General features: G+C 53.3%; 2 protein-coding genes and 1 long non-coding RNA gene across 6 annotated transcripts; 2 read left to right on the top strand and 1 right to left on the bottom strand.

Annotated features, from left to right (window-relative positions):
- Window positions 1–53,635: 53,635 nt before the first annotated feature.
- CHGA (chromogranin A) lies at window positions 53,636–66,040 on the top strand. The gene is made up of 8 exons (XM_048219882.2): window positions 53,636–53,847; window positions 54,625–54,671; window positions 56,978–57,071; window positions 57,941–58,009; window positions 60,254–60,349; window positions 61,728–62,162; window positions 62,863–63,350; window positions 65,551–66,040. Exons 1-8 carry the CDS (start codon window positions 53,802–53,804, stop codon window positions 65,632–65,634), a joined length of 1,359 nt encoding a protein of 452 aa, XP_048075839.1. The 5' UTR covers window positions 53,636–53,801; the 3' UTR covers window positions 65,635–66,040.
- A 2,981-nt stretch (window positions 66,041–69,021) lies between these two features.
- Window positions 69,022–238,816, bottom strand: ITPK1 (inositol-tetrakisphosphate 1-kinase). Of its 4 annotated transcripts, XM_026515415.3 has the most exons (12): window positions 238,736–238,816; window positions 238,098–238,328; window positions 199,167–199,191; window positions 142,603–142,728; window positions 118,393–118,510; window positions 89,086–89,184; window positions 88,659–88,699; window positions 84,910–85,075; window positions 80,929–81,054; window positions 79,608–79,675; window positions 75,525–75,687; window positions 69,022–71,236 (listed from the first exon to the last, which is right to left on the bottom strand). In XM_026515415.3, exons 2-12 carry the CDS (start codon window positions 238,190–238,192, stop codon window positions 70,878–70,880), a joined length of 1,386 nt encoding a protein of 461 aa, XP_026371200.1. In that variant the 5' UTR covers window positions 238,193–238,328; window positions 238,736–238,816; the 3' UTR covers window positions 69,022–70,877. The 4 variants fall into 4 exon arrangements, with proteins under 4 accessions (XP_026371200.1, XP_026371203.1, XP_057174532.1 ...); XM_026515418.3 differs by lacking the exon at window positions 80,929–81,054 and having other exon boundaries at window positions 238,736–238,812; XM_057318549.1 differs by lacking the exons at window positions 199,167–199,191; window positions 238,736–238,816 and having other exon boundaries at window positions 238,098–238,166.
- A 78-nt stretch (window positions 238,817–238,894) lies between these two features.
- LOC130544812 (uncharacterized) lies at window positions 238,895–241,720 on the top strand. The gene is made up of 2 exons (XR_008961432.1): window positions 238,895–238,977; window positions 240,800–241,720. It is a non-coding gene; the product is annotated as an uncharacterized LOC130544812 (long non-coding RNA).
- Window positions 241,721–285,723: the final 44,003 nt, after the last annotated feature.

Raw genomic sequence — 285,723 nt, 5'->3', positions numbered from 1 at the left:
TTGATTTGGTTGCATTACGTGGCAAAGGAGATGGGATGTCAGCCTTGTGATTACAGTGTATAAGATTCTGTCTTAGCAGACTGGATTCTCCTTGCTGGTGATGAAATGAGTGACCATGTTGAGGAAGCTCACATGTCAAGGGCCAGTGGGCAGTGTCCAGGACTTGATGGCAGCCTCCAGCCAACAGCCAGCAAAAACCTGGGGCCCTCAGTTGTACAACTGCAAGGAAATGAATCCTGACAACAAGCTGAAGGAGATCGGAAGTAAATTCTTCCCCCCCGGCAAGCCTCCAGATGAGACCACAGCCCTGGCCAACTTCTTAACTGTAGCTTTGTAAGATCCAGAACAGAGCGCCCCGCTGACCTGTACCCAGACTCCTAACCCACAGAGATTGTGAGATAATGAGCGTGTGTTGTCTTAAGCCACTAGACTCGTGGTAATTGGTTATATTGTGAGAGAAAGCTAGTACACTTTCTGTGCTACAGTGGTTGGGACTCCTTGGGTACAAGCAACAGACACCAGCCCAAACTGGTGGAAGCAACAAGGAAATCGACGGGTTCACCTAACTTCAGGCACGTTTGAATCCAGGTACTCAGACACTGTAAACTGCTGTCTTTTTCCTTCCTTCTCAGTCTCCTTCAGTGTCTGTTTGATTCACAGGCAGCTACTCCCCAAAGACGACAACACTGCTTCGGCTTACATCCCATGGGCTGGACAAGCTCCGTGAGAAAGAGTACTCCCTTTACCCCATCAGACCAGCAAAAGCCCTGGGGTTGATGTCCGTTGGCTCTGGTTGGACTAACTGAAGACAAGTGCCCACCAATCCCCAGGGACAGACGGATGTCGTTCATATGCCCGCATCCAAATCTCACGAGCCAAGAGAGGGAGGGGTGGGCTCCAAAAGTAAATAAGGGTGCTGCTAGCTGAGGCAGGTGGAATGGAAGCTGCATGATAAAAGTCAGGCCCATCCACCGTGGGTGCCTGCGAATTTGAATTTGCACGTGTCCATGCAACTTTATATACTATCTGAAGACACAACAGTATCTACCAATATTGTCATAAATACCTCCCGGGCAATTTTTGTCAGTGTTGCTGAAAATAAGAACAAAAAATGTTAAACTCATGCTAAACTCAGGTAAGTAGAAGAAATAACACAATGAATATCCACATGCCCTTCACCGAGCTCCCCTCGTTGTCGACATTTTGCTCCCCCCCCCGCCCCGCCCTGGTTTTCTGTTTTTGTTCTGAATGACAAAGCACATTGCAGACCTCATGACACTTCATCCCGGGATATCTCAGCTGGGACCCAGTCTCCTATTTAACAATGCCATTAACACATCCAAGAAACTTGACATTGTGCAAGGATATTCCCTAATATCCAGTTCCTGTTCACATTTTTCTCAGAGTCCAAAAAATGTTCTTCGTAAGCTGTTTTGTAAGTTCTTTTCTGACGCAGGATCCAATCCAAGATTGCACTGGATTATCCTATCTCTTCAATCCCAGCTCTCCCCTCCCCTTCATTTGTCCTTTGTGCATTGGTGTTTTGAGGAGTATGGGCCATTTACCTTTAATATGGATTTGTCTGTTTCCTCACGATTAGATTCAGATGTAATATTTTGGGGAAGAACACAGGTGGTGTTTGGTCGTTCGGGAGGCGCACACTGTCAGTGAGTCTATGTTTGATCACTGGGTTAAAACGGTGCCTGCCTGGTTAAAATGGTCCCTCTCCATCATAAAGGCATATCCCCCTCCTTTCCTGTGAATAAATGTTTTGTGGGGTAAGTCAAGCAGAGAAAGACAAGTATCATATGGTTTCACTTATCTGTGGAACATAAGGAATAACATGGAGGACATCAGGAGAAGGAAGGGAAAAATGAAGGGGGGGAGAACAGAGGGGGAGATGAACCATGAGAGACTATGGACTCCGGGAAACAAACTGAGGGTTTTAGAGGGGGAGGGGGTGGGGATGGGCTAGCCCGGTGAAGGGTATTAAGGAGGGCACGTATTGCATGGAGCACTGGGTGTTATACGCAAACAATGAATCATGGAACACTACATTAAAAACTAAGGAAGTGCTGTATGGTGACTAACATAACATAATAAAAATTAATTAAAAAATGTTTTGTGGGGTGATACCTTGAGACCACGAAAATGTCCTATTCCCCAACAGTGGTTTTTAAATGCACTGACAATCCTTGCCTGAATTTTTACACTGGTCATTGCAAAATCATGATTTTCTCAATTGGTCAGCCTTTTTCTACCACTGTTAGCTGGCCATTTTCTTTCCCTCCACTCCTTTTTTTAATTTGATCACTATGTACTTATGGATTCTTCTTGTTTTTCATCCAGTGTGTTAAAATCCACTCTCATCCCTATACCTGTTGATATTAAATTGTCCCAGATTTGGCTAGCGGGAGCCCCTTTAAGCCAGCTCCCACATCCCCATCCACCTGTCCCCATTCATTTGGGGCACTGCTTTGCTTTCTGGCATATCACAATATGCCAGTCCAACCCGGGACTTGCCCTGCCCTGGATCTGGAATCAGCCATTTCTGCAAAAAAAAACCCTGGTTCTTTTCAACGGAGAATAGTTAGAAACAACAATCTCAACAGCAGGATCTTCCGTAACAATTTTTAAAATTGCTCACCACCATGTTTAACTGCTTCATCATATTTCCACTCGGTGGTTGGACTACAACTTAACGATTCTTGAGGAGAAAGAATCCTTTCACCATTCAAAATAACACAGTGATGGAAAGCTGTGTGTGTGTGTGTGTGTGTGTGTGTGTGTGTGTGTATATATATATATGTATTTTTTTGAGTTGAGAATGAGTGGCTGAGAATATATCCTAAAGCAGAATTACTAGGTAAAAGGGTAGAGAGACTTTGCAGACTCTCTCTGCAATTTGCCTGAATGCCCTCCAGAGAGCCAGTGCCAGCTTACCCACCCACCAGAAGTGAATCCAATTCCTGGCTCACTCTCACCATCAGTAAGTGTCAGGATAAAATAGAGAGATGGGGCGCCTGGGTGGCTCAGTCAGTTAAGCATCTGACTCTTGGTTTCGGCTCAGGTCATGAACTCAGGATCCTGGGATCAAGGCCTGAGTCATGCTCAGTGCTGAGTCTGTTTGTCCCTCTCCCTCTGCTCTTCTCTTTCTCTCTCAAAAAAAAAAAAAAAAAAAAAAAATCTTGGGGCGCCTGGGTGGCTCAGTCATTACGCGTCTGCCTTCGGCTCAGGGCGTGATCCCAGAGTCCTGGGATCGAGCCCCCATATCAGGCTCCCTGGTCCGCTGGCTGCCTCTCTCTCTGTCAAATAAATAAATAAATCTTTTAAAAAAAAATCTTGAAAGAAAGAATAGTTCTAGAAATCCAACAGAGAGCATGGTGTCTCGTTGGTTGAGCATTGGTTTCTTTGATTATTGGTCAGGTTGAGTATAGTCAGAACATTTTTCATGTTTACTATTTGAATGTGTTTTATAAAATCAGGTCATGTCAGCAGGAAGACTCAGCAAAAGAGCCACGAAGTGAGTACAGTTGATGTTCTCGTCACGTTGCAAAAGGCAGGGCAGGGAATCACGCGTCGCTGGGCCCAGTCTTTACAATCAAAGTGGCTTTGAAGGAAAAGCGACGAGCCAGTGAGCTGTGGCCAGTGGAAGCTCCCAGGCGCCATGCCCCGTGCGAAGGGATATTGTGTACCATTTGGTCCTTATAACCGCCCAATGATTAGGCACCATTGGCGGAGAGGACAAGTAACATGACCAAGGTCACACAGCCACTAGTGATGGAGCCGGGACTGGAACCAGGCAGTCGGGGTGCCGGGGTCATCCTGTTACCCACCCTCCATTCCCTTCCCGCCATGACACCTGGAGCATGAGGCCTGGGTGTGCGGCCGTGTGTGCGTCGCCCTCTCTGTAAGTTTCAGCTACCTTAGCTTTTTGTTTTATTTTTTTTTTAAGATTTTATTTATTTATTTGAAAGAGGGAGCATATGAGATAGAGCCCACGAGTAGAGGGAGGGGCAGAGGGAGAGGGAGAAGCAGACTTCCCACTGAGCAGGGAGCCTGATGCGGGGCTTGATCCCAGGACCCCGAGATCATGACCTGAGCTGAAGGCAGACGCGTCATTGACTGAGCCTCAGGTGCCCCAGCTTTTTGTTTTCTTAATAAACGAATGTGGGACTGAGATGAAATAATGCTTGGGATTGCTTTGGAGAAAGAAAAAACCCAAGTTCAAGGTTAGGATAAAAAATATGATCAAGACCATTCCTCCAGCGAATTGTGGAAATGTATGAGTCTGCAACTCAGACCTGGCTCGGCCAATCTCTGGGCAAGTCATTGGCCCTCTCTGACCCTCTGTCTCCTCATCCATGAAGTGGAGCCCCAGCTTCCACGGTGACTGCAGGGATTAGATGAGATGATGACTGTGCAGCCGGGTCTGGTTCTGCCTGGCATCAGCCAGCACTGGATAAATGCAGGCTCCCTTCCTATCTCTGCCTGTTCACTGGGAAAATCCTGGAGGTGTGGAAGGAAGACTTGGAGCAGCTTTGCCAGGCCACCTGATGGGAAGAGGACATCTCTGCGAGCTCTCTCTCCCCGCTCATCTTATGTGGATTGCTATTTCCTGCCAAGGCTTAATTAAATCCTGGAGCAGCAAGCACAGATAATTAACGGTGAGGCTCGTTAGGCGTGACTTTGGTTAATGTCTATGACTGTGGAAGATTCTAGTCACAGGCAATTAGTATTAACGTGTAATTAGGATGCTCAGTTGGCAGGAAGTGGGTGAGCAGCTTGCCTGTTTGGGCAGCAGATGGAGGGCTGGGGCTTGCCCGGGCGTAGTGGGCCGGATGCAGGCCAGACAGGGACAGGAGTCCTGCGAGGGGCTGTGGCCGAGCTGCCCTGGGCGCGTGGAGGCCACATGGCAGCTCCAGCCCTGAGCAGCTCTGCCTTCAGCCGGCACCTTTCGGCTCAGGGAGCCAACATCAGAAGCCTGGATGTGGTGTATCTGAACTCTGAATTACAAGAAAATGGAAAGGCAGATCATTAAAATTTTTACATCTATTTATTTAAATTCTAAATAAGTAATACATTCACGTGGTTCTACCATCAAAATGCATGAAAAGACAAACTGGAAGTCTTCCTGCCCCCTCCTGACTCCCATCTGCGCAGTCCCCCACCTGTCCCCACCCAAGGGTGAGACAAGGAGCTGCCATCACCTGCTCCTGTGGGTACTTTGCAGAAGTCGTGTTCTGCACGTGCAATAAATCCACATACGCACCCTGTCTCCCACTTTTTAAAAAAACACAAATGTTGGGGTGCCTGGGTGACACAGCAGTTAAGCGTCTGCCTTTGGCTCAGGGCATGATCCCGGCGTTGTGAGATCGAGCCCCACATCAGGCTCCTCCGCTAGGAGCCTGCTTCTTCCTCTCCCACTCCCCCTGCTTGTGTTCCCTCTCTCGCTGGCTGTCTCTATCTCTGTCAAATAAATAAATAAAATCTTTAAAAAAAAACACACACACAAATGTTGGCAGATACATGTTGACCAACACAGGTTTGAACTGTGAGGGTCCACTGACACATGGATTTTTTTCAATAAATTACAGTACTGCACATATATTTTCTTATGATTTTCTTAATAATATTGTTTTCTCTAGCTTACTTTAAGAATACAGTATACAATACATGCAATGTCCAAAATATGTGCAACTCGACTATTCATGCCCAGTAAGGCTTCTGGTCAACAGGTTAGGTTTTTAATAGTAGTGACGTTTTGAGGAGTCAAAAGTTATACACGGATTTTTGACTGCATGGGGGGGGGGTCGGCATCCCTAATCCCTGTGTTGTTCAGGGGCCAAGGGCACTGTTTTAATTCTTGCCTCCTTTCCCCCCCAAGTGATGCAGTGTTTCATTAGGACAGTGAAACTATTCTGGATGATACTATCACGATGGACGTGTGTCATCATACATTTGTCCGAGCCACAGAGAAGACCCCCCAGGAGTGAATTCTAATGTAAACCCTGGATTTTGGGTGATGACCTGCCGATGTAGGTTCATCGATGGTGATCAGCGCACTGCTCTGGGGAAGTGCTGATAGTGGGGCCGGCTGTGCATGTGGGGGGAGGGCGTCTATGGGAAATCTCGGTATCTTTGGCTCAATTTTGCTGTGAACCTTAAATTGCTCTACAAATAAAGTCTAGGGCACCTGGGTGGCTCCGTTGGTGAAGCATCTGACTTCAGCTCAGGTCATGATCCCAGGGTCCTGGGATCGAGTCCCGCATTAGGCTTCCTGCTCAGTGGGGAGCCTGCTTCTCCCTCTACCCCTCACTCCATGCTCGTGATCACTCTCTCTCTCACTCTCTCAAATAAATGAATAAAATCTTAAAAAAAAATAAAGTCTATTAAAAACATCTTTTAAACGTCCTCCATTTCTTTAGCCAGTCACCTGCTAGTGGACCCTAAGGTCACTTCCAATCTTCTGCTATTACAAACAGTGCCCCAGGGCAGGACACTGGGGACGACAAACACCACGGGGGGCGGGGGGGTGCCTTTAAGATTGTAGTAGTTAGGGACCAGGTTAAATGCTGTTACAAAGAGACCTTGGATGGCAGGACAGAATGCCCCACCATCCCCTTGGCCACTGTCCTGTGCTGCGTTTGCAGGAAGGAGAAAGACAGAAAGCCCAGGGCAAACAAGGCCTTTAAACAGCCAAGGGCAGAAGCTGTGTGGGTCACTTCTGTGCCCGTTGCAATGGAGACGCCACTCATGGCCCCCGCTGGCTGCGGGAAATGCGTCTGCCTGGAAGTGTACCCAGGAGGAAGGGGGCACGGAACCAGGAAGAGAGCCAGCAGTCAGTTCCCAGGGAAATCTCCAGACCTGGACATGCCGGACCTAAGTGTAGAGACAGGAAGTGAGTGAATTCTTGGTTAAGTGTGTGTTTGAGAGACAAACTTCTCTTCAAGCATGAGCTCAAATGAAAGTCATGACCTGGGGGTGCCTGGGTGGCTCACTTGGTGAAGTGTCTGCCTTTGGCTCAGGTCGTGATCCTGGGGTCCTGGGATCGAGTCTTGCGTGGGGCTCCTTGCTCGGCAGGGAGCCTGCTTCTCCTTCTGCCTGCAGCTCCCCCCCACTCATGCTCTCTCTCTCTCTCTCTCTGACAATAAATAAAATCTTTAAAAAAAAAAATAAAAGAAAGTCATGACCTTTGGGAACCACTGACCAGATGATCCCTTTGGCCTCTTAAATTTAAAACAAAACAAGAAAAGAGCAAGTGTTGACAAGGATGTGGAGAAATCAGAGGGATTCACGTAGTTGGTGGGAATGTCGCTGGTGTGACCGCTATGGCGAACGGGATGGAGGTTTCTCCGGAAATTAAAAATACAGTCCAGCAGTCCCACTTCTAGGTATATTCCCGAAAGAATTGAAAGCAGGGACTCAAACAGATAATCGTTCGTATGTTCATGGCTCTATATTCGTAGCAGCGTTATTCACGGTAGCTAAGAGGTGGAGTCCACCCGAATGTCCGTCGTCGAATGAATGGATAAGCAAAACGCGATGTACCCACACAAGGGAATATCATTCAGCCTTAAGAAGGAGCAACAGGAATGAATCTTGAGGACGTGATGCTAAGTGAAATAAGCCAGTCACAAAAGGACAAATACCGTACGATGCCACTTCTATGTGGTGTCTAAGAAAATCAAATTCGTAGAAACAGAGAGTGGCATGGTAGTTGCCAGGGGCTAGGGGGCAGGAGGAATGGGGAGCTGTTGGTCAGGGGGTAGAGTTTTGGGTCTGTAAGATGAAAGGGTTCTGAAGATTTTCTCATGACAATGAACACATACTTAACACTATTGAACTGAACACTTAAAAATTAAGATGGCAAATTTTATGTGGTTTTTTTTAAGATTTTATTTTTAAGTAATCTGTACACCCAACGTGGGGTTCGAACTTACAACTCCGATTTCAGGAGTCACGCTCCACCGACGGAGCCAGCCAGGCTCCCTAAATTTTATGTGTTTTTTAATCACAATTAAAAATGCACTAAAAAAAAAAGAAAGAACTCTTTGGGATATGTTTAAGATGTTCAAACTCTCTGACTAAGCAACTCCTTTCTTAGCAACTGGGAGGAAAACCTATACAATTATTTAAGTACCAACGGTTCAAGACAGACTTATTCACATTAGCACAAAACTGAAAACCATCCCAGGGTGGAGAAACAGAGGTATGATTAAGAAACTGGGACATCCCCAGCCGAGCGAAAATACTGCAGACACTTCAAACAAGGCACAAGGAAAGATGCTCGTGGACAACTTGGAACGTGAAGAGAGCTAAGTTATAATTAATGGGAAAAAAGAGGAATAAAAATGTTAGGCACCATGCTATGTCAAATCCAGAAAGATGTCCATATGAGCGCAGACATGCAATGATGGGGGCACACTAACAACGTGGTTTCCAGGCATAGGGTGACATGGGGATTGTTTTTCTTCCGTTTCTCTTGGTTTTTCCCCGTTTCCAAAAGTTAGTATACAGTTTTTTTTATTATGAAAAATTGCTCATTTGGGGATAAACAAACCAGATGCATCCAGACAACAGAATAATATTCGGGGCTAAAAAGAAATGAGCTGTCGTGTCACCAGGACGCTTAAATGCGTGTGCTAAGAGGAAGAAGTCACTCTAAAAAAGTTACACATTGTATGATTGCAACTGCATGTCATTCTGGAAAAGGCAAAGTTATAGGGACGGTGAAAGATTCGTGGTTGCCAGGGGTTAGGTGAGACAAGAGGAATGACCAGGTGGGGCCCAGGCGAGGTTTGGGGCGGGGAAGCTCTTCTCCGTGATGTGTCCCGGTGGCTACAGCTTCTTCCATGTTTGTCCAAACACATGGGATGCGTGTGAACCCCAGGAGCGATTCACCAGCAGACGCGAACCCTGTGGAGGGGGGGTGCTCCCTGTTTCATGGACACAGAGTTTCAGTTTGGGAGTTGGACACTGGTGATGGTTGCCGAGCAGTGTGAAACGTCCTTTGTGCCTCTTTGCTGCACATTTACAAATGATTAAAAGGGTAAATTCTGTGTGATGTGTATTTTCCCACAAGGACAAGAAAAGAAACTGTAAACTGTGGGCTTTGAGTACAAAAAGGCCACAACACTGGCTCATGGATTGTAAAAAATGGGCCACACCGACGTGAGACGTTACTGGGGGGGGCCCCTGGGAGACGGCGGAGGCGGGCGCTCTCTGGGAGCCCCTGTAGGCTCTGCTCAGTTCTCGACAAATTAAAATCACTCTAAAGAATGAAGTCTTGATTTTTAAAAGGCCTCACTTTGCTTTTCATGAAATACAAAGCCTGGGATTTGTCAGCAACCATCCTGCGAGCCGCAAAAACCACAGGCTGAGCGTCTTCCAGCCGATCTGGGCAGGCTCTTGGGCTGGGGAAGAGGTCAGCTCTGAAGCACCCCCTGGTTCAGAGAGGTGACAAGCCTCGGCCAACTTAGAGCAGACGTTTATCATTCGGCTGGGAGAGTCCGCTTGCTCTAGGGAAGCTCAGGGGGCAGGGGACACTCGTGAGTCTTGTTTTCCCCGAGGCAGGTCCATTAGGCAGGGTGAGAGCGGGGCTCCGGAGGGTTGCTGGCTATCGGGCATGGGGGTGTAGGCACACCTGCAATGAAAGCCAGGTCCCCCTGGGTCTCGGGTTCCAGCCTCTGGACCTCAGGCTCCTCATCTTCAAGGGGACAATTATCTTCATCCGCTCCCCACCCCTGCCAAAGCTCCTTGGGTCCGTGGCATGCCTGGAGGGGCGCTGACAGCAGAGCTCTGTGCTGGACACCACACACACCCTCACCTGCCCCACAGAGGAGAAACCAGGGGCCACTGAGAGGTCCAACGACTTGCCTCAAGTCACAGCCCCCTCCCACCTCCGTGCGACTGGGCTTTGGGAATACTGCTGCCCGTGAGGTTTGGATGGAGTCATTTCCGTAACTTGACCCTTTCTCCAGAGAGATCGCATCCAGGGGCCCTGAGATGAAGGCAACTTTTTTCCAGTTTATATTTACTGTTTTATTTTTTTTTTAAGATTTTATTTATTTATTTGAGAGAGAGAGAGCACAAGCAGTGGAGGAGAGGCAGAGGGAGAGGGAGACGCAGGCTCCCCGCTGAGCAGGGAGCCCTACGTGGGACTCGATCCCAGGACCCTGAGATCACGACCTGAGCTGAAGGCAGGCGCTTAACCAACTGAGCCACCCAGGCGCCCTGTATTTATTGTTTTAAATAATCGTAGTTATTGTTCGGAATAATTCACGATTGTTTTTAAATAATTGCATGTCCTGTTTTAAATAATTTACTGGAAAACTGATCAGTGTTCGATGTAGAACATTTAGGCCATACAGACAGGAAGAAAATGAAGATCACTTGTATTCACCCCGCCTAGAAATACTGTTCAGGACATTGTGAAGTACGTCCTCGGGCCCCTTGGACTACGGCTCTTCACTCATTCACTGAACTCTGACTACCACTCACTGGGCGTCGGGCATGGTCCCAGGCTCGGGGATACGGTAGTAAATACACGACTTGATTCCTGACTCGAAGAGCTTCGCGTGGAGACACCCATAGGCGCACACATTCGCACTCACACACACTCACGGTTTGGCTTTGACTGTCACTCTACGTAATGATCATTGACGTAATGTCTTGGAACCTTTTCTCCCCACTTCACGTATTCCGAACAGCTCTCCGTGTGATTACATCGTGTTCCACAGGCTCATCGAAAGGACCACGCAGCGCTCCGTTCTGTGAACGCGCACCATTAATTAACTAACCTGTTGCTGAGCACTTAGGGCTTCAGGGAGAATCTTAGCACTTTGATCTTCGTACACATCTGTGGTTTTGTTCTGGGGTTTACTACCTGGAAGCAGAAGGTCTGGGTCAAAAGCTGTGCTATTTCTTGCTTAATCCTCCAGATTACATATGCTGGTTTTCTCTCCCGAGGGCAGGACCAGAGTTTCCGAGTCCTCGCTCCCTGCAGCACGGAGCATTGTAAGCTTTTTTTTTTTTTTTTCACTTAAAAAAAAACAACTTTTTGATATACAGGCTTTCCCCAGCTGTCTGAAAGTGGAGTGTGGCTGCGCAACCTTTTGTAAGTTGAAATTGTGTAAAGCAGAGAAACAATTACCATTAATTTTCAGAGGGCGGGATGGGAGGGGCAGAGGGAGAGGGAGAGAGAGAATCTTAAGCAGACTCCATGCCCAGCGCAAAGCCCGACACGGGGCTCGATCTCCAACCCTGAGATCATGACATGAGCTGAAGTCAAGAGTCAGATGCTTAACCGACTGAGCCACCGAGGCGTCCTGCTATTAATTTATACGGAAATTTTTTTAGCATTCCCAGACCCAAAAAATAACCTCTCTCAGGCTTTTCTGATACCTTAGGACACATCTTGCTCACGGATGCTCAAAATAAATTGAGACGAAGCCTAGATGCTCACAGACACGGGTCAAAGCTGGCAGCCTGATGCTGAGAGGGTGAGCGGGTTCTGGGGAAGGGTCCTGGTGGGGGCCCCTCTCTGCCCTCTCCGCTCGGGGACGGCTGGCCCTACAACAGCTCAGCTTGCCCCAAAACAAATGCCAAACACTACTTTTGCTTTTCCCCGCTTTGTAAAAGCCAAAATCCTCTTCAGATATTTTCCTTTAGCAAAAACAGATACTAACGAAGGTCTTCTATAAAGCAAAGTGGCGTGATACGAACATTCAAAACAAGGGGCATCCCTGTAATTTCAAATTTACAGAGATTGCAAGAACAGTACAAAGAACTCCCCCTTTGCCCAGATTTACCAAGTGCTAACATTTCCCCATTCGCTCCCCTTCTCCTCCCCATCTTCCTCCCCCTCCACCTCCTCCCCTGTTTTTCTCTGAACAATTTGAGAGTAAGTTGCAGGTATCATGACCCTTTACCCCCAAGTATTTCAGTGTGTTTGCTAATGACCTCTCCAACCACCATACGGGTATAAAAAATCAGCAATTGGGGCACCTGGGTGGCTCAGTCCGTGTCGTGTCGGACTCTTGATTTCGGCTCAGGTCATGATCTCAGGGTGGTGAGATCGAGCCAAGTGTCAGGCTCCACGATGAGCACGGAGCCTGCTTAGAATTCTCTCCCTTTCCCTCTGCCCCTCCTGCTCATACTCTCTTTCTCTCTCTAAAATAAATAAATACATCTTTTTAAAAAGATCAGCAATTTAGCCTTGATACGATACTATTTTTTAACTCCTATTCAAAATTAACCCATTATTTCAATAACGTCCACTATAGGAGTGTGTGCCCCCCCACGCCCCTCCAGGATCCAAACGCAGTATCATACAGCGTGTTTTGACAGCTCGACAGGCCCAAATGATATCCAGTCCTGATTTTCATCTTTTCTCTTTCTGGCAGAGCTGCATGTTTCTCCCCGTGTGCATTGTTCACTCATGCATCTGCTCTTGCGTTCCACCTGCTGCTGCCCCCTGTCTCCTGTGTCTGTTGGGGTGTCCCTCGCTCATGGATTTAGAGCAGCAGCACCATAGGAAATAGACAAGCAGACCCTGGCCTGGAAAAAGGGGAGACCTTCTGCCCCCTGCCCCCTCCCAGGGCCGTGTCCCCGCTCAGCCTTTTGGCCAGGGTTTTGAAATAGCACAGTTGTTGATCCAAGCAAGGACACCCCATCCATCCTTCTAAACTCTGGGGAGGACGCACATGATTCCTGTTTGAGTTTGGGTCTGACATTTCCTGCGGGATCTGACCCTCCGCCAGCTCCGGCTCTGTTTCCGAGAGGCCACCTGCTGAGTGTCAGTGGCCCCCACGGCCGCTATTGATCAGTGTCGGCTGCAGCGGGTTCCTGGCATCTGAGGCCAGGCTGTGTCCCCAGAGAACCCGGGGGAAGGGCTTGTGCGCAATGGAAAGCCCCCAGGGCGTGCTGCTGGGCTGGACCCATGCTGGGCTTCTCCTGCCTAGCCCCCAGTCAAGACGGCTTCCATGTTGGAAAGCCAGCAATTGCTGGGTCCCATAGATGCTGAGACACCTACAGGGAAGCCACAGCCCATGCCGCCGTGACATTTACCCGTGTCATTTGTGTGTGGATCTTACCCATCAGTCCTCACTCTTCTGTGCGCTCATAAAAAGGAAACTGTAAGAAAAAGAAGTTTCTTCAATACTCAGGGTCTGACTCTAAATCACGTTTCCCCCCCGCCCCTTCTCTCGGGTCTTAATTTTTCTTAATGAGGGAAAACGTAACTACGTAAAGTTAGAGGAAGTAGGATAATGAATCGCCGGGGAGTTATTGTCATGTCTGGACTCCCCACGCCCCTCCCGGATTAGTACAGCATAGACTTCAGACATCCTACAATTTCCTCTGTAAACACATCGGTTTGCGTCTGCAGAAGATGAGGTCGCTTTGTTTTTCACATCATCCTAATATCACACCTAAAACATCACAATGATCTCTTAATATCATATGAAAATGTCTGGTCAATGTTTAAATGTTCTTTTTTTTTCTATAGCTGGTTCGTTCAAATCAGGACCCAAAGGATGCAGATGTTCTGCATTGGGTCGATGTGTCTTTAAGTCCCCACATTAGGCCTCCCCCTTCCTCCCCCCTGCAGTGCATTTAGGGAAGAAACTGGGTCACTTGTCCTGCCTACGTTCTGCATTTTGCGTTTATCTGATTGCATTTTCGGAAACGTTAAATCCATTTCCCCGTATGTCCTGCAAACTGGTGGTTAGACCCAGAGGTGTTCTGACAATTGAAGACAGGCAGTATTCGAGATGCCTCTCAGTCCCTGTAAATTGCCCTTAAAATGGGTTTGGAAAGGGTTACAAGTAAGAAAGAGATTGGGACAATCCAGCCCCAACTCTGGTAAGCAGTTTGGTGTGGGACCCGGCCTCGCTGGGCCTTAGCAGGAGAGCCGGACCTAGGGTCTCAGGCCTCCTCCACAGTGCTGACTTTCTGGAATCAGGTACCAAGGCCTGGAGGGGGCATCTTTGGTTGGCAGTGAGGAGCTCGGCCCTTTCTTCAACCGGGGAACTGAAGGCAGCTGGTTCCGCTGGTACCAGGACCCCCCCACCCACCCACACACACACCTCCCCACCCTGCTCCCCGGGCAGCCGCTGTCAGGCCCTGCACTGAAAGCCTAGGGGTGGGGGCTGGGAAGCCGGCCCCATTCGCAGATTTCTGATGGTGATTTGATCCACCTGCCTTCTGGTCACGTCCACTGGAACGTTTGCTCCTAAGGCCCCCAGGGGATGCTGGCTCCTTGCTTGGTAACTCCAGAGACGCTAGACAGATCTCCTCCTGCACTGCTCCCAGCTCCTAGATAGAGTGATAAAGGGTTTTTCTTCCTTTCTTCTCTGCACCTGCATCCTCCCATCTCTATTCTTTTCCCCCTCCTCTTTAACAAAGCTGGCGCGGTCCTCAATCTCAGCGCACTAGGGGGAGCTGCTATTTAACAAACCCTGCAGGGACCGGTCACACAGGCAAGAGCAGCCGGCAGGCCTGTAGGGAAGGACTGGGTTACAGCAGAGCTGCGTAAAGCAGGACCCGCCTCCAGGAAGCCAGCCTCGTACCCAGAGAGCACAGCCGGGGGTCCGGAGGTCTGGGTTCAAGTCCTGCTCTGCGCCACGGCTGCAGAGGAGCTCCTTCTCTCCCCTGGCCTCTGGGGGTGAGGCGCACAGTCCTACCCTGTCACGTATCTGCGGTGGGAAAGGGGCAAACTGCCCTCCCTCTCTGAGCTTCCCTCACCAGCAAAACGAAGCAGACAGTCCCTGTGCCACGGGGTTAAGTAAGATCGAGCTCTTAGCACGGAGCCCCGTGCAGAGCAAACACTCAATACTATTATTATTTATAAAGATAAGGTCGGCCCAGGGAGCGGTGCTTTCCCCTCTCAGGTCTGAGAGATTGAAGGAGAAATCTTCATCCGATAAATTGGTAAACATAGTTACATGCACACCGATAACTCGCTCTCGAAAATGACTTGTGAGTGTATTGGTTTTATGGCAAAACGCATTTCGCGGATGTGATGACGCTGAAGGCCTTGAGATGGGGAGATCATCCGGGTTATGGGCACGGTCCCAGTGTAATCACAACGGTCCTCATAAGGGTAAGAGGAAGGCAAGAGAGTCAGGGCGAGAAGAGCAATGTGAAAACACCAACGGGAAGATACGGCCAAGGGCCAAGGAACCCGGGTGGCCTCTGGAAGCTGGAAAGGGAAGGAGAGGGGCTCACCCCTCGAGACGGGCTGCTCCGGGAACATGGCCACAGCCCTGCTGACACCTTGATTTTAGCCCAGTGAGATTCCCGAGTACTTCTGACCCCCTAGACCGGTCAGAGGGTACATCTGCGTTGAATAATACAAACCTAGGATGGTGGGTAAACACCAGGATGGTGGGGAAAAAAAGAAGAAATTCTGTGTTCTAATGACAAGGGGGTTGCTCTGAATTTCCTACTTTCAGATTTCTATTGCCTGAGAGGGAAATTTCTATCTCATTTAAGACATTATTTTTCTGGTCATTTTAATTCATAAGTTTCATATTTGATACAGTGGCAGAGATCACTTCACTTTAATCTTGATTTTCATGGGAACTCCTCTAGGGTCCCATCATAAAATGTGATATGGGCATAGAAGTCGAGGTACTTCCTCTATCGTGTTCAGGCAATCTCGTTATACTTTTAATTTTTAGAGATTCTAAAATAAAGGCTTGAATTTCACTGAAGACTTTTGGCGTATCTACTGAGATAATTGTATGCTTTCTCCTGCATGATTTATATAATACTTGCTACATTTTATTGGAAGATTTCTATCATTAGGATAAATCCCACTTGGTTATGTCGTATTACTCTCTTAATACACAGTTGAATCCTAATTGCTGAGAAAGGTAGACACTTACGGCGGACATCCGTGTGCTCAGCTAAAATCAGGCATTTATTATTAAGGGGCGGGGGTGGTGGTGAATGAGTATAGTTTTGTCTGTATTCATGACCTGTCCATAGTTTTTGCTCTGTCTACCTTAGATGTTATCCAGGGTTTTGTTGGCTTTGTAAAATAAATTATGTAGCTTTCTATATTTTTCTATGTCTCCCCAAAGTATATATGCTCCTTGGGATTATTTGTCCTTTGACAGTTTGAAAGAATTCATCTATTAAAACACCTGCGATGAAAACCTCTTTGTTATAACTTTGCCAGTTCCTTTCTCGGCCATTGGTTCACTCAGTTTTGGATTTCTTGAATGGAAAGAGCTGGGCTTGGAGCCCTGAATTTGGGTTTTATCACTTACTGGCTGTGTCTGTTCATTCATTCATTCATCCATTTACTCATTCATTCACTCCACAACTGCCCGTTAACACACACTAATGCCAAGCACTGCGCTGAGCACTGGAGACAGAATGGTGGGCAAGACAGACAGGGTCCCCGTCTTCGAGGCCCTCGCATCCTCCAGGAGGAGAGAGACCACAAACAGGCGAAGAAACAAGAAAATGAAACACAAGTAGTATTTTGTAGAGAGAAAGGCAGAAGGGCTGAGACTGTGGATATGGAGAAAGACGCCCTCTGGATGGGTGGTTGAAGACGGCTTCCGGGGCAGACATTGTGGCCAGATGCCCTCAGCCCCCACTAGCTGGCTCTGTGACCCCCCACTCTGCTTCTCAGGCTTCAGGCAGACAGCCCTCTTGTAGGGCTCTTCAGAGAAACTTCCCTGGGGCCACTGGAGCAGGAAGTGTCTGGGGTTTATGTCCCTTCCCCGGGGGCTGGGGGCTCCTGGCCACTGACTGAAGTGCAGGAATACAAGAGCCCAGACCCCTTGCTTGGAGTCAAGGAAAACTCCAAGCTGTAATTTACTCTCCAGGACTCCCAGGCGAGAGGTTAGGGGGATCAGACCAGAGATCGCACACTTGCTTAGCACGTCCCCTTTACCTGTCCTGCTTCCTCGACTCCTTTCAGTCTTGCTTCCCCACGCCAGCACTTCCTTAATCAATCCCTCACCCATGTCTCCCCACTCAGGGTTTGGCTTTACACGAAGCCGGCCTAGGACAACCTCTCTGAGGGGATAAACCTAAAGCTGACACCTAAAACGTGAGAAGCGGCCAGTTGCGAGAAGAGCTAGAGAGGGCCAGGGCAAGGAGCCAGCTTTGGGGGAAGAGGGAAGAAGAGCATATGCAAAGGCCCTGAGGTTGAAAGAGGCTTGTTAAATCTGAAAATGCATCTTTTGTTGGGGAAATGGTGAGTGGGTCCATCAGGTGGGATGGAAGACAAGTCAGGGTTGAACAGTGGCAGGTTTTGAATGTTGGACCAACGTCCTTAGATTTTATCCTGCAGAGAATGGGCAGTGAGGAAGGATTCTGTGCAGAGGAGAGGCAGGACGAGGGCTGTGCACTATGCTGTGAACCGAGGAGCTGAGATCTAGAGTAAATCTGACAGAAAGGCAGATTCGGTACCTCCCTGGTCGTGGACACTTCTCCACCATTTGAGGCTCTAGGGAAGGGCTCCAGAGCTGAGGTGGGTGATGGGAGCCACTGGGGTTTTCAGCAGGGGAGAGATTTGACCAGATCTGCTCTTTGGAAAGGCCTCTCAGGCAGCGACATGGCGGAGAATTAGAGGACATCAAGATTGGGGACTGAGTGATCATAGGGGTGGGGCGGGGCCGCCGTGATCCTGGCACGGAGTTATGTGGGCTTGAACTTAGTGCCTCTGGGGTGGGGAGCAAGCCAGCTGCAGAGATTAGAAGATAAAATGGAAAAGACTCAGGAGGCTGAGTACTATAATGGAAGAATTTTTGATTAACAAAAGCAATCTGCGAAGATACGGTTATGAAGAAATGATTTAAGTTTGGGACTTGAACCCAGCTGAGGGGTTCACGTCTCTGGGTGGTGGTTTCAGCGTCTGTGAGAGGAGGCGTGCCCGTGCCAGGGGACCTGGGGAGGAAGAGATGAGGAACCAGATTTGCCCACGTTCCCACTCTCTCATCTCTTCAAGATGAAAGGGCTGCCCCGGGAAGATTCCCAGAGCTGCCTTTCAGCGCTGCGAACATTCTGTAGTTTCTATCACCCTGCAGACCCAGCAGCTGAGAGCCCGAAAGCCTTGCATTTGAAGAAGTATGCTTTCCAAGTAAGCAGAGCACGATTGCAGGCGAAGGCGTTAAGTGGTTTCTGAATGGCTGCAGCGTGATTAAATTCACCACTTAACCAAATTGCTTTCTATTGCTTGATCGGATGCAATTGCAAGGAGATAAAGGGGCTTAATGTGAAAAGCTTGGCTGGCTTGTATGACTAATAAATTATCTGTTCCCTCCCACTCTGGAGCCTCCTGCCTGCTGGCACCCAGCCCGCTGTCCTACCCCCCTGACTGTTCCCTGGGCGGAGGTCACTGGTGTCATGGGTCACCATGAAGACAGCCAGCATGGTGTCCTCACTGCTTGAGGTCTTGGCCCTGGCATTCCCACCCCCTTAGCATTTTCTCCCTGTAGCTGACAATGGTCAGGCTAGTCTCAAGAAAGAGACAGCGTGGGGGTGGTGAAAAGAACACTCACTCAAAGCTTGGGTGCTGGGGCCAGCTCCCCCACATACCAGTGAGAGACCTCCAGCGAGATACTTATTCATAGACAGAGCTCCAGATCCAAGTACTGATGCATACCAAGAGCTCTGCTGGGTGCTTTCCCATACTCTCCCTACTCCCCCTTCCTCAAGGCTGTCAGCTCCAGGAGAGGAGAAGTCTTGTTGATCTCTGTGTCCCCAGCTCCAAGTCCAGGGCCTGGCACATGGCAGACCCTCAGGAGATGATCTGTGTGGAATGATGGATGTATGGAAGGATGAACAGTTGGGAAAAGGATTGGTTTTTGGATGAATGATTTAGGAAATGGAGGAATAAAAGTATGGAGGATAAGTAGACGCGGGGAAGGATGGAGGAGTTGGCAGATGGAGAGAAGAGAGGACGAATGGATAAGAATGAAAGGAAGGGTAGAAAATGGATAGAAAGACGAGTTATGGTTGGTTGGAAGGATAGATGGATGGAAGGAAGGATAGATGGACGGAAGGATGAGTGATGGTTGGTTGGAAGGAAGAATGTAGAGATGGATAGAAGGAAGGATAAATGGATGGAAGAATGAGTGATGGTTGCAAGGATGGGTGGATGGATGCATGAATGGAGGGGTGGAAGGGTGCAGGGATTGTAAGTTGGATGGCTGCCTTTCTGACTCTCCTCCTCACAGGGAGGTGTCCGTCTGAGACGTTGGCCCAAACTGTTTGGTCCAAAGCCATCCAACATGAGCCTCTAAGAGGCTTGGGATTCCAAAACCCAAGAATCTCTCATCTTCACCTGTAGAATAATGAGTCAGACTAGCTGATCTCTAAGGTTTCCATTTCAGTTCCTGCCCGCTGGGATGTTAATTCTTTTTTCTTTTTTCTTTTTTCTTTTTTTTTTAAGGAAGAGAGAGAGAGCATGTGCACTCACAAAGGCGCGGGGGTGGGGGAGGCGGCAAGAGAGGCAGAGGGAGAGGGAGAAAGAATCCTAAGCAGGCTCTATGCCCAGAGCCCCACACAGGGCTCAATCTCACGACCCTGGGATCATGACCTGAGCCCAAATCAAGAGTCAGATACTTACCTGACTGAGCCACCCAGGTGCCCCTGGGATATTAATTCTTAAGAGTGAGGGGGAAATGACAGTCATCAATATTTCTAGTTTAGAGAACATTCACTCACAAGTATCATTTCATATGATCCTGCTGGGCTGGGGTGACCACTGATGAGCTCTCTGTACTTCTGCTTCCTCATCCAAAACATTATTCATTCAACCACATTCATAAGGAGCCTACTGTGTACTACGTCCAGTTCTAGGCGCTTAAGATACAGAAGGGAGCAAAAACTCCAAACCCTTACCCTCGTGAAGCTAGTAGTCGAATGGTGGGAGACAACAATATATCAACAGAGGAGTAAGTTATAAAGTGTGACAGCTGTAGTCAGTGCTATGGAGAACAATGATGTAGGGAAAGGGCGGGGAGGGCTGTCAGTGGGGCTGGAGCTTCAGTGTTAAGGCTGACCAGGAAAGGCCTCACATTCGAGTCCAGACCTAAAGAGGTGAAGGAATGAGCATGGCGGGTATCTAGGAATATTGCATTCCAGGCAGAAGGAACTGTAAGTGCGAATTCTGTGATCAAGAGTGAACCTGGCATGTTTGGGCAGCTGTATGGAGGCAAGCAAGGAAACTCTGGAAGGATGAGGTCAGAGAAGTTATGGGGGTGGGGAGGCACAGATCACATAGGGCCTTGAGGGCCATTGTGAGGACCTCAGCTTTGAAGGAGGTAAGAGGTCACTGGAAGGTTTTGCACAGAGAATTGACATGATCTGAGTTAAGTTTTAAGAGAATCACTCTGGCTTTTGGGTTGAGAACAGACAGGAAGGGTTAAGGACTATAGTGGAAGGAAGGGTCACAAGGCAAGAGCTGGGGATGGCTTGAGTCAGAGGGGCTGTGGAGAAGGTAAGATGTTATGGCTGGATTCTGAATAGGTTCTGAAGGTAGAGCCAATGGGACTCTGACAAGTTGGTTGTAGGTGAAAGAAGGGGAGACAAAGAAGTCAAGGTGGATGGAGGGAGGATGGGATTGAGGGAGGGTTTTTGTGGGTTTTTTGAGGTTTTGCTTACAAGATGAGAGAAATTATACGCTCATATATTGAAAGGAACAATGCAATCATTATCCATCCTTGTACCCACTCACCTACTCACCCATGCATTCACATACCCACCCACCCATCCATCCATCCACACATCCAACCATCCATCCATCCTCCCTCCCTTGCACCAGCCTGTCTATCCCACCAGCACTTCCTGAGGGTCCCCATGTGCTGACCCAAAGCTTGGACCTGGGACAGAAAAGCCATCTCACATCAAGGGCTCACAAGCTAACAATAGGACACAGACAAGTCAATATCAGTAATGGCAGAGTGGAACAAGTTCTGTGACTAGGAATGTACAAACAAGTAGGGGAGCAAAAAACATGGAACCCCTAGAGAATTTAGGAAGGTTTCCTAGGGGACATGAGTATTGGGGCTGGATCTTAAAGGAAAAATAGGAGTTTGCCTTGTGGACAAAGGAAGGGTGGCACCTGGCAAGAGAGGGAGGAATCTTATGTGAAGGCAAAGATGCATGGAAGTGGGGGAAACTTGGATTGGAACCAGGATTGGAACCGTGAAACCATAAAATAGGACCTGCATCCCTACTTTGCAGATGGAAGGGAGCCTGGGGAAGCTGTTGGCAAGAGAGTGACATGATCAAGCATAGCTTTTAGGAAGGGGGGCTGCCTGGAAATGGGCTCAGGTGTGCAGAGGAGGGCACGGTCTGTGTCCAGGAGGTGTTTGAAAGCCGAGGGCATGAATGAGAACTTCCAGAAGGATGTATAGTGTAAAGCTAAGAGGGAGACTGAGGGGACATCAGCCTGGAGAGAGGGTGAGAAAGAGGAGTGGTCACGGGAGGTGGACCCCTCTACCGCCCCTGACCCTGGTCCAGCTGGTCCCAGCCTGATGTCCACACTCTGCCTCTCCCTGCTTCACAGTGAGCTGGCACAATCTTGCCCACCTCTTAGAGCACAGAAGGCACCTGACCCAGCCTCCCCCATCGCAGGGGTTCCCCTCCTCAGCATCCGGCGTCTGCCTAAACAGCCCCAGAGACCAGAGAGGGGAGCTCACTACTTGGGAGGACTCTTGTTGCCCCTGGGGAAGTGTGGGTCTCCCTCCTTCCTCCTGCTCTTTTGCTGGGCCCCAGCCTGGCCCCTGGCACCCAAAGTTGGAATTCTCCATTTGAAAAAGAAGTGATATCCGTGTTTTTACAAATTGAAAAAGTAACCCATGCTTGTTTTATTTTTTAAGTCACATAATACAGAAACAGAAAGAAAATTTAAATTACTTACAATCCCATTCCCCAGAGAAAATCTTTGTTTACGTTTTGCTGTGTGTCCTTCCAGAATGTTTTCACTGATGGGCACATGTGTGCGCCCACACACACTGTTTTTGTTCAATAAAAATGGCAACACACCACACACTGTTGTGGAACCAGCTCGCTACTTCTCCCTTACATTGTGAGAATGTTTCCCTGGCTGTGCACCAAGGTCCCCATCACTGTTTTTTATTAGCTGAAGAATATTCTGTGGGGAGAAGGAGCCTAATTGAATCACACCCCTCTGACAGACATTTACATTCAATCTCTCCAAAACACTTTTCTTATTATAAATGATGCTCTGTGTACATCCGTATTCATAAATCTCGGAGCAATAAAACTGGACTGCTTGAACTTGTGGGTTAATATGGCCCTCTGGCTCACGTCATGAGGGAAATTGATTTTTATTTTCAAAGTCAATGGTGATGAAATGAACAATGGTTGCCAGGCAACCCGTGAGCGGGAATCAGAGTAGAGGCCAGCACAAACAGCAGCCTCCACCCCCAGCCCAGGAACCCAGACCCTCTCAGGCCCTCAAGGCTCTTGAGCACTGCCCAAACCCTCCCCCGCCGCCCCCCAAAGACCCCAGCCCTAGCAGCACCCCCCATCCCAACCTGTTCTGAGGACAGAGCCCCATGGTTTCCTCCAGCCCAGCCTCCTGCCCTGACTGCCTAGAGAAATGGAAACCAAGGACTCTGCCTTTCTAGGATTCCTTTCCCAAGCTACTCCAGGTGGTCTGCAAGCGTTTGCTAGGAAGGTGCCCCGTGCCAGGCTGTAACGGGCAGGGCTGCAGAGATGCATAGAGCAGCCCACATCCCGGCCCCAGACTCTCACACATTCTTGAGAGGCTTAGGACTTCGGGAGTGTTCCCCTGTAGAGCTTATCTCTACTGTATACAGGACCGGGTCCAGCTAGTACTAGGGTATCAAGAGGGCAGGTATGTGGAAGATCTGAATCTCTGAGGGGCAGGTGGAGTTTGAATAAGGCCCCTCCCCGCCCCCTCCTCCACCCCACAGCCTGGGAATCTGGTACAGCTTCCCCAGGGAGGGGCTTACCTTCCACCAGGAGGAGTCATTGAAGGATTTTGAGCAGGGGAAAAACAGGAAAAAAAATATCTGTAATTTAGCACCTCTCCCTCCACAGAGGGGAGGACCGTGAGCGGGCCAGGAACCTGGCACCCATCGGGAAGAGGGACTCAAGAGCTTGCATGGGCTCTGGAGGGGAGTAGGAAAGAGCAGAGAGAGCCAGGAGGCTGCAGGGATGGAGTGGGCAGCTCACGGTGGGATGGGGGGCACTGAGGGAGGAGACAACCCCCCCAACCCTGAAGCCCCTGGGTGTGCACAGGAGAGGGAAGGAAGCCCGTCAGCAGAACCCCTTCACTGAGTTCCCATCCTGCCTCCCTGCTATGTAGGATTCAAGCTCCCTGTCCTTCTTCTCACGGACATAAACTTAACAAGCATCCATAGAAGGAAGTCACTCGGTGTCAGGTATGTGCTGGGAATTTCACACACATTTTCTCATTTAACTAGAAGCAGGCACTATTACTATCCCCATTTTACAGATGCAGAAACTGAGGCTAAGAATATGCATTTCTGCTGACCACGAACATCTGCCCATCAGTGTCAAAGCCAAGGTTTGATCCTGTCTGCTCCACAGTCCCTGTTTCCTCCTACACCACCTTTTTAAAATGAGATTTTTAAAACAGCCCTGGGTCCTGCACCTTTGCTGGTAGGGGTAGCTCTGCGTTAGAAAGTAACTTTGGCCCACGTCCCATCACGGGTGACTCCAACCCCGCCCTTCTGGTCTGACACCTGTCATCACTCATGACACCTCTACCAGAGAAGAAAATCAAAGAACCCTCCACGGTTGTAGTAATACTCCCACAATGGCATCGCCAAGCCTTCTGCACTAAAGGAACACAGAAGGGAAGCAGATGAGGCCATCGCCATGGTGTGGCTTGGGCTGGTGGGCCTGAGGTCGTCTCTCCTCAGGGTCCTGCTGGCCCCTAGCTCTGGGGGAGGAGTTGAGGCAGCCCCCCACGGCAGTTACTTCCCTCTGGATGAGACTGACTCATGCAGAGTAGGGTGGGTGAACCTTTCTCTCCTGGGTAGCACGGTTGCTAGGAAGGTCCCCTAGGCACAGCCACAGGTGGCCCAGTTCTGCACCCTTCAAGACAGCCCCCCAGATCCTTGCCTCCCAGCATTCACACCCTTGTGTAGTTCTCCCTACGTTACATGAGGCTGACCTTGGCGGCCAATAGGATATTGCAGAAATGACAGTGAGTTCCGAGGTCAGATCATAAAAGATATTATTTTGACCTGGCACAGTGTTGGATCATTCTCTCTGAGGGAAGCCAGCTGCTGTGTCATGAGAACACTCAAACAGCCCTATGGAGAAGCCCATGGAGTAAGGAACTGAGGTCTCTTGCCAACAGCCAGCACCAATTTTCCACTAGCGTGAGTGAGCCACCTTGGAGGGGGACCCTCCACCCCATTCGAGCCTTTGGAGGAGGCTGCAGCCCTGGTCCACATCTTGCCTGCAACCTCACAAGAGCGCCTGAGCCAAAACCATGTGGCTAACATCCAGAATTCCTCACCCTCAGAAACTGCAAGATAATAAACATTTATGATTGTTTTAAGCCTCTACATTTCAAGGTAATTAGTTACACAATCATAAATAACTAATAACTAGCAGAATACACACAGGAAAACTAGGGTAGCTTGAGGACTGTAAGTGCCTGAATGAGTCTGGAAAAATCTTTAAAACAAACAAAGCTCTCACATTATGACTCAAGACTGACACCCAAGAGACATCAGCCTTAGGGAATGTATTAGTGAGAATTCTGCTACGCAAGACAGAAACTTAACTCGTGAGCTGAAGTAAATGAAAAAAATCCAAGGGAGGACTTTGCCTGTAATGAGGCCATGTGACTTGGAAGGATGGGGCAGAGTTGGCTGTTGGCATGGGAGGATTGGGGTTTACATAATCCCAGGCTCCCCAAAGCACCAAAGCATGAGTCGGGGGGTGCACAGGGGAGAGGAGCTGAGGGTCAGCAGGACCGGGGTCTCCAGCATCCTCCGGACTCTGACGAGGAAGGCAGGCTGGTGCCAGAGATACATCTGCAGGGTCAGCAGAGCAGAGGGGCCCAACACGCCTGTGGGCCTGTCCTCCTCTGTCCCTCATACCTCAGTGTCCTCAAGCTTCCATCCTCCACCCCCCACTTGCCTCCAACTTCGGCATCAGTACCTCGCGAGTGCTCGCCCAGCACCTCCGGACAACTGCGCCTGGCCCTTATGTCACCATGGCCAGCACGGCCCTCGTTTACCCCAAGCCTTCTCGATTGCGGCAACAGGCAACACCACCCCCTCGGTCACCTGAGTCCGAATCCTTCCTTCATCTCCCAATTCTCCCTCCCCCGCCCCCCAACAATGCTATCCACACCCTGCCCCCCAACAAGCCCCCAGATCGTTTACAACTCTCTGTCCCACCACCTCCGCCCTGCTCCAAGCCATCATCCCTTCTCTCCAGATTGCGGTCATGGGCTCCAAGTGATCTGCCTGCTACCCGTCTTCCCTCCCCTGCCTCTCCCCTCTCCCTGGCACCCAGCATTCGGCCTCCTCCTACTTCTACTCCGCCACCTGGCTGGGGCTGTGCACGCCAACGGACACTTAATTTCCCAATCTCATCTGCCAACTGAACTCCTCTTTATTCTTTAGATCTCTGCTCAAGTGTCACCTCCTCCATGAAGTCCTTCTGGATGCTCCGGAGCTCATAACTCCCTCCTTGGTGCTTTGCTGAACCTTCCACACACGGGTTTTCAGAGCAGCTATAAATACCATCTCCTGAGTCAGAAATAGGATTGCAGCCCCACCACTTACCAGCTGTAGGATCTTAGGCAAAGCAGACCCGCACTCCCTGCGTCTATAAAATGCAGATAATTCCCACCTTGGGCGAGTGGGAGGGTCAAATGAGATTAAGTCTGTGGACATGATGAATTCCATCCTGACTCAGGATCCGTCTTATAGATGGGCCCTTCAAGGCCATTCGATGGAGGACAGCCTGGGCAGGGGCAGAGGTGGGGCCAGCAGTCAGGCAAAGCTCTGGAAACAGGGAAAAAACTGAGCTCCCCACTTCAGGCAACAGAGAGAGAGAGAGAAGTGCAGGCAGGCTGTGGTGGGGAGTGAGGCTGGCACAGAGTGGTGGGGTTGGGAGAGGCAACGGACATTTGTGGAGCAAATGCCAGGCACCGAGCTAGACTCTTTATCTACAGGACCTCACTTAACCTTTGCAACAAGAGAGAAGTATTATTGGCAACATTTTTACACATTTAGAAAGTAAAATTCAGGAAGTGTCAGACAGCTGTGAGGGATAGGGGCAGGATCCAAACACCATGTCTGCCGACTGCAAAGCCTTTCAGCTCCGGCACACTGATTCTATGCAGATCCAGCTGGAAGGTCCAAGGCTTGGGACCAGGTCTCCAGTCTCCAGGAAGGGAGTAAAGCAAGGGCTTGGTTAGCCCGACACATCATGAACTATCTCCTCCTTTGCGTTGTGTGATAGACTTCTAGTAATACAACCATAGATGGCTGTGGCTTTGGAGTTTCCTCTTCCCAGTTGTGGAATCAGTCCAATATTGCTTACCTCTAGGTCAAAGAAGGAAAACCTTCCCCTACCTTGAGACCACCCTCTATGTCATACCTTGAATTTATCTTATAACTGCAACGAGTCCTAATTCACCCCCACCTCCTGCTGGTGCCAACATAAGGATTCCCGCAGCCAGCAGCTCAGAGCTCATCATGCTGGATGAAGGGTATGGAATGGGATGGGGCTGTTGTTCCTTTTCTGGGGATAAATTCTTTTTGTTTCTCTGCTCAGTCCAGCTCAGCAACCACCCACTTCCAGCCTCCCCAGCTAATTAATCACCCATTTTCCATCAGCCCTGATTAGATGCCTCTAAGCTGCCACCCTGAGCAGCAGGAAGTCTGACTCGGACTCCAATTAGAGAGGAAGTGGCTGATTCAGGGCGGCGAAGGGAGTACAGGGCAGAGGAGGGAGGGATGAACAGGGCTGTTGGCCGTGGGGAGGCAGAGAGGAATCAGTGTCTACCCTGGAACTTTCAGCCGTTGGGAGCCACACAAGACGAGTTCAATCATTCAATAAACATTGAATGTACTACTTCTGCTCTCGCCGTGGCAGTGCACAAGACAGACAAGGTACCCACCTGTCCGCATGGGGCTGCCATTCTAGATAAACAGACAACATGGTACTGTAATGCTCATGGTCATGTTGGAAAATGACGTCTCCCCATCCTCCCTGCTAGAGTCCCATGGAGTTTTGAAGCCAGCTCTCACCTGCCCTCTGACTTTTCCCCTGCAGGCACAAGCCCCCATCCTTCCCTCTTCTACCCTCACGCGGCCCATTCTTGATGCTGGCATGCACCTTCTTAGCACCATGCTGGCCTGGCTCTCAACTACTTTCAGTAAGAGGGTGATGGAGATGAGGCTAGAGACCAGGTCTCCAGACTCCTGGTCCCATAACTCTTGACACTGCAAGTGGCGAGGGGGTGAGGTCGACAGCCTAAGGCAAAGCTCTGTGTTTGGCTGACCCATCAGGAGCCATGAGGGGATCTGGCAGCTCACGCACCCTGGACACACAGGCCAGGTCCACAGAAAGTGTCTTCTTTAGACTGTCCACACCAGAGAGCTAAGCTTTTATGCGATGGTTGGGAGTCAGGCATGAGGGCCCTGGAATTTCTCATTTGGAGAGTTGGGTGGGAATTGACAAATTCAGGCCTCTGCAGGTAAAATGTCCTCATGTTGAAGTGACTTGAGATTGGCCAAGGGGAATAGAATGGAAATGGCCACCTCTTTGACCACACTGCCTTGCTTCCAAATGTGGGGAGATGAGTAGAGGCCTCTATCCGGGACAGGAGTTGCCTGGACTGAGAGGAAGTGCCTGAGTTCCAGGCCCCCAGCTCTGCCATCAATGTCCTTGGGGTGTGGTCGTGTGTCAGTCCGGATGAGCTCGGTCAGGCTACAGTAGCAGGTATCCTCAAAATCTCTGGCTCGAAACAACCGAGGTTTATTACACACACACACACACACACACACACACACACATTCCATTTCCAGTCTGGCCTCCTCCAGGGTCACTGTCCCCCATGAGGTGACTCCATTATCAAGCTGCTTGAATCTTCTGGCGCTTCCTTCTCAACACGTGGCTTTGCGGTTGGCCAGAGCAGGGAAGGAAACAGGGAGTCTCTGGCTCCAAACTGCTTTCATCCAGAGCTGAAACACATCACTTCTGCTCACATTTCACTGAGCAAAGAAAGTCACACGGTCACACTTCACCCAAGAGCAGGGCTGGTATCATCAGAGGGTGACATTGTATATCCAGAAATTGGTGTGCCCTAAAAATGCCAACCATCTTTCCAAATCAGCAAAGTGGGCGAAGTGATACCACATTATTCCTTCACTCCTTCATGTGTGTTCAACCCATTAGCAGTGCCGTAGGATCAGAACTCGGGTCTCCTGGCTCCTAAGCCAGGGTTTGGCCCTCCTTCTCATGCCCTCCACCAGCCTGGCTCACATTTTGGTCTAAGTTTGGCTTCTCCCTCAAGCAGAGCCTGAGACAAGGACTTGGGTGCAGGTTTACTTGGAGGTGAGCCCAAGGGGCCACAGTGAGGGAGCAAGAGAGCAAGACAAGGAAGCAGGGAAATCCAACCATATGTGCATGAGTGAGTCAGTCCCCAGCATGGGCAACTGGGGCTCCATCCTGCCAGGCACCCCCTGAGGAATGGTGTCAAATGCACCCCAGAACCGTCCTGCGTGATGGGAGGCCAGGACATGTAGCCACTGAAGCTGCCCCCACTGATGGAGGGTCGTTCCTGGAGAAGTGAGTTCCCCACAGTTCACCAGGGGCAGGGCTGCAGCTGCTGTCTGGCGGGGACAGAGGGACTGAGGAGTGGAGCCCCAGTAGCGTTCACCATCGGTGCTGAAGGGAGAGCCATGCCCATCACACAGCCATATGGAAACCCAGCACAAACAGCCCTGCATTGGCCCAACAACGGAGGCGAGCGCGTCTCGGGACGGCTGCTGAGCTATTTTCTTCTAACCTCCTTTCCCGATCTGGAAGGAGGTAACTCCTCCACAGGGAAACAATGAGGGGAAACAGCAGCACTGTGGGACCAGCTGGCTCAGGCGCAGGAACAGGACGGCGGGCAGCCGCAGGTGCCGGGGAGGCGGGCTCCTCGCTGGCCCAGGAAGGCTGGGAAGTGTGGTGCAGAAACAGGGCTGTTAGAGCAGCACCTGTGGTCAGCCTGTCCAGGACTTTCGGGAGACAGAAGCACCACCCCTGCCTTTAAAGCCTCCAGTATCTCCAAGAACTTTCCATGGCAAGAGGCAACGTGGTGCAGAGGGGAGAGTTCCAACCTTGGAAGCGGAGGCCCTGAGTTCAAGTCTCGACACCACCATTCACTGCACATCTGCCAAAGCCGACATAGAGACCAGAATACCGTTGGTGTGGCACCCTGTTCAGAGCAGCAGTCGGGGTTGTCAGTGACCCTTACCTCGCCAGAGCTAGGCTCAGCAGCCACTGTGCCTAAACTCAGAGGGAAGTTCTCGGTCTTGCCTGCAAAGCCCTGGGCCCCAGACTTGTAGCAGACCCCTCCTAGTCCAAAGTTCCTCCGATCCCACCTTTCTGGAAGAAACCCAAAAGCAGCTCTCCAGCTGGGGACACCCACAGAAAGACCTCTATACTCTCAATATGGCCCCATGAGGAAATGAGGGGACGGAGAAAAGGCAGGCAGGTGGAGTGACCACGTGACCAGGCCGTGTCCCTGGAAAAGTGCAGAAGGCTCAGAGGGTATCCGAAGGAGCCAGGGAGTGAAGGGCCAAAGGGCCCTTGGGCTGATCTTGGTTTTCCCATCAAGGTGATCTGTAGGGTTCCTTTGGAGTCTGTGACGTTATTGTCAACAAAGTCTGAGAGGTCGGTGAAGGCTGGAGAGTCAGGGAAGGCTTCGAAAGGGAGCTGACCCCTGGGGTTGGACAGGTGGCGGGGGCAGACCTTCCTGTCCCCAGGGCACTAGTGAAACTATAACAAATAGATCTACCCACTCTTACTTCAGCAGTGAGGACCTTCCTCCTCCACGCCCTAACTTCTACTCCCTTTGGATGAGAAATGGGCTCTCGGGGCTCCATCCTGCTCAACTCTCAGAACATCACCATGTGGCCCAGTTGCTACCTTCCATGTGAGGGAAGGGGTGTGTTGGGTGTGGGAAGAGGCCAGAGGGGGAAAAGGAGTCACGTGTCTACCCCCAAAGTTTCTTGGGGACCTCCTCCTATCCTAAGAGCCAGGGGCAGGCCCCGCCCACCTTGATTCGTCCGTTTCGTGCCGCTAGCTAGCCCGTGTCTCCAAGGCAGCCTGCGGGCCCATGCTTATTTTCATGGAGCTGCATATAAAAGGCACAAGGATGTGAAGATTGGTGCTAGAATCTGGGACCTCGGGGAGGAAGAAGTGGTCTGCCCTGGGGGAGCGTCTTCACTCTCAGATCTGGTTATATTCAGATCACCCAGGGGGGAAATGAATTAGTACATGTGAAGTACTGAAACTAATATAACGCTAACCGTATTGGAATTAAAATAAAATACACTACATTATCCCATTCTCATCTCTAATGAAAAAAAATACATGTGAAGTACGTTAGCACAGTGTCTGGCATGTGATAGATGCTCAGTGAGTGCTAGTAATTTGGGGTGGCAGTTGCTATGATTTTTATTAACTCATTCATTCAGGCGTAGAGCCTTACAGGTGTTTGGTTAGTGCTGAATGAATGACTGAAATCAATGCAAGTGGATAAAAGGTTAGAAGGGGATGACATCAAAGATTGAAATAGACACTCGATTTGCACTTGATTTGGTCTAATTAGTTATTATGATCCGGTATCCATGGAAACTGCTGAATGGCAAGGCTCAGACGAGGCCGGTTTCCTCTGCACTGAGTACACGAAGGTCCGTGTGGGGCTTGTGCACTTTGTAACCCAAGAGGAGGGCAGGTTCCTCACCCCCACTCTTCCTCTCCCTCCTCACCAGCCAGTGAACTCTTCCAAGCAGGGCCCATGACATGCGGGAGCTCAGAAAGCAGCACCCACGTGGTTGCTGGGACACAAGAGCTCATGCATTTTGTTAAAGGAACAGATGAATGAATGTCGTCTGATTGGCTCAGAAAATGGCAGGACTGGGGCTTTCTTTTTTTTTTTTTTTTTTTTTGTGGTCACCCACAGCTTTTTTTTTTTTTTTTTAAATGATTTTTTATTATATTATGTTAGTCACCATACAGTACATCCCCGGTTTCCGATGTAAGGCTCGATGATTCATTAGTTGTGTATAACACCCAGTGCACCATGCAATACATGCCCTCCTTACTACCCATCACCGGTCTATCCCATTCCCCCACCCTCCTCCCCTCTGAAGTCCTCAGTTTGTTTCTCATAGTCCATAGTCTCTCATGTTTCATTCCCCCTTCTGATTACCCCCCCTTTCTTTATCCCTTTCTTCCCCTACCGATCATCCTAGTTCTTATGTTCCATAGATGAGAGAAATCATATGATAGTTGTCTTTCTCTGCTTGACTTATTTCACTTAGCATTATCTCCTCCAGTGCTGTCCATGTTGTAGCAAATGTTGAGAACTCGTTCTTTCTGATAGCTGAGTAATATTCCATTGTATATATGGACCACAACTTCTTAATCCAGTCATCTGTTGAAGGGCATCTCGGCTCCTTCCACGATTTAGCTATTGTGGACATTGCTGCTATGAACATTGGGGTGCATATGGCCCTTCTCTTCACTACGTCTGTATCTTTGGGGTAAATACCCAGTAGTGCAATGGCTGGATCACAGGGTAGCTCAATTTTTAACTTTTTAAGGGACCTCCACACTGTTTTCCAGAGTGGCTGTACCAACTTGCATTCCCACCAACAATGTAGGAGGGATCCCCTTTCTCCACATCCTCTCCAACAATTGTTGTTTCTTGCCTTGTCTATTTTTGCCATTCTAACTGGCGTAAGGTGGTATCTCAGTGTGGTTTTGATTTGAATTTCCTTGATGGCTAATGATTTTGAACATTTTTTCATGTGTCTGTTAGCCATTTGTATGTCTTCATTGGAAAAGTGTCTGTTCATATCTTCTGCCCATTTTTTGATTTGTTTATTTGTTTCTCGTGTATTGAGTTTGAGAAGTTCTTTGTAGATCTTGGATACCAGTCCTTTATCTGTAGTGTCATTTGCAAATATATTCTCCCATTCCGTGGGCTGCCTCTTAGTTTTTCTGACTGTTTCCTTGGCTGTGCAGAAACTTTTAATCTTGATGAAGTCCCATAAATTCATTTTATCTTTTGTTTCTCTTGCCTTTGGGGATGTGTCATGAAAAAGGTTGCTTTGGCCGATGTCGTAGAGGTTGTTGCCTATGTTCTCCTCTAGAATTTTGATGGATTCCTGTCTCACATCGAGGTCTTTCATCCATTTGGAGTTTATTTTTGTGTATGGTGTGAGATAGTGGTCAAGTTTCATTCTCTTGCATGTAGCTAGGACTGGGGCTTTCTTAAAGGACTTCGGAGCGTCCCCCCCCCCACCCCGGGCAGGGCTGGGGAAGGCAGGGGTTAATGATCACCTCTTAGATTGGACTAGATTAGATGTTAGAATGATTAACACTGTTCACTGAAACAGAATTAGGCCCCGTGCAAGCTCAAGTTCAAAGTGATGAGGAGCTTGGGTTTGGAGGTCCATCAAACCTGGGGGCAGATATCGGCTCAGCCACTCCCTAGCTTTGTAAACGTAGGCGAGTTATTTAATTGCTCTGGAACTCAGTTTCAGCATCTATTAATTGAGCCTAATGCTATTTACTTCGCAGGGCTGTTGGACACTAAAAGTGATCCAATGTGAATAGAGCCATTTGCCCCTGGGAAGGTAGCCACACCATCTTCGTCAAAGATTCTAGGGAGTGGGGATGATAGCAGCCCTCTCCTCTCCCCAGGGCATCAGAGTCACTAATGGTGCACAAGATGGGAGAGTTCTTTGTAAACTGTGGTGTGCGGTGAGCATAGGCAAGGTCATGAAGACGGCTTGAGTGGCAGAGAGCACCCGAACCTGGAGCCCTGCCAGAGCCACTCTCCCAGCATCCTCCTGTCCCGGGAGTGCAGAAGACAGAAGCGGAAAGATCCCAGAAACCCAGTAGGGAACTTCATCCACAAGGCCATAAACTTGGGAGTCAGACGGCGCGAGGCCCGCCAATGCCTCTCTCTACTTTCCGTGACCTTGGGCAAGGGACAATCTAGACAGGCCTCGATGTCCTTGTTGGTGATGTGGTGTGACAGTAGATATTTCATGGCTTGTTGTGGGGATTAAATAGGATCAAGCCGGTGAAGTGCTCAGGCCGGTGTCTGGGATGCAGTAAGCTCTCAGCAAAAGTGTCCTCCCGAATTTCTCTACAACCTCAGGCTCCCACTCTCAACGGCCAGCAACTCCTTCTTTCTCAGCTGTCCTATCTTTGTTGTGCACAGTATGAGGAGAATTTAAACCAGAAGGACAGCAAAGGAGGGGGAAGCAGGGTGACCCAGCCTTACGGGACAGGCCATTATTGCACGAGGCAGGGAGCATTATTACCCCCATCGCACAGGTGGGATCACTGAGGCCCGACAAACACCAGGCGTTGCGTCCAGGTCTGTCCGTGCACAAAGCTGATGCTATTTCAGCTCTTCCAGGATCCCTCTCAGGCTCTGACCCCAAGAATTGGGTGGGTCCCCAGGGCCAGGGGAGAACACAGGGACAGAAACCAAATGGGTGCTTGGCCCAGGCTGGCACCCCCGTCCCCACTCCACCCCTGACACCTACCCATGCCCATCCCTTCCACCCCCATGACCCCTTCCCCCAGGGCACTCTCCTGGGCTGTGTGGCCCTGTCAGCCTCTCCAGGATGCTGGAACAGTGGCAGGAATCACCAGCCTGGCTTGTGTCCTTCTCTGCCACCGATAACAGCCTCATTAAGTAACTGCATTTGTCCCTTATCTCACGCTCCTGTTTATTACTTCCCTGGGGAGATGCTGTAACCATGGCCTCTCTCTGCAAATTAAGCCAGTCTCCTGGCTGCAAGCGCAAGCCAAGCCAAGGGACAACTATCAGGGGAAGAGCGTGGTGGGGAGGGGAGATTACATCTTCAGGTGGCAGGGACACCCTGTCCCTCAGCTCAGGGCATGCTAAGCCAGGAGCACAGCCAGTGCCGGGCAGAAAAAGCACTGGATCTGGAAGAGGAAGTGTGGGTCTTGCCATGGTCTCCGCCCTGGACTTGCTGCATGACCTCAGTCCCAGCATTTAACATCTCTGTGTCCCAGGCTCTTCACTGGGCTCCTCCTGTCAGATGAGGACAATAATCTTGCCCCCATGATAATCAAGACAGCTTGGGACTGGAAGACATCCACAGCTCCATGTATCCTCTGTGTGTTCTATATTCTTGTGACAGCTTCTTTTTTCTAAAAAAAAAGAGCTTTATTGACATACATTTGCACATATTTAGAATGTACAATCTGGTGAGTTTTGACATATGCATACACCCATGGTGACATCAGCACAATGAAGATGGTGACCACAACCATCACCTCCCCAAATTTCCTCTTGACCCTTTGTGATCCGCCCTCCCCCTCATTCCCTTCACGTTCCCTCCTCCCATCCCAGGCAACCACTAATCTGTCTTCTGTCACTATAGATTCATTTGCATGCCCTAGAATTTTACATAAATGAAATTATATAGCATGTACTCTTTTTGTCTGGCTTCTATTTTGAGATTCATCCACCCGTATTGTTGATATGACAATAGTTTATTTCTTGTTATTGCTAAGTCATAGCCCTTTATATGGATATAGTACAACCCTTCTATTCATTTATATGTTGGTAGATATTTGGGTTGTTTCCAGTTTAGGGCTATTACAAATAAAGCTGCTATGAATATTCATGTACAAGTGTTAAATGCTTTCATTTCTCTTGAGTAAATACCTAGAAGTGGATTGGCTGGATCATAAAATTTTATGTTTAATTTTTGAAGAAACTGACAAGTTGTTTCCAAAAGTAATTGTATCATTTTATATTCCCAGCAGCAATGTATGAGTTCAAGTTCCTCCACCTTGTCACAAACACTTGGTACGATTAGTCTTTCTAATTTTAGACATTCTAGTAGGTGTGTGGTGGTATCTTGTTACATAGTGAGCTCTGCTCAGAGAAGCACTTAGGCTTCCAGGCCCCTTGTCCAGGGCCAGGGTTTCTTTCTTAGTTAGGAGACAAGGCAGGGCTTGGAGACCCCTGAAGTCCTCTGTGTGCATCTTTTGTTCTCCCTTTCTGCTATCAGAGAGGATGTGGGGGACACAAGGTGACTTCCCAAGGACATTTACAGCCTGTGATTCTGGGACAAGTGCATTTGAGCCTCAGTTATCACCTCTGGTAAACATTCTCTAGCTTCTCAGTATCATTGTCCTGGGTCCCATTTGGTATTTAATATTTATTAGCATTCAGTGCCTCAAGAATAAGAGCTCTTACTGGGATCCTGGGATGAGGTGGTTGAGTAGTCTAGAGATGGTCCAGACCTGAGAGAGCATCGTGTAACTGCTGTCCTGAACCACTTCTTCTGGAGATGGGAGCCAAGAGGACTGCTGGCAGAGGTGCTGTGGCTTCTTCAGAGTGCCCTTATCAGGGGTATGACAGCAGCTGAAGGCCTCTGAGACCCTCGCTCCAAGCTGGGAAGTTCTCTGGTTCGGAGGCCAAATCAGTAGGCTTTTTTGGTCTCTAAAACCTCCTGTGTAGGCACAGATCTTCCCTGGAAGAGCTGGCATGCACAGAATAAAATGCAGCATTTACATTAGGGTCCAAATCCTTCTCACCACATGCCTTCCACCAGAGGAAGCTGAGATATTGTTGAAGTCACCTCAATATAAGAACGGAAGACTGGGTGTTTTGGATGTCCTTCTAAGATGGCTGTGGGTATCATTGGCAGAACCTTCACATTATTCTTAGCCATAGGAAGTGAGGCCACCCACAAAAAACTGTCTTTTGGGTTTGAAGTGGAAAATGTCCTAGATCTTCTTGTTTATTTTAAAGGTCTTGAGAAGAAGGGTTCATGGAGATGTGAGAAACAGGGCCAGTGACTCAAGAGCCATCATTTCAACAAAGAAAGGTATCTCTCATATAATCAATCCCAACCTCCCCATCACTTCAACTATTGTAAGGGAAAAAAACTGAGGTCCAGATAGGTGAATTGACCTGCCCAAGGTCAGTCAGTATGAGGTAGAGCTGAAACAATGTCTCTAAAAGGAAGCAAAAAGGTGGGAGTGCATTAGTTCCCATGAAACTAATCTTAAAAATATAATTTTGAGGGACTTGATGGCGTTGACACGTGACTCCCCCACCCTCCATCATCTCAGATGTAGAAAGCATTTAATTGTTAGAAATAAGATAAAAATGCCATGAGATAAATCAACTTCATTGACTGATAAACACAGCCATGATTCCAATTATTTTTTTAATGATATAAAAAGTTTAACTAAGCTTGAAGAAAAATAAGATCTTTCAGCCATGACCCCTAGGACATGTTGGACAAGATCTCTAACCAGTATCCTGGGATTTCTGGTGGGAGGTGATGATTCAGTACCACGGACAGCGGCACTTGATTATTTTAAAAAAATTTTTTTAATTATGTTATGTTAGTCACCATACAGTACATCCTTAGTTTTTGATGTAATGTTCCATGATTCATTGTTTGCGTATAACACCCAGTGCTGCATGCAATATGTGCCCTCCTTAATACCCATCACCGGGCTAGCCCAATCCCCCACCCCCCTCCCCTCTGAAGCCCTCAGTTGGTTTCCCAGAGTCCATAGTCTCTCGTGGTTCATTCCCCCTTCTGTTTACCCCCCCCTTCATTCTTCCCTTCCTTCTCCTACCGATCTCCCTGCTATTCCTTACGTTCCATAAATGAGTGAAACCATATGATAATTGTCTTTCTCTGCTTGACTTATTTCACTTAGCATAATCTCCTCCAGTCCCGTCCATGGTGCTGCAAATGTTGGGTAATCATTCTTTCTGATGGCTGAGTAATATTCCATTGTATATATGGACCACAGCTTCTTTATCTGTGCCTCGGAGCTTGGTTGGCACTGCCTCCTGTCCACAGCGGCCAAGTAAACCAGAGAGTTTGTGGAACATCATTTGAATTCACCTGCTTGTACGTGAGGATCCAAGGTGACTACTATTCACAGTGTGACACACACAGATATGGGGTCCAGGAAGCACTTAGCTCCCCAAACATCTTCCCAACCAGGCTTCTACTTTGTCAGAAATTCTGCAAACTTCCTCATGTTTAGGTTAAGCTATTTTCACCTCCATGAAAAACACATAGATCTTGTTCCTATAAATGCAGGGTTGGGGATGGTTTGAAGCAATGTTCTTCTCCTCAAAAGCCTTGGAATCCAGTCGAGCAGACAGAATATTTGCATCAAGGTCAATGCCCGGGATAATGGTCTGATAATGGTCAAACACTGGTGCTGATAGTATAGGCTAAGAGATCTCTGTGGGTAGAGATCTCGGTGGGTGGAGCTGCTCAAAAACAGTTCCTGGGGTGAAAGGCATTGAGTGGAGTTGATCTGAGCCTTAAAGTTTGGGGAAGACAAGGAGGCAAGAGAAGGCCTTCTTGGCAAAGGGACAGTAAAAAAGGTATGGAAGCAGTAGTGTGCATGACACCGGGGAGGTGGGCAAGTGTCAGGACTGGTGTGGCTGAGGCAGTCACCAATGGGGGAGGAGAGTGAAATACGAGAGAAAAACCAAAGAAACATGAGGGGGCCATTCTGAGAGCGTGAATTCCTCACTTTTCTGGAAGGTAAAACTGTGGCAGAACCACATATTTTTTTCTTAAGTTCCTATTCTTTCTTTCTTTCTTTCTTCCTTTCTTCTTTCTTTCTTTCTTTCTTTCTTCTTTCTTTCTTTCTTTCTTTCTTTCTTTCTTTCTTTCTCTCTCTCTCTCTCTCTCTCTCTCTCTCTTTCTTTCTTTCTTTCTTTCTTTCTTTCTTCTTCTCTCTTTTTTTAAGATTTTGTTTATTTATTTGACAGAGAGAGAGAGGCAGCAAAAGAGGAAACACAAGCAGGGAGAGTGTGAGAGGGAGAAGCAGGCTTCCCGCCGAGCAGGGAGCTCGATGAGGGGCTCGATCCCAGAACGCTGGGATCATGACCTGTGACCTGAGCCAAAGCAGACGCTTAACAACTGAGCCACCCAGGTGCCCCAGTTCCTTTTCGCCCTGAGTAATACCTCCTCATCTCTGTGCGTGCTTGGCACCTGTCACCCTACTGGCATGGAGCTTCTCCGTCCTGCAGAGTAAATGACTGAGAAAGCCCAATGCATGGCACCTCCTGCTGGGGGTGAGGGTGGAGGGAGCAGAGCTTTGGCCACAAGGATGGAGCACTGATAATGGAATTCGGATGGAGAAGGAAGAGAAGTGTCCTTGTGCAGGTGAATGAAGCGGAGGACACCAGTCAGCACCTGGACCACCTTAGGTCTTGGTAAGGAGGAAAGTCCATGATTAAGCCCCATGTGGCCCAGGATTCCCTGCCAGCTCGTGCAAGGTGGAAAGGCACGAGGAGAAACAGTTCTGCTCAGTCTCTGAGCTGGGTTAGAGAACAGCCAGTTCCCTAGGGGAAAAGACTGCTCAGCCAACTGAGCCATGCGTTCGGAGAAGGTAAGAAACTCACGCACTGCCTTGCAGGCCCACACATGTAGGAGCTCCCTGTGCATCTCTCTAGGCCGGAGCTCCCCCAGAGACACCTTGGCCAGTGCCCCCGACCCTCAGTTGGACTGGCTGGGGAGGGGCAGGGTCTGAGGGCAGGGGATCAGCTCACTACCTGCCCCACTGTGGAAGCAGAATCACCATGCCCTCAGGTCTCCAGGGCATCCCTCTCCCCACACCACAATATCCCTTTTCCAGGGTTCCACATTGTAGGACGCTAGCCACAGCTGCAGGGAGCTCCACGGCCCCAGCTATCAGACATACTCAGTCACCTGAAGGAAAAGCCCATCCTCAAGTTTCTACGGTAGTAGGTAGGTGCCAACTTCGACTTGGCTCTCACCTTAGGCCAGGCCCTGTGTGAAAACACCTGACAAAGAAACTCCATGAACCCTCACAAGAGCCCGAGGAAGTAGGTATTACCAACATCACCATTTTACAGATGGGAAAACTGAGACTCCCCTGCCCTGATCGAGCTTCCCAACCCTGATGATGCTGAGGCTTCAGTCATTCAGTCAGCTGCAAAATGGAACCACAGAAACAAGTGCTTCACCAGAGACCAGGGCCTGAGGGAGGAGAGAGGGAAAGGAGGGAGCTGTGGCAGCCACCCGGGACATGGGAGAGGCAGTCACACATGCTGCGTGCCCCGGAACGGTGCTGGGGCCTTCTGTCCTTTCATCAGTGCCCCTGAACTGCCCCAGACTTAGTAAGTGCTGACGATTGTTGGCGAATGACCGCTCTCTCAGTTAAATTCACAGAAATCACAGGGGTTATTTTGGCCATTTAATAAAATAAGAAACAAGCTCAGAAAGGTTAAGTGTCTGTTGCAAGGCGACACAGCAATACAGGGTCAAGTCAGGATCCAAGCCCAGGTCTCCTTGCCTCCAAAGTGCAGCTCCTCCTACCATCCTAAGCTGCTTCTCCCAGCTGGTGAGGGGCTCTGGGGACAAGGATCACCCTGAAATCACGTGAAGACTCTTCCCTGGAAGCCCCTGAAAGCCAGCCTTTTGGGGGTTGGGAGGTTGCCTGGGCAAGGGGTCCTCTCTCCCTCAGAGTCCTGGTTACCTGGCCCCATTCTAGAAACCCCGCTGTGTTGCTTGGACCCTGTTCTTAGGGCAGGGGTGCTTTTCACCTCCCTGTCTTCCCCAGTGCTGTGGCCAAGTGGTCAGACCAGCCCCTGTATCCTCCTCTGCCCTGGACCCTACCCCTACCCTTCCCTCCCCCCAAAGCCTAGTTTCCAATGCTCTGTCAGCTCCGCATGGCTTTGGAGCTTACACACTGCTAAGAAATTCTTGCACAACACCTTCTCTGTGGAACCTCTGCAGACCCACCTCCCCAGTGATGTCCCCCTTGGATAGTTTCTGAGCCCAGGGTGTCTCCCTAGAAGATAACCCTGCTCGGGAGTGAGGCCCCCCTGTGGGAGCCCTGTGGCAAGATGGCCCTGGGAAGAAGGTGGGGCACAGGGAAGACCTCTTGCACCCGAGTTTGGCCAGGCCTGTTCCTTCTTTCCATCCTGCTGGGCCTCGTGCTCCAAGTGAGCTAGCCTCGACGTCCAGGGCTTGGTGCCCCCGTGCCCTCCCCTCACCTCTCCCACCACCTCCTGCGCTGGGGCCCACTGAGGCCTTCGTCCACACATTGAGGCCTGTAAACGGCTTTATTAGATTAAAACAAACATCTGCCCAAGAAGAAATGCAATACCTTAATTGGAGGCCCCTGGGGATGTTTGCGGAGACAGATGGGAGAGGATCTAATGAAATCACCTCGTACTGGCCTTGGTGCAGACCTTGCAGATAAAACAACATTGCCCAGCAACAGGGCTTCGCCACCTGGAGGCCTGATAAGGGGCTTGGAGGAGCTGTGTGTTTGGAAAATATGATTTTGTAAGCAGGGCCAAGGTGTGTTGACTCTGCTGTCCAGTGCCCCACACACCACCCCCCCCCATCAGATAAGCAGCTGCCACTTTCCCTGGGGTAAAGTCAGAAAGCAGGACCCAAGGACCCCCTGTCAGGGACTTCCCAAATGGAGATGTCCTGAGCCCTAGCCAGAGGGGCAGCCAGTCACCCCCGTGGACCTGGTGCTCATCAACAGGGATGTGTCTGGCCACTGTGGGCAAGTGATGGCGATGTCTTTCTCTGCTCTCCTGGACGCCTGGCTTGGAAGCATCTCTGCAGGGGCCCTGGGATGGAGGGGCGTGTTGGGGCTGCTGGGAGCGAGCGAAGTTTGATACACACAACCATACAATGCCCTTGAGCATCCCACCACCCCCTGTCTTCTCTCAGCGACTCCTGCTTTCCTCAAAGTAAAGGCCAGAGTGTTCGTCAAGGCCCACAAGGCCCTGTATCATCTGACTTGGTATTGTCTCATTCCCAACTTCCCTCTGCTTACTCTCTTTCAGCCACCTTGGCCTTTTTGATCTGTCTCAAGCTGCCAGGTAAACTCCTGCCGCAGGGCCTTTGCACTGGCTGTTTATTCGCCTGGAATGTTCTTCTCCCAGATATTCAATGGCTCTCTCCCTCAACTGCTTCAAATCCTTATGCAAGTTACCATGTCAGTGGTGCCTACCCTGACCCCATTTTGCTGAGACCACACCCTCCCACCCTACTATTCCCAAGCCCCTTACCCTGCTCTGCTCCTCCTTTTTTCCCACAGCAGCAGCACCTTTTAACCTATTATATAATGTACTTCTTTATTATGGCTTATTGTTTGTCGCTCCCCAGCCTAGAGCACAAGCTCCAAGAAGGCAGGGGTCTTGCCTGTTTTCTTCACTAGCATATTCTGAGCATTGACAACAGAACCTGGAATACAGCAGGCACTCAATAACATTGAATGGAGGAATGTCTCGCCTTCCCAATGCCTCCCCCTGACAAGTCTGGTGGAACTAGCAGGAAAGAGGCCAGGTCCAGAGAAGCCAGAATGTGCCCGCCCGAGGTAACTGAGCCCCCCTGGGAAAGGCCTGGGGCAGCCATCCCCCCACAGCCCCACTACGGGGGACCACCAGAGGAAAGCAACCTTGTCCAGGAACACAAGGCTGGGCACCAAAAGAGCTTGGCTCCCATCACAGCCCTCCCGTGCGACCCACGACAAGACCCGTTCATCTCTGAGTCTCAAATTCCTCTTTTGTCAGACAACCTTAGTATTTACCCTCCACCTAAAATCAATAAGCTGCCACGTTATGGCTTTTCACACTAGCCTGAGGTCAGATTCTGCCTCTGCCATTTGTAAGGCTGTGTGGCGTCAGGCAGTTTAGGCAACCTCTCTGAACCTCTGCCTCCTAATCTACTAATGAAGATAATGATAGCCACGGTGTCACATGTGCATGAGGAGTCAAGCGGTCCATACATGCCAAAGGGCCAGCTACAATGGTCCAGATTTCGTTTATACTCTTTGAGCACAACTGTGCCCAGTGTCCTCAGAACCAGGTTTCAGGCGGGGACGCTGAGGCACAGAGTGGAGAAGTGGCTAGCCAGGGTCACTCAGCAAGTCAATGGTAACTCCAGGGTAGACCCTACGGCCGACTGACCCTGGAGCCCGGGGCTCTCCCCACCTCCTCATTCTATTGCTGTAGTAGATTTCCCCAACCTGGTGGACTCTGGCCTTGGCCCATCCTCACCATCGGGGCCTCAGCTGGCCAGAGGCCCTGAAGTAGCTTAGCATCGCCAAGACACTTCCCAACTAGGACAGGAGTCAGAAGAGCCACCCTGCAAATTAACGCAAAGAACGATCAAGCCCCAGAATAGACATGGAGGAACATTCATCAAGGCCCGAGAAGGGGCGGGGCCTGGATGCACTGAGCTCCATGTGGCTCAGGACCAAGGACCATAGAGAGATCTGGACGCTGTCAGGCCACCCACACCCCAGACAGAGCCAGCGGGGCCAGCGTCTTGGTGTGGGTTCCCTGAGCCAAGGATGTGAGCGCACATCCCTTTATCAGGAATCCCTGGTTGGGGTGGGGGGGAGGAGATGGGATGGAAGGAGGGGAGAGGAGAAAAGATGAAGTTAATAAAGTGTGGGAGAGTAAGCCAGACACTGCTGTGAGAAACAGAGCTTAATTCCTCAGGGAGCCACAGGGAAATGGTACCAGAAACCTCTCCTCAAGATCCCACCCAGGGATGAGGAAGTGGGGGTATTTCTAAGTGAACATCTGACGCTGGCTGGCAGAGGGCAAGCCCTGAGCTTTCGGCTTCTGGTCAATGTGAGCAGAGAAGCCTTCTGGGTTTCTGTTAGAAGGCTTTGGGCCCTGAGGATAGATCCTGGCAGCGGGAGGTGTGCGAGGTGGGCCAGGACCACGAAAGGTCCCAGAGACGCGGGCAGAACTCGGGCCCCGCATCCTAGTTGGGACACCGCTAGCCTGGGAAGCAGCCAGGGGCTCCAGGCAGCCCTGAGCCTGCAGCTCCCGGTGGGCACAGAGGGGGCCTCCTCTGGGGTCTCTCTTGGTATCAGCACTCTGGGGAGCCGCCTGTCTGTGGGAACCACCTTTAGCGTCCTGGGAGACCAGCTCTGCAAGAGGCTCTGGTGCTCCTCCCTGGTGGGCACCCCCAGCGGGATGCCTATTGTCCCGGCTTAGTGCCTGGAGTGCTCCCACACATGCCAGCTGGGGGGATGGACAGCCTCTGTCCCACAGAGAGACCGGGACACTGTTCTGTCCCCTGCTCTCCCACCCTTCAGGCTAGCAGACAGCCTTCTGCAGCCAACATCGTCAGACATTAGTAGGCAGAGAGAGTGCTTTAAAAAAAATTGTGGTAGGGGCGCCTGGGTGGCACAGTGGTTAAGCGTCTGCCTTCGGCTCAGGGCGTGATCCCGGCATTATGGGATCGAGCCCCGCATCAGGCTCCTCAGCTGTGAGCCTGCTTCTTCCTCTCCCACTCCCCTGCTTGTGTTCCCTCTCTCGCTGGCTGTCTCTATCTCTGTCAAATAAATAAATAAAATCTTTAAAAAAAATTGTGGTAAAATATACACAACATAAATTTACCACTTTAAGCATTTTTAAGTGTGCAGTTCAGAGACACTAAGTACATTGCTGTGCAACGATCACCACCATCCATCCCCAGAACATCTCCATCTTCCCCAGCAGAAATGCTGGTCCTATTAAGCAATAACTCCCCATCCACCCCTCCCCTCTGCCCCTGGAAACCACCATTCTGTTTTCTGTCTCTATGAATTTGACTAAAGAGTGACTTTTTTAAAAGCATTGATGAGCACTGGGTGTTATATGCAACTGATGAATAAATGATCTCTACATCTGAAACTAATGATGAACTATATGTTGGCTAATTGAATTTAAATTTAAAAAAGTAAAAAAAAAATAAAAAATAAAAAGTATTTCAGCATGGTTCACACTGTCCAAATCTGCGTTCTCTTCTCCTCCCTCTCTGCCCCCACCCCCAGGTTGGCCCTTGGTCCCCGGAGTCAGGGGTAATATTTTGGCTGCCGGTCCCATACCTCCGTCATCCATTTCTTCATTCCTTTGGCAATCACTGGAGCAGTGGAAAGATTCAGTTAGAATCAGAGGACCACTTCAGGCTCTTACAACTTGCTGTGTGACCTCGGGTAAGTCTCTTGCCATCTCTGAACCTCAGGAACAGGACTAGATTCTTGGCCACCCCAGTGTCATTCCCTGAGTTTCTTACAGACTGGGAAATTGATCATTCTAGGGCAGTCATTCAGACAACTTCTCATTAACCAGGAGATTTCTACCCCATGATGAAGCCCTGAGGGGCTGGCATCCTTTATAAGCCTGTAGTTTGAATAAATTTGTCAGTTTTTCTGGGTTTTTTTGTTTGTTTGTTTTTTAAAGATTTTATTTATTTCTTTGTTTATTTATTTAGAGTGCCAGTGGGGGAGGGGCACAGAGAGAGAGAGAATCCTAAGCAGACTCCATGCTGAGTGTGGAGCCTGACCCTGGGCTCGATCTCATGACCCTGATATCGTGACCTGAGCTGAAATCAAGAGCTGGATCTCAGCTGACGGAGCCACCCAGGCGTCCCAGTTTGAATGAATTTGAACAGTGTTGTCTGCGATATGGAAATAAATAGGGCCTGGCATTGACCAGTCCCTTTCCTTTGACAGAGTGATGAGAGAGAGAGGGTCTGTGAACACACCCACCCTGTTCACCTGACCACGCTCACCCCGGTGTCACTGTTTGTTATCAGAACTGCTCACTGCCCTCACAGGACATTTCCTTGCTTCAGCTGGGGTTTGGCTGCAGTAAACAGAACATTAAATGGCTGACGCAATCCTTGGGAGGACTGAAGAAGTTGACTGTATTGTGTCAACTTTTGTCAGCTGCTTCCCGAAACAGCTTGCAAAGCCACACCTCAGAATTGAGCTGCCACCAGTACTGCAGCCCCTGCCAGCATCAGAAAACTGCCTGCCAATGAGGGTTGCTGTCACCAGAGCCACCCACCTCTGCCACCTCCACACTGGCAACATGATTGTTCTGCACCTTCTCCCTCTCCACACATGAGTCCAACTCCGGTTCCTGTGCAAGTACCTCTGATTGGTGGAACCGAAATCACTTCCAGATCCTTAGCTGCAAGGCAGTCTGGGAAATGCAGTTTTTTGCTTCTACTTCTGCCCACCAGAAAGAGGGTTGGAATGGATGTTGAGCAATCTAATCCATGGTGTCTTCACAAGACAAAGACTTCCTGACTCTGCTCTGCTCCTCACTTCCTCCTCTCAGTGAGCTACAGCTCCCACCACCCACAGCTCAATGCTTCATCCCGCATACAAAACCAAGACACTGTACAGACATATCTTGTTTTACTGTGCTTTGCTTTATTGCACTTCTGAGATACTGCATTTTTTACCAACTGAAGCTTTGTAGCAACCCTACAATGTCAAGCAAGTCTACTGGCACAATTTTTCCAACATTTGCTCACTTCATGTCTCTGTGTCATATTTTGGTAATTCTTGCAATATTTCAAGCTTTTCCCTTACTCTTATATTTGTTATGGTCGTTTATGATCAGTGATCTTTGATGTTACTATAGAATTGTTTGGGGGCCCCACAAATCACACCCACAAAAGATGGCAAACTGAATCCATAAATGCTGTGTGTGTTCTGACTGTCCATTGACTAGCCATTCCCCCATCTCTCTCCCTCTCCTCAGGCCTCCCTATTTCTTGAGACACGCAAAATTTGAAACTAATTGCTAACCATTAGCCAATCACTAACCCTACAATGGCCTCTAGGTGTTGAAGTGAAGAGTTGCACAAATCAAAAGCTAGAAATGATTAAGCTCAGTGAGGAAGTCATGTCAAAAGCTGAGATAGACCAAAGCTAGGTCTCTTGTGCCAAACAGCAAGTTAGGAAGGCAAAGCAAAAGTTCTTGAAGGAAATTAAAAGTGCTACTTCAGTGAACACATGAATGATGAGACAGCAGAATCAGTCTATTGCTGATATGGGGAAAGTTTGAGGGGTCTGAACAGAAGATCAAACCAGCCACAACATCCCCTTAAGCCAAAGCCTCATCCAGAGCAAGGCCCTAACTCCCTTCAATTCTATGAAGGTTCAGAGAGGTGAGGAAGCTGCAGAAGAAAAGTCTGAAGCTAGCAGAGGTTGGTTCATGAGGTTTAAGGAAAGAAGCCATCTCCATAACATACAAGTGCAAGGTGAAGCAGCAAGAGCTGATGCAGAAGCTGCAGCAAGTTCTCCAGAAGATCGAGCTATAATAATAATATAATATAATATAATATAATATAATATAATATAATATAATGTGACTACACTAAACAACAGATTTTCAGTGTAGATGAAATAGCCTTTATTGGAAGAAGATGCCATCTAGGACTTTCACAGCTAGATAAAAGAAGTCAATGGCTGGCTTCAAAGCTTCAAAAGACAGGCTGACTCTTGTTAGGGACTAATGCAATGGCTGACGTAAAGTTGAAGTCAATGCTCACTTACCATTCCAAAAATCCTAGGACCCTTAAGAATCATGCTAAATCTGCTCTGCCTATGCTTGATAAATGGAACAGCAAAGCCTAGCAGACAGCACATCTGTTTACAACATGGTTTTACTGAATATTTTGAGCCTATTGTTGAGACTTACTGCTCAGAAAAAAAAAAAAGGTGTTTGGGGGTTTTTTTACTGCTCATTGACAACGCACCTGGTCACCCACAGCTCTGATGGAGGTGTGCAATGAGATGAATGTTGTTTTCATGCCTGCTAACATAACATCCATTCTGTAGCCCATGGATCAGGGAGTAATTTTGACTTTCAAGTCTTATTACTTAAGAAATACATGACATGGGCGCCTGGGTGGCTGGTTGGTTAAGCATCTGCCTTCAGCTCAGGTCATGATCCCAGGGTCCTGGGATCGAGTCCTGCATTGGGCATCCTACTCAGCAGGGAGTCTGCTTGTCCCTCTGCCCCTCCCCATTGCTTGTGACCTCTTTTGCATGCACGTGCACAAGCATGTTCTCTCTCTCAAATGAACAAGATGATAAAAAAAGGAAAAGAAAGAAAAGAAAAGAAAAGAAAAGAAAAGAAAAGAAAAGAAAAGAAAGACTTGACACAAGGCTAGAACTGTCATAGATAGGGATTCCTCTGATGAATCTGGGCAAAGTAAGTTGAAAACCTTCCAGAAAGGTATATCAATATACCTTTTGAGATGCCATTAAGAACATTCATGATTCACCAGGAGAGGTCAAAATATGAACATTCACAGGAGTTTGGAAGAAGTGGATTCCAACCCTCATGGATGATTTTGAGAGGTTCAAGACCTCCGCGGAGGAAGAAACTGCAGATGTAGCAGAAATGGCAAGAGAATCAGAATTAAAAGTGGAGCCTGACTTGCTTCAATCTCATGATCAAACTGTAACGGATGAGGAGTTGATTCTTATGGATGAGCAAAGAAAGTAATTTTTTTAAAGTTTTTTTTTTTAAGATTTTATTTATTTATTTGACAGAGAGAGAGACAGCGAGAGAGGGAACACAAGCAGGGGGAGTGGGAGAGGAAGAAGCAGCCTCATAGCGGAGGAGCCTGATGTGGGGCTCGATCCCATAACGCCGGGACCACGCCCTGAGCCGAAAGCAGGCGCTTAACCGCTGTGCCACCCAGGAGCCCCGAAAAGTAATTTTTTTTAAAGTTTATTTTTTATGTTTTAGCAATCACTACACCCATCATGGAGCTCAAACTCACAACCCCGAGATCAAGAGTTGCATGTTCTGCCAACTGAGCCAGCCAGGCACCGAAGAAAGTTATTTTTTTGCAGTGGAATGTACTCCTGGTGAAAAGGCCGTGAAGACTGTTGAAATGCAACAAAGCATTTAGAATATGACATAAATTTAGTCGATAAAGCAGCGGCAGGATTTGAGAGGATTGAATCCAATTTTGAAAGAAGTTCTACTGTGGGTAAAATGCTATCAAACAGCATCGCATGCTACAGAGAAATTATTCGTGAAAGGAAGAGTCAATCAATGAGACGAACTTCACTCTTATTTTAAAAATCCCCCCAGCCACCCCAACCTTCAGCAACTACCACCCTAATCAGTCACAGGCATCGACATCGAGGCAAGACCCTCCATTACTTGCCAAAAGCTCAGATGATGCTCAGCACTTTTTAGCAATGAAGTCCTTTTTAATTAAGTTAAATACATAAAAAGCCCCATGTAAATAACAGAGTGCAATTGAACACCTAATAGACTACAGGACAGGGCAAACGTAACTTTTATATGCACTGGAAAACCAAAAACTGTGTTGACTCACTTTATTGCGGTGGTCTGAACCTGAACCCACAATATGTCCAAGGTATGCCTGTATATACTTAGCTATAACCAAAACACATTGTATGCATGAATCAAAATCTGGCAGCAGATCTGGGAGACTGTCAAGGAGAACCAGTGAGCAGTGAGTACCTTGAGAACTACCGGTCCCTTGGAGCTCTAACATGATCTTAAGATGGGCTGCTAAGCTCAGCTTCGGAGCATATCCTATTCTCCTGATTCCCTCTTCCCGCATAATTAATGAAGAGTTAACCACATCTTGTCTTTCTGTCCCAGGCCTTTGCATTTCTGTAGGAGTGATTCACAGAGCATTTACCTGGGGGAAAAAGGACCTGACCATGAGAACCAGATGAGAGATATTTGTTATAACCAGAGGCAGCTCAGAATGTCAAGATAAGAGGTGCTCAGGGGCAGTGACCTGATTAGAAATGGGGGCTAGGGAAATTGTCCAAAACTGAATATACAAAGCAAGGACATGACTCTGATGGAGATTGTATGTATACACTTACAGCAATAAAAATAGCCTTTCTCCAAGCTTCATCCACTTAAAGTTGCAAAAACATCTATTGTCTTTCTCAAACAATGAGAAGTCCCAAGAAAGCCTGAAGGTAATATATATATTTGGTGGGGGGTGCTGATAGGGATCTGTTAAAACAGGCTAGTAGAAGGCTCAGGGCCTAGAAAGGGGAGCAGAGAATGATAAGAGACAGGTGTCTGGCCCTCAGGCTCTGCCATTTCCTAGCTGTGTGACCTTGAGAGAGTCACTCCACTGCTCTGAGCTCTGGCTTCTACGTATGAGGAACAAGCATACTGAAAACTTTGCCACAAGTTCATTGTAAAGATGAAATGAAATAACACGTGTAAAGCCTTGTAGCAGATGTCAGTGTCCCCTCGGGCCACCTTGGAGGTTATCTGTAGACAGTTCCCATGCACACCAAAGGCTACAAGTGTTCTCTGCCTGCAGGTGTTCTCTGGTGGTGGGAGTTTGCTTGTCCCTTTCACAGAACAGACCAGAAGCGCTGGGAGATCAATGCCTCCAGCAGAGACCCTCCACAAGGGAAAGGAATTCAGCTTTCTCGCCCCAGTGGAACAATTCTGAGACTGCACAGTTTCTAAACAAGTCCCAGCAAGACTGAGTCTCCACCACCCTTAGGGGTGCCTGGCTCATCCACACACCCTTCGTTCGCTTTTCTCCTCCCCTTGTCTCACTTCCCTGCTCCCTCATTGTGCTTTGGGATCATTTCCCAATGAACTCTGTATACCAAATCCTTGTCTTAGGGTCTGCTTTTGGGGGAACCCAAACAAAGACAAAAAACAAACCCAGTGTTCATGATTCCTTCAAAGGTACCCATCAACAGCACTGAATGAAGTTCCTCATCAGAACCACAAAACACAGAAATTATTTTAACAACTCTTTCCTCAATTCTCCCTAGGATGATGCATAATTAGTACTATTCCAGGTGCAAAAGACATTAATTCATTACATAGTGAATGCCTTAGGACATTTGGGCTTACTTCTTTTACAGAATTTGATCTGTAAGCAAGTATAATAATGGCACCTACCTCGTAGGACTGTTAATGTAAAACTCTCAGGACAGTGCCTGGTTCTTAGCAAGACGTCTACAAGGGTTCAGTTTTGTCATCATCCCCCTGGGTTGTGTACTACAGAATATTAATTGTCCTCCAGTATTCCCTCTTCTTTTAGAAGTGGTTCTTTCAGAACCACTCCCAATGGCTCCCCAGCCTCCCTTTCAACAAGGTGTGTCTGTGTGCCTAAGGTCTAGCCAACGGGGTTGTGAGAAGTGATCAGGCAGGTTCTGTATCGTTATCCTTACAAAGAAGCTGCTTGGCCTCCATCTACCCTTTGCCCCCTTTGCCATGGTGGAGAGATATCAGGAACTGAAGTAGCTTGGTATCAAAGACGGAAGTCTCGTATCGAGAATAGCAGAGCCACAGCACTGTTTACTTCGGGGCTGGTGTATGTGAGCGAAACGAGATCCCGTTTTACCCCACTGTATTTTAGGGTCTTTTTTTCCAACAGCGTATCCTAACCTAACTAATCCAGCCCAAAGGCCAAAGATGAGATCAAGGGACGGGAGGTTTTTTCCTTCTCTAATTCTTCATTGTGCCTACCACGTGCCCGGCACTATGCCAGGAACTGACGTCAAAGGTGAGCAGGAGGCAGACCAGACACCACAGAGCTCAAAGGGTAATGAGACAGAAGGCTCTAAAGATAAAAATGTCAGCCTTCTGTGATAAGTGTTGATGTGGAGGCAGAGAGGAGGGAGCCATCACCTCAGGTCCTAAAAGGTAAGGAAGTTTGGCAGGCCATAGAGGAGAGAGTGGGATGGTACTTGAGAGGCATTCCAGGGAGAGCTAACAGTATGTGAGAAATCATGAGACAAGGGGAATCATGGGCATTTGGGCAAAACAAGCTCTAGGCCCACCTTTACCATTCACTTGCCATGTGGCACCTTGGAGGCTCACTCTAACATCCGGGGTTTCATTTTCCAAATCTACAAAGTAGAATCAAAACTTCCGTTCAGGGCACCTGGGAGGCTCAGCCAGTTAAGCGTCTGCCTTCAGCTCAGGTCAAGATCCCAGGACCCTGGGATCGAGGCCCATGTTGGGCTCCCTGCTCAGCAGGGAGTCTGCTTCTCCCTCTCCCTCTGCTTCTTCCCCCACTTGTGCTCTTGCTCGCTCTCTCTCAACTAAATAAATAAAATCTTAAAAACAAAAACAAAAAAACCTTCTGTTTTACCTTAGGCCTAGGCGTGCCGTAAGGGCTCAATGATGAACATTTGGAAGAACTATAAAGCAAAGTGCAAGTACTAGTTACTGGCATTGTCATTTTAGAAACCTAGTTTGGGACATTTTTGCTGGTTGGCTATGCTCAGTTTCATGGGGTAAACAGGATCAGGCTCCTGGAGAACTTGGGTCTTTGCAAGGGTGCCAGGGGCTCTGAAATTTCCCTTGAGAGAAATCCACTCAGCTTGGGAAGCAGTTCCACTTTCTTCATGGCAGTTGGGCAGTGCATAGCAAGAGACTTAAAAATATCCATTTTCTTTGAGGAATTCACCTACTGTTACATGAAATCATTGTAAATGCCACAGGGGTGTGTATATAAGACTGTTCTTTCACACAGCAAAAACAGAAACAAACAAACCAGGAAACCTATCCGTATATTAGTCAAACAAATTGTGGCACACGATAAATTGTGGTGGGCCGCTCTACTCAGGACACGGTAAGTCCGCATGATAGGGCTCTGGAGAGGAATCTGCAGCCCATTCAGGGTGACCCCACATCAGAAGGACCTGGTGCATGTAATCTGTTCGCGCTCAGCTGAGCTCTTTCGCTGGGAACTGCCCTTTACAAAGGGAGCCACCTCAACAAAGACTATAGAATACTGTATATACTTTAAAATCACTGATGCTTATGTCTGGGTGGTGTCAGTATGGCGTTTTCCTGCATTTCTGTGCATTTTCCAAGTTTTTGAGATGGACTGTGTGTTACTCTTCGGCTATATTTTCCAGGTCCTTTTCACCCTATGTCCTTGTTATTTCTTGAACATGCCAGGCACATTCCTTCTACCGCACATTTGCACTAGCCATTCCCTCTACCTGGAGCCCCCTGCCCCCACACACGTGCCACCTCCCTCCTCCTCACCTTCAGATCTTTGCTGAAACATCACCTCTTTGGTCAAGACTTCTAAGACTCACCCCATTTAAAACATAGCCCGGCCCCTCCCCCACACACCCATCCCCCTTCCTTCCTTCATTTTTGTCTATAACACTTGTTCCCACCTGACAACTGAATATTTCACCTCTTTACTTATTCATTGTCTGTCTTCACCCTTTAGAATGTAAACTCCATAAGAATGAGATCTTTGTCTGTTTGTTCACTGCTGTATCCTCAGCACCTAGATTAGCTGAGTGCTGTTCTAGGGTGTTCTAAGCACATAGTAGGTGCTAAACAAACAGTGGCTGAACCTAAGAATAAATACATGAAAAGAATCATTTCAGCGTCCTCTGAGCTCCCACCAGGTCTTCCTTTAGGGGCAGGAGTGGGCACAGGGTGGGGCAGGAAGTAGGGAATAGCAGCGGCAGATGTGGGGAGAGCGTCACAGGAAGGAGGTTCTGGGCAATACCAACTGATGCCAAACCCTAGCCCAGATACCGGGCTTGCTATGACACTGGGATCAGGTGGCAAAGGGCTTCCAGTGTATCATCCAGGTTGGGAGCAACAATGCAGCCAGGGCAGAGGGACACAAACCAAGAAACCAACCTGACACACAAAACACCCAAATGTTGAGAACACTCAAAGAGACGGGAGACACAGTGGATTGCCAGCAGCAAGAAGGTGATCCTAAGGGGCTGAACTAGGGCTAATGAGTCCAAGTTACAACTCCTATTTTGGTTTGATATCAAGAGCTGTCCCCCATTCCTGCCTCACGCCCCACCCCCCATGAGAGCTGTCCAAATCGGCCAGAGCCTGGAATTCACTCATTCATCCCTGGCTCGACTTTTCCATCAGTATGTTCAACAGTTATCTATTAAATACGTTTACTCTGTGCCAGCTGCCGCACTCGGCGCTGTGAAAGCAATGGTGACCAAACATTTTCAAATAAATACATACATACACTATTACAAATTGTGAAGGCACAAAACTGGGTTGTCAGAGAGAGAGAGGCCTTCCTCAAACAGGGGGTCGGGGGGCGTCTCTAGGACTCCCGAGATATTTGAGGGAGCCCCGAGTGGTGAGCAAGCCTCCAGATTCTATCAGGGGAGAGGCGTCCCCGCAAAAGGAACCTCAGGAGCATGAAGTGGCGCTCTAGAGCTGGTAGGGACCTCAGTGTACGTTGGAGGAACAGGCGGCCCAGAGACTGGGAGTGATTTGCCCACGGACACAGCAAGTCTGTGGAACCTTCGAGGGGCGGAGGGTCAGCCGAGGCCTCTTGCCACCTCCTGGAAGCCAAACAACCGCCTTGCAGCCAGACCCAAGAGCTGTGAGCGGCGGAGACCAAAAGCGAGAGGCGTGACACTGAGGGCGGAGCGAGCTGCGGCCGGACCCCCCAGGGGGGTAGGAAAAGGGGGGCAGGGGCGGTCCCGATGACGTCATTTCCGGGGTCGGGGGTATATAAATTCCTGCAGTACCAGAGCCCAGTGAAGAGAGGCTGGTGGGTGGACCGACAGACGGACGCAGACGGGGAAGCTGAGCCCTCCGCCCACAGTCCGCGCCAGCGCCGCTACAACCCGCTCCCAGGTCGCCCGTCCACCCAACCCTCGCCAGGGTGCCTGCAGTTCCCGGCCCCAGACCGCCGCCAGCGGATCCGCGCCTCGGGTTCGCCATGCGCTCCGCCGCTGTTCTGGCGCTTCTGTTCTGCGCCGGGCAAGGTGAGCGAGCGCGGGGTCTCGTGGGAGAGGGTCGTCGGCGCCCCTGCCTGCCCTGAAGTCCAGACACCGCGCAGAGCCGCGCGCCCCTCGTCCCTCCCCTCCGGCGCTGCAAGTTTTCAGCACCGCGGACAGCGCCTCTGCCTCCCTGCTGACCCCGCAGAGTGGCCTCGGCCCCAAACCCGAACACCGGACTCCGTGGGGGAGGACTCCCAGGCGCCCCCCACCCCACATCTGGGCTCGACGTCTCGACTGCATCTGGGCCAGTTCTGGCTCCGTGCCATGGCTGGCCAAGGTCATTGGGGGAGATGGGAGAACCCTTGCTGGTTCCCACTCTTTCTCTTTCTCTTCCATCCTCCTGCTCTCCCCATCCTTCTGCCCTTGGCTTCTATCTCTCCGTATTCTCTCTCACAATCCTCCTTCTCCTCGTCTCTTTCCCCACACCTCTGGGGTCTCTCTTCCTTTCCCTGCTTCCTTCTCCACCCATCCCACTCAGCCGCTGGCCTTGTTTTCATAGCACTAGACTTCACCTCTCCCCCGCCCCAGAGCAGGAGCTCTCCCAAAGGAGCGTTAGAGAGCTCAGTGCAGCCTCTGGGGACCATCCCCGTGGGGGCAGCAGCCAGGGAAGGGAAACAAAATCAATCCCAGCATCTCATTGGGTGGGGGCAATTTTGAGGGGGAGCACTGGGGTGAATGGGCCCCCTCTAAACCCAGTCAGGAAGGACTGGGCTCTCCCCTCGGAGAAGAAGAGTCACCCCATCTCTCTCTTTTTCTTTCCAGTCATTGCCCTTCCTGTGAACAGCCCTATGAATAAAGGGGACACTGAGGTAAGAAGGGGTATGGGGATGTCCCGGGATGGTGGGTAGGAGACTCTGGTGGACACCTCACAGTCAGGTTTCAGGCAGCTGCAGGAGTGAGTCTGGCCTAAAGCCAAGAGCCAGCACTGCGGCTGCTGAGCCTGGGGACAGCTTGCAAAAGAAGATATCAAAGATTGCTAGATTTCCCTGCCATCCTGCTGCGGGGACTTCCCCATCTTCCTCTGAGCTAGGTATGCTGCCGATGGGGTCTGTGGCTTAGCTACTGGGCCCGGGTGCCGGGCCTATAGCCTTGAACACTCCGAATCTGAAAGGCTCAACCTGAGCTGCTGGGGGACACTTCTCCGTGGTTGTGGGTTGTCGCTGTCCACAGACCTGCAAGGACGGTCTTCACTTCTCTGGCTCTGGTCTCCCTCTTTGATCTTCCCCTCCTTCCAAGGCTCTGCTAGCAACCCCCCACCCCCACCCCATAGGCGCTCAAGCCCTGGCTCTCCCAAAGGACCACAACGAAAACACTCTTGATCATGGCTTCTGCACACAGGGTCCTGGCCATTTGGGGCTGATAGTGGATGTCACCCAGAAAAGGGCCTTAGGAGATACTCGTAGGGGGCTCTGCAGCCAGCGAGACACTCTGTTGGGTGTATATTTGGAATTCATTCATGTCTGGGCTGGGGCTGTTTTTCCAGTCTCTGGTGCTCGCAGATACCCCTACTTGCAACCCAGAGAAATTTCTACCCTCACCTTCTCAGGTGCTGTTTTCTTCCGTTCTGGAGAGGCTATGGTTCAACTCAAAACATCAAAGCAATTCCAACCTCTGTTTGCTCAATTATATTTTCTGTGTTTTATTTGCAGACAGGCCTGTATATAAGCCTCTACTGCTCTTATACTATGTGGTCTTGGTAAAATTCATTAACTTCTCTGAGCTTTCCCTTTTCCCATCTATAGTATTTCCCTTGAAGGAAGTTGTGAGAGTAGGAATCATAGACGTAAGGAACCTGGCAAATAGCAGGTTCTCAGTTAATGGGCACCTAGAGCTTCCCTTCTGAGCTCCTTATTATTCTTGGGACCCACACCCAATTCCTCTCTCCCAAAATCTGTCCTCATGGACTGGTGATTACTTGACATTCCCAGCATAAGGTCCACGGTTGCAGGGGGATGCAGGGTATAGGCTACAGGGTCCTTCTTACCAGATCCTTTATGGGAGACACTTCGGTCCCCATACTCTACCCAGCAGCTTGGGGTCAGGAGCACCATAACAGCTGGTGAAGACCTAAATATTCCATCCTGCAATGCCGTGACTACTGTATAGACTGTTTGCCAGTTTGATATCCTGAATTTTTAGATGGGGTGCTTTGGCATCCCATAGGCCCTGCCTGCCACCCCCTCACTCCCCACCAGCATTGCCTGATGCGTTTCTGACATCTCCTGCTTTCCTGCCCTGCTCCAGGCAGCTAAAGCAGGTTGAAAGTTGTGACTCCCTCCCTTGGTGTGTGTGGCACTTCATGCTTTGTAGAGTGCTTTCCCGTCTGTTTCTGATCACCCTGGGAGGGGAGTTGGGAAAGTCTTCTCACTCTCATTGTACAAATGAGAAAACTGAGGCTCAGAGAGGTCAAGTCATGTGTCCAACATCACTCAGCTAGGATACTGCACTGCAGTTGGCACTACCTTCAAATATCCATTGATCAGCTGCCTGGTTATCCACAGCACCTTGCTGGGCACTGGATAAAACTTTCAGAGATTTGGCTGCTGTTGGCCTGGGATGGGCACCCAGATATAGCTGATGTGTGCCCACGTCTAGCCACAGGATTCATCCCATGGGGGAACATAGAGCCAGACCGTGAGGCTGTCACTCCCTGCATGTGATAACACCATGGATTTTAGGAGACAGTGATCCAAGTTCTGTTGCCAGGCAGGGTGGAGCCAGGGAAGGTCTTTGTTCTCTGAGCGGTCCAGAAATGCTTCCTGGAGATAGTTGACTTTTGGGGCATCTGCAAGACTAAAGTACTTCTGCAAGACATACCTTCATGCCAGGAGCACTTGGTACCAGGTACTCACCCCCACCATGTCCCATCTTAGAGGGGCAGCTGCTGGCCAGATGATTAGAGCGCCTGACACGTGGTAAACACGGTATCAGGGGTTTCTATTATTGCTCTTATTGTCTGGCTAAAAATGCAGAGCTGTGCCCCTGAGACAGGCATCCATGGACTCCAATGACAAAAGCAAATGCCCCAATATGCTCATTAGAAATTTGCTCTGGAGCCCCGAGAGCTGAGCCCCATACACAAACCAGCCCCAAACTGCCCCCACTCTCTTCCTAGGTGATGAAGTGCATCGTTGAGGTCATCTCCGACACGCTCTCCAAGCCCAGCCCCATGCCTGTCAGCCAGGAGTGTTTCGAGACACTCCGAGGAGGTACATATGGGCAAGGCTGGGGGTGGGGGGAGGGCCTACTGCCTGTGGGGCTGGGAGGTGAGGGTATGGGTGTGTGGCTTTGGGCAGAATCCAATGATTTAATTCAATAGTCACCGATCAAGTGCCTGTCCTGGCCAGACCTGTGCTAGTGTCAGAGTGGTCTAGAGAAATGAGGCGGTCACAGCCCCTGTGCTCCTGGAGTTACAGACTAGCAGATGCAACGGATAGGAACACCATTGACTAGAATTCTGGGCAGAAGGAAAGCAGGCCTGGAACGGCAAGCCACTGTGTCCACCCTGTGGACAGAGATGTTGCGTTGCCATATCCCCAGAGCCAAGAACAGTCACCGGCTCCTGGCAGACAATCTATGGGTTTGTGATGAATAAAGGAGTGTTGTAGGTGGGCACAGGGGCAAGGACAAAGTCTTTCCAACCAAGCAGTCAAGTTCTGCCCAGCTGTTGGAGGGATCCACCATTAGCACTGGGGTTGGACTTTCAGAGAGAAGTTGGAAATCAATAGATAGAAAAATCAAGAGATGGTAGTCCAGGTGGAGTAGACCCTCGAGCAGACGCGGAGATGGGAAAACGTGGGGCGGAGACATGCCTACCTCACCTGAGGGCCTGCCATCTCTCGGGCGAGGTCTGTGGGCCGGGCCGGCGGGGGTGGCTGACCTTTCTGAGGCGGTAGGAAGCGCTGGCTCCCTGGGAAGGAGGCCATCTCCAACGTGGTATCTCAAGACCTGATCTTGAGGCCGCTACCCAGGTTTTGAGTTTCCAAAATAAATTCCTTGTGCTCAGCTGAAAATACTGATGGTGATCTTTCTCAGCTCTTCTCTGGAAACCACCCATAACGACTCTCCTTCATTGCAGATGAGCGGATCCTCTCAATCCTGCGACATCAGAATTTGCTGAAAGAGCTCCAAGACCTTGCTCTCCAAGGTATTTTCCAGTCCCCTGCATAGGAATCTGGGTAAATTCCAGTAAGTGAGAGAAAACCAGGGTGGAAGTTTGAGCAAGGTCCTAGTTTTCTCCCATTCGATTATTTCCTCGCAATTATAGAAAGGTGGGCTCCTCCCTGCTACCTGGTCCAATTTGTCATTGATGCGGTTAAAGAGATGAAGGCCCAGGGAGACTGAGTGACTTGTCCAAGGTCACACAGTAAGTTAAGGACATGCCAAGACCAGATGCAGCTCGCCTAATACCCCGCCAGCTCTGGGGATCAGTCATTTCAGTGGGGGCACTTTTAAGAGTAGGTTGCAGAGAGGATGCCTTTCTTCTGTTAACTGAAGAGCAAACTGGTCTCCAAGAGAGAGGAAGGGCCCCTTTCCCCATGTGAGCTTCTGCTCAAGGAGTAGATGGGGGAAGCAAGGTCTTACTTGCCCCCAAAACAGACCAGACTTTCAGCATGTTTTAGACTACAAAGTAGGTCTTTCTCTAAGAGATTAAGAAAATCCACTGATACTCTCAGGGATGGAATGACTTTGTGCGGTAGTGAGCTCCTTGTCACTGAGGATATTCAAGCAGAGCTTGGACAGGAGGCCGGGCTGGAGAGTTAGGCTGATGTCATCCCACAGATGCCTGCCCCCCTGCCCCCGATTCCTTCCTGGGTTCATGGGAGGCACAGAGACAGATTCCCTGGCAAGTTGGAAAAGATGGGTTCTGGCCCTGCATCTGCCCCACGCTGATGCCCTGTGGGAAGTGGCTGCTTATCTGGGGGCAGGCCACTGGCCCCGGGCTTCTCCCTGGGCATGGGCCCTCCGTTGGGACTCTCGCATCTGCTTCCAAAGGAAGTGAGGGCCCATCTTCAGGGCAGGGCTTCGGTCTCGTGTGGGGTGGGGTGGGAGGCATGAAAGCTACTCCAGCTCTGGGAAGCCCCCACTCTGAGGCCCTTGGGACAGACCAGGCCACATGTGAGAAGGGAAGGCAAATGCCCGTCCCCTGTGGCTGCTGGGAGTGCGAGGTGAATGCCTGACACAGAGCGGGTGCTGGCCGGAGCCGTGGCTATTACCGCCTGTCTCATTCACCTCATCTTTGTTGACCCTGGTGGGGTTTTTTTTTTTAGCTTAACATTAAATATTTTATTGCAATATGTTAATTTAAAAATTAAATGTTGAATGACTAACGTATTACATTTAAATAATTAAATACAGCATCAACAGAGACTGTTCTAGGAGGACGTGTCCTGAAATGTCTGCAGACACACAGATGCGTGTGTAGTCAATAAGAGCAATAGCTTTGTGTCTGCCTGTCCGTCCATCCACCCAGCCATCCATCCACTCCCTCTTCTGCACTCTCAGAGTGACTTCTGCATAGCTCTGTCTTAGCGCTTCCCAGGCAGCAGCCCTGTCCTGTAGGTGAGCACCCGCTGCTTGGAGAGCTCCAGTTACCCAAGATCACATAGCGAGGAATGACCAGGAGGTGTGAACCGAGGTGTGCCCGAAATCTGGGCAGACTCCCTGGGCTGCAGCCGCCGCGGCAGGTGCCTCTGGCCACCCCAGAAATTCCCAGCGTGGGGGAAACCGCAGCAGCGCCTGCAGAGTTGGCCTGGCTGAGAGGCCATCATCTGGAACCAGGCACGGATGGGGACAGTCAGAGGACGTAGCAGCAGCCTGGGGCCAAGGCGGGGAGAGGAATGTGTGGATCACAGCAGCAGGGGGCAGCGCGGAGCTAGAGCTCAGGCACCTGCTTGGCCTTCTTCCAAGGACCTGAACCTACGGGGTCTGGGGGAGCAGGGCTTGCCCGGTTCAAGATTCCCCCATGAGGGGACGAGCAGTCACTGTCATCTCCCGCTGCAGGGTCCCCCTAGCTACCAGTAGGTGCTGAGGGGCCCCCACTCTCTGCTCCCACCCTTGGGACCCTCTGCTCCTCCTGAGTCTTCATCGCTGTCCGAGGCAGTGGGCAAGGCTTGCTCGCATTTCCCGGGTGAACGTGAGGGTGGAGAGGTGCTGTGGCTGCCTGATGGGCCCCGGCTGGGAGGGGGCAGGGCGAGCCAGCACTCACCCCCACCCCGAGCTCTTGCCTCCTTCGGCGTCTCATTAGGCCGGCTGGGAACATGACATGCCCAGTTTACGATAAGGAAATGGAAGCCTTCACTCTCACAAATACGCCGGGGCGGGCTTGGCCAAATGGGATTTTTTTCTCCTTTTCTTTCTTTTTTTTTTTCCCCTCCTTTTCTCATACCAGGTGCCAAGGAGAGGGCACATCAGAAGAAACACAGCAGTTTTGAGGATGGACTCTCAGAGGCCCTTGAGAAGCAGAATGACCAGGCCGAGCTGAAAGGTCAGTGCCGGCCAGTCTAGCCAGAGGCTGGGGAGAGAGGGGATAAGAACGGTAGTTACAAGATCAAAGATTCCTAGGGGTCAAGGAGCCCCTCCTGAAAGCACTGTAAGGTTCCTAGCTATCATGGCAATCTTCCCTGTACAAATGGGGAAACTGAGGCCCAGAGAGGTGTAAGTACCTCGTCCAAGGTAAACAGCGTTAACTGGAGATGTGAACCCGGGTCTATTTCACTACAGAGCCCTAGGCTTGTCCCGCCTGCCCACCACAGGGGCTCACGCTCAGGGCAGGAAGTCTCGGGCCCGGCAGGAGGGCAGGTTCAATGCTGGATTTTCCCAGAGGCCTCTGCAGCAGAACCACCCCCCCCCCCCCGCCCCCGGCACCTGTCCTGGGATTTGGTGATGCCACAGCAGAGTCCTGTGGCAGGAGGATCCCAGAAGAATAGGTCTCAATAACTGAATGAATCTGGATCATCTTTCATGAAGCCAGAGAGCATCTAAAGGTCAAAGAGATCATGGCTTAGGTCAAGGTCCAGTGTTCATCCCCCTGCCCGGAAACAGCCACAACTGCCCCCTCAGGGCCTGCTATCTGCATGTGGAAGGTGGGTGGATAGGCCAGTTTCTGGGACCAGCGATCTCAGTGGGCTTCCATCTGGGGCACCTGGAAGCTTTAATGGGGAGGCAGCCGTGTGTCAGTGCAAAGAGCACCCTGTACTTGGCATTTGGAGGCATGCGTTCAAGGCCCTGCTGCTTACCGGCTGTGAACATGGACAGGTCACCTGACCTGGCTGAGGGTCAGGGAGAGTTTCTGTAGACGGGATGGGAACACTCACCTGGGGTCCTGGACCAATGGTGGAATGTACTTGGTAGCACCGGGTTCAACAGCAATCATTCTAGTGCTGGGAGGGATTTTTACTGGTGAAAAGGCTATCTTCCGGGCAGCCACCAGAAAATGCCTTTTAATGACACCGTACAAGTAGGAATTGAGGGTTTCCACAGGACACTCAAGCCTCACGTGGAGGAGAGAATGAAGTTACAGTAATGGTGCCTCTTACACAGACAGGTTAAGGTCCTTGCCCAGGCTCACACAGCAATTCAGCTGATGTCCTAATTTTCAATTCCGGGGTCGTTTTCAAGGTTTCTTTTGTTTTGTTTTGTTTTCTACTCACTTCCTGCTTTAAGAAGTAGAATTCCAGAAAGAAACGTACACCTTTCGTACTCAGGTCAGACCCAGACACAGAGCAGGTTAAGCCAATCCTGCCATGAGTGTCTTCGGCAGACTTGACAGAAGCCAAAAGATACGACGACTGAGTTCTGAAATCAGGCTCTCGGGAGACCCCGTGTGCGGCCTGGTTCTCAGCGCCTGACTGTTGTCTCTGCAGAGGCGACGGAACAGGCGTCCTCCAAGGAGGCTGCGGAGGAAAGAGGGGATTCTAAAGAGACAGAGAATGGCGGAGACACAGATGCAGCCAGGCCCCAGGCCTCCCCAGAGCCCGGCCAAGGGTCCAAAGTCGAGGAGGACAGCCAGGCCCTGGGAGGGCAGGAGGCTGCCAACACCGACCCCCCAGACAACCTTCCCAACCAGAAACACCCAGGCCCACAGGCCGAGGAGGACAGCGAGAGCCTCTCCCAGGGCCTAGTGGACAGACAGAAGGGTCTGGGTGCAGAGCAAGGGCAGCAGGCAAAGCGAGACGAGGAGGAGGAAGAGGAGGAGGACGCAGAGGTTGGAGAGAAGGCTGTCCCTGGAGAAGAAAGCCCCACCGAGGCATTTAACCCCCACCCAAGCCTTGGCTACAAGGAGATCCGGAGGGGCGAGAGTATGTATGATGTCTGAGACCTTAACAAGTGTGTCAGGGAGAGGGGGAGGGTGGGAAGGAGGACCATGTCCACAACTGCGTTCCACCTTCACAACAACCCTGAAAGGTAGGTATTATCTCCAGATGGAAAACTGAGGCTCAGAGAGGTTGAATAATTTGTCCAAGGTCACACAGCTAATTTGTAGTAAAAGCTGAGATTCCAACCCAAGTCTGTCTGACTCCAAAACCCTGCATCTCCCACTATTCCTCATTGCCCCTCCCCTCCGACCCAGGAGATGAGAGGGGCTTTGCAATGTGGGGGAGTGGGTGGGTGGGCTTCGGGAGCAGAGCGACAGCATGACAGGTGAAAACAGGCTGGTCTGGGGACAGTGTCAGCTAGACCCAGGGTTTAGGAGAGCCCCTGGCTCCTCGCGACGGCCTTGTCGGGGTCTTCCCTCCCTCCTCAGCTGGATAGCCACCTGGATCAGGGGCTTCTCTGTGGGGAGGGCCCACAGAAGAGGCAGGCTCTGGCCAAGCCCCCTCTGAGCTTTGAGAGGGTCTTACAAAGCACGCTATCAAGATGGCTTTTTCCTCCAAGTGGAATCATGGACCCTGAGTGTGGTCTGTGGTCACAGCAATGGCCACAGAGAGGCCCCAGGGAGTGGCAGGGACCAGGGAGAGTCGTGGTCCCTCTTTCATTCCCCTGCTCTTTGTCCACCAGCTGCTCCAGGTTGGTCCAAGGCTCTGGCTGTGGATGGAGCCAGGAAGACTGGGGCTGAGGAGGCTCAGCCCCCCGAGGGGAAGGGGGAGCGGGAGCAGTCCCGGCAGGAGGAGGAGGAGCCGGCCGAGGCCCCTCGAGGCCTCTCCCGGGGCAGGAAGAACAGGGAGCTGGAGCAGGAACAGGAGGAGGAGCAGCTCTCCAAGGAGTGGGAGGAGGCCAAGCGATGGAGCAGGATGGACCGGCTGGCCAAGGAGCTGACAGCCAAGAAGCGGCTGGAGGGGGAGGACGAGGACGATGACCCTGACCGCTCCATGAAGCTCTCCTTCCGGGCCCGGGCCTATGACTTCAGGGGCCCTGGGCTCCAACTGCATCGAGGCTGGAGGCCGTCCTCCCGGGAGGACAGCGTGGAGGCGGGCCTGCCCCTCCAGGTGCGCAGCTACCCGGAGGAGAAGAAGGAGGAGGAGGGCAGCGCCAACCGCAGACCAGAGGTTGGTATGGGGCGGGCGCCAGCCCCAGGCCAGGCCTCCAGAATGGGCGCCCCACTACACGTGCAGCCCCTGCCCCCACTGAGGGGACACAGTCAGTCCCCGTGGGTCTGAGACCGGAGAGGCACACAGACAGGGGGCTCTCGGGAGTAGGGCACAGCTGGGGCAGAGCTGGGGCAGGGGTGGGGCGGGGGGGAAGGGTGGGTCAGCAGGGGACAGGTGAAGCCTGGCTAGCAGGCAGGCGGGAGAGGGAAATGTTCAGATCAAGTCATGGGAGCAGGAGAGGTGGGGAAGCCCATCCCTGGGGCACTGAGTCTCTGTCCCAGGGGTGACAGGACCTCGCGGGTTTGGGAGTAGAGCAAGAGTGGAGCTGTGGACAGAGGGAGCTTGGAAAGGAAAGGACCTGGCAGGGTGTGGTCTGAGGGTGAGGAGGGAGAGCCAGGAGGGCCTGGGAGGAGGGGCCGTGAAAGAACAGGCTGCATCCTGGGAAGCCCCTACAGTCAGGTTGATCCCCCAGCTTCCTCTCCTGGCCTCCAGGCAGCCCAGGCACACCCTCCTTCCAGGTTTAGACACTGCCTCCCTCCCCTGGGGCAGGGCCAGGGCCAGCAGGACCTCAGCACCTGGTGGTGAGTGGGTGAGGGAGGCACGGATGCGCCCGAAAACCTGGGTTCTGCCTCTTCCTAGCTGTGTGACCCTGGGTGGGTTACTGCCCTTCTCTGAGCCTCTTTGATTCCCCCATTTGAGAAATGGGGATAAGGAGTGCTTTCTGCTTACCTTATTATGATGTCAGAAGACACATGACCTTTCAAAAACTGGCCATGTCCAGGGATGCTTGGTTGGCTCAATGGGGTGCTGGGACATAGCCCCCAGAACTGAGGAGGTGCAAGGTAGGGTCCCTGGCAGGCTGGCAACACCACCTTGGAGCTGGAGGAGCCCTGAGGGGTCCATGGTTCAGGCCTCAGTGCCCAGCTAGGAATGAGGGCCCCACAGGGGCTGGGACCTCTCCATAGCCCCGTGCTCTCTGCCCACCCAGAGAAGGATGTGGCGCCTTCCTCGGGTCCCAACCCTCTCTCTGCGCTGGGACCAGGTTTTTGGCAGCCTGAGAGGAAGAAGACTCCTTGGCAGCTGGAGCTAGGTCATCTGTCAGTGTCCCCAGGAGACTGCCCTCCACTCCCAGCTCCGGACCAGGATAAGCCTGGGCACGTTTGTTCACCCTCTTCCCCAACTGCAGAAGCTGGAGAGAGCAAGGGGCTGTGAGGTGCTGCCGGCTTCCCTTCTCCACAGGCAGAGGGAGCCCTGGACTGCAGGGCGGAGAAACGGAGACCCCAGAGCCATTGGACAGGACAGGGCAGGGGCCTCCCCCGCCCAGCCCGAGGGTCTTCTTACAAATGCTCCAGCATCACAGAGTTCATGCCCCCGGGGCTACTCCCAGACAGAAGGCTCTAGGGTCCCTATTTCCATGACAACCACTGTCCCCAATGGGTGTCCTCCACAGCCTGGCATCCAGCAGGGACCCCGCGAAGACCACCCTCCCCAGGTCAAGACCAGGTGTGGGGGCATGGCCTTCCCTGTCTCCTGCTCCGAGTCCCAGGCCATGGGCTTGCAGCCATCAGTCCTGCCTCGGGGGTCCTGGAAGCTTTCTGAGGCTGGAGCACAGAGCAGGCTCCCAGAAGGGTCCTCTGCCCTGAACCACCCTGGCAGCAAGGGCTGGGGGCCCTGCAGGACTGGGACCCAGGATCCAGGCCCAGCCCTCAGCAGGTAGAGGCAGGGCAGCTCTCACCCCCTCGTCTGTGCCAAAGGCCCATGGCCCCTCAGGCAGGGAAGCCTGGCCTCGCCCTTGGGGCCACTGTCACAGTCTAGCCTTGGGGTGAGAGGCCTGGGAGGAGCACTGGAGGGCTATGGGGCTTCATTTTCCACGTGTCTGCCCAGAGCCATCCAGGAAGAGGTGGGTCTGGATCAGAGGCCACCAGGGGTGGTATGGGGTCAGGGCCCCTGTTCCCCCCTCCATTTCTTCTGTGCAGTAACCCTCGGTAATCCCAGTAGGGCAGCATCTCTGTCCCCCTATGAATGACGGCCCTAAGGCTGAGAGAGGCAAAGCCACCTGCCGGAGGCCACACAGTAGCTAGCGGCACAACCAGTCTGGCAGACTGAACCTTCCACACCGCCCGCCCGTCCCTGCATGACCCTTGATGTTCTCTCCTAGGACCAGGAGCTGGAGAGCCTGTTGGCCATCGAGGCGGAGCTGGAGAAGGTGGCCCACCAGCTGCAGGCGCTGCAGCGGGGCTGACACACCGGCTGGGCCCCCGCCAGCCAGGGCCCCGAGGCAGCCAGTGGTCCTGGCTCTGTTGTCCCCTTTGCAGGTCCTGGCCAGACGGCCCGGGCGCTGCTTCTGGCAGAGAGGCTGCTCCCAGCCTGCCCAAGCCCAGGCCACCCTGTCGCCCCCTCGCTCCTTTCCTCCTGCTCTTGACTCCGACCCCAGTGCAGCCCTCTGCAGGGCAGAGCCACCCCCCCCCACGACTTTAAATGGTGATCTTTTCTCTCTGGACACAGGCAGCTTTCTAGAAGTTTCCTTTCCATTATCAGAGCCATTGGGCACAACTGCAATAACTTCTGGCCTTTAGGTGAAAGCTGAGAACTCCTGACTGTAATATATTCTGTACAAAATTTAAGGAAAAATAAATCTGCTCTGGGCTTTCTGGTTTCTGTCGCTGTTTCCCTCCCTTGACTCAGTGGATGGGGTAGGGTGGGGTGGGGTGGATTTGGGCAAAGGGTCGAGGAAAGTTAATTTCCCTGGCGTGACTCCTTTCTGGGCTATTTTTAGCCATGGGACTCTGGGCAAGTGCCTTTGCTCCTCTGAACATCAGTTTCTTCATCGGTAAAATGGGGGGAATATGTATTATTTCCTCCTAAGACGGTGATGAGCAAGGCCCAGGCAGCCTGGACCCTAAAACCATTATGACGACGATACAAGTCCTTTGAAGGAAGGGTCTTGGCAGGTCTAGGCCTCGCCTATGAGGCTGGGGAGGGGGCTGCCCAGCGCTGCCACCAACCATCCCAAGGCACAGAGGAATGCCTTCCGCAGCTGGTGTCATAAGGCGTTTATTTCTTCGCACGTTTCAAGGGTGCACTCCACCCCTGACAATTACAGAAATCACACACACAACACCGAACTGTATTCCACTAGGCGTCAGATACCAAAACATCCGCTACCACGACGAGTTAAACAAAGAGAACACGGGGTCACCTTGTCCCTGAAATAACCCATCCCAAAGATGGCCACCTGTGCTGTCATAATCACGTGGAACACAAAGCCCAATCGAAAGAGCTGGAGGACGACGTTTCCTGGCTTTTCCAGAAGCAGTGGTTTTATATACAGTATGTGCAGAGAAACATTGTACGTATGGACGGACACGAATCAAGTACAAGGCCGCTTGGGATTCTGGGAAATGTTGCTTGTTGCTTGTGTGAACAGGATCGGAGCGTTAGCACTTGTCACAAAGCACGGGTGTCACTAGGACTAGAACTGCCAGATTTTGGGTGAAGTCACTATGGGAGAAGCTTTTTGAGAGAAAACAGATGTTGAAGAGGAGCGATCCCACAGATAGCCCTGAAGAGGTCAGCCAGGCTGTGGGGAAGGGACAGCCCCCCAGCCCCCCCCCAAGCTGTCGGTCATGGATATGTCTGAAAGTAAAGGGGAAACGCAACCATTTCTGGAAAAGGCCCCAAGGTGGTCTGGGTAGGGCCGGGTGGTCAGAACCAGAAGGAAGAGTCCCCGGGTCCGACCATGCTCTGTCCTGTGTGGGGGGTGGTGGTATCACTCCGAGATCCCAGTGGCGACACTGCTCAGCGAGAGGGAAGAGAGGCACAGGCCCTTCCTCAGGGAGGGCAGGACCAGCGGGAGCACCGCTGGTCTGGAGCCTTAGCCACAACACATCAGACTCAGGCACAGGTAGGGCAGGGCGAGGTGCGCGACATCAGGGTGCAGCCAGGCTGGCCGAGGAGGAAGCAGCCCCAAAACTTCGTCAAGATCGGCACACTTCCCTGCCCCGTGGTAAGCCACGGCGGAGGGGGCTGTTGCCTTCAGGACAGCCAGCGTGCAGCTCAAGGTTTCCGCAGCTCCGCGCAAGGGCCTGTGGAGGGCAACGGGTTGTCGGGGATCCCGCCGGGTGAATGGTCACTGTCTAGGGGACGGGAGAGGCCAATGCAGACCCCAGGCACACGAGCGAAGCCATTTGTCAGCTGCATGGCCAGTGGGCGGCGCGAGTGCCCGAGCCAAGGATAAGCTTCCAGATTAGGACAAGGACATGCAGTGTCCCTTGGTCTCAGAGTGGCCACGTGGCAGGCAACGGCGGCGTATCCCCTTGGCTGGAAAGCTCGTTTCTTGCCGTGGGCCTTCAACCTTCCACGAGGCCCACCTGGCAGGCTTCTGGGTAGAGAGGAACTCTTTTTCCAAGTTGTTCTCTCCATCGTTGACGGAGGCCCACTTAAGGCATGTGCCATAAACTCCTCGGGGGCCCAGCTCTGCCTGCCTCCTCCGGGTTATGCCGGGCGGCTCCAGGCCCGGCCCGCCCACCATGCCCTGCAAACCGACACGTCCGTGAATGCCGACGGCAAGGAGGCTACACCAGGACACTCCCCTGGACCCTCTTGAAGAGGTTAGATATCAAGAGCCTGCACTCAGTCAGGTCCTGATGTCTGTGGAATCCCATTCTAGAATCGAAGCATCTGTGCGCAGAACCTAGCCCCAGGCCTCCGCTCCAGGTTGCCCAGGGCAGAGACCTCGCAAGTGACCCTCCGGACCTACCCAGGGCCTCAGCTGAAATGCGGCCCTGGCACTTGCTCCTGGAGCCCTGGACATCAGGAGTGCGTCCAGCAGCTCTGGCCACCGCCGACCACCAAGACAGGTGCACATGGAGGGGACTACAGACCCCTCCATGCACACCACCCAGCAAACAGACGCTTGGGAATGAGAGTCCTAGCCTCCCTCAGGACTCTGGCAGGTCCCAAGCGATACACATCAACTCCGGCAGACGCCTCCCAGGGGCCCTGATCCGGGGGCCACACCAGCAACCTCTGGGGAAGAGGCTGCTACGGCTGGGTGCATTTTAGTGGCTCCTTCCCTGATGCAGAAAACACAAGCCCTGAGGGGAAATGAACTCCCGGGAGAGTGACCCCAGCCGACAGAGGAGTGAAGGTCGCTGGCTGGTGCCTCTCCACCCCCGATGACCCCGCTCCCCGTCTCTGCTCCTGAAACCCCTCTATCAGAGATGGCCAGTATTTGCTGGACGGCAATCAGCAGCCCGGGCAGGAGTGGCCTGCTCGCCCCCGCAGCCGGCCTTCCCTCTTCCTCCACCTGCTGCTCCCAGGTCTTTATGGAGGGAAACCCCACCTCTCGGTTTCCGCTCCTAGAAGCGGTCTCCTTGCTTGCCACCTGCACTGAGGCCAGTGGGGAACAGTTACTGGATCTGTGGGCCCTGGACCAGAGCACGTGTGACCCTGGGGCGTGGCCCTAAGTTACACAGGAACACGATATGGCCAGGGACCCCGGCACTGGGGGGTCACACTGCACCCTACCCCCTCACCCGTTCTTGAGGCAGATCGGGACTAGAATTTCACGACAGACCAGGAGAACGACAAACTTTCAATAACATTTGTAAACACGTGTGAAATGCAGTTTGATTTCAGTAGTTTATTTTGGAGACAAAGCAGTGCAAGAGGCCAGCCGTGCTTTCCTGCTTCCCCGGGGCTCAGGGCTGGACTAGGAAAGGCGCCGTACAGACATTATAATCGGGGTTCAACACTCAAGTGGTGTAAACGCGGTTAGTCGGTGGGCCCTCGGGTTCCAAGACAGCCGGGCAGTTCCGATGGCACCAGCCCAGGCCCAGCCCCGCTCGATGGTGGTCACCACCCAGCCCTTCCTTTCCTGAAGGTGGGCGAAACCCACACCCCCGCTGAGCCAGGCCTGAAGGTAGCTCCAAGTGCCGAGATCAGCAGCCTCTCTGAGGCCATCCTCACTGGCCCATGCAGGACAGCCCAGAGGCCCTTCCCACTTTCTCAAAGTGGATGGATATCTGAAGACACAAGATCATGCTCAGGGGGTCCTACACGTCTCACCCAGGTTCACCTTGTCCCAGGGCTGCAAAGCCCCTTGCCGGCCCTCCTTTGCGGAGGGGCAGGTGGCCTGCCCGCTGCACCGTGGGAACTGACCAATCGGCCGGCGGGATCTGCTGCCATCAGGGGCCGGGGTGACGCTCGTGGAGGAGGGGGTAAAGGTTTCCTCCCCTCTGGGGCCGCAGCTCCCTTCACACTTGGCTGGCTTAGTGCTTAGGGCTTACAGTGAGTACGGGAAGGGTGGAGCAGGCCCGCTGGGTGGGTGTGAAAAGACGTGAAGCGTACAGGCAGCCTCCCCCTCCCAGGGAAGAGGGCCCCCGACCACCTCGATGCCAAGGCGAGGAGCACCAGGTTGACTTCTCAGAGAAGCAGGCTGCACCACAGGGCCTGGGGCATCAAGCCTGCCCTTCAGAGTTTTCTGGGCTCAACCGCTCATCAGAGATGGGGACACAGAGGCCCAGTCACTCCTGGGGTGATTTGTCCAAAGTTAACGGCACAAAGCCTTGGCACAGGCAGGATCAGCCCGGGGGCTCCAGACCAGGCAGTCTCCTCCTGGGTCCTGGGGAGCAGCGTCTGATCAGGGAGGGAGGCCCCCATTCAGGGCTGCACAGGACCCATGCTGAAGGGCCTGCTGGACCCCAGGGAGCTGGACATGGAGAGAAGAAGCCAACTCAAGGCCTTGGCCTCGGCTGGGAAGCTTCCTTCTCCTTCCCCTTTGTGAGCAGGCAACAGGCAGACCACAGCCCAGACCCCCTGCGCGGAACCCCCAAGGAAACAACAGGTGTGCCTCTCACTCCCTCTGGCTCTTGCTCTTGGGAGGGACAGCTGCACACCTGGTTGGAGCTTTAGGCCCCGCTCCTCACCAGGCTGTGGAGGAGACCAGTCAGAGGGTGACAGTGAGGGGGCCAGACCTGGGTGCAGGGGGCATGGAGAAAAGAGAGAGAAGGAACCCCTTACTCGCTCTGTTCAGCTACCAAAAGCCTGCCCAAGGGCGGCCCCCCTCCGGGGTCCCTGAGGCCTGATCCACAGCAGCCATCGAGACAAACAGACGTGGATGTGCACACACACTCGCACACGCACACACACGCACACACACACCCCACCTCGCACTCAGACCTAGTGTTGAAGACACAGCAAGTGTAAACCCAGTGAAGACATCTGCACAGCAGGCATCAGGCGGGACGTCCGTCTTCCCCGAGGCTGGACCACTTGGGGTTCTTTTCCATCTCCCCCTCCACCACCCCTTATTTCAATCATGACATCAGAAAATCAGGTTAAAAATTAAAAAAAAAACAAAAAAGAAAAAGAAGAAGAATCAGATCGCTGGGAATTCTTAGTAGGAGCGTCACTGCTGGGAGCTGCTGGCCCGGCAGGTGCACTCTGCGGCCCACGCCGCCCTCTGGGTCCTGGGCTCCACAGCTACTGGGAGGAGGCCTTGGTGGCCAGTGAGGCCACGCAGTGCTGCTGGAAGCTGGGTGACACGGCGGCGGTGCAGCCGAGTCTCTGGTGTGGGAGCTTGGCGGTGCCGCCCGTGCCCACGCCGCCCGTGTCGGCCTCCGACGTCCAGGGTGGGTCCGGGCCCATCATGCTGCTGCAGCAGCCGGGGCCGGCGCTGCACATCCGCTCGCCAGCCAGGCTGCCCGCCTGCTCCGCCAGGAGCCTGCTGTGCCTCAGCGGGCCCACGTCCCCCGCCGCCGCCGTGGCCGCGCTCTGGCCCTGCAGGACGGTGGCCACGTGGTTCAGGAGGTCTGTGAAGAACTCGCTGACGCCCTCGTAGCCTGTGGGTGGGACAGACAAATAGCACGGGGCGCTGAGCCAGGCTGTGGTGGAGACGGGCCATGGGCGCGGGGCAGAGCGGAGCGCAGGCCGACCACGGGGCTCGCAGACTCGAGTGGGCGCGCTCAGGACGTAGAGAAAACTGAGGCTCGGTAAATAAGGGGACACACCAAAGCCACCAAGCCTAGACTCAAAGCTGAGTGGGGGTGGCCCCGAAGGGCTAGTCCTTGAATTCAGCCGTCCCCAGGCTGTGAGAGGCTGTCACGCGCGAGTGGACAGACGCCCTGCGCCATGTCCCTCTCGGGCAGGGTGTCATGGACTCAGCGGCCCCGTGTGCTAAGACGCACACACGTGAAGAGGAACGGCGGGGCGTGGGGTGGTGGGACGTGGCAGTACCAGAGGCCCACTCCTCACATCCTCTCTCACAAACAGCCCTCTCTACTCCACGTGGCCCAGCACAGCTGCCTCCTGTGTAGACTGGGACGTCTAGGTTTGGAGGCTGCTGTGGGCCTGCCAGAGGGGACGCGATGGACAGAGGCTGCTTCTGGAACAGAGCTTACTGCCTTCTCACTCCTGAAAGACCCGCGGGGAGGCCGTCTGGAGCCATGTGCTCTGAGCGTCAAAGCCACGGACGGAGACTGGGGTGCCCCCAACGCAGCCACTGCACACCCACCCCCGTGCCTCTAACGGAGCGGGGCCTGGGGCTCCTGAGCAGAAGCCGCCAGGGCCTGCCCACACCCCACATTTATTTCCCAACACAGACACGAAGGCAAATGTCAGCAAACGAGTCCTCGGAAGCTACCCACCCAGCCGCCCTGTGATCTAGGGCAAGGATTCCACTCGCAAAAAACTGCTCTGATAGAAATTCAGTATGAGTGGGTGCCCTCTCCCCACCTGAACTGACCCGGAGGCCTGAGGGCTGGGCACAGAGCTCCAAGACCAGGACGGAGAGCGTGTGGCTGCCCCGGGAGGGGCTCTAGGCACTGCCGACCCCACGCACGACTGTGACCTCCACCAGCGACGTGGGGCCGGCGCTCCGAGGGCGTCTTCCAGGACGGCCCCCAGAGCCGTTGGCACAGCCTGGCTGGGATGAGCAGAGCGCGCTCCCCGTCCCAGGAGAGCCCGCCCGGGGCCAAGTGGCAGGGGCGGCCTCAATGGTCCACAATCTTACTGGCCCGGCAAACAACTGTGGTTTTGAGGCGCCAGAGGCTGACGAGGGAAAGCAGAGGTGCCCACAGCAAAAATCACAATGGGTGAAACGGCTGACAGGCCCCATGCTCATGCTTCATGACGCTGTCCCCATTTTGCAGATGAGGAGACAGAGGCACACAGAGTGAAGTGACGGAGCCCATCGACAGGTGAACTGACACGGGCTTGTACCCGGTTGGAGCATGAGGACGCCCACAGGTGCTGGTCACCCAGGCTCAGAAGTGCCGGCCTCTGGGCCGCATGGGCATGGTCCTCGCTCCCGGCATCCTCACAGCCGCTGGGGAGAGGGACCCAGGATTATCCTCATTTTACGGAAGAGGACACAAAGCTCCCAAGTGACAGAGCCAGGACCCCAATCAGCCCTTTGGTGCCATGTGTGCCTTGACTATCATGTGGTCCGGGGTGGCCCAGCAAGGCCTGGGGGCCGGGGAGGATGGGCAGAGTGGCCCGGGCCCCCAGGGGGCTACCAGCAGGTGGGCTGCTGGGATTCCAGGGGACAGATGCAGGCAGAGGGCGGGGAGCTAGAGAACAGTCAGGCCAGCACCAGGGAACATACGCTGTTCCCTTCGAGACCACTCTGCTGTCCCCAGACGAGGCCCGGGGGGCATGTGCACTTCCCGGGGCTTCCTGGGGTGGTATGGAAACCTGAGGCTGAACTGGAGGCTAGGGGAGGCCCCTCAGGTCTGCCTGACCTGGCCAGAAGCCACACAGCCAGCGCCGATGCCTGCGGAGAGCACACGGAGCGTGAGCTGGCGCCGCGGCACCAGCCTGGGGCCCGGAACTGTGCCAACGTCCGTCTCTGCACGGTGGGGCGGGGCGACGCGGGGCACTGTCCCCATGGTGCAGAAGCGTCCACCTCTGTGGCTTGTCCCGTCACACCCTGTAAGGGCCGAGGCGGGATTTGAACCCACGGCTTCGGCTGAGAGGCCGGAAGCCGTGTGGTCAGGAGTGTGGGGCGCCACGCCCAGCTCCACCATGTGGCGCCCACAGGACCTGGACAAGTCGCCCAGCCCCTACCTCCACATCCCCACGGCCAAAGGGAGATCTTACCAGCCCGCCGCACACGGCGCTGCGCCGGAGACGAAAGGAGACCAGAGCTCTCGGAGGAGGCTACCGCTCTTACTACCTCCCAAGCCCGGTGCGTGGCCTCCTTGATGGGGATGCTACCGCCCACCCAGGGCCCCGACGTGGCCTCCCCTGGCACGCACTCCTCAGGATGGGCCCACGAGTGCCCGAGACCCAGGCTTGCCAACCACGCCAGGAGAGGCCAGGGAGCAGCTGTCTCCTGGACACGGCCTCCCCCGGGTGCCCTGGGCTCCCTGCAGCAGCCTGCTCCCTCAGGCAGTGTCTGCTGGGCTCGGCCTCAGCACTCCAGCTGCCTCAGACCCTGCCTCCATGCCTGGCCCCACCCGGTGGCCCCTCTCTTGGCTCCTCCGGGTAGAAGCCTCTCCGCCCATGTGGGCTCACAGTGACTGTCCCTCCCCTGAGCACCCAGGGTGCCCTCGTGATGCCCACACTGCACAGGCTGGGAGGGGGCCGACTCGGGACCTTGTACAAAGCCAACGCTCAAGTGCAGAGCTCCATGCTCTCACCACCTCCCATCTCCAGCCTTCTAGAACTTCTACCCCGACAGCCTTGCTTCACCCCCTCCTTGTCCCGCCAATCCTCAGCCACCTCTTCACTGTCCTCACCCCCACATCCTCCCTACTTTAGATCCTCTCATTTATTATCACTGTTCCCCTGACACACCCTGCATTCCCTTGGTCTCTCTCATTCCGTCACTTACTCATCAAAACCCCACCTCTGCCAACACCCAGGTCTCTATGCAGGCTGCACCCAGGGTGACGGGAGGAACACAGGCCACTGTCCCAATACTGGCCTCAGGGGCTCACTCTTACCCAGCTCAGAGTGAAACCCCACGTTCCCACCACGCCACAGGGCAGGCTCCTCTGTCAACTGAATGACAGAAAGAGCCAGTGCTGTCCGACCAGCCTCAGTTTCCTTGGCTGTGACTGTGATGGTGGCTGGGCCTGGCTGCATGCTGAGTAAGGGGACACATGGCAAGCACCCAGCCTGGTGGCCAGGAGCTGCTCAGCCTGCGGCCGTGCTCCACGTCCCGTGCAAGAGGCCTTACCCTGTGCCCTGCAAACACCCCCTGAGCACTCCCCACATGCCACGCTTGAGCTCTCCCCCAAGACGCTAACCTCCCTGAGGGAAGGAATCGTTTCCTGAACGTTTTTACACCCACTGAGCAGTGACACTGACTTAACCAACTTAATAAAGGTGAGAGTCGAAGCCAGCTGGGAGGGTGGACGAGTCAGCCTCGGGGTACTCCCACGCGAAGTGAGCTCATTCCAGGAATGCCAACTGGGGACGTCATGGCCATCACCGCTGTAGGCTAACGGTCCCACTGAGGGTTCTCTGGGTGCTATCTCCCACTAAGCCCCTTGCTGCGTCGAGACGAGGGGAGCATGGCAGAGCCACGCTGTGGCAGCAGCCCTGAGGGCCCTGGGCCATACTTCCTGCTCGGGGCTCTGGCAGACAGCAGGGAGCAGGCGCCATAGCCACGGGGAGCCGGCCACATCCAGGGCCTGTCCCCAGCACCACCGCTCAGGGCCCGAGCAGGAGCACAGCTGTGCCACCAACCTGTACTGCAATCTGGGATAATTCCTCCCTCCCTAGGAGACTCAGTTTCCCGCAGGCACACGTGGAGGCTGTACTCCCTCCAGGGTCCTTCCAGCTTGTTAAATCTAGAAGGACCCAACAGATTAGCTGAGGTTTGGCCAACAAAGGCTAATGCTGACGACACAGGGTCAGGTGAGGAAAGTGCAAGGTGTTCGTGCAGGCCCCCTAAGTGCCCCGTGCTCCTGGCTGGATGCGCTGACCTCGTTGGCCAACATCACCACACACTATAAACCCAGTCTGCAGGTGGGGCCGTGGCCTAGCAGGACCACACTGACCCCAGGCCCTGGCTGGGGCTGACAGGGAGGGAGGGAGCTGGTCAACCAGACCCACCTGCCCCATTACCCAAGGACACTGGTCTACAGACCAAGGAAGGGGGTTCCTGGCTCCACCACTCACCTGGGAAGGCGTTGATGTCGATGACCGCGTGCTGCCCCGTCTGGTTGTTGATGATGATGTCAATCCCGAAGAGTGACACGCCCAGCGCCTGCCGAAGGGCCCGCGACAGCTCCCGGATGACCTCGTCGCTGGGCCGCTCGAACACGCCCTCGATCTTGTCCAGCTGCACACACAAGCATGCACATGCGCGAGCGTACACACACACACACAGAAGTCAAGTCAGGCCACGGGCACGGGCGGGGAGGTGCTGCTCAGGTGCCCCAAAGCCCGACAGACCCCTGATGACCAAGCACTCACACGGCCACTCCCCGGGTCCCGCCGACGACTGGGCAGGTACTACGTGTCTAGTACACACGACCCCTCTAGTCCCTGTAACAACCCAGAAGGACTGCCCCACACTGCTGGTCTTCTGCTCTAGGCCCAGCCAGCCTGGGACAGGCATATGGATTTTCACCGGCTCAAGCTTGGCCCCTGGAAGGGCTGCCGAGGAAGGGGAACCTTGGGAAGGATTTGGGATCAGGGGGACATAGATTTGAATCCTGGCAGTGACTTTCTAGTTCTGGGATCCTAGGGAAAAGTACTCGGCCTCACTGTGCCTCAGTTTACTCATGTGCAAAATGGGACCAACGAGGCGTCTCTCCTCTGCCGGTCACTGATGTGGTGGGAACGGTATGGGCCTGGCCGGGAGGAGGCGCTGCACCAGCATTTTAGGGCGGGGAGAGCCCTGTGTCGCCTCTAAGTCCGTCAGGGGAAGGTTACAGGAGGTGCCCCATAAATACTGGACTGCTGATCCTGGGGGCCGTGGGGCTCAGGGGCCAAAGGGGAAGAAGGGTGGTCGACCCATCAGAAATAAAAGTGAGGCTGGGTCAAAAACTGACACACAGAATTACGTGACCAGCAATTCCTCTCCTAGGTACGTACCCAACAGACAGAACAGGTGCTACGCCGATGCCCACAGCACTGTTCACAACAGCCAAAGGTGGAAACAACCCAAATGTCCATCAACACACAGACACACAAATTGTGTTTTCCACACGCTGGAACATTATTTGGCCACAAAACGGCACAGTGTGGCTGAACCCTCAAAACATCAGGCCAAGTGTAAAAAGCCAAGCACGACACGTCACACATTGTATGACTCTGTGCACATGAAAGGTCCAGAACAGCAAGCTCATCGAGCTGAAAAGCAGATTCGTGGCTGCCAGGGGTCGGGAGGACTGCTGAGTGGGTACAGACTTTTCCTCCGAGGTGGTGAAAATGTTTTAGAACGTGATAGAAGGGAGGGATTGCACAACATGGTGAACACACTGAATGTCACTGAACTGCTCACTTGAAAGTGGCTACACTGTATGTTATGTGAATTTCACTCAATCAAAACAAAAAAAAAAAAAAGAAAGAAAAGCTGAGTCAGGAGGGCTGAGGACAGAGCCCTGGGCATCAAGGGCAATGGCCCTTACCCCAGCACAGGTAGCTAGAACGGCCAACGGGGATCTTCCAGACACATACAGAGCAAGGAGCTCACACCAGGGCACCATCTGTGGCCCGCCGTGAAAGCCGTGCCCATGGGCTCTCCACAATCGGCAGGGCCCCCGAGACCACAACCCTGCTGCCTCGGCGTCCTCGCAGAGGAAACAGCTCCTAAGGGGCCGCGCCAGCCTGGCTTTGACAAGCCCTTGTCACCGAGCACCGGCCCAAGCCGGGACCGGCCTCAAGGTCACTCTTGCCAGTCAGAGGCTCAGCCCAGTGCGGCAGCTCGGTCACTGCACCTGTGGCCCGGGGTCCTCCCAAGTCAGAGAGAGCCAGGCAGACGCCTTGGCACAGCCCATTCCCCCCTGCAGGCCCTGAGCCGTCATGTACACTTCTGGGTCTTGTTTTCTCGCTCCAAGAAATGGGGTGATAACCACGCACGCCGTGGGATGTCGGAGCCAAGAGGCTTGCAGCCCAGGCGTGCCGGCGAGGGGGCTCCGGCTGCTGTCTTATCACCAAGTCTCCTAACACACCGCTCAGAAAAGCACTTTCTCAGCTCAGCTAAGGCATCTCGGAAATCCCTCTGAAGCTGTTTGATGACCTTAAACTAAACAGCCATCCTCGGACACGATAAAGGCACAGAGATCCTGCCCCTGGGTTGTAAACGCAAAGGCAGTAACGATGCTCCGGGAAATGGGGGGCGATGAAGGAGGTCACCCTCCTCTGCACCCACTAATGCCCCGGATCCCCTGACCACCTTACGGGGCAGGAGAGGGAAACAGAGGCTCAGCGAGACAATGGGACTCCCAGGCCACACGTCTGAAACCTGATGGAGCTCGCGGCTGAAGCCAGCCAGTCTTGTCAGGGTCCACACTCTTCACCAATACCCTAGACACCGGTGTGTGGGGGCCTGTGCGGTTCGTCTTCAGCGGCCCCCAGAGGAGGAGGGAGGCCGGGCTTCAAGGCCAGGCCACAACTCCCTGCACGAGGCCCTGATGGGGACTGGAGGGAGCCCTGGTGGGAGGGAGCGAGGCAGGAGGCGAGTGTGGAGTGGAACTGTGTCTGACCGGCCTTAGGGTGTGCAGGAGGGGCCTACGTCTCCCACAGAAAGGACGTGGCTGAGGGTGCTTCCCTTGTCTTGTTGTATGTGGTGTCAGTCCTGGGGGCTTCCTGAATGGCAGTCAGGAGCTGAGGGAAAGGAGGAGATGATGGAGGACCCTACAAGTAAGAGAGGAGGCCCAGAAGTCTCTCTAAACGTGCCCATTTCACAGATGAAGAAACAGGCCAAGCAGCAGGCAGGTGATCATCTATAGAAGAAGGTTACTCAGGACCTTCTGGCATCAGTGAACAGCCCCAGGGGCTGCCAGAGCCACACAGGGACTGGAAGGGACAGCGTCCTGGGAAGTCTGTGGAATGCCACCATCCCCGCCCCCACCCCGAGTCACTGGCCAAACAAGGGTTGAGAGCCTCTCTGGGAAGGCCTGTGGAACTGGGTCAGTCTAGAGTCTCTGAAGGTTAGAAGACCAGCCAAACTTTTCTTGCACAAAACAGCTTTTTGTATCTTACAGTGCACACAGCCAGGCGCTGAGAGGTTCTGTTTAAAATCTGGTGTTCTCCAAGCTTCCCTGACCATGGGACTTGTTCCTGGGGAACGTCTATCAACATCCTGAGGGACACTGGTGCTCCCTCCAGGTCCCTGTCCATGCCTATGCTCTGTCAAACCCTCAGCACACAGCTGGCTCCTCAGAGGAACCAGACACAAACAAGAAATGAACAGGTGGTCTGGGCTGGGCCTGGGGCAGGGGACAGGTGAGAACAGCCTAGGATAGGGAGGAGGACACAGGCACATCCTCCCAGATTAGCTGGCATGGCCATGACTCAGGAGACCCAGCCCAGGGCTGCAAGGTCAGGGTAAGGGGCAGCGGAGACCGCCGGCCCACTGGACTTGAGAGAGATAGCAGAAGCTGCCCCATGACAATTTCTAACCCTCTGCTCTGGGCAAACCCTGCTGGGCAGGTACCAGTGAGAGAATAAGTCCTAAATTCCCAAGAGACCCAGCTTTGGAAGCAGACCGATCTGGGGTCATGTGCCAGCATGGCCCCTGATTGAACAGCTCTGTGGGTTTGGAAGAGTCACTCAACCCACTCCAGAAAGCGGAGCTGTCTGCCCCACTCCCGAAAGGCCATGTCAAGGCCCGGCTATGATGCTGTGGGGTGTCTAGGACGATGTCTGACACACGGCTACGTTCACGAACCTCACCCCAAGCCTGCCACCCACCGTGAGCCACCCCCGCAGAAGTATCAGCAGGCCCTTAATAAACGCTTACGGGATTCACATAGACAAGGAAAGAGAAAGGAAAACAGAGGTGCTGTTGCCTCCCACCCTTTTTTAAATCAGGAAAAAGCAGATTACAAAGCAGGTCCTCAAATTCCTCGTGACTGGGGAGAAGGGTGGGGAGATCCTCACTCTGGGAGAAGAGTTAGAAAATCTTCCATTGGGAGTAACCTAGTGGTACACGGGTGTGGCTGTGATGGCCATCAGCCCTGGGCCCCACTGCCAGCGGCACCCCCATACCCAGTGTCGGGAGGGAAGGCCACCAGGGCAGAAGGAACATACCGCGGTCAGGACCGATGAGGACTCTGGCTTTGACACGTTGTGGCTATTGAAGAAAATGGACTCCCGGTCTGAAAAAGCAAAGACAGGAAGGAGCCAGGGTTAGCTCAAGGCAGAGATGGTGACTCCACCACCTGACACCAGGGGGCAGCACCACCCCAGCCACAGTCTCGGTGGCCCTCGGGCTGGGCATCCAGCAGCAGCCAACCTGGGGCCCCAGTGAGCCGGGCACCCCCACGCCAAGGGACACCACACTGTGGCCAGAAACATGTCCGCTCAGAGATCCTGTTTCAAGTCTTCTTCCCATATAAAAACAACTGCCCTGATGAGCCTACCTCTGTTACCATCTTACGGTATCCTATCAGGTTTTCCCCACAACACCTAAGGCCCCGTGCCAAAGTGCATCTAGTGTGTCTTATGGACATGGTATGAGAAAGGGGGCTAAGGGGTGGCTGAGTGATGGGAAACACAGTACAGGAGTATCAAAGGCCCGAAGTCAAGAGGTCCAGTAAATGCCATTTAATCCAGTATTCCCGGCCCCTCCCAGTATCTGCCCATGGAACTCCTTTTTCAGGGTAGCACTTGAGAAATGCCCAAGCAGCCACTTGGCACGTGAGTGCTTAGATTACAAAGGGTTCTGCTGTTTCCCAACTACGTAGGAGAAAAAACAGGAAATCAGAACATGGGCTTCTATAGGATCCAACCAAGAAAAGAATACAGAACAACTTCTGTTTGGCTTTGGAACCTGGCACAGCCCCCTGAAATACCCTAACCTCCTCCCACCACACTTCCCTGACCCATGTCTGCCTCCCACCATACCCTCAGTCCCATCGAGGCACCACCCAGAGGGGCAGACCGATCCCAAGACTAATGTAAGCAGTAAGCAGCCGGTTTGTCTATCCATCCTGTGGAGTGAGGCTGGTGGGTCACACATTCTCGAGCACTTGGAAGCATGGGCACAGGAATGCAAGAATCACAAAACCGCGAGCTTCACCACCCCATGCCCCCCCACCAAGAATGACACGGGGATGTCCTGGGCCAAGAGCCCCTACGTGGCCCCAGCAGCTTCTGCTTCAGTCCTTCCAGGGTGGGGCACTGTGGTTCCCGTCCCCAGGACATACTGCTCATCCCTGGGACCCAGGCCCCTAAGCGCAGGACAGGAAGGGCCTTGGTTGGGCACCTCGGTGTGCAGGGGCCAGGCCACAGGGGGGCACCTGCTCCGATTGCCAAGGACCCCCACCAGCTCCAGGATTACGGCGCCGCAACAATCATGCATGAGAAAGTGATTCGGGCGGAGGCCAAGCAGGCAGGCGCTGAGATGTACCTGGCATCCTTCCCGCTAGTGGGGCACACAGGCCCCTTGCCGCCCCGGTGTACCCGACAGTCCTCCCGCCGCTCCGACCAGAGCCAGTCCAGACGGGGGGCACGAGAGACGGTCCTGGGGAGGAGCCTGGGGAAAATAAACACCCTGCAGGACTTGCGCCAAGCAGCCCCACCGATCTCTAGTCCTGGGCGTCGACAGCCAAGAAGAGTGAGCCTTGAGCAGTGGCAAGGCCCGTGGGCCAGAGGACAGAGTGGGGCTCGAGCAGCTGGAGCACGTGTTCTATCCTTCTGTAGGCACTGCCCACCTATTTACCCTGCAGCCGACCCTGGCCCAACCCCACCAAACTCAGGGTGCCTCCCACACACCCCGAGGGTCCCCAAGGGTGGCAGAGCAAGCCCGGGGGCTGGGGGGGTGGTAAAGGGCCACGCAGAGCAGGCAGACGCAGCCAAGTTCAGGGAGGGAGAAGCCTGCACGAGCCACAAGAGCCACCACGGGTGTTTATGCAGGGAAGGCAAGAAGCTGGGCGCTCAGAAGCGCACGGCCGGCACCTGTGGAACTGGACAGACTGTGTCACCCAATAGCTTCTTGTGGCAGGAAAACAGATCGCACACATGGACCATTTCAAAGGAGACCGGTTCTCCTCCCGGTTAACTGTGACTGATGGCTCCGGCCAGAGGACCATTCAGCACTGGCGGGGCGGGGGGAGAGGATCCATCCTCTGGCCACAGGCTCCCTGTGTCTGGCCTGAGTAGGGGCCCGAGGGCCTGTGGGCAGCTTCCAGCCTCTCCCCAACCCCGGAGACTGAGAAGCCGAAACCGGTCAGAATGGGTCATACGCCCTTTGATGCCACCTTCTCGGCGAGCTTTAAGAGACCCAGTCCCCCGAAAGACGAAGCAGGCTAGGCCCTGGCACCCTGATCACAGGAGCACTCTGGATTTGGGGCCCCAGGCACTCCCCGTGTCCACACCAGTCCTAGACACACAGCCTGAGCAAAAAACCACCACCAATGCTCCTCAGGGGCGGGAGGGCAACGAGAGGAGTATGTGTGCCCCCATTTACAGGTGAGAAAAACAGGTTCAAAAGCAGAGTAAATGACCAGCTTAACCCCCACCATTCCAGCCGCTTAGCAGTCAGGAGCAGCGGCCACCATTCTATGCTTTGTCTGCCTCATCCTCACGCGTGTCTCTGGGCCGGGGGGAACAGGTCACAGCACTACAGGGGGCGGCCGGGATCCTCCTCCGGGTCCCATACACGCACCGCCGCACAGAGGGGCCGGCCCTGGCTGCCCTGTCCAAGGGGCTCCCTCACCCAGCGGCAGCCCGGGACCCCACTGCTTCCTCCGGAGCCCTTCAGCTAGGCCACGATGAATCTTGCCATGCCCAGTTGCTTCTATGTTGTCTACAGCTGCTTTCATGCTCCACGGGCAGTGGACACAATTATGACAGAGCTGGACGTATTTACTACCTGGCCTTTTGCAGAAAAGGTCTGCCGAGCCCAGCTCTATGTGCTGATAAGTGACGCCGTTCTCTTATGGACCCCAAGGGGAAAAAGGCCCAGGGAGGAGTATAGAATACAGGCACTAGTCCTCAGGGTCAAGAAACAGAAGTAAATCCACCGCACAAAAGGGGGAGTAGAGAAACGTGCCCATCTGGATCCTGGCCCTGGGTGGAGCGAGGGGAGCAGTCCCCCCAGGCTGTGAATCACGGGCAGAGAACGTGTGTCCCTGGTGGCTGGCGCAGGCCAACCATCTCCGTAAGAACCTGACTTCCATTCCAGCCGAGGCAAGTGCAAGAGCCACCGGCCCTAAGACACACCTGACTGCAGAGATGCCATCCGGTAAAAACCAAGAGATGAGAATCAACAGAGCACGGTCGTTATAGAGGGAAGGCTAGTGTCCCTGGCTCCCTCCGAGGTCCTGAAGAATCCCACTCAAGGAGCGTGGACAGGGGAAGCTGCAGGCCTGCCGCCCTGGACGGCGAGAACCAGAAAGCCAGGGTGAGGCCTGGAGAGAGGCCAGAGCCCCAAAGCCCCCCGTTCAATTGGTCCAGCGTAAAGGGCTGCTGTCGAGTTAGGCTTCTGATCTGGAAAGAACATGTGTATCAAGAGGACAGAACCCACACCAGCTCCCTGGCACGAAGCCCCGAAGGCTGCAGACATGAAACCAGCTCTGCGGATGGACAGACGGACACGCTGAAAGTTACTCGGCTTGTCTAAGCACAATAAACATTTTGGCATTAGCTCTGTGTGCTTATCTACTCGTTGATTTGGCCCCAGCCAACATTTTATGGAAAACTGGCACGTTAGAAGTGGTCAGAAGACACACATATACAGAGCCCTCATCCTCAAGACACAGGACACAGAGCCTGCACCCTGCGGCTAAGGGCTCCCAGTGCTGAGACAGAAGCTGGCCCAGCACTCTGCAACCAGGAGGAAAAGGAGGAAAGAAAGGGATACTTTTTGTCTGCAAAGGAAGAAAACCTGGCAATAAATTTCTTTTATATGTAGAGGGATTTTGGTAAAGAAAAAAAGGAAGGAAGGAAGGAAGGAAGGAAGGAAGGAAGGAAGGAAGGAAGGAAGGAAGGAAGGAAGGGAAAGCAAGCTACGTAAGGTATACCACTCTTAATACATTTTCCACAGACTTAAAGCACATATTTTTTAAAAATCAGGAAAATAATACAGGATTTAAAAAAAAAAAATAGTCTCTTGGGGAGCCTGGGTGGCTCTCGGTTAAGCATCTGGCTCTTGATCTCAGCTCAGGTCTTGATCACAAGGTTGTACGTTCAAGCCCCAAGTTGGGCTCCATGTTGGACATACAGCCTACTTAAAAAAACCCAAAAAAACAAGTCTCTTCCAGCCCACAAATTTCTAAGAATGCCTCTTGCTGGTATATGGTCACATTTTTTGTATGTGGCCCCAGACCGTGGTCCTCTCACCCCCAGATCATTCCATCATCCCAGTGTGCAGGGGCTGGGACCAGGGTGACAATGGGGATGTCCCAAACCCTGACAATGCAGCCTCGAGACTCGAGGCTGCCTACACCCAGAAAGGAAGTGAAGAATCAATGCACATTTCTAAAGTATCTGCTCTGTGTTAATGGTAAGAAAAAACCCATCCAGCGAAGAACAGCTGAGAAAGGAAGACAAGAACAGCTGAACTTCATTCAAGAGGAGTGGCTTGAAGCCACCAGGAGCGGATGGTGACAGGGAATTCCAGCAGGAGAAACTTTAAGAAGACACATCTGTTTGCTCAGATGGGAGACAAAATAGCCCGGTATTTGAATGCATCTGGCGATGGCGGGTTTCCCTTGCAGAGATAAATGTATGGCGTGTTTGAGCAAACCACATGAGGACAATCAAATATCCTCCAAGGGGTCCTCTTAGCAAGCTCTGCTTATTTCAAAGATGAGGTTACTCTGTTCCAAAGGTTTCTGGAACTTGCCTTAGAGATGCCTTCAGAACCCCCAGAACATTCTTTTGAGCAGTCCCAACACCAGCAAATCCTTATCTTAGTGCCCGTTTCTGAAAGGGCCAAGGGTCACCTGGTGTCAGGAAAACAGCTAAAAAAAAAGTTGCGCTTGTGGAGCCCGTCAGCCTCCAACGATGGCAGCTCCCTGCAGATCCTGCCACTCTGTGACACCTGAGGGACACTCAGGATCCAAACACTCGGACTCGGTCCTCATCCCTGCCAGGGGGGTCACAGGGAAGGGGGGGAGGTGACTGTGCCCACATATACCTGCCGGAAAGCTTTCAGACGCTTCCAGGAGCTTCCAATGGATGGAGCCCCTACAATGAGCTGGTGGGATGGGGTTGCACCGTGTTCCCCAAGACCTCCTCACCCACTGCACGCAACTCCTTCAACCTTCAGCTCAGCCCATCCCTGCCTCCCTCCAAAAGAACATAGGGTAGCAGGGGAAGTGCTGCAGGACCGACGGCTCATGCCCGGTCCCAGCTGGGCCCCCAAGACGGTGGGAAGCTTGGTTACCTGACGTGCCCGCAGAGAAGTTCTTCAGCGAGGGCCTCTGGACCACAGTGTAGGACTCGCCCACCACAAACACCTTGTACAGGACGGCATTGTGGTTGATGAAGTTCTGGACCACGCAGGGCGGCTGGATGGCACTCAGGCCCTCCTGGTTGAACACGATGGCCATCTGTGGAGATAGGGGGCCAAGGGCTCTGTCACGGTCCACTACCTGCTCAGTCTTGGACACAGGGGCACGTTACTGGTCCAGAGCTCGGCCACCAAGGACCATCCCTGTGAACGGAGGACTCTCCATGAAGAATCTCTAGCCAGGGTGAGTGGAGTGACCCTGGAGAAGAACACCTGGGGATCAATTCGCTCCTACTGTGGGGGTTTAGAAATCCTGCATCATCGGGCTCTCCCTGTATGGTTGAGCTGGCTGTGCACTGCACAACTCCACTATTCACACTGTAATCCAAGAAATGGGACACCCAGTTGTATAGTACTCAATCTTTATGACCTCCTTGGAGGTTCCTCCACAAAGATCCAGGTGAGGCAGGAAGTGCAAGGCAACGGATCGGGAGTTGGGAGGCTTTGGGTCAAAATCTGTACGTCGACAAGGGCTGCATCTGGTCAAGCACTCAGTCCTGTTCTGACTGCTTTATGTGAGTCACCTGGTGCTGTCCTCACAATGCACGTCTGAGGAGGGCACTACTCTCACGCACCTTTTACAGATGAGGAATCGGAGGCCCTAAGCAGCTCAGTGGCTTGTTGGAAAGTGACAGAGCCCAGGATGGGACTGGGTCTGCCCAGCATGCAGCCTCGGCCTCTGACACACAGAGTAAGCTACACGGATGGCTTGAGGGATGAGAACATGCTGCTCCCAGTCCCCGAGTCTCTGGGGACAAAGGTCTGCCCAGAAGGATCTGGTAGGCCACTAAAGTAGGAAGAGCAGAGGGGCAGCTGGAGAACTTTGGCTGTGTCAGCTGCTGGTGCTGGGGCCATGGCTAATCCCTCGCAGCCCACAGGCCCCAGGAAGGAGCCACCAGACGCCTGGGACTCGGGGCAGGAATGACGGAGCGTGGACAGCTGGCCGCCTGCACTGGCTGCCCCCCGACATCCACGGTCACAGAGCGCCACCCCAACGTTCCTGGTACTGAGCCGCGCAGGGCAGGAGTAGAGATCCAGGCCACACGGGGAAACAGGACGTGCGTGTACCGCGTGCATGGGTGTGCACGCGCCGCACGGACCGTCTCCTTAGCCTTCCGCCGAAGAAGGGAAAGAACATGGGGCGCTCTGGAGCCAGACACGGGTTTAAGTCCTAGCTCCAGCACCCGGCTGCCAGAGCACAGCTGGGCAACTTGCTCCGTGCTCCATTTTCCCCACTTGTAAAACAGCAATGGTCACGACCACAGGAGAGCTTCCGGGGTGCTTGGGGCTTCCGGCTCAGTGGTGTAACAGAACGGGGGGTGGTAATTTCACTCTGAGCAAATCAGTATGCTTGCACTGGCTTAAAAACAAAACAAAAAAACCCTGTGAACATACAATGAAGACAGAGTAGTTTGGCAAAACTAGTTGGTTTTCATCAAGCTTGGGGCTGGGGGACTCAGAGGCAGGGCGCAGGGAGTCCGCAGTACAGGCAAGGACCCCAATCAGAAAGCCTTGCTTTCCTGTTTAAAGCCAATCATGTCCACAGAGCTGTCCCTCTATCCTGGCTGCGCTCAACATCCCGGCACCCTGGACAGGCGAGGAACCTTGCCCCCCAACCTGCAGACTCATGCCGTGGAGGGCACCCCACCTGAGGGGGCCTCCCTCTGACCCGAAAGCCTCCAGGGGGCAGGTGGCCCACAGCACACACAAACTCCCTGGGGGCCTCCAGATGCCAATCCCCCCACTCAGGAGAAGAGGAGCCCCTCCCTGAAACAGCCTGCTGTGGGTCGGGGGAGCGGGGGCTGGGGGAGACAGCGATGCACCACGTGTACATTTTGCCAGACCCCGACAGCTAGACTAAGGGACGAAAGCCCCCCCCGAACGCACTGACTCCATACGTGAGGGTCGAGACTCCTGCCAAGGAGGGAGCTTACTTGGATCCGGACCCCCCGCCGCTGCTGCGGTGACCCAGCAGGCTCCGTAACTGGCTCCCTCGCAGCGCACCCAAGGCTTTCTGTGCCAGGCCCACGGCAGCACGCGCGGCAAGTCCCTCCTCCTCCAGAACCATCATCAGATCCCCACTTACAAGTGCGGACGGACACTCAGAGAGGCTGGGTGATCTGCCCCAAGTCACACAGCCGGCAGTGCACAGAGCCAGACCTGCTCCCAGGCCTACATGATTCCAGAATCTCTCATGAAGAGAGAAGCGGCTCCTCTCCTGCAGGCTGAGCTTTTCTGCATCAGGACGGTCTAACCACGCTGCTAACAGTGACGAGAGCCACCCTGCCATTCAGAAAACCGCAAGGCGCTGACCCACAGAGGGACCAGGTGCTCGTGAAAGGGGCAGGTGGAAGGCTGGCTGGTGCCAGCGACGGGAACGTGGGCTCTGGCGACAGGGCTCTGGCTGCTCTGAAGCGCTCCTGATCCCTCCCAGGGCTTGGCAGGGAGCACATCCCTGGCCCGGAGCCCAGGCAGGCCCAGACAGGGACGGCTCCACAACCCTAGCAGACAGCTGGCCTTTGCAGCAGGCCACGACTTCCAGGCGCTGCCCCCGCATTCCTGCCCCCGCAGCTCCCATCACCCATGTGCTGTATCACACCACTGCTGTCTGTTCGTAATGTTTCCCCATAAACATCTGCCAGGGATAAAGAGCACCCCAGAAATCTACAGGGCATTGCGGCGGGGCTGCCCATGTTTTGTCCTAAGGTTCTGGGGACTATTTCTGACTGTGAGGCGGCCCAAGGTCAGGCTCTCCCCACAGGGTCCTCCGGATGGGTCACGTGTCTACTGCCTAGGACGTCCTCCCAAGTCCGTAACAGGAAGGCCCCCAGGCTGGGCTGTGCCCCTGAGGGTATGAAACACAGATGATGGGGGAGAGGGTGAGGTGAAGCCCTGAGGGCCATGTCCTGGGTGTGGTTCCAAGGACAAGGGCAACCGAGACCCAACGGGGTGCCTGTCTGGCCATCTGGTCCTCTTACCCCCAGAAGGCCGCCCCCGCTATGGTCCTGCACCATCTCACTGGTGCTGCGTGTGTCTGGGACTCGGTCTCTACCAATGGGGCAGATGCTCTTCTTATGCATTCTTGCCCTGGCACTGAGCGGGGCTGGGAACACCCACGGGGGAATAAAGGAATGACCCAGAGGCTGGAGGAACCACCACACACCAGCAAGTAGAGTGTCCTTGCCTCTCTTGCCCCCTTCTAAATTCAGCGGGGCCAGCAGGTGTGTGGGGGCGGTGAGTGCACCGTTCCAGTCCACAACACGCAGAGGGGCCCAGTGCCGTGCCTGGCACAAAGCGGGCACCCAGGGAGTGATCAACACTGCCAAGCCAGAGGTCGCACAGTCGGACAGGTCAAATTGGAATATGGCTGCAAGGGCTCAGAGGGGGGCAGGCAGATCCCTGGCACACATTTCCCACCCTTGGGGACAGGACAGGCATGGGCAGAAGCTGGGCATGGTGTACAGAGCCACAAGCAGGAGCAGGACGGGAGCATGAGCAGCAGGGGTGGGATCCAGCACACAGACTCCTGCGGGCTCGCAGACAGACACCGCGAGCTGGAAAGACAGGGGGACAGGGCTGGGGGGGGGGCGGGGACATGGGGAGAGGGCAAAGCTTCCACTTACCTCGTGAGAGTTGGTGCCATGGGCCACTCTGGTTTTACAAACTATGGAGCAGGGAGAGAGAAGCAGAGAGAAATTAGTGAGGTGATTTCCCCACAAGGCCTGACCTGGCAGACACGGGGAGCAATTCTTGAAACTCCTGCAGCCTGTGGGGATATGGGGCAGCGGGGAGCTGGGGACACGCGCGACGGTGGCAGCGTCTGCACTCCGGGTGGTCTGGACAGACGCTGCCGGGCCAGCAGAAGACCACCTTCAGCCCACACCACCTGAGGGCCCGTCTCCACTGTGCAGGTGGGAGCAGGACGCAGGGCTTGGCCTTCCCTGGCCACCCAGGCCCTCGTGCATCCCAGGGAGCCACAGACAGCCCCCCACCCCCACCCAGCCCACGGCCCGCCGAGCCTGCCCAGCGGGGCCCGGGGGTGGTACACACTGAAGGGGAACGCCAGGCCATTCTGCTCCAGGAGCCTCATGGTGTCGTCTCCACTCAGGCTCGTGAGCTCCATGAAGGGTGGCGAGCAGATCCTGTCATCTGCGGACAGAAAAGAAGCCCACGTTGGGAGGCCGCCCGCTTGCCCCCAGGCCCACTTCCTCGGACAGACCCACCTCCCCGGGGCCACCCCCAGCATCCCACCCTCCTAAGCGGACACCCTCAACTCTGCAGCGAGGGCGCAAGCACGCCCGCACACACACCGACAATAACAGCGGCATGTTCTTTAATTACATTTTCTATTAACATTTCTGTAATTACAGAACCAACGTATGACAAGTATCAAACGTGAAGACCAAAGAAAAGAACCACATGCATTCACAGATACGACTATTACTGCAGGTGAGCCTTTCGTTGAGGCACGTGCACACGTATGCACAAGAACTTCACAACCGGATACTGTTCGGTGACCCAAATCTTCACTCAATGAACTACGAACGTTTTCTGGCTCAATAAAGACTTCTCCTACTATAGGCCTTACCGGCGTCACAGTAACTGCGGGAGTGACGCTGCGTGGTTAGCGTCTAGCTCTGTGCTAAGGGCTTTGCAGGCACCACCTCTCCAGTCTGCAAAACAATCCTAGCAGAAGGAAGCTGAAGTTGAGGACATGAAAGCATGTGCCCAAGGCTACACCAGCACTGCCAAGCCTCAGGACACAGGGCCCTCGCCCTCTGGCTAGCTCAAGGGCACAGCTCATCAGCCATCTGCCCGCTAGGTCTGGCCTCCGGACTCCTTCCCTCCCTCCCTCCCTCCTTCCCTCTCTCTCTCTCTCTCTCTCAAGCATGCTCACAGCCCTTCTCCAGCCTCCTGCGGACACACTCCAGCCCCAGCTCTGCTCCCTGCCAACACCTTCTCATACCCTGGCTTGCCTGAGTCCCCGGGGTCAGAGGGGCACCCATCCAGTGGGTTCTCAGCACGTCTGGTTTTTCTGAAAAGCTCTGGGAGCTGAGTCGGCTCTGGCTGTCAGGACACTCCTGGTGCCAGGCACCGAGTTAGGGCAAAACAGATGATTGGTGGGTCACCAAATGTATTCTGATGCTCCCTCCCTTTTGCTGAATTACATGACTGGTACGTTATTACTGCTTCTTGTCTAGGCCCCCTCTCACCTCAGACCACCCTGTACTTCTGAGCACAGGGGCCGGGAAAGGCTGAGCGTCAGTGAGGTGCCCTCCTCCCCCAAACCTTGGAAAACAAATCGAAAGTAAAGAAGCGAAGTGGCTTGTCTCCAGGAACTTCGAGCTACTTGGCTGGCTAGAAGGTCAGGACATTAAACCAAGGTAAGATCCAGCCTCATGGAGCTCATAAAAACGAATGCCAAGAATTACACAGGGCATATGAAAAATGTTTTTCTCTCTCCCCCCACCCACCTGTAAAATCCAAACTCCACAGAGGCGCTGAAGTGCTGGCAGATTTCAGAGGTTGCAGGGCTTCTCAGGGACCATGGGAGGGTGGTCTGGGGGCAGTGTTTGCTGAGCCCTGGCAGACGGTGCTGCGGGCCCTCCAAACAGAGCGTTCATTTAATTCTCAAACTGCTGTGACAGTGTCTCTGTGGACAGAGGCCAAAACAGGCCCCAACAGGCAGTCTGCCCAAAGTCACATGACAGTCAATGACAGAGGCAGCATGAGGAGCCAGGTTAAAGGGCAGGCCAGGAAAAGAGAAGTCAGGAAAATCGGGGGGTGGGGTGGGGCTATGTGCTGGCTCTCAGTGGTAAGCCACTATCTAAACAAGGCCCCACTTCTGCACCCCCAGGCTGGACTCAGAGCCTGGGCGGGGAAGCTTGTGGCTGTGAACGCACAGCCCCGCAGCCCAGCCCCAACAGAATGTGACACTCGAGGCCTGCAGGAACTGGAGGGTTCTGCAGCAGACAGGTGCTCACCTGGGCCTCACCCCTGGCCCATCCCCTCCCAAAGGAAGATTCAGAGACGACTGGAGCCCAACAGGTCACCTCCTGTGAGAGCTTCCAGACCCCCCATCGGCAGACTTTCAGAGCTGGTGCGTCAGCCTGGCCTTCAATCTGCTTTGCAATGCCCCCATCAGTGTCCCCTCCCACCCCTAGCCCACCCACACTTCCACGTGTCACCGACCATAGCCACCTGCTCTGTAAACCACACTTGATTTATGTGCCAGACAACACCAACTACAAAGCCACTCAAGCCCCCTCACAAGAGCCCCATGAGGGAGTGGTCGCTCCCATTTTACAGACCAAATCCCCTGCCCAGAGTTGCACAGTGAGTATGTGGTGTAGCTGGGGAGGCTCGGACCTGGGCATCTGGCTCCCTGGTGAAGTGCCCACTTCATATTAACAGGATAAAGGACAAAGCTTTTACTGAGATGATCGTCTCAAAAGACTCAGAAAAACCATTTGACAAAATCCAATGCCCTTCAGTATAAAAACACACAACAAACCAGGAACAGAAGGGAATTTCTTCAAGCTAAAGAGCATCTACAAAAGCCGCAGAAACATTCTACACTGGGGTGAAAGACTGGCCGCTCTCCCCTTAAGATCAGGAACAAGACAAGGGGGTCTGCTCTTGCCACCTCTATTCAATACCATACTGGAGGTTCTAGCCAGGGTAGTTGGAAGAATGAAATAAACAGCTTCCAGACTGGAAAGAGGAGGTAAAACTGCCTCCATGTGCAGGTGAAATGACCTTGTATACGGAAAATCCCAAGGAACCCACACACAAACTCAAAACCTATGAAGATAAATAAATTCAACGAGACTGCAAAGATCAATACACAGAAAACAATTATATTTCTATATATGCTAGCAATGAATAATCTGAATATGAAATTTAAAAAATAATTCTACTTACAGTAGCATTAAAAAAATAAAAACAAATAAATTTAACAACGACTTAAATACTGAAAATATTGCTGAAAAACATTCAAGAAGATTTCAATAGACAGAAAGACATCCCGGGCGCCTGGGTGGCACAGCGGTTAAGCGTCTGCCTTCGGCTCAGGGCGTGATCCCGGCGTTCTGGGATCGAGCCCCACATCAGGCTCCTCCACTAGGAGCCTGCTTCTTCCTCTCCCACTCCCCCTGCTTGTGTTCCCTCTCTCGCTGGCTGTCTCTATCTCTGTCAAATAAATTAAAAAACTCTTTAAAAAAAAAAAAAAGAAAGACATCCCATGCTCATGAATAAGACATTTACTATATTAAGCTGGTAATACTCCCACAGTGATCTACAGATTCAGCACGATTACCGTCAAAATCCCAGCTTTCTTTTAGCGGAAACTGACAAGTTAATCCTTAAATTCATGTAAAAATGCAAGGAACTCGGGACAGTCAATCTTGAAAAGGAACAAAGTTGGAAGACTCACACTTCCCAATTTAAAAACCTACTACAAAGCTACAGTAGCCATGCAGTATGGTAGTGGTACAAAAACAGACCTACAGATCAATGGAATACAACTGAGAGACCAGAAAGAGATCCAGACATCTGGAGTCAACTGACTGTCTACCAGGGTGCCAAGACAATTCAAGGGACGAACAACAGTCTTTTCAACAAATGGTGGTAGGAAAACTGGACATCCATGTGTGAAAGAATGAAGCTGGCACCCTACCTCACACCATACACAAGAACTGATTCAAAATGGATCATGATCTAAATAAAAGATCTAAAAAACAGAACACTTAGAGGACAACATGGGTGTAAATCTTCATGACCTTGGGTCAGGTAAGTTTCTTAGACACTAAAAGCACAAGAAACCAAAGTAAAAATAGATAAATCTGATATCAACAAAATTAAAAACTGTTGTACTTCAGAGGACACTATCAAGAAAGTGAAAAAACCACCCACAGAATGGGGAAACATTTGCAAATCATACATCTGATAACAGTCTAGTACCCAAAACATGTGAAGAACTATTAACAAACAAGAAAAAGACAACCCAAATTTAAAATAGGCAAACAATTTGGGGGTTTTCTGGTGTGTGCTTTTTTTAACATTTTATTTATTTATTTGTCAGACAGAGAGCGAGCACAAGCAGGGGGAGCGGCAGGCAGAGGGAGAAGCAGGCTCCCCGCTGAACAGGGAGCCCAATGTGGGACTCGATCCCAGGACCCCGGGATCATGAACCAAGCTGAAGGCAGACACTTAACTGATGGAACCACCCAGGCATTCCTGGGCAAAGGACTGGAATGGACAGTTCTCCAAATAAGACCTACAAATGGCCCAAATGAAAAGATGCTCAACATCATTAGCCATAAGGGAAATGCACATCAAAACCACAATGAGATATTGTTTCATATCTACTGAGAATGGCTATGATCAAAAAGACAAAAAGTAACGAGTACTGACATTGCTGGTGGGAAAGTAAAATGGTGCTGCTGCTCTGGGAAACAGTCTGGCAGTTCCTCCAACAGTTACACACAGAGTTACAGTAGGACCTAGTAATTCCACTCCTAGATACATAACCAAGGGAATGGAAACATATGTCAACGTAAAAACCTGCCCAGGAATGTCCACGGCAGCATTATTCGTAAGAGCCAAAAAGTGGCAACAACCCAAATGCCCATCCCCTGATGAGTGGGTAAACAAAATGTGATGTGCCCATTCAACAGAGTATCCTTCAGCCAGAAAAAGGAATGGCCCACGCTACAACGTGACCTTGAAATCGGAACGCTAAGGGAAGCGAAGGAAGCCAGTCACAAAAGCCACATATCAGAACTTCACTTATATGAAATGTCCGGAATAGGCAAACCCAGAGAAACAGGAGACTGGTTGCCAGGGGCTGGGGGACGGCGGGCGGGGGGATGAGGATGGACTACAAATGGGTACATTTCTTTCTGGGGTGATGAAAATGTTCTGGACTTAGACGGCAGTGTTGCTTGTGCAATTTTGGGAATACATTCAAAGCTACTGAACTGCATGTGTACTTCAAAAAGGTGGATTTTATGGCATGTGAATTATATAAATTAGAAAGAAAGAAAGAAAGAAAGAAAGATCCCCCAGCAACAGCTGTCATCCCTCAAGTGCTCGCTCTCTGCAGGCACAGGGCTGAACAAATGCTTCAGGCACGGTGTCGCCTTCAAGCCTGCAGTCCTGTCCCTTGCTCCACGCCCGTCCAGGGCACAGTCAGACAAGGACAAGGCGAGTGCTTCCCCCAGAGATGCTTGGGGTCCAGGTGAAAAGCAGGGATGAGACATTTCCAATGAATGGGCCACATCCAGCACGAAGTCAGACACCCCAGCTTCCTGCAACCCCAGGCTCTGGGATGAGGCGGGGCCCAACACAGAACCAAGGTGGCAAAGAACCAAGTGCACCAAGAAGAGGGGCATGTGCACACCGTCACCATCTTCCTCCTTCCTCCTAACCTGGAGCCTGCTGACCACACCCTGAGCAGCAGGCTCCACCGGCTGCTACCCCACTGTCGCTCCAGGGCAGGGTCCGGGACAGAGACTGGTCCCATCACACTGGCATGAAAGGACCCACAGCTGAAGCTCAGTCACCACCAAGAGGCCAGCACTGGGTGAAGGAGGTCCCGAGCCTGCACGGCAGAGGTAGGAAGGGACCCCTGTCCCTCATTGGGCCACCGCTGCTCCGTGCCCCAGGCCTGCCCCACTCTGGACTCAGGAACAGTAGACCATGAAGTCTTAACTTTTTTTTTTTTTTTTAAGATTTTATTTATTTATTTGACAGAGAGACAGCGAGAGAGGGAACACAAGCAGGGGGAGTGGGAGAGGAAGAAGCAGGCTCCAGCGGAGTAGGGAGCCCAGTGCGGGGCTCGATCCCAGGACCCTGGGATCAGGCCCTGAGCCGAAGGCAGATGCTTAATGACTGAGCCACCCAGGCGCCCCATGAAGTCTTAACTTCTTGAACCACTTTCTGGCTACTTGTAGCCAAAACCATCCTGCCTGCCTGTGAAATCACAGTAAATTAGAAATGACTACTGTTCCTATTTTGGTTTCAATAACCATTCACCACCAATGGCAAAAGAAAAAAAAATGTTGAGCCAGAGATAGGGCACTTCCCAACAGACAGCCTGCCCTCATGGAGCTTATGTTCCCGAACAACAAACCAGACTGATGAGTAAACCGTACAGCCAGAAGGTGCTGGCGGGGTGAGCAGAGCAGGGAGTAAGGTCAGGAGCGTCTCGCTGAGCAAACACAGCGGAGGGCGAGCGGGTGGCGAAGGCTGTGCATATGGGGTCCGCGTGCTCCCAGTAGAGGGAACAGACCATGCCAAGGCTCACTTAGGGACACGCTGCTGCTTCTGCACAACCTGGCCCCAGCCTCGGAGAGGAGGACGCGGACACCCATCTAGCTCCCACACCCCGAGGCCACCTGGCTGGTGGGAGGGCCGGGGAAGGAACCAGGTCCCCGTGGCAGCAGAGCCAGTGCCGTGGTGGCCACAGACACACCGGCCCCGCCGCACAAGGGACAGTGGCGACAGAGGTTCCAGCAGCTCAGCCGTGGGAAACTCACAACATCGCCTGCAGCTCCACCCCCCAGGAAAGACAGAATGAAGAGTCTTTCTCTAAGTCAGCACTAGGAGCCCGGGAAGCTATTTCTGGTTCCCAGAAAAAGGCTACTGTTGCTTATTTATCTACCGCCTTTATTTCTGGATGGGAGTTGGAAAGAGGCTTTTTTTAGTCGGCTAGTGGGCTGTGTTCTGCGAGGAGCTGAAACCTTAGCCCCTGGGAAACCGAAGGCCCGCCCGTGTCTTCCCTCCCGGCCGCCCGCATCACAGAATGGGAAGCTGGGGACCCTCGGAGATGAGCAAGTCCCAACCATGCGTCCACACGTCCAAAGAGGGAAGGGGAACAGTTCACGACCACATGCGAGTTACTGGCAGGCCGAGGGGGGGAACCCAGGCGTCTCAAGTCACACCCTACTCCACTCTGCCAGGGGGTCACGCCCTTATCTGACTAGAGGCAGCTGCTGGAGAGCTACCCAGAAGACAAAAGACCAAAGACAAACAGGTGGATACAAGTGGACAACTAGGGGTGCGGGACAAAGAGAGATGGCACTCTGAAGCCTTTGAACCTGGAGTAAATTACTCATCAGCTGTAACCTTTGGCAAGTGACCAAACTCTGCTGGGCCTTACTTTCCCCGTCTGTAAAACAGGAGCGATGTCTCCCTGGACAGTAGCTGGGAGGCCTGGTACATAACAGGTACCCTGCACTGGCCAAGCCGGCTGGGGACACCCACCGGAGAGCAGGCAGATGCTGCATCTTGGCCACTGGTCATGTCCAGCTTCCTGGGACGTGTCGAGTGCCAGGCCCCATCCTCACTTACTTTCTTGTGCGCCCCGCGTGGTGCTGGCAGAGCAGGCCATCCTCACATGGCTGAGATCCCCTGGCAGGGCACTGGTTGGGGGGTGGGGGGAGCACAGCTGTACTAGGATCCTGCCTCAGTTCCCTTCTCTTGAACAAACTTCATTTCTTCACCCAGACAATATCTGATGAAAAGATGACCCAGGGGCAGGGGCAGTCCCTGGGGACACGCAGGGTTGGAATGCTCTGAAGCCTCTGCGACGGGCAGGGCCCCAGCAGTGAACACCACCCAGGAGTCAGGGCTGGGCGGAGGGGAGAAGAGACAGAAGACAGACCATGGAGGGGACCCAGGTGGCCAAGAACCTGCTGCGGGGTCCTGAGCAGCGGGACGACATCACGGGAACGTGCCAGGAGAAGCACATATTCCATCTGCTGGCTCATCTCCCTCTAGAACGTCAGTTCCGTGAAGGCAGGTGGGAGAACCTGGGTTTTGTTCACGGCTGTAGGCCAGTGCCTAGGACACTGCCTGGCACACAGTAGGTCCCCAACAAACACTTGCTGAGTGCACAATCTGACCTGTTGAGCGAAGGGGTCAATGCCGCCTAATGTACACGGCTGTCTCCTCGGGCACTGGGGCCCCATCTGGACAAATGCAGGGCATGTGGTCAGCGTGTCTGGGAGCGAAGACCATGTTCCAGGCCTCGCCTGCCACGCAGGCCTCGTACCACCACGTGGTCACACCCCTCCACCTCGGCTCGTTCCACTCGAAAACAAGCAAGCGGTCACATACATCCCTGCTAGGCCTGGCCTTTCACTCTCTGAAGGACTTGGCCTGCACAGGCATTCTCTTTGCCTACTTTGCGACGATTGTGACTGGACTTGCTGCTTGAATCCCAGCATTACCGAACACCTGCCGGCAGGATCTTCCCGAGATCTCGCGTATCCTGGTTATTGGACCGGTGACGTTTCTCCTGGAGTCAGGCGTTTACGTTTGCGCCAATTCTCCATCAGACTAGGGATCGATGACCATCCCTTGTGCATAAGGCTTTGTGCTTGTGACAAATCACATCCATGGGCTGAATTCCCAGAAGTGACTTTCGGGGCCCGTGGGAATCGACGTTTCTAGGGTTCTTGCCGCATGGCACCATGCTGTGCTGTTTCCCAAAAGGACTGCAAGACTTCGCTGAGGCACTTGCAGTGGACGGTCCTGACCATGCCTTCTCAGTCCTGGGTAGTCCCACGTTCAGAAACCAGGGCAGTCCTTTCAGGAAGGAGGACAATGGGTGACATGGGGAACAATCCCATCGCTGCACATACGGTCACTCTGGGGCCAGCGGGCCACCCGGAACAGTGAGGGAGGCATGAAGACAGCGAGGCTGGCATGGGGAGTCACTTTTAGCAAAAGCTCTGGACTGGGGGCTGGAGACCAGTGAGTGATGCCCGCAGCTCCCCTGGGCCCTGGGCTCCTGACCGACAGAATGGGAGTCCTACTGAGCCAGCCCCATCTACATGCTGGCATTGCAGTGAGAACCGAGGACAAGGAAAAAGTGCCACGGGACCTGCACAAGGCCAGATAAAGAAGCCAGCCCCCCTCAGGGGCAGCAAGGGCCTGGTACTGCCATCCATTCACACCCTCCTCACTCAGCAAGGGAGGCTCTGCGCCCAGGGGTCACCATGAGCCAGGCAGTGGCACGGGGCCCCTGGCCGCCCCTGGCTCTAGATGGGGACAGAAGCAGAGACCACAGAAGCATTCCGACCCCATGCATGCTGGAGGCAAGGCCAGGAGAGAGCATGTGACTCAAGAGTACCAGCCAGCAGACCGGGGCTCCCCAGCCCTGTGGGAGCAGCATCCCAGGCCGGGTGCTAGGAAGCACGTGGTTCAGGAGGGCGGACTTCTAGCTGCATCCTGGAAAGACCAAGAGGGCTCCACGGGAGGAGGCCATGCCAGTGGACCCTGGGGAAGGCAGGTAGTTTCCACCTATACACACCCTCTCGCCTTAGCCAGAGCTGCTGCATGGACGCGGGTCCGCCTTTCAGGCAGAATGCATGCTCTGGGAGGGCAGGGACCTTCTCCATTGTGTTCATGGCCCACCCCCCAACAAATGAGTGGATGAGGGAATGAAGCAGACAATGGCCTGGGCTCCCACTGCTCCCGGCACAAGTGGAGTGGCCTTTATCAAAATGCAGTTCCCACGGGGCCAGCAGCCTCTGGGCCAGGGACCCTGCACAGCAGCCCGAGACGCTGCCTCCCAGAGCTGGGTCCTGTCCTGCCTTCCTGGGCCATTCCCCACTCCCAGGGGCCTGTCCCAGGGCAGGAAGCGGTCTGACACAGGAGTCTCAGTGACAAAGCAGGCACAGGACAAGAGGCAGGGGCAGCAGGATCCACGTTCCCACGCAATCTCCTGAGACCTGAGGGAAAACCAGTGCAGGCTGGGAGCCTCACACATGCTCATCCCTCAGCTTGCCAAGCTCTTCCTTCTAGCCCCTTCTTGGCCTGAGGACTCCCACCTGTCCTCCAAGCCTTGTCAGGCCACCTTCCTGCGCATCCAGGAAAAGGTCCCTCCCGCTGGCTCACCTCATCTTGGCAGCTAATGATGTGCTGGCCTCTGCCCAGACTGGGCGCCCCTGGATGGTCTGCAGGGGACAGCAGCTACCTGGGTTTGAATCCCAGCTCCACCTCACATGAGCTGTGTGCCTCTGGCCGAGTAACCTTACCTCTCTGCCTCAGTGTCCTCACTGGAAAATGAGGACAAGAGTACCTACCTCACAGGGCTGTTCCCCTGCCCCCACATTCAGAAAACACATTTTAAGTCATGAAATGGTCCGTAAATACAGAATATACGTTTATACTTTTCTACAGTTGCATCAGACCTTTTTTATTGAACAACAAATAAACTGGCTGATATGGCTAAATCCCAGATCACCAAGTGTAAGTGGCAGAAGTGGGGTGTGTTGGGGAAGTAGAGGCCAGTCAATTGCCAAATACATACTCCCAGACATGTCCACCATGACACCCAAGGCCAGGGGAGTCATGGAAGACTACCTGGAGGTGGCATCACCACAAATGACAGCCCAGAAAGCAAAATGCGGCAGCGATAATGAGCATCCACTCTGCAGCCGAGAGCCAGCCCAGTCCCTGCAACCGTGCCAAGCCACTGATCCTCTCTGATCCTTTCTCTCATCTGTAAAATGGACAGCAATGCTGCCCACCTCCCAGAGCTATTATGGAGACTTGGTGAGGCCATGTCCATGAAGGGCATTTGGAAACACTTGAGAACCACAGTTAGCCCTATTTCTGTGGACATACCACCCTCCCTGGGGCACCTCTGCAAGACCTCTCTCTCTGACAGGGGAGGCTCCACCATCCACCTGCCCACCAGCAGCTCCGCCCCAGGGTATGGGGGGCTCAGCGGGCTCAGCCAGTCCTCCTGGGACACTGACCAAACAAATGCTGTGGCCTGGAGTCTGGGCATCCAGGAACCTCCTTCTTGGTATCCTCACCCCATAACCATCTTCTCCCCCACAGCATCCGCTCTACCCACACACCATGGATTTCTGGGGTCTTGACCACCTTATTCACCGTCTAACCCAAACCACACGTCAGTATTAGATCCTGGATCATCTTTCTAAAGCCCTCACCTACATAGTGAGGCTGCTCTCAGCTCAAGAATTGGCCGTGGCTGACTCAGGTCGAAGTCCAAAGCCCTTCCAGGCTTCTGCAACCTGACCCTGCTTAACCTTCCTGTTACGGGCTGGACTGTGTTCCCCCCAAATTCACATGCTGAAGTCCCAACCCCCAGTTACTTAGGATGTGACTGTATTCAGAGACAGGGCCTTTAAAGAAGTGATAAAGTTAAAATGAGGTCCTATGGGTGGGCCCTGATCCAATCTGACCGGTGTCCTTCTCAGAAGACACTAGGACCCAGACAGGCACAGAGGGAAGACCACGTGAGGACCCGGGAGAAGGCAGCCATCTGCAAGCCAAGTAGACAGGCCTCCGGAGAAACCAGCCCTGCCAACACCTCGATCCTAGACTTCAAGCGTCCAGAAGCATGAAGCAGTAAACGTCTGTTGTTAAGGCCGCCTGGTCTGTGGTGCTTCGTTGTGACAACTCCAGCAAACTATGTATCTCCCGACTCCCCCCGGAACACAGAACCCAAGATCCTTCCCAGCCAAACCCTGGCTCCACACAGAGGCCTCACCATCCCCCCACACACATCTGGGACGCCCCTCCTCCCACCACTCATGCAGTTCCTCTAGGCTCTCCAGAACAAAGGATCTTGCACCGCCTCACCCAGAACCTTCCACAGGCAGCCATGCTTGCTCTGGCACCCTCTCTGTCCTGCCCTGCTACCTTGTCTGACTGCTCCTCTCTCATACCCTGTTCAATTTCCCCCACGTTTGGGTTTTGACTCAGCAAGCAGGCAGTACATCCCGTGGGGTCAGGATCCAGACTTCCCCCAGTCCACACTGCTCAGAGGCGGTAGGCGGCAGTAAGAAACATCTCTCTGGCAAGTGCATGTGTGTGGGATGAACTGGGAGACAGAATGAAAGTGAGCTGTGAGCACTGGAAACAAACGAGAAGGGGAAGCTCGGGGCCAACACAGGGTAAGGGGGTGGCCTGCAACTCCCCGAGCGGCTGCCACGTGGCGCTGCTGGTCTGGGACAGCCCTGATGACTGGCACAGGACTCGAACGGGGAAAGCCCTGAGAGCCTGGCCTGCAACCTACAGGTGCCAGTGTTTATGACCCATTTAGCATCTGGTTGTCCAAAGTCACCTTCCCTCTGACATTAAGCTGTTAGAGGCCAGGGGCCATGTGCTCCTGAGTCCTAGACAGGGAAAGATGTTCTGAGCATTCTGGCTAAAGAAGTTTCAGCCTGACGACAGCTCTGATGGGAACCCAAATGGCTCTTCAGCTCATGATGACGGCAGCCACCCTGTAATGTGGAAGCATCAAGTCACAGGTGCGTGGGGGTGGGAAAGCCGCCATAGGCCTGGGTCAGGAGGCCAGGAAGGGCCCAGAAGACAGCCCGCAGATGAGAGGAAACGGAAGCAGGGCGCTGGTCTCTGATCTGGAGCCGGGCCTGGGCCTGCGGAAGGCATTCCCAGTCCTCGGCCCGACTCCCTACTCCCTGCTCCAGAGCATAATGTCCCATCCACCCTGCCCAGCTAGGAAGGGCTCCAGCACCATCTTAGTAACCTGTGTGTGCTCCCCCCCCCGCCCCACGGCAGTGCTTGGTCCTCACCTCCTTGCTCTCCTGGGCAAGTCCTCTCCTAAGGCATTCTCACTGCCTGCATCTCCAACCACCCCGCCGCCCCGGCATCGGGGAAGTCAGAATCTGCTGTTCCTTGTTCCTGACACCCTCCAGTTATACCTACGAACTGTCCCTTGCCCTGTCCCCTCTGTCCCTGAACACCTACTTCCACAGTTCATTCTGCATTCCGTTTAGGGCAGGTGACTCACTCCTCCCTGCAGCCCCAGGGCCCCTTGGATTTGCTGGGGGGATTTGTGTTGGGCTTCAAAGGGGTGGAAACAATTGGACAGCAGCGAGTATCTTCAGACTCATTCACAGCCTCAGAGGAGATGAAAGTAAAATACAATGTTTTGTTTTGTTTAAGACCATGGCAGCCCTCAAAGCCTCCGTGCCCTGGGGATGTGGGGACTGGGGAGCCTGACTCATGGAAACCACCTGGGAATCTGCTGGGGCTTCGGGTCGGCCCCAGGAGAGGCGGTTCCTCACCCGCACAGCTCCTCGGAGGCTAGGGGTAGAGGCAGTCGTGGGCCAAGGGCCTGGGTTCTAATCCTAGGTCCACTGTCTCAACCCAGGCCACTTCTCCGTGCCTGTTTCCACATCTGCAAGATGGGGATAACACCAGCAGTGGCCACACACACTGTGAGGACTGAATAAGCCACCGTCAGTCGCCATGCGGGGACCGCGTGCGGTACGCAACGAGAAGCATGAGCTACGGCTTCGCCATCACTCGTCACAGTGGGGTCTGCTCCCCTTACTCACTGAGGTCCAGCCAACACCCTGGGGGTCCACGCTGAACCTACGATGGGGCTGAGGGCTCCTCAGGAGCTAGGACTGTCTCATGACTGTTGAGCCTAGGACACAGGTGCCCTTTTCAGGCACCCTCTCTGGGATAAGAGAGGAAGCAGGGCCCACTCACACGGCTTAGGCACTGAGGAGCTCAAACGGGGCCGGAGGGCCATCAAGGCTGATAGGGAGCGGCCTGCAGGAAACCAGGTTCCTGAAAGGCAGCCTGGGGCAAGCCCTCCCCAGGCAGGACTGGTAGCTGGCCATCCGTGCAGTCCACGCAGAGCTGGCCATCCGTGCAGTCCACGCAGAGCAGCCGACGGAAGGGCCTGACACCTCAAAGGGCCCGTGAGGACAGTGAGTGTGAGGGAAGGCCAGCCAGAGCTCCTTCTTTTCTTTTCTTTTTTTTTTTTTTTAAGATTTTATTTATTTATTTGACAGAGATAGAGACAGCCAGCGAGAGAGGGAACACAAGCAGGGGGAGTGGGAGAGGAAGAAGCTGGCTCACAGTGGAAGGCCTGATGTGGGGCTCGATCCCATAACGCCGGGATCACGCCCTGAGCCAAAGGCAGATGCTCAACCGCTGTGCCACCCAGGCGCCCCAGAGCTCCTTCTACCCAGGTCCCCGACCACAGACAAGGCAGGGACCGGGAGGCCAACGGGCACAAGGCCAGGCCTGGATGGTATTCCTCCCCAGAATGCCCCTGAGGGGAGTGGGGGGAGGGAGGAGAAGTGAGAGAAGTGGCACTTCCTCAGAGTGGATGGGCCTCACACCGTCTCTTGACTGCTCACAGGGAGCAGAGAGTGAGGCAGGGGTGAGGGAGGCTTGGCAGGTGGAGGCCCTGCCGATACATCCCACCACACCCCACTCCCAAGCTCTGGATGAAATAGGCTTCACTCAGTCTCTCACACAAGCTCCCAGCTCTGGGCTCCTGCCCCAGCATGTGCCTCCCACCACTGGCACCCAGTCACCCCTGATGGGACTGGGGGACTACCTCAGTACACACGGCGTCCGTCCTAAAGCGGAGAACATTGCAGGCCTGCCCCGCGGGCTATGCTCTGTGGAACGCTGTGCAGGCTGACAACATGGCTCCTTCCACGAAGGGGTGGACGTGGGCAGGCAGGATCACTGCAAACACCTGCTGGCCTCAACCCGCAGGATTCTTCTGGCAATTCTTTTTTTTTTTTTTTTAATGATTTTTTATTATATTATGTTAGTCACCATACAGTACATCCTCGGTTTCCGATGTAAGGCTCGATGATTCATTAGTTGTGTATAACACCCAGTGCACCATGCAATACGTGCCCTCCTTACTACCCATCACCGGTCTATCCCATTCCCCCACCCCCCTCCCCTCTGAAGTCCTCAGTTTGTTTCTCATAGTCCATAGTCTCTCATGTTTCATTCCCCCTTCTGATTACCCCCCCTTTCTTTATCCCTTTCTTCCCCTACTGATCATCCTAGTTCTTATGTTCCATAGATGAGAGAAATCATATGATAACTGTCTTTCTCTGCTTGACTTATTTCACTTAGCATTATCTCCTCCAGTGCTATCCATGTTGTAGCAAATGTTGAGAACTCGTTCTTTCTGATAGCTGAGTAATATTCCATTGTATATATGGACCACAACTTCTTAATCCAGTCATCTGTTGAAGGGCATCTCGGCTCCTTCCACAATTTAGCTATTGTGGACATTGCTGCTATGAACATTGGGGTGCATATGGCCCTTCTCTTCACTACGTTTGTATCTTTGGGGTAAATACCCAGTAGTGCAATGGCTGGATCATAGGGTAGCTCAATTTTTAACTTTTTAAGGGACCTCCACACTGTTTTCCAGAGTGGCTGTACCAACTCGCATTCCCACCAACAATGTAGGAGGGATCCCCTTTCTCCACATCCTCTCCAATAATTGTTGTCTCTTGCCTTGTCTATTTTTGCCATTCTAACTGGCGTAAGGTGGTATCTCAGTGTGGTTTTGATTTGAATTTCCTTGATGGCTAATGATTTTGAACATTTTTTCATGTGTCTGTTAGCCATTTGTATGTCTTCATTGGAAAAGTGTCTGTTCATATCTTCTGCTCATTTTTTGATTTGTTTATTTGTTTCTCGTGTATTGAGTTTGAGAAGTTCTTTGTAGATCTTGGATACCAGTCCTTTATCTGTAGCATCATTTGCAAATATATTCTCCCATTCCATGGGCTGCCTCTTAGTTTTTCTGACTGTTTCCTTGGCTGTGCAGAAACTTTTAATCTTGATGAAGTCCCATAAATTCATTTTATCTTTTGTTTCTCTTGCCTTTGGGGATGTGTCATGAAAAAGGTTGCTTTGGCCGATGTCGTAGAGGTTGTTGCTTATGTTCTCCTCTAGAATTTTGATGGATTCCTGTCTCACATCGAGGTCTTTCATCCATTTGGAGTTTATTTTTGTGTATGGTGTGAGATAGTGGTCAAGTTTCATTCTCTTGCATGTAGCTGTCCAATTTTCCCAGCACCATTTATTGAAGAGACTGTCTTTTTCCCACCGGATGTTTTTTCCTGCTTTATCAAATATTAGTTGCCCAAAGAGCCGAGGGTCCATTTCTGGGCTCTCTATTCTGTTCCATTGGTCTATGTGTCTGTTTTTGTGCCAGTACCATGCTGTCTTTGTGATCACAGCTTTGTAGTACAGCTCGAAATCCGGCATTGTGATGCCTCCAGCTTTGTTTTTCCTTTTCAACAGTTCCTTGGAGATTTGGGGCCTTTTCTGGTTCCATACAAATTTAAGGACTGTTTGTTCTAGTTCTTTGAAAAATGTCCTCGGTATTTTGATCGGGATAGCACTGAAAGTGTAGATTGCTCTGGGTAGCATGGACATTTTAACTATGTTAATTCTTCCGATCCATGAGCATGGTCTTCTGGCAATTCTATGCCTAGATTACTACTGTCCCGTCCACTGTGCATGGCAGGACAGCGAGGCCCTGGAAGTTCAGCTCTGTCCTCCAGGCCACAGGCTTGCAGGTGGCAGAGCAAGGCCTCCACGCAGGCAGCCTGGCTGTGGTGAGGCGGCTCAGCCTCATGGAGAAGGCACGGCTGTGGAGCCAGGTGAAGCCTCACTCCCATCCTCGCCTCAGTCCCGCTAAAGGACTCTGGGCCCAGAAGGAGCTGGAGAAGGTTCTCACTCCCATCTCAGAGACCAGGAGACAAGAGGGGGCAAGCTGGCTGTACTTCCCCAACATTGTGTGGGAAGACACTCCAGGCTGCCTGGGTATGTGCGACCTAGAGAAAGTGCCTCAGTTTCCCGGTCTGTAAAATGGGGATAAGAACAGTCCTCAGTCCTGTCCACGGAGCTGCTGCCAGCACCAAATGAACGAACATACAAAACACAACAGAAACTGGCTCATCACAGGTCCTAAATGGCAGATTCCACCACCATTACTGGTATCGTTACTTGAAGGCCTGCCATTTTAAGAAGACCAAGATCACCTTGGTGAGCCCAGCACTGCTCTGCATGGCCCGACAAGGCCCCCGGGGGGACAGAAGAAAAGAAAGTGGACACAGAAGAGTGACACGCTTGCTTTTTCCTGCCCCAGAGATAGTGCTCTTGACACCAAGCACCAAAGGACATGGAGCCTTCTCGTCCACCTGTCCACTGGGTCAGAACCGGGACTCTGAGAGCAGATCAGCAGCCACCATCCAGGCCATCCCCCAGAGGGCCCCACTGTCCTCTCGGCAGAGCGCACAGCTCCCAGGCAGCTTCCTCGTGCTCAGAACACAAGGTCAGATCTGTGCTGTCGGTCCCCAGCAGGGCCAGAGAAACGGCGGTGTCAGCACCGGGCAGAGAAAACATGACAGACAAAATGTACGCAGGCCTGACGGTGTTCTCGGCCATGGTCAGAGCCCTCTGAGGCCGCAGTGAAAAGTCCCTTGGCAGCGTCTTCTCCAAAGGGGGGGTGGGGGGCGGCGGGTCTGACAGGGGTCCCTGACTTGACTGTGTCACTGGAGACAGTGGGCGGAGGGCACATTTCACCAGCGGCTGCAGCCCCTACCCTGCCCCCTGGAGGCTCGGAGGGGCCTGATGGCCTTGCTGCAGCTGCCACCGCCCCACCAGGAGCTTGATCCCAGGCTCTCTGGCTACAGGGGAACTGTCGGGGGGGGGGGGGGGGGGGAGGGGGACACGACACTGGACGATGTGCAATCAGCCCAAATTTGAGGGAGGGGGCTGCTCTGGGGCAGGGACAGAGGGGAAGAAAGGCCACAGATCTGACAATCCCGGTCTGACGCTGCCCTGGTCGGCTGGATGACCATATTCTCCCGTCGGACTTAGCTGCTGACCTGTTCCATCTCCAAAGCCCAGGGCGCCGGGTGCACGCGGGTGTTCCAAAAGGCCAGGAGTGGAGGAGCCAGACACGGGCCCGGGCAGCGACACGGACATTCCTGAGCCCTGTTCCAGCTGATGCAAACGGCTGCGGGCGGTGTGGATTAACTCCATGGCAGCTGTGTCCAGTGATTTACGGCCCCTTCCGGACCAAGGCAGACACTCACTGCCCCCTCTCAGCTCCAACTCCCAAAAGGCAGCAGTCTTTTTTGTTCTCAAGACGTTTCAAAAATAATGTTTAAAGTGCTCTCTCTGACAGTACATATTCTAAAAGCAGAAGAGAAAATGCCAGCTTGGCTCCAGTGCAAAGATGGAGGCTTCCATCGATGAAACACAGTCTGTATTTTAAACAAGGAGACAACTTCCTTAATTCCAAAAGGGCACTAACCAATCGATAAGAGAAAGACCAACAACCCAACAGAAAAGTGGGCAAATGACAGGAAGAGATTCGCAGACAGACATGCAAAGGGCCAACCATGTGGCCGAGGACAGAAGATATGCAAATTAAGATAGGTATCATTTCCCTGGCAGATAAGCACAGAGGAGTGAAATCTGCTCAAACATTCTGAACAACAACCCAGCAGTACCTGCCCATGTGAGAAATGTTTATAAAAATCTCTGACTGACGTTAAGCATCTGCCTTCTGCTCAGGGAGTGATCCCAGAGTCCTGGGATGGAGCCCCACATCAGGCTCCTCCGCTGGGAGCCTGGTTCTTCCTCTCCCACTCCCCCTGCCTGTGTTCCCTCTCTCGCTGGCTGTCTCTCTCTCTGTCAAAAAAAAAAAAAAAATATATATATATATATATATATATATATGTATATATACACATATATATACATATACATATATACGTATACATATACATACATATATATATATATACATATATTCTCTGACCGAGAAATTCCACTTCTAGGGATTAATTTTACAGAAACGTGCGAAGATCTATGCCTACTACAGCCCAGTTAACAGAAACAAACTGGAGTGACCTTATGAGCTCAATAAAATTGAGTACATTATGATTCTTTCAATCGCGTGCTAAAACATTATGTTGTCACCAAAAACAGCCATGCAGACCTAGCTCCCTCTTCTTTTATGGGCCATGAAAAGAGAAAAGATAGATATTAAGTTGGGGAAAAGACAAGTTTTATGAGAACACATGTAATACAATCCTGCTTCTATTTTTTTTAAGTACATAAATATATATTTGTACGTGTATGAGAAGGGTCTAGAAAGACGGGTTCCACACTGTTAAAAGCAGCTGCCTCTGGGATATGAGTCACCAACCATCAGGGCCCTCTCTGTTGATTGAGGGAATTCAAGGTCAGATCTGTGCACAGTTGGAGGTGAGCGCACTGAGTCTGGGAATTCCTGAAGTGTGTTGGGTGGAGCAAGGCTCTCGCCAGAAGCCCTACGAGGAGGAAGCAGAGGACCTATGACCGATGAGGTGGAAAAAATCAAATACTGCCATGTTCCATTGATTCTAAGACATGTGGTTTTTCATTTTCCATCTCTGAGGCTGAGATGTGTCTCATCATTGACGGTGTATCACATTTTAATTACACTTCCCCCCTTATTAGTGCGATATAAACTATCAACGTGTCTTCCCATCAGTGGTAAAATTCAGTACACCACCCTCTAGAAGACTCAAGATTCACATTAGCATGCTAACGGCTCTGAGAAGTCCTGCAGCAAAGAACCTTCTCCAACACGATCCCCCTTTCTTTCTCCTTCTTAATTCTCATCTTTGCCTTTCCCTTTACTTACAAATGAGACGATGCTAGGGCTCAGCGAAGTGCCCTCCTATGGATGTCTGCAAAAGTCTGGGTTTGAAGAGGGGCACACTTACTTTTTTAAATTCAATACAACGACCCTTTGGCAAATACCACCATAGCAACTCCTGTCATCAAGAAACATCAATGGAGGCTAAATTACCAGGCAAAAGAATGATGAGAAACAGGATATCTGCAAAGGATCTCCTTAAAAGATAATTGCCAATTACAAAGAGAAAAATAGACATGAACAGTGGAGAAACGGGACAGCATTCCGACCAAATGACTGGTTAACCAGATAGAAGCCATCTCCAGGTCATGCCCTCCTGACACACAGGAAGTGCAAAGGAGGAAAAAGCATTGCTGGTGTGGCATTCCTGCCCAAAATGCGTAACTATCAACCCAATCCGGTAACACTGGGGAACATCCCAGAAGGCCAAACTGAGGCAGGGACCTTCCGAAGTGTCATGGTCGTGATAGAGAAACAGCCTGAGGCCTTGTCCCAGATGTGAGGCGGCCACAGAGAAGGACAACCAGAAGAAGGGTCGCAGTGGGGAAGCTGGGAACACCGTTAATGACAGTACCGCTGCTGATGGGAATTCCCTGGTTCGGAGAACTGTATCGTGGTCACGGGAAATGTTAACTCAAGACGCAGCCATGGGAAGGGTGTAAGGGTATAAGAGAACTCTACAGACCAATGTTTCCAACTTTTTTGCTAAATCTAAAATTACTTAAAAATAAACAACTACACTAAAAAGTGTATAACGAGAACTTTATTATTAAACTCTAATACAAGTGAAAAAGCCATCAAGGACAAGACAAGTGCCCTGTGTGTGCTACATGAGGGGTCACCCTGAAGAGTCTCGTTTGGGGACATAAATCCAGGTCATGCAATTACAAACATGGGGCTGGGTGTTTGGGGAGGATGGACAGAGAGGAGAACACGGGGCCTGGTCTTCTGGGGGTCACGAGGCCCACAAGTCCAGGAAGCCATCACAAATCCAGCACTGAACAGAAGTGCAGGAACCCAAGACTACTAGGGTCATGGAACAGCAGGTGTGGTGTGAAACCGACAATGCAGGGTCACCTGGGACAATTACCATCTGCCGAGTATTTGTACCTTAAACCACATTTAATCCCTACAGCCACCCTAAGGGGAAGGTGCTACTGTCGTTATCTCCACTTTATAGAGAGGAAAACTGAGGCTTGGTACAGTTAAATAACTTGCTTAAATGCACGCAGTGAGGGGTCAGGAAAGCACCTGAACCCAGGCACTGTGACTTGTAATGCTTCTGGGAAGACTGCTAGAGAGGGGTGGGTCCCGTGGAAAGAGCACTGAACTGAGAATCAGAAGACATTGAGGGGTGCTGGGTCAGTCCTACAGCCCCTCTGGGCCTCCTCTCCTCATCTTTCAAGATACGGAGAAGAGAAGCTTTGGAGGCACTGAGAGCTCAAGATCTCTTTCAGCTGGAAAGACACTAAGTGGGCCCTAAATTCAGACTAAAGTGTAAATGACTGGTGTGTGACACTTTCTGATCAACCTGACCAACAAGTACGTTTTGAGTATCCGTCTGCCCTACTATGTCCCAGGGGAGAGCTGCTGAGATTTCTTACATGGGATGTGGGAGACTCTGAGTGTGATGGGGGAAGCAGGGGACTGGCTCCTGGGAATCTCAAGTCTGGAGACATTGTCATTACAACAAGGGGGAAAAAACTCCGGAAAAGGGAGCTAGGACCTCAAAGACAAATAGTGTCTGATTTACGAACTGGCCCGGCGGCAGCCCTGCATTTGCAGGGAAGAAAGGACTGGCCTGGGGGAGCCATCAGAGTCTGCTGGGGTCACTCAGGAGGGGTGGAGGGGTGTGTCTGTGGGTCAGGAGGAGACAGGGCTTCCCAGCAGACGAGCAAGAAGCCCGGTAGCTCTGCAGAGACACTGAGCTGGATGGAGCCAGAGGGAGGCACCTGTGGACAGAAGGCACCGGTCCTCCTGCTCTAGTCCCGAGGCTCAGAAGGCCCAGTGAGAAGCTCTAGAGTGCAAATAGGAAAGTTCTTTCCAAGGAGGGACCCGAGTCTCCTTGGGGACTGCAACCAGTCACCATGAGAATTCACTTCATTCCCTCAATCTCTCCTTGGAGCCTCCAATCCTGTGCCCTGGGCCGTGGCAGAGGAAGTGAGGAATCTGGCTGAGGGCTGCCAAAGAGAAAGGGTCAGCACTAGCGTGGAGGGGGCACCCCTATTGGGCATACCATGGCAGCATGGTGGGGAGTGGGGAGCCAAGCGCCGAACTGCTGGCGTTTGGTCAGAACATCCCAGCTTTGGGACACTGGCTTCCAGCATAACTCTAGAAAACAGGGAGCAAGGGGACACTTGCACCCTCTCCCCGGAAGGAGTCACTGCATCGCCCTATCTCTAACCTGGCAGGACTGGGAGTGGGCCTCAGCACTAGGAGGCCTGGACGTTGAGAACTTTAAGGCAAAAAGCTGAAGCTGTGTCCCCTGGGAAGAGAGGCCACTGCCCTCTGGGGACTGCCCTCGGCCTTCTGGAAGGCAGGAGTACATCAGGATGGCGGCTGCTGAAGAGCAGGCTGGGGTCTGCTCGTTCCGCAAGGTGCCTCTCATCTCCCCACTGCAGGTAGGCCAGGGCGGGGAGATGCCAAGGAACCAGCTCTCTGGCTGGAAGAGACTGAGCAGGCCTAGGCCTGTGGGGAGCAGGAGAGGGGACCGGCAGTGAGCAGATGTGAGCCTGTGGGATGTCCTCCCTGTGCTCTGGGCTCTTCAGTCTCTACTGTGAGTCTGGCCAGCAGGGCCAAACATTCTCAGGATTCGTGGGTCCCTGGGGGGGGTGGCAGGCTGAGGATGAGTGGGTAGGGAGGTGGGTGGGGAAGGGAGAGATGCAGAGTCCCTACCGGGCAGGACGCCTGCATAGCAGCAGAGGGGAACCCTGGCCCCATGCCCATGCAGCCCGTGTGGCCTCCGACCTGGAGCCAGGGACAGGAGCAGACCCCACCCAGGGTCAGCAGAGGGCACGGAGACAGGTGGGATTCAGAGAATTTGCTGCAAAACGCAGCTGTGTAGAAAGGAGGCTCAGTTTTGGAGTCAACACAGGGCTCGAGGTGAAGACCTGGCAGCTCTGAAAGCTTTACTTCTCACAAGCTCCACTTTCTTGTCTGAAACGGGGGAAGAGCACAGCTGTGCTAGGAGGACTCACCACAAGGTGAGCAGGAGCTGCCCAGCCAGGGCCAGAATTGCTCCCCAGGGGAGGGATTCTACCTCCTCTTGGCAGGCGACAAAACGCCTGGGCAGAGCCAGGGTTTAGGCCCAGATGGCACGGGACGCTGGGAACCAGCCTACCTCAGTCTGGCCCAGAGAGGACGCTCAACCCACTGTCCTGCTCGGCAGACCCCCGCCTCCGTCCGAACTCAGGGTCTCTACCCGGGTCACTGGGAATGTGGACAGTGTTTCTCCCCCACACCCCAAAGCCCCATCCCTACCTCAGCTTGTAGAGGCTGTGTCACCCACACGGCCACCTGCTCTGGGAGTTCGTCTGGGCCTGGCTTGTGCCCTGTCCCCTCGGCCTCAGCATGGTGGGTTGGACCGGCTGACACTCAAGGGAAACACAGGCAGGCAGGCACCACGAGACCTCTCTAGAAACCCACTCGATAGGTATGAAGCATTTTCTTGGCAGGCTGATCCAAAACTCCAGCCTCCCGCACAAAGTCAGGCTGGAAGCTGGCTGACTTGCGAGCAACAGTCCTTGGGGTGCGTTCACTCCTGTCCTCCTCGTCTTCCACGACTCCAGGCCCCGCTACCCACCCCCAGCTTCTGCCACACGCCTCCCACCTAGAACCCGGGCACCCAGCAGGACCACGGAGAGGGAACCGACCACCTGCACTACCTAATTTTCGGCCACACCTGCTGCCATGAATAGGGGCAGACCTCCTGTACACCGCGGCCCATGGAGGAGATGGCCACCCCCCGGGGACAGATGAGCCAACGACTCAGAGAGACCCAGTGATCGTCCACGCCAAATTAGAGGCACTGAGCGCTGAGCCCAGGTCTGTCAGTCCCAAAGCCTGTTCTTGTCCACCACCACACGTATGGCTGCTCTTCAATGGAACAGACAGGATTCCTATTTCCTCAGTAACTCTAGGGGGCAGAGACTCCGTGACATTAGCGGCAGAGCTGCTAATTCTCTGTCTAGGGAACCCCAGGGACCTTCTATGGTCAGTGTCGCCTCCTGAACACCAGAGGGCGCCCCAGAGTGCACCAGCTGGCAGCGCCTGCGCACTTGCCCCCAGGGAATCAGAGCCCCACTCTACCTCCGTCCAGGCTTCGACCTCAGTGGGTCCCTGCTGTCAGGGACGGTGGGGGTGGAGGAGGCACAACACCCAGGGGTTTAGGAGCCACCAGCTAAGCGCGCAGATGGACAGCGCTGGGTTCAAATCCCAGCTCTGCCCCTTAAGTAGCTCTGTGGCCTGAATGGACAAACTCGTGTGCTCCAGGGTGGAACCTTTCTCACAGCCCGCAGTGAGGACGAAATCAGCTCACACATGTCCTGTGCTCCCAACAGTGCCTGGCATGCAATCAGTGCTCCCCCGCCCCCCTCCTCGTGCTGACAAAGCAAGCTCAGACAGGAAAGTGACCTGCTCAGGCCACACGACACAGGGGACACAGGTAGATCTGAGGACCAAGCCGTGACTCCACGCCCCCGTCCCTGGCCTCTCCTTTCCCACCCACAGGCCTGTGCCATGCACCAAAGGGGAACAGCCGCCGCCCCCCAGCTCCACCACAGCTCTCACACCCTGCAGTCCTCAACCGACAGAAGCTCTGTGGGGAATTCGTCCTCCAGGCTCTGAGGAATGTTCCTTTCTCTTCGCTTGCTATCTAGATTATTCCCATTTTTCAATCCAGCTTCCCAGCAGCCTTCAAGATGAGCCCTGATTAAATTCCCATAAAACCACAGGCAGAAATGCTCCCATCCGTGGTGTGTACCTCCCTCCCCAGGGAGGCCTGGCATCCCGATGGCCATCTATCACCTCCAGAGCACATGTCACCCATCACCCACTGCTGTCATCAGCCCTGAAGGGTCTCTCGAGCCCTCTGTCCTGTGGTCTGATACCCTCCATCAGCCACTGCCCAACCCCACCTCCACCCCCAGGGCCAAGACGACCAGCCTGTGTCCTCCAACCACAGCACAGCTTTCTCTCGTATCTTTTTGGCCAATTCAGGATCCAGCCTCATCAGCGTGATCAGGATCAGCCTTGCCCAGAGTCGTTCAGCCTGGGGTGGCAGAGCCAGACCTTGATCTCGGGGCTTCCATCTCAAACTCCTGGCCCTGTGCAGCAAAGCAGGTGGCAGGGAAAGAAAAGGCCCACAGATGCGTGCTCGGCAATCATGACTTGTTGACCCAGCCTCCCCCACCCCCTGGCCCCGCCATGCCTGTACCAGGCAATGTTCCATTTCTGGGAGGTTCCTGCCCTTGGTTTGAACTGGATCCAGGTTCAGTGCCATCTGTGCCTCTGGCTAAGGGGTGTGGGTGCAGCCCCACCCAGAAACAGTCATCTACTAGAGAACCCTGTGGCCCAAACGCTCTGGGGTGGGTCACTCTGCAAGCCTAGTGACCTCACACTGCTTTGAGCTGCTGTGTGGAAGGAACTTACTGCTAAGGTCACAGGCTGAAGCCACAGCCCCCAGCCAGCTGGAGGAGGAATGGTCCTTCTAAGAGTAGAATATTCACTCATGGGATTCCCCAGGTAGCAACCCACTTCTCGGAGAGTGAGGTGGCCAACAACCAGCTGTCCCTCAAAACTCCTCCCCCTTCTTCCATGGTGACAAAGCTCCCAAATTTTACCTGGGCACGTGGCTACCCAGAACAGAGCCCACATTCCCCAACTCCCTTGCAGCTCACTATGGGACTCAGTCCTGGCCAATGATGTGTGGACTGAACAGTGTTGTGTGGCTTTCAGAGCCTTTGCTTAAAAGATAACTAGGGCTACGTCCCCTTGCTCCCTTTCCGTCAGCCCCTCCCAACCCTTATGTCCAGACCCTGGATGTGATGGATGGAGTTTTAGCAGCACCACCGTGGACCAGGAGGCTCACATCACAGAACCATCAGCAGGGAAGAAGTCTGGGTCCTTCCTCCGGGCTTTTCCATGAGAGAGAAATGAAGTTCTATCTCATTTAAGCCACTGCTATTTCAGGCCTCTGTTGCCACAGCAACCTTAGTGTTAAGCAAACGGGCAGGTTTGAGACCGACGGGTCTGAGGCAGGGAAAGAACCCTGCCTCCCCTCCAGGCTCCGAACTAGAAGAGGATGAACTCTGGGAGCACAGAACCCAGAAGGTGCCAAGGTACTCAGATGGGAAGCTGGGGGCTCCAGGCAGCAGCCCTCACCTGTCTCCACAGCCGACGCTCTGCACGGAGACAGAGCATGGACCCCTGCTCTAAGTGCTCCGCCGCTATTCCTGGGAGACCGCCACCCCCACTGCAGAGCAGGGAGCCCTGGACACCTCCCCGCAACAGCCTCCCCTGGCCTGTCTCTGCGGCCGCCCAGGCTCTCCGAGGCAGGCAGAGCCACCTTGGCAGGAAAGACAGACATCCCGAGGATGTCTCCAGCAAGCCCCTTCTTTCAATGCAAAAGCAGTGTCACTTGGACTGCTCTGACTGTCTAGGGAACTTACAGGGTAATTATGGCCATTCACAGCACGCTTAACAGGGCTGCCTCCAGGAATAGCAGGAACGGGGCGGAGGAGTGCTGGGGATGTGCCTCCCAGAGAAGGTTCTCTGCATCTGCAGGGAGGAGGAGCCCTGGCTCTGGGAGGATGGAAGGTGAGAGGCAGCACTGCTTCCATAAGAACAGCCGTGGGTCCCTCTCTCTCTGGCTGTCTCTCTGTCACATAAATAAATAAAATCTTTAAAAAAAAAAAAAAAAAAAAATAATGGGGCGCCTGGGTAGCGCAGTCGTTAAAGCGTCTGCCTTCGGCTCAGGGCGTGATCCCGGCGTTCCGGGATCGAGTCCCACATCAGGCTCCTCTGCTGGGAGCCTGCTTCTTCCTCTCTCACTCGCCTGCTGTGTTCCCTCTCTCTCTGGCTGTCTCTCTGTCACATAAATAAATAAAATCTTTAAAAAAAAAATAAAATAAAATAAAAAAAAAATAGAACAGCCGTGGGGGTAGGGAGGGGGTCAGGAAAAGGCTCCAGGAAATCCCAGCTTCTGCCCACCCTCCTGGAAGCATTCCAGCCCGGCTCGGTGTGCACGATAAGGAAAATCCAGGGCGCAGCGGTCACAGCCCACCCACAAAACAATTCCTGCTGGCCTAGGACCAAGCCTGCCGTTAGGGTTCGGTCAACACGTTCCTGCCTGTGATGGAGGGGAGGGGGCTTCCCCATCCCCGACCTGCTGATGACACCTGAGTTTGAGGTTTCTTGGACCCAGCAGAGTAGGGGCTGATTCTCTCCCCACTGGGGGTCAGTGTGGGTCACCCTTACAACAGGATATAAGTAATGGCCACTAGAACCTGTCTCCAGGCCATGTCTGCACCGATCTAAAATGTGTGCTCATGTCCTCACTCACCAGCTCACACACCTTCACTGGGTGCCCACAAACAAAGTCCCCCACACTGACCCAATAGTCTGCGAGATGTGCACACACACCCCACACCGCAGCCATCTCCCACTTTGCTCACGCCACTGCCCTATCTGGGAGGCCCAGGCTGCCCCCACCCCCCACCCCCCCGCAGTCCTGCCCACCAGGGACAGTCCTGTTTCCTTCCTGTGCACACTGCAGTCCAACCCATCACCGGTCCCCTGCTCCCTGACTGCACACACTCTTACTCCAGGTCCAGAGTCACCCTTGACCCCAGCCCTGATTCTCTACCCATGAAAATTGAGAGCCTCCAAGATCAGCCCCTTCCATCGTAATGGGAGCTGTGCCAGCAGCTGCCACTCCCAGGTGACGCCATGAGCCAGGACCCATGCTAAGTGCTCATTGGATGTCATCCCAGTTATCTCAACCACAGACCCTGTGGACAAACCGCTTCTTATCCACATCTTAACAGAAACCAGGCAGAACTAGGTCAAGGGACTTGGCCGGGGCCACATGGCAGCAAGAGCCCAGATTCAGATATGACCTCAGTCTGCCTCCCCTCAAAGCCTGTGCTCTTTACTCTGAAAAAATCCTCTCAGTGGTGACCTCCCTGACCCCATCAGAACACATCACTCTTCTCATGGACTTGAGGACATGAGATGTGACTGCTGACCTGCAACTCTTCCCACTAATCAGCCCTTCTCCTCAGAATCGGATTTATCTCCTGTCTCTTCACACACAGTCAGTGTCCAATGCACACAACTCCTAGAACAGGCGGATTTCCTTTCCAGAACCAAAGTTTAGCTGGAACATCTCTACAGATCTTTCTTCTCATCTGAGGGTTCTAGTTGGACCCGGGGACAGAATGCAAAGGGAAGGGAAGTTGATGTCATCACTGACCATTCCTGGCCCAAACGCTAAAGGATGCTGGCATGCTGAAAAGTCCTGCCGTTTGGGGGCCACCCAGGAAGGCCATGCTTTATGCCACCTGCTGAATGCCAGGCACCCTCAAAAACAGGCCTCGAGACCTCTTCCAGGACAGCCAGGTCCAACACCCAGCTCTTCCTCAGGGAGGGAAGCAAGGACTCACCAACTCTCCCGGCCAAAGTCCATGACAGCAGGTGCTTGCTGGATCCAGGGCCCTCTGGCCATGGACACATAAGTTAAGCTTAGGGGCTACAAGCTAACAGCCAGAGTCGGAGAGACCTGGCTGGATGCTGTCTCTGCTACCCCCAGGCTGTGTGATGTCAGCCCACCTGCTAAACCTCTCCGTCTTCACTACTGTCTACAAAATGGGGAGGATGACCATACCTGCTTTTATGAGCACGGGAAGAGAGAAGGCAAGAAGGCTTAACCTTGTAGACAGGCTGCTTCTGGTCTGGCGAGCCAAACTCTTCCCACCGGTCTCACCATCACACGAAACAAAGGCAGGCCAAGTCACCACCCAGGCCAGGGGCCAGGTAGGCCACACTCCTGGTGTGGATGGCAGGAGCGGGAGCTGCGTCTCCTGCTCCTAAGATGACTCTTCACACCACCCCAGGACACAGGCAAAGCACTTTCCCTCAAAATTAAACAAGAACTCTCAACAGGGAACGCCTGCACCAGGCAAAGAGAACTAGGTTACTGTTAACATGAATCTTTCCCAAAAAGCCCTTCTCACATAAATAAACACCTTGGGAAGGCAGTCCAACTTCTCTAGACCGGCCCAGCCCAGGGAGGGGGGGGGGAGAACGAGTCCTCAGAGACAAGAAGATGTGGCTGGCAGGACAAGCTCCCGCAGCTAAGCAGGGGGTTCCCGCCCTCGGGAACAGAGCATACCCCACGAGGTCCAGCCGCCACATTACACATCTCCACGTGTTTGATTAAAGGCCCTTCAATCTCTCTGTTTGTCTCCTTTGCCCAGTTACCTAACTCCCCTCCCCTGCCCGCTGCTCCGCTATTCTACACACACTCGTGCTCTCTCACCACTGTGTTATCGGGACACTTCATCACCACTCTGTGGGTTCAAGACAACAAAACAAAACCGTCTCGAAGTGGCTGCAGCCGCTCTCTCTCCCGAAGAGCACCCTGAGACTTTTATGTCCTAACTCTGCTGGTCAGAGGAGAGAAAACGGCCCGCCCAACAATGTGCCCCGCCCCGGGAATTCAACTCTTTCCTGCCTCAAAGGGTTTAAAAAAGATCAGACACCCCCTCCTCCCACCCCACGCAATGACCACGCCGTCACTGTTAGAGGTGGGCTACCTGACACGGAGGCCAAGCCACGTGTGTCCGTACCTTTCATGTAGGCCTCGATCTTCCGGATGAGCTCATACGACTTGGAGCGGTCGAGCAGGGTCCTGATGGCAGGAAGGGGGTCCAGGACAATGGTCTCAGGGTGCGCATCGATGTATTCCTGAAAGGAAAACACAACACTTCCGGTTGGAGGAGGGAGGCTGAGACAGAAACGAGGTTTTGGCGAGATTCCACCCCACGCGCCCTCATGGCACCCATCCCCGTCTCTTCCCTCCTTCCACCAGCCCTGACTTCGGTCTGGGACTTCACACTGTCTGGGGAGATTGCCTCCACGCTCTCGGCAGCACCAGGATCACATGACGCTGGTTACACCAATCAGCACCTTCCACCCTGGCCACTGGCTCAGAAGACGGCACGTGACCGGACTCGGTCCAATCAGATGCAGGCTCAGAGCTCTTGCTAGGAATGCGGGGACAAGACCATTCTCTCCCACACTGAGGAGACCGGGCAGCTGGGCGCAGTCACCCTGAGATCTGAGGGAGAGGCCTGACAAAGCCAAAACTGAGAAAGGGAGGCCAGAGTGAGAAAACACAGCTGAGAAAAGAAGCACAAGCAGGTTCCCGTCAGCTCGTTTGGCCCCCGGATAAAGCCTCGCCTAAAACCAGCTCTGCTGCCCGTGTAGATGATACTCAAAGAGTGTGGCCCAGCACCCTGCACGGATAAGGACTCTGGGGCGGGGCTTGCGAGAGCGGAAGGCAGGCTGGGATTCAGGAGAGGGTCGGTGTGGAAGGCAGGATGAGAAACCCGCCACAGGGCGGCCCCCTGGCCCTCAAGTGCCCCCTGCAACATGCTTCTTCCGGGTAGGCTGCAAACTCGCAAGCAGGACTGTGACCAAATCAGCATTTAAGGAAGTTACGATCTCCTTGGGGAAATAACGCTAAGGCACCTGGGGAACGAGAAACGACTGTCTCTAACAAAAGTCAACAAGAGACTGGGCAAAATGCTTCTAGGAAAGAAACACAAGGATCCTGGCCCTGCCACTCCCCACCTCTGTGACTACGGGAGCCCAAGCCACATCGGTGGGCCAGAGCAGCTCGGCAGGCAGACGCAATAAATGGGACCATCCCCCTGGCCCCAGAACACTGTGATTCTAAGAACAAAAATATGGAATGCTGGAGGAACAAGAGAGGGGCTCAGAGGAAAGGCTGGGTGGAAGGGAGGCCATTCACCAGCTGTTGTTATTGTGAGCTGAATTGCGTCCTCAACAGATCTGTTCAAGCCCTAAGCCCTGGTGCTTGTGAGTGTGACCTTATTTGGAAATGGTGTCTTTATAGATGGAAGCAAACTAAAATGAGGCCACACGGGATTAGGATGCACCCTAATCCATTGACTGGTGTCTTTAGGATGGGGGCAATCTGGACAGAGACACACACGGAGAAGGCCATCTGAAGACAGAGACAGTGACTCATGCCATGCCTGCCAAGGACCATGGCCACCCCCAGAAGGCAGGAAAGCAGCATGGGACAGATTCTCTCCCGGCACCGCCAGAAGGAACCTACCCTGCAGACACCTTGACTTCAGACCTCTGGCCTCCTTAACTGTGAGAGGAAAAAAGTCTCTGTTGTTTTAAGCCACCCAGTTTGTGGTATTTTGTCAGGGCCACCCCAGGGAATGAATACACCAGCTTAATTCATCCCCCTGCCCACCCAGTCTACAAGATCAGTCTGCAAGGTCAGCAAAGGCCAAGAAAAAAGCCACAATGCTTCTTTTCAAGTCAGCCTTATCAACAACAGGAAAGCTCCATTTGGAATTACTCTTTTTTTCAGTGAACCTATTTTGGTTCCTAGTAATCATTTTTAAGAGCTCTCAACACAAAGCCAGAGATTGATATCTCCTTCTCCTCTGAAATCTGCTCCCCCCTTGTGTTTCATACCAGAGTATCTGGTTTTGGGCTCATTTGTATCTTTTTCTTTGAATGTTTGAAAAAACTTCTCTGTTCCTAAGGGGTGGGCGGTACATGCCAGTGGGGAGCCCTTCTTCCCATCCTCACACCCACGAACTCTGTGGCACGGACACGCTCTCGGCCCCTCTCCCTGCACGCCCATCCTACAGACATAAACACAGAAAAGAAGCCACCCTCCTCCTCCTCCTGAGAGAGGCAGCCATCAGCAAGTCAGCTCAGTGCCTGGCCCACTTCCCTGCTTATACAGAAGCCTGGCAACTGATGTGGGCAAGCCCACGTTTGCCATCCACAGGGGCCACGGAGACAAGCTGCGAAGTGTCCTTAGGGAAGGTTTACCCAGAGCTGCCTTCAGGCCAGAGGCCCTGCCCAGCTCTCCTCTCTACAGCCTCAGCCTCGTGTAAGTGCCTGCATCTCTCCATGGCAGGCTCCCCATCAGCCTGTCAACACCCTCCCTCTGAACCAGGCCTACACTGCCACGAGAGCATGTCATCTGTGAGACACCAAGATTCCCACATACGTATGAAATCATATGACTGTCTTCATGTTAAAAGGTCATCCACACAACAAACTGCATGTCATTCAAGTGTCAGGGCATCGTGCAGAGTACTAAAGACACACGGATCAATGAAAGCCTTCCAGGCTTTGCCCTACTGGATCTAGAATCCTGGCCAACGAATTCATGTTCTGGGTTATGACCTGAGAGCACTGAACTGTCCCCACACCCCCTCCTCCTCCCTTCCCCCAACACGCCAGGAAGCAGCCTGGTGAAGAGGGAAGAGTGAGGACCCAGGACTCAAGAAACCCAGACTCCCACTGTTATCAATTCCCAGGGTCACTCTGGGCAGGCCACTTGGTTTCTCTGGGCCTCAGTTCCCTCATCGGTGACTTAAAAGCCTAAAGTGAAAAACAGAGGATCGGTGTTTACGGAGGCACCCTTCAGGGTCACACATGGGGACTAGAGCATTACAGATAACGGCACGCACACACACTTGCTGCCTTCCTTCAGAAAGGAGGCAGTATCAGAGATGCTCGCTTCGATGGGCTGGCCCAGCTCTCCCCCAGCAACTGAGTCCCCTAAAGTCCAGGCATGCTCCTCCCTCCCCCTCGAAAATCCCCCCCAGTCCCAAGAAGAGTATCCGAGTAGTTGCTGGATCTGGTTCCACTTTTATGCGTTAGGGCAGTGACCTTTAAAGAGAGAACTTCGAATCATTAAGACATGAATTTAAGCCAAACTCATGAGGGAAAGAAGTTAGAAGAAACCAAGGGGGAAAATATCTGACAAGCAGGCGCCAACAAGCTTTTGACCCGGGATGAAAGCATCCGTATTAACAGAAGAATTATTCCTAAACACGATCTCTTTTGGGACAAGGACAGGGAGGGCAAAGAAAGAGTTTTTCCAATCGCCCCGCTATCCACAAGTGGATTTCCTTCCAAGCCTTTCAGCTTATCTATTGTACCACAGGCCTCATGCATTTTTCACAAGACTCTTAGAATTACCAAACAAATTGCTGGAAGGGTGAGTGCCCTGTACCATTTTATCACCACTCAGAAGAAGAAAGGCCCAAACGGTCTCCATGGCAAATGGTAAACACATGTTCCGTTAGAGCGCCTGCCGCGTAACACCTACAAAGGGAGCCTGGACGTTAACAAGGGGGAGCCCGGCTTGAAGCAGACTGAAAAGGGGGTAGAGCAGAGACAGACAGCCCTGGTCAGAGGGCCAGGAGGAGGGCCAGAGAACGCAGACTGTTTGCTGAGGGGACAAAGGGGCAGAGGCCAGCCAGGTGCCCCCAGCCCCGAGGCCCAAGGGATGATGCCAAGAGGGACGCTGAGCCGTCTCTGCTGGGCTGGGGGAAGTTCATGTTTCCCCCACTGAGAATGTGAGCCAAATGAGAGGACCAGGATGACCACCACAGATATCATTTCCTCTGCAGTTCCATTTAGGGACAGGACTGAGCAGGGAGACGCAAGGGTTTGCTCACCTAACAGAAAATGCAGGCAGAAGTCCCAAGTTCAAATCCTGCCTCTTCCACTCATCCTATTGTCTGTGAAAAAGAAACTGCAATTTGTCTCTGAGAGTCTGTTTCCTGGTGTGCAAAATGTGCATTTTTTCTCTGAAGATTCATCTATCTATCAGAGAGAGAGAGAGCATGCACGCACACGAGTGGGGGGAGGGGGAGAGAGCAAGGGGGAGAATCTCAAGCAGACTCCCCGCTAAGCACGGACGCCTGACCCGAGGCTCGATCCACTGATCCTGAGATCATGACCTGAGCCAAAATCAAGAGTCGGACACTTAACTGACTGAGCCACCTAGGCACCCCTGCATTTTAAATAAAACCTATCTCAGGGAGCTGCTGTGGGCAACAAGATGTGAACGTGAAAGGAGTTGGTAGATAGAAAAACAAAGAGGATTCTCATGATTGGACAATATGTGGAGTCTTGGCACCAAACCTGACCCAAGGCCTCTGAGCTCATCCTGCCGTGCCCCATGCAGCAGCCTGTGGGGCAGGCCAGCCCTGCACCTGGGGTGAGCAACAGGGCTCTTCTAGCTGGGGTCAACCCTCCCGCTGATGCCCGGAGCACGATGCAATCCCCTAGCCCGTGGCAGCCCAGGCTGCAGGGCGCACCCCTATGGACAGGTCCTGGCAGAGCCCACAATGCCAGCGGCAGCCAGTCAGCCAGCTCCTTACAGGGGAGCGAGAGAAGTGCCCACGCCCGGTTCCCGCTCCCTCTATTCTCAGCGGTAGCGGACGTTCTGGCCGACTCCCAAAACACTGCAGGCCAATTTTTAGAAAGTGGTGATTCATTTTTGAGATGCATACTGAAATGATTTACAGATTAAATATGACGCGTGGAATTTGCTTCAAAGTAACCAGGCACAGGGGATGGTGAGAGAAGTAGGTGAGGCAGAGAGAAAACCAGGGTGGTCATTAAGTCGCTAACTCGTGAAGCTGGGTGGCAGTACGTGGGAAGGTGTTGCAGCATTCTCTCAAGTATTTTTAAATTTCCTGTAACAAAAAAAATTGGGGACAGAATGGAGGGAAGGGCTGAAGTAACCAGGTCCTCCCTTTCTTCAATCCCACACACCCCTAGTTGTGCCAGAGACCGATTCAAACACCAACACTATCTTTCCAGAAGGAGCAAGAGGCAGCCAGCCAGATGGGAAACACAGCGAGAGATTGATTATGGAAAAGATAATAAATAAAAATAATCATCACCATAATTTTTAAATAATAGCAGCCACCATTCACCTAGGACCGGCTGGCTACACGCGCACTGCTGGGAAAATATTTTTTTTAAGCACCATGTCCTTTAATATAAAAATCCTATGAGGTGAGAGCTCAAACTACAGACGTCTTAGGAGAAAGCACTGGAGTCCATCTTCACACTGTACCCTGAATCAGACAACGGTTCCTTAGATATGATACCAAAAGTAGAAAATAAAAAATAAACTATATCCTCGACATTAGGAGCTTTTGTGAGTCAAGGACACCACCCACCTCAGACCTGGCGCATAGCCTCACCTCATGGTACTCAGGACCCAGCCGCTAAAAGGCCACTAGCCAAGCACAGCCTAACCTCTAAGCTCCATGGCAGGATTGGGAAATTCAGGCCCAGTAGACTGTTCCAGAAATCTTCCCTGTAGTGGTAGGGAAACTGAGATAGAAGAAGCAGGACCACACAGAGCACCGGAAGCCCCTCTCCTCTCTAGGCCTCTTCCTCCTCTGTAAGGTGAAGGCCAATCCTGTGAAAAGGTTACAAGCATGGGAGCCAGAGGGGGTGAGACCCGGGGTAGAATCCTGCCTGCCCCGCGTGTGACTCTGCCTCCAAAAGCCTCAGTCCTCATCTGTAAAATGGAAGACGGGCATAGCTCCCACCTCGCACGATGTTTTAAAAGAAACAGGTTTATTGAGAGAGATTTCATAGACTATGCAGTCTACCCACTTAAAGCTTATAAGCCAGTGATTTTAATATGTTGACAGAGTTGTGTAACCATCAGCACAGTTAATTTTAGGACATTTTCATCACCTTAAAAAAAAAAAAAAGTCCCATACCTTTTAGTTATCAGGTTCATTTACCCACTCCCTCCAGCCCCAGGAAACTACTTTTTGTCTCTACAGACTTGCCTATTGTGGACATTTCATATGAATGGAATCAAATGCGGTCTTTTGGGACTGGCTTCTTTCACTTAGCGTAACGTTTTCAAGGTTCACCCGTGCTGTGACGCGCGGCTGAATAACATTCCACCGTGTGGATATACCGATTTGTTGATCTGTTCATCAGGTGACGGGTATCTGGTCTGTTTTCACCTTGGGGCTACTACGAATAACGCTACTATGAACATTTGTATACAAGTTTTGTGTGGACTAATGTTTTCATTCCCCTTGGATTATACACCAGATATTCTTGGGGTAAGAACGCGTAAGATCACAAAACTTCCCAGCTGCTCAAGCATGGATGTTTTAGGGAGCAATCATAGCAAGCCACCACGGTGTACAAATACACCGTTTTTCTGGCTTTCAAACGCTGCAATCACACAGAATGCTAGATTTGACTCTCAAAGCAATCTCTGTGGTCTACAGAGTAAACAACTATATTTTTATTCCCATTTTATAGATGAAAAAACCGAGTCTCCGAGAGGCAAAGTGACTAGCTCAAGGTCACACAACCAGCTGGGGCTTTGCCAGGACTCAAAACCACCCATTACAACGTCAACCCCAGGGCCTCTGCAGTGCACCTTGTCACCTACCCCAACAAGTTATGTGGCTACAGTGCTTTTAATTCCCAGAAAGTCTAAGGATCCATTTCGAACCTAAGTGCTGTATACAACTCAGTCGGGCAGGTCTAGAACAGGAAAGAGAAGACCTTGAAAATGTTACGCTAAGTGAAAGAAGCCAGTCCCAAAAGACCGCATTTGATTCCATTTATATGAAATGTCCAGAACAGGCAAGTCTGTAGACACAAAAAGGGGTTTCCTGGGGCTGGACGGAATGGGTGAACTGAAGCTGACAGCCTGGGGCCAGCAGTGGGGGGTTGTAAGTGAAGAGGCTGGGAGCTGCCCAGACCTCCCGCAGACTAAGCCGTCTCCACGGGGTCTCTGGGAGGCCAGCTATCTCAACAAGGGCTTCCTGAGTATTTGCACTTGTAGAGCAAACCTTATGCAAGCACTGCCCTGAGAGTGAGCCCCGCCTATGTTCTGGGACTCTCCATCTCCAGCGAGGTGGGACAGGAAGCGGCATGGTGAAGGCGAAAAAGGAGTCACATGCAGGGCTGGGCAAGCTAAGTGCCAGGTTCCCCTGCCAAGCATTCTGCACATTAACCTGAAGGCTGGAGGGAGAGGCAGAGAAGCTTTCTAGGAGAATTATAGGACTGAAGTAAATTCCAGAAAAATCCTGCTGGCCAGGAGCGGTGTGGGAGGACCAGGCTGGAAGCCATTCATGGAACAGGGATTTGAGAGCATTCAACTTGCTGGAGAAAGTTCATCTTCTAGTTGGGAATCAGCTTAGCTCCTTCCAGAGTCCCAGTTCCCCTTCTCCCAGGAAGAGGTCACGTGAGAGGACAGCGGGTCCTCACTGAGAGTGGAAAGAGAAAGAAGGGGCAGGGCCGGGGGGCCAAAGGCAGGGAAGGAGTGGGGAGCCCATGAGTGGCTCTAGGGAGCAGCTCCGCTCTTGGTGCTGGATACACGGTGTAGCTGGTTTGCAAAATTCATGAAGCTGCTCACTTATACGGACAGTTTTCTATGTGTGTAGTACCTTCAACGTATGAAAAAAAGGGGGGGGGGAACGAACGAAAGCACCGGACTACACAAATAGCAAGGACCGGCTCCAGTCCCCGCTCTGCAGTGTGGCCTGCCTTGCGCTTACCCTCCCCAGGACTCCAGCCTCACAGGTGGAGTAGATCAAGGATGGAAAAAGGGCCACCATCCACTACACCTCCCCAGGGCAATGGCAGCCATCACCACTTGGGGACCACAACAACCTTTTATGCTAACCCCAATGGGATGCAGAATCCCGATCATCGCTTGGTTCCCGAAATTAGGTTAGCACAGGCACTCAAGGCGAAGCCCACACACCAGGCACGGAACAAATGCTCCAGGCTGATTCCTAAGACCCCATGAGTCAGAGGCTGTGTGTTTCCGTTAGTGCTCAGTCGCCAAACAAATGCTGGGGAAGACCTGACATTTCTTCCCTTGTGGCTGTTAAAAATTACTCACCGGGCTTTTATGGGAAAAGAGGTAACCTTGGGCTTACTCAGCATAATCTCACTCCTGCTGACTCTTCCTGAGAGCACAACCCAAGCCCAGACCTTCCAGCTGATGGCCACAAAGGCTGGCCTTTGAACTAGCTCCTTTCCACACCAAGTGGTGGATGAAAGGCAGGAAGCTTCCAGTTCCTAAAGTCTTCACACTGTGATGGAGGTCCTGGCAAGACGCCAGGAGGAGTAGTTATTAATAATTACAGTAATAATAGTGATGATAGCAGCTAATTTTTCCCGAAGGCTCACCAAGTACTAGACGGTGTTGTATACACTTTCAGGAACGGACACACTTATTCCCCAGAACAACCCTATGCACTAGGTCCTAATAGCAGCCCCATTTGACAGACAGAGAAACTAAGGCTCCAAGCACCTCAATACCTAGCCCAGCCTCTCCCTGTGAGGAAGGAGCCAAGATGGCGCTTGATCCAGGCCATCTGGTTCCAGAGCCCTCGAGTTGGCAAAACAAGGCATGGGGAACCCTGGGGAAAGGAAAGGCATCTCAATTGTAGTTACAGCCAGAATTTCTTTTTTTTTTTTTTTAAGACTTTATTTATTTATTCGACAGAGATAGAGACAGCCAGCGAGAGAGGGAACACAAGCAGGGGGAGTGGGAGAGGAAGAAGCAGGCTCCTAGCAGAAGAGCCTGATGTGGGACTCGATCCCAGAACGCCGGGATCACTCCCTGAGCCGAAGGCAGATGCTTAACCGCTGTGCCACCCAGGCGCCCCACAGCCAGAATTTCTAATGTGCATTCTTTTAAAATTTATGTTATAGAAAGAAAAAAGTAGGTCTTTCTCATGGTCGGCCAACCCAAGCCTCGGCCGTGAAGCACACGGCGTTTAGTGCCAATACAAGGTAAAGCACCCAAAAAAATACGGCAGTTTGCAAGTTCCTTTCCCAGAAGCAGAGTCACAGATGGTTCGACCTTGCAAGACCTAAGGTCCCTTATACTCCAGCCGGTCTTTTCAGAAAGGAGAAAGAAGTAGGAACTAGCCGGGGGTCCCCTGGTGAAGGGGCAGAGATGAGACCGTGACTCCATCTGCTCCTTCTACCACCCCAGGGTCCACCCTGGTTCCCTCTGCTCCCAAAGGTCCCAAGGAGCAACCACAGTGGGCTAGAGTCTCTGCTTCTGTTCCCAAGCCTGGATCAAGACAAACTAACAACAACCAGAAGACAGCCACTCTTAGGAGAGTAAACAAATGGTATGACCAGATGCTAGAGCCCACAACAGCCTCTGGGATGAAAAGCCACATGGCACCAAAGGAAGGATATGTGTAGGATTTTCAGGGCCGGCGTGTGCTGGATGCACAAGATGCCTGCAGCGGACACCTGCCGAGTGCAGGAGTGGGACCGGCGGGAGGAAGACTAATAGATAAAACGGCGTCACAAGCAATCATACCTTCAAAGGCATGGTATGCTTCTGCAGAAAGCGAAACCCGTTCCTGGGAGATCAGCTCCACGTGAGGATGAGGTCATGAGCCACGCTGAGCAAAGCTTTCTGGGGAGGACAGCTAATGAATCCTCTGGGCAAACTACTGAAGCCATGAAATCAACCACTGTTCATGGACATGAAATCAACTGAAGCCAGGGCCAAATGTCTCGCAGGCAAAGCCTTCCTGGCACCACCCAGAATACCTGTCTGTTCATTACACCTTACAGAAAACCACAGACCACAGAGAGTCCTGAGGAATCCATGCTAGACCCAGGTGTCTTGGTGCAACAGAATGTACCAGGCAGCCAACCATGGAACTAGCTAAACCAAAGCACCCATGGCTATTCAAGAATCACAGGCCAGGCACCTGAAGACGTAGCCAGGTCTGGCATAGGGCTGGAACTAGAGATTCATGAAGCTAAACCTTGGGCCAAGAGAAGGTTGTGGCAGCATCCAATACATACCAGGGGCAGGACTGCCAAGTCCAGCTACACAGGATGCCATTCACAAAGTCTGCCACTGACACTGGAGGAGATAATGCTAAGTGAAATAAGTTAAGCAGAGAAAGACAACTATCATATGATTTCTCTCATCTATGGAACATAAGAACTGGGAAGATCGGTAGGGGAAGAAAGGGATAAAGAAAGGGGGGGTAATCAGAAGGGGGAATGAAGCATGAGAGACTATGGACTATGAGAAACAAACTGAGGGCCTCAGAGGGGAGGGGGGTGGGGGAATGGGATAGACCGGTGATGGGTAGTTAGGAGGGCACGTATTGCATGGTGCACTGGGTGTTATACGCAACTAATGAATCATCGAACTTTACATCGGAAACTGGGGATGTACTGTATGGTGACTAACATAATATAAAAAAAAATCATTAAAAAAAAATTTTTCTGGGAAATTATGTCCAAGTCTACCCAGACTTGGACATAAATTTGAAAGAAAAAAAATTAAACAATTTAAAAAATTTAAAAACTAGACAAAATAATAATAATCTGTCAACTATGCAAAGTGAACAAAATTAGGCATACTGTCATTAGGGAAATGCAAAACCAAAACTACAATGAGATATCACCACACACACATTAGGATGGCTACTATCAAAAAACATAACAAATATTGGTGAGGACATAGAAAAATTGGAATACTTGTACACTGTTAATAGGAATATAAAATGGTGTAGTCACTATGAAAAATAGTATGGTGGTTTCTCAAAAAATAAAAATAAAAATAAAAATAGAATTACCATCTGATCCAGCAAAAAACAAAACACCAAAGTCTGCCACTGAGCTGTGCAGTGCACAACCTATGTAACATTCCCTGACCATCAGCCAAGGCTTATGACTTCCAGGCACTGGCTGACCACCTCTTTCCACCCAGCAGCACCTGGCCGATCCCAATTCCAGCACAAGGACCCTAAGACACTGTGAAAGTTAAGGCAAAGGCAGTCAGGAAATTTGGGTTCAAGTCCTAACACAGCCATTAACTTTATGCGTACTTCTGAAAGCCACTTAAATCATTTTTATCTCGTTTTCTTACCTACAAAACAAGTAGGTTGGAATAACACATTTTTATAACATCCTTTCTGACTTTTAAGTCCTATAATTCTTGGATTCTGTGAAGTGATAAATGAATGAAAAAACCTCTTAGGGCCCTGGAGTCCGGGGCCTGCTGCCCTCAAGCATATGCACAGCGCAGTGACTGTGCAGAACCCAGTCTCGTTAGGACGGTGACACATGTGCCCACAACAGGAGAGGAAGAGACTGAGCAGGACAGGCACACAAACGACAGACGGCAAATGGCTCTGCGTCAGGAACAGACATCAGTTCACTAGCTCAAGCAAGACCACACATACCCGGACCGCCTTAAGGAGCCGTCGCTCAGACGACTCTCCAGTTCTTACAGACTCAGCCCTGGTGCGTGGAGGGCACCTCCTGACCCGCCACATCTCTAACTTTTCTAAAACAGCTCCGTGGGGAGAGCTGGGCTTCCATGTCCTCAGACACCTTGGTCTTCGTCAACCCTCATCTGTATTCTGGAGAGATCGCCAGCGTCTGAACACTCAGCTTGAGGCCTCCCAGAGAGCATGAGGCCACGAAGGGAGGGAGCCCCTGGAAAGTGTGCGTGTGCACGCGCGTGCATGTGTGTGTACCAGGGCGGGGGCACCTCTGCAGCTTCAGAGCGGCCGCATCCCGCCCACCCTCACCGGGGGCTCCTAAGTGCAGAGAGATGTAGGGGATGATGATGTTGCCATATGGGAACATGCAGGGGTGCAGGTCGGGGCACTAATCTAGCCATGGGGGGAGGGAAGTGGAAGGGGAAGAGAGAGGGTTTCCGGAGGCCAGTGTGGCTGAGCCACCAAGGGTCGCCGCCCTGGGCCACGAGAAGAACAGGCATTCCAGGCGGAGGGGACAGCACAAGCAAAGACATGGGGTGAGGGAGCCCGGCATGACTGGGCAGACGTAGGTCTCAAAGAGGAGCTTACGTAAGGCAGAAAGCAGGACAGACAGCTGCAGACACAGCAGCCAGGGAGTCTGGACGTGATCCTAAAGCAACAGGGGCCCGAGCCGAGGCATGGCGGGGCCAGCTTTGAGTTTTGCAGTGACCCGTCTATTGGCATGCAAGGCCCAGGGGCTGAACTTGGAAGGGACAGGCCTGAGCAGCGTGTCTGACACACAGCGGGCATTAGAAGCATGTGTGCCAGACTCTGCCATTCGGGAAGGACCAAGATACTGCCTGACCTTTGGCACAATTTGGCAAAGCCAGTGAAAGGAAAACTGATGCGCTCGGCCTCAGCCTAGCTGCTCTTCAGACCTGTTATTTAAACCCATGAGCTCAGGCTGGGGTGGTCAGGCCCCAACAGCACAGGGAGTTCAGAAGAGAAGGGCAAGGTATGAACACATGAGCACCAGACAGAAGCGAGGTGGCCTGGAGTCAAGGTCCAGGCAGGCTGCGTGCCTGGCACAGACGTTGCCCTCACCAGGGCCCTGAGCACCAGCAGCAAAAGTAACAGGACGAGGGGACCGCTAGGGGTGCACCCCCTCCCCAATACTCCAGAACTCCAGGCCAAATTAAACCGATGAGAGCAGCATCTCCAAAAGTGGTGGAACACGGACCAGCTCTAGCTTGGTAGGACTGTCACTGGTTCAACTTTCTGGCAAGAAACTGGGCACCAGCCAAAATTAAGAACACATAAACTCAGCATTTCTATTTCCAGGTATTTATCCCACAGAACTCCCCACGTGTGCACACAGATACGTGTACAAGGGCATTTCATCACTAAGGCATGTTCCAGAAACATCAGCAGAGAGCTGGGTAAGGGAAGGATTTAAGGCCAGTTAATGGAATACCACGTAGCCATCAAACAGAATGAGGCAGCCCGAAGGGCTGATGTGAAATCATTTCCAAGATCTGCTGTCGGAACAATGGCTTTGTGTGGGGACAGGAAGACCATCTTTGTTCACAGACACAGCAGCCTCTGAAAAGGCTCAAGGCCGTGGGGAACCGAGGGCTGTGCCCAAGACCGGAAGTGGCTGGCTGGGCAGCAGAGGTGGGGGGAGACTCCGACATGACCAAAATCAGTTAGTCAGGACTGCTGAGAGCCATGCACAGATGACACAGGGAAAGCCACGCCTAAGGAATCCACCAGAATCACAGTCCACGAGATGACAGTGATTCCCTGTCCCAGATGGGGCACGAGGTGGGAGAAACCCTAGAGCTTCGTGAAGGGTAGGCCAAGCTTCCACGGAGCAGAGCAGAATACCGGCAATAACCACCCCCACACCTGTCCCTGCTGCTGAACACAAGACAGAACAAGGGCTGTGAAGGGACAAGGAGAAGTCGGAGCACCCAGGCCCCAGCCTCCAGAAGGAGCTGTACAGACTCATACCACTGATGGGGCACAGGGGAACCCCTTTCCAGATGAGGGGAGGTGCTAAGACAGTGCCAGTGTGGGGCAGGGCTGGGCCTAAGCACCCCAAAGACAACAGGTTCTCCTGGGTGTGCGGCTCTGCATGCCCGCCTCAGGGTCCCTGCCTGTGGCCTGGATACCCTGAAGCCAGATGCCCCCATGACTGTCCGTCCACCTGGGTCATCTCCCCAGACGGTCTCGTGTCATGTGCCTTGTTCAGCCACCCAGTGAGGAGCCTGAGTCCGACAGTGTGGTCCCTCTGGCTGAGAAACTGTTGTTCACAGAGCAGACAGAAAAACCCACGAAGAAATGAGCTCCCACCAAAACGTAACCCCAAATGCTGAGGAAGAAAGGGCTGGAAGTAAACAGAATGCTCTGTTATTTAAGATGGCAAATGCCTTCTCCTGCCTTTCTCAGGCCCCCCATGGAACACAATCCCTCCCTCCCTGTCCCCAGCCTGCAGCACCAAACTTGTAAGTGCTTTCCATCTCCTGTCAGCAGGAGGCTGGCACCGTGCTGGTCCAGACTGTTCACCTGACCAATGTCACATGCCCTATCACAGCGCCACAGCCTTACTCCAGTCCTCCCCAGCCGGGAAAAGGCCCTTCAGGGCTGGGTGCTGGTCACAATGCACCGGCTCACAGGCCAACGCTAAACCAGGACAGACTAGCATCTCCGGGATCACTCTGGGGGGCTGGAAGGGGTCCCAGCAGTCACCGTCAGAGCTGGCAGCTAAGCAAAGTGAGGACCACACACTCCTTAAGCACCTGTCTTAACCCCCCTGTGCGCCCCCCCCATACACGCAGACCCCCATGGGCACTCCCCCTCCATGCGAGCATCCCCATACACACACCCTTCCCCACACACCGATGGAGTGAGCTGTGGAGCCGCCCCTGCCCTCGGGCCACTTCCCAGGATCAGGCCACAGGCCTGCTTGGCCTGCCCCACCCACCACCCTCACCCAGCCCTTCAGCCAGAGTTGAACTCTCAGTTCCCAGAACAAGCCGAGGCCTCCCCAGGGCCCGCAGACTCCCCCGGGCTTTGCTGGGTGTGCAAGTGTTACTCACAGAACTCAGGGTGCCCACACTGCTCTCAGCCGGGGGGAGAGGAGTCACTGGGGACCAGGGTAGGGTTTGCAGTGTGCTGAACTCTGGAAAAACCAGGGGCCGCTCTAGCCAGAGATGCCTGGGCCCCTCACCTCTGCGCTCAGCGCCCCGAGCCGCACCCCCCCGCATTCCTAGCTGCCAGCACAGGCTCCAGCTGGCGTACCACACATGCACACACACACACCTTACACCCCCTGGCAGTGACCCCTGGTGCTAAAGACGATTGACATCCCCCGGCACTCCAGCCCTGCTCTAACCCGCAGCCATCAGGCATGCCCACTTCCCCCTCTCCACCCCCCCCCACCTCCCCACCTCCTTATTCAGGGTCCTCGGACCTCTGGGCCCGTCCTGCCAAAGGGCCTGGTAGACGCTGCCCCCTGGCCGGCTCCACGATCTCCCCTCCATCAACAGGACTTTTAGGCCTCAGGCTCAAATGTGAACTCCTCAGAGAGGCTGCAGGATGAGGTGGTAAGAACTTCCCTGTTACCACAAGCCTTGATTTTTCTTCTTCTAGAACTTAACCGTTAACCAGAGACTTACTTTTTTCCTCTACTCGTTTGAGTTTTGTGTGCATTCCCTCCCTCCCACCCCCGCCATACACACACAAATACAATTGTGCAGGGGGCAGGGGCTGAGGCTACCTGATCTGTCTTATTGATTACTTTATCTGCAGTCTTTGAAGATTCCTGGCCCACAGTAAGTGCTCAATTAAGACTTGCTGAATGAATAACGTAACAGATCTTCGATGATCTTCGAGACCAATGAACAGACTGAGAGACATGGGCCAGGTCAGGGGCTGGAAGCCAGGGGATGTGGGAAGTGAGAGGCCAAAAACAGTGGGTGGGGACCCCAGCAGCACGGGGCAAGCAAGGAGGGGCTCAGGGAGGTCCTCGTGCCTCGGAGGACCGAGGTCAGCAGAGGCCAGCTTGGCTGGTGAGCAGCTTTGTGATTTACCACACGAAGGCAAAAGAAACCACAATGGCTTTACCGTGAGCATGCAGCCCACAGGGGAAACACGGAAGCAAGTCAGGAAGTCATGGCCCCAGAACAGACCAGGAGAAGAATGGAAGAAGGTGACCTTTCTGTTGCAGGTGTTACTGAAATAAGAGCCCAGGAGACTTCAGACCTCCTGGTCTGAGATCCCAATCTCCAAAACCCAGCTACTGAATCCAATGAGGCTTCCATATCCACGCTTTTAAAACAGGAGGGCTTCACTTACCCATGGAAGCCCTGAGAGCCACTGTGCTCTGAGAAAGGCAGGGGTCTCAACCAGGGGCGAATTTGCCCCTCCAGAAGCCATTCAGCAATGTCGAGAGGCATTTTTGGTTGTCACGACTGAGGGTGGTGTCACCGGCGCTTAGTGGGTGGAGGCCAGAGATGTTGCTGAACATTGTACGATGCACGGGACAGCCCCACAACATAGAATCATCCAGCCCAACACGTCAACAGTCCGGAGCTAGGGAACCCTGAAATCATGTGCATGAAAGTTCTTTCTTCAACCCTGGAAAATTTTATTATTAATAAACGTTAGTACTTCTAAGACCCAACGTACCTCAAACCCTGTGCCGTAAAACCCTGACGGTCCACACACACTGATTGTCCACACGCTGTGTGCGGGGTCAGAGCTCAGGCTTCCAGGGCAGCCGGCCTCTCCCACTGCACCACCCAGGGCTGTGTGAAGTCCAGCTCTGCGGGGGGCTGGAAACAGGGTCATAAAGTCATGGGTCTGCCTGGGGGGGCCAGTCTTCCTCTCTCCGCAGGAAAGGCCCTGCAGACGGCTGATGGCACTCAATGGCACCAGCATCCCCCGGGGAGAAAGAATGATTCACCACCGCGGCCTGATCTGGGCACACAATGGGAAGATTGTGCAGCCATCTCCACTACCGGGGGGAGTGGCCTTGTCACCCGGGCCAGGAGTCACGAAGAGGCTGACCTCATGGCCACTCCAGGACACCTCGGAGGCCAGGGTCACCAGCGAGGCCCAGTTCCGCCTCCCCTGGCGTCTGTGGGCTGCTGTTCATCACAGTGCGGTCCCAGCTGTGTCAGCAGCAATCCCGGACGGTGACCTCTTTTCTCAGGTGACCCTGAATTGCCAGCCCTCACCCCGCCTGCAAGGGTCTGTAGCTGCCAGCCAGAGCTGCTCTGAGGCATACTTGGGAAAGCATGAGCTGCAGTCCTGCCTCCGTCCTGCTCTAACTGAGCAACCCCAGGCGAGCGCCTTAACTTCCTTGGGCCTGCTTCCTTACCTGAAAAATGGGGAAGTAATTCCATTTTCCCAGGGACTGACCTCCGCACAAAATGAGATAAGAGATGTGGCGTGCCCAAAGCCCAGGAGGCCCGCTGGGACTCGCTCGGGAAGCCGCGGCCTGGTGCAGGGCTCCACGGAGACCACCCGAATCCCTCACTGGCACCACCAGCCAGGAAGCCCACATGCCACTAAGCTCTGCTCCCAAATAGAAACTCACTTAATTTTTGTTAGGTTTAGATGTTATCTCCCGAATCGTGTTAGAAGGGCCCATAGCAACAAAATCGTGTTTCTTCTGCTTCCACCCCATCCCTCCAGCGTGTGGCACAGAGCCCTGGGCTGGCGGCCACCCAGTAAACATCTGAGGTTGACGGGGTTTGAGCCAACGCAGCTGTGAAAATCATCTCTGAGCCCCAGGGGTCGGGGGGCAGAGCAGAGCCGTGGTCCCAGAGCTGATCACTGCTGCTCACGGCAACCGCCTTTTGGCCTGGGACACCGCAGCTCTCAGTGCCCCCATCCCACACTGCCATCCTGGCACGTTCCCGGGGCGACAGGCGGGGCCCCTGAGGTCCTGGTGAGGTGAGTGGTGAGAGGCAGAGCCGGGCACAGTACCTAAGTCCCCTGACCTCCACCCAGCCCTGCCTCTGAAGTCAGCGCACATTTCCGCTCCTGGCACAGAGGACACCTGCAATTTGGGGACATTTTCATAATCACCGCCTCGCTGACTACAATCACGACTGAGAACTCTTAGGTGGGCTGTGACGAGTAATCACAGTGCTAATCACATAAACTAAGAGCCAGAGAGCACTTTGTGGGGTCCTCCTTCTGCCTGTCTGCAGCCACTCTGTCACCCCAGTTCCCAGACGTACAACAGGGCCCAGCCCACTCTCCAATGACAGGGGCCACAGGGTAAAACTAAGCCTGTGCCGGGCTTTTGGAGCGCCTTGTTACTGCAGCGTGGTCGAGCCCATCCTGACAGATTGGAGCGGGAAGGGCCTCGAAAGCCGTCCCCTCCGATGTCGGAGGAAACTGGAGTCTGCAGCTGGACTGGGAGGCAGGGGCAGGTCACACACGGGCCAGGACTGGCGGAGGCCCTGCCTGGGCTCCAGGATCGACAAGTCCACATGCCCAGTGCTCCGAGCAGCCAGCTCGGTGAGCACACTCGGTCCTCCCACAGCCCTGGGAGGCAGGGACGCCGGCTGCCCCAATTTTTATAGGTAAGGGAACTGAAGCACAGTGGAAATGAAAAGACGTTCCCAAGGCCAGCCAGAGAGAAGTGGTGGGGAGAGCTTTGGACCCAGGCAACAGGCTCTGACGTCAGCATTCCTAACCACTGTGCTCTGGGGGACGGGAGACCCAAGGAGGAAGAAGGCGAATCTGCGGGCTCCAGACCTCTACACGTAAGCTGTAAGGAGGGCTGCGGGCAAGATACACAAATGACCAATAAGCCCCCGAACAGATGCCTGCCATCATCAGCCGTCAGGGAAATTTACATCAAAACCCCAAGACGCCACTTCACACCCACCGGGAGGGCTAAAATCGAAGTCAGAGTAAGGGCTGGCGAGGACGTGGGGACACTGAAACCTTTATGCACTGTGGGTGGGGATGCAAAACAGTGCCACGCGAGGAAAACCAGGCTGGTGGTCCCGTAACCACAGAAACAGCTACCACGTGACCCAGCAGTGCCCCCCCCCTGCGTGTATTCCCACAAGGAATGAGAACGTGTATATAAAACCTTATAGAAAGGTTCTTTTTTTTTTTTTTTTTTAAGGCGGGGGGCGCCTGGGTGGCTCAGTCGGTTGAGTGTCTGCCTTTGGCTCAGGTCATGATCTGAGGGTCCTGGATCGAGTCCCACATCATGCTCCCTGCCCAGTGGGGAGTTTGCTTCTCCCTCTCCCTCTGCCCCTCCCCCTGCTCATGCTCTCCCTCTCTCTCTCTGAAATAAATCTTTTTTTTTCTTAAAGATTTTATTTATTCATTCGACAAAGAGAGACAGCCAGCGAGAGAGGGAACACAAGCAGGGGGAGTGGGAGAGGAAGAAGCAGGCTCCCAGCGGAAGAGCCTGACGTGGGGGCTCAAACCCAGAACGCCGGGATCACGCCCTGAGCCGAAGGCAGACGCTTAACGACTGAGCCACCCAGGTGCCCCTGAAATAAATCTTTAAAACAGAGAGAGAGAGAGAAAGAGAAAGAGAGAGGGGGCAGAGGGAGAGACAGAATCTTAAGCAGACTCCATGCCCAGCATGGAGCCCGACACGGGGCTCAAGCTCACAACCTTGAGATCACGACCTGAGTGGAAATCAGGAGTCAGACACTTCACCTGCTGAGCCACACAGGTGCCCCAGCAGCGTCACTCTTGATGGTCAGAACATGGGAACATCAGCTAATGACCACACACACAGTGTGGTTATCCAAATGGAGCGTGACTCAGCCATCGAAAGGAAGGAAGCACCAGTTCACACTAGGCTGTGGAAGAGCCTCGAACACCTCACGCTAAGCGAGAGAAGCAAGTCATAGAAGCCCAGTACGACACGATTCCACTCATACAAAAGTCCAGAATAGGGAAAGCCAGAGAGACAGTGGTGGTTGCTTAGGGCCAGCAAGGGAGGTGACAGTTAAAGATGCAGGGTTTTTTGGGGGGTGACGAAAATGTCCTAAAATGGACTGCACGGACACACTAAAGCCCATCAGATTGTACACTTTAAATGAGGGAATGGTACGGTACGGTGAGCTCCACTCAATAAGCCTGTTTTTTAAGCTAAGGGCTGGAGGATGGGGAGCCGGGCTCCTGAAGGCTGATTCACAGAGCTGTTTTCTTTCAGGTAAAACCAATGTGCAAAGTGTGCGTTCTCTGCCGGCATCCACAAGGTGAGGAAGAAGCTCCCTTCCTAGATGCATTTCATGCAATCAGACGGCTGGCTGGGACCCAACAGGTGAGTGGGGCATTGCCCCGCGGGGGCCTATGGGTGCCAGCCTGTCACAGCTGAGGGATCCCAGGGTCACTGGGACGAGGATGGGAGCACGGCCGAGCCCCCAGGGGCATGAGCTCTCTGTTCGCTGCAGAAATTGCCAGGCTCCAATGACTATGTCCTCACTACTCAGAGTTCATCTTGCCTTGGCAATGGCCCCCTCCTGAGCACGGCCTCTCTCATGCCAGTGAAATCTGATCTTATTTCACCCCTGGCCTGCAGGATAAAGTCCAAGCTCCACAGCCTGGCAGGAAAAAGCCCTCTCTCTCCAACCTGCTCGTCCTGCAGTTCCCCACCTCCCGGAGGCATCCCCACACGCACCCAACAGGCAGCACCATCCGCCTCATGAACCCTCGTGTGCTGCTTCCAACCGCCCCCCCCCCCGGAGCCATGTGCTCCCTCCTCTGCCCCACCAGGGTGCCCTGCACCAAGCCAGCACCAACAATGCTCTTTCCCTGCACAAACACATGGGCACAATTCCTATGTAGCAGGAACCACGTGCGGCAATGGGGATCCCGGGTGAGTTTGACGCGGATGCGATCTCTGCCCCCGTGCAGCTAACCCCCAGACAGACAGACAGCAGCAGCCACTAGAGCATCCTGCATTTCCCAAGGGAGGGAAGGAAAAGCAGAAAGTTAGGAGGGCCTGGGATGGTGGGTGTGTTCTTAGCGAGATCTCCAGGGAAGTCTCCCTGAGGGAGGGGCACCTGAATGGAGAGCCGGGAGTGAAGACCTAGCACAGGGACAGCGGGGGCAAAGGCACTGAGGTGGGCGGGAGGACAGAGCTTGAGGGATGGTGGGCCAAGGTGAGGATGTGGGGGGAGGCCATGGCCAGATCACACAGGCCTCAGGGGTCTGGTTCAAGACTGAATGAAGTCTTTGTTATCGCTGCAAAGAGATGGCACAGAACGGTCTGACGCCAGGACAGGTAGTGATCAGGTCTGCATTTGCCCTAACTCATCACTCTGGGGGCTGTGGGGGCAGTTGCTGGTTTCCCCATCGGCCTCCCCTCGGGGCTAGGTCCTCACCGAGTGTCTGTGGAACACTTAACAATGCTCCAGCTGATCAAGATAGGGTAAGAGGGGTCAGCTTAGACTCAAACCCCCTTCCTCCAAGCTCCTTCAGGCAAAGCCCCGGGAAGATCCGCCTAGACAGCTCCACATGCCCCATAGAACACAATCACTGTAACCCTTCTGGGCGATTCTGGGGCTGGAAGGGGCCGCAGAAAGAGGACTCCCTCTTGACCCCTCCTCACAGGTTGCCCTGGATATCACAGTGAGAAGGTTCTCCTTGCTACCCTGGGGAACAGGTCCAAAGGCCAGGGCACCCCCTGAGCATGGGGACAGGGACTCTCCCGCCACCCCAGGCCCATCGCCCACATGGGCAGGGCCCCCTCAGGTCTGTTCAGTGATAGATGATTCTCGGGCAGAGCCACGGCGGCACCAGGCTGCTGGCTCCACATGAACCCTGGTGCAGAAAAACAACTGAATCATCCTGATGATTCTCCAAGCAAAGCTCTCTTGGGGCCAATATTTTAAAAAGGCTTGGGGGGGGTGGTTTCTATGGCAACCAGCTTTAGTGATCTGCAATGAACCCCAGGCCCACACCCTCCAACCTGTCCTCAAAGGCAGCCAGGAAAAAAACATAACCTCTCAGCTCGGAGAATTCCTTCCCATCCCAGGCTAGAGGCTTCATGGAAGCATCCCAGGTGCAGAACGCATGAGGCTGTCAGGAGGACCTCAGAGACACCTCCTCCTCAGCTCACTTCTCCTGGGACCTGAATACGGCATCTGGAGAAGGCCCTTCAAGAGGAGCCCCTTCTGGGCCAAACCATCTTATTGTTTGCTTATTCACAACCAGCAGCAGAAAGGCCAGCTCCCCAAACCCTGGGCTCTGCCTCCCTGCTAGTGACCCTGTGGTCCCCACCCACCCAAGCCAACGTCTCTTTGTTAAAGTCTTGCATGAATACTAAAACAAGAATCTGAAAATAAGGGGCGTGACCAAGGTCAAGTTTATCTGGTCTGGCTCTGAACCCTCTAGCAGAGTGGGTGACCAGGTCAGCGCTGAAAGCGCAGGAGGAAGGCCCGAGTGTAGCCGAGCGGGCCTCTCCCCTGGCCCTCGCCCGGCATCCCTCGGTCCTTCTCTTCGCCAGCCCCCGCCTGTCTCCTCTCTTCCTGGGGCCTCTGGAAAGCTCAGCCTGTCACCCTTTTCCCCAAAGGATTGTTTTCTTCACAAAGGAGGAAATGTCCCAGCCTTATCAGATATCCGGCTTCAAGCTCGAGCACAGAGTGCAGTGAAAATTTATCCCCAAAATACCAAGGCTGGAAGGTTACACTGAGGTCACCTCAGTCATCCGAGGGCCGGCCGAGTGTGCATGCCCTGGCTGGGATAGACTCCAGAGACCCAGGCAAGACTTCCCTGGGAAATGCACGCGGTGGCTGAAACCCTGAAGCCCCACGTCCCCACATCCCCCTGCCGTGTTCTCTCTCTGTAACCTTGTCCTCTACCGAGACCGGAACACAGGGACCCAGTCCTCCTTCACTGTTCAGCCACCACCTGCCCTGGGCTGTGGGCGGTGTGTGTGTTTACAGGAAGTGAGGGACGGGAATCCCCCCAGGGGCTGGTCATTCCTTAACTCCCAGGGCACTGGGGCTGGCTGGGGGCTACCAACCTTGACACAGGAGAACAGCAGCAACACAAGTAATAGCCACACTGAAGTCCTAGCAGCAGGAGCAGAGTGTCGGCACGCTCAGCAAACATTAGGCACCTCTACACATACACACGTTTACTTCTCATGGCAACCGGGCCATCCTAAGGACTAGGAACTATCGGCATCCCCATTTTACAGAAGAGGAAACTAAGGCTCATGGAGGTCACATGATTGAAGTGATCTTGACCTTCTCCGAGGCACCGCAAGCAGCAGTTCATAGGCATGACACTGTGTGCCCCGACCAACGTTTTGTACGAGGTTTTCCTGGTCCTGATACCATTTTACTAACAAGAAAAGGGAGTCTCGGGGCGCCTGGGTGGCACAGCGGTTGGGCGTCTGCCTTCGGCTCAGGGCGTGATCCCGGCGTTATGGGATCGAGCTCCACATCAGGCTCCTCCGCTATGAGCCTGCTTCTTTCTCTCCCACTCCCCCTGCCTGTGTTCCCTCTCTCGCTGGCTGTCTCTATCTCTGTCAAATAAATAAATAAAATCTTTAAAAGAAAAAAAAAAGAAAAAGAAAAGGGAGTCTCAGCAAGGTCACGGAAGAGCCTGAACGCACCTTTCCCATGGCCTCCTGCCCTACGAAAGCACGAGGGGTTCAGGCCATGGGCAAGGCAAAGGCCCTGGAGGACGCGACATGGGGATGGCACCCACTCCCCCCGCCAAGGCAGGGAGGCCACCAGCAGGGCCATGAGCAGGCCACAAATGCTTCTGGGCTGCTTGCACAGGGGACGAGGGAATCCATGGCAGGGTTGGCCAAGGCGGGGGGGCGGGGGGGGGCAGGGAGCCATGGGGAAGCAAGCAAGGGAGACTGAGGTCACGACCCCGGGCATATGGGGAAAAGAAAATGCTGTCAGCAGGAGGGCTACTGTGTGGCCCAGGAGGCTCAGGAGAGTCCCGTCTGTGCAGATACAGAAGGACAGAATGTCAAATCTCCAATTATCACACGCTGAAAAGCCCGCTCAAGCACCCCTCGCACCAGGAAGGCCCTCCACGTTGGCTACATTTGCACCGATAACATGACTTCGTCTTTCACAGGGATGAATCACGTTCTTGTCCACAAGAGAGTAAACACTGGGCAAGTCAGTGGGGGCAAAGGCAGCACCTCCCAAGGTGGAGGGTGGGTCACTGTGGGGTCAAGACCGGGGGCGGGAGGAGGGGTATGGGACAGGGAGGAGGGAACAGCCAACAGACTCAGTCCGTGCTCAGAGACAAGCACACAGGGCTCAAAGCAACGAGCACAGACAGGGGGTTCTCCACCAAGGCACCAAGGGGAGCTGGTAAGGCTGTTCTACTTCAACGGCCCCTGGGGGTCCTTTCTCAACCCAAGGCAGGAGGGTTCCAGCCCTGGTGTCAACTCCGAACCAGTGACGGGGACTGTGTGCGCTGCGGGCGTGGAGGCCACATCTGGACGCAGCGGTGCTCTGATCAGTAGAGCACGTCTACACAGGCAGAGAGCAGAGGGCGTGCCAACCCCGCCCTGGCTGGATCCCCCTGGACACCCGAGGAGACTGAGGCCCCGGCAGGGAAGTGCCTACCCACAGGCCCGTGTCTTGGGAGCAGCACAACCATGACCCTGGCCTACACGGCAAGACAGCCACTACAGCTCTAGAAAGGCGCAGAGCCGTTCTCGGGCCTTCCCTCCTCACCGTCCTCGCTCACCTGGAACCTGTGCACCAGCTCCAGGGACTGGCTGTCGTTCTGGTCGGCTTCGAGGATGACATCGGTCAGCTTGTGGATGATGACGTCCAGGGGGCCCTGTTCCTCAATCGGCCGGCTAAGGTTCAGCTGCCAGGGCGGGGGGGGGGGGGGGGGACACAGAGAGAAAGAACAACTTCAGCACTTGAACCACTGCCCCGCTGTCTCCCCCACCCCCACCCCTGCATGTCCCTGCAGCACTGGGAAGTGGGCGGGAGGAAGGCTGGCGCTCATGGGAAATACAAACGGGACAAGGGGCACAAACCCACGAAGATTCTAGAACTCCTCCAGGGCAGGCCCCGTGTCTGTATTTCTGTCCCCGAGCCCCATGCTACCCCGGATACAGAAGGCACACAGGTGGAACCTAGGCATCTACCGGGTCGGCGAGCGTCACTGTGAAATCGCTGTATGGAGAAAACAGCTACTGGACGTGGCCATCTGCTCAAAGACCAAGGTTTTTCAGGTCGGGAAGCCAGGGCTCTGTGAGGTGAAGCCAAATGACTGAAGTCACACAGCCAGGTCTAAACTGAGATCTAGGCAGAGGCTCTTGGCACGGAACGACACGGTCTCAGCAGAGCTGTGATCTTCACGCACCAGAGAGGCATTGCTTTGAGAGACCGACAGCTCGCACCTCACACTGAAATCAGGGCTTATCACAGACGCTGGGAGGGAGTGCGGGGCGGCCTGGACCCCGCGAGGCTCTATCTTTTCAAGAACACAGGGTTAGGAAGATCGCATCCCAAGGGAGCCAGAGTGGCCCGGCTGACAGACCGCCGGCATCACCTGACCCCAAGACACGAGCACCTGCCAACAGCCGGCGGCCCGACACCATGCTTCCTGACCCGCCAGATGTCTGCCACCCGGCACACGGCCACCACCACCTGCAAGGCCAGTCCCCGGAGGCAGCGGCGCCAGCCTGGCACCTGGCTGACCCCCCGGGTGGCCTCAGCAGAGGCCAGAGACAGCCACCAGCCCCACCCCCACGCGCTTCCCCATGCTCCCTCCAGGATTGCAGGCTGTTTCAAAGCTGCTAGTAAAGAAATCACAATGACAGCTACGAATGTTCGCTCTGGGTAGGCATCATGCTAGAAACCAAGTTTTTACTTTCCATGATGAGAAGTGATTTTACAAATGAGAGTGGGGAATACGGAACCCCACCCCACCCCCACCCAGCACCTGACTATGAGAAAGTGGCGGCGCTCAGATGCAGATCTGAAGCCGTGCTTGTCATCCAGTGCTCCCACCCCCATTCCCGAGCCCCTCTGGGCCCTGGGAGGCTGTCCTCTAGGGCCACAACCACCTGGCCACCCGGTCCTCTGGCTTCTGACCGAGAAGTCAATGGAGGCACCCGAGAAGATGGGAGAAAGAGGGAGCGAGACATCCGGTGTCTGTTCCCACCATCCTGACACCCCCGCCCTATTTCTAACAGCAGACACAGCCCCCATCAAGCAGGCAGCCTGTCTCCCAAGACCTCCGCTGTCTCCAGGGCTCCCATACCACCTCCCCGCCCCCGTCCCCTCGGGCCTGGGGTGGCGACAGTTTGCCACTCTGTGGGGGCTGCACCACATCTCGCTGGCTGCTTTGACCCAGCTGGAACCTTCTCATTCTCTCTCTCAGTTAAACTCTTCTCTTGTCAAACCTTCCGAAAGTACCAGCTCTTTCCTGGTGGTATCTTTTTTTTTTTTTTTTGCCTGCCAGAAAAGATGTTAAGGGATTTCCCCTATCAACAACAACAACAACAACAACAAATCCCACGGACTTCACAATAATACCTAAGGAGCGTCTTGCCACCCCATGGTGACTAGCCTGCATAAAACCCAAAACAAAAGTCGGACTCGCTGAGAAGCCGGCCATTCCTTCTAGGGCTCCTGGATGGGGAAAGGAAGCAGCACTTGTATCACTACAGCAAGCCCAGGAGCTGCGGGTGACATTCTCACTGTCACAGACCAGCACACCAAGAGCCCGGGGAAGAAAAGTCACCGGGCCAGGCCTTGCGGTTGGGAAGTGGCCCAGCTGGGGCCTGGATGGAGGCCCGAGAGCAAAACCTGCGGGCTGAGCCTGCAGCTGGGCCGAAAGGTGTCCGGGGCCTGGGAACCAGCCTGGCTCCTCACCCCCCTGGGCCTTGGTTTCCCCTTCGACACACACAAGAACTTGCGAGGACCCTTCTGGTTCTGCCTGTGGATTCGGTATTACATTCTCATTCAAACCCACTTCCCAGGAAAACAAAACAAAACCAGAAACAGAATTTGAAGGAAGGGGAGCTAACCCAGTGGGAAGTGGTAACCTGGGCCAAGAAGAGCAAACTCTCAAAAGATACCACAGACAAAAACCCACTCTGGCTGTAACCCGTGGCTCCACCGTGACGGGAACCGCCACCAAGAGGCCAATCTTTTCAGACCAAGGCAGCTAGAAACGGCAGAGAACAGGGTCGCACGGGTGAAGCTCCATCCCCCACCAGCATGCACGTCTCCAGAGAGAAGATCCCGGGTCTCCTGTGCACCATGAGGGGACAGAAATGTGTCCCAGTGGGTTTGGGGAAAGGAGATGCCCCTGACTTGTCCCGGCCTGGCACCAGCCTCAGGCCTGCAGACCTGACAAGCATGGGCTGTTTGGAAAATAAGCTCTCCGCGTTCCCGGCCGCTCCACTGAAGGTAAACAGTTGAGTTCTGGAAGCCAGCCACCTCCCTTTGTATATTTTCCAAGCATTTTTATGCCAGTAAAACCCTTCCACAAGAACAGCAACTTGGGACACATGTCAGGCCTGGTCTGGTCCTGGCTTGGCATCTCTCACTGCAGCATCTTTGCTGAGACCTGACTGGAGTTGCCACCAGGTCCAGAAGGTTCTCCAGCACGGCTTTTCCTCAAGTGGCCAGATAAGCCACATTCGCCCTGAAGGGGCTATCGTCCTACAAAGACCTCAAGGGGACTTCAGTCTCTCCCTGCTGTCTGGGAAGGAGAAGGTGAGCCCTCTGGGGCTGCCACTCAGAAGGGGGGCTCAGGCAGGGTCTAGGCACCCACAAGTGGCTCCCAAGAACCCAGGACACTGCAGAGGAGGGGACCCTGGTGGGCCAGGCTTCATTTCACAGATGGGGTGGGGTGGTGGGAAGGGGGGCTCAGACGAAAGGCAACTCCTTTCAAGTGTCATGTTGTTTTTCTGACCACACTCTGCCTCCAGGAAAGGGAACTTTCCCAGGGACTTGTTCTGTTTTGCGGAAGGGGTCTGATCTGTCCCTCAGCCAGTAACAAGGATGTCTCAATGAAAGGGCCGCCCACTGTGGCCAGAGGAGGCCTGTGGGTGCCATGCTTCCAAGTCACGCCATCCTGTGAGGCCAAGGCTGTTCCGCACAGAGCTCAGAGCTCAGGATTCGGAGGAAACAAGGGCCCACTGTTTCCCTCAGTGACTACCACAGGAGGCCGACTGGAGGTGGGGGAGGGCCAGGAGGAGTTGGGACAAAGGCCTGCAAACCCCAGTGGCCGGAATGTCACCTCTGACTTCCGCAGCAGGCAACCCAAACATGCCCAGCCCAGTATCCCAGGTGAGCTAGTCTCTATCCCCACGACCCCTACCCCCTGGGCGGGGGAAGAAGATGGGCATGGCAGATGCCTGGAAACCCCATCGCAGTTCAGCTGCCCTGGGCTGGGCAGGTGATATAACTGCTCTGTGCCTCAGTTTCCCCATCCATAACATCAGGATGTTCCTATTCCCAACACCTCACTGGGCTGTTTCAGTGGATTTGAACATCGCATTAATGGATGTGACACAGGGTTGATGTGCCGCAGACACAGTGTTAACACTGCCCTGGGCACTCAAAAAACGTCCCGCCGCTGCTTGCTCACTCATTCATTTGACTAGCATTCTCTGGGCACTTCCTGGGTGCCAGGCACAGACAGCCCCTGAGCTCCCTTCTCGGGGTTCTCAGTAATAGGAACGGTGCACTGTGGAAGCGGACCCAACGTGAACGCTGCAGACCAACTAGAAGGGATGTTCCAACAAGCGGGGCGGGGGGGGGGGATTCTTTCCTGTTAAGGGGCTTAGAAACTGCCTCCTGGAGAAGGAGGGAGAGGGGAAAACAGGGAAGGAAGGTGTAATGCAGGCAGCAGGGGCGGTTGCAGAAATCATCTGCATTCAATTCACTACTTGCACTTGTCAATTGCAAATGCCTCAGGGGGGCCAAGGGCTACCACCACCTCTGCAGAAAGAACTAGTCCCACAGCACTGATCCCGGACTGGGCCCCTGGGAGTGGAGGCCTAGGACCACCCCTCTCTCGGGCTGCATCTACAGGCTGGAAACGGGATCCTAGAGGACCAGGCACCTCCCATGACCAGAGCTGTGCTATTGGTGTGACACCTAATAAATCCCGAGTGTGTCAAGGCAAAATCTGGAGGCTGTAGGCTTGAGCAGGTGGCCTACCCTAAGACAGTCGCCAAGGAGAGAGAGCGTGTACGGAGCGGAGGGAGGAGGAGGACACCCTGACGGAGGGTTCCAGACTTCCTCAAACTTCCACATGTGCTTCCCTGATGGGATTGAGAAGTAGGCAGATATGAAAAAAATATAAAACCATCTCTGGGACTCATCACGGAGGTGGGGGACCTGGGAAAACGATGCTGGGGCTGCTCACCCTCTCTGGATGCAAGACGTGAGGTGTTCGGGGACTGCAGAAGTGTGGGCTGCTGAAAACAACCTACCCCTCTCTGAGCGGCCAGACAGGCTGTGTGGAGGCTGCGTGGGAGTCAGCGAGGCGCAAGAACCATCCTCCCAGAACCCCAGCCTCAAGGCGAGAAGACCCACTGTCCTATGGCTGGGGCGCAGCTCTTGTACTCTCACCCTGAGCCAGGCCCTGTCCTCCCCCCGCCCCCGAAGATTTAATTTTAGAGAGAAGGAGGGAGAGAGCACGAGGCAGGAGGGGCAGAGGGAGAGGGAGAATCTCAAGCAGACTCCCTGCTAAGCGCAGAGCCTGACCAGGTCCTGCTCTAAACACATGACACACACTAGCTCATACAGTTCTTCCAACAACCAGAGATCAGGACCCACGACAGGCACAGGGGTTAAATAACACACCGAGGTCTCGCAGCTCACACCAACTCTTCACCATTCCCAGCCAACAGCACGGCTGTAATCAGCCTGTGGGACCCCCTGGCTGCTGGCACAGTCCCCTGTTCTAATGAGGACAGCTTGGTGGGCCTCCAGATGGGAGCTGGTCACCAGGAAGACCAAGCCACGATCAGAAGTTGGGAACTTCCAGCCCCATCTCCTGTCCTCCAGCAAGGGGAGAAGGACTAGAAAACTGAGTTAATGCTTGATCATGCCAACACGATGAAGATTCCATAAAAAAAATCCCAAAGGTGCAGGGCTCGGGGAGGTGAAGAATGGCACGCTCTGAGGGAACAGGGAGCTCAGCATCCTGTCCCACAGACCTTGCCCTGCGCACCCCTTCCGTCTGCATGTTCAACGGGATCCTTCATCACATTCTTCTATAACAAGCCAGCAAACAGGAAGCAAATTGTTCCTGAGTTCTCTGAGCCGCTCTAGCAAATTAATCAAACCCAAGAAGGGGGTCCTGGGACCCTCCGACTGAGAGCCGCCTGGCTGGTCAGGAGCACGGGTGACAAGCTAGACTTGAGAGTGGCATCTGAAGGGCGGGGGGCAGGGTGGGGGGGACAGTCTTGTGGGACTGAGCCCTTTGCCTGTGGGACCTAACACTATCTCCAGGCAGAGGCGGTCAGAATTGGGTTACAGTGCAGGACACGCAACTAGGGCTACAGTACCGCTCGGTCTGGGGCAAAACTCCCACACAGCTGGTATCAAAGTGTTCTGCGTGTGTGTAAGTGTGATGGTAAAGGACAAAGGCACGAGGTGTGTTTTTTCTACTCAATGGTGTACTCCATACATGTCAGCTATTATCTTTTCCTAGTCTTATGATTCACATTATTACTGAGCAGTGGAAAGTTCCCTGACTTTCTATCAAGCAGGGCTCAAGTACAAGCCTGAATTTGAATTTCGCAAAGCGAGGTCACTTATACTGACTCACAGGACAGTCCTCCCAGCGTCTGCTGCCACAGTAAAATTTACTGTCGTTGTTAATAATGATTAACATTTATAAAGTTCTTACTATGCTCACAGGAGCTTACAGTATGGGGTGCAGCTGAGGACACTGAGTCACAGAGAGCTTAAGTCATGGGCCTGGGGTCACAGAGTTACAGCTGCCTGGGACCTGGGTCTCCCTCCTGCCAAAGCCAGACAATTAACCTCTAAACCAAATGGTGTCCTGGGTGTCTGGCACTTTCCGTCCATCCCCTTCTCCCCTAATTCACTCCTGCACAGTGGGATGTTTTCAGCAGTGACTTCAAATGGAAGTTACTAGATGAAAAGTTTGGTCTCAACCAGGGTCCAGACAAAACAGCCTGGATGAAAGGCGAGTAGGCGCCAGGCTGCTCAGTTCCTCTGCGCCCTCCACGGATCTGGACATCTGGGACAGGACTACCACATCGCCAACGTTTAAAGCCTCACCAGCCATGCAGGAGCAGATGTCTGCTGAAGAAAGAGTCAGGTCTGCTGCCTCATGATCAGACTTCAAAAGGGAGCCTGGCCTTGGAGGACACAGCACCAGCCGTGTCTTTTCAGTAGGGCTGGTTCCAAAGGACAACTCGGGGACAGCGGGACTGAAGGCTTTTCCCTGTCAAGAGCAACTCTCACTCCCCAAGGTGCTCAAAGTGGCCCTCAGAGAGGTTAGGAGATAGAGGTCACCTGCGGCTGAGGACAGTGCCGGTCAACGCAGGAGTCCCTAGCCAGGATGGGGACCGGGACTGTCGCCAACACTCCCTGACCCGATTCCCCAATTTCTCAGTAACTGGTTTCCAATTACCGGGTAATAACAGACAGCAATCCGGTTAAGGCAAAAGACTGAACCACCTTTCTCCTCCAGAAGATGAGGGGCCAAGTTGACAAAATGGTGTCATGACAAACGGACCTTACACTTCCAAAGTTCTGGGCATTTGCAAGCTGACTTTGTTTCAAAGAGCCAAAAAACTCACACCCACTCAGCAAGCATGGCTCCTTGAGAAAATTCTTAGGAGCTAAGAAAACCCTGGCCCTTGTCCAGTGCTGGGGAGCCAGGTTCAAGGGTAGATTGAAAAGATAACACAACCATGCCCTTTGCAGTAAGCCGACTCCCGGGATGCTGGCCTAAGAAAAAAAGTCAACAGGTGAAAAATCATTCCTGGCCCAGGGAGACTCGCTGAGGCCACATCGACAAAAGACACAGGACACAGAACACATGCCCCAAAAGGGGGCCTGGCTAGGTCAACAGGCACATCGACACGAGAAGATATTAAAGGATTACTGGGCAGACGAGGCCTTGTGGAGACAAGCGTGGGGGTGTGTGTCCCAACCACGTGAATCCATATTTGCTGTAAGCAAAGCTGGAAAGGAAACACAGACCCGAATGTGAGAGGATCCTGGGCATAGAGGAGTTATTGCGGGTATAGCAGCCCATCTGGACACATGGCAGGATGTACCTCCTGGTTCCCTTGCGACTCGGTGTGGTCACGTGACTGGTTCTGGCCAATGAGCTATGAGCCGGTGAACCCTCGCCACCTGGCACGCGTTTACCTGCAAGTGCCAGGGCCTCCCGAACGCTCTCTACGCTGGCACAGGATTGCCAACGTTCAAGGTGGAGCCTCGGATCGCTGAGCAGTATGGAATGAGGCCCCAGCTGACCCCCAGGGACATGTGGCACGAACAAGACACGACAAACCCATTTTAAGCTGCAAAGATTTGGGGCTGTTTGCTAACACAGCACACCCTAGCCCAAACTGTGCGCCCCACAAGCTTTTCTTTCCCCATTTGTTCAAACAAAAGGAGAGTGGAAGGGAAGGGGAAAGGGGACAAAAGTTAATGAAAGCAAATGGTAACTTACAGGTAACTTACTGGGTTGAGACTGGGCTTTTGTTCGGATTTTTTTTAAAGTTATAATTCAGTATTTGGATGAACTATGACAACAGGGATTTATTCTGTAAGGGGGACGACTGAATGTCCAATCCCCTCGGATAGGAAGGCAGAAACCTTGAATGGAGCCACACTGTGAAGCGGTTGCTCTCCAGCACCCACCCCCCCGAAGAGCCCCGAAATCTGCCTGATGAGTCCCTGGACCCTGTATGGCTCAGTTACATGGGCTGCTTCCAGCGCGCTCTGGTTCTCAGTGGTAGCTGCTGGCAGGAGTTGGGGCGGTGGAAACCAAATCCTCCCATTAGGTGCCAGGCACCACCCTGGTCCTGTCCTGCGGGAAAGACACAAACCACAGACTGGCGAAAAAGAAAGAAAACAGCATGAAAAGGGCTGGCAGATCTGGACCCATGGGAAGAAGAGTCAAAGTTCATGTTAACAAAGGCTGACTACAGAGAGAGAGAGAGCGCACGCGAGCGTCGGGATGGGGGGGTGCCCCCACTTAATTCCCTGTCCCCACGCCAGAGGAAGAAACCCAGAGTCCTCCCGCCCTTAGCACACCCTGCTCCCCTGCAGGCCAATTCTCTCCCTGAGCCCCCCACGAGCACAGAGGCAGGAGAAGGGCGCAAAGGGCAGGGCAGAGTCTCCAGCCCAGGAAGGGCACTTCCCTCACCTCCCTCAGCCTGCTTCCTCACCTGCAGAGTGAGGGTGAAGAGCCATCCTTCCTAAAATCATCACCTGCACACAACGAGGGGGCAAGGACGGGCTCCCTGTGTGAACGGAGCCGCACACACTACACGGATGTCCGCAGTTAGGAGTTTCCACCTTACGTGAGGCTGAATTTTCTCTAGCTTCTAAGTTAAGCCTCTCTCGGCCGTCACGCTTCTAATAATCACCACCACCAGGCCCCTTAGCATATCCCAGGCACTACGCTAAGCACGTCCTATACCCATTTCATCTAAACCCTAAGAGTCCCTAGGAAGCAGGGGAGGCTGTTAGCACTTGACAGATGAGGCGAGGAACATTCTAGGGGACAACACAACCTGACAGAGGCTGTATAAGCAGTAAGCAAGTGGGGGAGAGGTCTCTGCCCCCCAGTCCCTGTGGCTCCAGGACAGGTGTTCCTAAGCCCTCTGATTTCCTTAGGAAGTGGAGGGGCCAGAGAGACCTCTTTCCTCGAGGTGATAGCAGGGGGCAGGGGTGGCTGTAGCGCAGTCTAAGACATGGTCTTCGGGGCCGCTCCTGCCCACCAGGGCTGGAGGCAGGACTGTCCACCTGGGGTCACAGCAGGCACAGGGTTCCCAGCGTGGTCTTGTCCACAGCTCCAAAAAGGGCAAGATAAATATGGGAGTTCATGTATGAAAACAGTGGCATTTGAAAACAGGGGATAAAAGATGGATTATTAATAAATGTCATGGGGATAATTCAGTATCCATCTGGGGAAAAAAAATATGGAGATGCACACCCTCCTGTCTTCCACCAAAATAAATTCTAGGTGGAGCAAAGATTTAATGATAAAACTTAAAAACAAATACTCGGAGGAACCACAAGTTAATTTTAAAAATAACTGGGGGCATGAAGAATCAAAAAAAAAAAAAAAAGAAAGAAAACATAATGCATTCTGAATCGTAGAGAAGTAGAGACTGCCTCTGTGCCAAAAACCACCTCAAGTCAAGTGAAAAGGGTGACAAAGTGAGGATGTTAAGCAGGTGTTAGGGCTGCACTGCGGGTGCCTTTGCTCCTGCCGGGCGGGGGTGCTGGCCTCAGGCCCCTTGGCTCGGGAGCCTCTACTGAGCTGACAGTGGCAAGCTGTGTTGGCAACAGGCAGGATGGAAAAATCCAGAATCCAGACCCTTGACACACTCAACAGTGCCTCCACCATTTTCATATATTAACCCCCACATTTACTTTGCCCACTTTGGATTCTCCGGTAATTTGTGTGGTCTCGCACCAATACCACAATGGTTTGGCTTTCTTTTCGTTCCCCCCCACACACATATTATTTTAATTACAGTAGCTGTATGATATGGCTTAATACCTAGAAAAGCTAGTTCCCCCTCATTATTCTTTTTTCAGAATTTTCCTGAGAGTCATGCTCATTTATTTTTTTCTACGTCTTCTAAACCAGAACTGGGACTGGGGGCAAGTTACAGTGACGGGCAATTTAGGGGAAACTCGTGGTTTGATGCTGAATCTTCCTACCGAGAAGAACATGGTCACAAATGTCTAGTTTTCTCATATCTAATAAGCTCCAACAAATTGCTAAGAAGGAAACAACACTATGGAAATAAAAAAGAACAAAAGAAACGTGCAGACATGAGTACAGAAAAGTAAATAAAGGGGCTCCTGGGTGGCTCAATTGTTAAGCATCTGCCTTTGGCTCAGGACATGATCCCAGCCAGGGTCCTGGGATCGAGCCCCGCATCAGGCTCCCTGCTCTGCTGGGAGCCTGCTGCTTTCTCTCCCACTCCCCCTGCTTGCGCTCCCTCTCTTGGTGGCTGTCAAAATAAAATAAAATCTTTAAAAAAAAAAAAAAAGTAGGGGCGCAGTCGTTACGCGTCTGCCTTCGGCTCAGGGCGTGATCCCAGCGTTCTGGGATCGAGTCCCACATCAGGCTCCTCCGCTGGGAGCCTGCTTCTTCCTCTCCCACTCCCCCTGCTTGTGTTCCCTCTCTCGCTGGCTGTCTCTCTCTGTCAAATAAATAAATAAAATCTTTAAAAAAAAGTAAACAAAAACAGCTCCAAAGTGCATACATGTGAAAAAATGCTAAACATCACACAGGAGACAAAAGCAAAGTACAACTGCACGAAGATACCATGTTCTGCGCACCAGATGGGCGAAAAGTCTGAGAAATTGGTAATACGCCCTGTTGACTGGGGTGTGGGGAAACAGGGACTCAAACCCAAGGGAGGGGGGAATGCAAATTTGAATCATCTCAACAGGAAGCAAGTTGGCAGTATCTGTCTCAACTGGAAGTCACACACTCTCTGGTCAGCAGGTTGATTCTAGGAACTCATTCCAAGCGAAGTGCAAGGTCAGGCATTGCTACTGTATTTGCTATGCATGGCTGCATGGGAGGGGAGAAGGGGGAGGAGGAAGCAGAGGAAGGGGAAAGGGGAGAGGAGGAAGGAGGAAGAGGAGGAAGGGGGGGGAGCGGGAGACAAAGGTTCATCAGCAGGGACGGACCGAGGAACCTCGAACACCACACGACCATAAAAAAGAATGGGCAGCGTGTTCTGTCCCGAGAAGAAAAGGTCTCCAAGAAAGTACAGATCCCCGAGTACAGAGTGTTACACGAGGGGAGAAGACAAGACTGACGTGCACGCTGCTTGTACGTGACAGTGTGTCTCAGGAAGGGCACAAGCAGCTAGTCAAAGCGCCGCTCTCCGGAGAGAAGAACCGGGGGGCTCTACGGGGAGCACTGTGTGCTCTTTCGCATCTCCCACCACTGAGACATACTGCTTATATAACTGTTAGAGTCACCAGGCGAGCAGCACATATAAGGAGCACACGTACGGAGTCAGACGGGGATCTAAATTCAGTCAATAAGCAACAAACGCGGAGCACCTACCGCGCCTGACCTTGCTGTAAGCACTTCACAGCAATTACCCCCACAACCACCTGAGAGGCCAGACAATTAGTACGCCCATTACACAGATGAGGACGCCAAGGCTCGGAGAAGGTGAACAATGCGCCCCTTTCACACAGCTTATCAGGGAGGCGCCGGGATACACAACCAGGCACAGCGATGAGGGAGACAACTGGAGAACAAGACTCCGGTCACTAAAGCTCCGAATGCCCAGGACACGGACACTTCAGCGTGGACAACCCCAGGCACATGCACTCTCAGTACCAGTTACCCGGGTCTTGGAGCACACACACTAGCCACCCAGTAAGCAACGGGATCGCCAACTGAAAAGGGCGATGGTTTCCACTGCTGTCCTCCTAGCCCCACCCCCAACTCCTACACAGAAACCGCTCAGTCTCAGTGGTGTCCACCTGACCAGCCTGGTTTGGTCAAGAGCAGCAAGGGGTTCACTGCAACGTTCTCCCAGCTCCCAGCGCAGGTGTCAAAGCCACAAGGAATCCTGGCCTGTGCACCCTTGCCGAGGTTAGGGACTGTGTCCTGTTCCTCACTGTGATCCCCACATGGCCCGGCACCGGGCCTGGCTTTGCCAGGAGCCACAAACATGCACCGAATTGAATCCCCGGGCTGAAGACTCACAGCATCCATCCACACACCCAGCCGTTCACATAATGTTTGCTGAGCACTTACAGAACCACCCCTCCAAGTACATGTTATCCACATTGTCCATTAAAAAAAAAATAAGACAGAAAGAGATTAGGTAACTTGTCCAAGGTCACTGCCAATGGGGGCAGGCCCAAGGGATTTCTGACCACAAACTCTTACCTACCCTTTTCCCCAGGGCCACCACACCTCATTCTTCCTTCAGTACCCTGACCCACCCAGGGCCTGGACCCCCAGGGCCTCCAAGCTTAGTAGGCCTGTGCTGGGCTCAGGGAGGGGATGCTCCACTAGATGTCTTCAAAGACTTAAGTCCCAAGTGGCTGCAGACACTCTGAGCCTGGCAGGGTTAGAAAGTCAAGGGAGCCTCTGGGTGACGGGGCAAGCAAGGACACACAAGCCCACGGGGATGGACAAGATGAGCCCCCCCAGTTCCAGTCGCAGGGCATGCACCTTGCAGAGGGCTATGGCTTCCGAGTACGAGGAGCCTGATGGCTTCACAGCAACTGGGTTCTCAGCCAAGCCAACAGGCCACGACCTTGGCCTAGAGATGCCAGGACTCCAAGCACAACACAAAGGGGCAGAAGGAGGAGCTGCCAGACCTCGGCAGCCAACAGGGCTGTCTGGGCCTGACTCTTGTCCTCCCAAACAGACCACAAGGGTCTTGAGGGCCCCTGACTCTAGGTGTCTACAGCCGAGCAAAATGCAGGATGAGAGAGTCACCAGACACTGACCCTCAGAGACCCACGAGGGTGGACAAGGAAAGAAGGCACAGGGACAACAGTCCCATAGACAGGCTTCAGCTCACTTCATCTGGCCGTCCCCCAAAGCTACAAGCCTGAGCTGCCATGAGGTAGAGGTCTCCATCTGAGCTCCCAGCCAGATGAATTCAAACGCCACCACCAGCCCCCTGCCAGCGCCCCACACCCTCACTGAGTGCTCCCTGCCCTTCCTACAGAGGATTTCAGATTGAGCGCTGCTGACCGACCTGGATCCCAACCTCTGTCCCCGACGGTCAACTTGAGGTTGGTGCCCAATGCCATGTGGCGTCCTCCTGACCCACCAAAGCCTCACACATGCACAGCATGCTCAGCACCCGTGGTGACGGAGGTGAGAAGAGCACCCCGCAGGCTACCAGGGTGAGTATCTGCATTCAGCAGAAATGACGGGAAAATGCAAAAATAAAATGAGGTGAGATGCGTCCCATCTGACAAACTCTCAAAACATCAAGAACTCAGTAATAGCCATCCACGCTTCTGCTCTTTCGGATTTAAATAAAACAGAAACCACTACCAGTTCACGAATCATACATAAAAGACCGTCCTTTATTCGGTTCTTGTTTTCTTGAAACCTCGGTTTGTGTGGGTGGGAAATGGGGACAAGAGTACCTGCTTCACAGGGCTGTGTTTTCATCCATGCATTCACTCATTCGCCCATGCACTCGTACATTCATTCATTCCTGCTAAGTGAATACTCTGTGCCTGGCACGGCCCAAGCACTGAAGACATAGGTAGACAAGATGGCCAAGTCCCCGTTCTCAGGATCTCATACTCTAGTGGGGGGGAGATGGACAATAAACACACAGAAATACATAAAATAACTCTAGGTGCCATCAAGCATTACATCAATTAAAGCAACATAAAGAGCATGATGGGAAGGGCGGGGATCCTAGTCAGAGAAGGCCTGTTAAGGGTTCAGTCGTGTTCCCCAAGAATGTTCCAGTGAAGTCCTATTGCCCAGTATCTCAGAACGTGACCTTATTTGGCACGGGGTCATCACAAATGCAATTAGTTAAGATGAGGGTGTAATGGGGCAGGGAGGGGCCCCTCATCCACTATGACTGTGTCCTTACAAAAGGGGAAATGCGGACACGGACATGCACTCAAAGAAAATGTCACGAGAGGATGAAGCTGGAGATCACGGTGACGCGCCTACCAAAGACGGCCAGCAAAACCAGACACTTGGGGGGCGGGGCGTGGAACGCATTCTCCCTCGTGGCCTCAGAAGGAACCAACTCCACCCACACCTGGTCTCGACTTCTGCCTCCAGAACTGTGGGACAGTTCATTTGCTGTGTGGGCCCCCGGCTGTGGAAATGCATTACAGCAGCCGAGGGAAATAACGCAAGGCTCCCTAAGGAAGCACCATCCAAGCAGAGACCGGAACGAGAAGAGCCCAGGAAAGATCCACGGGAAGGGAGTTCCCAGGAACCGGGAAAGCCAGTGTGGAGCGGAGGCTGCGCTGAGTGGGTCTCAGGGCGAGGGGGACAAGGACAGGGGGCAGCTTGTGCAGAGCCTCCAAGGGCCAGATCAGGAGTTGGGAATGTGTTCTCAGGGTGGGGGGAAGCCACCGGAGGGCGCTGGGCAGGGAGCTGTGCTCTCGGCTCCCTTTGGAGAGACCACTCTGGAAATTAACACTCGTGAGGCATCAACACCCTGCCTAGGACATATAAGCACTAATACTTGGCACTCGGTTACTGTCATTTTTATGGTCCCCACATAACAAGAGGCTTACAGGTAAGACCTTCGAACTCTAGGATGCTTCACAGAGTCCCTGGTCTGTAACCTGTGGGCCCATTCTTTAACATGAGGGCCCCGGACCCCACCGAGGCCTCCAGGTCTGGCTCCAAGAGCTCCTGGCATGAGAAGAGCTGCCCACCCCTAGCTGAGAACCCCACTTCACGTCCCAAACCATTGGGCTCCCTTCTTCCCCACCCGACCCTGGCTCACAGCCCGGGCTGTTTTTTTCTGCTGACAACGGAAAACACATCTCAGTGTATCCTTTATCTCCACGCTCCTCCCAGAATGGCAACGGGCAGCTCAGGCCACGAACGGCTAAGCATTCTCCGAGCCAAAAATACACACTCTCCGTGCACCCCTTTAACAATAAGGCAGGAAAACTCTGAGTCAAACTTCTACAAAGCCCGCATAGATTATATTTTAAGTCCCAAAGCAGTACTCTTTCTATATTCACTTATTTCCAGTCCAAAAAGGCCATTCCTTGAGGCAGTTTCCAAACTGGCATTTGATGTAATATTAATGAAAGAGCTTTTTAAAAAACTTAAACGCATTCCATGAAAAAGAGAAGTCTAGGACTCAAAATTGCTTGGAAAGGTACTGGCTTGGGTCAACTTAAACAGGTGTCTTTAACAGAGGACTTCGTGGGTACTTAAAAACACTCGTGTGGGGGTGCCTAGGTGGCTCAGTCATTAAGCGTCTGCCTTAGGCTCAGGTCATGATCCCAGAGTCCTGGGATCGAGCCCCACATCAGGCTCCTCTGCTGGGAGTCTGCTTCTTCCTCTCCCAATCCCCCTGCTGGTGTTCCCTCTCTCGCTGTCCCTCTCTCTGTCAAATAAATAAATAAAATCTTAAAAAAAAAAAAAAAAAAAAAAAAAAGAACCACTCCTGTGTGCTGGAGAGAGACGCAGGGGGATCCCAAACTCACTTGGGAAAATTCTAGAGAATAATGCCAGGTCACAGAAATTTAGAAACTTGACTGAATCACCACAGGAGATCCTAGAAATTGCATGTGACCAACCCTGGCTCTGCCAATGTGAGGAAATCCCCAGGAAGCACGCACATACCAGCAGCGAGGGGGCAGCCTGATGCCCTTGACTATCTTCTGCTTCACGATGTCCTGGAGCAGCACATGATGACCTGGGCGGCCTGCAAGGGCTCATGGAGGGAGACCGCATCCTAAAGATGGTGACACACTCTGTGGCTCTGAGCAGCTGCTCGTAAGCTCAGCTTTTAAGCTCAGGTCAACAAGCGACAACAGCCAGGACATCTCATGTCCTTGTCTGCAGGGTGAGCCTGGGCCTTCTGCAAAAGGCTTGATGGGTGTCCTCTCACTGTGGCAAAGGCTGCTCAGGAGCCACGTAGGAGGCTAAGACACAGAGATGCCCAGAAGAAACTCAGAGTGAAAGCAGAGATGTGAAAAGGCCCTTGGGTCACGTGAAAGGTATGGCTTCCGAGAGCAGGGCGGCGGGGCGAAACCGGGCACGGGCTTTTCCAGGGTCTACAAATTAAATCAGCAAATGTAGACTTGTGCCACACATTCTGCCCCAAGGCTTGTATTACTACAGTCCTACAGGTAAGAGGAGGACTCCTGGGTCATCTGAACCAAGCCTAAAAGCTGGGGGGACACGTCAAGGAAGGTTTCCTGGTGTGAGTGATGTCAAGTTTACACTAATCGTACATCAGCACAGGTGCGCCTCACGAGGCTCAAAGCAACAGCCATTGCATCAACTGGCAGGGTTACCTCGCCCCATGTGGTTACTTCTTCCCATCTTCCCGGGCCTTTATCTATGGTGTCAGCCGCGGACTCACTCTGCCCCTTCCCATGTCCCTCAGTACTTTCCCTGGGCCAGGCCCCATGCTGGGTCCAGACACAAGAACCAGGGCCGCTAGGGCAAGGAGAGAAAACAGGTAACCAGGGACCACCAACCAGGGTGGCCAGGGCAGGACTGTAGGATGTGTGAGGGATTAGGGAGCCAAGGGCAGGGGGAGTCCCTCCTGCTGGGAAAGAGGGTAAGCTCTGTAAAGGAAGAGGCCATGTCAGAACCCGCTCCTGAGTATGGAGCACTGGGGTCAGGTCAGACAAGAAGTGGGAGGCTGTTCCCTGGGCCTCAGGAGCCTGAGGGGGTTTGTGAGAGGAGAGAAGAGCCCGGTGTGTGTGTAGCAGGGTAAGTCCAGGGCACAAGAGGGCTCCCAGGCAGAGCACAAGGGTAAACAGAAATGTCTAGAGCCAGGGCAATAATGGGCGGGTGGGGGAAGGCAGGAATATACAGTGACTGAGTGGCCAGGACCAAGGATGGGGTGGGTGCATATAATAGGACAGATTCCTGCCATGGGGTCAGGGAGGGAGTGCTGGCCGAGCCTTTCCCCAAAGCCAAGAACAGGGAGAAAAGTATGGGCTCTGATACCAAAGTGTGAGCCCCTAAAGCAGTCTAGTATTTTCCTGGTAGGTCCCTCCTAACCCCTGACCCAGCACCTTCCTCCCAGGTGCCCTCTCTCGGCATCCCACCCAAGCAGGCCCCCAGGAGCTGACTGATTTAGGAACTAGCTTCCCCCTCAGCATACAGGGGCCTTCAGCAACCAGTGGTTCCCATGGCAACCACCCCTCCCTCTCTGCAGAAGAGGAAGGCACAGGAAAACCCACATCAACCAAGGGCAAAGAAAGCCACTGGGTTTACTGGAACGCAAAGAGGCTCCTGAGTTCCTTGCTCCTGACGCAGATAACTCTTCTTCCCTCTGGGATCCCACAGGCCTCCTCAGAAGGTGACTCTAGTCCCTCTACCTAGTTATGCTTTTACTCATTTGTGTGGTTTTCCAGAACCTTCCACCAGGAAAGGAACTAGGAGGTGGGCTCTACCACAGCTCCAACTGTCCTGGGTTGGGATGATCTGTCTGCTACACCACCCCCATGAGAGGGCAGGACGCATCCCCAGTGACCTGGGTACTCCCGAGACCTGGAACCCGTATGAGGTGGGGACATGGCGAATGTCTGTGGCTGGCCGCTCTCTCCCAGGACAGGGCCTTGCTCTCCCCTGCTCACCATCCCCTCCGAAGCAAACACCACCAGCCAGCTGCGGAGGGTCTCTGGGACCCTGGTCACACCGCTGCACGGTCATTCACTCAACACACGAAAACTCACGGTGTACCTAAGCCCAGGCAGGCACAGACGCAGCCACCATCAGGGCAATGAGGCAACAGAGGATGGGGCTCTTCCAGAATGACCGAAAAGAATACAGTGGGGGCTCAAAGGAAGGTGCGCGATGATTCCAGTGGGGGTCAGGACGTCAACTCAGAGGAGGTGGCTGGTGAGCTGAGCTGAGCTGGGAGGACGGTGGGCCCACTGCCCTCATGTGTCACCTGCCAGCAAACACCAAGCAGGCCCATGTCAGGGCCGCAGACGAAAGTGCTATGGAAATCGTGTATCTAGAAGCCAGAGGGGAACGGGGGCGGGGGGGGGGGGGGTGTCAGCAAATAGCAGAACAGACACCACTGTCTTGGAAATGAGGTAGAGAGAGCAGGACTGGGGGGGGAGGGGGAGGGACTGGGGGCAGCACAAACCAGCATAGCTGTTCCTGATTGGGGGGGAATGGGAAGCAGCAATCTGCTGGGCACTCCCGACGCCATCTGGGGCAGCAACAAGCTCAGGCTGGCTGGTAACAGGGGCCCCCGCAGCTCTGCATTGGTCCAACGCTCCTCGGTACAAGGAGACAGCACAGCCAGGATTCAACCAAGCCTGGGTCAGCTGGGAACCGAAGGCCGGGTCCCTGGGCATCCACAAAGGTCTATAAAGGTCCGAGGCCTACGGCCATGGATGGTAGGGCCTGCGTATTCTAGACAAAACTTGGTGGGAAGGGATATGTGGTGCCTGCTGGCCCTGCCCCCCCTTCCCGGCCCTGACTTGAGCTCTCTGATGACCAATTCATGACTTTCTTATTCCCAAGGAGCACCCTTAGAGAGGACAGAAACAGGTGGGGAGGGGATATTCACCAAGGCCAGGAAACAGGCGTGGTCAGTGAGACCCCTCCCCAAGGGGCTCCCGGTCAGCAACCAGGACAGACGATCAGACGGATGCCGTCCACATCCCACTGGGAGGGGAGAGCTCCCTGCAGCATGGAACCCTGTCCCAGGATGCTCGCACAGGGACAGGGAACTGAAACGTGCAAAGGGCGCACGGTCAAGGCCACAATGGACAGCCTCTCTGTGACAGGATGAGAAAATCTGCAAAAGTCTCCTTGAGGTTTAAGATAAAATCAAAGACACCAAGAGAACGACAGAAATGTGACAAGCACCTCAATATGCATGATTTCCTCTAAGACACTGGCTGGGCAGGTGGCCCATCTGACCTGAGGCCCTTGCTGTTTGCAAGCAGCATCCTCCCTGCTAGCTCCCCCACAAGCCTGGCCAGCTTTCTGCACTGCCACCTGCCTGGAGAGGGAGGCGCAGGGCCCATCAGGAGAGCAGCGGGCTCTCGCAGCCAGCTCCGGTAACCACTTCCCTTCCCGAGGCCCTGGAACACAGACCCTATTCTCTAGGCTCCAGGATCACGACCAAAAACCATGCGCTACCCTCACTCCCATCATCTCAATTCCAGGGGCAGGGGGAGGACAAGGCTCCAAGAACTGGGAAATGCTACGAAAAATCTCCCCAGCACAGAGAGGAGGAGCTGGGAGAGGTGCAGCTTTGTAGGAAGGAGGAGGGCCTACCTGCCAGGGAGTGCAACCTCCACTGCTGGGGAGCTGGGAAAACCACAGGACGCAACCTCCTGCCAGCGATGACCCCGCTGTCCTCCCCACCCCCACCCTCTCAACACTGCTCCTTTGTTCCTGGGCAGTGACCCCACTTGCCAGGGCTGGTTCTCCAACAAGGCCACCCCTGAGGGCTGTTCCCCTACTCCCTGGGTGGCTCCCTACTCTGGGGCATAGCACAGCAAAGTCTGTCCCAGTCCCTGGGGGCCCCTGGGAATCCACTGACCAGAGCAGACCTCCCTGCCAAGCCCCTGACCCCAAGGCAAAGCCACCTCTGTGTCCCCTGCGTGGTCGGCAGGGCAGCACTGATGGGAAGAGAGGACAGAGCTTCCTCATCTCAGAGGTCAAATCCCACCTGCTTGTTTTACACGGGCAAGAGGGTTTGCTGGGAGGGTCCTGCCTTCCTTCCAAACACATGACCAAGGGTCAAATTCATACCAACACCTAACAAAAATTCAAATTTTGGTAAGGATTGTATTAAAGGTATTTCGAGGGATGCCTGGGTGGCTCAGTCGGTTAAGTGTCTGCCTCCAGCTCAGGTCCTGATCTCAGGGCTGTGAGATCGAACCCCAAGTCAGGCTCCACACTGGCATGGAGCCTGCTTAAGATTCTCTCTCTCCCCCCTCCCTCTGCCCCTCCCTACCGCACGCCCCGTGAGCTTGCTATCTTTCTCTCTCTCTCAAATAAATAAATAAATCTTTTTTAAAAATAATATTAAACAAATAAATAAAGGCATCTCGAGAAACCCAAAGGTCAGGTCTCAGTGTCACAAGGAAATGGTAGCTACAGCTGAAGGCCCAGCCAGGCTTCCAGCTCCAGGCTTCAACCCCAGGACGGAGCAGCCTGAAGAGCAGAGCCACCGGCACATTCCGTCCCACTTCACAAAGGGGAGCCAGGTCTGGGACCGAAGTAGACCCAGCGAGAGACCGCAGGGCTGGGACACAAACCTGGAATCCAGAAGGTGTGGTCTGACAGCCCAACATAGAGCAATACCACTGGGCACCCCAGAAAACCCCCAGTGGGACATGGAGTTCACCCAGGAGCTCAGATTCTAGAACGTTCCAGAGTGGAGACAGTGAAAATCCAGCAGTGTGGGGAGAAAGCAGATGTGTGTATAATGCAATGCAGCTTAAAAAAAAAAAAAATCCAGATCAAATTAACAAAGACTCATTGTAAGAGATGTTTAAATTCCAAGTTACTTATTCCCATGAGACAATTCTTCCTCCATCTCCGGGATAACGAAGGAGTATTCTGCTATATATCCCTCCAATTTTAGATACATTTTGCCCCAAATTGGCATCATAATACAAAAACAGACTTGAATCCGATTTTTTAATTAAACATACTATAAGGAACATTCTCCTGTGAGATTACGTATTCTTCTAACACAATATCATTTAAAGATCGAAAAAAAATTAAAAGATCAGTAAAGCATAATTTATTTCACTACCTCCCTTCCATTTACCACATGGTTGTTTCTAATTGTACAATCATAAACAACAGCAGGAAAGGATGAAATCGCAACCCATCTCCTCTTTTCAACAAGAAGAGTGGGGGTACATGTTTAAACCTGAACAACCATTTTTCTGAAAACAAACAGGTCAGCTCCAAGCAACCACCTGAAAAATGCATTTAGTGGAAAACCTCACTTCTAGTCATGCTGGAAAGGAAGACGTTCAGTAACAATTCCTGCGACCTGGGACCTTTTTCTTGCTCAATCCTTCTCTGAAGCCCCAAAATAAGACATACCCAAGTTTTGGAATGAGTTCGCTGGGTTACTACCCCTGATCCATGGACACCGCCAGCCACTGTGGCGTCTTCCCACAGCCAGCTCTCATGGGGGCACTGCCCAATCGAAGCCCACCACCAACTCCCCTTGTCCTCCCAAGTGAAGCCTGGAGTTCCCGGGTGCCTGGCTCCGCAGCCGGGTCTGGCCCCAACCTGCCTTGGACTCCCCTCCTCCTGCTTCCCTCCTCCCACTTCACTCCATGCACCTGCCAGCCAAGCAAGACTACCGCTCGCTGCTTCCCAGGAACGCCTTGCGCCCCCCACCTCCTTATTTCCAACACGCTTTCCTGGATCAACTTCTACGGGAACCCTCCTCCTCCATTCTGTGCCTGTGCCTTTGTGACCCTAAGATGCTTGATGTCAGACCCACAGACCCTGAGCAGGCGCTGAGCCCTGCTGTGGGCAAAAGGAGGCACCAACCCTTCAAGGGTCACTGTGACGTCACTCTTGACAGCTGGCAGCCTCCCAAGTACCCGCCGCGCCCTCCCAGCTCAGCATTCCTTCCCCGCCCCCCCCCCCCACCCAGGCCGGCAGTGCCAGGCCTGCACTAACTGAGCTAACAGCACTTCTCCCAGCTTGGGTGGTTATAGTACACTACGGACAGGGGTGGAGGGGGGAACGCAGGGCACTTCCACTTCCCCTCCAGGACCTCCTCCCCCTCGCTGGCCCCACCCCGCAGGGACTCTTCCTCCCAGGGCCCTGCTCTGCAGACCTGCCCACTCTCCATCCGACTCCCTGGATAAGGTCCCAGGACACGCTGGTGTCCCCCATGCCGGACCACGCTGGGAGGTGCGTCACGCCCAGGGCAGGCCAATGACGAATACCCAGTGCATCTTCTATGTTCACGCAACGTTTTGTTCCTTTCAGGTAAAACTGACTTAATTTTAAAAACTCCAGAGTCACACATCTGGCAGGCTCTTTTCATCCTCATCATCTCCTTGGGAAAAGAGACAGGTGATTTCACAGCCATTTACGGATCAGAGAACGAAGATTCGGGAGGGTGTGTATGAGGGTGGAGAGTAGCGGCCTGGGCCCATCCCAGAGGCTTCACAAAACAAGGGTCACCTCCCACTGCAGCGGATCATGGGGCCTGTGTGCAGGGTCCTTGGCCACGGCTCTAGGCACAAGGACGTGGGGGAGGGGCACAGGTCTTTGCCCCTCAGGCCAAGCCTCACCTGCACCAACTCCTACCAACGGCAGAATGAGGTTCAAGTCCCCAACCAGAGCACACAGGACCCTCTGTCACATCGCCCTGCCCACCACTCTTGCCTGGGCACCCCCACAAACACAGTACAGGCCGGTCACCCCAAACGCCGCTCTCCCCAAAGGCCGACACTAGCTCAGGCCTCAGCGGCCTGTCCCCCCTCTCCCTGGCCTCCCTGGTGAGCTCCCGGTGCTCTCCAAAGGGGCTATTCAAACACCCCTCCGTGGGAAGCACGCCTGAGCAGCCCAGTCTGCCTGTCACAATGCCATTCCCTCTCCCCCAAGCCCATATCCCTGAGGGGCGTGGTCATGTGGGGATGTGGGAACTGCTGGGGAGGCAGGGGGACCGGCTAGACGGTCCTATCCCACCGGCTGGGTGGCCTTGGGAACAGGTGAGTTATCCTCACCAAGCCCAGCTCCTCCGATCACACTTCCTTCACAGGGGGGGTCGTAGAGATTAAACAAGACATGCGACTCCCCAGGCTCAGGGCAGAAGCTCCATGAACACACCTCTTCTCCCCCCCACTCCATACAGAGCTGGGGTCTTGCACAACTGCCACGAACCTGACCCCCCACGGGAGTGTTCTGTGCCCACCTTGGGTTTTCCTACCTCCCCGTCTGCAGGCCCCGGGGCAGGCCATCCACTCACCAACAACCCCCAGCATCTAGCATCGGGTGAGCACGGATGGCACACTCACTTTCCTGAGATGGCGATGGGCCAGGCATGTCCTCAACCCTTTACTCCCACAAAGACCCTACCAGGCGAGCATCACTGTCATTTACATTGTGCCCAGGAGGACAGAGACTCAAAGAGGCCAGGCTACCCTGGCAAGCGGCACAGGTGGGATTTGAGTAAAGCGGGATGACCCGCTTGATAAAATGAATGAATGAATGAATGAATGAATGAATGAATGGAACAATCCTTGAAACTGGATTTTGTGTTCTCTCATCACACACACTTTGCCCAAACCTTATCCACAACCTCCTTCCTCCAGGACTTCTATCCCACAAGGTCCTTTTGAACGCCCCCTCCTCCAAGAAGTCTTCCCTGACCCTTCCCTGCAGGCAGAGGTGGCCATCCTCTTCTCCATCCTTGCTCTCAGCACATGTTACTCTGAGTCCCAACGACCAGTGGGCTTTGTGAACACAGAACTGACCAGGGGCTGACATGAGCAGAAAGAGGCCTCACTAAAAGGCCAGTATGCAGCTCAGAAACCTCAGGAAACCAAGAGAGCCACACCCAGAAACAGGACCTCAGCAGTGAGGGAAGCTGCCCCAGAAGCACAAGGCGAGTGGGCCCTGCAGCCATCAGACGTGGACCCGCTGCGCAGCCCAAACCCAAGCACGCGGCATGCACTGTCCCAGCTGGCACCAACCTCTACAATGAGCCTTCGTGACGAAAGCTCCCCGTCCCTGCCTCCCAAACGCTAAAGCCAGCGGTGCATCGGGCTGGCAGGTTCCCAGGCATGTGCCCACGCCCAGCATGTGCCCGTGTCCATACGCAGGACGGGAGAGAGCAAGGAAGGCCCTGTCTGCCTGGCTTCCGATGACCCAAACGGAAGAGAATTCCCCAGATGTCAACTGGGAGAAGGTTCAGATGCTGGGAATCCCCAAAACACAGCAAACCCCTATGGTGGCCTCAAGCTGACCCTCTCGGACCAAGAGCTCTTGGTAGCAAAGACCCCATCTCACGCAGCCCATATCCCCCACAGCCCCTAATGACCACAGGCCACCTTACAAAATGACAGCAGCAGCAGCGACCGCCTGTCACACACCTGCCATGTACAGGCACCTACGTGTCTCAGCTCGATCTTCAGGACGCCCACCAGAGCGGGTGCAACCAAGTTCATGACTCCAGGGTAAGGAAATTAGCCTTGACAGCACACAACTGAAATGCCCCGGATCCCATAGTAACAGGTCCAAGGTTCAAACACAAGTCTAACAAACTTGAAACATGTGTTTGTCCTATTCCGCTGCCTAATACTACAATATTACATTCTAATAAATGTTTACCGAATGAATGACAGCCATATATGAACAGAATGTGTCGCTAAAAACCAACACGAGTCAGTCCTTTTCTCCAAAGCCAGGTAGCTTCGATCCCAGTGCCTGGGTGGGCCTTGGGGCTGGGGTTCTGGAAACCACCTGGTTCTTTTTTCAGGTCACCAAAACCCCCGACATACAGTCATTTGGCAAAAGGGTTTGTTTGAGCCTGTGATCTTCCCTGTTTTGAGGATGCTGCTGGAACGGCCTAACCAGGGACAGGGCTAGGAACTGGGGAGGGTCAAAGCGGGACCTAACAGGGCTTTGAAGAAAAGTTCTGAAAGTCGGCCTGTGCGCTGCCTGCCTTTCCAGGGGAACGGGGGCTTGTGCGGTGACCCAGGTACTGGCTGCACAATGCTGGGGGGCTCAGGAACAGAGGGAGTACTAATGGACAGGGAAAGGGAGAGGGGACTCGGACGAGGAGAAGAAAATTAAAGAACTTTACTTGACTACACGCTAACTTGAAGGTCACATAGCTACTCCCAGGATAAGAAAACCAGGCTGCCCACCAAGGCCCAGTCTCTGAGCAAAGACTTAGAAACTTCTTGGCGTTGGCACAAAATACTGACCCAGGTAGGTTCACAGCACACACAACTGTGAAGCTGGGGCTCAGCGAGGTAAAATAACTTGCCTGAGATCACACAGCTCAGGAGGCCAGGATTCAGGGCCATCCTCGTGTGTGCAGAGAGGCCGGGGAGAGGCCAGAGGGATGCAGAAAACAAGGCAGGCCAGGTGGATTTCTAAAGGCAGGAACACCCGCAGAGGGCAAAAGCCCACATGCTCTCTGGGGTCACCGCAAGACACGAATGCATGCACGGGTCAAGCCACTGACCATACTTTCCTTCGGGGCTGTTACCAGCAGGAAATTCCACACAACCCTGTCAAGCAGGGGAAATGCCAACCTGGGTCCACACTAGCCGAGCAGCCAAACCCCACCCAGCCCTACCTTCCCAGGAAGAACAAAGTGCACCAGTCAGGTATGTGCGCCCAGGCCTCGGCCAGCCCCCGCCTGGCTGGGAGGAGGCGAATCCTTATCTGTGGCCTGATTAAAGCCAGACCTGATTCCGGAGATCTTTCGGCCCTGGGGCTGGGAGCGCTGTTATCAGGTACCTGTTACGGCAATACATCAGGGCTCTGGGGGTCATGCCCAAACCACAGTCTCTTCTTGACTTGTCCAGGCAGGCCTGGCATCCTGCCCAGAGCCCTACAGGGAGCTGCCCCAGCCCTTCCCACACCACACCCCCCATCCACCCGAGAGCCCCACTCACACCTTTCCTCAGCTCTGGTTTCACTTTGTCCCTGAGACATTTACTGCCTCAAAGTCCACTCATCAGGGACCACTCCCACTCTAATTCTGAGCACACAGAGAACCCTCTCCTTGTCCCCAGAGCCCTCAACTCCCACCACACTGGAATCCGCCTTGGGCTTGTCAACGGCAAGCCTCTCACCTCTGCCCCATTACCCAGGGAGGCCAGAGCCAGAGGCAGCAAGAAAATTCTGGGCCAGAGGGGCCCGGGAGCAAATGAGGTAGCACAGACGAAATGTAAATAAGGCAGAAGCTGTGGGGTCACAGGCAGTGGCAGGGACTGTGGGCAAGTGGTTTAAACACTGGCCACTAATTCAAAGGAAAGGATGTGAGAGTCCTGTGTGGGCCAAGCGAGTCACCCACAGGCCAGATACCGTCCAAGTCACCTGTCTGTGACCTGTTCCTCCCTGCTCCGCACAGATGGGGAAGCTGAGGCCCTGTCACAAGGAAGGTGACCAGGACAAAGGTCACATTGGTAATTACTGAACAAGGCCAAAACAGAATTTAGCCCAAAGCCCAGACCGGTGCTAACCACCTTGGCGCACCTGCCGAGCTGTGGCCCTGGTGAGTTACCGGGCACATGGGAACTGAGACTGAGATGACCCACAGAGTCCTCCAGATAGAGGACCTGAGGGCTGCGACTGTTCCACAGGGAATAATTAGCCAATGCTGACCACCCCCCAACCCCATGGGGATCTCAGATCCTGCAGGAGGGAGGGACGGTGGCTGAGAAGACACTAGCATTGCAGGATGGTAAGAGGTGTATGGTCTGCGTACAAGCCCTGGGGGGGGGGTGCCTCAAGCACCCAGGCTGGTTGAGGAGAAAGAAGCAAGAAAATCCATAACACTGTGACCCACTGTGTTGGACCCACTGTGTCCAACTCCAGGGACCCTGGCCAGAACAGGCACCAGGGCTCCAGGGCCAGGACCCGTCTGGCTATGGAACCAGGGAGGTCAAAGGAAGGGGCATTGAATGGCTCCCACCCTAAGATGTACCCTAAAAAACCAGAACCCTGACGTCACAGCCCACACCATATGGCCTTTCAGACGACGATTCAAGTCTGCCCCTGCAGTCCCAGGTTTGGTGATCCCTCATTTGCACAGTGTCCCGGGACCCAATCAGACCTTCCAGCCTGGCCTCTTAGAAACAAGCAGGGAGGCCGGTTTGTCTCTGGGCAGACCCTCAGGTCCCTCTGCCCTTGCCTGCTGACATCCACCTGCTGCCCAGTTCCTCAACGGGCTGGGCCGCGGGAAACCGCAGGGCCAGGCCAGTGCAGCCTTCTAACTCGGCAACTCAAGCACCCCTGAGGGCGCTACCGCAGGCCAGAGGCCCGAACTACTGCGTGCCTCCCGGGAACAAAGGCCCTTTGATGGAAGGCCCGCATGGGGGGGCAGGGGACAGAGGGAAGGAGGCAAGCTGCCTAGGCTGAAAGGTACTACAGCTCTTAAAAGCCAATTCAAGACCCCGGTTTACATGCAAATCAAAGAACGGATTAACAAGAACCAAACACTAGAATTAAATTATCTTTTTACCATTTTTAAACTCTCTCATTCAGCCCTTTAACTGCTTCAGAACTAATTTCAGAGTCCAGTCTCCAGCCTGAAGGAAACCCAATCCTACCCAGCGCTGGAAGTGCCGCAGTACTCCTCCTGAACCGGCTCTCCTCCCCCTCTCAAACACGTGCCATGGCTCCCCACTGCCCCCAGACCAGGACCCACACTCACTGCTCACTGCTCCGGTGGGACGGGTCCACCGCGGGTCCTTGAAACCCGACCCAAGCCCTCAGCCTGCACACACAGGGCCCTCTCTGAGCACCCCCCTCCCCCCGGTCTCTTGGCCTGCGAGCACCCACGTGTGTGGTCTGAAGCGAGCCCCACTCCTCTGTCTTCACTGGCCAGCATCTTGACCTCACCTTCGGGGCCAACCAGAGGCTCCACTTAAAGACTTTTTTGTGGCCTGGGCTCAGAGGCTCAGACACGCACACGCTTGCTGACAGGAAACTGCTTACAGGAAAGCCGCAGCCAGTAAGCAGACCAAGGGCTAGTCTCATTTTCTATTTCGTAGAGAAGGAAACCGAGCCTTGGGGAAAGAGCGCTAACCCCGGGCCCCGGGGTGATGGCACTGGACCCGCTTCGGGTCGACACGGCTCACACTTCCTCTCCCACGTGTCCCCTCATGTGCTCTAGATAAAAGCAAACTCTGAACCGTGCCCCTGTCATAAAAGAGATAAGGCCAGCGTACAGGAAGTGGGGAAACGGCTGGACGCAGTTTAGTGCTCGAGGCCCCCAGTGCGCTGGGGCTCCGGGACCTTCATGGGAGGGCGCGGGAAGGGGGGGCCGGCCCAACGGACTGCGGGAAAAGAGCGTGAACAAATCTATCGCCAAGCGAGTGGTCAACTGGAAAGCAAGGGACAGAAGGGGGGAGTGGGGATTTTTCCATTTCTCCAGGGACCAAACACTCCAACCACCCCCTTCCTGGCCCGGTGACATGACCTCCACCTCCCCACAGCAGCTGACAGACTCCAGTAAACAAAACCAGCAAACGCCACCATTCATGATCGGCAAGGCCCAGTTTCCAAGTAACCAACCCGGGCTGAGGCCCCACAACAGGAGCTCAGTCAGGGGAACAGCCTGAAGGATGGACGGCAAGGGTGCTGTGTGCCTGGCTGTCAGCCCCCCTAAGCCTCGGCCCCCTGGGTCGAAAAGAAAGCAGACTTTCTGGCCCCATCTACCTCCCAAAGGGAACAAACCGCCCCCTCCCCGAAGTCCAGGACCAGAAGTGGGGGAAGAGGGGCTGAAGTGGGAGAGAAGAATCAGACCCACGGACCAACCACTGAGTCTGAAACACCTGGGCCCCCACAGCAAGGTGCCAGCAAACCACCACCCTTGTCTCTGCCGGCCCCGCATCCATCTGTGGCCTGCCCGAAGCTTGGAGAACCTTCCGCTCCCGCTCTTCGGCCATGTCATGCCCAGGGGGCTGACCCTTACTCCCTTCTGGGGTGGGCAGGCAACTCAGGACAGGGCAATGAGGACATCATGTCACCCGGACCTAAGCCACTGGTTGGAGGACAGGTGCTCTGGGTTGAACTGTGTCCCCCTCCCAAGATAGGCGGAAGCCCCCACCCCCACACCTGTGACTGTGACTGTATTTGAAATGGCGGTCTTTGCAGAAGTTGTCAAGCTGAGATGAGCCCATTAGCAAGGGCCCTGAACCAATACGACTGGTGTTCTTCGAAGATGAGGAAACCGCCTGGGGAAGACCCAGACACACAGGGAGAGCAAGGCCATGGGAAGATGCGTGCAGAGACCAGAGTGATGCTATCCCAAGTCAAGGAACTCGCCAGAAGCTGGACGAGGCGGGGAAGGATCGACAGGAGCATGGCTCCGCCAACACCTGACTTCCAACTCCTGGCTCCAGAGTGGAGAATAAATTTCTGTTTTCATTCGTTATACAGCCACAGGAACTAACTCGAGCCAGACCGGTCAGAACCAACAGCACTAGCCGGTCCCGGGACTCTGGCTGGGACTCAGGGCAAGAGGAGAGCATCCCCTGAGGTTGCCGGGCTGATGGGACAGAGCTGCCCGCCATCATTTTCTCACGATTTAGCTAACCTGCCCCGATGCAACCTACACACGCCCGCTGGGAAGTGAAACAATATTCCTGATGACACCACTCTGAGTCCCTGGTGGCCTGAAACCGGCCACACCTCACCTCTGGACTTTCTGAGACATACACGCTAATCAAGTCTATTTATTCGTATTTCCTTAGTCTTTCCTATCGTGAGGAAAAGCTGTTGCTTACAACCAAAAGAGCCTTTAAGTTTTATCACACATGGGGTGCAATTCCATTTTTTTTTAACCTATGTCCAAAGGAACATGGCCCCCAACGGTCACAACGGGCGCCTACACTTGCAACACGAGCGGTAACAATGCTCGAGCATTGGCATCCTTGTCTCTGACACACCTTCAGCCTTCCCAGTTTTGTTTTGTGATGGCCAGTCCTGACCCCAAAGGTGCGCTTGATTTTATAACAACAAACCAACCAGCCAAGGTCAGAAGAATCAGCGAAGATGTTCCTGATCTTAAGAAACGCTGACTAAAAATGGATTACTTCACAAGGACAAAGTCTGGAGGGAGGGGGGTCTCTGGTGTTTCAACAGCTCAATGTCAACAAGAACCCAGCTCTTTTCAAGTTTTTACTCTGCCATGCTTACTATGGTAGATTTCTGTCCTCATTGCCGTCACCTCGTGGTCACAAAACAGCTGTCAGAGCTCCAGGTACCCTATCCCCAGAGGAAAAAGGGGACAAGAGCCAAACAGCTGCCCTTCTGGAGAGGAAATACTACTCTTTCTCCTTATATCTTACTGGACAGAACTGCAAGACGCGGGTGCCCCTGGCTGCAAGGGAGGCTTGGGATGTGAGTCTCGGGCAAAGGGAACTGTGTGTCCATGAGAGGTCTAGGTCAATCCCCAACGCCACCGGGAACAAAACAGGGACAGTGTGCAAGATGGAGAGTGAGAAGTGCTGAGAGGCAACTCCCAGACAGTAAAGATATGAAATGAGGGAGTCCCTGTGCACCCCTGCAAAGTCCTATAAAAATACTTCCGTGGCTTTTAATTTGACCTTGGGCCAAAGTCAATAAATACCTAAGAATCGTTGATCAAGGGCTCCCCACAGTCTAAGTTCCTTGCTAAGTACCCTTCCTTGTCCTCGAGGACCTCACACGCAAGAGCGAAAGAGAGCCGTCACCCTGAAAGAGCCGGGAGCCCAGAGAGACCACAAAGAGCCCGGGCCCCGGGCAGAGACAACCAGAAGAGGGAGGAGACCACGGGGGAGTCTGGGAATGCTTCCGCTAGCAAGGACACCTGACTAGGTGTGCCAAGGCGGGTCACAAAGGTCATGTGTGCAGAGGCACAGAGATGGGGGCAGCCAGGGGTTCGCTGGTGTTTGACTTGGGGAGCGGCAGGGGGCGAGGTGGCCAGGCTGGTAGCGCACACCCGGGAAGAACACCGTAAACCAGGCGCAAGGCTTAGACTTTCACCTAAAGACAATGGAAAGCAGGGGAGGGGCTTGGGTATTCTCGATGAAAGACTATTCCACAAGGCGAGGGGTGGGCCAAGAGGCAGGGACGCCGGACGCCAGTCGCCAGTCGGGGCTGGCAATGCTGGGGAAAGGGGACCTACAACAGGAAACTGAGGAGCTGTGGATGACGCGGGGGGATGGGAGGCATCTGGACAGGCTGCCTGGGTGGGAGGTGGGACCTTCATCCAGACCCAAGAAAGCAGGAGAGGATGCGGGTTTAGGAAGGAAAGTGAGTCAAACTGCAGACCACGGTGGCTCCAGACCAAGGTGTTTCCCAAAGAGGGTAGGCCTGCTGGGGGTGAGTGGAAGATGAAGCCTCGCTGCTGGGGGGGGGGGGGCGCCCCCTGCTCGGCTTCACCCAACGGCAAAAGGTCGCATGAGGAACAGCCTTCCTGGGGCAAAGCAAGGCCAGGGGGCAGCAGGCTGAAGAAGAGCTTCTGACTGCCTTAGATAGAAGCACCGTGCTCTGGCTGGTCTGCAAGGGCTGACACACGGAGGGCAGGGCTGCACGCAGGGCCTGCGCAAGGCACATTTTAAAGAAAGCCCAGTGGTTCTGCTGGTTCTCCCGTCTGTGTGTGCTGCCGGCCTGTAAAATGAGAACTCAGCTTGCATGGGTAAAAGCCCTGTCTTCCAAGAGCCCCAAGTGGGCAGGATACCAGCCCTCTGATCTTGACCACATCCGTGCAGTGGGGGTGGGAGGCAGGTACTTCCACTCCCGCTTGCCTTATAAACCACCAGGTCCCGGTCCCATACAAGGAGGCCCTTCACTCTTGAGCACCATGCATTCCAGACGGTGCTCCAGGAGCTCCAAATACCAACTGGGGTCCTGTCCACCACAAGAGAAAGGATAAAGGCTGACACCAGGGGTCAGGGGTGGCAAGTGCTTCTCCTACAGCTGGCCTTTGAAAGCACCCATCCGTGCGGCAAGATCCCACCTGGCCCCCGCTTCTCTTCGCACGAGTAACATTTCCTCCCCCACTCAGAGAGGCGGCAAATCAGAGTCCTGGGTGGTGAGAAGTGTGGCAAGCAGAACTCCTAAAAGATGGGGTCAGGTGAGGGCCTGTTAGAGACCCAGGGAGTCACGGGACCAGGCGGTAGAGCCCGCTACGACTGGCAGTGTCCAGTAGGTGGCGCAGCCTCGAGGTCTTGAGAGGAAGTGAGTGATGCTGACCAGTCCCGCTGACCCGTCAGCAGAAATGAGGCCAACGGCAGGTCTCATTGTATCTGTGCAGATTACAATGCCGCGCTCTTTGACGACAGTGCCCAGAAGGTGCCGAAAGAAAGTCCAAGTCCACCAAAGCCGGAATCTGTCTTCCCACCCTGGAAGCTCCTCGAGGACTGGGGCAATTCTGTTCTCAATCACATCCCCCCGGCCCCCCTTGCTCGGCCCCGGGCCCAGCCGGCCCAGCACGCACACGACTGAAGAAGGCCTGATGAGCAGTCCAGGGCTCAGCCCAGCCAGTGGTGGCCAGCCTCCACGCCCAAGGGCTCCTAGCAGCCCCACGGCACTCTGTATACACGTCACCTCAGTGACCGAGGGCCCGGTTCCAGGGCCCCAGCTCCTGCCTCCTCCTGGCTCTGTCCCCCACACACCAGTGGTCTTCAAACGCCCCTGAACTCCAACGTCCTGCCTGAAATGAAATCTAACACGGAGACCCCCAAATCAAGAACAGGTTAAGTTGCTGCTCTAACTGAAGGGAGCCTGTCACGTGTGGGGGTCAGCAACAACCCCCTGGAAAAGCAGGCACGCCCCCCTCAAGGAACCCCTGGAACCCCTGGGTTCCTCAAAGCGCCCAGTTTGGAAACTGCCGTGCCAGCCCTTTGCCAACCCTAATCCAACCCTCGTGCCTCACAACTCCCTAGCGTGGGAAACAGGAGAGACGCGGCAGGAGCCTTCCCAGCTAAGTACCTCCCCAGTCCCCGCCATGTCACAGAGACGGGGTGGTCACCTCCACACCTTTTGGGAGGAATGTCAACAACTATCACTCATTTCAAGAACAACTCTGTTAGAAATTCGAGTGCATTCCACCCCTGAGAGCACCACAGTCTTCCCTTTTGTGGCCAGAGCTTGGTCGGGAGGGGTTTTCATCTCAGTCTGGGGGTTCACCTGGAGGCGAGCAGAGGGCTGAGAGAGCAGAAGGCACCCTGGGCTCAAATCCCAGCCCCGCCCTGCCGATGAGCAGCTCAGTGACCCTACAGTGCCCACATCTAAAAGGCAAGACAATTAGTCATCCCCACAGCTCATGGGGCTGTCCTGGGTTTAGACGAGGGATTTTTTTTTCAAGTGTTTTATGAAGCACTCCCAAATGTCAGCTGTATCTTTGTGACTTTATTATCAGGCTACTGGAGGCTTAAGCGGAAGAGACTAATTTCTACTGAAGGTCTTCTCTACTCAACCCTGGGCTCTATACAGGCTCCACGTCTTGTTGTCAGGCCTGGCTGACACCCCCATCCAGGGAGGCTGGGCTGGTCTGGACTCTCCTTACCTGGGGGGCCCATCTGTCCTGCTGGGAATGCTAATGGGACCCCAGAGACTGCCTGAGGGGCTCCATGGGCTGGACGTTCCTCAGGCCTCCCGGCTGGTAACCAACCCATCCCACTCCCCCCGCCCAGCCTGCTTTCAACGTAACACCTGCCAGTACCACCACCCTCCCCCCACACCTAGGATCCCCAAGGGGCCAGTGGCCGAAGCACGTGGGCTTAGGCACACAGGAAATGCATGCTACCTTCCATCCCAGACTCCGTGCCTACTCTGAGAGTGGGCAGTGCATCTAGGAAAGCACCCAGGCAGATTCCCCAGGTGCCCCGGAGGACTCAGAGCTTCAGCGGCGGCTTTCTGAGTGAGGCACACCTGGCCCCACGACATTTGCCACCACCACTGCTTACAGCCGGTGGTTCTAACATGAGGGTCCCCTCAACCGGGAGCCTCAACATCCCCAGGAAACTTGTCAGAGACACACATTCTCCGTCCCGTCAGCCTCACTGGCTCAGAGACTCGAGTGAGGCCACCAGCTGGCTGAAGACACCCTCCCGAGGACTCTGGAGACACTCAAGGCTTGCGTCCGACAAGCCGCACCTGGCCGTGTATCAGACTCACCCAGGAGCTTTCACATCTGCCTCTGCTCAGGACCCACCCAAAGTTCTTGATTCGATTAATGCTGCCGCAGCAGTGATTTTAAGTATTAAAAAAAAAAATTACAAGGAACACAGAGGATTTTCAGGGCAGTGAAGTTAGGCAACACCTTATGGTCTATAATATTAGGATGGGACACTCTAAGAGGTTGGAGGGCTGGCAATACACAGCCCCACAAGCTCCCAGGCGACTGTAATCCCATAGTTGGTGGAACCCAGGCTGATGCATGAAGGGAGGCAGGACAGCCAGGCTTCAGAGTCAGCAGGTAAGATCACACAGGTCATCAGCCATCAGAGAAGATGCCAGAAGGAGGGAAGTCATACTCCTGACTGAAGGAGGGAGAGGAGTGCGGAAGGAAGTGGGGAAGGGCTCATTCACTCCAACTCTGCTTTTAACATCTCCCTTCCCGGCATCCGCCTTAACCCTTCCCTCTGGTGTAGTCTGTGTGTCAAAGGCTGGCATGAGGGTCACTCCACTACCTGGAGTTAACCAGGGGACCCACATTCTAGAGGGGGAACCTGAGCATGTCACCCACATGTCCCCACTTTGACCCCATTTCCCCATCTGTAACGGAGGGCAGTAAGACACTGGAATAGGAATATAGTGTCTGGCACAGAATAAACACGGGTTATTATCAACTGGCCAGTGCGAACTGGAGCCCATGTCTACTCCACAGAAAAGAGCATTCAGACGATGTTCTCACCTCCTGCCTGCACCACCTCTCTGGCTAGGAGGACAGAGTTAGAGCACAGAACAGAAGAGGGAATCCTCTCCCTCCCCGTCTACATTACCAAAGACGGACTGGACGCACTGGGACAAAAACACCCTTCATTCCACAAATGCTCGCAGACCGCCTGCTCCGGGCCAGAGGTGGGGATAGGGCACAACCTGCATTCCTCTGAATACAGGGAGACTCCAGGCCTGGGAAGGGCAAGGAGGATGTTCCTGAGGCTACCGGCTTCCCGCCAGGCTCCCTCCTTGGAGCCTCTATCGTCAGCGGCGAGGGGAGCATCTTCTCCCAAGGGGAGCCTCAGGAGGAGGGACCCTCAGTCCCGACAGGTCCTACTACTTGAGAACCAATGTTCTAGAGAGAACCCAAGGATACATATTACAGAGAACGGCACACCTGGGGCGCCTGGGTGGCTAAGTCAGTGAAGCGTCTGCCTTCGGCTCAGGTCGTGATCACAGGGTCCTGGGATCGAGCCCTGCAGTCGGGCTCCCTGCTCAGCAGGGAGTTGGCTTCTCCCTCTCCCTCTACCCCTCCCCTTGCTCATCAGGCACTTTCTCTCTCTCTAATAAATAAAATCTTAAAAAACAAAACAGAACTGCACACCCCCTGCCTCCTGTAGCTTACTTGCCTTTGGTTTATATTTTAGAAGTGTTTTAATTACTATCTAACACACAATAAATAAGAAAACATGTATCATGAGCGAGCAGCCTGAATATTCAAACTGACCCCCAAGATCGAGGCTGAGAAGAGAACCCTGCAGGCCCCAGCAGGATCCCTGCCCCCAAAGGTAACCACAAGCCCGCCTCCTTCCCCCGGCTAGTTTTCGTGTTCAAGAAGCTCACTGAAATGGAATCATGCATCAGGCGCTCCTCTGGGTCAGCTCTCTCGGCTGCGCGCGCTGTGCATGGGATCCATGTACAGGGTCGATGTATGGGATCCGTGTATGGGAACAGCCACTGGCTCGTTCTCACTGCTGTACAGAATTACGACACGCACGTGTAACACATGTCTGTGTCCATTCTACAGGTGGTGGACATTTCCACTTTGAGGCTACGTCTACTGCTGCTTTGAACATTCCGTGCCCGCCTCTTGGTGGACGGAAGCACGCGGGTATATATACCCAGGGCAGAACGGTGGTGTCAAAAGGTAGCACGTGCTTCGCTTCAACAAGAGCACGTTCCAAAACCCATCAACCTCCACCCCGTCACCTGGCTTCATTCCTTTCCCTGTCCCTGTCCACCATCGCACATTTCACATGCCTGCCTGTTTTCAGTCTCTCACCCTCCCGGATGGGGCTGTGCCTGGAGAGCAGGGATTCTGGCTGTCCCGTGCACTGTCGAGCCGCGCCCCCCCGCCAAGCCCCAACTCTCCCTGGCCCAGAGCAGATGCTTGAAAACCACCTGCAGGTCTCGCCAGCACACAGGAGCTCGGGGGATCTCTCAGCTGTCCCCTTGGCCCCTTCCTCCCACGGGTGCCTTCCCAAAGCCCAACCCCATGCTGCAATTCCTGCCATTTCTGCTGTACAATGTCCCTTCCCCAGTCTGGAATGTAAAGGCTCCCAGGAAAAGTCCAGGCTCGAGTCTTGGCTCTGCAAACGCCGGCTGACTGGAGTGGTGTTCTTGAGAGCCGGCTTCAGGCCAAGCCCCCAGAAGACAGGAAGGGCAGTCAGAGCACCAGCCAGCTCATGGTCAGGGGAGAGAGCCGGGGACGCATGAGGCTGGGGCAGGTGAGGCCTCTGGGCCACAGGGCAGCTCCAGCAAAGCTGGACCTGACCCGCTCAGGGGCAAGCAGAGAGGGCCTCACAGAAAGATGTCTCAGGGGCTGTCTCTTGCTGGGGCAATGCCTCCAATCCGCCAGGGAGAGAAGGCTGGGGCGGGCAGCACACGCACAGACTGCCCGAGCGGGGGGGGCCTGGATATGGAGGGGCTTGGGGGAGATGCCCACTCCTGACAGGACAGAGGGGAATGAAGGAGAGGAGTCAGGAAGATCATGGGGTCGGATGGTGGCGGGGACAAAGGACCGCCAGGCCCAGGCCTCCGGGCTCTGTGATGGAGTGCCAGAAGTGTCCCAGAGAGGTCACCTGGTCTTGCCTGGACACGGGCAAGAAGGCACCTGCCATCTTGCCGAACTGCAGGCTCTGACCCAGCAGATCCGGGGGAGCGCGTACACCCCTGCAGCACAGCTGCCACTGGTTCCCAGACACAATCGAAGCAGCAAGGGCGTGGGGGGGGGGGAGAATGGAGACTGAAGCTGTGCAGTCCCCTCCCCCACCCCAAGGGAAGAGGGACTGACCCACAGGGATGAGGTAAAGGTGGGATGGAATCCAGAGTCTTAAACACCTTGCCTGGCCCAAGGCTGGCAGTCAGCGTGGCAGCCACAGCTCTGCTTCACACCGCCAGCCCGTTCCAGAACCTTCCATGCAGCTTCAGAACAGGGCTTCTCCTCTGGAGCCTCAGACCCCAGCGTCACCATGGCAACAACCGCAAACACAGGAGCCCAGGCCTCAGTGCCATAAACAACCCTGACAGATTCAATAAATACAGATGTACTACAGCAATTTGTGGGGAATTTATGAGAAATTAAAAATTCAGCTTGGACAATAAACAACCCATTTCAGAATTTGCCCCACTTAAAGTTAAATAAACCACATGCGAGCATTTTTCGAGCATGATGTCTCAAGGCTGGAAACTGGGTCTTGCCAGGAACACTTCCTAAGGCTCCAAAGCTGGGTGCTGCTGTGGAGAGCACGTCCGCACATTTGCTGACCTCAGAAGGCACTTCACAGTTTACAAAGCACCTGAGCCCGCGTTCACCCACCTGCTGCCCGGTTAGACGGTGGGGCAAGTTCGAATAACACCATCATGATGATGAGCCTGGAAGCCACCAAAGAGCCTGAAGCACCGTGACTTGCTCAAGGTCACACAGAGCCGGTCAAGGTCAGAGACAGGACGCACACTCAGGCCAGCCTGACTCCAAAAACACCACGCACGTCCAGCTAGCCAAGTGTGCATTTGCTACGACACACAAATTGCACCGGAGTGAGGTCTGATGTGGGGAGCTGGATGAATTCTCTAGAAATCTGCCCTATTTAAAGAGCATCAAAGGGGGTTGCTTCAAAAAGATCAACAGATTCTCGCAGGCACACACCACCCAGGGGCCAGGCGGGCTCAGATCCCTGAGGCAACTCCACCAGGCTGTCTTCAAGATGAAAGACTAGGAAATAAGCAGACTGAGACGGACAGAAAGTACCCCTGCTTCCTGCGAAGTCAGAGATTCACAGGAGGGGACAGTGAGACAGGACGCCAGAGAGCCCATCATGGGGCCTCAGCTTGTTTCATGGAGAAGAAACCAGAACCCGGCCCAGCTGCATGACAGGCAGTGAGCTCAGGGCTCCTGCTGCCTGGGACTGGGGCCCCCAGAGCCAGCCACCCTGACTGAATGCCCTCTCCTGCCACGAGCACCACACATCTCGGGGACACATGCAGGTACCATCCTGGTCCCTCTCTCCAGGCTTGCTGGCTCTGTGACCCCGAGTTTCTAGTTCAGCAATACACGAATCACCTCAAGAGGCCACAAACAGGTGGGGGAGACTCATGAGCTCTGGACACGCTGTGCTGACAGGAGCCCTCCCCAGCTCCCGCTCCCAGGTTGGGGCAGACGCCAACCCTTCTCTTGCCCCTCTGATGCGGCCCTAGGGTTGTCTGCCTCCCAGGGACATAGGTGGGTGGAGATGGGTTATCTCAGTGTTCCCAGGGGACAACAGAGGGCTTCCTGCCAGGGGCCCAAGTGAACCCCCACTGACAACAAGCATGGAGGGATGAGTCGCTAGTCCCAGTCCTACAAGTGTCTGCCCTCTCAATCACAACCAACTGGACCACAGAAAATGGGCCTGTAGCCTAACGGCCACAGAAGCACCTCGGAGGGCCAGGCAGGAACCTTACAGCTGGGGCGGGGGTGGGAGGGGGCACGCTCTAGCCTAGAAGGGACCGAGGACCTGAGTCCCCCTCCCAACAGCCCAGGGATGGCACCTCTGAGCCACAGGACCCCATGCTGCTCTGCCCCGAGGTCCGCTAAATCACAAAGCAGGGAAGAGGGGGGCACAGGCCCCTCCTTACTGACCCTCCCCACACTCCGCCCTGCTCCAGGCCTGGAGACTGACCTCTGAGGACTGCCAAGACCCTGGACATCCAGCGACACCTGGCCGACGGGAGGCATCAGGAGGAGATCAGAGGGCAAGCAGGCAGCGGGGCTGGGGGATTTAGCCCTCCACTCTCTGCCTGGGCAGGCGCTTCAGCTGCGAGGGCTACAGCCTCCCTGGGACAGGCCCTCGCCCCACCAGCCCTAGGACTAGGCGCTGGGAGCCTCTCCAGCCCCCTCCAGTCCCTTCATCCCGGCCACGCCTCTGCCAGGCGTCCCCACATTAAAGTCACTTCACTGGGGCCACATAGAGGGAGTTCAACAGGGACATGTCTAGATCAACAAACATCGTAGGATCAGAGCCATGGGAAGAAACTTGAGTCAGAGAGATGCGTGTGGAACCGCAGCACAGAGCGGGCAGCGTGGGAACCCTCTCACCAGCGGTGAGGGAGGCTGGAGGGCTCGAAGGCTGGAACAGGCGAGCATCGGCACGGGGGCAGCGGACAGAGCTCGGGAATGGGGGTGACCCTGCTCTGCTGCAAGATACTGAGGACTGGGTCCACGGCAGCCTTGTAAAATTCAGAAGGGGCACAGCAGGTTTTTATGGGAAACCAGGGAGGCTGGGTTAGCATGACAGCAGGGGTGGGGAGGGTGATGGGAAGACAGCGAGCCCCGGCCATGGGGATCAGGCCCACCTGGGTTCAAAGGCCATAGCAGTTACCACTTGCCGGCTCTGTGACCTCAGATGCATCCGTAAGCAACTGACACAGCTGAGCCTCAGTTTCCCCATCTGAGTAATAAAGAGATCCCTCCTTGCAGAGTGAGTCTGAGAACTTGCCAGATAAAGTGAAATCATCCAAGAAAGACAGGGGAACCCAGGCTTGGCAACAACGAGGAATCAGCTCGACGTCATGTGGTCAGAATTCACTGGGACAGTGACCTATATATCCACACTGGAAATTCTCCTCCAAAGCCTGGGCTGGGCCCATTCCATCAGGGAAGCACTAGAGGGCTGCAATCCCACTCCCCCATCCCAAGGGAAGCGGGCATGCAAGCGGTGTTTGATACTCTTTTCAAAAGCTCCCCTTCCAGTCCTCAGTTCCCTGAATATAAGCTGGCAGCTAGTCATGGATCACTAGACATGGATTTTGTGCCAAGCTTTGGAGTAAGTGCTTTGACACTCCATCTCAATTAGTCTTCTCAACCTCAGGGGCAGGTGATGGACAACCCCCTTCCAGGCGAGGAGGCTAAGGCCGAGAGCTACATAACTAGCCCATGGCCATCAATAACTGTGTGACAAAGACTGGTCCCTTGACCACTGCGATGCTTGCTGCCTCTGAGGGAGGTGGAGTTCAGGGTGGGGGGCAGCTGCCCTGCTCTCAGCTATCTGCTACAGCCAGAATTTCTCCTGGGCTAGCAAGCTGTATATATGCGCAAAGAAGAGGAAAGCACCTGCGAGAGCGAGCGGGAGGGGTCCCAGAGAGGGATGCAGCCTGCAGCCCAGCCCTGCTGGCAAGAAGCCTGACCGCAGACCACCCAGGGGCCAGCCACCTCCCCACCTGCACATACTCGCTCCCCTTCTCTGGGTCAGGATGCCCAGGGGCAGGGCTGCAGACGGGCCTCAGCCCCCAGACACAACACCAGAGAGGGGGGTCTGGGACATGAATGAGAAAGAAAGGAGGGGAGGGATGCCTGGGTGGTGCAGGGGGTTAAGTGGCCGTCTCTTGGTTTCAGCTCAGGGAAGGAATGGGGGGAGGGAAGAAAGGGAGGGAGGGAGGGAGGGAGGGAGGAAGGAAGGGAGGGAGGGAGGGAGGGAGGGAGGGAGGGAGGGAGGAAGAGAGAGAGGGTACACGGGAGAGAAACAGATGCTGCCTAAGTAATTGGGTACATTCAAAAATCCAGAAGGACAAACTCCAAAGCAATGGTGCCTTTCCACAGTTCTCTATAATGGTTGGGTTCCCCCCCCCAGAAGTACACATTACTTTTAAAAACTGCGAGAACGATAAACATGATTGATTACGTATATAGCCCAAGAAATAATCACAGACTTGCCCCGATGATATCGGAACCAGATGCTCATGACAACGCTGTAACAGTGATAAGCCTGCACCCCCACAACATCCACCGAGGGAATTCACTAACTCTGGTTCCAGGGAGAATATTATGCGGCCACGAAGAAAACAAGCCTAAGTAGAACATTTTACAAAAGGGGAAACACTAACAATACGGTGAGTGTGTTTGTGGGGAGCAGATCACAAAAGGACAACAATTTTGTTTAAAATACATAAATACATCTTCCGCTTCTACACGCAGAGAAAAAACTCAAAGGACGTTCACGAAGGGTGGTTGATGGTTATCTCCGGACCACCAGTTGCCCTGGAGGCCCTTCTGCACCCTCTTGAAGGACATCTTCAAACCCCTTCTGGAGGGCCAGAGAATCCCACGGGCCAGAGGGGGACAGAGGCGCAGCTCGGGCAGGCAGCCCCTCCATGGAGCTCCAAATAATGGCCCAGCCGGAATTCCCTGGGCTGGGCCTCGGACAGAATGGCTCATGGTCAAGGCCAAGGTCTGCCCTCATCACACCCTGGGACTGTGTCCCCTTCTCCCCAGGATACGCTGGCTGGGCAGAGGCCCTCGTCCCCCTCACATAAATGACAGCACCGAAGCCTCGGAGAGCAAAATAAGGAGGCTAAGGCCCAGGGCTGGCTTGGGGACACCCGGGTCTCATGAAAGTGCGACCCCAAAACTGGTCAGCCTGGAATAGCCAATCAGCACGCAACCTCATCAGGCCCTGGCTAGAGGAAGACCGGGCCTTCTGTTATTAAGTTCCATTATGTGTGCCCCCCACCCCGGCCTGTGAGGCTCCCCTCCCCCCATGCCAGGCTCCCCTCCCCCCCCCATGCCAGGCTCCCCTCCCCCTAGGCCACACTCCTAGGCCATTAGCTCAGTCCCAAAGGCATCCTTTCCCATCCAGGCTTTTGACGATCCTGTCAAAACACTGTAAATAACTTATTTCCACTTGGCAGGGCTTGCAGCAAAAATATCGTCCAGGCGGGGAGAAGCCAGTGAGCCAGGGGCTCCCTCCATGCCAGGAAACCCACACTCCTCCTGCCCAGGGATCCACAGGCCCTCACCCACCGAAGATGGGAGAGACAAAGGGTTGGGGCCAGACTTCTGCCCTGTTAGGAAGCCCGTGCCCCTGTCTAAGACCGCTGGATCATTCTCAGGAACAAGAAAAGTGGTGAGCTGCTGAGCGGTCCTTAATACCCCACAACCCTGCACACCACCCGAAGCCCCCTCTGCTATTCTCAAGCTACCTGTGCACCCCCTAAGGAGGGCCTTCTCCCCTAACGTCGCCCCATCTCATTTGTAGTCTTGTCACCACCTGCTAGATGAGCCTCAAGGAAGTTCTGCCACTTCCCCAGAGCTGCACAGCCACAAAGGGGCAGAGCTGGAATCATCGGCAGACTCTCGGTCCCGGCAGGGAGCCTCCTGGGCACTGGCTTTGCCATGGCCCACCCCTGGGGTCCTGCTGCAGCTCTGCTGCTCCCTTTCGAGGTGCTTCGAGGCAAAGACACTGCATGTGTGAACCTCAGCACTCTCCCCCATCAAGTGGGCACGCTAACAACGGCACCCAGCAAGCAGGGCACAAACAGGGGTCACTGCTGCCGGCTGGGCTGGATGGTAGAAGCCCAGCCCACAGACACCAAGGCATTCTGAAATGATTATGTGGGCATCTCAGAACTCTGAAGCCACCTTACTAGGGGATGACTGCCCAGATGCCTGGGATCCCCACATGTTCCCCCAGGACACCTGATCACCCCCCCACCACACACACACACACACACACACACACACACACACACACACTGGACTGCTGAGCACCTCCAAGTGGCTTTTGCAAAGTGATGAGTGTGCCCTGCTGCACCGCCAAGTCCTGGGACACAGCGCAAGCCGGGATCTCCTTATAGGGTGTGCTCTAAGGCCATCACAGAAAGTTCTGAAAGAGAAATACTGGCAGTCCTGTTACAAAACAGGCCTGTGTAGACGGGGAGCAAGGGGCCCAGAGCAACCAGGTCCCTGAAAGGGCTACCCCGCCTGTCACTTGTACAGGACATCAGAGACCTGGGGGGCGGGGGAAGAGAAGGGGAGATGGGGCTGCGGTGATGCCCCTGGGAGTTCTCGAGATGGGGGCGGGAGGTTGAAGGGGGGGAGAGAGAAAGAGCCAAGTTACAGCCCCAGATTCACAAAATGTGGGGAAACCCATGACATCTCAGCTGTGCACAGTACTCCCGGGACCTCTCCCCAGCCAAGGCCGAGCTAGCACCCCCAGTATGGGGGGCAGGGGCCTCATGTGGCCAGGGTGGGGGGTCAGCACTCTCAGAGGTGATGCCTTCACCCCATCATGGCTGGACTCGGAGATGCAGGAAGAGGAAGTAAATGAGCCTGTGCCCTCGAATGCACCCCGGGCAGGGCAGACTCTGCTCTGATTCCGGACGGCACCACCAACCCGGCGGCACCCGCCCCCGCACAGAGGAGAGGGCCTCGGGCCACCAGAGCCAGGAGGGGACTCTGTGCGCTGGGACGCCGCTGCCCCACAGCAGGAACACCGTCCCTGTCAGCCCCTCTCTAAGCAAACCAGGTGGACCTGACTTACGCGGTAACATTTCCAGCTGCTTTCCTTGGGATAACAAACCGAACAAAGATTCTTTCGTTTTGGCTCGTCTACCCATCTGATCCCTCAACGACGCAGCTCGGTTTGGACATACTGACTTTCACAGGCCCCTAAGGACGGCGTGGTCAACAAGAACAAACCAGTGAATAGTCAGGGGCAGCTCCTTCTGAGAACGTGCTGTGTGCCAGGCCCTGCGCTGCTCTTCAGCGGCACCATGTCCCTGTCACACCCCGAGGCTGGCCCCACTATTACCGCCAGTTTGTAAATGAGGTAACATGCTCACGGGGGTAAGTGCCGCCCCCGAGTGTGCTGGACACCGTTGGCTGCAGCCCAACGCCCATTCTCCTCTTTAGTAACAGAACCCCAAGTTCATAAGAGTGGACAGCATGCCCAGCAGACAGCACTTCCCAGCCTGCTGGCTGCCAGGCATTAGACCAAGGCCAGCACAGGCAGCAGTATAACATGGGACTTCTAAGGAGGTCACCTAATGAGAACAGACTCAGGTGCAAGGTGGGGGTGCCCTACTCCCATACTGCCTTCCTATGACCTGGGATATAATCATAATGGCTGGAGCTCCAGCAGCCACTTTCAGCAAGGAGGTGAGCTTGAGCCCAGAAGCCAGTGTTGCACAGACAGAGAAAAAAGGGTTCTTTACAATTTTTATGGAGCCCCCACACCAGCCCTACATTAGCCTGCATCCAGCTTCTTTGGCACAGAGAGAAGTAAAGATTTTATTTAGGCCACTGTTATTTCCAATCTGCTACTGGCAGCTGGATGCCAATCGTGAAGGCTCCACAAGGAAGCTACAGGTGGAGGGGTGTTGGGAGAATGGGAGTTGGCCGGCAGAGATCCCCCCCCATACAATATCCTTGCATGAGACCCATGGAGACGGTGCTCAGGCCACCACCCTCCTGCTTGTCTTACGTTCTCTGTTTTCACCCACATCGAGACGATGAGTTCCTATTTGTGGCACTGACAAGGTTCTTCAACAGGAAGGAAGGTTCAATCCTCTCCATGGCCCTTACACCCCCTCCTGAGGACTTCAGAGTTGTTTTCCTCCATGGCAGTGAATCCCATTTCCCTGCACGCACCGGCCCCCAGGAAACTCAGAACTACCTGGCACGCCCACAGCCACAGGCTCACCAGTCAGTATTACAGCCCCTCTGCTCCTCGCCTTGGTTTACTCCTTCTTCCCCTTGGGGAAAGAGAGAGTGCAAAGCACACAGAACGCTGGAAGGGAGGAACCTCCTAGACCATAAAATTAACAACAGCAGCTCATTCTTTTCTGAGAGTAGTTAAAATGGCATATTATCTCATAAGTCAGCACTTCATAGGAACGAGGAAAACTATCAAGCTCACCTATACTTTCTGACCTTTCAAAATGGTGCTCCATGAGGGGCGCCTGGCCGGCTCAGCTGGAAGACAGTGCAACTCTTGATCTCGGGGTCGTTGAGTTCAAGCCCCATGCTGGGTTTGGCTATTACTTAAATAAATAAATAAACTCAAAAAAAAGAATGGTACTACATGATATATCTCTGTGTTGCTGAAAAAGAAATGCCAAGATCTCTCAGCCGGCCTCTCCTTTATGCACCATCAAGCACAATTAAGAAACTTCCACAATATACCAGTACATTCTTACTGTATTTCCTCGGTTCAAAGGCACCGTAAGTCAGAACCACCACATTAATTAAGTTCATTAAAAGGTTTTTAAGTAGGTATTGGAGAACAAAAAGGGAAAAAAAAAAAAGGAATGTTAGTATAGGCATACAAAACCAATGGAGAAGTTCATAGTGATTACTTCTAGAGAAGATGATGGGAAACTTAGCCAATTCATATATTTCTGTAATATTTCATTATTTTCCACTGATTTCCAGAGAGTTCTGGATGAGGTGCATCTCTATAAGCCAGAACTCTAGGCTGGCACAGCTTCCAGAAGAACGAGGTGTGGTCTATGGTCCAGAGAAGGGGGAAAGCCCCCACAGTCCGTGATTGCATCATGACATGGGAGCCTCTGTGGGCGGTGGGCTCACGGGAGCCCACATGAGGGAGGGACTCTCTGAGCCTGGGGCATCCAAGGCTTCGGAGAGCTAGTGGCCATGAGCTTGCTCAGACAGATCAGTAAGTGTCAGCCAGATGCACCAGGAGGAGGGCCATGGTGGGCTGCCGGGAGAGGGTGTTTGGGGCACCAGGCCTCGCCACATGGACGCGGGGCATCTGCATGGGGTACTTTGGGGTGCACTTGAGGAAGTGGCACAGGCTGGGTTCCCAGAGTGGGAGGCAACTACCAAGGGCTTCAGGGGCCCCTCCAAGGAACAGGTCTTCACCCTATCCCCCTAGGGCTGCAGCCGAGCTGGGACAAGACGGGGCGTGTCTGAGAAGAGCACTCTGGCAGCTGAACAGCAGACAGACGGGCAGGCCCGGGAGAGAGCTCAAGACACCACAAGAACGGAGTTGTAAGGAAGCGCTGCGCTGGTCTCAGAATGATGCAGAACCAGGAGCGGGGCATGGGGGGGGGGGGCCACACGTGGACTGTGGTGCCAGCCTGCTGGGGTTTCTCTGCCTGTGCTAGCTGAGGGACTGGGGTGAGCGCTCTCGGACTCAGTTTCCTCATCTGTAAAGTAGGGATAACAAAAGTTTATCCATTCAACTGCACTAATAATAGTGCAGACAGTCCCTCATGGCTGTGGGGCTTAAATGAGTTACCACGGGAAAGTGCTTCCAGAAGTTCCCAAACCACAGCAGCCTGTGCTCATGTCTGCTTTGATCCCCTGCCCTGCCCCCTGGTAGCGACCCCTCCTCAGGAGATGCCCAACCCGTTCTCGCAAGGCCTCCCCCTCCCGCCAGGCCCAGGGGCCTCCAGGACCCGCCCCAGCACTGTCCTCCCTCACCTCCCGGAGGCCAGAGACCAGTACAGTGCAGGGCGCAGTCACTGTAATCTCGAGGCAGTGTGGCAAGTCCATCCTTGGGTGACCCCAACCCCCACTTCTAGCACGGAGCCAGGCAAGGCATTTACAATGCAGTAAACCACCATGAGTCCTTGCCGTGGGGGCAGCGCAGGGCTGCGAACAGTCTCCGAGCCACAGGGCCCTGCACATCGTAAGATCTTGATGCCCTAGACTCAGTGACGTCACTTCTAGAAGGCCACCCGAGACAGAACCCGGGACGTGAAGGGACACCCACGGCAACACTGTTCAGAGCAGTAAACCAGAAACCACGAGAACCCGAGGCTCTGGGATGGAAAATGGCTACAGACGCTGGGGATGGCCTGATGACGGGAAAGTGGTACCGCCCCCGGGATGGTCCGTTCCAAGGTGATGAAACAGGTCACACAACCTACAGACACAGAAACACCCCAGATTCACACAGGAAGTAACAAATAGCATATTTTAGGTAAAGGTATACGAAAAGACTAAAAAATAGCCGTTTCGAGGAGCATCTCTGTGCTTATTTATTTGAGAGAGAGAGAGAGAGCACGAGCGGGGGAGGGGCAGAAGGAGAGAGAGAGTGTCTCAAGCAGACTGTGCTGCGTGTGGAGCCCGACGCAGGACGCGATGAGCTGAAACCAAGAGTCGGATGCTTAGCCGACTGTGCCAGCCAGGCGCCCCTGGGCTTTCATTCTTAAGCCCGTCTTTCAGATTTCAAAAACGAGCACGTATTACTTAATGAGGAAAGAATAATGAAGAACTTGTTTACTTGTGGTTTTGTTTAACAAACAAAGGCGCTCAGGGCCTGCCCTGTCCTGTGCGGACAGCTCAGTCCTTAATTCGATCACCCAGTACATGGAGCACACACCGGGGCCAGGCCCTGCACGCCCCAGAGGCAAGAAGTGCTGGTCCAGAAGGAGACCTCAACTCACAGCTCCAGCTGGGCACGGAGGGGGTCTGCTGGGAGAGCAGGGAAGGTGTCATGTCTAACAGCACAAATAAAAACACAACAGCGGAAAGGGCAACGCCAGCTTGTCAGCCAACGACTCAAGCCGCCTGGTGGTCTGTGAGAAGGAGCTGAAGGCATAGCCTGCTCCTCTCAGTGCTGGCTGTGCACCCAGGGCCCGCCCGTCAATCCCCTGTCTCGCCCGGTCACAGCCCCCCCGGAGGTGTCCCCCCAACTGCGCTGGCACGGTGCACCCAGCTGCACTGGGGGCCGGGCTTCAGCAGCTCGGGGCCGGGCACTCTGACCCGCTCCGGACCACGCCCATGGCAACGTGGCCATGCCCACAGCCGGCGGACCACACTTTGAGTAGCAACACCCCGGACGACTTCACCTCTGAGCAACCTCAAAACAGGCAGCGACTTTCAAGGCAGAATCTTTGCTTCTGGCTCTTCCGGTTGCCCTTTCCATCCCTTCCTATTCCCCTCCACTCTCCCTCCCATCTATTCGCTTTTACATGAAGTACATGGAAGGGAGCGGGGCGCAGGAGCCTGGCCTGGTGTGCCGTGGTGCAGAGAGGCCTGGGTCCCACCAGGACACACAGGCGCCCAGCTTCCCTAGCAGGGGTGCTTCCTTTCTTTTTTTTCTTTTTTAAGATTTTATTTCTTTATGTGACAGAGAGACAGCCAGCGAGAGAGGGAACACAGCAGGGGGAGTGGGAGAGGAAGAAGCAGGCTCCCAGCGGAGGAGCCCGATGCGGGACTCGATCCCAGAACGCTGGGATCACGCCCTGAGCCGAAGGCAGACACTTAACAACTGAGCCACCCAGGCGCCCCAGGGGTGCTTTCTGTTTTAATGACAAGCTCCAGTTGACTCAGCGAGTAGAAGGCTGGGTAGAGACACCCCAGAACGGAGACTCACGGGCCTCTGAAGCCACACAGGACTGCCCTGACGCCAGAGACAGTTTCTATTTGCAACAGCGAGCCTAAAAAACTCAAAAGTAAAAATAAACCTGACAGAACGGAAACCATTCAGCATAGACACGGGCAGCACTCAGCACCTCATGGCCATTTTCCCACGTTGGCCACCCAGATGCCATCGCTCCTGAACGGTTCCTAAAAACATGTGAGGAGAGCAGACCCTGATTTACAGAGGGCTCCCCCCACCCCATGGTGACATCACTGTAAAAAATACATAAATTAGTCCAACACTGTTACACATATACCCTAAGTAAATGATTGAGAATGAAAATAATTTTAAAATGTTCTGGAAAAAAAAAAGAAATGCAAACACTTCATTTCAAATAGTAAAAAGCAAAATCTATCTTTAAAAAAGCAATGAGGGGCGCCTGGGTGGCTCAGTCGGCAGAATGGCCGACTCTTGATCCCAGCTCAGCTCTCGATCTCAAGGTTGCCAGTTTAAGTCCCATGTTGGGCTCCACACTGGGCATGGAGCCTACTTTTAAAAAAATTAATAAATTAACTTAAAAAAATACATTAAAAAAGGACATCTGCTAAAATCCACAATAGTTAGAAACCCAAAAGTGTTACTTTGGATGGGGTGGGGTGGAGCAAACAGACCACATTCTTTTTTTTTTTTTTTTTTAAGATTTATTTATTTGAGAGAGGGCAAGCATGAGTGGGCAGAGGGAGAGGGAGAATCCCAGGCCGACTCCACGTGGCCAGGACCCTGAGATCACGACCTGAACCGAAACCAAGAGTCGGATGCTTAACCAACTGCACCACCCAGGAACCCCCAGCCCACAGTCTTCACACCAGACAACGTATCTTTCTAAACAGCACTGTCTCACGTATAGCTGTACCCCACCTCCCCCCACAAACCATGCTGTTCACAACAAAGGATGAGGGACAGTAAACCCGTACTCCTTAAGCTTCTATCAGGTGTCTTCAGTCCTGTGGGGTAAGCGTCCTCTCATTTTAAAGACGACGCAAGTGGGATCACACACAGTCCGAAAACAGACTAATAGGAACTCAAACCCAGGTCGTCTCCGGGCTGCACGGGGTGGGGGTCAAGCACAGCCAAGAACAGCCTGTATCCCAATAATGGACCCAATGACCATGGAAATGTTCTGTACAGTCAATTTCCCAATCCCACGGCCACCTGCCTGGAGGTGCTGGGGTCTGCTGTCAGAGGTCGGGGTCAGAGCCACACTCTGGAACTTTCAGAAGCCCCCACCCACGAGGAGGTGGCTGGACAGTTGCCACGGGCTCCTGAGCTGCACGGAGGTCAGGCCCCCAATAAACACCAAAGCAACCCACATTCCTGCAGCCCCTGACACTCGGCTCCAAAGCGCCCGGCAGAGGGAGCCAATGAAAGGCAGACTGTTCACAGGGGTCCACCCCTCCTGGGCCCCAATCGCCTGGAAATAAAATCCAGGGAGGGCACTGAGACAGGGTTGGTGGCAGAGGGAACCCAGCTGGGGATTAATCATTGGACGCCTCCAACTATGTACCTTTTGAAACAATTTCTGAATCACTAAAAACATTACCCAAGTAACAAATGCATTTTTTAAAGCCCAACAGAGAATTGAGCACCTGTAAGCCTTGGAAAGAGGCACACAACTCAGCCAATGGGTTCTCCCTGGGGCTCTAAGTGAGGAAGCCCGCTCTCTACTGAACTCACCTTGCCTAGATTCAACGCACCTGCGTGAACCAGCCCTCCCTCCCTGGCTGCTCCTCTTCCTGCACCCCCACACCCTACAGCATGGCCAAAATAAGTGAGAAAGCTGGGAAGTGACCCCTCCCTCCCCCTCACCTGTCACCTCCACCCACACCTTACCATCTGTCTCCCCTGCATTCCACAACTGCATTAATTCCAGCCAGACGCCATCATCACCACCACCACCCCAAGCCATGGCCCCAGGCTCCTTCCAGAAGACTCAGCTAATCGTCCCCCACGTGCCCTCCTGCGGGATCTTTCACCATGGCCTCTAACTGGGGCACACACCCCTCCCACACAGAAGCCCTTCAATGCCCTCCAAACCAATGCCACGTGAACAGCTCATGGGCTCTCTTTAGGTCTGGCCCTGCTGCCCTCTCCAACCTGGGCACTTGCCGACTCCTTCAGGGCCAAGGCCCCAGTGCTTCCAAACCACTCACAGTCAACAGACCCCCTTGCCCAGGTTTTGCCCACATGGGCTCCCTGCCTGCAATGACTTTGAAGTCCCTCACTCCCCACCCGCACGCGGGCCTGGTGTATCCTGTATCAAGAAGCATCAACCTCCCTACAAGGCCTTCCTCACCCTTTGCCCAACCGCCCCTCTTAAGTGTCCCCTCCTGTGTCCTCACAGGCCCCCAGCACAGAACAGACAAGCCCCAGAGCACCCTGGGGCTGGCCCATGAGCTCGGGGACAGTCCCCATGGCAGCCCCCACCCAGATGCCCAGCACGCATCCCCCAGCTCTTGCCATCCTTCCATCTCTTTCTCAGTCTTCCCCTTTCTGCTTGATGGTCTCCACCCAACCTCTTTTCCCAAACGGCTTGCCCAGAAGCAGAGCAAACGCACACACAAGGCACTCCAACATCCCCAACGAGCAACATCCTGGAGAAACCCGGGCCAAAGGCCTGCTGCCTGCCCTCACTCTTCTGCAAGCTGGGGAACCTTATTTCCGTCCTCGCCCGCCTGAGAAACAGCAGCTGCTCCAGAGACGGGCTTTCGTCATGTCTGAATTCTCAAGGAATTTGGAAGGAGGACAGTTGATCTCTGCCGGGTAGCTGTACTTCCCACACTTCCGGCTTGCCCCTTTGCATTTTAATGTACAACCGCAGCCCCTCTTCCTACAAACAGCCCTCTCCTTCTCCCCCTGCGCTCTGCAAACACCTGGTAGAAAGCCCCAGAACGTGTGAGGCCGGGGAAGGATGCAAAACACTGTTTCCCGAGGACGCGGAGGCTGGAGGTGGCAGGATGACAGGGTGTGCTGTTCTTTCCTGATCTTCCTCCAACAAATTCAGGGCTGCCCTAGCAAGGGGTGGTAGGGTCCAGGGACAGAGAAACTCCCAGGCTCCCCCCTCCAGTCCTTCCCCCAGGTCAGGTCAGAGCGGAAAATGCTCCCCAGGGGACACCATCCTGCAGGACTGATGCGAGCTTCCTGCTCGGCCCTCAGCAGAGCCCCAGGCCCATGTCCCATGCCCCCCAGGCCACAGGTGACCCAAGTGGCCAACACATGTCTGCTCCCAACAAAAGCTCCCTGGGTGGAGGGACAGTGATGGCTGTGCCGTGGTCAGCACTTGGTCGTTTCTAGCATCTCTGTGTTGCAGGAGCAGGAGCACAAGGGCCTGGGGAGCAGGCAAAGCCCTGGCCGGGACCGTGGGCTTGAACCTGCCTCTCGGCCTGGCTCTGCCAGGTGGACGAGGCTTATAGCCACCAGCCAGGGTCACCCTGCCTCCTCAGGTGAGCCTTCCTGACTGAACAATCTCTTCCAGACTGCCGACAGCGGAAGGCCCCTGGCTTTGGCCCGTGTGAGTCCCCAGCACCTGAGGCCTGGTACACAGCAGGCCTCCAGGAAAGATCTGCTGAGTGCCGCTGCAGAGAGAGCCCGGTCTACCCAACCCACACCTGCTGGCCACCAGGGGCCCCTCCTCTCAATGGCTAAGCAAGGCCTGAAATGGTGAGTCGGGGGTCTGCGTGTCCAGCATCCTCCGTACAGGAACGCCAAGGAAGAAACTGAAGCAAACGGCTATGGGCGACCATCAGTCACCACAGGCAGCCCATGCGGACAAAGGAATGTGCTCCACTCTCCCCTTGTCTTCCTGCCTGAGCCCCAACATTACACACGAGGCAAGACTTCCACTCCTCCTGGCCCTCCTGGACTTGGGGCTTCTCACACTGCACGAACAGAGAGAGAACGGCAGGTCCTCCTTATCAGAGCGTCACCTGGCCTCACAGACCGAGGTTAGGGGAGGCCAGTCGGCCTGCAGACAGGCCCACTGCCAAGGCCCTTCTGGGTCTCAGTGGATGCACAGCCCAAGTGCGGCCTCTGGACGGACTGGGAGCCAGGCCACTGCCCCCTCCAAGACGGTACCTGCCTCAGAGCCCAGTTCTGAGAAGTCAGTGGGGTTATGTTCAAAAGCAGCGGCCTTCACACCAAAGCCCCCAGAATAAATGTTTAAAGCTATGTATCTATTTGTACATTTGCAAGATGACATCTAAAATTTCTCACGGTAAGTTTAAATACTTGTAGAGGATGTAATTTCCAACATACTATAAATATTAACATTTCAAAATAAAACTGTTACTGTTTCTCTTTTAAATGGATCCAATGGAATCTAAATACCATTGCGATTTGAGACCCACCATCATCCATCCTAAAAGTACAGAATCTGGTTCTTCCTAAACACTTGGAAACTTAAAAAGTTCCTTTTGCCTCCTCAAATTCCAATTTCCAACCCACATTCCTCGGTGTATTTCATGTTTAAAGGCCTTTCACTGATTAGACTATTAAGCTATGCAGGAAAAACATATATATACATATATAAGTATATAAATGCTTTAATTTTTTTATTTCGTGTGACCATCCAGCTCTGTCAGAAATTTTCCTCTGGACTAAATTATTATTACAATTACTGTTAGTACATAATTGATCCGTATAACAGAAACATTACAAACTGCACACGGAATAAACACAAAACATCAAATCTCATTAGAAATACGTCTCCGGAGAGAGACGAGCGGGAATTTTTCAGAAGTATTTCACGTATCCACAGATGAAGGGAGAGCTCGCTGTCAGTTGTATTTTTCAATGTTTATAGATTCAAGTGCTGAGACCACTTCTTCGAACAAATAAAAAGATGGAAAGATATTTACAGAGCAAATTCTCCGAATTCCTTTAAAATGACATGCCAAGAATTACAGTAATTGTTATCAAAAATCATTTTTCATGTTCTATCAGCTGACAACGCATCAGGTCCTCTCGCAGTGCTGCTGCTGCAAGAGAAGCCTTACGTGCCCACGGACCACAGTGACCAGCCGGCTGCAAGGCCTCGGCGGGTTTCATGCCCCTCGGTCCCATGGGTCACATCTGCCTTGGACAATGGAAAGAACAAGCTTTCTGTGTGCCAGGCATTGGCATCAACTGTCTTACCCAAATTAACTCAATTAGGCCTCACATGATCCCAGGCGATAGGCACAACTATTATCCCCACTTTACAGCTGGGGAAACTGAGGCTCCAGGTGGTTAGGCAACTGGCCCGAGGTCACACAGCCAAAAAGGTGAGCCCAGGTGATCCTGACCATCACTGCTGCACGTACTGGCTCTGCAGAGATGGGAAGAGGGGAGGGCCGCTGCAGAAAGGATGCCAGGAAGGACAGCTGACAAACTCCTTCCCAAGCACGTGTGCTGCGGGGACGGGCACGGGACGGAGCTGAGGAGCTGCAAGGTTTGCTTTCTGCAGTGTGCTCCCACCTCCCCGTGGAGAGGTTTCCCACGGATGCTTCCTGCACGTGAATGGCGTCGGGGCCCGGCACACCACCGTCCCCAGTAGACGTTATCACTCACGTTGTTACTACCGCCATTCACCAGCAGCAAGAGAACTCACTCCCCTGACATGAGTACCCCGTGGGACCCTATCAGCACTTTATAGTCTTGGCTCCTTTTTTAAATAGTAGCCAGACCAGGGGTGCCTGGGTGGCTCGGTCGGTTAGTTGAGGCTCAGGTCATGATCTCAGGGTTCTGAGATCGAGCCCCGAGTTGGACTCTGCGCTCAGTCGGGGGTCTGCTTGAAGACTCTGCCCCCCCCCCCCGACTCACACTCGAGAGTGTGAGCTCTCTCTCTGTCTCTCGGTCTCTCTGAAATAAATAAATAAATCTTAAAAAAAAAAAAAAAATAGTAGCCAAAGCCCAGGTGATAACAGCCCTGGAAACATTTAGTAAATGGAACACGTAGCAAAACTAACGTGCCAAGAAGCCCCGGTTAGCAGAAAAACCATGGGCTCTGGAGACACACCAACCCACAATCAAACCCTGAGGCTACCACTTACCGGCCGAGTTCCCCAAGGGACATCCTGAGTCTCTGTTTCCTCATCTCTACAATGGGCATGAAAACACTACTCCTGTCCCTGGGTGGCTGCACAACAAGGGACAATGCCACTGGGGCACGGGACACAAGAAGTGCCAGGCGCTGGCTGGTGGAACGCTCACTCTCCTCCCCTTCAGTCACTGACACCTTGTGTGTGAGAAGCACCCAGCCCTGGCATTCAGCGGCCCACCAGCCCAGGCATCCGGCCCACAGAGGCCTGGCGGATTCTGAAACACCAGCCAAGTGTCTTGGCTTCCAAATTTTGCAAAGAGTCCTTCTCTGCATCTTGAAATTCCAAGTTCTCCAAACACCGGGGGACGCCCGGAGGAGGTGCTGAGAGAGCATCGCGGTGGCTTTTATTTTTAGATACTGGTGTGGAAAGCATCCAGTTTGGCTTCTCTCTGGTCCCCAGCCACCACTTCCTCCCCGAAGTCATCACCAAAGTGAACAGCAGATACCTCAAGGAAGAGTTTGCAACTCTTCTTCTGCCTGGTAAATTCTAGAACAATGGCTCCGAGTCTCCCGTTCCACCCCGGACTAAGTGGATTAAAGGTTTTAGTCTAAATCTTCCCAGGAAGCCATGTAAAGCAAACACGCTGCCCCCAGGTTGTCCTCACATCCTGAAACTCCGAGGCCCTCTCCCCTCCTCTCCACTCCCCTCCCCTCCCCTCCCCTTCCCTCCACTTCCCTCCCTCCTGTGACAGGGGTAGGAGCATCTCACGGTGTTAGTCTGGGGTCTTCTAGAATGGGAATCAGGTATTGGGGGAAGGGCACGTTTCTTCCCTTTTTAAGTAACATGCTTGCTGGTGAGCACATGAACTCACTTCCTCTAAAAAAAACTGCTCCCCACAGAAATTTCTGCGCGAACCCTGACAAGCACTGTAGCTAACCTCACGGAAGATTAAGAATCCTCCCAGCAGCCACTACCAATCAATCAGATATGGCCCCGAAAGCACATGTACGTCTTAGCCAATCCTGAATTCCGACTTCCCCCTTTGAATGTATAAGAAATTAAGGTCCACAAAAATAAAATAAAATAAAATTCAACAAGGTAATAAAAAAAAAAAAAAAAAAAGAAATTAAGGTCCACAGAAAGACTCCGTGCGGATCACGCAACTCTGCGGAGCCAAAACGAGCCTGGATGAAAAATCAACGGCCAATAAGGGACTTCCAGAAACTACCCCCTCCCCCAAAACCAACCTCAGCCTCCAGCTGACAAGTTCAACCAGCTACAAGGAGGGAGACCAGAGGAAGAATTAATTCGGCTGCCCTCCACCAAAGGCTTCCAGACAGAGAAAACCAGTCCCACCCCACCAACACTCCCATGGCTGCTATCAGAGTATGTACATCTATTTTGGGGAGACAGAGCACACCCCAGGCCCTGGGAGGTCTTCTCTTTCCATTCATCCTTCCTTCACCAGACAATGAGCACCTGACCCAAGTGTGTCCCAGGGTGAGGCAGCACAGGGGTCAGGAGCCTCCCCCCCGCCGCCCCGACTCAGTCCACTCACTCTCTAGGAGCCAGGGGCTCGTAGGGAAGATCAGATGTGACCGACCGAGAGCAGGGAGGGGATGTGCCTGACCTAGGGGTGTGGGGAGAGAAGGACAGGGGAGCAAGAGTCATCTTGGAGATGATACCACTTACAAGAATGGTCCGAGAAAGGAGAGGGCTCACCCCTAGAGGGCCGAGTAGCCAAGGCAGGGGCTCAGGGGGCTCGTGTTCCCTCGGCAGAGACACAGGGCAGATACAGACAAACCGTGGGGGTAAGAGGACCCCAGACACCTGGTTGGGTGGCCATGCTCCCGCACCCTGCCTACCCCCACCCCCACCCAGAGCCACCTCTCCCCCTGCCAGCTCCTTCCACGGATAAAGCCATTGCAACTCCACAAACCCCAGAGACCACCAACCACAACCCACGTCCTGCCAGGGCAGAAATCACCAAGACTCCACACAGGGAGAGGTTAAACATGAGAAGCAAGGGAAGGTGCTCAGGCACCCAGACTCTTGCGGGAGAGGAGGAAAGGGGAGCCCCGAAAGGCCCACCCACATGAAAAATGGGGAGGGTGCGGTCTGTACTCACCTGCACCACTTCTATCCCTCGCTTCCTGTGGAGAGAAACAAAGAAAACAAAGGTTACTCAAGCAGTCAGGAAGCATCCTTCCAGAACATTCACGACAGCCAGCTGAAGGCAGGAGGGTGGGGAGAGCCCGTGGCTGCACCTCTCAAACACAGTCCCCAGACAGCCCCATTAGCAAAGGGAAGGTTTGTGAACTCCTAGTCAGTCCTCAAAGCCACCTCCTGGCAGAGAGTCGTTTCCCAGACGGACTTGGCTGTCGTTCTACAAAGACCCCAAGTTTGCTGGTTTTCCTCACAGCCAGCTGTCTCCCTCTCCAATCTCAGGGCCAGCCTGGATCACCCCAGGATGCTCCCCTCCACCAGATTTACCACCAACGGCCTGACCTTCCTTCCTTGATTCAATCACTTCCCATAGCTCCCCATTTCCTCCGATATCTGGTCTAACACCTTGGCCTGGCCTTCCAGGTCTGCCTCAGTCCATCCGCTCTCCCATGCTGCAGGACGCCCCAAAACCCTTCAGCCCTGCTCAGCTCAGTCCGCGCAATCCTGGCCATCTCTAGCCCCACTGACACCCAACGCACCCTCTGAGCCCGGGTCAACCATCACGGGCCTCACCCATATTGCTGCCAGCCTGGACCCTGCCTCCTCCAGCCCTCACCCACCATCCCATGGCCACTGTTCTCCTACACACATGCCCTAACCCACCCCGCCCCCTACAGACAGGGCCAGAGTCTCCGAGGAACACACAAAGGCCCCCTGCAACTCACCCACCTTTACCCCCCCCACACCCCAAGCCACTTCTCCAAGCCTTGGTCCACACGTTCCATCCCAGCCTTTCGGATGTGGTACAGACAGAAGCTCTCCCAGGAAATCTTCCCCCTGACCCACGACACCCTCGCCCCACCCACCTACTCAGAGCCAGAATACTCCTGAGAACCTGGGGCCACCACCATCCCGGCCCTTCGTTTCCTGGGGCAGGATGCTGGGGAAGGCACAGGGGTCTGTGTGGAATGCCAATGGCACGCCCATGGCCATGCCCAGGTGCATTTTCCTGGGAAGAAAGGCCAGGCCCCCCACAGGTGCTCAGAGGAGGCTGTACGAGGCAAAGCTGGAAATTAGAGCAGGGACTATGGCAGGTTCGATGGCTGTGTGTACCGTGTGCCTACTTACGGCGCCCACCTGGCATACAGACACTCCCTAAATGTAAATACATAAACGTTCAGCTCAGGTTCCAGTGCCCACCTGGCCCAGCACTGGGACACACCAAAGGCAAGAGCCATCACTCAGGCCCTGGAGGGGCTCACGGTCTCGGGGAGGAGGTGGGCACAAAGCCCCCTAGGCACCGTCACCATCCCCTCACACAACACAGCGGAGGCAATGTGACGCCTACCAATCCTACGTTTGTTGGTTAGCTCATCCGAGTGTTTCCCAACACCGCCTGAGAGCCGGCACCCAGCGGAACCTCGAAAGGAAACCGCTACATGAGACAGCAAGACCGAGAGACCAGTTCGCACTGCGGGATATGCTGAGCCAGCCTTCCCCTCAACCCCCAACACCCCAACGCAGCCCCGGGCCCCGAGGAACCCAACGAAAACCACACTGGGGTCCCCATCATCACACAGCTTCTGCACAGTTCCAGAACAAATGATGGCCAATACCCGCTGGCTTCCATGACGTCATGAGGGGAGAGACTGGGCACCAGCACCCACAGCAGGGACACCTCAGAGCCTCAGCCTCACCCCCACATTGTCCTGCTCCACCTGAGCACAGTGACAGTGCCCGGGCCATGGCCACTTGACTCGTGACTGGGACTAGCCAGGCTGGGTTCAGAGGGACTCCTCACTTTGCCCCTGGCCCTGCTCCAGGACAGAAATCTTTTTTTTTTTTTTTAAGATTTTTTATGTATTTATTCGACAGAGACAGAGATAGCCAGCGAGAGAGGGAACACGAGCAGGGGGAGTGGGAGAGGAAGAAGCAGGCTCATAGCGGAGGAGCCTGATGTGGGGCTCGATCCCAGAACGCCGGGATCACACCCTGAGCCGAAGGCAGACGCTTAACCGCTGTGCCACCCAGGCGCCCCCAGGACAGAAATCTTCAACAGCTGAGGGAACAGCCCCTCGGGGAGTCCCAAAGGACAAGACTTGGGGCCACACCACGAGAAGGACAGATGGCACCGAAGGGGACAGCGGGCGTGTGTGGACATGACCCACACCAGGCGGAAAGGGCCTCCACTGGGCTGTCGCCAGGCCCTGGGTTTCCCCTTTGAGTTAATCCTCATGGCATCACGATTATCCCAGCGTGTGGCTCGCATCTCCTTCCGAGGCCCACTGCAGTCACTTCCAATCCGCCCGCATCTGACACCGCCCCAGTCAGCCCTCCCTCCCCCAGTCCTAAAACACAAACCGGACTCTAACTCTGAAAACACGGGAGCCCCGTAACATAAAAAAACAACAACAAGTCATTGTGAGAACAGGCAGGCTGAAAATCTTAAGTGGGACTGAGCTTCCAGGAGCCAGACCAGTTCCTCTGTAGCTCGGAGCTCCAAGAACACGATCTATTTCGACTCTGGCAGAAAAGAGGGGGGCTCCCCTTTGAGCCTACATCAGGCCACACGAGAGACACCCTCACGTCCAGGGCAGCTAAGGAGCGCTGGGTGCTCTCTGCCTGCCAACGCCTTCCGCAGCCCCAGCAGGGAGGGGCAGGGATGACCCATTCCTCGAATGAGCAAGCAGAGGCCAGGCAACCCCAGAAGTGTGGGCGCCAGCTCTGCAGCCGGGTGGTAACCAGCAGGCACAGCGGGGCTGGCAGGGGAGGCATGGAGGACGACCAGCCTGGTCTCCGTGCCGCAGGGCTTCGGTGTAAGGGGAGAGACGAGGAGAGGGGCAGGCAGGAAGCCCCACGCCCCTCTGTGGAGGGACCCCACGCACCACTGCAGCCCACTCAGCAAAGGAGAACGCAAACCTGCTGGGGCTCATTTCTTCCTCTGACACTCCTGCGGGACCAACAGACCAACCACCCTCACTTCCCAAGCAGCAGGCTCCTGAAATTCCGAAAGTCCGGAAACTGGTTCGTGACACCCAGGGGGAGGAGGGAGGAGAAGGTAAGCCAGAGAACTCACTGTCCAGCGATTAACTGTTCCTCCTGAAAAGCCCAGCGCCACCATCCCACCCCACAGACGTCCTCACATGCACAGTGTTTCAGGCTGTTAACTGACAGGGAAAGACCGGCAGCAACTTAAAGACCCCAAGAGGGACCCTTAACAAACCACACTCAGTCAGAGAAATACTAGGCAATAAGTAAAAAGAACAAGGAAACCCTCCACGTACCCAGAGGCTTTACCGCCAAGACAACACCACTACGTGCAAACGCAAGGTGTAAAGCTCTGTGTGTTGCCTACAACGGCCGGGGTTAAGAAGAGCATCTACCGGCACAAGAATGCCGGCTTGCACACATCCAGAATGAATCTGAAAGTACCACAAGAAAGAATGAAGGATAAAGGTGGTAGGGTGGCCTCTGGTCAAGGGCAAAAGCAGCCGGAGGGTGGGGTGAAAAGACTTCTGTTTCACTGCTCATTCTCTTGCTGGAGCATTGTGCCCCATGCACCCAAAAACATGTTCTCAAACACTAGCAGTGTGTTTTTTGAATTATCTTTTAAATAATAGGTAAAACTCCAGCTGTCACCATTCCCGGTGCTTGGCATAAGGTAAATGCCTGATAAAGGCATAAATTAATCACTCGATCAATAACGTGAAGTAGGGGCACCTGGGTGGCTCAGTCAATCAAGCGTCTGCCTTCGGCTCAGGTCATGATCCCGGAGTCCTGGGATCGAGCCCCGCTTGGGGCTCCTTACTCAGCAGGGAGCCTGCTTCTCCCTCTGCCTCCGCCTGCTGCTCCCCCTGCTTGTGCACACAGGTGCTCATTCACTCGCTCTGTCAAATAAATAAATAAAATCTTAAAAAAATATATATATATATACAATTTTTATTTTTTTAAATAACACGAAGCAGAGGATTTCAGGAGTTATCTAGAAAAGCTTCCAAGTTCTGCTCAAATTGGAGCTGAAACGATGCCCATTCTGGGACCATGAGACTGCCCTACAGGGAGCATGCAGTCCCAATTCTAAGCACACTGAACTATTCAAGTATCTGGCAAACTGACCGGGAGGGCGTGCACCGCCTGTCAGCTGCGGCCGCAGCAGGAAAGACATGGGTGGCTTTTTTCCTTTACATTTCCTTGTATTTTCTCGTTTTCTACAATAAGCATAGATACTACGCCCCAAATGATAGAAAAAGTAACAATCAAAGTTAAAGTTAAATAATTAAAGAAGTTTATATAAACCCTGCACCTGGAGAAAACTTGTACAGGCTCTGAAACTGTTGCTTTCTCGATAAATATTGATTAATAAGTTTTGGACCGAGAACTACTCCCATGGCTCATAATTATAAACCTGTGTTTCCAAAAGCTGGATCTCTGTGAAGGGAAGAGCTATTTTGTAAAAGAACCCCTCTACACCAGAAGTCCAAGGAGACCACAGCCTTGAGGAATTTCAAATTCTCATTTACAAAGCAAACTACCCTTTCAGGGCAGGAGAGAGAGCAATCAGAGAAGGCTTCAGGGAGGAGGTGGCATCGCCCATTTCAACGAAGGGAAACTACAGACAGACACTCGGGAGGAGAGGTTAAAAAGGAACAACATGAGGAGTGCCCCCTTCCCAAAAGGTGCCTGCGGGTGTGGGAGCATAAGATCCATGGAGAGGGGTGGGCAGCGGCAATGAGAAGGGGCCAAGAGAGGTGGGCAATCGTAGAGGCCCGGAATGTCACCGCACAGCCTGGCCTTTACCCTGGGGGCCGGCAGATCCCAAATACCAGGGTGGGCGACTAAGAATCACCACTGGAGCGTGTCAAAAACACCAACTCAAGGCCTGGTCCTGCAGACTCTGATTCAGGGGGCCTGGGGGCAGAGCCTGGGAGGGATTCGGGGCTTTGTCAAGCCCCCCGGTATTGCTCAGGACAGCCAAATATGGGAACAAGGAGTAGCTTGTGCTTGAGGAGAAGCAGGACCAGACAGGGGTGGGAGGGTTCATCCAGGGGCAACCTTCCAGGTCTTGGGGACAGAAGCAAAGGACACAGGAGAACCAGAACAACGGAGACGCTCCTAGTGTGGGCGAAGCAAGCCGAGGCCCCAGCCAGCAGCAGCAGAGGACAGAGTGCACACTGCGCGAGGATAGTTAACTCTTCCCTCTTCTCGACCGCAGTTGTACCAGGAGGGGAAGGGAAACCCAGCACTGAGCCAAGCAGACAGTTCTGGGCTAGGAAAATGCAATCAGGGAGACAGGCAGAAGTGGAAGAAGCCCGTGCATCCCTAAGAGGAGACCCTGGAACCAGACCCAACCATACCTCGTGCCTCGGTTTCCCCATCTGTCAAGTGAGGATGATTCTGGAACCCACCCCACAGGGCTGTTGGGGCCCACACTGGGAATGAGGGCTTCTGTTGCTTTGCTCTGTCCTGCCCTTGACCCCACATGACGCTGATGGGCAGGCAAAACAATTGAGGGCCTGCACCCTCTCCAGGGGTGACACATGCCCTGGCACCTCACTCGAATGCAGGACGGGCAAGGGGCCAGAGGTCCCGGGGAACTGTCCACAGCACAAATATCACGGCCAGGAGCGTCAGCGTTCCATGGCCTCTCTGTGGCCAGACTTAACAAGGAGGCGGCCACAGCAGGAGGAAAAGCCAGCACTCTCTTGCTGGGGCTCAAGCCCTCGATGCAGCCGGCCTGGAGCCTGTCCCCTCCGGACCTGCGGTTGCAGGTACTTGCTGAAGCCAGTTTGCACTGAGCTTCTGTCACTGACCACTGTCGCGCTGACAACAGCAGGTGCTCAGTAAGTGACAGCAGCTACCACTTCCTGAAGATGACCTGACGTGGCAGAAGGGAGACAACAAAGGAGTCCAATGAAGGGGAAAAGCAGGAGGAGCAGAAGGTCCCCGAAGCCAGGGAGGCAGAGCACCCCAAGGGAGATGCGTCCACAAGCCCATGCCACAAGGAGGCCCGTGTGCGTGGCATCAGGAGGGCCAACACGGGACGCTTTGGGAGAAGGACTCCCACCAAGAGAAAGGCCTACCTCACCGCAGAGCAGGGCCCTGTGGAAACCAGCAGCAGGCCCGGGCCCAGGTCTCAGCTTCCACATCTGTTGAGTGGGTATGACCCTTCTGGCCCAACAGGACCTTCCAGGGCAGGTGTCAGACCTGAGGCCAGCAGACAAGTCCGTAAATGGGGAATCAGCAAGGGAGAGAGGGTGACGCTGAGACACGAAGGTCCCCTCTGACCATCAAGGAGAGAAAACTCTGGTGGCAGCTGGGAGAACGGCAGCCACTCAGAGCGGAGCGGCAATCAAATAATTAAGCTTGTTCCCAAAAAGGGGGCTCTTGGGTTCATCAAGAACTGCTTTCTTGCCATCTGCAAGGCCACGGTCACTTGCCTCCTGCCCAGACACAGCTGAGGGCTGGCCACAGGGGGCAAGCCGCCCGAGAAAGGGGGCCTACGGGATAACCCAGCTGCAGAGGGAGGCGGGGCTTCCTTGGAGCGATTTCACAGCGGAGGGAATCAACCCGGAAACGCGGGCTCCCTCCCACCAACAGGGGAGGAGAAAGCGGCTGCACCTGCACCCAGAGCTGAAAACCACTTAGCGGCGGGAAGTGTGTAATTATGCAAGTGGAAAGCCAGGCACGCGCTTGTCCAGGCCATTTGTAGCGCGGTCTGGTAACTGCCAGATTTCGGGAGCCCCGAATAATGAGGCCCTTTAGCACCCACGAGGCCTGCAGGCAACCTCCCCACCTCCTGCCTCCTGCCCCTCCCCGCCCTGCAGAGGGCAGGCCCTGGGCGGGCCTCCTGAGGACTCAGGGGTTCCCTGAAGACACAGCTGGCCCTCCTTCCTCACCCATGGATGCAGGGGGACGGACACACTCCCTGCGGCCTCAACTGCCACCCCAACGTCACCACCAAACCCACGCTCGAGGTCAGCTCCCTAGGAAACTTCCTTGGCTCCCACGCTCCTCAGAGCCCCCGAGCCCCAGCACCCAGAGGCTGCCTGGCTCCGGGTCGCCGCCCCCTACTAGGCTAAGAGCGCTGTGGTGGACAACATTAACGGTGGCCCCCCGATCCTGGCAGCTCTGCTGGGCACTCCCCTGCCCCACCGCCCCCACCCCCACATTCAGCAGGGCCCCATGGCTTTCTCTGGCCAATGAAATGTGCACAAAGTGACCCAGGTCATTTCCAAGTTCAAGATCTCAACTGCCAGCGACCAGCTCTGCAGCCAGTCCTTCCGGACATCAGCCACCACCGTGGGAGCATGAGGACACAGATGGCCCCCCAAAGCTGGCCCAGACCCACTCCTGAAAAGAAACCTGGCGGGGTGGCCACAAAGCCAGGCCAGGAACCAGAAGGACACCATTAAGAGGACCTTCAGCTCAGGGTAGCTCTCAATGGGGCACTTTTGCTTCCAGGAAACAGCAACATCTGCAGACATTTTTGACTGTCACCTGAGGGGAAGTGCTCCTGCCGTCCCGAGGGCGGAGGCCCTATGGTGCACAGCCCCCTAAAACAAAGGACTCTCCAGCCTTGACTGTCCACGGCACCAAGGCTGAGAAACGCCGGGGTCTGGAGACCAGCGCTGAGCCACCAGACTATGAACGAGCTATAAATAAATCTGTTGTTGCAAAGCTCCTGGGATTGTTTTTGCAGCCTATCCTGCCTGATAAACGCCCCTCGAAGAATCAGGGCCGGTGGCCTCTGTGTATATCCCCAAATTCTGAGCACCACACCTGGCCTGTGGCATTTGGGGGTGCAGCATAAAGCTGTTGGGGGGAAGGTGGAGCCAGTCCCTCCTCTCACAAAACCCTCCCAGGAGGAAGCCCATTTTCTAAAAACACCTGGACCTGACCTACCTCTGTGCCTTTGCACAAACTGTTCTCTCTCTGCCTGCCATGTCCTCCCTTCCCCGGCAAACTCCTGCTCAACCATCAAAAATAGCTCAAACATCACAGCAGCTGAAGGCTGTTCCCCTGCCCCTTCCCCAGAGCAGAAAGGATGGCTCTGTCGCTCTCCAGCCATCTGAGACTGCAGACTGCTCTGTGCTGGGTTTGGGACCCTGAGCCCCGGAGACCAGGGGCTGTGATTCCAGAACCCCGTGCCCACCGCAGACCCCGCACCTGGCAGGTGCTCTGCAGGCTCTTCCTGAACGAATGCCCCAGCCTCCCAGGGCCAGGCCTCCAACCCTGAGCCACCCCAGCCTGTCTGCTTCCTTGGCAGCCTGCTTCACCTACTGATGGTTTCACAACTTGGATCTCCCTCTTATTCACAATGCCAGAAACTGAAATGGCCCAATATAAACGCAACGTACGAACAGAATTTTAAAGCCAGTACAAACACTGGAATTGTTTGGACAGCTCCAGGAAAGAACCAGATAAACTGGAAGCTGCCATATGGCCATATGTCTTGGGGGGGGGGGGCTTCCCCTGATTGGACAGTCACCAACTCTCATCACTGAAGACCTTCCCCCATACCAGGTGCCCCACCTGGAGGAGGCGGGCGGGTCACAGATTCCTCACAGTGCAGACTCAAGAGACTGAGTCTGCGTGTTCCTTCAGACCCAGAACAAGCCCACGGGGTCCCTGGAATCGGCTTTCCCTCGTGAACCCAGGAGGCGGGCTAGGGGCAGGGCTAGTGACTCACCTCCCCAGCACCTCCTGGAGGAAAGGGAGAGCCATCAGGACTGCCAGGCACAGGGCAACACAGGGACAGAGTGACCTTTAAAACCCCCACCCCTCAACTTTCAGGGTAGGGAAACTGAGGCAGGGGTGGACCGGACGTTACCCAGGGGAGTGTTCTGCTGCACCCAAAGTGTCACCATTTCAGACTGGAAATCACCCCAACTTTTCATCTGAAAACAAATATTGAGATGCTCTCAATGGCACTTGACACAGTCCTACTTTTTGATATAAAAATTCTCGGAAACTCCTTGTAAGTCTTTTACTACCCCCTTGCAGGTGCGATAATTTTTCTTTCCCCAAATTAGGGGTGGGCCCTAAATTGCAGGGCCAGGGGGTGGTACCAGAAGGAGACCCCCGGCCCCCCAACCCCCACCCCCGGGGCTGCAAGAAGAGCTGGTTCCAGCAAATCCACCCGGCTGTCAGCCTTGCCTGCCTCCGGGCTAACGACTCAACCTATTCTCTTCACAGCAGCTTCTCATTCCTAAGAAAGCGAAGTCATGTTAACATCAACCCAGCGAAGGAAGTAATAAGCTACAGCACGAGGAGAGACACGGGCATTCCAGCGCTGACATTTTCCTCCTTGGGAGCCACTGGGGGAGGGAGAAGCCTGCCCAAGGAGGTCGGGATGTTTTTAGCACCCATCCTCCAGGGACCACCCACCCTTAAAATAACCGCGCAAATGCGCGTTCTGGGCCCGCATCGGGGATGGTGACGCTCTTAAAGGCTGTGTCCCGTGGAGCTTAACCATCTCTACCCACCCAGATCTCTCTGCTAACACTCCCTTCCCACTGAAAGCTCCCTTCCGGCCCTGACAGCTGGATTCCAAGACCATGAGAAGGGTTCTTTGAGCCCCTGCGGTTTGGGGGAGGGGGGTGTCTCTGCCCTGCTGCTGGGCCGCCCACCACGGGAGCACAGAGCTCCCCATAGGACGGGTGGTCAAACACTTGCTGGGCTTTCTCTTTTCAGCCCTGGGCTGGCCTGGGAACAGAGGAGTCCCCCAAGCCACAAAGCCTGCCTAGAGATGCTGGTGGCCACAGGGCCCCCTGAATAGAGCAAACATCTGGGGGCCGCAGGGGGTGCGGGAAGGTTACTAAAGATTGCTGTTTGAGCTGAGCCCTGAGGGTGGCCGGGAGGGGGGCTGTCGGGGCGTGCGGGCAGAAGGCCTCCCCAACACCACACGCCACCGGGGCAAAGCCAGGGCAGCTGGGCGCGGGGATTCCCTGGCCCCCTCCACCACATCAAAGGAAAAGTGAAGTCCCCCCCCCCCCCAATCTCAGAAAACTTAGACCATGAAGCACCTTATTCAAAACTTTCCCCGACCCCGGGGCTATTTACAGGATGGCAGTGGTGTTCCGGGTCCAAGAGGTCAGTCAAGGAACGGCCTTACCCACTGGTTTGTGATGAAGGGTAGGGAGTCGAAGCCTGGCTCTGACCGTGACCCCGTCCCTCCCCAAGACAAGCCCGGCCTGTATGAACACTGTATCCATTTCCTGTTGCTGTCATACTGAACCACCACAGACTCAGCCACCGCACCCAACACAGACATCTTCTACAGCTCTGGAGGTCAGGAATTTCAAACGAGTCAGCAGGGCTGCGCTTTCCTTCCAGAGGCTCCCGGGAGAAAGCATGCCTTCGCCCTGCCCAGCTGCTGAGGCCACCTGCATCCCTCGGCTTGCTGGGGCCTCATGACTTTGACCTCTGCTCCGCTGTCACATCTCCTTCTGAGCCCCCTCTCCCTCTTCTAAGGACCAGTGTGATCACCCCGGACCCACCAAGCGATCCAGGGTGCTCTCCTCCCTCCAGACCCTTAACCGTAAGCACATCTGCAAAGCCCCCCCGCCAGGTGAGGGAGCACAGCCCCAGGTCCTGAGGACACCTGGAGGGGGGGGCATTATTCTGTCTACCCCAACACTAGGACTCTTGCAGCTCTGCCATCCCACGGATCTCGGACACCCCCCTGAAGAGTCCACACATGGACCAGGGGCAGAGGAGGACTCGTCCAGAGGCTCATTGGGGGCCTCCACAGTGACCGAGGAGGCGGCTGGAGCTCAGCTCCCTCATGCCCGCAGGATTCCAAAGAGCATAACTGAACACCGCCACAGGGATCCCTGATGCGGAGAGGCATCCTGGGTCTGGACAGTGGAGACCTACTAAGTAGGCCTTGGCTCTAAGCTGGAGGGGAGGGGGTGGGGGGGCGGTAATATTCCTGTCCCTTGGGTCCACCTTAAGGCCCATGAGAGAAGGCCGGAGTAGCCAGGCCTTCCCACTGCTCACTCCAAGGCCACCTGGCTCCCCTGAAGGCCAAGTCCCTCAGACCCTGCCAAGGGACTCAGCAGCGACAGACACTCCCCGAAGAGAGGCATTTGCAGCCTGAGCCCAGCACGAGGCCCACCGAAGCCCACAGAGGCCTGCTGGGCCCCCATTTACAGGTCCGGGGGTGCAAGGCCCCGGCCCCAGCCGCCTTCCCAGATGCACCAAGCACCCAACTCCAGACACAGGCAGTGCCTTCATCTGGTGCTCCTGGGACCCTGCAATTTCGGGAAGATTCCAAAGCCCTGGCACAACCCAAACAAATGACTGGCACCACCAGTCATTCCGGGGCCCCCTCGCTCCCCACTCGGGCCTGTTCTCCCCGAGCCAGGGGGAGGGGGTAAGGGAGGAGACGGGGCCAGAGGGGGCATCATCTCAACGGCTGCATTAGGGGGTATGACGGTCCCGTTTCTTCAAGTGAGGAAATTCACGGAAACTCATTCAAATAGAAGCTGGACAGAGAAAGACATCCTGCACAGTGTCACCTACCTGTGCGATCTAGAACAGCCCAAGTCAAGCTCACAGGGACAGAGAGTAAAATGGTGGTTGCCAGGGGCTGGGGGGCAGGAGGAAATGGGGGAGGCTGGCAAAAGGGACAAACTTTCAGTCACAAGACGAATAAGGTCCGAGGATCTAATGTGTAACCCGGTGACCACAGTTGGCAAGGCTGTGTCACGTGAGAGTAGAACTTAACTGTTTCCACCACCATCGGCAAGAAAAACAGGTAAACACGTGAGGTCACGGATGTGTTCATCAGCTCCATCGTGATAATCACTTCATAGATCATACATACATCAAATCATCACATCCTCACACTCTCAGTTCAATTTTATTTTTCAGTCATACTTCAATAAAACTGGAAAAGATATACATGTATTTATAAAAAAAAGAAACTTGCCCCCAAACTCAAACCAAGCAAGCCACAGCAGAACCATAATCTGAAGTCGCATCTATCGGCAAACACTATGCTCGTCCCGTGGCCTGGGGCGGGGGTAGGGGTCGGTCTGCAGGGGTGAGGCTTCTGGGATTTCTGGAGGAGCAACTGTGCCGGACACAGCTGCCCCTCCGCCCCCACCCAGCCAATGCCCCCAGTCCTGGACTCGTGCCCCTCCCCCACACTGGACCCCCCAGGCGGCTGGGGAGGCCTGTGGGTGAAGAGCCAGAAGGCATTTCTAGGGTCCCTGACGTCCCGAGACCACATGGAGCGGGGACTGGCTACACCACGGGTCACCTGTTTCTCCCTCTCCACAGGGTTACCTGGCATCCATACTCTCCAAGCAGAAGGACCACGGAAGCAGAGTTCAGCTCAGTCGTAGGGGGAGCTGCGGGCTCCCCACGGCAGGTAGGTGGTGACTGGCCCATGACTGCAGAGGCCATATGCCTGCCATCAGGGCAGGGAGACTGGTACGTGGGGGAAGGTGGTGGGGCCAATGTCCTAGGAAGGTTCCGAATCCACCAACAAGAGAGAGCAGTTGGCCAGGTCGCCGGGCTCCAGGAAATCAAAGGCACTGCGAAAACACAGGCCAGCCCGGCCTCAGCGGGCTCAGGGCCTGCTCCCGGTGACAGGCACACACCCCCACCTCCTTCTTGCTCAGGCTCCTGCCCTTCCGGGCTCTGCAGCTGCCAGGCATGGCAATGGGCCCCGAGCATCCGGAGAAGTCCCTCAGACTGCCCCACACAAGGTGTCACAGCAGCAGCAGCCTAAAGCCAAGAGCCTGGGCCTAGGGCAGAAGTGAAAATGCCAAAAAGAGGAGTCCCCGATTCCTCGGAAGGGAGAAGCTTGAGTGCAGGCAAAGGGCAGCCGCCCCACCGAGAGACATCCAAGCCACGTCCCTGACTCGGCTGCCGTTCTGCTGGACAGCTCTCCAGGAATGACCTTCAGGGCCAGGATAAGAACTCAAGACAGAGAGGAACGAACCCAGTTAGCAGGAGGCAGATAGCGGGGGGCTTTTTGGTTTTTTTAATGTTGCCAAGGATTTTCTTAAACTGAATTCCTCCTGATGACTTGCTTTCGCACGAACTGCCTTTCTGTCCAAAGTACTTTCATTCATTCACTTACTTCATGCACACCTCCTGAGCACCTGCTACATGCCTGGCACAGTTTCACTACTGAGGACACAACAGTAAAGACAGTAGCAAGGATTCCTGACCCAAAGGAACTCAGAGCATAAAGGGGAGGGTGAGGGGCGCCTGGGTGGCACAGCGGTTGGGCGTCTGCCTTCGGCTCAGGGCGTGATCCCGGCGTTGTGGGATCAAGCCCCACATCAGGCTCCTCCGCTATGAGCCTGCTTCTTCCTCTCCCACTCCCCCTGCTTGTGTTCCCTCTCTCGCTGGCTGTCTCTATCTCTGTCGAATAAATAATAAATAAAATCTTTTTTTAAAAAAATAAATAAATAAATAAATAAAATAAAGGGGAGGGTGACCATGCAAACTGAAATAAATACAACATGTGACATGCTCTGAAAAGAATATGCAAGGGGCTGAGGCAGAGAAGGTAGGTCTGTGCTGAGCTCTAAAGGCTAAGAGGCCAGTGGTGTGATGGGGGTGGGAAGAGGCTGCTAGGAACCAGGAAGAGCATCATGTGCAAAGGTCCCGAGGTAGGAAAGACTTTCAAGCAGCTGAAGAACTGAGGAAAGATCACAGTGTGGGGAGAGAGAGGCAGGAGGCATGTCTTGGGGCCCTAAGGGGCTGTTCTTATGCCATTTGGTGACCTGGACCAAGAAATTCTCTTTTTGCTTAAACTTTTTGCTTAAACTCATCTGAACTGGGTCTTGTCATTTGCATCCACAAGAATCCTGGCTTCCACAACATCCAAACTCCATCACCTTCTCCACCAACCTGTGCCTCACCCCTGACAGTAAGCACCACCACCCACTCTGCAGCCCCAGCCCAGCATTACCCCCTTCCTCCCCCAACAGCCGCCACAAAAAGCTTTCCCTGGGGCCTCTAGGCAGTCAAGGGCTGGGGGTCCCTCTCCCAAGGACGTGGCCCACTGCATGCTGGAAGGAGAGGCAGGAAGAGAAAAACAGATGGCCTCTCGGCTGAGGGGAAAAGAGAACCCCCAATAACACTGGCTGCCTGATTGCATATAATTATGAAGGAAAACGCTCTTTCAAATTAGCTTCCCAAATGTGGATATAATTTCAAGTGTCCCTTGCAGTGTGATTACAGCATCGGCCCGACAAATGTTTTATCGTCGGCTCAGATCATTCAGGCCCCTGCAGGCAGAAACTACCGAAGCCAGCAAAGGCGCCAGCCAGCCAGCTCCCAGAGCAGCACTTCCAGCTGCCCGGTGTGTCCAGAGCCAGCCCAGGCACCCCAGCCCAGGCACCCCAGCACAGAACCACCGCGGGGCCCGCCCAGGAAGGCATGAGGCATTTCTCTCCTCTTTCTGCATCTTCAGGGTCTGTGACATTCAGACCCAAGTCCCAAGAGCAGCCAATTAATCCTAACAAGAACAGCTTCACTGGCTGTATGCCTCCTGCGGCCAAGTGTGGCACTCTGTGCCTCAGTTTCCCCATCTGTAACTGGGCGTGACGGTGGTAACTTAACAACATGAGGAGTGACTGAACCTGGCACGCAGCGAGCATCCAGTCAACGTCACCACAATCCTCCGCCTCCTCCTCCCATTTAACCTTCGGAAGAGCACAAACCAATTCCACACAGGTGGACCGGAAGCTCGGAAAGCCACAGGCTCTGGCTGGGTGGCTGGCCTCCATTACTCCCCTCTCCCACCAGGGGATGCCCCCTAACTCAGGGGCCTCCACTGCAATGGGTCCCCCCATTTTACACGCAACAGAACCAAGGCCAGAACTGAGAGGGACTTGGGGTTGTGGGAAAATCAGGAGGAGGTCACCCATCACCAGGCACTCATGGACGAGCCCAGGGCTAGCGGATTGGGGGGGGGGCACTCACCAGTGTCCCCAGTCCACACCAGCACCCAGGAGAAAGGGCTATCACAGCCCCACTCCAAAGACAAGAAAACCGAGGTTTGGAGAAGTTTGGACAGGTTCAGGGTCTCCAACAAGGGCACGGGAGAGCCACAGTGCTCCATCCGGGCCTCCTTTCTAGAAGGCAGAGAACCAGCCATGCGGAGCGCCCACGAGCACACTGTCACAAGGCCTCGTCGGGTGCATGAGAATGGCGAGCGGCGACCCAAGCAGCCCCAACCCGTGCCCGGGCAGCAACAAAGCCAGGCTGGGAGCCAGACCCGAGCCCTGAGAGTGACTGCCCCCCCGGGGGACATCTGGCAATCCTGGAGACATGGCTGGTTGTCACAACTGCAGGAGGAATGGCCCCAAGCGTGGAGGCCAGGGCTGCTGCTGCGTATCTTACAGGGGCCGGCACAGCCCCTGACAAGAGCGAAGGATCCAGCCCCAAAACGCAAACAGCCCCCAGCTGAGGCACCCTGAGCTACGGTCCCCTGTGAGCAAGCCCGGGGATGCGCCCGGACACGCAGTCGGTTCCAGAAACCCAGAACTTTCAAGTAGATAAGTCGGCATGTGTGCGTGCACAGGGGCATCTACGGGAAGGCGGGTACATGCGTACACACGTGCTGGTCTGCATGTGCTAGAACATCCTGGAAGGATCAAGAACAAGGAGCAGCACTGGAGGGCAGCCAGCGCAGAAGGGGCACAGCCAGGACAAGACCCTTGTCAGCACAAATCCTTTCTTGCCTTCGGATTTGAATCATGTGACTGTATTGTCCATTTCAACACATTTACATTCTCTCAAAACTAATAAAATAACACTCCCCCCACCTGCACAGGCTCCCTCAACCACCCAACCTCACCGTTTTGAAAGCCTCTGGAGCACAGTAACCCAAGGTCGGTCACCCCAAAATGTCTCGCTGACCACTGTAACCAGACCCTTGATTCAGAGGCCCAAAGAGGCAGAGAGTCAAACTCCAGAGAGGTTCCATGCCCTCCCCACATCCCCACCCCACCTGCCCCCACAAAGCTGGGCCTCTGGCAGCTCCCACCTAGGCACAGCTGATGGCAGAGCCCATGGGGTGACCCAGCCCAAGCTGGGCATGCTACGGTCCTGGCCCCTGCCAACCGGGCCAGCCAAATTTCCATCCCATTACAACCAGCCTCCAGCAGAAGGGAGCATGTGCTCACTGGCCTGGGCCCCGCTGGGCCTCGGCACCAGCAGACTCCGGAGGGGCAGGGAGCAGGAATCTAGGAGGAGGGCTGGAAGGGCACGCTCGCCCTGCCTTGGCTAAAAACCCAAGCCCCAGGCACTAAGTCACCCACTCCTCGTGCCAAGGACACCTGCCCCCCAAGATCCGCCCTCCGTCATGTTCACTACATCCCCCAAAGGAACGTCTCACTAGGGCCTGGAGGACACCCAGCCAGTCTTCTTTTTTTTTTTTTTTTTAAGATTTATTTATTTGAGAGAGCGTGTGCACACACACAAGTGGGAGGGGCAGAGAGAAGGTCAAACAGACTCCACACTGAGCACAGGCCCAACATGGGACCTGATCCCAGGACCCTGAGATCATAACCTGAGCCAAAAGCAAAAGTCGATGCCCAACTGACTGAGCCACCCAGGCAGCGGGAGGGAGAGAGTCCTAAACGGATTCTATGCTGAGCGTGGAGCCCGACATGGGGCTCAATCCCACGACGCCGAGATCAGGACCTGAGCTGAAACCAACAGTTGACACTTAACCGACTGCACCCCCCCACCCCCGGCGCCCCCAGCTAGCCTTTCTGGCAGTTGCTCTGTTCGGTCCTCACGGTGACCGTCCCCCCTCCTCACCCAGCTCTCGCCCTTGCGCACTCCACGCCACCTGCACCCCACCCCAAGAATGACCACTCACTCAAAAGCAGGACTTTCTCTTCTATGACCCACAGTCATGCACATAGGGACTCAAAGCCCATCTCCTGACCCAGGAGGCAGATAAACACCCAACTCCATGGGGGCAGGCACAGGCCACATTTACCGAGAAGCTTCACCGAAGATGGGCCTCCCCGTTCCAGAGGCCCGAGGGCAGAGCTGGGTGCGGTGGGCCGCCCTGCAGAGCCCAGCCCTTGCAGCCCCCCTCAGTGACCCCCTCTGTGGTCCCCACACTACCCTGGGTGGTCCTTATCCCAGTGAGGAACTTGAGGGCACTGAACTTCCCAAGTCCTACATGACCTCCTCGCACCCCGCCTAACCTGCACTTCCCTCCACAAGCCCACCCCCCCACATGGGCAGGCCCGGGCCTCACCCCTCCTTCCTTCTCCCAGGCCCGCACCAGGGGCAGCAGGTTTTCTAAACCAGGGCTTCTTAGATGTGAATGCACAAACGCGCACGCACCCCTGCTGGAACGTGGGTCCTGAGCAGTGGGTCTGGGTGGGTGGAGATTCCGCAGTTCCCAAAAGCTCCCTCCATGCCAAGGCCGCCCGCCCCAGACCACACCCTGAGGAGCGCGGTCCTAGCGAGTCCTCACCATGGGCCAGCAGTCCAGTCCCTCCCGCTGCCTAGGCAACCACAGCCCCGTCTCGTCATCTCTGAGCTGCCCTCCACAGTGCTCCCCATCGGCCTAGGCCCCCACCCTGCCCACACGCCTGCTATGGCTCCCACCGTCCTCGAGACAAGGCCCAGGTGCACAATGATGGCTTACGGGGCCCTGTGCCAACCTGGCCTGGACTCAGGCCTCATCCCCCATGCCGAGCTCCAGACAGACTGAACTTCTCCTGGCTCCTGGACGCTCCTTTTAGCATCCTGCTGCCTGAGCTCCTCTGACCCCAGGAGGGAGGGTCCAGGGCGGGGGGGGCGGGGAGGGTCACCCCAGTCCTTCTGCCTGAGGGGCCCAGCAGAGGCTATTCAACCTCTGGTCTCCTCATCCGTTCAACGCTGGGATGAGCACACCCGATGACGTGGGGGTCCCCTTCTGCTCCTCCCAGCCAGGAACAGTCCCGTGGTGGGGGGAGACCCCCAGGGCAGGGGGTCGAGGGAGACACAGGAAGGTAGCTGCTCTGTGGCCACTTGAGAATGAGAAAGAAAGTAAGCAAGAAGCAGGGCTGTCTCTGCCAGTCTGCTCTGGAAACTCATCTGTGCCACAGCTCAGCGGAGGTTCAGAGGGGACATCCCCCCACCCCTGCACACCACCCCCTCGGCTAAGTCAACAGGAGGCTGTCAGCCAGACTCAGCCTCGAGGAGCAGATTTAAACGCCACCATTTTATCATCAAGTGCTTGCCTTGTGCTAAGTGCTATTCAGGGACCTCCCGTCCCCCGAAAGCAGCCGAGTGACGAGGGGCCTGTCATCATCCCCCACTGAAGCTTACAGACTGCAACGACCTCCCAGTGGGGCAGCCGGCTTCCAAGTCAGGGGGCCACCTCTGGGCTCCAGGCTCCTAACTACTCGGCGTGGGTGCAGTCCACGCCTGCCCCCCCCCCCAGAGTGGACAAGACCCGCCACGGTCACAGGGACAATCAGCAGGTACTCCTTCCCCGACGCCCCATCTTGCTGCTTTCTAGATGCACTCAGCCCAGGCTTCCAGGGGCACCCTCAGCCCCCATCTGCCCCCCGCCTGACATGCTCACAGTCCCTGTTTGAGGACCGCCCGGCCTCAGCGTCACGCCTTCGCGTGCACCCGTGCACTCCCTGAACTTTAGACCCACGCGCACCTGCCCAGGGAGCTCCTCCTGACCCTCGAAGATGCAGCGACAAGGGTCACCTCCCACTTCCCAGCCAGAGAAACTCATCTGTGCCCACAGCTCAGAGGAGGTTCAGAGGGGTGCCCCCCCACTCCCTGAGCAAGTCTTCAAGGCTTCCCTACGCCCGTGCCGCCCACCCAGCCAAACTCCCAGGGCGTGGGGGTGTCTGTGTTCTAGCACCTAGACCCACGGCACCGCCTGGGTAACGCTCCCGCTGCAACGACAGTACCATCCGCCCCCCGTTTCGCAAGGAGCCACAGCGGGCTGTTTCTAATATTTATAAACAAATAAACGTGGCAGGCAGCGAACTACAGGGCTTTACGCTCATTACTCAACTGCCACACCCACTGTGAAGGTTAGGGGCATGTGTACCCTACAGATGTAGAAACTGAGGCATGGAGAATCTCAGTAACTGGCCGCAAACCACAGAGCCAGACGGAGACAGGAGCAAGGTCCCTCCTTCCAAGGCCAGCCTGGGCACCCTGGCCAGCAGCTAGAGGGGAGACAGCCCGGCTGCCCTCTGTGGGTACAGAGGTGTCCGCCCAGCCCAGGACAACTGCCCTCTCCAGGGCACACTCACACTCACAGGCCGTCATCCATCTGAGGGCTGAGCACTGGCCCAGGGACGGGGGGAGAGCTGCTTTGCATTTGACATTTAACATCCTAATATGCACAGCCTGTGCACCTGAGTGTGAAGCCCTGGCAAACCACCCCATCGTTAGTGAACGTTGCCCAAAGCTCCTTAAAGGATCATCCATGTTCATAGACGGTTCTGTGCAATCATTTGATGGGAGAATTGCCCTCCCCCATCACGTAAAACTTCACCTACACACCATGGCCTGGAAAAGTCCTGAAGAGTCTGGCCCCCACCTGCCTCTTCACTGCTCCCTCCCTCCCATCTCCAGCCACATCCTCCTCCCTGCTGCCACAAACACACCAAAGCCCTTGCTCAAAAGCACCCCAGGACCTTTGCACATGCTGTTCCCCCTACCTGAGAGGCTCTGGCTCCAGACTTCCAGAGACCTGCTTTCTAACCAGTCAGGCCACAGCCCCGAGTGCCTCCTTTGGAAAGACTTTCTGTGACCACCCATGCTCTTCACATCCTGCTAAAATTACCCCCTTTAACTTACCGGCTGACATGTTTGTCACACCCCCTCCCCCAAAGACTAAAGCTGCAGGGACCTGTCCAACCTGGCCACCACTGGTCTCCCACGAGGCCTGGCATGGCATGGAGGGATGCCAACAGGTGTCTGTGAACACGCACTCTTCTACGGGGTGGGGGGGGGTGCAGGAGGTGTCCCAGTGGAAGCACGCAGAAGCAGACCAACAACAGGAAACTGGGCCTGGGAGCAATTCAGAAGTGCTACGGCACCCACCAGCTCAGGAGGGAGTGATGCCCAGACTCACGCTAGTTTCCCCGCCCAACACCCCAAGGGCTCTTCCGGTTGGAAAAGTCTAGGATCTGGGGGCTTCTCTGTTCTAACTTTCTCTCCTGCCAGCTAGAGAAAACAAAGTTCAGCAAGGGGGGCTGCCACACAGGGAACACCAGGCTACAAACGCGGACCAAAACTCACCACCCCACACACTGCGGTCACACCTGCCAACTCCCCCCACCTCTGCCCCATCAGGCACCCACGTGAGCCTCCTCTCAAGTGGACACCAAGTGCCCAGAGGACCAGACCGGAGAGCATCTGGCTGGAGCTGGGCCCAGAGTGGGGTACTCAGAAATGCTTTCTGAACAATGGATGGGCATTTATCCCTTAGGGAGTCCACGCAGGAATGAGCATCCTGGGGTCTCCCGAGGTGGACCTTAGCTTTCCTACCCTCTCCATGCCCAGCACAGCACCCTCCGAGCACCTGCCAGGGACCAAAGAAGGAGGAGTCTGTGGGGTGCCTGGCTGGCACACGGGGCTAGATCACACACTCTTATGTGCAGAAATGTTCCCAATTCTTTTTTTTTTTTTTTAAGATTTTATTTATTTATTTGATAGAGAGAGACAGCCAGCAAGAGAGGGAACACAAGCAGGGGGAGTGGGAGAGGAAGAAGCAGGCTCTTAGTGGAGGAGCCTGATGTGGGGCTCGATCCCATAATGCCGGGATCACGCCCTGAGCCGAAGGCAGATGCTTAACCACTGCGCTACCCAGGGGCCCCAGAAATGTTCCCAATTCTTGACCCCGCTCGGTGTCAGTGCCCTTTGCAATGACTGCTGCTCCAAGCAAGAGGTGACATTTACAGTGCAAGCTACCCACTGTGACGTGGTATTTAGTATCACTGCCCCGATTTCACAGACGAGAACACTGAGGTTCACAGAGCTAAGTTCTTTGCCAAAGATCACAGCGCTGGTAAGCAGCAGAATAAGCAGGTGTCAGACCAAGTGACCTCTGCCGACATCTCTCAAAACGGCTTCTCGGAGATGCTGAGAGGTCGAACGCCCCCCGCCAAGGTAAACAAAGATAAAACGCGTTTTGAATCTCACAAGATGCATCGCTCCCCAAACTTACGTGACCACAGAATGCTCTCGCGGATTACCTTGTAAGAAATCCTGCTCTGAAGAAGGCTTGTATATTGTCTTTCCCAAAAATCTATACCACAAGCATCAAACGAGAAAAATTTTATCTGAGATTCCCTAGAACCTTCACTTCAGAAAATCTGCGGCATTCTTTATAGTGGGGTGGGTGTCGTTACAGCTGTTTTCCTAGGAATAGGTCCTATAGCTTTCATCAGAATCTCAAAGGTATCAATGACCTCCAAGAAAGGATAAGCAGGCCTGTCCTCCAGAAACAGGTGATTCACGTGAAGGACTCTTATTTCCTTTAATAAATTCCATTTATTGTTTAAAAAAAAAAAAAAAGAGGTGAGGTTCATTTTCACTGCTTGAGTCTGGGCTGGCCCTGTGCCTTGATTTGGCCAACAGATGTGGTAGAAAGATCCGGCCTCCAGAGGCCTGGGACATGCTCACGGTGTCTTGGAACCCTGCCTCCTGGACCAGAACACGGCAAGGCAGCGTGAGGAAGAACCCATGAGGCCCGGTCATCCCCGCCGCCCTGGGCAACCACAGGCCACTCCCCAGAGGCGGAGACCCTGACCAACCCGCAGCTGATGCCACGACCATCAGACCCAGGAGGGAGCCCAGCCCACCCATGGAAGGGTGAGCAGCTCAAAGCCACTACCTTCAGATGGTTTGTGACTCCCCCTTACACACAATGGATCGGAAAAGGGAGGAAGACGTTTATATTCACAAAGATGGGGGCCTGGGTGGCTCAGTCCGTTAAGTGACCGACTCTTGGTTTGGGCTCAGGTTATGATCTCAGAGTCATGAGATCGAGCCCTGCATCAGGCTCTGTGCTGGGCGCAGGGTCTGCTTGGGATTCTTTCTCCCTCTCCCTCTGTCCCTCCCCCCTGCTCACTCGCATTCTCCTAAAATAAATAAATAAATCTTTAAAATATATATATATTCACGGGGCGCCTGGGTGGCTCCGTCATTAAGCACCTGCCTTCAGCTCAGGGCGTGATCCCAGGGCATGGGATCGAGTCCTGCATCGGGCTCCCTGCTCCGCTAGGAACCTGCTTCTTCCTCTCCCGCTCCCCCTGCTTGTGTTCCCTCTCTCGCTGGCCATCTCTCTCTCTCTGTCAAATAAATATATAAAATCTTTAAAATAGATATATTTTTTTTTCACAAAGATGTCCAAGGCAGCATTACCTACATGAGCAAGGAAAGTGGAAAGAATCTAGATATTTGATAACAAGAGTACAGCTCACTGTATTACCACACGGATGTCCAACAGAAAGGACTATTCCATCCTGATTAAAAAGCATCATGCTCCGTCATACTTTATTTTCAGGTGTGATAACAGCGTTAGGTTTACGTTTTAAGGCCACGCTAAAATATTTCCATGTGCAATCATATGTCTGGAGTTTGTTTCAAAACAATGCGGGGGAAAGAGAAAGCAGTACTAGCCCTAAGTCAGTAACGATTAACACTCAGTACTGAGGTGGGGGGGGGTGTTCATTTCTTTATTCTTCTGTGTATGTTGGAAATTTTCATAATACAAGCTCCTAGAAACTACATTTGAGGAAGATCACTCCCAAGGCTACGTAGAAACACGGATCTGTTTACACTACGGTGCCGTGCACAGAATGTGAAACACAGCGCTGCACACACCATGATTCCAGCTCGGGGACGGTTACACACGAAACACAAAGCGGGGAAGCCATAGGGTGGGGGGTGGGGGGACCCTGTGACTCTTCAAATTGCGTTCTCATAATGTTAAACTGTCTTCGCGGAGGACTACAATTTCAGGGGAAAGGATGACATACATCCTTTCACTTCCTTGAGCTGGGACTCACAGGAAGGAGGCGCTGGCTCCTGGGGGGCCCTCCGGGAGTATGTGGGGCTGGGAAAGTGGGTGGACTGCACTGGAAACCACAGGAGGCAGCTGAGGAAGCTGTGGAGAGGACCCCCGGCCACCCCAAGGGCCCCAGCGCCCCGACCGCGCTGGCCGGAAGGCAGGAAGAATGTGGGGCTGGGGGCTATCACCCAAGATCTGTCCTTCCCGTTTAAGCGATCACACCAGCAACCCCTTCCTTGGACCAGTTTTGAGACCAGAAACGACACTCAGCTCTCTAAAATTCATCTCGAGACAGAAGGGAAAAAAAAAAAAGATGATTTGGGGAAGAGGGTAAATTACAATCAGATCCCCACTATGTGCTAGAAACCACCCGCCACCAATTCAGCCATCATCTCTCTGATCCCCCAATCTGCCCCGCAACTGGGTGTGGATGTTCCCATTTTACAGATGAGGAAAGGGAGACACCCTTCATCTGCCCAAAGTCAGGCATGCCCTGGGGGCGGGGGCTGGGTGCAGAAGCCGGCTAGCTAGCGATCGTATGCCCCTCCGCCTCCCTCCCCAAGCAGCACCCACACTGGGGCCGCACATAGGAGGGGTAGGAGGTAGAGGGACCAAACCAGGCTGAGGCCCCTCCCGGCCTTAGACAGACAGCAGCTGGTGTTGTACAACCCCCAGCAGGAGAGAGGCTCCCCCCCCCAAAATTCACATGGCAGCCCCAACCCCTAATGTGATGGTGGAGCGGAACCTTCGGGAAGAGAGTGGGGTTAGAAGAGCCTAGAAGGGCAAAGCCCCAGAATGGGGTGAGTGCCCTTAGATGAGGGCCCTCTGTGTCTCTGCCCTCCACGCACGGACACCCGGAGAAGGCCGCTGATCATCGACCCGGAGGAAGGCTCTCCCCAGGAACTGAACTGCCAGCCTTCGGAAGCAGGAGGGATCCACGCCTGTCGTTCAAGCTACAGGGTCTGCAGTATGTGTTAGGGCAGCCCGAGCGGCCTCAGCTAAGGAAGAAGGCAAACTGCAAACCCTGGGGGCGAGCGCAGAACCCCAAAGACAGGCCGCTGAGGGGAGCCGCTGTGGCACAGCAGGCGCAGAGCAGGCACAGAGTCATCTCTACGCTGCAGGGAACGAAGAACGAAGTGTAAGGCAGGAGAGCATGGGTCATGGGCCATCGCTGGTGTGGAAACGGACGTGGAGGGCTGTGTGTGCCCGCGTGTGTGCATGCGTGTGCGTACACGTGCGCGTACGAGGCCAGAATGTGGTCCCGGGGCTGCCTCCAGGGAGCAGGGTCAGATGTGAGGAAGACTGACTAGGATTTCACTTCTATCATGATGTCAGGTTTCAAGGAAAGGTTTTTTTAGTGTTCACAAGTCAGATACGAATCTAGCAGGAGCAGCTCTGCAATTTCATGCCGACAAGTCAGCGAACTTCTTCAACTTGGTTTCAGGTGTTCTGTTGCTATCAGCTGATAAACTGAAACGACCCCTCCTCACGACCTCCCATAACAGACCCGAAGAACTTCCCTGCGGTTCTCCGCTGTCCAGCGTGACAGCTTGGGTCCAAAGAGCAATCTCCCCAGCTGAACCGAAAGCAGGGGGTCACAGATTCATTTCCCAGGGCTCTGAGAGAGAGGCCCTCACAGACGCAGTCCGATGAAGTCCCCACAGCTAAGTGGCAGAACAAGACCTCAGCGCCCTGACCCGGGCTCCGGCCACCCCGCACTGTCCCAAGAAGCTCCTGGGGGGCTAGCAGAGATCAGGCCAGCCCTGCTTGCTGTCCATGGTGGCCACAACAAAGCAGAGTGCCCGCTCTCCCTTCCACCACTTTCCCCCAGTACTACCTCTATCTATCCACCCCTAGAGGCCACGCCACCAAAAAAAGCACCAAAAAAAGGCCTCTGAGAATTCTGGAACACGAAGGCAGAGGTGACCTGCCAGGCAGGCCAACAGCTCTGGGCTGGGCAGCCCCTGGCTTCTCAACAGTCCCCACTTCCTCGGTGGTTCCAGAAAGGAAACAAAAGGGACCTCAAGCCCTAACTGGGCCCCATCACCCTGAGCCTTCTCCCAGCCTCCAGCCTAGCCCTTCTGCCAGGGGCCCTCAGGACTGGGGCCCCGAAGTGTGCAAGCCTGGGTGTGGACACTCGCCATTCCCTTCCTCCCCCTTCCAGGTGGAACTTGTCCCGCTGTGTCCTCCCGCAGCTCTCACCTGCTCAGGTGTGGAAGAGCCAGGACGTCAGCTAAGTGCCCTGCACCCACGCTCCCCCCGCAGGACGGCCTGAGTTTCCCTCCAGCTCCACAACCCCAATCAGAGAGTTCACAGCTACGATGTCCTCCAGGCTCCTGGCCTGGGAAGGAAAGACACCTCCTAAATGTTTCCTCGTGCACGGGACAAGGCCATCGGTAATAGTTTACATAACATGGGACTGTTTCACCCCAAAACACTGTCCAACACCAACATTCCACACAGCATAGCGGGACAGGGAGGACGTCAGCCTTCACCCCGGACTCTTGGCGGCCTTTCCCCAAGGCCCCATCAAACTCCATCCCTCAAGGCAGAATTACGTAAGCCCTTTCTCCAGGACGCCCAGCGTCAGGCCCTCAGAATTTACCTGTGTCCAGCCAGCAGTGGGTTTACCCGAAGAGAAAGACGGAGCCAGGGGCCCAGCCTGCGGCTCCGACCTGTGGGCGTGCTCTTCACTCCCCTCTCAGCAGCGGTGCCCTGGCCCAGGAGACCACGTGTGAACCCTCAGCCTGGCAGAAAGCAGCCCCCACCTTCACGCTAGCAGGCCGGGGAATCCAGAACCAGGGAGCGCCCCTGCCCCCCAGCCCTTACTGCCCAACGGCCATCACAATCTACTCAGCGAGCAGTCCCCAACTTCCTGTGTGGGGTCTGCCCTGCCCACACCCAGACCGTGTGGTGGGGAAAGGGGCACTCCCTGGCCCCAACAACAGACGGGCTCAGGCTCACCCACCAGCATCAATCAGAACTAATCCTGGGTCCCTTGGGACCAGCACCTGAGTTGGAGGGAGGCCCTAGAGCCAAGGTCCCCAGGTCTGAATCCCAGCTCTGCCACCTGCTAACCATGTGACCTCGGCAAGTTATCCTACCCCTCTGTGCCCCCATTTCCCCTGATAGGAGACAGGGGTACCCCAAGCCCACAGCCTGTGAGGGCCTGAAGTGCAGGTCACATGACAGCGCCCACGAGGAACTCAGCACACCACCTGGCTCGAGATAAAGGTCAGTGTGAGGTCTCACCTGGAGCCACTCCGCCTGGGAACGGAGCCAACATGAGAGAGGCCAGGTCCTGGAACATCATCTGAGCCCCTGAAGCCACCTTCGCCTGAGGCCAGAACTCTGCATGGAGATGACACGTAGGAAGCCCCATCGTCACTGAGCCCGGTCGGCACCGAAGCTTCTGCCGGAATCAATACATCCCCGTGACTTGTAGGAATCAGCTATACCATCAACATTCTGCTCAGATCATTAACTTCATCCTGACACTGTCAACAGTGACTGAGAGAGGGAGAGGACGCGAGGACACGGCTGCCAGGGTGTCCTCCAGCAACGGGGACAGATTTGCAGGCACAAAGCCAGGTCCACAGGTGTCATTCTCAGGGGAGTCCCCCGTCCGCTGCTGGCACCGAGGCACCCACAGAACTGCCCACGTCCCATATGGCTGCCTCGGGGAAGGAGGGGCCTGTCCACTCCCCTACCCTTCCCAGGGGAGCTTCTGGAATCCAAAGAGCTGGCCCTTCAGCACTCCCAGCAAGGCTGGAGGAAGATGAGAAAGACCACAGGAGTGGGTGGCCGTGGAGGGACCCCAAGCATCTGGGCCCAAGGACCAACACGGCCTATCCTGGCCAGGGGTGGCTGGCCAGATGGCCCAAAACAGACCCTGCCTCACCCTCGCACATGGCTCCCTGGAGGCCAAAGGCAGGGGGTCGGGAGGGGGGCACGTGTGGGCTCTGGAGCTGAGGTCCCAGCCTGGCCAGCCACTCGGCCGCGTGTACCAACCTGCCAGGCCGGCACTCGGAGCTGTAAATCCTCATCTGCAAAGACCCCTTGCAGCTCAAAGGTTCTGGAAAATTACTCCTTGGAGACAGTGACTCTGTACCTCACCAGAGGACCTTTCCTCTGCTGTCACCTGTAGGCAGACACGACGGGTCTGGTTACAGGGAGGGGAGCGAGCCCAGCCTCCTTCTCCTTCAAAGACAGTCTCTGGCCCGGAGGAGGGCAGGGGAGACCACATGCTGAGCACCCCCTGCGCACAGGCACGAGGCCGACTCTTAACAAGGCGGAAATCAAGGCCCAGAGCAGGGCCGAAACGCACCCGGGGTCACCCATCCAGTAAGAGGCCAAACCAGGGTTCAAATCCCACCACCGACCAAAACACACGCTGTCCCCGGACGTCACCGGGAACCACGGCTGGCCTCCCCAGCTGAGCGGGTATCAACGGAGTCAGCACCTAAATGTCCTGAGTCTGGGCGAGCGGCACTTCCAAACGAAATTGAAAGGGAAAAGGAGAAAAGCTGATAACCCAGGGCACTGAGCACCAGCCGCTGGAAAACAGCACCGATCAAAGGAAGGCCATCTTCCTCCCGTCTTCCAGACCCATCTGGCAAAAGCAACAGCGAACACCTCTGCCATGGTCACGGGTACAGCCTTGGCTTCCCGCAGACAGCTGTTCAAACCGTACCCCCAGGAGTGACGAGCTAGGAACCCGCGGAAGGCGCACGGACCCCTTCTCTGAGCCTTCGATTCCCTCTATGGACTGAGAGGCTTCCCGGGGCAGCTGGTCTTGCGTCACTGGAAACACCGCGGCAGGGTGGACCCTGTGGTCTCGGGCAGAGGCCGGTGTGCACCTCTAGACGCACCCGACAGCGCCCCCCCCACACCCACACCCGGGGCAGCGGGGCGGAAGCACCCTCCTCCCTGCAGGCACTTCCCCATTTACAGACAAAGGCCTCCGCGAGGCCCAGCGGCTCCGGCCTGGACCTTCCTCCCCAGCTCAGGGAGGAACCAGGCTCCCGAAGCAGCCTCAGCACAGCCCCCAGCTTGGCTGCACCCAGGTCAAGGTGAGGGCCAAGGCGTCTGGGGGTGGATTCCCCAAAAAGCACAGCTCCTTCCCACCCAGATCCCAGCCCTGCCCACACCTGCTCACAGATGAGGCAGGAACAGGCCCTCTGAGGGAATGGTCAGACTTCCCCTTTCTTTTCAAGGACCCCAAAACAAACCTTTATGAAAAGACAGAAGAATAAAACAGAAAATAAACTTTAGTGTCCATGAGGCCAAGTTCAAACCCAAGGTGCCCCTCTTATTTGCTCTACAACTCAGGGCTACATCTTCTTTCTGGGCCTTCATTTCCCCATCTGTAAGATGGGTGAGGGGCAGGGGTGCCTGGTGACTCAGTCGGTGAAGCGTCTGCCTTCAGCTCAGGTCATGATCTCAAGGTCCTGGGATCGAGCCCCATGTCAGGCTCTCTGCTCAGCGGGGAGTCTGCTTCTCCCTCTCCCTCTGCCTGCCTCCTCCCTGCTCACGCTCTCTGTGTCAAATGAATAAATGAAATCTTTAAAAAAAAAAAAAAAGGTGAGGTGCAAAGGGGAAATTCCAACCAAAGAGAAACCAACAATGGGAGCAACTGGCTGGCTCAGGCGGGAGAGTGGAGGACTCTTGATCTCAGGGTTGTGAGTTCAAGCCCCATGCTGGGTGTGGCGAGTATTTAAAAAAATAAATAAATATGGGGCGCCTGGGTGGCACAGTCGTTAAGCGTCTGCCTTCCGCTCAGGGCGTGATCCCGGCGTTCCGGGATCGAGTCCCACATCGGGCTCCTCCGCTGGGAGCCTGCTTCTTCCTCTCCCACTCCCCCTGCTTGTGTTCCCTCTCTCGCTGGCTGTCTCTCTGTCACATAAATAAAAATAAAATCTTTAATAAATAAATAAATAAATAAAATAAAATTTTAAAATTTTAAAATTTTAAAAATAAAAAAGTGAGAGCCCAGAGAGGAACCAACAGTCCCACAGCACTGAACATTGCTGAGAAAGATGCCCAGGATCCTAAGAGGGAAGGAGCCAGTCCTTCCAGGTGGGGCACCTGGGGCTCACAAACACCACGACCCCATGCCAACATGCTCCTCCTCTCCTCTCCAAGGGTCCCCTCCCAGTCCTGGGAGAACAGAAGACAGCCCCACACACCTGTCCCCCGTACCACCCTCCTCTCTTAGGGGCACAGCCCAGCAAACGTTCCCTAGAAGGGCTGGGCTGTCCCTGGGGCCAGACGGGACTCTGCAGGGCTCACTGCTCTATGGGTCCCCACAGCCCAAGACTGGCCAGCATGCAGCAGGCACTCAGTAAATACATGTCTTGTGACTGCTTGAAGGAATGAATGGGGTGCTTTTTAAAAAGGTGGCTGGGCCCATCCCAGACACTCCAGGGGTGGGGGGAGGCGGCCCAGAAACCTGCAAGAGCAGCCCAGGGTGGCACCCAGATGTTTCCTCACCTCCACACCCCAGCCCTCCACTGCCGGATGGAAATAGGGTATAAGGCAGAAATGAAAGCCAAACCCTCTGCACCCACCCACCCTCCTCCCCGGGCCCTCCCAGGAAGCAGTGAGCCAGGAGGCGGGAGGCATGTCCTGGTCACTGACACTACAGGACCCTCACACCAGAAAAGGATCAGGAAGGGAGGCAGGGAGGCTACCTGTCCTCCCTGGGCTGGGGGCTTCCACCACAGATATGTCAGAGGCCCCAGGCCCCAGCTTGGACAGGCAGGAGGGCTGGGGCGGGGGCCTCCTAGGGAGAAGGGGGAACGCCATCATTCATGATGCACCTGCCACGCTCGCCAGCCCCGGAGGTGGCGGTATTATGCCCACTGGACAGAGCAGCGGAGGCTCTGGGAGGCTCTCCAGTCGTCTACAGCCGGTCAGGCAAGTCTTAAGTCTTGCGCTCCGAGTTTATGGCCATCCCCCTGCCTACCACCCCTCTTGGCCCTGTAACTGTCCACTGAGAATGCTCCGAAAAGAACACTCTGATTTGCTTCTGAAACGGTTATCAAGCCATCGGTACCCGGATGCTACATTCAAGATGGGGGCAAAGACCACCCGTCAGTGTAGACGCAGCACAGTTTCAGAAGTCAACTAGCCGCCAGGGTGAATCCCAGCTCTGCGATTCGCAGCCCTGACCAGGCAGGTCATGTCACCTCTCCCCGGGCCTCGGTGTTCCCATCTGGCACATGGAGACACGCCACCCACCTGGGAGGGCAGATTTCCCATCGGCAATAGTGCCTCACCTGTGGTAGGTTCTAGCTCCGCTCTGACATGAGCCACCGATTTGGGGATGGGGGGGGGGACAGGACCATCACCACAGCCTTCCGAAGCATGGAGGTCCGCATGGACGAGCCCCAAGTCCCAGCTTCACGGCTTGGGCTCCAAGACCTCTGACGCGAAGCTAACGGGCATGCGGAGGAAACTGCAAAGTGGGGACCCACGGACTGGGCCGCCGCTACCGCTCCCAGCCCTGGCCTGACGACCCGTGTGACATCCCCAGGATGTGACATCCCCAGGACTATCTCCTGTGCAAAAGCTAGCTCCTGTCCAGCCTCAGGACCCACCTGTAAGTAATTCCACTGCAAGCCAGCAGCCAGAGGCAAGAAATGTTTAAAAGAGGAGAGACGATTGCGCAAAAGGTAGCACCAGCAAGCTGAGTGCCCAGGACGGACTGGCCTGGGAACCTTTATATCCGGATGCCCTCCCGGAGAGGCCCTGTCCCCAGGGACCACTTCTCACCTGTTTAACTTGGCATTAAACATGCCTGACAGTTTTCGGGTGAGGCCCTAGTAACACACTTTGGGAAAGGATGGTTTGGGTTTCCCAGAAGAATCCCCAGGGTACTGATATGGACAGAAGACTCCTAGACCCCTGCTCTGGAGATTTTTAAAGGGAAGGGGTAGATGAAGGATGTGTAGTTTTCACCAGTGTCCCAGGTGCTTCTTTTGTTGGGCACGTTGGCAAACACTGGCCTGGAGGAAGGTAAATGTCTGTTAAAGAGAGCGACCTGCAGTGGCTTCCCTCCCCCACCGTCAGACCCCACCTTGAGGCCTCACCTGAGCTTTGGGAAAGGGCAAAGGTCAGCTGGCCTGGGGCCTACCACCAGGGGCAAAGGATCCCCCCTCCCCCACTCACAAGGCTCACAACTGCTGGACTGGGCCAGACCAGAGGGGAGCATGGAGCCTCCAATCCCCCGCCCTCAGGATCCCCAGAGCGTGGCTGCAGCCTCAGGTGGGAAGAAGGCCCCAGAGTCACCCACCTGGCCCCCCATTACACTGCCAGCGAACAAAGATACCAAGGACACTCTAATGTCTTCTTTGACTACCTGTCTAAAGTGGAAATCAGCCGGCCTTTCCCTGAACAGCTGCCCAAGGTCCACACAGAACCCAGGGTTACGACAGAGGCAGGCCAGGGCATGTGGCCTCTCAGCAGCAGAAAACACCCACCCTGTAGCTCCTTCAGCTCCCAGAAGAAACAGCTCTCAGCCTCTTTGGTTAAATGTCACCTCCTCAGAGAGGCCTCCTCTGACCACATGGTGCTAAAGTGGCTGCAGGCACCCCTACCACAGGTCTCCCCTGTTTACAGGCTTCCTGGAACTAACTACCCTGTGTGGCATATAAGTGCGTCTGTGTGCTGACTTAACCTTCATCTCCCCACCAACCATGTGGGTGCCTGAGGACAGGGACCAGCATGCAGCACGGGGCTGGACAGGTGCCTGCTTGGGATATGTATGCTAAGTGGGGAAAAGAAAAAAATGAAGGCATGAAGCCCAGGAGCCCCTCCCTGGCCTGGACTCCCCCCATATCCCTTCACCCCAGGGTTTCCTTCTGGGCCCAGGGCAATCCAGAGCACTCCAAAAGCCAATGGCTTTTGGCTGAGCCACAGGGACATGGAAAAGGCTTCCAAACCCACCAGTCAGCTCCTTCCTCCACTAAGAGATAGTCTTTTGGGCTCCTACCACGTGCGCTGTCGGAGGCCCTGGGTTTCAGCCACGAACACAACTGCAGGTCTCCACTTCTACAGAATGAGCCTCCAAGATGATGAGCGCAAGTCCAGAGAGAGAGAGAGAGAGCGCACACAACCACTAGGGGCTGAAGATTCCGAGAGAGAGGGAAATCACGGGCACCTCTCAGAAGCTGCCTTTGGGAGGGATGGCCACCTGACTGTGTGTCCTGATTCCCCCTCCAGGGCAGTCAGTGGCTTAGCAGTGGGCTCTGCCCGGGGGGTTGTCCCACAGTGCCACCAGGCGACTTCCTCATAGGAGCGAGTCTCAAATCCCCGCAGACAGTGACAGACCCACCCTCTGAGCCCTAAAAGCAGGGTGGGGGGAGGGAACAGTCCCGGGAGCTGTCACAGTCCTCGGCCTGGCACCATGACGGGCCTACAGAAACCAGCCCATGAGGCCCAGTGGGGGAAGCGCAGGCCAGGCCACGGGGCGGGTGCTTTCTGAAGGAGGCTTGCAGCAAGCAAGACAAAGCCCGAGGAATTGAGGCGAATTCCAACGGCCCCAGGGGAATGGCCCAGCTGCTCCACCAGGCACCCCAGCCATACCTCTGGAGGCAGTGCTATTTGAAAGGGGGCTTCAGAGGGCAGGGGGGAGGACACACTGGTCTTGGAGTCACATCTCTCTGTGTGACCTTGGACAAGCCACACCACTCCGCCAGGCCCGGGTCTCCCTCTTGGGAGTCCAACCCACACTCTCCCCCAGGCGAGGCCACACACCGTCCCATCCAGGCCAGCGTCCCGAGGGCCCCTGGAGGTGGCGGGAGGCTGGGGTAGGCCCGAAGCACGCAGGAAGGGGGAAGGTACGCAGCTCCTGAGTGTTGATGTGCTTCCTAAAATGAATCTCACTTCTTAAAAAGGAGGTACCAGAACATTCCCTCAAAAAGCTAGCTTACCAGCTGAATTCACAATACGAGTGGGAACAGAAACCCTATTGACTTGCAACCGTTCAGGAATTGCACTCATGAAGCACTTCACTAAGCATTTACCGAATGCCCCAAGCCGGCCAAGCCACGGGGGAGACATAACCAGAAGCGGCAGGACGGCCTGCTGGTTAGGGAGGGAGGTGCCGGCCCGGTGCCCAGGTGCGCCCAGCTCTGCACCGGGGCCTGCCTAACGAAGTCAGGCCTGCACGGGAATCAATGTCACCATGAGAAGAGAAATGCAAATCCACAGTACCATCCCACCCATGCGTGTGGCCGAGAGCAAAACGTCTGCCACGCGGTAGCGCTGGGGAGGGGATAGGCAACAGGCCCTCCCCTTCGCTGTCACCTGTGAGCAGCACCACCTCTGGGCAAGCAGCTTTAGAACTTCCCCGAAAAACTGCCTGTGCCCTTTGACCCAGCACTCCCTCATCCAGCCACCCAGAGCACCCAGGCGATGGGGCAGGGCACTGGCTGCCCCACTGTCTGGGGGGGGGGGGGGGCGCAACCAGCTGGGGAGGAGGGTGGGACCACTCAGCCAGTAAAGAAATGCAGCGAGTGATACGGATCTGCCTCCCGAGGAAGCTGAGATGTGCTATCTCTCTTAAGACACGGTGTTCCGTGAAAGGAGCCGTGGCCAGAACACGCGTGGGCCCGTCTACACAGTACACGTGGAGAGGGAGGCTGCCAGGGGCAGTGGTCCCTGAGCGCTGGGAACTCGGCAACAAGAAGGAAATGGACTTTTTACATTCACAAAGATAAAGGAAACAACAGAAGTTGGAATAATCGTAACACAATCGCTCCGGAAGACTCAGCATTTTGGGGAAACCCAGCACAAACTCCTCTTGGATCTGCAAACTTTAAAAAAGAAAAGGAAGGACTCTGGTGCATTAACAGAGATCTTCTCAAGTTCTCATCGGTTAAACAGGCGAGGGCAGCACCCCTGCCCTCCCAGAGCCCGTGTGAAAGGAGAACAGGACAGTTCCTGAACCTTGGCTGGGTCTGACGTCCCATCAACTCCACACCCAACAGGCTGAGCTGGCAGCACCCATTGTGGGCCTCGGGGGTCCCTCACAAACAGCCCAGACCACAAACACTAGATCCACAAATGCCAGAGACCCTGGAGTGGGGAGGCACGTGTGGGCCGAAGCGCACTCACCCTCCAGGACAGCCGCCCGAGCGCCAGCAGGACAAGCGCCCCTGAGAGGCGCGCACAACTTCACACGCCTGGCATCCTGGCTCCTTCCGTGCACACAACCCTGAGCTTCATAACTGCGAACATCCTCGCCTTGCATCGCGGAAACTGAGGCACGGAGGGCCCAGGGTCACATGGCTGGCCAGGCTGGGGACCAACAGATGGACTGTGCAGATGGACAGCTTCTCCTGCTGGAAAGCCAGTTTTCTCCCTTGGAGGCAGGGAGAAAGCATTTCTTTGCAAGGCTGAGTTCCATAACTCAGTTCCATAACTCAACAGTCTCGGGGCACTGGGGCAAAGGACACACAGTCACACGGTCAGTCCCTCCTCCCACCCCTACACCCCCGAAATGGGGCACACCCCAGACACTAAGTCAGACACCAATACTAACCCACAGACAAGCATCACTTCATCCTGGAAAAGATGCTCCTTCCTCCCCGCTAGGAATCTCCTGTAAGAATTCCAGTCCAGGATGCTAAGCCATCCCGGAAGAAAGGGACCTTCGAGACACCCCCTTTTAAAGGAAGGAACGTAGGACGAGGAGAGGGGAGGGCCTGATGGCACCCAAGCCCGCCCTGGCAGGCTTCCCAGGCCAGGTCCCTGTGAACACCACACTCCCAGCTCCGCGAGGGCAGGGGCTCCACCCTGCTGCCCCCAGACCTGCTACCTCTCAGGCCCAGCCTCTAGAAGGTACTCAGTAAAGCGGAGCGTCAGTGGGCTCCGAGGCAACTGTACAAAGGGTCACTGGTGGGAAAGTCCGCGACAAGAACGTGGTCTGAGATTGCTCGATAAACACATTTCCTCCGGGCCTCGTCGGTCCTGCTGGCCTCCAAGGTTCTCGAGGACGAGAACCCCACAGACATTCTTCTGCTTTTGGAGCCTCCAGGAAGGCCCAGCCTAACCTGGGCAGAGAAGACACCTAAGGAGGAAGCCGGGTCCTCCGGTGAAGAGGCCTCGGGACTGGGCCCAGGGAAAGCTGGCAGGCTGTGCGGTCTCTTCCTCCCACTCCCCAAGCCTCAGTGTCTCCACCTCTTTGTCCCTGGGCTGCTGGGACATGAAGTGAGATGAGGTGCCTGCAAGGCCCGCATGACAAAGGCAGCTAATGCAACAGTAAAGACGGACAGAGGGCCACCCACGTCTTAAACACCGAGATGCTTCAGGAAGCCCCGTGACTTTCCACCACCTCCCCCAACACAGGTTCAGCCGCAGGACAGAAAAGGGTGAAAGGCCGAAGAAATGGAGAAGGAACACGGAAAAGAACACTCACAGAGGAACAGAGGGGTGGGGCCCAGCCAGCATTTCCACACGAGACCCTGTGGAGAACTTAAAAAATGAAAAATTAAAAACCTCCCCAACATTTCCAACCACCAGCTTTCTTTCTTTGCTTCCCCTGGGAAGTCCCTCCTGGGCATCTTGAAAAAGGCACAAGGAGAGGGCGTGAGGGAACCGTGAGGCTGCGCCAGCATGAGCAGAAAGGCAGGGAGGATGGTGGAGAAAAAGAGAACGCAACCAGAGCCTCATCCCCATCCCTGTCCCCATCCCCAAGGGGGGACAACACCGAGGGGGACGACGGGAACAAACAGTGCCACTGAAGACAAGCTGAGTCGAAGGCTCATCTGTCCACCAGCCAGAGGGCCGTCCCATCAAGGGTTCCCAGGGGCGTGAGGGTTGGGTCCTTACGCCTACCAGACATATCCTGGCAGGCCTAGGTGCCAACCCCCAACCGCCGCCAAAAATGTGCGATGCCCTCTGGCAGAACAAGGCATTACACATTTGCAAGAGCACAACTCAGCTTTGCAAGGAGAAGTGTGTCCAGGGCGCCTGGGTGGCTCAGTCGGTTGAGCGTCTGCCTTCGGCTTGGGTCCTGGAATCGAACCCCGCATAGGGCTCCCTGTTCAGTGGAGAGCCTGCTTCTCTCTCTCCCTCTGCCCCCCCAACACCCGTGCTCACACACTCTCTCGCTCGCTCTTGCTAGCTCTTGCTTTATCTCAAATAAATAAGTAAAAATCCTAAAAAAAAAAAAAAATTTTTTTTTTAAAGTGTCCCCAGGACAACACGGCAGCAGCTGGACCCTGTGCAGGTAAGAAGGTGCCCAAGCAGAAAGGGCTTTCTGTGGGGGTCTCCAGGTCACGAGGCTGGGCCCGTTCTAGAACTTCACCAAAAGGAACAGAAATATGGCAGTGGCCCCTCTCATGCCTGTCTCCCCATTTGTACAACAAAGGAGCTAGATGACACGATCCCCAACACCCCTTCCTGCTCTACGATTTTTACAAGGCTTGACATTCAACTAAACAACTCATCTGGTCCATTCAGGCCATCCTCTCCGGCGCTGACACTGCCCTAAACATTCAGAGCGGAGCTTCAAACCATTTTCAAACATTTCTGGACTTTCTCATCAGAGAAAGTAATGGGCAATTCATCATCCATCAAAACAGGAACATTGCACCTCCAGATTGTGAATGTCAAAAACAGGACAGTGTCAGCTCTCGGGCCACTAAAAATCACACCAGCATTCATACAAACACAGCAGCAGCAAAGGGCTCGGGCGGCCCTGTCAAGAAAGGGAGCTTTCTGTACCCAGTCTAGAAATGTGGCCACCAGGGGGCGCTGCCCTGAAAGTAATAAAAGAAGAAAAACTCTCTCTTGGTGTTTTCTTTTCCTTCTTAAGCTTAAGGGACAAAATATCTAGAGCTTCCCTAATGAAAACACAAGTGGGGCTTCCTGAGGTTCTAGAATGGCCCACATGCTTTCTGTCTTCTCTTTGAAGCCAGTATTCTGGCCAGAAGTAGGCATCCGGACCCTGAGGGCAACAACCTTTTCTGAGAAATTAACCCTCCATGCTGAATTTCCCCCAGAATGGTTGACATCAAGGCTTGCCCTGAATGCCCCTCCAGCCCCGCTTAAAGGCAGGGGGAGTCCATGCAGAGGGAGAGGCAATCTGCAAGTCCAGCAGCAGGACCCAGCCCCGAGTCTGGGCTGGAACTGTTTTGCAAGAGGTTCCTAATTAACGAGCAAAACATACCAGCCAGATGACAAGCCTCATGCTTTAGCTGCAGACACAGGATGACACAAATACAGAGAGACCTCAGTGGAAAAGGGTGCAAGGTATTAACTGGGATTTCCCAAGACTCAGATGACTGCAGGAGGAGCTCCGGGACCTAACACCAGCATGGGGCTTCAACGATATGTCAAAGGGACCTCTCCGCATTTCTCCTGTGTCTAGGGCATTTTTTCCATAAGCGTGTGTGTGTTATCTGCGGTGCAATGTTCAAGCACCCTTTTTTAAGGTTCTAAAGTCCTCGGACCCATTTTCAAAGTTCTAGCTTCGAGTTCCTCCTGATTTCCTGATTTCCTTGTGAATTCCTGGGCTGCTTGGCATGCCCTACCGACCATGAAAAGCTTGCTTTCTCCTGAGGAAGCCAGCCTGAGAAATGGCAGCCAACTCCATCCCCAGGCCACAGGATGCAGAGCCAGGAGCAGTTTCATGTAAGGTGTGCCCTTCTGGCTGCAGAGAGAACAGTGTCTGGAGGGTCTGCCCAGGGCAAGGGAGCAACAGGCCCTCGGGACAGGCAGGAGGGGCACAGAGATGCCACAGGCCAGCAGGTGACTGGCTCAGACCCGCCACTTGCTCTGCGCACCAGGAGATAAGGAAGCCCAATTGTTCAATTCTGCAACATGTCTGGGGGCCTAACAGGGACAAAAGTGCAAGTAGAACACATTTTCAAGAATCAAATCTATCAAGTGGAGACACTGCAAAACAACAGGATTCCACCTAGACTTTGCAAAAGGCTTGGGGAGCCAGATTCTCTTAGGCTTTTGGTAAGAACAGAATTTACCTAACAGCTTCCCAGAGGTAAAGCCACAGCTGTACAGCAAGGTGAGGTGTACCTGGACCAACACTGGATGCTTCCATAATTCAGAATGTGATCTTCTTAAAACCCATGAATCTCCACCAATGAGCACCAGCATGGGGGGAGGTTGGCAGGGGGGCGTCAGACAGAGGAAGGCCATTCTACACCACATACATTTATCCCACATCCTCTGCACCGGCCACTCCCTAGCTGTGGGACCCCAGGCGGGGAGACCCCACCTCTCTGCAGATCGCTCCCCCTTCTCAGACACGTGGCCCAGAATCACCACCCCGGTCAAGTCTCAAGGCTGGTGCGAGGCTCTAATGAGACAGCAAATCACCACATACATGCCAAGTATCGCTACTCGCCGCACACAGGCTTAACCCAGTGACATGCAATGACAGCTTCAAGGGCTGCAAACGCATGGCACACAGTAGGTGGTCCGCAAACATACGAACAGCGGTGCCCTTCTCCACGAAGGGAAGGGTACGAAGGAAGAAAAACACTCCAGTCCAAAAGTAACCTCCAGCCACAGGCAGACGGCATAGACTCCCCGATTTCCCAGGTCCCTCTGCCACCTTTAGCAGCGTCCCCAACGCGCTCTGGGCAGCTGGGGGCTTCCCGGCCGGGGGTCACAGTGCACCTGAGAGCCCCGGTCCGTGCCACACCGCCCATCCTGGCCGCCGCTCCCCTCGAGCACCGCCGGCGGCCACCACAACCACCTGGCCGCTCGGACTCAATGTCCCCCGCGCACCGCTCCTTCCCGAACGCTCCAGCCTTCTAAAGCAGCCGCTGAGGCTGAACCGGGCTCGGGCCGGGGGTCCCCGGGCGCCGGGGCCCCGTCCCTCCTTACCTGCATAGCTCGGCGAAGGCCTGGAAATTCAGCTTCTTGATTTTCTTCTCGCTCAGCCAGTAGCCAACTCTCTTCCCTTTCAGAAAGGTCTGCATCTTCCTCCTCGGGCGGGGAGCTCGGGTCCGGAGGAAATCGCCCACAGGCCGAGTGTGGCGGCCCGGCGCGCGCCGCGAGCGTGCGGGCACCTCCTCCGGCGGCGGGGACGCGGAACGGGGCTCGGGGCGCGCAGTCCTGCCGGGAGGGGCGGGCCGGGGCGGGCGCCCGGGCGGAGGGAGCGGCGCTCAGCGCGGCGTGCCACTGGCTGCCGCCGCCGCCGCCCACGCCCCCGCCGCCCGCGGGGCTCGCCGGCGCGCCAGATCGCCAGCGCCGGGCCGGGGCCGCCGCGGGCCCCGGAGCCCAGCGGCCGCGCCGCACGCCCCCCGGCGGCCGCGGCGGCACAGGCCCGGTCCCCCGCGCCCCTCGAGACTCCTCCTCCCCGCCCTGCCGCCCGCGCCCGCGGGCCCCGACTCCGAGCCCGAGGCGGCGCGATCGGCCGCCGCGAGCCGGGCGCGTGCCCTTCCCGGCGCGTTCGGACCCCGGCGGGGCGCACGCGGCCGCCCGCGCCTCCCCCCCGGCCTGCCCAGGCCCGCCGTCCTCACCCGCCGCCGCCGCCGCCGCCGTCGCTTCCTCGTTCTCGTCCCCGCGCGCAGCCCGCGCACCCGCCGAACCCGGCCCCGCCGCCGCCGTCGCCGCGCTGACCCGGCCGGCCGGCCCGCTGGACCCCGCCGGGGCGGAGGAAGCGCCGCAGCGCCGGCCGCTAGGGGGCAGCGTCGTTCGCCGCCTCTTAAAGGCGCCGCGCCCTCCCGGCCTGGCTGTTAGCGGCTTGTATGCGTCGGGGCCGGTGAGCTTCGGGACGGAGGGCGCGGGACTGGGTGAAGGGCGGCCATTGCCAAGGGGTTGTTGCTTTTTAAAGGGGCAAGAGGAGCCATGCTGTGGGCCTTTTCTGCCTGTCCTCTGGGAGTTTCTGAAATCAAAAGCTTCTCTGTACCCCCAGCAGTGTTCAGCGCCCCCCCACCCTGGGTAATTCACTGGAACTGCAGCGGGGGGCGGATGCGGACATTCAATGAGATCATCCCTCTTCCCTTGAGGAGACAGACCCCTGCCCAGGGCAGGGTGGGAGGGGGGCTCCCTGGCGTGGTGACCTGAACACCTAGGGTCTTCTCAGGATGTAGACTCCGTCTCTGGGTCCCCTTCAACTGAGTGGGGACGGGGCGGGAACTAGAAGCATGTAAAATGAGGGTGGAACACTCCCAGGAGATCCACTGCTTTTGGAGTGCAAGTCGCCCGGTAGCCTCAGTGCCTTTGATTCACTAAACCCTGCCCTGCCCCTCCCCATCCCGCCCTGCCCGGCCCTACCCTACCCTGCCCTGCCCTGCCCACACCCTATAGGGCGGTAGGGGAGCATCTAGCCTTCAAAGAGCTCAGGGTCTGGGAGGAGAAGACATCTCTCCTCAGGCTCAGGCAGGAAAAATGAATGAGGGGGCGGGGCTCAAAGTTTCAGGGGAAACATTTAAGCTGGCCTTGGGAAATAAGGAAGATTTTGGTAGGCCTAAGAAGGGAGAATCCGAGGTAGGGAGAAAAGAGCCAAGTTGTTAGGAATGACAGACTCTCCTTGACGAAACTTGGACTCATTCTTTGAGGCCCAGACCTAGGGGCCTCCCTTCTTCCCCTAATTACAACCCCACCCCACCCCTCTTCTGGCTGGTCTTCCAAGTTGCAACTAGGAGAGGCTTGTCCTCACTGGGACTTGGGGAGTGATCACACATGACCACTACCTGCACTTCTCACCTCACCCCGCACTTGCTGTGTGACCTTGCAGTCCACTGAGCCTCTCTGGGCCTCCAGTACTCCCATCTTAAGCTCAAGAGCTAAGCCCTGCCTCATGAGAGCACTGGAAACTGCAAAAGTGCAGTGGCTGTGAGGTCTAAAATGTATGATGTGGGCATGGGGAGACGGAGATGTCTCTCATGCAATGGGAAGAACCGTCTTTGGCTTCTGAAAGACCTGGCCTGGGGGTACTAGTTCAGCTCCCCTCGGCTTGGGCAAGTCACTGTAGCCCTCCCAGCTTCAAGGTGGGGAAAGTCCTGCTTGCCTTAAAGATTGCAGTGAGGATGCAAACAGGGTGATGGGCTGGTCCTCAGCAGGCCTTCAGAAATGGTGCTTGCTACTGACTCACCCAAGGACTCAACTTGAGGCCCTGTTAAGAGCCCACCCCACCCCAGGGCTTCAGGAGCCCCTGCAGCTGCCAGAAATTAGGTACATAATGGCTTTTTACAAAGTCTGGCTCTGTGATTTGCCCCAAAAGTTAAGAGCCACTAATTACTCCATCTTGCTTGCTTATTCCTGAAGAAATGGACCCAGAGAGGTAAGGGGATTTACCCAAGGTCACTGAGCCAGTAAGTGGGAAAGCTGGGACCAGCAATGTCGGGCCAAGGGGCCTCCCCCTTCACCTCGGCTCACCATCCTTCTGGAGGTAGGAGGGCTGGGAGGCGCGGACAGGTTCTGAGAAGTGGACCACTGCCAGAGGTATGGCGGGATCCTCCCTATGCACTGGTGGGACCAGGTATCCACCCACATTTCTCTGGACCCCTGGGCAGCCACTGGCCTCAATCTTCCTCTCCACTGAGAATGAGAACTTAACGTGGTTTTTATCTCTGTTTTAGGGGATCTTGGTCATCCCATGGAAGGGTGGCGCTCTAGGGCTAGAACCACCCTCCAGAGCTGTCCCCCTCGGACTAAAGGAGTGAACCGTTTCGCCTATGCCACTCCAGCCCAATCAGTCTTTGGATGTGAGCTGACCCCAGGGAGGGCATGTCCTTGGGGCAAGTATTTCTCCGTTTACTACTTCCTCCACCTCTTTGAGTAACCACAAAGCCTGTCAACCCTTCCCTCGTTGTCCGTCCCCTGTAGTCCCAGCTAGTCTGTTCTGCACTCCTCAGCCGGAACAGGATTCAGAAAGCAAATCCACTGTACTTGGAATAAAGCCAAAACTCCTTGACAAGACCACCACCTCCCAGCCTCATCTCCCACTGAGTTCTCTTCACCCTGCCCCCACCATCCTAGCTTCTGCGATGCCTGCTGTTCCTAGGGCTCTTACATTCAGTCCATTTTTCTGGTATGTTCTTCCCTCTTTTTGCTTATTAACTCATCCATCCACCAGCTCCCAGCCCAGGGGTCCCTTGCTGGCATCTCAACCATCTAGTTCCCTGCACGTTACTTCAGTGACCAGGACACTAATCACACTTGGACTCTTACCTGACTGCTGTTTGTCCATCACTAACTGTGATCCCCTCGAGGGCAGGAACTCTGTTTTTGTCTTCTCACCCCTGTATGCATCTGATAACACAATAGCATATCCTCCTGGCTGAGAGTCTGGGTTCTGTTTGGATTCAAATGAAGCCAAATTGCTTCTCACAGTGCCCTGCGCAGAAGTGCCCGTGAAGTGATCAGATAGGGGCGCTTGGGTGGCTCAGCGAGTTCAGCAGCTGACGTCAGCTCAGGATGGAGCCTTGCACGGGGCTCCCCGCTCAGCATCTGCTTCTCCCTCTACCTCACGTGAGCACTCTTTCTCTCCCAGATAAATGAATAAAATATTTAAAAAAAAAAAAAAGTGAATGGATAAATGAATGTCAGGTTAGTCCCCCCAGGTGATTCCTGACCTCTGTTGAGGTAAGAGGCAAAAGTGGGAAAACTCCAGAACAGGAACCTGGAGACATCTACATTCCCTCTGGGACGCAGATGGACCATTAAGGGATTAACTGGTCTAGTGTGTGTCCATGGCCTGGGGCCATCTGGGAGAGGATTATTGCGGAGCTCAAAGCCAGCCGCAGGAGAGGGAGGGCCTTGGGGAGGAAGGGCACTGCCAAGGGGTAGAGGTTGGCCACCTGGAAGCCCTCCTAATCCCAGTCCTTCTGGGGGAGATGTGGGCTTTGGGAAGTGAGACAATGAAATGATTGAGACTTCAGACCTAGAATGGCTGACGGGCATGGAGCAATGTTCTTAACCTCTTGGAGCCTGGTTTACCTCATCTGAGAACCACAAGATGGTGTCTGTTAGTAGGAGACTGGTTAAGGAGGTCCTGGTCCTACCCATTCTGCACCGGTTTGGCACAGGTCATTCAATGTGCTGGTTCAACATGCAGCCAGCCTTGCGGGACCATTTATTATCTGTGTGACTGTGGGCAAATTAACAAACCTGTCTGAACCTCAGTTTTACAATCTATCAAATGGGACACCAAAAATTAATAATTTAAAAATAAAGTAAAGGGTGCCTGGGTGGCTCAGTTGGTTAAGCATTGACTCTGGGTTTCGGCTCAGGTCAGGATCTCAGGGTTGTGAGATCGAGCCCCCTATCTGGCTCGGTGCTCAACGGCGAGTTGGCTTGAGATTCTCTCCTTCTGCCCCAACCCCCCAGTACACATACACACTCTCTCTCTCTCTCTATCTCTCGATCTCATAAATAAAACCTTTAAAAATAAAATAAATGGGAGTGACTATCAAACCTAGTTCATAAGATCACTAAGAAGTTTAGATGGGTGTAAATGTGTAAAGAACTAAAAATCCGTAAAGGAGCTAAGTTCATGAAGGACTGTATCAGACATGCCCTCTGAGTGCCAGCCACCGCCATGCTGCTCTTACCACACCGTCCACACAGCGGACCTCTGCAGCCATTAAAATAATCAAATAGGGGGCACCTGGCTGGCGCAGTCGGTAGAGTATGCAACTCTTGATCTCGGGCTCGTAAGTTCAACCCCCACCTTGGGTGGAGAGCCTCCTTAACTAAAATCATCATCGTGAAATAGAATAATACCAGTTCATTCATTCATTCACTAAATATGAACCACCTGCTATGTACCAGGCACTGTTCTAGACACTAGGGGTACCAGAGTAATGAGAACCACAAAATCTCAATCCTCACAGAGCTTATGTTCTCCTGCGGTGGACAAATAATATACGAAATAAGTAAATAAGCTGTGTAGTACATTACACAAGAGCTACCCGCCACAGACGGGCAGTGAGACATGCCCAGGGAGACAGGAAATGATGGATTGTGATCTTAATCGCGTGGCCATCCACTGGAAGGCAACATTTGAGCAAAAATGTGACAAAGGTGAGCAGCCAAGTGGTGCGGATATCTGGGGTAAGGGCTCTCAGGGAGAGGACAGCAAATTCCCTAACATAGGCTCGGGCCTGGGTGTTGGCAAGGGACAGTCAGGAGGCCAGTCTGGCTGGAGCAAAATGAGCAAAGGAAGGGGGTAAGGGGAAAACCCAGAGAGAGAACAGCCAGATCACGCAGGGCTCCTGGGCCACGGTGCAGGCCTTCAACTCCAAACAAGACAGGATTCCCTAGAAGGAGCACAGGACCTTGTCTGTTTTCCCGGGGACGCTGCTGCTGGTGCCGGAGACACTGGGTGGGGCAGCAAAGAACAGCCGAGCGACACCTGTTAAGATTCATCTGCAGTACTCTAGGCAGGGAACGATGGTGGCCCAGCCCCAGGCAGGAGCACTGGAGGTGGTCAGAAGTGGTCACTTTCCAGATATCACTTGAAGGAAGAGAGTGGGATTTGCTGGTAAGTGGGATACAGGATTGAGCGCAAGAGAGAAAGCATGGATGTCTGAGGTTTTTGGCCTGGGCAGCTGGAAAAAAATGGAGCTACCAACAATCGGAATGGGGAAGACAGCAAGAGGCAAGGGTTTGGGGACTACTTCAGGAGTCCTGTTTTGAACAGTTTAGGTTTGAGACATCTGTCTGACATCTGAGGGATGTCAAGTAGGCCAGCTGATAAGGTTCAGGGGCATATGACTCAAGCTAGAGATATAAAATCAGGAGTTGTCAGAGCAGAGATGGTACTGAAAACCAGGAGCCTGAGTGAGGTCAGCAAGGGTGTGAGCGGAGGTAGAGAAAAGTTCAAGGATGGGCCTCAGGGGTATGACAGTGTTCCGAGGTCAGGGAGGAGCAGAGAGGCCAGCAATATCCTGGAGGGACAGGAGGAAAACCAGGAGAGTCCTGGCCCTGGGAGCCCCGTGAGACAGGTGCTCCAGGAGGAAAGAGCATCAGCTGGTAGCACAGTGGAAAGACGGACAGGTGGCCTTGGACCTGACCGTGGGAGATCATTGGTGGCCTTCGTATGGCTGAGTATGGAAGAGTCTCTCAGATATGCAAAGTCAAAAACAAAGCAAGTGTAATTTGGTATCGATGGTAGGCTGCCACCAAGTACAAAAGGAGGGGACCACACATCCATAGGTATGTTTGTGGGGACAGAGAATGTCTTGTTTCTGAAGGTGCACAAGAAACCATTAACGGTGGTTGCCTTTGGGGAAACGAACTGGGAGAACGAGGTCCCTGCAGTGAGAGAGGTCTTGTATTACATCGCATATTTGTTTGGCAATCATAGTATTTTTCATCAAACATGTATTACTTTTTCAATTAAAAATAGGTACAAAAAGGAAAATCACATGACTATTGTGAAATGAGAAAATATAGAAAGCGCTGGCACACAGCAGATTTCCGATAAAACTCCATTCCCTGTTGAAAGGCGCTGCTGTGGACTGGCTTGACCTCCACCAAGCTGAAAATGAATCAGAACTGTCTTCAGTATGCAACTTTTTAAAGTAATATTTTCTAATAGAACCACATTAGCATTATTATACTATAAAACAGAGAAAATATGGGGCGCCTGGGTGGCTCAGTGGGTTAAGTGACTCTTGATCTCAGCTCAGGTCTTGATCTCAGGGTCATGAGTTCAAGTCCCACATTGGGCTCTGCGCTGGGTGGGACGCCTAGTTTTTTAAAAAATTAGAAAATAAATTAAAAATAAATCAAAATTTTTTATTTTAAAAAATAAATAAAACATGAAAAACAACTCCTTACCGTCATCTAAAACTGGATCCATATTTAAACGCCCCTAATTGCCTCTCAAAGTTTCCTTTACCACTGGTTTGTCCAAACCAGGATCCAAACTGAGACCTCACATTGCCCTTGGTTGTGAGGTCTCCTGATCTCTTCTGACCTTGAGCGGTTCACCTCGTGACAGAGACTAGGCTGATTGTCCCGCAGACGGGCCAACCTTCTGGATTTGTCTGCATTTTCCTTCACGGCGTCCTCTTCTCTGTGAGAGGCACAAGTACTGTTCTGTGTATCAAGAATTTCCCCTGGGGCCCCTGGGTGGCTCAGTCAGTTAAGCGTCCGCCTTAGGCTCAGGTCACGATCCCAGGGTCTTGGGATCAAATTCCACATCCGGCTTCTTGCTCAGCGGGGAGCCTGCTTCTCCCTCTCCCTCTGCCTGCCACTCCCCTGCTTGTGCTCACTGTCCCTCTCTGTGTCAAATAAACAAATAAAAATCTTAAAAAAAAAAAAAGAAGAAGAAGAAGAATTTCCCCCCTTATTGTCTTATTTCATTGGGTGAATATGCCACAATTTTGTTGTCCATTCCCTGGCTGACACACTTTTTTTTTAATAGAGAGAGCCCGCACACACGCGGTGGCGGTGAGGGGGCAGAGGGAGGGTGAGGGAGAATCTCAAGCAGACTCCACACCCAACACCGGGCTCGATCCCACGACGCTGAGATCAGGACCTGAGCTGAAATCAAGAGTCTTACCCCTAACTGCCTGCACCACCCGGGCGCCCCGAAGACACACCTCCTTTGATCTGAACACCAAATGATAATTTTGCCCAAATCCACGATTTCCTCAGGGGTTGCAAAACGGATCGAACTCTTCAGTCAGCTGCCATCCCCTGGGAAAGTGGGGTAGGAGAGATGGAAAGTGGCATTGCAGGTGTAGCGGGAGGGAGCTGGTGCAAGTCAAGAGATGGTCATTGAGAGGAGACACAGCTGCCGAGCCCCAGAACGTGGTCTGCAGAGAGCTGCTCCGTACTTTGCATGAAGGACTTCTGCAGCCAGCCTGCAAAGATGGGAGTGTGGGTTTCCCCTTATATCGAATGAGGACCTCCAGGGAGAAATGCCCCGCTAAAGTCACACGGTGATGGCAGAGGGGGGCCTGAACCCCATGCTGGGCTTTTCCTACCCTTCTCTGTTACTGTGGGAAGTGGCCAAGAGGGGTGGAGGGCAGGAACCTTCTTTTCAAGACCTCCAGAGGAAAGAAGGAAGGAAATACAGAAACAAGGCAGTGTAATCCCATTTCGAAATGCAGCTAGCTGCGGCCACACGCCCTTTATCCCGGCTCATAAACTGAGGCAGAGGGAGAAAGGCCACAGCAGCCAGCTCTGCCCACAAGCCGAGCAGCGCCCAGCTCCAAGGATGGCCAGGCCAGACCCTCCTTGGCCCATGCACACACCACTGGATTCAGACCCAAAGCCAAAGTGGTAAAAAAGCAGTGACCGGGCCTGTGCGTGGGGATTTGTCTCCATGAAAACCCCCTTCTACAATATCTGTTCTCCTTCCAAGGCCTGGGAAATGTCCCTCTGCAAGCCATCAGTTCCCTCCACGCCAGACATTTAGTGACATTCCTTTAGTCCTCTGTGGCACTTAGAAAACATAGCTATTGACTAACTATATTAAGAAATGCCATCCACAGCCCACCCTTGGCAGCCCCATGAGCCCCAGTGACGTCCACTCTCTGGGGTCATGGGGAAAGAGGCCCCTGGTGGCCTCTCGAGTCCTAGATTGCTTTTCCTGGCACAGTCCCGCCCTCTGGGCTCTGCCAGACAGGGAACTACAGAGGGACCTTGCTTTACCAGAAACCTAAATTAAAGAAGAGAAAAGGAAAAGAAAAAAAGAGAGAGAGAGAGAAAAACAACAAGTTCACAGCCCATGTACCTCAATGGTTGGTGTTTTACCAGCACCCGATGCCTTCGAAAATAGGATTCCATCTCCAGCATCTTTCTCCAATGCCACTTTCAAGCACACGTCAATTGCAGAAAGGGAAGCATTACCCACACATGACGTATGACTTCTTCAGCCTGGATGAGCACAAGAATCCCTTGGAATCTTCTTCCAGATTCAGCGGGCCTGGGGTGACTTTGACGAGCGGGATACTAGCAACTGTAATAGCACACGAATTCCGTGGTTCCCTGGCCGCACGTGAGACTCACTGAAGACCTTCTGAAAGCACATACCTCTGTCCGCGCCCCACCCCAGACCGGTGGATCAGAATTCTTACGTGGTGGGAGAGTCGGACTCAAAAAATAAACAAGAGCGGCCTCTTGCACGCTCCAGTGACGATACTGTGCCATGAAATGAAGACTACAATTCTTAAGATCGTCTGCTCCTGAGATCAACATAAAGAAACACAAGAAATGAAACAGTCTGCCCACAGATACTTGGACGCACGTGGGGATTGAGAACGATTGCACTCTCCCAGCCCATGGGGAGAAATGAATCATAAAATCAGCAGCAGCAGCATCCTTTATAATCAGCTACCCAGTATCCTTTACAGTTAAAAAAAAAATAAGTGCACTTATGACACGCGCTGAGTAACGTAGAGAATTGTTCGATGACTGTAGCATACACCTGCAGCTAACGTATTAAACACTGTGTGTTAACTGTGCTGGAATTTAAAAAAAAACAAAACTTTTTTTTAAAGATTGTATTTATTTGAGTGAGAGAGCGCGCATGAGAGAGGGAGAACACGAGTGGGGTGAGGGGCAGAGGGAGAAGCCGACTCCCCACTGAGCAGGGAGCCCAAGGCGGGAATCAATCCCAGAACCGTGGGATCATGACCTGAGCCAAAGGCAGACGCCTGACCGACTGAGCCACCCAGGCGCCCCAAAGTAAAAAGCTTAATAAAAACTTTTTTTCCCTAATTTTAAATAGAGAAAGTGCTGGAAGGAAAAAAAATAAAAGTAAAAAAAAGAAATAGCCACCACACACGCATTTATAAGGCTCTGACTGCGTACACGCAACGTCACGTGCAGTCTTCATAAGGATCCTTTTGTAGGAGTGTTGCCGGGGCCACAGCCAAGTCCTCCCATTTGACACCTGAGGACACTGAGGGGCTGAGAGGGCCTGGGGAGACTGGAACTGACCCCTGAGTCCGAGCTGTACACCAGGGACCAGCAAACCGGAGCCTGGTTTGGGTACAGCCCAGCAGCTAAGAATGGTTCTCCCATTTTCATTTCTTTCTTTTTTTTTTTTTTAAGATTTTATTTGTTTATTTATTTGAGAGCGAGCGAGCAGTGGGAGGGACAGAGGGAGAGAATCTGAAGCCGACTCCACGCTCAGCACCGAGCCTGATGGGGCTCGATCGCACGGCCCTGAGATGGGGACCTGAGCCGAAATCAAGAGTCGGATGTTTGACCGACTGAGCCCCCCAGGTGCCCCTGGTTCTCCCATTTTTAAATGGTTGGGGGGAAAAAATCCAAAGAAGAAGAACTCGTGACCTGTGAAAACTACACAAAATTGGGATTTCAGTGCCCACAAATCAAGTTTTCTTGGCACAGAGCCGCCCATTCTTTGCTGTCTTGTCCACGGCCGGGCTCCTGCCTCGATTACAGACCTGCGTCGTCGCCACGGGAACCGGGCAGCCTGCGCGCTGAAAATGTTTACATCTGGGCCTTGCCAGAAAAGGTTTGCTGACCCCTGCTCTCAATGGTCGCGCGTTTGTCAATTCTCCACTCTTCTTTTTTTTACTCTTAAATGACTCCCGTTTTACCCTCCAACTATGCTACATCGGACCCCGTATAAAGTTGCTTTTATAGAGGCGTTTCACAGTACGTCAGCCGGTTGCTTGTCCAAGATTTCTGCGGATCGACTCAAGTCCGTGAATGAACGAGAAGGCGCTGACGGGAGAGGCGAGGTGAGAGGAAGCCTCCCCTTTCTCGGGTACCTCTGTGTGGCAACTCTGAGTCCTCTGGAGGCTACGTTAGGCCAGGCCTGAAGAAAGCAAGCCGATGACTAAGAAAAGTAAAATGACAAACCGAAGAGGGCGAGGCACCCTCCACTACCCACATGCGTGTGTGGGATGTAGGAAGCGTTCACGTAGCAAACATCCCTTGAGGCCAGTCACACTCTCTGGGGAGGCAGTGGAGAGAGACACAGCCTTTGGCCTCAAGAAGCTCATGATCTAGTGGGAAAATCAGGTAAGTACGTCGGGAGCTCTGTGGACGTAAGAGGAGAGGGTATCCTGGAAGGCTTCCTTGAGGAGGTGAGTCTTGTGTGGCTAATTAGCAGGTGCTACATGAAAGCACTGGGCTGGAACACCCTCGGGCAGGCTCTGAGTGTTTCTCAACTCCAGATTCCAACTGCTCTGTGGCAGGCCTGGGCCTGGTACCTAAGAGGCATTTATTAAATATTATTTTGAGTTTAGTGGAAAGGAGGGAGGGTGGGTGAGAGAAAGACAGTGGAGGCCACTGTGGGATGACCTGGGGTAGATTCTGGATTCCACTATGGCTACCTGGGAAGAAAGGAAGGACTGAAGAAGACTTTTAGTTTGGTTTTGTTTGTTAAAAATAAAATTAACACACGCTCAGTAAAGGATTTTTGGGAAAAAAGAGACCCGTGGAAGCAAAAACTAACGGTCACAGTTAGCATGGATTTCCCTTCCAGCATCTTCTCTAGAAACAGGTAACAAGTTTTATTTTAATGGTTTATCCCGTGTTCTCCCCATTCATGAAGCATCCTCTTTGTTGGGGGGGGGGGGGCGCCTGGGCAGGGCAGTCAGTCAAGCCTGACTCTTGGTTTGGGCTCAGGTCATGATCTCAGGGTCATGAGATTGAGCCCCAAGTCGGCTCCATGCTGAGTGTGGAACCTGCTTGAGTTTCTCTCACCCCCTCCCCCTGCTCATGCGTGCTCTCCCTCCCTCTCTTTCTCTCTCTCTCTCTCAAGCAAATAAATAAATCTTCATTAAAAAATCCTCTTTGTTGGAACAGCCTTAATAGTCATTAGTTTTAATGACCTACCATTCTGCCTGGTGATGAGGCCTCCAACCCACTTCACTAGTCCCCTGATACTGGACACCAGACTTACTCTCCGGTTTCAGTCTGATCGTGAGGACTAAGCAAGCAACTCGCCCAAGTCCAGGACCGCCACGGACCTGTTAGCAAGGCTTTGAGACCGTGCTGGGTGTCTCCATCCCTACAGCTCCCTTATGGGGCCGTCCTTGGAAACGACTCCTCAGAGGGGAATAACGGGTCCAACTCCCTCAGCAGCAAAACATCAAAGGAATTCCCAAAGGCTAATGCTGACTGGTGCTTCCCGGGAAGCTTTTAAAATGGTGAGTGATTCCGGCTCTGAGAGCGCCCATTTCAGGGTCTGTTTTTTCCAGTGCAAATGAGGCCACGTCTTCATATGTAAATGACCTGAATTACCGGGGAGGTCCTTCTCTTTTTTTTTGTAAAGATTTTATTTATTTATTCGACAGAGATAGAGACAGCCAGCGAGAGAGGGAACACAAGCAGGGGGAGTGGGAGAGGAAGAGGCAGAGGCAGGCTCCTAGCGGAGGAGCCTGATGTGGGGCTCGATCCCATAACGCTGGGATCACGCCCTGAGCCGAAGGCAGACGCCCAACCGCTGTGCCACCCAGGCGCCCCAACGGGGGAGGTCCTTCTTTGACAAGGCCTCACGTGCTTTAAAGACACCGGTTAGCCCTGGTTGCTTACCATATTTATTTACACGCAGCCCCCAAGTTTATCTGATTGAACAAATTGAAATACAGGAAGCCCAGTTACACTGGAATCTCCAATACACAGAGAATAAAATTTTTTTAGTATAAGTATACCCCAGATAGGTTGTGGGATATACTTATACTTTTATTTTATTTATGTATGTATGAGTGTATGCATGTATGTGTGTATATAGGCTCCACACCAGGCATGAAGCTCAATGTGGGACTTGAACTCACGACCCTGAGATCAAGACCTGAACTGAAATCAAGAGTCAGATGCTTACCCGACTGAGCCACCCAGGCGTCCCAGGATATATTATACTTTTTTTTTTTTAAGATTTTATTTATGTATGTGACAGACAGCCAGCCAGTGAGAGAGGGAACACAGGAGGGGAGTGGGAGAGGAAGAAGCAGGCTCATAGAGGAGGAGCCCGATCCTCCCAGAACACCAGGATCACGCCCTGAGCCAAAGGCAGACGCTTAACGGCCGCACTACCCAGGTGCCCCGGTATACTTTTTTTTTTTAATTTGGGTTTTGTAGGAAATTCCAATTTTCCTGGGCCTCCTGTAGTTTATCTGGCAGCCCACCCTGAAGAGCCCCATCCAATTTTTCAAGCCACCTCAGTGTGAATGTGACCTTTATCTGCCACCTGGGCTTAGTCCCTCCTCTGCTCCTGGGAGTGGGATTATCCATGTGGATTGGACTCCAAAGGCATAATCCCCGATGTCATATTTGGGAAGCCGGGCAAGCAAGGCCTAGAAGAGTTGGTTTGTTTGTTTTGTTGGGTAAAGATTTTGCCGGCTTACATTAGTGGGTAAAGATTTGTTTTCTTTTGGGAAAGCCAGAAATATCCAGGCAGCACTGGGCCCAGAGGGGTTGGTGGAAGAGGGTCAGAGTGGCTTCTTTCCTGTCACCCCTGAGGAAAAGCCCCTCAAGGATTTTCAAGGCCCAGTGCGGACAGAGAAAAAGCACTTAGCCTTAAGATGCAGACCATGGGGGCCCCTGGGGAGAGGTTGATCTGAGAGAGATGTCAGGGACCATCTCCTCAATGTGTTGGTGTGGAAGGCCCCTAAGGACCTTCCCTGCTGGAAGCTCTCGGACGTGTCTCCTCACCCAGAACGCTCCCCCCCACCAGGGAAACCCATTTTGCATCCACACCCTGACTTCCAGAAAGCGCTTCTGCCTCTCATGCCCAACCTCCAACTCCCTTGGGTGGACTCAGCAGTTTTTATCTTCTAACCTAAGACTGGGAACGCTCTGAGGAGCCTCCCTCTGCCTTCTGCGGTGTGAACCTTGACCTTTCTCCTGGACTCTGACCGTTGGTCAGGAGCACCAGGTGTCCTGGGGACTCGTGGAAACCCAGCACAGCTCCACGGCCCTCTGGGCCGCCCTTCAGAGAGAAGCCAGCCATCCCACCCACAGCCCGCCTCCCCTCTGGTCTTCTATCTCCAGGCCAGAAGGGACCCATTGCCTCCTGCAGGGTGCTGCCCCCTGAGCCAGTACCAGGCCCACCTGAGCCCCCCTGGGCTCCCCTGGCTGCCTCAAGGCAAAGTCTATTTCCTTTTCTAGAAGTAGACAGCAACACGTCTATGCACGTGGCTGCCGGTCAGTAGCTTCCCTGACAGGCTCTACCCCCTCACTTCCCAGATAAGGAGGCCTGCCCAAGTGGCCTGCCCAATGTCACGTGGCAAGTTAGTGGCAAGACTACACCTTGAACCCAGGTCTCTAGTTCCTGAGCCAGACTTTTTGCTCTGTGCCCCCCAGAGCATTTCGAGAGGAGTGGACACCTCCACGTGTGGACAGGGAGTGCCTGGGGTTCAAAACTCAGGCCTCACATTTGGTTGGGTGAAGGGCACTGAGAACATTTGCCAGCCTCTCTACTGAGTCGCAGTTTCCCCATCTGTAAAATGGGGGTAACTATAGCACCTCCCTCAAGGGATTTCCCAGAAGATCAAAAGAGATGATCCTTATCTTGACCAAGGCTGGGCGCGTGATTCCCATCTAGTGAATAACACTAACTGTTGTTATTATTCTAAGACTTGTTTAAAATATGATTTGAGCCATGAAAGGGATGGTGGTGGTGGTCACTCTGTTAAAAATCTCAATGTGGGGGCATCTGGGTGGCACAGCCGATTAAGCATCCGCCCCTTGGTTTAAGCTCAGGTCAGCAGGGAGTCTGCTTAAGACTCTCTCCCTCTGCCCCTCCCCCACCTCTCTCTTAATTAATTAATTAATTAATTACATCTTTAAAAATAGATACAAAAATCTCAATGTTGTACAAAGTTGGGGGCTGTATGTAAGTTAACTTTGACTTCCAAAGCTTGTCTCCTCTTTGAGTTGATCCCGAACACACTGTAAGGTAGGTGTCTAGGGCTGGAAATTGGGGCAATCCTGGACACAACTCCTATACCCACTACTTCAAGGAGCGCCCACGTGTGCCAGGCGCTGTTCTAGGCCTTGGGTGTGCGTCCGTGAGAGAGACAAAGCCCTGCCTTCCTGCAGCTCACATTCTAGTATTGAAAACGGGCACCACACAGACCCCAAAAAAGAGGGGAAAATGTCGTCTACAAGATCAAGGAAGGGTGGATGCCAAGAAAAAGAAAACGGAGGCCCAGCTACGGTTCTCTCTGGGCAGTAGCGACGCCTAGCGGACATTTAGGAAATGTCCGGGGTTGTCTCATGGGGGGAACACACCAGGCGTTTAGCTGTCCTGTGTCAGGGACACCAGACATTCTCGGATGCACAAGACAGATGAAAGGATGAAGGGTTGAAGACTAACACCCTTCGTGCGACTCTAGAATGTTCCAACAGACATCCATGTAGGTGAAAAATCTGCTTATAATATACCTATAATACAAGCCTGGAACCTAACTTGGTTTTATGATTAAGCACAAAGTATTTTGTACACAGAGTTATCACTCCGTGCATCTTCAGGAATTCAAGAACCATGTATACAGAGGGAAAGTTATACTTTGTTTTGCTTGGGACTCCACCAAGGGTTGGTCACTGTTTTCAGAAATCACATCCCTGTGGAGTTTGAGTCAACATATATCTGTCACTGTCACATTTACAATACCTCTAGGTATAAAAGCAGACTGCTGCCAGAACATTTATGTTAAAATACATATTTAATTATTAAATATTGACTTTCTTTTATTTCTTTCTTAAATTACAGTATATCCTATTGTTCTGGTTTTTTTTTTTTTAAGTATGGGCTTAAGGAGATTTCGTTATCTGTGAATTTATTTCACGCTGTGAATGTTATAAAAGGAGCATTTGGGCAAATGTGCAAATGAGCACAGGGCCTGCAGGGGGAAGAAAGGAGCCAAGAGCATACCTGAGGCACAGTGTTCCAGGCCGAAGGAACAGTGAGTGTGAAGACACCAGAGTTGAAGGAGAGAGGAACACCCATTCCAAGGAGCGCTGGAAGGGGCACCCGGCTGGCTCAGTTGGAAGAGTGTGATGTGATCTTGGGGATGTGAGTTCGAGTCCCAGGTTGGATGTAGAGATTACTTAAAAATAAAATCTTGAAAGAAGAGAGAGAGAAAGAAAGAAGAAAGAAAGAAGGAAGGGAGGGAGGGAGGGAGGGAGGGAGGAAGGAAGGAAGGAAGGAAGGAAGGAAGGAAGGAAGGAAGGAAGGAAGGAAGGAAGGAAGGAAGGAAGGGGCAAGCCCTGGAAGGCCTGGTCAGCCATGCAGGGACCAAGAACTCTGGGCCTGCCCGTTGGTCAGTGCTGAGGATTCAGGGTTGAGCTGTCATGACCGGCACGTCCCAACTGCCAGGATCACGCTGGGGAGAGATACAATCTGATTCCCACCCACCCTTTGCTGAAGCTCACTGCAGTTGCCCAATGGAGGGGAGGTGGGAAGGCCCTGCATGGTCCAACTATGACGGTAGTTTGGGTTAGGGGAGTAGGTGAGAGGTGGTCAGATGTATTTTGAGAGTAAAACGCACAGGATTTGCTGATGAAAGTGTGATTTTTCAAAACAAACAAAGGGCACCTGGATGGCTCAGTTGGTGGAGCGGCTGCCTTCGGCTCTGGGTCATGATCCCCGGGTCCTGGGATCGAGTCCTGCATCAGGCTTCCTCCTCAGCGGGGAGTCTGCTTCTCACTCTCCCTCTGCCCCTCCTCCCCGCTCTTGCTCTCCCTCTCTCGCTTTCTCTCTCTCAAATAAATAAATGAAATCTTTAAAAAATAATTAAAAATTTTTAAAAATAAAATAAAATAAACACACAGTAGTCCAGGACCTTCCCCTCAGAGAAAGAGTGACAGAGGGAGGCAGCTGGCTAACCCGCGGGGCATATACAGGGTTCCAGTGAGGAGACTACACTGAAAAAGGTTTTGCATTTCGGAAACGCAACAGATCTCTAAAAATATAAAGGATTAAGCTTATTTTTTTTTAAACTTGTTAGTGTATTTTTAAGTTGAGAGGTAGGTTTAGGGGCATGGGAGTGTTTTATTATTATTACGCTTTCTAACTTACATACATATGATACTTTTTTTCCTGTGTTAAATATCACATAATATGGGGCGCCTGGGCGGCGCAGTCGTTAAGCATCTGCCTGTGGCTCAGGGCGTGATCCCGGCGTTCTGGGATCGAGCCCCACATCAGGCTCCTCCGCTAGGAGCCTGCTTCTTCCTCTCCCACTCCCCCTGCTTGTGTTCCCTCTCTCGCTGGCTGTCTCTCTCTCTGTCAAATAAATAAATAAAATCTTTTTAAAAATAAATAAATAAATAAATAAATAAATAAATAAATAAATATCACATAATAGCACTTTTTAAAATTATTTTTTAAAGATTTATTTATTTATTTTAGAGAGAGAGTGTGTGAGCAGAGAGAGAGAAAGAATCGATAAGCAGGGGTGCCTGGGTGGCACAGCGGTTAAGCGTCTGCCTTCGGCTCAGGGCGTGATCCCAGCGTTCTGGAATCGAGCCCCACATCAGGCTCCTCCACTAGGAGCCTGCTTCTTCCTCTCCCACTCCCCCTGCTTGTGTTCCCTCTCTTGCTGGCTGTCTCTCTGTCAAATAAATAAATAAAATCTTTTTAAAAATAAATAAATAAATAAATAAATAAATAAATAAATATCACATAATAGCACTTTTTAAAATTATTTCTTAAAGATTTATTTATTTATTTTAGAGAGAGAGTGTGTGAGCAGAGAGAGAGAATCGATAAGCAGGGGTGCCTGGGTGGTGCAGTCGTTAAGTGTCTGCCTTCGGCTCAGGGCGTGATCCCAGCGTTCTGGGATAGAGCCCCACATCAGGCTCCTCCGCTGGGAGCCTGCTTCTTCCTCTCCCACTCCCCCTGCTTGTGTTCCCTCTCTCCCTGGCTGTCTCTCTCTGTCAAATAAATTAAAAAAAAAAAAAAAAAGGAATCTACAAGCAGACTCCTTGCTGAGCGCTGAGCCCAACCCAGGACTCCATCCCAGGACTCTGAGATCATGACCTGCGCCCAAATCAAGAGTCAGACACTTAACCCACTGAGTCACCCAGGTGCCCCTAGCACTTTTTAAAAAGCTTGCCACTGACATTTTTAAAAAAGATTTTATTTATTTATTTGAAAAAGAGAAAGTGCGTGAGAGAGAGCATGAGCAGGGAGATGAGGAGAAGCAGACCCCCCTGCTGAGCAGGGAGCCTAATCTGGGGCTCAGTCCCAGGACCCTGGGATCATGACCTGAGCCAAAGGCAGCCGTTTTATTGACTGAGCCACTCAGGGCCCCCTGCACAGACATCTTTTGTGAGCCCAGAGTTTTATTTCCTGGACAAAGCCAGAACTAGCCAGAACACGTGCAGCCTCAGCCCGACAGGTGCAGGTGACATGAGGGTCACGGGCTGAAGCAGGCCAGGAGAGCTGGTTGGCCGGGGTTCAGGTCCTGCCTTGACACTTGTTATGTGACCTTGGGCAGTTTCCGTCCCTTCTCTAAGACTCAGTATTCTCATCTGTGAAATGGGGACCATACCAGTGCCTCCCCTAATATTTCTGTGAGGACTGGAAGAGGTAATTTATACAAATCCTCCAGCACAACACCTGGTACATATATTTGTGTTGTTCTTGTGGTTGTAACTGAGGACGGGGTCAGAGGGTGAGAAGGGGGTCAGCTGGATACTCTCAAAGAATAGCTACTTGGGCGTCAGACTCCCTAGTAGGGAGAGAACCCCCGGCCCATGGCTAGTGCTGGAGAAACATCCAGGCTTTGTGCCTCCGACGTCTTCCTGCAAAGCTGCCCCTTTAAAAAAAAAATTATTTTCTTATTTTTAAAGATTTTTATTTATTTGACAGAGAGAGAGAGAGCACACAAGCAGGGGGAGTGGCAGGCAGAAGGAGATACGGGACTCGATCCCAGGACCCTGGGATCATGACCTGAGCTGAAGCAGATGCTGAATCAACTGAGCCCCCGGGCGCCCCAAGGCACCCCTTTTAATTAGTGTGTTTTTCTCTCCAAACAGAAGGCAAATGCAATCCCAGCTTCCTGTAGCGAAGGGATGAGGAGGAAATGTTCTCTCCAGGAGATGAGGAGGAAATGTTCTCTCCAGGAGAGAAAGTTCGTTCTGTGCCTATAAGCAAGCTAAGTGGGAGGCCACATTGTAACAAGGAGGCTATTTGTTCAGCAGGGGGAAAGGAAAGGGAATGATGTTAAAATAGGCATCTGGTCCCTTCCCCCTTTCTTTGGTCAGGCTGAGGCCATGACAGGGCCAGCCCGAGGAGGGGCCTGAGTGGTCAAGGGGTTGGTTTGCGCAGCAGGGGGACTGAGGGAACATGGAGATAGAGTGAAGATAATGGGATCCCGTTTCTCACGGTCAGAGAAGGGAGTAACTTCCTATGGAAGAGGGGAAGACTAGAGGAAACCCTGTATGTTGAGTTAGAACTGGAGAAGTTGGCGTAAACTCTTGGTTTTTAAATATATACAGAGCTACAGAGATTGATATTAGATGCCTGTATTGTCTATACCCGCATGCACGTGTGCACGCACGCATACACACACATTTCCCAGTTCTGGCTGCAAGACAGTCTAGAGGCACTGGCAGCTCGTAGCCCCGAGCACACCTACAGCACGGGTCTGCTTTCTAATCCCCATTTCCGCCAGCACAGCTAAAACTCATGACTAAATGGCTAATTCCAAGGCTGACACGTGGAAATCACAAGATGAGCCCAAAACCTCTTTAAAAAAAAAAAAAAAAGATTTAATTTATTTATTTATTTGACAGAGAGAGGGAGAGAACACAAGCAGGGGGAGCAGTAGAGGGAGAGGGAGAAGCAGGCTCCCCGCTGAGCAGGGAGCCTGACACAGGGCTCGATCTGAGGACCCCAGGATCATGACCTGAGCCGAAGGCAGATGCTTAACCATCTAAGCCACCCAGGTGCCCCGAGCCTAGAACATCTTGTGCCAAATGTAAGGAAATATTCAAAAACTAAAATGAGATGTGTATATCCAAGTAACCCAGAGCCAACTGAACAAGCTCCCAAAGGTCAAAACCAAAACAATATAAATATTTATCGGGCTCTTTTTGGGGGCTGTGAGCTCCATTGAGGAGTTTACTGAGTGTCTTAGTCTGTTCAGCCGCTATACGAAAAATACCATATGGACTGGATGTCTTATAAATAACAGAAATTTATTTCTTATAGTTCTGGAAGGTGGGAAGTCCGAGATCAAGGTGCCGGCAGATTTCATTTCTGGTGAGAGCCCACTTGCCTCCTTTCGCTCTATTCTCACATGGTAGAAGGGGCAAGGAGCACTCTCGGGTCTCTGTTAGAGCCCTAATCCCATCACGAGGGCTTCACTCTCATGACCTCTCATCTCTCAAAGTCCCCACCTCCAAAGGCCATCATACTGGAGTTAGGATTTAGCATATGAATTTTAAAAGATAACCTAGGAATTTTAGAAGAACACAAATATTTAGTCTATAGCATTGAGTATTAGGTAGAGTATGGGTTTGGCTGCTGTAACAAAACCCAAAGATTGACAATGGGCTAAACAAATACAAGTTTAATTCTCTCGCTCTCTGAGCTCTTAAGCTGGCGTGCTGTTGCTCCTCTGCTAAGTCACTAGGGCCCAGGGCTCCTTCTGTCTTGTTTTTCCTCAATACTCTTCTTCTGCCTCATGGGCCAGTATGGCTGCCCCACCTCCTGCCAGCACATCTCTGCTCCAGCCAGGGGGACAGGAGGAAAGAGGGAAGAGGTAACTCTGTGCCTTCCCTTTTAAGACGTAACCTAGAAGTCGTCTGTATCGCTTCTGGTCGCGTTCCACCCTCTGGAATATAGTTACCACGGCGTGCCAATCTGCAAGGGAGGTGGGGGTGGGGAATGTAGTATTTAGCTGAGCAACTATGCACCTCGCTCAAAATTATCTTATCACGTAAGAAAGGAATAACAGAAATTGAGGGACAGTAAGCAGCTTCTGCCTCCCTTGCAAATACATTTCTTGTTTGGCTTTAGTGTTGGTTTTTTTTTTTTATAAACTTAAAAAGAATGTATTTATTTGAGAGAGAGAGAGAGCGCACAAGCAGGGAGGAGGGCAGAGGCAGAGGGAGGAGGAGACTCCCCACTGAGCAGGGAAGCTCAATGCGGGGCTTGATCCCAGGCCCCTGAGATCCTGATGTTTGGCTTTAGTTTAACAGAGTGGCTTTTTGTTGTGTGGGACAAGCATGACAGGAATACAGAAAAGGGGACGTTAACTTTTACTGACCATCACCTGTATCCCAGGCACGTCGTATAGACACTATCTCTTTTAATCTTGACAGTGACTCAGTAAAGAGAACACGGAGGCTCCGACACAAAGTGACTTGCTCGAGGTCACAAGCCTTAGTGACGGAGCCAGAATCCGAACCCGGATCCCTAGGACCCCAAAGTTTAGGTTCTCCCCATGACTCCTCCACCTTTGCCCCAGGCACCGCCACACCTGAGTCACCGGTGCCAGGAATATACAGGCTCTGGTGATCCCTGGTCCTCGTTCTCCGCGTGTGTCCCCGCCTGTCTTGGGTTGGCATTTTCTCCCTTTAGCGCTGCTGATGCCATCACCAGTGACGCGCCTTTGTGCTTAGACAGCAGGCTGTGTCTGCAGCTGCACCCCGATTTCATGATGAGAACTGGGGTGTCAGGACACACCTGTCATCCCTCAGTCACCTGTGTAGGCATTCACAGGTGCTTCTTCAGGGAAACTCCCACGATAGCAAAAGACTCAGAAGTGAACTGTAGAGGCATCCAGGGTGATGAGATCGAGCTGTGCTTGGTGGAAAGTGGGGGCGCATGGCATGTGGGAGCCAGGAAGGGCCTCAGAGAAAAGAAGAGATTTGTCCATGAGTCTCCTGAAACCAGATGCAAACGTACGTCCGGGCCTCTGCATGCGTGTGTCCTCTGGGGCGAAGGTCTGAGATCTTTATCAGATTCCCCAGGGCATTGACCACTCCTGGGGCAGAGACTCTGGGCTACAGGTTGAGGCGGCAGAGAGCTGGAGATGGGGCAGGGATGGGGCGGGCAGGGGAGGAGCTGGCAGGAAAGAGCCTGGAGACGCCAGGAGGGCGGGGGCCACCGCTGGACAGCCAGCCTGCCATGCTAAGGGACATGGACTTCACTCGAAGGCAAAAGGCACTTATTGCCTAGGTGGGGTGTCTGATTTACCCCTGGCCTGGGTCACGGAACTCTGGGTTCTGGATTATCTCCTGGTGTGTCCTAGGCACTGTGAGTACGTAGAGAACCAGCTTCTCACAAACACCAGGGGGGGGCTTCTCACAGGAGGTGCCCTGGGTCCTGAAGCACGAGTAGGAGTTTGCCCAGATGTTTTAGACTCTTTGGGCTGTAAGTTACAGAAACCCCTGGAACGGTCGTAAACCCAGTGGCATGCTTGTACATGTTTAATAACCAGCTCTTAGTGAGGGATCCCCGATTTGTAGCATTTGTCACTTTCTGCGGTGTAAACACTGCGGCAGGACCTTTCCGTTGTGATGCCATCAGAGCAATCTGTTCCAGAAGCTTCCATGAGCCAGCGCAAGTCAGCGGCAGCACACCCTTGCTCAAACCCCATTCCTTGTAAGAACATAAGGGTCGGGGCGCCCGGGGGGCTTGGTTAAGTGTCTGCCTTGGGCTCAGGTCATGATTTCAGGGTCCTGGGATGGAGCCCCCGCAGCGGGCTCCCTGCTCAGCGGGGAGTCTGCTGTTCCCCCTTCCTCTGCCCCCCACCCCCGCTTGTGTGTGAGTGCACACGTGCTCTCTCTCAAATAAATAAAATAAAATCTTAAAAAAAAAAAACAACACAAGGGTATGTTGTGGGGACCAAGCTGGATTGTAGCCGGGTCTCAGATCAAACTGGGAGCTGGAATTGGCAGTGCTTTTGCAACTAGGCCTAGCCTTCCTCGCACTCTTCATTCTCCTTCCTCTGTTTGCATTCTTCTCTCCCCATGTGGTAGATTGGCTTTCTCTGCTCCCCTGTCCATGCGGCAAAGAATCGCTATTGCCAACAGTTAGGAGTTTTCAGGCCCCTCTTGACAGAAAGCAGCCAGACTGAAGCTTGATCTCTCCCGGTCCCAGTTTCAGAGGCCCTGGAGAAGGAGTCCATTGGTCAAGCTTGGGTCAGGTGCTCGGCCCTGGGCCAGTCAGCCGTGAGGGGGAGCCGGGATGGCCTTATACCAACACGGTAACCAGCCCTCAGACACTGTTGCCACAGGGTGTTAGGGAAGGAGAAGTAACCAGAGAAAAAGGAAGTGAGCTCTGAGCAACAAGTCCTTAGGTGTCTTGACCAGCAGAAAATGGGGGAAATTCCTCATATAATAGTTCATGCTCTTTCCTCTAGTCTTTTGAACTATCCACCTGGATAGCCACTAATCCATTCATTTATTCATTCATTCTTTCAGCATTAATTTGACATTTATTTTTTATTTTTTTTAAGATTTTACTTATTTGTTTGTCAGAGAGAGAGCAGAAGCAGGGAGAGCAGGAGGCAGAGGGAGAAGCAGGCTCCCTCCTGAGTGAAGAGCCCGATGTGGAACTGGATCCCAGACCTGAGCCAAAGGCAGACACAGAACCGAATGAGCCACCCAGGTGTCCCGACATGTATTTTTTTTTTAAGATTTTATTTATTTATCTGAGAGAGAGAGTGCACACCAGAGGCGGAGGGAGAAAGCAGACTCCCTGGTGAGCAAGGAGCCCCATGTGGGACTTGATCCCAGAACCCCGGGATCATGACCTGAGCCGAAAGCAGACGGTCAACTGACTGAGCCATCCGGGCGCCCTAATTTGACACTTATTGAATAAATACTCTGACCTGACCTGAGGCTAAAAATAAAGGAAAAAATGGATACAATTTAACCACTGCCCTCAAAAAAAAAAAAAAAAGTTTGGGATCTGGGAGTGAAACAAAGCACCCATAAGACAAAGTGGGAAAAGCTTGGTAAGCAGCATGTACAAAGTGTGGATCCCCTGGGGACTGCGATGGGGAGCTGTGGCCGCCAGCCTCCAAGGTGGCTGAGCAGTCCTGCCTCCTGGTACCCACACCCCTGCGTTGTTGCCTCCCTCGCCGCACCAGGCTTGGTCTGCGCGGGCAAGAGAACAAAGTAGAAGTGATGATGGGAAACATCTGAGATTAGGTTATGGAAGACCGTGCCCTCCAGCCCAGGTATCCTGTGTCTCGCTCCCTTGGCTCGCTCGCTCTGACGGAAGCCACCTGCCCCGTCAGGCGCCGCCCTACAGAAAAGGCCCATGCGGCCAAGAACGGAAGCCTTCTGCCAAGCGCCGGGTCGGTGAGCGTGGACGTGGATCCTCCTGCCCGAGTCAGTCCTTCAGGGGAGACTGCAGCCCTGGCCCGCGGCTTGAGCCAGCACAGCCCTGCTGAGCTAATCCCGGATTCCTGACCCCCGCAAGCGAGGTGGGGGGTGGAGATAATACACAGTTGTCGTCTTCCGTGCCAAGTTTCTGGGGACTTTGTGGCCGAGCAATAGGCTGACATGGAAGGTGATATTTGAGACACATCTTAGAGAATGAACTCACCAAGCAGAAGCAAAGAAAGGCAAATAAAGCAAGTCATTCTAACAATGCCGCAGGCAACGCTGCAGGCAAGAAAGCCCAGGACACAAAGGGCAACAGTAGCTTGGTGTGGCTGAACTTGAGCTGACTGGGAGGGGACACTGTGCAGCTGGAATGATGGCCGGCGGGAGAAGGGCAGCGGATGCCATCCTTGATGTGGTCAGCAGCTCCAAAGCTTTCTAAGCACCAGGAGCCCCTTCAAATAAAATCTCATGCAAGAGGCCAGCTATAAAGAGATAAAACGGAGCTCCTCTGGGTGGAGGTAAGTAGGGTGGGAGTGGGAGAAGACGGTCCTGCTCCACTGCCCCCTCCCTTTTGCTTCTATACACGTGGGCCAGTTCTCGAAAGAGTCACAGGACATGGGTAGAGTGACAGCCTCCAGGCAGAGGGACCAGGGGTCCCACCGGAGGGTGGCTGAACGGATGGGAAGGAGAATCATTTCTCACTCTGTGTTCTTCAGCATTTTTTGCATTTTCAATTGCGTTATGACTTCTTCAGAGAAGTAAAAAATATATATATATTAGAGATCAAGCAACAACAACGGCAGCAACATGACCTTAGGTGGAAAATTCGGGAAGGTTTTTAGGCAGGGCAGTGCCAGGGTCAGGATCACACTGCAGAAAGGTCCCTCTGGCTGCCCCGTTAGGCGACTAGGCGTGGGAGAAGCCCAGTCAATCCAGAAACCACGCGAAAGGCCCTAGGTGTGTGAATTGGGGCCCAGATAGAGCAGACGACAGCATGCATTCCGCGGACGCGAGGTACGAACGGCCAAAGCCCTTAAACGCACCGCTGTTCGCGCAACACTTACTGAGCACGAGCTCGCGCCGAGTGCAGAACGGCACGAGCATGCGCCGTGAGGCTCCATGCCGGGTCCACCGCTCAGGCTCTGTGACCTCGGGGAGGCCATCTGACCTCTCCGAGCCTCAGCGTTCTCATTTGTCAAACGGGATTACTAATACGACTTCTGTCCTATTAAACATGTTTTGCCCTTTATTATAAAATGTTCACATGTACAGAAAAGTAGAGAGAGTAGTCTAAGGAACACCCACATAGCATGACCCACCTTTAACAATGTTTCACTTCCTGCCATATTTGCTTCATTTAGTTGTCATTGTTATGAATTATTTAAAGCGCAGACATCATTGAATTTCACCCCTAAGTGATTCATTATGCTAAAAAAAATATTTTCCCCCTACAGCAAGCACAATATTATTTTCATAACTCACAGAAGTAAAAAAAATAATTCCTTTTTGTCATCTAACCCCCAGTCCACATTCAGATTTGCCTAAAGAGCTCCAAAATGTCTTTTACTATGACTTTTTTCAAACTGGGTTCCAGTCAAGGTCAATCCATTGTTTCTCAGAGGGTATTTGCCATAAGGATGAAACGAATCACCAATCATAAAGCGCTTGGCCAACTCCCTGGTACGGCAAGTGTCACGTGTGCGGTGACTCCTCTTCCTAGGCTGTTGGGGGTTGAATAGAACTAACGCCACTAGGCCCAGGACTCATGGAGCTACAGATACGTGGTATCACAGTGGGATGGATAGGCAGGCAAGAGAAGCAGGCCTGAGGCCCAGGACCGATGGCCTAGGAGAGAGCCACTGACCTGGGCCTCTGGGTAAGTCCTGACTGCTTCCTAGAAGGTGATTTGCTCAGGATAGTGTTTCCCCAGGGGAAGGAAGAGGGTCTACCTGGCAGCAAGCTTGTCATGAAGGAGGAACCTCCAGGCTGCTTCTACCTGGAGTCTCTGACTGCTGGGTAGACTCACCACTTGGTGGACTCAGATGTGGAGGGTGTTTGGCCCGCTGGGAAGGCTCTGCATCCCAGAGCTATCAGGCAAACGGGCCTCCATGGTGCTGTGGAGTAGAGAGGGCCCTTCCTGACTTGGACATTAGGGTTGGAGAGGCCCTGAACTTTGCTCCAGGGACAGCCTACGGTTGAAATAAGACTGGCTGGCCCCAACCCCGGACTCCCACACCGACTTCCACAGAATTGGTTCTCCAGAGTTGGGGTCAGGTCTCCTCTTCACCCCTCTGAGGGTCTGTCCTGGATGGGAGGAGGGGAAGATCATAAACTCCCTGCCATCTGGCAAAGTTTTGCCTAATGGGGCCTTCCCTCCCCTGCTGTCCACTCCCCCCCCCCCGCAAATTGTGCGGGGAGTTATTGGGGTCTCTGGGAACGCTGGGACTTAGAATCTTTGGGGGGAAGGCCGGAAGTGAACAAGTAACTGCAAGGTGGTAAGTGTTTTGAAGAAATTGAACAGGATATTCAGGAAGGGGGTCAGGAAAGGCCATCTGAAGAGGTAGAGAATCCAGACATAGAACCGTAGAACCGTATAAGGAAGAGCTTGACTCAGCCAGGCTAACGGGGTGCAGGTGCTCAAGAGCCACGGGGAAGAGTATGTGGGAAGCCCTGAGGCCAGAAAGAACTCACTGTACCTGGGCCACTAGAACAAGGCCAGCATCCGCCAGCATTTAGAGCCAGCCAGATCACTAAGCATTTATGGAGCACCAAGTATATACGGGACGTGGCCTCCTATTGTTTGGGCTACTCCGCCCCTTCCCCTTCTTTTCAGGCAATTGTGCCTCCTTCCTTCCTGCCCTTGCCAAGTGGTTACCATAGGAACAACCTTGTTCCCGCAATTGGACCACACCCCTCTGGTCACAGTTGATTGGACAAGAGGGGAGCACCTCACCGCGTCTGGGCCAATCACAGTCTCGACCCCTGGAGTCTGGGGAGTGGGACGGAGTGAGTGATGCGGCTCGGGGCTCCCTGCCCAAGTTCCGGAGATGCTGGCAGCCAGGTTTTTAGGCAAGGGGTCCACGGAGCCCCGAAAGACCCTTCTGCACAGAGGAGGTGTGAATGAGGAAGAGGCAAGAGATGAGGAACAGTGAGAGAGCGTGATTCCTGTTCCTCCAAGCCGTGGCTGCACCCCCGCCCTGGGGCTCCTTCAAACAAAGCCCCCTTTTTGCTTAAATTTTATCCCGTGGGTTTCTACCTTTCTCAAGAAAACAAGCCCTGGCCAGTGCCTTGCCAGGTGCTAGGGCTTTATAGACGCATAAATACGGCAGGGTCTCTGCCCTGAAGGTCATAAAGCAGCAGGAGACACGGACATATACACTAAACATTAACTACGGGGCGATAAGTGCTATAATAAAAATTTACTCGAGGCCCGGAGGTTGTGCAGAGATAAATTAAGATAACAGATGTAAAAGCATTTTGAAAAACAAAAACGTGTGTACGTCCCCTATAATCATACTTAGGGGATTCAACTACATTTCAACTGTTAGTTTAATCAAGAACACAGCCGGAGTGTTGCTGATTAACAAGGCAGAGGCTGGTGTTATCTGGCAATGAGTAAGTTATCCAGGATCTCATGCTTTTACTTCCTCCTTTGTGTTTGGTTACTGGATGGATAAATAACATTACAATGTCCCAAAGAATTGGGAAGCATGGGTAGTTTCTGACCTTCCTGCTATGTCACAATTCTCTACCCTTTCTGTCCTGCCTACCTCAACCTCACCTTGACTCCATGAAATTACCAGGTTGCTGACTCAGCTAAAATAAAACCTTATGAGTGAATCACTGATGGAGAAGTTTTGCTCATAGATATGCCATTACTCTGTTAACCACAGATGGTGACATTATGTCTGGAAGGAAGGTGTGACTTCTACTTAAATAATCTTTAAAATCATCCTGTCCAAGGACGCTTCGAATGTTCTACAGTTTATGAAGGAGCAAGATATCGTCTTGAGAAATGCCTTCCCTCCACCCTCATCACGGACAGACACCCGTTTATTCCTACTGAATTTCTGATGGCGGAGATAACAGCACTCACGTAAGTTACTGGCACCGTGGTGTAGAGGAACAAAGCAGGCTTTGTTGACCTAGGTTCAAATCCCAGTTCCACAAATTGCCTGCTGTGGAGTCTTGAGCAAATTAATTAACCTCTCTGAGCCTCAGCTTCCTTGTCGATTGCAGGAAGGAAAGACACTGACAAGAGATCAGCTGTGGGTGGACAGGTGGATAACTGAACCAGGTAGAACTCTAAGGGTTACATGAGAGAAGGTGTATAAACATGACCCACCATGGAATGGAACTAAAAACTCCGTTTAGAGGCATCTGGCTGGCTCAGTTGGAAGAGCATGTGACTCTTGATCTCACCATCGTGAGTTTGAGCCCCTCGTTGGTGTAGAGATTACTTAAGTAAATACATAAACTTTAAAAAATGGCTTGTTTCTTCTAGCGTATCCTGGAGTGAATTGGGTTTTCTGGGACAGACTGGGAGAGCAGGGCTTCCTTTCCAGAAGAGCTGATCTACTTCTAGGAATTAGAACGTGATCCATCACATTTAATGACAATGATGGGTTTCTTTTCTTTCTTTCTTTCTTTTTTTTTAACTGTTTTATTTATTTGAGAGAGAGAGAGAGACCACGGGCACCGGCATGAGGGGAAGGGTGGAGCAGAGGGGGAGGGAGGGAGAGGGACAAGCCCAAAGCAGGGCTCGATCCCAGGACCCTGAGATCAGGACCTGTGCCCCTGAAATCAGGACCTGAGCCAAAACCAAGAGTCGGACACTTAGCTGACTGAGCCACCCAGGTGCCCGGACGATGATGGGTTTCTAGAGACTTGTATCATTTGCAACTCAATAAGTCAAGAATAATTTCCCCATGAGACTAACTATAAAGTTGGAGGCTTGATCCTCAGAGCCCAAATTCTACAACCATTGTAGTATTGTGTTTCCACTGAACTTTAAACAAATTTTTGTCTTTTTATTTTTATCACTGAAGTATAATTGACATCACTGTTTGATTTTTTTTAAGATTTTATTTTTTTAAGTAATATGTACACCCAACGTGGAGCTCCAACTCACAACCCAAAGATCAAGAGTCACAGACCGAACATGTACTCTCTGCCCGTCTCTACTTCGCAAATCGCTCGCACAGAAACAAACAGGAAGAGCTATCACAGTGACTGTCCTTCGTCATAGCACTTCATCGCAGCTGACCTTTCCGTGAAAGCGACGACAACAAGGATGTGTTTTTCAGCCTCAGCATTTCCAAGACCACTTGATTTTTTTTTTTTTAAGATTTTATTTATCTGACAGAGATAGAGACAGCCAGCGAGAGAGGGAACACAAGCAGGGGGAGTGGGAGAGGAAGAAGCAGGCTCACAGCGGAGGAGCCTGATGTGGGGCTCGATCCCACAACGCCGGGATCACGCCCCGAGCCGAAGGCAGACGCTTAACCGCTATGCCACCCAGGCGCCCCTCCAAGACCACTTGAACTCAGAAGTCCCAGCACCCCTAAGCAACAGTGCACCCCGCTCAGGATAGGAATTGCCGTGTCTCTGCTAAAGTGGCACTACCCTGTGGCAATTTCATGAACAAGCCCCACTCCCGCCATTTTGAAATTAACGGTTTCTTAACTACCTTTTTAATTGGGTGGAGTTTTGTATTTCCATCATGGGGCATAAGATGAGGCTTTATTCCTATTTTTATGTTATTTCAGATTTCATCATTCAAATTCACATACATTGTAATTGCACTATGCTGGATTTCTTTAAATCTTCGGATTCCTGATTTTTGAGATTTTGAGAAGTCTGCAGCTTAAGTTTCCAGGAAGCACCATGGAAAGGCAATCATATACCTTACGTTTTTTACTCCCAGAAGGAGCCCCACTCTGGGCAGGATTGCACTAGGCTGCCTGGAAGAAGCCATCTCTTCCTCACATGTATAGGAGGTATCTCTTCTTGTTCTTGGAAACTCACCCCCACTTCCTTCCATCTATTGGGGTCTCCTTAAGCTGCTTCTGCAGGTCAGCCATGGACACCTCCATGGTCCATGCATGTGGCCCCTGAGCCGTCTCTTTTCATCCTAACCTTCTCCTTTCATAACTCAGGGTGGTGCTTTTCAAATTGGGGTCTGTAGGTATATTCCTGGGGAGGAAGTCTATGAGTTCTACCAAGTTTTGAATGTTGTGTTTTCATCTTTGGGTCATCTGGATGACCACTCCAGAACCAAGGGCCACCTCACAATTTTATTTTTTTATTTTTTAAAGATTTTACTTATTTATTTGACAGAGAGAGCACGAGGAGGGGGGAAGGAGGAAGGGCAGAGGGAGAGGGAGAAGCAGGGATCCTGACCCCCGGGATCATGACCTGAGCCAAAGGCTCAGTCGGTTAAAGACTGAGTCACCGAGGCACCCCTCACCTCACAATTTTAAAACCTGCTTTTCCATTCGGAGTAAGGTCATGCCCACGGCAGATGAATCAGTACGCAGTATCACTGCAGGCCAACAACTCACCAGAGTTCAAACAGAGAGAGATGGCGAGAGAAGTGTGTGGTTCTATAGAAGGATGGGTTTCGCAGCTCTAATGTCCTTCCCATCCGATGTGCTAGCAGTAGGGTTATAAATAAGCCACAAAGAAACGTATTTTCTGTATTATATTTTGTGTGTGTTTGGTTTGGTTTTGCTTTTAAGTAGGCCCTCTGCCCAATGCAGGGCTTGAACTCACAGCCCCAAGATCAAGAGTTGCATGCTCTACTGACTGAGCCAGCCAGGTACCCCTCTGTATTATATTTTGGGGTACACGATTAAATGGATTGGCTCATTAAAATAATGACTAGGTGGTTAAAATGGAGTTTATTGTTCAAAACCAAAAAAAGTCAACAGTGATCATGTCAGTGATTCAAATAATGGTCCATTACCCAAAACAAAACTCAAGTAGAAAATACATCTTTCGGGGCACCTGGGTGGTGCAGTCGTTGGGCGTCTGCCTTTGGCTCGGGGCGTGATCCCGGCGTTCTGGGATCAAGCCCCACGTCAGGCTCCTCCGCTGAGAGCCTGCTTCTTCCTCTCCCACTCCCCCTGCTGTGTTCCCTTTCTCGCTGGCTGTCTGTCACATAAATAAATAAAATCTTTAAAAAAAAAAAAAAAAAGAAAAGACATCTTTCCCCATTAAACCACACAGAGGTGATTCCCAGTGATTCGATGCCAGTCAATCACCGTCCATCACTTTGAGTTAATGTTGTTCATTTAACATTTATGACTTTTTGTTTGCAGTTTTAAGTTTATTTTAGTTTAAAGCCGAGGCAACATATGAACTTTTTAAATATGGAAATGTCAGTTTTGTTGAAAATGTCTTCATTTTCATGCCTGCCTTGGAAGGAGTCAATACAATTTAAGAAGGGGGACTTCCCCTCACCACCAAGCATATACCCCAGTGCAAATATTTCCAAATATTTCCCTCCTCTTTCCAGTGGTAGATGAAGAATGAATTCTTCCGGTCCTCTGGACAAGGGAAACCAGTTTTTCAATGGGTAATGATTTAGTGTCTAGTTGTATTGGCCCATCAATACAGAGAAAAGAGAGCGGGACTTATGTGCATGGAGGTTAGGAGGGAAGGGCTGCATGTGGGGAGCTATCCAGAGCCCAGGGTATGTGCTGGAACATCCCCGCTTCTGCAGGAAAACTCTGGGTACAAACGCCTCTGTCGTCTGCGCGCAGGACAGAGTGGGGTTCTCACCAGGGACCGCCCAGCAGGGACAACATCCAGCGATGCCACAGGCTGGAGGTCCCTAACCTGGGATCGTGATTGGAGATGACCCAGTCACCAATCAGCCTCATCGGGAAAACACACCTGAAGCGGGGGGCACTGCCCAGCCACTGCCGGTATATTGTGAGGACACCACGGAGCAGGCTCAGGGGGCTGAAGGAATCCAGACACAGGGAGGAGCATCGAGCAGCTGCAGAGGTGTCCCTTCCCCCTTCCTCCCTGCCCGTCTTTCTCTCGATGGGCTGAATCTGTCAGAAAGTCAGCTGGCCAAGGATTCTGGAGTATGGTTTTCAGAGTCCCAGCCAGTCCCACAGAAGCTGATTCTGGCCAACTGAAGCTGCAAAGGAATTTACCAAAGACTGTTGGGTATCTCACAGAACTGGCTTGAGAAATGAGATTGGAAGTTGGCCCAGAACCGGCCCAGAAAGGACACCACTTCCATATGGCGTCTGATATCGCTATCCTAGTGTGATAGATTCTGTGATTTTCCAGAAGGGATTCCTTCTCTCCTCTTCCACCCCAAGCTTCCCTGTCCCACTGACCACGGGCTTGGCCACGTGACCTGCTCTGACCCACGGAATTTGGGGGAAATGACCGCGTGCCCTTTCTGAGCAGTGTTCCTGTCCCACTCGCCTGCCATCTTGTGTGAGGAACGCATCCCCCAGGGAGCTGCTGCTCCTCCCACCCCAGCTCTGCAAAGGCGTGAAGCACACTTGAACCCAACCTGTGGGAGTCCAGTCGAAACCAGCCAAGCAGCAGTCTAGAACATCCTGTCCACGGAACCATGAGTGACAAACACCTTTGCTGTTGGAATCCACTGAGATTTGGGGGTATTCTTTTTACCGTGGTAGAAGCTGACAAACACACACGACCATCTAGAAGAATCCATCCTCCCCTGCTTTTCTCTCTCTCTTTTTTTTTTTATAAAAAAGCTCTAGCTTCTGATAGATTCCTGTGCAGGGAGGTCCCACTAGCCAAGCCCAGGTCATACCTCTGCACAGGACCTGACGGGGGGGGGGGGGGACACGAGGACAATACTTATGAGTTTTCATTTTCTATAAAAGTAGGTGGGCTCTGTAACGTCTGCCTCTCTACCTGACTCAGGGTGGCCACACTGGGTTGAACAGTGTTTCCAAGAATTCATGTCCCCCCTGGAAACGCAGCATGTGACCTTATTTGGAATAGGACCTTTGCCATGTAATTGGTTAGGATAAGGTCCTACTGGATTGGGGTGGGCCCTAACCTACAGACGGGTGTTTCTATAAGAAGGGAAAACCGAGGGGCTCCTGGGTGGCTCAGTGGGTTGAAAGTCTGACTCCTGGTTTCGGCTCAGGTCCTGATCTCAGGGTCATGAATTGAGCCCCTAGCTGGGCTCTGAGCTCAGTGCAGAGTCTGCTTCAGATTCTCTCTCCCTTTGCCTCTGGTCCCGCTTGTGCTCTCTCTCTCTCTCAATATATAAATGAAATCTTAAAAAAAAAAAAAAAAAGAAGAGGAGAAAACGGAGACACGGAGACACACAGGGAGCAGGCCACGTGGTGACGGAGGCAGAGATTGGAGCGATACATCGATTAGCCCAGGAACACCAAGGAGCTGGAACATTTTGCCAACACCAGCAGCTGGAAGAGAGGCAGGAAACTTATCCTTCCCTGGAGACTCCCGAGAGGGCATGGGCCTGCTGACACCTTGATCTCGCACGTCAAGCCCCAGAATTGTGGGAGAAGGCATTTCTGTTGTTTTAAGCCTCCAGTCTGTGATACTTCGTTACAGCGGCTCCTGGAAGCTATGTAAGAAGGCGGTAAGGGAGCCCCCTCTCGAACCAAAACAAAAAGCTAAATTTCCTTCTCCCATACACGTCTTGGTCATACTCTGAAACAGTCACTCAAGGGGAGGATCCTTGGATGTTTCTTCCGTGGAAGCGGTTTGTAGGGGAAGGTGAGGCGGCGCAGCAGGGACGCCACCCCCGGGCACCGGAGCCTGCAGAAGGAATGTGGTATTTTGCGTCTCTGCCTTCTCTTGGATTGCATCTGCTCCCAAAATAACTTTGCCTGGATAGGGCTGCTCAAGATGCTGGGGTGAAAAACAGATGCCTCTTCAAAAAGTCTGAATGTCGGAGTAGAAGGGCCGTGTGGGGACGGAAATGGCTGGGGCTGGAGTTTGAGATCTGAGCGAGACAGAGCTGATCGTGTTAGACCCGCCAGTCACCCCACACGTCTTCCTATCAATCTCTACTAGATTCTCTCAAAGCCATTTTGGAACAGTGGAGGGAACAGAAATATGTTTCTTATGTGTCTTCAGAAAATTGGAGATTCAACAAGGCAATGGCATGAGAAAAAGGGAGGGACCACTTTAGCTAAGAGACTCCAGAGACACCAAGGGTCGTGTGTTGTCCTTGTTGGGATCTGATTCCCATAGATCAACCGTGAGAAGATATATTTTTTTTAAGGTTTTATTTATTTATTTATTTATTTATTTATTTATTTATTTATTTATGAGAGAGTGGGGGGAAGAGCAGAGGGGGGAGGGAAAAGGAGGGGGAAGGAATCTCAGGCAGACTCTGTTGAGTGTGGAGCCCCACATGGGGCGCAATTTCACGACTCTGAGATCATGACCTGAGCTGAAACCAAGAGTTGGATCCTTAACCGACTGAGCCACCCAGATGCCCCTGTGAGAAGATATTTTTGAGATAATCAGGGAAATTTGAAAATGAACTGGATATTAGATGATCAAGTCATTACTGACAATTTTATCAGATGTGATATTGGCATTATAAGAAAATAGCTGTTTTATTTTTTTTAATTTTTTAAAGATTTATTTACTTGAGAGAGAGAGAGAGAGAAAGCACAGAGGGAGAGGGAGAAGCAGACCCCTGCTGAGCAGAGAGCCAGATGCAGGGCTCCATCCCAGGACCTTGGTATCAGGACCTGAGCCGAAGGCAGACGTTTGGCCAACTGAGCCACCCAGGTGCCCTAGAAAATAGTTGTTTTAAAAGAGGTATGAAGTATGTAGAGACAAAAATGCCATGTTTGGGATATGCTTAAAAAGCATGAAAATGGGAGACTTGAATTTTGACCATCGAATTTAGGTAAGAGGTGTGATTGCTAGTGTTCCATCATCTTGCCCTTCATATGAGTCTATTTTGAAAACAAGCAAATAAATATTGTAACAAATGGAAGGAGTAATAAAGCTATCTGTAAAAATATTTAAAACCAGTGGAGAGACATTTGGCTAAACACTGTATATTAAGCACACATGTTTGTATCTGTTTCCGCTTGAAACCCATCCAAAATGACAGTCAAGGACTAAAACAAGTGTCAGCGCACCAGAACGAGGAGGAGGGGGGTCCACCCACTGCCAAGAAGTGTGCTGCAGTCCACTCAGGCAGCGGAGCAACGTACCACAGACTGGGTGCGTATAAACAGCAGACCTTTGTTTCTCACGGTCTGGAGGCTGGAAGTCTGAGGTCAGAGTACCAGCATGGTTGGGTGAGGGCTTTCTTCTGCATCGCAAACTGCTCGCTGTGTCCTCGCGTGGCCGAAGGGGTAGGGGAGCTCTCTGGGGCCTCTCTTACAAGGGCACTCATCCCATGCATGAAGCTCTACCTTCGAGACCTAAATCACCTCCCCAAATCCCACCTCCTAACACCATCCCCTTTGGGGCTCAGGGTACCAACATTCAGACCACAGCAAGATGTCAACACATTTTTGGACCGTGGACAAGTTCAGGCGTACCCCATTTCATTGTCCTTACACCTCGTTGTAGTTTGAAGATACTGCTTTTTTGCCTTTTTTTTTTTTTTTTTTTTTTACAAATTGAAGGTTTGTGGCAACCCTGCGTCAAGCACGCTTACTGGCGCCGTTTTTCCAACAGCACTGGCTCACTTCAGGTCTCTGTCACATTTTGGTAATTCTCACAGTATTTCAAACTTTTTCATTATTATTATATTTTTTTGGCAATTGTGATCAGTGATTACGACTTGCTGAAAACTCAGATGGTGGCTAGCATTTTTTAGCGATGAAGTATTTTTACATTAAAGCGTGTACTTTTTTTAGGCATCGTGCTGTTGCACACTGCATAGACTACGGTATCGTGTAAACAGAACTTCCATGTGCTGGGAAACCAAAAATTTCACTTGGCTTGCTTTATTGCGATACTCACTTCATTGCAATGGTCTGGAACCGAATGTGCAATGTCTGACTATGCCTCCGTTGAAGCAGTAGTACTGATCTGAGAGAGCGGAGGAAGTTACACCATAAGGCCTCACAGAGGGAGGCCAACTGAAAGCAAATCTTCATCCCACATGCACCTTCCACATGGTATTAAAGGCCGTAGGGACAGAAGCATGCGAGGTCAGGACAGAGGACTGGGAACAGAGGGCCATACTAGTTGAATAATGTCCCCCAGAGATGTCAACTCTTCACCCCTGCACCTGTGAATGTTACCCATGAAAGGATCTCTGCAGATGTGATGAATTTAAGGATCTTGTGGTGGGGAGACGATCCTGGCTTATCCAGGTGGGCCCTAAATGCTACGACAAGTGTCCTTACCAAAGGAAAGGGAGGGGATTGGACACAGACACGGAGGAGGCGGCCATGTGCAGAGGGGGGCAGAGAGAGATTTAAAGATGGTGGCCTTATCAGTCGTTAAGCGTCTGCCTTCGGCCCAGCTCTGCTAGGAAGCCTGCTTCTTTCTCTCCCACTCCCCCTACCTGTGTTCCCTCTCTCGCTGGCTGTCTCTCTCTCTGTCAAATAAATTTTAAAAATCTTTTTAAAAAATTTAAAAAATAAAGATAGTGGCCTTAAAGATTGGACCGAAGTGACCACAAGACAAGACACAAGTGAGGAGGCAAGGAGTGGATTCTTCCCAAGAGCCTGCCGACACTTTGATTTTGGACCCCTGTAACTGCCTATGGACTTTCTGGCCTCCAGATTTGTGGGAGAAGACATTTCTGTTGTTAAGTCACCAAGTTTGTGATAATTTGCTATCAGGGCACAAGAAGGTACTCAGAGTTTGCCAGATATAAGGAATAAGTCAGATGGAAGGAGCTATAAGACACCCGGGGCCCCATTCTGTCCTGTGCTGCTCACCTTGGCAGGAGATGGGGGGGTGATTCTCTGGACAAGTTAAATTTGCACCACAGATGCTCCTGACTCAGGGACACCAGACACAGTGTGGGGCGCAGGTGAGGCTCCTGACTGAAAACCAGGAGAGTGACAAGGGTCTGCATTCCAAACAGGGAGGCCCAGGGCCTCTGCGTCCCTGGGAAGTAATTAGAGAAAGGATTGTTCCTCTCGGGCAGGAGGTAAAGGATGGCTCCCTGGAGAAACCAAACAGCCTGAGAGATGAGACCTCCAGCTACTGACGTTTGGCCTCCAACCAAAAAGGTGACCTGCCGTCCCACCAGCAGCCCCAGCCATGAACATAGCACTTACAGTTGGCTATGGGGTGCCCTGCTCTAAGATGAGACTTAACAGCCGAAGAGCATCCCGTGCTTGAGGACCCACCACACCATGTTCTCAGGCCTATTTGAAAAAAGCTTTCAACATGAAAGAGGGAAGAAACTAGAGAAAGGAAATTTGGGCGCAGGGCTACGCAGAGATGGGACATAAAGGTCAGGTGATGCAGCCCCCCTGTGGGCTGCCACCCAGTGAGGGCTCAGGACAGCTGGGCCAGATGCCTCACCCAAGGGATGGAACTATTTGGAGGAAACAATCACAGAAAACGAAAAAATAAAGTAAAAATCGAAGAGCAGCAACTGGACTAAATACCCCAGGAGCGGTAATAAAGGACAATCAGCCACTGAGACAGAACGCATATTCCAATCCCGTATCTATCCCATTGCACCTGCACTTGGCACAGCCGGCCTGAACGGCGATCGCTGCTCTTTTACTAAATCTGGGCTGGGGAAGGGCTGTGGGCCTGCCCGGCCGGTAACCGGTGACAAGGGGGCAAATGATGCTCTGTGACTTCTGGGGCTAAGATATAAGAAGGATACAGCTTCTGCCTGTCTCTTGGGGTGCTTGCCCTGGGAACCCAGCCACAGCTGTGGTGAGGAAGCCCAGGCACCAGGGAAAATCCTGCGTTCTGGCAGACAGCGTCCCAAAGCTAGGCCCTGGGCTGACCACACCGTCAGCAGCCAGACAAATGAAAGCCGAGACTTCAGACGATGGTTGCCTGTCTTAGGGGCTTCTAGTCGAGCCTCAGATATCATGCAATGGGGACCAGCCCTCCCCAGCAAGTCCTGTCTGAATTCCTGACCCAAAGAAACCAGGAGAGACAAATGATTAAACGAATAGACACGAAATAATCACGCAGTACGAACGAGCTGGAGGAAAGTAACACTGTGAGTTAGAAACTCACCACAAAGGCTGAAAGAGGGAGCTGAGGCCACGGACTTCATGTTCCAGCTCTGATCCCGTCTCATGCTCACCTCGTGCCAATGGGACTTGCTGGTTCGTTTGAGTCTAGGCCATCTGTCAATTGGCACCCTAAACTGGGGCGGAGCCTTGGGGGAGAGAATCCCAATGAACCCCGAGCTAGCGCTGGAAGAAGACAGCATGGGCCCTGGAGAGAAGAGCAAGTGTCTAATTCAGACATTCTGGGGAATGTGCACATTTCTTAAAACTGGTTTTTTTTTTAAAGTTATTTATTTATTTTTTATTTTTTTAAAAGATTTTATTTATTTATTTGACAGAGATAGAGACAGCCAGCGAGAGAGGGAACACAAGCAGGGGGAGTGGGAGAGGAAGAAGCAGGCTCATAGCGGAGGAGCCTGATGTGGGGCTCGATCCCATAACGCCGGGATCATGCCCTGAGCCGAAGGCAGACGCTTTAACCGCTGTGCCACCCAGGCGCCCCCTGTGCCACCCAGGCGCCCCTTTTTTTAAGTTATTTAAGTAATCTCTCCAACCATCATGGGGCTCGGACTCACAACCCCAAGATCGAGAGTCAGGTGCTCTTCTGACTGAGCCGGCCAGGTGCCCCAAATGTGCACGTTTCTTTATTTGTGCTGGTCTCAGTTAAACTCAAATGGGGATTGGTCTCTTAGAGACAAAACCTGTCTTCCCAGTGTCCCAAGCTAGGCCATTCTCCTGGAGTAAGATGAAGCCCCTCCAGCTGGCTGGGACTGGCCTCTCTGCTCCCTGTGGAGAAGCTGCCTCGCCCCTGCTTTGCCTCATGCATTATAAATTACTAATAAAAAAATAATAAGAGAATAGTGTTTGCCTCTTGGAATTTTTCTCTTAGGATTTTTTTAAAGACTCTGTAAACATTGCACCAATAGGAAGCAGTTGCTACAGAAAAGCAGGAACTTTTTTTTTTTTTTAAGGATAAAATTGCCCATATTTCCGCCACCCAGAGATAACTACTGTTTTGTATTTGTATATCAAAAACCATCCCTCTATTAGGCTGAACCAGAGGAAATTACCAAAATTCAACCAATTTTGACTTACGAAAACTGCCATTACACAGGGTTCCATCCAACACAATTTTGTTTTAATGGCTACAGAGTGGAGAGCCCTTGGCATGACATAATTTCCTCAACCTGCCACCCCCTATTGGGCCCTTCTGTAGTTTCTACTTTTTCACAATGATAAAAAATATTACAATGGAAAATTTAGCCCATTCTTTGTGGACATCCTTTCTTAGTTTCTTAGGAGACCTTGCTAGAAATTGGATACGTTAGATAAAAGGAACGCACATTCTAAAAGCTTTTGTTGCATCTTGAAGGCATAGTCTCTGAGAAGCCAGAAGCTGGTTGGTACAAGGGAAATCTCCCCACTCCCGAGAGGATGGGAGTGTCAGGGGCCCTGTGGGTTATTGCTTCTGCTAAAAGGCCACTCAAAAGGGAGGGAGGCAAGATCAGAAGGGAACTGGAAACTGAGAAGCAGCTGGGCATTTACTGCTTGGAGTAGAGAGAGTTTGTAGAGGCAATTATGCCTGTACTCCAAAAAGGCTGAACACATGCTGGTTATAAAACCGGAGAGGGCCCGTGGCAGCCTGTAGAATGGACAGAGAAGAATCCTGTGTTTATTACTGGGACAAAGTTAAGTTAGGGACAAGGAATATAACTGAGGATTTTTTTTTTTTCTTTTAGCCTGGATCTAATAGAGGAATTTTACCATTTAAAGGTAAAATATAAAGTAGAAGTAGCAAAAGTATTGGGCGCTTGGGGTGGCTCCGTGGGTTGAGTGTCTGCCTTCAGCTCAGGTTCTAATCTTGGGACCCTGGGATCAGCCCGTCTCAGGCTCCCTGCTGGGCGGGGAGTCTGCTTCTCCCTCTCTCTCTGCCCCTGCCCCCACGCCGTTACCCTCACCCCTGCTTCTCCCACCCCCGCTCATGCTCTCTTTCTCAAAAATAAATAAATACATAAATAAATAAATGATGTCTTAAAAAATATATATATAGACTTGTTCTGTGTGTCTGAAAAGAAAAGTAACAATAGCTGTGGCTGGCACCTCCTGGAATTCACACCCTTGTGTCACCTCCTGCCCTCAAGGACAGGCTGGGATTGGGAGCTTGCTTGTAATGAATAGAATACTATGGAAGGGATGGGGTGTCCCTTTTGAGATAAGATTATAAAAAGATTGTGGCTTCCGTCTTGGGGTCTTCTCTCACTCCCTTTTGGGCGGCTTGCTTCCGGTAGAAATCAGCTGCTGTGTCATGAGGCGGCCTCGTGGAGAGGTTCTCACCCCCCCCCCCACCCAGGGACTGAGCTTGGAAGGTCTCCCAGAAGACGGTCACAGCCTCTGCTGCAATCAGAGGGGGCCAGAGCCTCGCAGTGAAGTTGCTCCCGGACTCCTGATGCACAGAAGCTTGGAGACAACTGAGTTTTGGGGGTAACTTCTGTGCAGCAGCAGGGGACACATACAATAGAGCTCCTCCTCGAGGACCTGCCACGTAGCAGGTACAGGTGCTGGCACTTTGCAGTAATAATTCATTGGGTCGGTCACTGTGACCCTGTGAGTCACTGCCCTGCTTACTCTCATTTTCATTTGAAGCAACTGAAGCCTCCCCCCCAAGGGTTAACAAACTTGCCCAAAGTCGCAGAGTTAGGAAATGGTGAGGCTGGCATGTGGATGGAGACGTTCGGGCATGGGAGCCTTGCTCACATCAATAAAGATTTAAAAACAGCTGCTCATATTTCACAGGCTGGAATTGCATTGTTTGCCTCGGCCGAAAACGAGCAGTTTGGCAAAGGGGACCTCATCGTCTTAAACTAATCCCAACTTCCCGTCCCCACCGCCTGCAGGGGCTATGGAACCGCTGGATTTCCCCTGAAATTCGAGGTTCTGTAAAGTGGGTGAACAATCTGGCTTTGGATACAAAGGAGGAAGAGGATTCACTTGGCTGGGTGGTAGCTCGCAGCGCCGTCTCTTCTAAGGCATACGATGGGTTCTATTCCTACTCTTACTCCTTTTTGGAGGGAAGCCGCAGGAAGTGGTGATGGGTAGGATTCAGGTGAGACGGTCGGAAACGGGTTCACCAGTGATTATATTCACGTTCCACGCTTGAGATGGTGCTAGCTTGGTTCAGAGCCAAGATACTCATGGAGGCCGTCTGGCACAGTGGTTAAGGTATTGGTTCTGGAACCAGCCGGATCTTGGTAGCTTTAACTGTGTGACTCTGGACAAACCACCTCACCTATCCCAAAGGTCTGTGTCCTCCCTTGAAAGTGGGCTAGTAAAATACCAACGAAGATTGTGGTCAGAATTAAATGAGGTTGGGCCGCCTGGGTGGCTCAGTTGGTTAACCGTCTGCCTTCGGCTCAGGTCATGATCTCAGGGTCCTGGGATCAAGTCCCGCATTGGGCTCCCTGCTCAGTGAAGAGCCCGCTTCTCCCTCTCCCTCTGCACCTCCCCCTGCTTGTGCTCTCTGTCTCTGACAAATAAATAAAATCTTAAAAAAAAAAAAAAAAGAATTAAATGAGGTAACATGGGTAAAGCACTTGGCACCATGCCTGGCACATAGGGAGAGCTTAACAAAGGAGAGCCTTGATTATGATTATGATTATTTTAGAAAGAGAGAGTGTGTGGGGAGGGGCAGAGGGAAAAGGAGAGAGAGAATCTTAAATTAAGCAGGCTCCACACCCAGTACAGAGCCTAACACGGAGCTCAATCCCACAACCCTGAGATGATGACCTGAGCCGAAACCAAGAGTCGAATGCTTAACCGACTGGCCACCCAGGAACCCCAGCCATGATTATGATTATATATAATATAATAAGACACATCAGAGGGGCGCCTGGGTGACCCAGTCAGTTAAGCGTCTACCTTCAGCTCAGGTCATGATCTTGGGTCCTGGGATCGAGTCGTGTTGTGTTGGGCTCCCTGCTCAGCAGGGAGCCTGCTTGTCCCTATTCCTCAGCTCTTCCACCCCCCCCCGCTGGTGCTCTCTCACTCTATCTCAAATAAATAAAATCTTTAATTAAAAAAAAGAAGGCACATCAGAGCATTACTAATTAGTTATGAAATATTACCTTCCAAGTGTGAAACACCATGTTGGGCTTATATGGGATATAATATACCTTGATATTAAGTGGTACAGAGAATCTAGCAGGGAAGCTGGAAAGCACACATCAAAAGATACTCTGATAATATTTGGGAACACACGTTAAGTGACATATATTAGGGCATGTTAAGAATTTAGAGTCAGTTTTTGGGGCGCCTGGGTGGCACAGCGGTTAAGCGTCTGCCTTCAGCTCAGGGCGTGATCCCGGCGTTATGGGATCGAGCCCCACGTCAGGCTCCTCCACTATGAGCCTGCTTCTTCCTCTCCCACTCCCCCTGCTTGTGTTTCCTCTCTCGCTGGCTGTCTCTATCTCTGTCAAATAAATAAATACAATCTTTAAAAAAAAAAAAGAATTTAGAGTCAGTTTTTAAATTAAGGATATTCAAACACATATAACTAGAAGAACTTTTGAGTCACAGAGTTCCAGAGCTAAAGAGGACCACAGATTTTGTAGGTAAGTAAAGTGAAATCCAAGAGGAATTTAATGCCTTTACTTGCAGGTCATAGAGAAGCCAGAAGCAGGCTCAGGTTTGGGTTCAAGTTTGGACCCTGCCACTAACTAGCTGTATGTGTGTGTGTGTATGCTTTAATTTTAAACATTTTAAAAAATGTATTTATTTATTTATTTCGGGGGGGGGCGGAGGGAGAGCATGAGTGGGGGGAGGAGCAGAGGGAGAGGGAGAGAGAGAAAAGCAGACTCCCGGGACACAGAGCTCAATCCCAGGACCCTGAGATCATGACCTAAGCCGAAGTCAGACATTTAACCAACTGAGCCACCTAGGCGCCCCTAGCTGTGTGTTCTCGAGCAAGCCACTTACCTCTGAGCCCCGCTTGCCTCGTCTGTGATATTTTATCATTTCAGACCTCAGCTTTCTGACTCCCAACCCATCTCTCAGGATGATGACTGAGAGCCTTACAACCCTACTTTATACTAAATTATTTAATATATTGGTCCAGTTTACATGGTAACCAATGTGTACGTAAGGAAATTAACATCTCTAAAAGCAGAGTTAGGCTTTTTAGTAGCAGAGGCAGGAAAGTATATGGGAAACCCTCCATAGCTAAAGAGTACTTTAGCTTTATGTCATTCTCTTTAAAATAAGACTTCAGAAGTTGAATTCTAAAGCCATCTAATTTCCAATTTTATGAAATGTTCTGGCTGGAAGTGAAATGGAATCATTAAGGATGCTCTCAGTTACACAGATAGATCAGTGCATTTGCCTAGGCCAGGATTCTCAGGCTAATTAGAAGATTCTAGAAGTGTCATGGCCTAGAGGCGAAGTCACTTCCTAGACTGGGTACTTAAATATTTTTCCACATAAAGGCTTCAGAAATTTTCCACTCTTTGAGGGGGGCAAGCGTGACACCACTTATGTAAGAAATAATCCCTTTCTGTTTGGCCCTGTCCACAGGCTTTTCTGAGTGCTTACTGCCACCTGGTGGTGCTTAGATGAATAACCATTAATAGGAAGGGCGGGCACTCCAGTTATTCACTCCCTAGTGACTTATTTCACTGGTTGGCGTGCCAGGTCATTTATTTGCTTCTGTGTGTACGTATGTATGTATGTATGTATGTAAGTATCTGTGTATGTATTCCAATGAACATTTTATTTATTTGTTTGTTTATTTTTAAGTTTATTTAAGTAATCTCTACACCCAACGTGGGACTCAAACTCATGACCTAGAGATCAAGAGTCCAAGAGTCACGGGGCGCCTGGGTAGCGCAGTCGTTAAGTGTCTGCCATCGGCTCAGGGCGTGATCCCGGCATTCTGGGATCGAGCCCCACATCAGGCTCCTCCGCTATGAGCCTGCTTCTTCCTCTCCCACTCCCCCTGCTTGTGTTTCCTCTCTCGCTGGCTGTCTCTCTGTCACATAAATAAATAAATCTTAAAAAAAAAAGAGTCCAAGAGTCACATACTCTTCCAACTCAGCCAGCGAGGCGCCCCTCGATGAACACTTTAGTTTAGAATAGTTTAGACTTACAGAAAAGTTACAAAGATAGTACAGAGAGCTCCTACATAGTTCCTAGTTCCCCTTATTGTTAACATCTTATATTAGCAGGGTACATTTATCACCTCCAAGAAACCAACACTGATACATTACTATTAACTAAATTCCAGACTATTTTCGGATTTTACTTTTCCACTAAACAGATAAAGTCCTTTATCTGTTTCAGAAGCCCTTCCTGGATACCACATTCCATTTAGCTACCATGATTCCTTAGTCTCCTCTGGTCTGTGACAACTTCTCAGTCTTTTCTTATTTTTCATGATCTTGACAGCTTTGAGGAGTGTTGGTCAGGTATTTTGTAGAATGTCCTTCAATTTGGGTTTATCTGGTATTTTTTTTTTTAAGATTATTTATTTATTTGACAGAGAGGGTGAGAGAGCACAAGCAGGGACAGCAGCAGAGGGAGAGGGAGCCTGACACGGGGTTCGATCCCAGAACCCTGAGATCATGACCCAAGCTGAAGGCAGACGCTTAACCGACTGAGCCACCCAGGCGCCCTTATCTGGTATTTTTCTCATTAGACCGGGCTATGCATTCTCTGACATTAACCTTGATGTTAACTACCCAAGCTAGTACTTGCCAGGTTTCTCCACCGAAAAGTTACTACTTCTCCCTTTCATTACTTCATTCCTAAATTCAGCCCACACTTAAGGGGGAGAAGGGAGTAAACTCCACCTCCTGAAGGGGGAGCATCCACACAAATGATTTGAAATTCTTGCATAAGGAAAACCTGACTCTCCCCCCACATTTATTTATTCGCTCGTGTGTTTATACGGGCATGAACTCGTGGATATTTATTTTATACTTTGGGTTATAACCCAATGCTATGCTGTTTTTTTTGCTCAAATTGCAGCTTTCACCAGCGGGAGCTCTTTCAGGCTGGTTCCTGTTTTCCCTTTGACATTTCACCTCCTTTTGTTTTTTGAGCACTTCCTTTGTATATTTTTCATTTAAAAAATACTTTTAGGGGCATCTGGCTGGCTCAGTCAGCAGAGCATGCAACTCTTGATTTCGGGGTCGTGAGTTCAAGCCTCACGTTGGGCGTAGAGCTTACTTAAAAAAAAAGAAAGAAAACACTTTTAAGCAGAAGAAAACAAAATTATCTTTAAATCCCATCATCCCGACACAACTAGTTAGCATTTTCATGTCTTGTTGCTTACGTTTTTGAAACATAGCTTTTAAAGAACATATTTTTACTGCTTCACGATTTCATAAACATAACTGCTATTTTTGACAATTAGTAGTGCTTACCAGATGCGTAAGTCAGATCACCTTAAGAAAAGCTCTCTGGAGTCAGACTAAGTGCCCTTCTCCTGGCACTGAATCTTTCTGAGCCTGAAGCTTCTCATCTGTAAAACAGGGAAATGGTGGCGTGTCTTACAGGCTTCTGCCAGAATTGAGCCAGGCAGCATAGACAAGGACTCTGGAAATAGTTGGCCTGAGTATAAATCCTGACCCTGCCACGTCTTAGCTGGGAAAATCTGGGCAAGTTACTTAACTTCTCTGTGCCTCAGTTTCATCCGTAAAATGGGGGGGAAAAAAGGCCTTACTTACCTCTCAGTATTGTTTGACCAAACGTTCAGTGGTGCCCATGGCAAGTGTTCGATGTCAGTTGTTATTATGAACTCTGGATAGGCCTCCACGCAGGCATTATTACCTAAATTTAACTATAGAGGCTACATCCTCCAGCTCAGTGTTTCACACGCAGGAGAGGTGCACTGTGTATTAACACCTATGTGTGCACACCCAGTGTCTGTTTATCAGCAAAATGCAGGTAAACCGCTTCCTACTACTGAGGCAGCAAAGTACCTTACACATACCAACGAGATCAGAGTTACACCTTTGAATGTATCTATGCTGTCTAGTATTTAGCTTCTTTTTCCTCACCTTACGGAGGTATAATTGACAAGTAAAAATTACATATATTTTAGGTGTATAATGGCTTGATCCATATTTAGCTTCCCATAGTGGGAGGACTTCATAAAGAATGAAACCATGACCTCTAGTCTTAACAGAAACACTTTACTATGCCTCTGAATCTAAACCAATGATGTACGTCTTAAATTTGGTCCTTTGGGGTATTTTTATCAACGAGGAAGACTTTATCCTACTTTTCAGCAAATTTCAAACTTTCTTCATGCTGACTGTTTTTTAGGGACCAAGTCACTAACCCACGCCCACCCTCCTGGCTGCCCCTAGGTCTTATAGGTTCTCATACTCCCCACTTCCCATAATATCTAGTTGGCAGTTATGATTCAGAATCACGTACTCTACACTAATGCATACAAGACATACCTGAAATGTGGTTAACATCCGTTGTGTTTCCCTTGTGAGCCTGTTGGGTGCTCATACCCTTACGATTGCTTCTCTTTCTTGGCAATGCAAAGAATATGGGCCTTGCAGTAGGGCAGAGGGCAGAATTCTGGACCCGCCACTTAAGAGTTGTTTTGCCTTGGGCAAGGTTTTTTTGTTTGTTTGTTTGTTTGTTTGAAGATTTTATTTATTTGTTAGAGAAAGCATGTGCACAAGCAGGGGGAGCTGAAGGCAGACGGAGAAGCAGGGTCCCTGCTGAGCAAGGAGCCTGATGTGGGACTTGATCCCAGAACCCAAGGATCATGACCCGAGCCGAAGGCAGACGTTTAACCGACTAAGCCGCCCAAGTGCCCCTTGGGCAAGTATTTTTTTAACCTTTCTGTGCCCATTTCTACAAGTGAGAAACTGGGTTTTCCTATATTGCAGGATTTTTTCCCCAAGATTTTATTTATTTATTTGACACAGAGAGAGAGAGAGCACAAGCAGTGGGAGCTGCAGGCAGAGGGAGAGGGAGAAGCAGGCTCCCTGCTGAGCAAGAAGCCCCACATGGGGCTTGATCCCAGGACTCTAGGATCATGACCTGAGCTGAAGGCACGATGCTTGACCAACAGAGCTACCCAGGCA

Source organism: Ursus arctos, unplaced genomic scaffold, assembly GCF_023065955.2.
Source record: "Ursus arctos isolate Adak ecotype North America unplaced genomic scaffold, UrsArc2.0 scaffold_25, whole genome shotgun sequence".
Classification (NCBI taxonomy): domain Eukaryota; kingdom Metazoa; phylum Chordata; class Mammalia; order Carnivora; family Ursidae; genus Ursus; species Ursus arctos.
This window is presented reverse-complemented; position numbering and strand designations above follow the sequence as displayed.

Coding starts and splice junctions, on each gene's coding strand:
- CHGA (XM_048219882.2), top strand. CDS start 53,802: ATGCGCTCCGCCGCTGTTCTGGCGCTTCTGTTCTGCGCCGGGCAAG. Junction 54,672..56,977: donor TGAATAAAGGGGACACTGAG/GTAAGAAGGGGT, acceptor CTCTCTTCCTAG/GTGATGAAGTGCATCGTTGA. Junction 60,350..61,727: donor TGACCAGGCCGAGCTGAAAG/GTCAGTGCCGGC, acceptor TTGTCTCTGCAG/AGGCGACGGAACAGGCGTCC.
- ITPK1 (XM_026515415.3), bottom strand. CDS start 238,192: ATGCAGACCTTTCTGAAAGGGAAGAGAGTTGGCTACTGGCTGAGCGAG. Junction 79,676..80,928: donor ACTAGCGGGAAGGATGCCAG/GTACATCTCAGC, acceptor TTGCTTTTTCAG/ACCGGGAGTCCATTTTCTTC. Junction 75,688..79,607: donor CCTCATCGGTCCTGACCGCG/GTATGTTCCTTC, acceptor TTGTGTGTGCAG/CTGGACAAGATCGAGGGCGT.